A 273,069-nucleotide genomic window follows, 5' to 3' on the forward strand; every position below is an offset into this window, starting at 1 on the left:
ACCCGGCTGCAAGCAGTTGCCAGCACCATATTATGGGCCTTCGGGCCTCGAGAACCTGCCTTCTTTATAATCTTCCCACTCTGTGACCCTCAGTTACAGCAATGGAAGACAGGCCTGGGCAGGCCACGCTGGGATTGCTCAGAGTGGCAGTGAGGTCCCAGGGGCTTAGGCAGAGCAGGGGTGAGGCGTCTGTTGCCAGTCACCGTGTCTGCAGGCAACTGCTGAGATGGCCGTGGTCTAGTCTCCATAGCCCTTTGGGGTCAGGCTGTCACCCATGGCAATGTGCACCCCGTGTCTTTGTGGCCGGGGCTGCCAAGGTGAGGCATTCTCCCCCTGGATCGGCCGCCCTGCAAGGGAACAGCCTCCCCACTGAGGACACCTCCAAGACCCAGTACTGCATCCTGCCATCCCTTGCATTCCATCATGGGAAGGCCGATGGATGCAAAGCCTTGAGTTCCTGGAGCTCCAGGGCAGGAATGGCCTCCATGGAACCCCCTAGGATCTGATATGGAACATGGGGACTCCATGCTACCAGTGCTGCATCAAAGTAAGGTTCCATGTGAGAGCACTCCAGGCACTGGTCAGGCCACGTACCTGGCAAGTGGGTATGATCCACTGGCCCTCAGCAACCAGGATCTTCCCATACCCACACATCCCACGATTCATAAGCAAGAGCCCTACATGAACTTGTGGATTCTCATGTGTTACTGGTAAGTTCTGCCTGTGCTCATCTTCAAAGTGCCACACTAAGGCACAGAAAGATGAAGACATTTGTCCAAGGTCACTCAGCTATGAAGTAGAAAAGGCAAATTCAAATACCACGTGGACTCCGACATTCTGAATTGCAATCCCCCCAACAACACACCCCAGAGGCCCAGGACAGGGACGGGTAAGCAGGCCTAAAGGCTGCTCTGCTGGGCCTGTCTGAGGTCCGCAGCAATGCCCACCCATTCTGGCAGGAAAGCTGCCTGTGGCTTAAAGACCATATGGAAGGGGGAGTTGGGCAGGGTGAAGTTGGCCAGGTAGACAGTGTCCCCACCTGTGAGATAGGCGGCCCAGATCCCGAAGGTGCCCACGGTGATGACGCTGTGGTTGCACTGTGTGAGTAGTGCAAAGTCCTTGGCGGGGGAACCTTGAAGGCCGTTGCCAGCAAACACCACGTCTCCACGAGAGCTGTCGATGCTTTGCCGGCACCAGGCCATGTCGTCACTGGTGACCACGAAGAGTGGAAAACGGTAGCGGGCTCGGAACCAGTCCAGGGCCTGCTGCAGGTAGCCTCTGTCGGCCAGCACGCCCTTCCACACCTGCGGCATGACACGCACGTAGTCCCCCCTGCGCACATGCACCCCCACAAAAGTCATCCGCCAGGCCTGCGTGGCCTGCAGGGCCTGGAGGAACTGCTGGGCCTCCTCGCGCACGTGCTCGTGCAGGCTGAACTCCTGCAAGATCTCCTGGCGCAGGTGGTGGTAGAAGGTCCAGGAGCAGGGGTAGCCCGTGAGGCGGACGTAGCGCCCTGGGATGTGGCGGTATTGCTCCTCCATCCAGTCGTTGAGGTGGTAGTTCTGCCACGGGACGCTGCGGGCCGTGATGCTGTGCAGAACGGGCAGCGTGATCCTGAAGATGGGGGCCAGCGTGCTGTGCATCTGCGCAGGGACGTAGGCAGGCCGCCCATTGAGCTTGGCGAGGGCGTACAGCGTGGCGTACTGGCCCATCTGGTTCCCCAGGCGGCCTTTGGAGTTGACAGTGAACATGCCCTCCTGGGGGTGGTGTCTGGGGACCACAACCACCTGGGCTGAATATGCCCAGGGGGCAGGTACCAGAGCCAGGCGCCGGTGGCAGTAGAAGATGGTGGACACCACAAAGACAACAAAAAGGAAGTAGAAGGTGGAGAGGGACGGGCAGGTGGCTCCAAACCCCTTAGCTGCAGGGAGAGAGAGGACAAGAATCAGGAGGGGCGGGGTGGGGTGCAAGCCACGCTCACTGCTTCCAGTTCAGGATTCCCAGGCATGGACAGTCTGAAGCGCCATGCGCAGGCCTGACAGCACAAATACGGCGTCCTCCCGCAAGCACAGGCCCCGCCCAGGCCCTTACCAGCATCACACCTGACTGGCCAAGTTCCTGTACCTCTTAAGCTTTTCTCACCTATTAGGGTGAGTAGGTCCACCATTTGGAAATACTTATATCCAGCCGTATTCTACCTGCAGTTGCAGCTAGTTCTATGGTCCGACCTGACGCCACTACCTCATGGAGTTGCATGAGAATTAATGTGATACAGTGGTTCTCTCCTTTCATTTTACACAGATTTGACTACTCAAGGTCAAATGTGGTCTGAAAATATTGAATGGGAAATTCCAGAAATAAGCAATTCAGCTGGACAAGGTGGCACACACTGCTAATCCCTGTGACTTGGAAGGCTGAGGCAGGAGGATCTCAAGTTCAAAGCTGGACTCGGCAATTTTGCAAGGTCCTGTCTCAAAAAAAAAAAAGGGATGGGGATGTGGCTCCATGGATAAGAACCCCTGGGTTCAATCCCTGGCATAAAAAAAAAAGCAATTTATAAACTTTAGATTTCATGATGAACCCTTCACAGTCCCACTCTGCCAAGTTGTTCCCTCTGTCCTGCGTGTTCACACTGAGAGGCTCCCCACCTGTCAGTCACCAGGGACTGCCTGTCAGCACCCCAGCACCTGTGTTCAAGTCACACTTATTTCACTACATAATGGCTCCGAAGTGCAAGAACAGTGGTGCGGACAGTTCAGATACGCCAAAGAGAAGCCACAGAAGGCTTCCTTTAAGGGAACAAGTGTAAGTAAGTACAATAAGGCAGCTAATAGGTAGAGACAGGTCACATTCTCCTCTTGTGTCAGTGTACTGTTATAACTGTCCTACTTGTTAGCTATGGCTGCTCATCTCTTACTGTGCCCAATTTAGAAAACTAAAGCTTCCTCACAGGCATCTATGTACATGCAAAAAAAACAGTACATTTAGGGTTGGGCACACCTGTGGTTTCGGCATCCACTGGGGAACTAGGAATGTACCCCGTTCCCTGGTCCAGCCAGCCAGAGGACTTCTGTGCCTTTGTAATGTACTTCAGTGCAAGCACACAGAAAAACTCAATACATGTTGTAAAATAAATACTTCCAGACAACCACTACATGCCAGGCACCGTGCTAGAGGCAGAGAAGCAAACAGAACCAAGGAGAGGAATCTTGCTCCACCACCTTAGCACAGCGCGCCCCAGTGGTTAAGCAGAGGCAGTTCACTGGCAGACTTGGCCCCCTGCTGGCCAGCAGCCCTGAGTGCAGCTAGGTTCTGACCTCCTGGGCCTGTCTCCTCCTTATATATAACATGGGACTAGCCAAGGCACCCACAATGCTAAGTGCCAAGTGTTTCCTGTTGCCTTTAGCAGGTGTGAGGGTTTTGAGCTGCCTGAACAGTCCTGATTCCCATTGGATCTGGATAGGCTCCTGCCTGCCTCACCCAGTCAAATATGGCAAAAGTACCACAGTGCTGGTTTCTGGACCAGGACCTGAGGGACTAGCAACTGCCACCTCCTTCCTCCAGAATATAGTTAGCTTTTAAATGTAGATTTGCAGGGCTGGAGATGGAGCTCAAGTGGTAGGGTGCTCGCCTGAAATGTGTGCGGCCCAGGTTCGATCCTCAGCACCACACACAAACAAAGATGTTGTGTCCACCGAAAACTAAAAAAAATAAATAAATATTAAAATTCTCTCTCTCTCTCTCTTAAAAAATAAATAAATGTAGATTTGCAGTAAGCAACCCTCTTCTTTTTTTGGTAATCACTTTACTGAGATGTAATCACATACCACACAATTCACCCATTTAAAGTGTATAATTTTGTTTACAGCAGCACAATTCACAGTAGCTAAATTGTGGAACCAACTTAGGTGCCCTTCAACAGATAAATGAATAAAGAAACTGTGGTACATATACACAATGGAATATTACTCAGCCTTAATGAAGAATGAAATAATGGCCTTTGCAGGTAAATGGATAGAGCTGGAGAGTATCTTTTTTAAAATATTTATTTATTTTTTACGTATAGATGGACACAACACAATGCCTTTATTTTTATGTGGTGCTGAGGATCAAACCCGGGTCCCGTCCATGCTAGGCCAGTGCTCCACTGTTGAGCCACAATCCCAGCCCCTGGAGAGTATCTTGCTAAGGGAATAAGCCAATCCCAAAGAACCAAAGGCCAATATGTGAATGTTGATCCATAATGTTGCCAACATGTGAGATGTGAATGTTGATCCATAATTGGAGGGTGGGGCAAATGAAGAATGGAGAAACTTTGGATTGGGCAGAGGGGGGGAGGGGAGGGGAGAGGGTATGGGGGGGAAAATGGTAGAATGAAATGAACATTATTACCCCATTACTCTATATACAAATGGTATGACTCTGCATCATGTACAACCAGAGAAACGAAGTTGTGCTCCATTTGTATAAAATGAGTTGAAATGCATTCTGCTGTCATGTACAACTAATTAGAATAATAAAATAAAGTGTATAATTTTGCTTTATACAGTAGTGCATGCCTATAATCCCAGCTTTTCTGGAGGCTGAGGCAGGAGGATTGCAAGTTAGAGACCAGCCTCAGCAACTTAGCAAGACCCATCTCACAGTAAAAAATTAAAAAGGCTAGGGTAGAGCATCCTGGGTTCAATCCCCAGTACTACCCCCCCAAAAAAAGTGCACAATTTCACAGCTTTCAGTATATTTGCTACCTTTTAAAATACCTACATCAGGGGCTGGAGATGTGGCTCAAGCAGTAGTGCGCTCGCCTGGCATGCGCGGGGCACTGGGTTCCATCCTCAGCACCACATAAAAATAAAATAAAGATGTTGTGTCCATCGAAAAACTAAAATTGCTAGCAAATCAATAAAACTTTGTTAAAAAAAAAATATCTACATCATCCCCAAAAGAAGCCCTACACCTTTAACCACCTCACTTCCACCCTCCAGCCTTCCCCTCCAACTAAGGTGCTTTGGATTTTCTCTTCTCCTGTCTCTGTGGATTTGCCGATTCTGGGCTTCATGTAACGAAAGCGTAGGCCACTCGTGGTCTGTGTCTGGAGTCCTCCACTTGGTGCCCTTGAGCTCTGCAGGTCCACCCAGGTGGCACGTGTCAGTGCTTCACTGCTCTGTGATGGCTAAGAATGTGCCGGCTCTGAGGGCCCCTTCTCGCCTGCTCATCCTCAGCTTGTGGGCTCTCCAGTCGCTGTCCCGTATGTCCATGAGGCTCCTGTGTGAGCTCTGCGTGTGTGGTCTTCATGTTCCTCAGGTATCTGCCTGGCAGTGGCACTGCTGGGCCACCGAGTCACTGTGGTCAGTCATTTGGCCTTCAGGTCCTGCTCTGGCTCCACTAGGCTTGACTGGGCTCTGCGACTGTGGCTCCCTGTCCCTCTGAAGGGATAAATGACCCCTCCTCAGGGGCTGTGCCACCTCTCTCCAGGGCTCCCACCCACAGTCTTCACTCCCAGCTCCACTTTTTCTCTCCCCTCATTCACTCTTCTGACCAGCTCTGGAGTTCCTCAGGCTGCCTCCATTCTCATCCTCCTATATGCAAGGGCACCTTCCTTTATTAGTCTGACCCCTTTGGGAAATCTGAACGTTGTTGGCCCTCTTTGAATGCCTCAAGTTTAATATGGCTCCCCAAAGAGGTTAGTAAGCTCTTACAAGAGACATGACCCCTTCTTCCCTCTACACACACACACACACACACACACACACACACAGAGAGAGAGAGAGAGAGAGAGAGAGAGAGAGAGAGAGAGAGATGCACAAGAAATGCTTTGTTGGCTGCTTCAGTTTCCAAAAAGCAAATCAAATCTATCTGAGCCTCTTTTCTCTGAGCTGGTGAAAATTCCGTCCCATCTGTTTCTTGCTTTTTTTTAAATAGGATCCTTATCTTATTTTTTTATTTTATTTTTTAGAGAGAGAGGGGAGAGAGAGAATTTTAATATTTATTTTTTAGTTTTCGGCGGACACAACATCTTTGTTTGTATGTGGTGCTGAGGATCGAACCCGGGCCGCATGCCAGGCGAGCGCGCTACCGCTTGAGCCACATCCCCAGCCCATGTCCCATCTGTTTCTATACCACCCGCCCAACTCAAGGTTCTGCCACTGAGAGAAGCTAATGCTGCTGCAGCCAGGTCCCAGGTGAGTCCCAGGCTGGCACCAGCAGTGCGGGGACCAGAGCCTGGGCTAATCGGGAGGAGACACTGACTCCTCCAGGGCCACCTCATGGTGTGTGGCCAGAGTAGCCCCATGACCTGTGCTCAGAAAGGCTCCCTGGTGGAGTCTGACATCCTGCTGCTGCATCTTGAAGTTCTTTGTAAATGCTGGTCAGGCGCCAAGTGAACGATATGCTGCTGGGGCCCTCCAACCCCGTTGCTTGCCCTGAGGGGGCCCTCTGAGCACCATCTACTGGGATCTCCTGCGCTCCCCCTCATGGCTGTTTGTCAGTCTCAACAACCAGGACACCTCCACACACACTAGCCTGCTGTCCTGCTCCCTATGTCGGTGGAGGGTGGCAAAGGCCCACCTGAGCCATCTGGTGCCAACACCTGCCCTGAACTGACTGCACCTATTTGCAGACGTTCCTCTTCTGAGCTCAACACTAATATCATGTCTGATAACAAGACAACCCAGATTCACTGCGGGTGTCACACAGGGCGTGGTCCGGACACTCGCAGTAGGGCCGAAGGGGTGAAGGTCCCAAAGGGAGCACCCCAGTCTTTCAGCTTGGGGATGTTTCCTGGGCTCTGGAGGCTTCCAGACCACCCCCTCCTCCTCCCCCTGCCTTGCAGGAGCCTTCAGGGCTTCTAATGGCCTGGGGCACTGCGGCTATGAAGAACAAAGGAGGAAGGAGGAGGCCCACTGGGAGGAGAGCTTAGGGACCTCTTGTCCTACAAGGAAAACCAAGGTGGCCTGAGCCTCCGGAGTCCTCTCTACAGCAGGACCCGCTCTGCACCAGCTCTGCCGGGCCTGCAGGGCTCCTGTCCTAGCGCCCAGAGGGGCTGCCCTTGCCTCCTTCAGACCTCAACCCAAATGTTCCCTTGTTGTCCCACCACCCCAGCAACCACTCCCTGTTTGCTGGCTTCTCCCCTCACCCCACCCCTCTCCCTTGAAGGAACCCAGAGGCTGGGGGACTCTACCACTGAGCCACATACCCAGCCCTTTTTATTTTGAAACAGGGTCTCATTAGGTTGCCCAGACCGGCCTCCAATACTCCCTCTCTTGCCTCAGCTTCCGGAGTTGCTGGGATTACAGGTAGCCTTGCTAGGCCCGGTCCCCTGGCCTGCCTTTGCTCTGAAGCACTTGATACCCTCTAGGAGTTTATAGGAAGAAAGTGCTCAAAAGAAAGTGCCTTTTGTCTCTAGGTGGCCTCTAGGGCCAGCGCCCGGAGGTACTGTTCACTGCCCGTCCTGCTGAAGGGCAGCAGGAGGAGTGTGCTCAGGACTCGTTGATCAGCTAGTCATGACTCTTGCAATATGCCACTCTGTCACTCACGCATCCCTTGCCCAGGTTCCACAAGTCCCCACTCTGACGGGGTCTCTTGACCCCAATCAGATATGGATTTTTCTTGAAGCTGACCCCTCCTCACAGCTTTAGGAATTAACACCCATCTTTTAAATCTGACGTCCCTGCCCTTGCTCCTCCTGGATTATGTACCTGAGGGTCACCCAGAACCAGAATCATGGTTGCACCCCACCCCAGAGCAGCATGGGGCAGGGAGTACCTTGATCCCTGTCAGGCACAGCCCCGCTGAGTCACAACAAATGCCAGGGTCCTCAAGGCCAAGGAGCAGCCAACGCTGAGCACCATCTTGGGACTGGAGGCCTCTGCTTTCCCCAGAGAGAAGCTAGAAAACTTTATTTTTCTAGTTACCACCATTCACATGGGCGTTTCAACATTTGCACAAGAATCTAAAAACAAAAGCGGCTGGGGGTCAAGGCCCCCTGTTGCTGGGGTGCCTTTGAGCCCTGCCCCCGTCGCTCCCCACTTTCTCCCAGGCCCCAGAACCCACAGGCCTGAGGTGCTCTGCTTCTCCACTGCTCTCCCCGCCCTCCCACCCCAGGCATTGAGTTCTTTGAGTTTCCCTGCAGCTGACCTGATCCTTCCAAGAACAGATTTTTAGGACTTGAAAGCAACTGACCTCAATGCTTTGTTAGCCCACAGCCGACACCAGGTTCCTGCGAGGATGAGGAGGGGGTGGCTGGGGTCAGCAGAATTCCCCATGGCCAATGCCCCACCTCAGCATGAACAGCCCATAGATCAGCCCTCCCAAATTGCAGCCGTGGCGCCACACAGCTGAGCCACGCCCTGGGGAGTTGGTAGGCTGGGGCAAGTGGGAGTGGACCCAGGACCCCAGCTACCCATCCTACCTGCCTGGAGCCTCCTCCGCCCACCTGCCTGGGGCCGCCCAGCTGTGGGCCCACCAGGGGCAGCGGTTCTCTGGTCCCACATGGTCTCCGGTGGCGTGGCTGGCAGGGGTCCCTGTGGGGAGAGTGTGGCTGTGGCTGGCGAGGGGACTAGGGCGGCGGGGGGGTGGGGGCGGTGGTGTAGGATTCTGCGGGCTCTGCTCAAAGCTCCCGCCCAGAACCCCCACGAGCCTGGCCTGAGCACAGCTACTCGTCACTTCTTCCTGAGAGCCCACCGCAGCCAGCCGAGCTCCTGCAAAGGCAGCGCAGTGGGGACGGACTACAGGACGCTCTTCTTGTTGCAGGTTTGGCTGACTACAGGGCTTGAGGATGGGGTGGGGTGCACACCAAGGGAGGGAAGCCTGGGTCCTCATAGACCCCACTACCCAAGCCAGGCAACTGCTGGTCTTCTGGGATCCCATTGGATCTACCTGCTCCTGAAGGGTGGGGGTGGGTTACAGGCCCCGAGGGGTAAATGTGGAGATGTGATAGCAGGCACCACGCGGGCAGGGGCTGGTTTCTGTGTCCCAGGAGCATCAGGGTACCCACACCCTGGTTCCCCAGGTGCTACGGGCCAGAAGGCAGGACTTCCTGAACCACCCAGCAAGGGGGATGTTCTCACACGGGGTGAGAAGCGGGTGAGGGTTCCTTAACAAGGCTGGGGCACAGGGGCCCAGTGAACTGCCACGAGAGCAAAATGGCACCAGGCTCACTGGGGACAGTGTTGGTAGTCCGGGGCAGGGGAGGCAGGTCCGCATGGCAACAGCAGTGTGGACTGTGCAGCTTCCCACCAAGAGTGCCCCAGAGACCCCAGCCCAGGTGCCAGCTTGGGTGTGGACTCAGAGCCAGGCAGGAACCCAAGAAAGATCCCTACTCCGAGTGGGCTGCTCCCCGGGGAACTGGTGTTCGGGAGAGAAGGGGAGGGCCAGTTGAGGGCTGAGTCCTTCCCAGCTCCTGCCTTGCCCTGGGGTCTGTCTGGATTTCTGCTCCCTGATGGGGATCTGGCATCTGGCACCCTCCTCTCCCACCCTCCTGTTTGTCTCTGCTCCCTCATTACCCACCACCCCCAACATCTGCTCCCCCATCTGCTCCAGGGACCTAAGGACTGGTGGAGAATGTGGGGACTCTGATTCCTGGGCCCCGCTGAAGCCTAGAGTGGCTGGTGGGATGAGATGATCAGAAAGTCCCAGAAATCTAACCTCAGAATCCCACTCCCGGTACTCCAAGGAACCCAAGCATTTGCCTTCCCAGCCCCACAGGATTCTACAGTCCTAAGCTTCAGCCTCAGAGAGATCCTGGCTACCACCCACCCCTAGGTCACCATCCTGCCCTTCGCTCCTCTATGGCTTTGTACTGGGGTGGCTGAGAAAGGGTTAAGGAGCTGGGGGTGGGTGGCAGGGAGGCCTGTGTTTGGTGATAATCCCCTCCGTGCCCAGGGTGTGGAGAACAAGGTTAGGGCCCCACATGGGAAAGGGCCTCCCTCTGATCCCTGTGGGCTGGGGCCTCAGCCTGGCTTCAGATCCCCCCACCCCTGCTGCTTCTGATCCCCTGTAGGGGGGTGGGGCACTTCCAGCTCTGCCCACCCCCACCCCAGGCCTGTGGGCTGTCTGTTGTCCATGGCTGTCCCAGAGTGTCACCTGCTTGCCCCTATGGACCCCAGGATCTCCCACTTTCCTGTGAACTCTGGGTGCCCAGCCCTGTCCTGTCTCTGCCTCCCACGTCTGGATCTTCCCATGGGTCTCTCCACCCATCTCTCTGTCTCTGCTTCTGTCTTTTCTCTGTTTCTTTGTCTCTGAGTCCTCATGTCTGTCTCTCTCTCTCTCTCTCTGCTTTCCCCAGCCCTGTTCCCCGTGTCTCTCCTTAGTCCCTCTCTGGGTTCCCGCATCTGTGGCCTCTGCTGGTCCACCCCTCACCCACTCCCCAGAGGCCCTGCTCTTTCGACACTGACAGATAACTCTGGGGTGTTAAGCTACGGATTAGTTCAGGCAAAATTCTCGATTTTGCTTGCGTTCTTTCCCCTCTGGGTTATGTAAACAGTGATTCTCCCCAGATGGAACTATTTTCCTCGCTTCAAAGCAGTCGGGGAGGGGATTTGGGTAGGGCTGGGGTGGAATGCTGGGGTTCCCCAGGGCACCTTGGGGAGCAGGGTGGAGGCTGATGGCTGAGGTTCCACCCAGCCACGTCTCCTCCTAGGTGCTGGCTCTACTGGAATCATGCCCGTGACCTTTGCCCTCTTCTTCCTCCTAAGCCGGGCAACCTCGGACCCATGCTATGATCCAGGGGGACGCCCTCGCTTCTGCCTTCCACCAGTGACCCAGCTGGCAGGTGGCATAGCAGCCTCCTGCCCCCAGTCGTGTGCCCTTTCCCCAGGGACTAGTCCTGGCCCTGGGGCCACCTGCAATGGCAGTCTGACCCTGGACTTGGATGGCCCCTTCCTCCTGACGTCTGTCAGCCTGCGCTTCTGCACCCCAGGACCCCCAGCCCTAGTTCTGTCTGCGGCCTGGGCTGCAGGGGGTCCCTGGAGGCCTCTGTGGCGCAGACCTGCCTGGCCTGGGGCTTTGGGGGGTCCTGAGAGGGTCATCTTTCGCTCCCCACCAGGCCCTAAGGCCAGGGTGGTGGCCAGCCACCTCCGTGTGGAGTTTGGAGGCCGAGCAGGGCTGGCAACAGCTGGCGTGAGAGGCCGCTGCCAGTGCCATGGCCACGCGGCCCGCTGTGCTGCCCGTGCCCGGCCTCCGCGCTGCCGCTGCCGCCACCACACCACCGGCCCAGGGTGCGAGAGCTGCCGCCCATCCCACCGAGACTGGCCCTGGAGGCCTGCCACGCCCCGGCACCCCCACCCCTGCCTGCGTGAGTCCTGGGGCCCCCTCGCAACTTGTTGGTCCTGTGTCCCCAAGGGCACAGGATGCTCTCATCCGTCCCTGGCTGGGTGCAGGTGCTCAGGTAGCAGACTGGGCAGCGGGACATTTCCTGACTCCAGCCAACCTCACAACAATCACGAAACACGTGCCAGCTCAGTGCTGCATCGAGCCCATTTCTAGATGAGCAGGCGAGGCTGGAGGTTGGGAGTCCTTTGCACAAAGACACACAGCTACATGAGTGGCAGAACCAGGACCTGAGCTCAGGAAGTCCAGGGCCTCAGCTCCCACTTGCCAAACTCCCACTGGGTGCTGTCACCTGAGTGCTCTAGAGTGGCAGACAGAAGCCCAGTCTCGGCAGCTCAGATTGCCTGGGTGTGAAACCCAGCTCCTCTGCTTACCAGCTGGGTGACCTCGGGCAAGTGACTTAACATCTCTGTCTCACTTCCTTCCCTCCCCTGAAAAGTGGGAATAGTAACAGTGCTTCCTTAAGGTGGAGATGGAAATCCAGTGAACTGACACACAAAAGCCTCCAGAGCAGCGTCCAGTCCACATCTGGCAGAAGGAAAGCTTCCTGAGTACCTGCCATGTTACCATTCCCCGGCAAAAGAAGGAGAGCCCCAAGGGGACAGATAGGTCACTTGACTTCAAGTCTGAGTGCCAGCAAGGAGCAGGGCTGAGACCCTTCACAGGGAGTCACACCTTCCTAGAAGTTACCACACACTGGGCCACCAGCCAGATAATTACCCCCAGCTTCTCCTTGATGCCCATTCCCTTCAGATGCTCCCAGGCTGCAGCTTCTAAGGTCAAGGCCCCTCCTCAGAGACCTGGTCAGCTCCTTCCCACCCCACTGTGACCCTGGGTTGAGCCCAGTCCCCTACCTCCATGCATGGGACTTACTGTACCAGCAGATTATCCTAGTGGCCTCAGTTCCCAACCTGCCGCAGTCTCTCGGCTGGGCACAAATCACGAGTCTCCACACAGCTTGTAGATTCAAACAGCAATTCTTTATTCCCGAACTCACACCGGCCGTCTACAAACACGTTCTGGGGGAATCCACGTTCTCTGCCCAAATCCACTCCGTTCTCTACCCAAATCCTCTCCTGCCTAAATCCACACCGCATGGGCTTCTGTCTCTCAAAAAATACTGTCTGACCCTAAGCACTCAAGAGGAACTCAGCAGCAGGATACGCCCTATTCCAAAAGAGGAACACCCTAATCTCCTATTACTAAACCGCCCTATTCTAAAGGGGAAACACCCTACTCTCCTATTATGCTAAACTGCCCTATTCTAAAGGGGGAACACCCTAAACACGGATCCTGCCCTGGTCCTTGAGCAAGGTCACCTTTCAGAAGTCCTTCCACTAGACAGCATGGGAGTAAGCTGGCAAGGAATTTGTCATACCTACTTGGCTGATGGCTCCCAGCACCAACCCTCTTTTGCCCCTACTAGAGACTTCCCTGGGGGCCAGGAGGCCACCATGTTCCATTTCTCTGCTCCCCACTACACTAGGGCCTCCATCTGGCAGCCCCACCAAGCCTCTGGAGCAGCCAAGTCTGACCTGCTCCATCAGCCCCCCTCAGGGAAGTGAGCAAGGGAGACTCACATGTCCTGAGGGTGGGACAGGCTTCATTCTGGGCCTGGGAGCTGGGAGGTTGTCCCTCCGAATGGCCACTCAGGCTGGGTAGGGCACTGCCCTCCAAACTTGGGTGAGAGATTGACAGCGCTGTGGTGTGGGGTGGGTGGACAGGTAAGGCTAACTCCTGGGGCTGAGCAGCAGCTTTACAGACATGGATGGCACGCAGACTCCCACTCCCCAGGTCTGAGTTTCCCGGGTGGCAGGGTGCAAGGTGAAGTGATTCCCCTCAAGTCAGATAATCTGAGTGGCACTGACACCTCTCATGTACACCCAAACCCTGGGAGTCAGAGGTGGAGATCCCCACTAGACAGGGAGCAAACCAAGGCTCAGAGCAAGTCGTTTCTCAGAGAACACACAGCCAGCTCTGCACCACGGCTCCTGAAACTCCCAGGCACCTGACAGAGCAGGCCTCTCAACCCCCTTAAACCCAGGTAACTTCAAGGATGTTCTAGGCACCTCCTGCCTCAACAGCGTACTCTGGGGCGCTCACCAGAAATACAGATCTTTAGCCCAGCAGCTGTGCAGAGAGTGGGCCCTGGATTTATATTGTTTTCTTAAAATGGGGCCCTGGTAATTCCTAAAGCAGTAAGGCTTAAGGGCTACTGCCTTCAAAAACCTGATAAATGCCACCAGCAAAATAGACTGTCCTCAGATGAGCCACATGGAAGCACCCGAGTGTGGTTGCTAAGAACACAGCCTCTGAAGCCAGGATGCCTGGGTTCAAATCCTGCCTCTGACTACCACCCAGCTATGCTACCTTGGGGCAGTGACTTCACCTCTCTGTGTCTGTTTTCCTATCTGCAAATTGGGGATGATGATAGTGGTAACTTCACAGCCCTTTGGGGATGAAATACATCAATCACTTAGCACCTGGCATCTGACATTCGGAAGCACTCATCAGCAAGTACTTGCTCTGCGCCAGCCCCAAGTTAAGCACTTTCTATCTGCTTTATCTCATGTAAGCCTCATGAAATAAACACTACAAATGCCATTCTGCAGCTGAGGAAACCAAGCTCTGGAATACAATCAGACGCAGACAGCGTCTGAGCTCACTGCCCACCCAGAGCTGCCCTTCCTCTTTTAGCACCACAGTTTCACAGTGCCACTCAGGAAGTCCCCAGGTCCCCTCCTGCTCACCCACTTCTGGACCAATATCCCATTTTAGAATGAGAATGAAGATGCTCTGGGACCCAGGCTCACCCAGAAGCTCCAGGCTGTGTCTTTTACATCCTACCCTCACTTTTTTCCTTTCCTGAGGGCAGGGCAGTGGGGAGAGGGCTGGAAACAGAGAGCCGGGCCCTCATGTGCCCTCCCCCACTCCGTCTAGCCTGCTCCTGCAACCAGCACGCTCGACGCTGCCGGTTCAACTCTGAGCTGTTCAGGCTGTCTGGTGGCCGGAGTGGGGGTGTATGTGAACGGTGCCGCCACCACACAGCTGGGCGACACTGCCACTACTGCCAGCCAGGGTTCTGGAGGGATCCCAGCCAGCCTATCACCAGCCGAAAGGCCTGCAGGGGTGAGTGTGGCCAGGCCCAGAGGGCAAGAATGCAGGGCCTGGACTCCTGGGTCTGAGGGAGGAAGGGCTGGGACCTGGACTCCTGGGTCTTGGGGAGGAGGGGCATGCAGATTTGGTAAGGAGCATCTGGGTCCCAGGTACCCCATGTCCCCAGTTCCTTTCCACATGTAGCCTGCCAGTGCCACCCCATTGGGGCAACAGGAGGCACCTGCAACCAGACCAGTGGGCAGTGCTCCTGCAAGTTAGGGGTCATAGGCCTGACGTGCAGTCGCTGTGGTCCTGGCTACCAGCAGAGCCGTTCCCCTCGGATGCCCTGCCAGCGTGAGTCCTGAGGGGCAGGGCCACAAGTCCTGAAAGGGGAGGGGAGGAGACAGTCCAGATCTCAGTGGATGAATGTGGTGGGACAAGTGACCTTAGGAAATGGGAACCAGGGGCTGGAGACTAAACTCTGAGCCTCAGGGATAGTCCTGAAATTCCAGATTCTTTAGTCTTAGGGAGAAGGGGTTAGGGCCCTGAACTTCTGGTCCTGAAAGAAGAAGGGGTAGGGGTCCAGACTCCTGGGTCCTGGGAGAAGAGAGCAAGAGATGCTTGGAATCCTTGGGGAGCTGGCTAAGAGGTTAAATTAAATTTCTCCTTTGGTCTCCCAGGAATTCCAGAAGCAACAACCATCTTTGCTACTACACCTGGTGCTTCCAGCTCTGGTAAGGCAGGCTGGCACAGAGATCCCCAGGCAGTAAGAGGGGTCAGGGATGGACTGATTGGGATCCAGAGTCACCGGGGTGTGGGCACCCCGGCTGTCAATCAAGATGGACTGGAGGATGGGTGGTGCAGAAGGCTGTGGCCCAGGCCTCAGAAGCCTGACCCTCCCCAGACCCTCAGTGTCAAAACTACTGCAATATTTCGGATACCAGAGTACACATGAGCCTTCAGAGGTACTGCCAGCAGGACTATGGTGAGTGCTGGGGGGAAAGGGGGCCATGGCTGTCCAGATGACCTGACGACTGCCTTCAGGCAGCACCCTCTCTGGCCTTCAATTTCCTCATCTTAAATGGAAGGGGAACTGAATTCTAAGGCCCTTCCCAATCCAGGATCTGATGGGACATGAATGGGGGGAGGAACAGTGAGGAAGGGGTCTTCACTACCTTCTTGTGTCTCCTCTTCTCCTGGGTTCTTGGGCTTGCAGAGTTTCACCCACCTCTTCAGCCCAACATCTCTGAGGGATAGAAGGCAAGAGGAACTGGTTGAGTGAAAGGGCCCCTGCTCTGTTCTGCCTATCTCAGACCCCTTCCTTTTCTCTTCAGGGTCCCAGATAGCTAAGCCTTTGCTGGGTCCCCACAAAAGCCCACCTCTTGGTTCACTAATCTATTAGCCCACACTAGTCCCAAGACACTGGGGCTGATGACCTCAGGTAACAGCTCACAGAGACGCAGGAGTTCAGCTCAGCCCACAAATCCAGAACAACCCCTTCTATCTCCCCCGGTATAGAGGATCCAGGATTCCTCCACCCTCAAGATCATGCTCTGGCCACTAGTGTCCTAGGCCTGAAGAAGGTTCTGATGGGTTCACCTGGGCCTTTTCCTCCCCTCTTACAGGGATCTCCTGCCCCACAGACCCAGCCCTCAACACGGTCCGATCTCATACTTGCCCAAATTACAACTAATGTGATCTCAACCCTCAGATTTCAGGGACTAACTTCACCCTTTTATCTACTCAAATTCATCCCAGAGTCCTTCCCCTGGCAACACCCCTCTTTCACAAAGGCTTCTCTCCTGATACCTTCTAATCCTACTGCATTAAATACCCTGGAACTGCTGCTTTGTCCTGAGCCCCACCTACTGTAGGTGTCCCCATCCACTCTCCCTTCAATATAAGTCCTAGATCTGCTGCTTCTAATATGACCCCTAAAGCCTGACCCAACACACCCCAGGCTCCCAGCCAGGATCCTTTCCCTATCTGGCCTCCCCTTTGTTGGGCAGCACACAGCCTCGCCCTTCCCAACCTTAATCTTGGAATCCACCTTGTAAACCCTAACCTGCTCCCTTCTAATCTCCCCACCCCTCCTGGACTGTGTCTCCTGGGGCAGGCCTGTCCTCACTACTCAGGGCCACTTCCAGTCCTCTCACCTTTAAAGGGTCAAGGTCTCTCTCCCAGGATCCAGAAGGGCCACCCCTGCCCGGGGCCCACCCTACCAGGCTGATCCCACTGCACCACCCACGCCTGACACCTCCCTCCCCGCAGTTCTGCACGCTCAGGTGCTGGCGTTGGAGATGGCCGGCCCTGCATGGCGACGGCTGACCGTGCGGGTGCTGGCCGTGTACAAGCAGCGGGCGCGGCCTGTGCAACGGGGCGGCCAGGACGCCTGGGTGCCCGGCGCCGACCTGGCCTGCGGCTGCCTGCGCCTACAGCCCGGCACTGACTACCTGCTGCTGGGCAGCGCAGCTGGAAACCCGGACCCAGGGCGCCTCGTCCTAGATCGATACGGCCTCGCACTGCCCTGGAGGCCGCGCTGGGCCCGGCCGCTGAGGCGGCTACAGCAGGAGGAGCGTGCGGGGGGCTGCCGCGGCCTGGAGCCTGCCTCACCCAACGCTAGGCCTTAACACTAACCAGGGCCCGCGAGGCGTCGACGCCCAGCAATGCGGAACCTGCCACGCAGCCTTCCTCAGCCGCGCGCTTCCCGAGAGAACCAATCAGAAGCCACGGAGCGCCTTACGTCACCGGCATGCGCCAGCAACGCGCAGGCGCAAGAGACTTTCACCAGAAGGCGCCTGAGCGGGATTTTGGTCCCATGGCCCTTCGTTTGACTTGTGACACAAGCCGTTAATTACCCACAATAAAGTCTCAAATCTTGAGAAATTTCGTCCTCAGAGCCCAGATCTGTACTGGGAGAGTCTCTAGGGGCAAATGAAGAAGGTCTGCCCAGCTAAAGTTACCCCCCCCCCCCCCCCCCCCGTGGCTCCCTGAGACAAAGTGGCCAATCCAGTGAAAGAACTCCTGTGGCGTCACTGGGTGCTTAAGGACAGGCCCAAAGAGGGGCGTGTCTGGGAAAGGCGGGAAATTTAACTTCCTTAAAAGGGACCATGGTTCCCAATTTCCAGAAAGTTCCAGATTTAGTAATTTTTCGTTTCTGAGGGACCTCTGGATAGTCTCTGAGGAAGGAATAAGGGGACTTTGAGTGAATGTCTGAAGAAGGTTCTGATGGGTTCACCTGGGCTTCAAGTGCAGCCTGGACCCTTTCCTGAGAGGCAGCCAATTGAGAGCTGCAGAGTGGTACGAATCACTCGGTGCTAAGCAGAATTCTATCCCTGCCCAACAGTGGGGCACCTACAGGCCACAGGGGTGGCCAAAAAGGCAGAAAGCAAAGTACTAAGGGATGGAAGGTTGTCATGGCCTAGCACCTTCCCTGACATTCAGACCTCTATCCCTGCACTCACAAGCAGGCTCTTCAAATTTGAGTGACCTTTTCTGCAGAGTCACTGAGGAGGTTCTTGGAGGGAGTCTTAGGGATTTGAACCTGGAAAATAACATTTTCCTTTCATGAGACAAAAATGAGGCTCTCAGCAAATGGGAAGTAGGACAGGTCATGTCACACGGTGCTAGGCTGCTAGTCCTCCAGGGAACCTGGGTTTGCTCCTGGTGATGCTAGAAGAAATAGGAAATAGCCTCCAGGGGATAACTATTTGAGTTCCAAGCCACCAATGAAAATCCCCTTTGGGGGGGACCTCCACCTTTGGCTTCCAGTTAGACCCAGGATGGGGGTATCTCTGAAGCTGAAGTCTTAGGGAGATATTATAAGAAAAATTTCTGGAAAACTGTATAAATCCCTTCTGTTTGTCCTTTTAATTGTCTTTTTTTTTTTTAAGAGAGAGTGAGAGTGAGAGCCAGAGAGAGAATTTTTTTAAATTTTTTATTTATTTTTGTTTAGTTTTCGGTGGACACAACATCTTTGTTTGTATGTGGTGCTCAGGATCGAACCCGGGCAGCCCACATGCCAGGCGAGCGCACTACTGCTTGAGCCACATCCCCAGCCCCCCTTTTCATTGTCTTTTGAAGCCAATTCAATTGAGAATTTACCCACCATTCCATGTTCAGTTCCAAACCCACCAGCAAGTCCCATCCGCTCCTTCAAGATTCATGTCCAGAATTCAACCATTTTTACCACCTCCATTGCTACCACCTTGGTTCAAGCCAACATCACTGCTCCCTCACAGTTACCCCTTAGAGTCTTCTTCATGCAGAAGCAGGATGACCTGCTTTATTTTTTTAATTTTAATATTTATTTTTTAGTTTTCGGCAGACACAACATCTTTGTTTGTATGTGGTGCTGAGGATCGAATCCGGGCCGCACGCATGCCAGGCGAGCGCGCTACTGCTTGAGCCACATCCCCAGCCCCAGGATGACCACTTTAAAATGCGAATCCAGAAGAATCTCTGTGCATAGCAGTCGGATCATATCACTCCTATGCCCAACAATCAAATCCAAAGTCCTTGCCTGCCTTATAAGGCCCTATACGATCTACCCCTGCCATGTCACTGACTTCACCTCCTCCAACTCTTTCTCATTCATGCCACTGCACCACACTGTCCCCCTTCCTGTTCCTGTAGAAACCAAATAAACTCTGCCTGGGGCCTGTGCACTTTTCTCTCTTCCTGAGACACACTTCCTCAGTAACAGCAAGCTACTTCCATAGTCTTCCATTAATCAGGTTACCTGACGGCTTCGCATATGAAAGTTTATTTCTTGCTCATGTACATGTCCAATGTTGGTTGGCAAGGGGTGGTTTTTCAGTCACTCAGGGACCCAGATGAGAGTCATGCACCATGGTGTGTCATCAGTTGCATCCCGTGGTACCCCCCCCCACCCCCACATCATGTGGCAACCAGAGAAAGCACTGAATTGTCCCACAGGAGCAGTAAGTGCTTTGGCCTGGGAACATTTTCCACTCTTTCACTCACAGCCCAGCGAAAAAGATTACTTGTGTGGGTCCCTCAATTGCCTGAAGGTGGGAAGTGAACTTCTCTTATGTGCCCAGAAAGGGACAAGTGGTGGGTTTATTTTTTATTGCTGTCATACAAATTACAAATTCAACAGCTGAAACAACACAAATTTCTTCATCTAACAGTCCTACAAATTTGAAGTCCCACGCGGGTTTCACTGGGCTAAAATCAAGGCATTGTCAAGGCTGCATTCTGTAGTCAACAAATATATGAAAAAATGTTCATCACTAGCAATTAGAGAAATGAAAATTAAAACTACATTGAGATTCCATCTCACTCCAGTCAGAATGACAATTATCAAGAATACAAGTAACAAAGCTGGGGATTTAACTCAGTTGGAAGAGTACTTGCCTCGCATGCACAAGGCCCTGGGTTCAATCCCCTGCCCCGACACCAAAGAAAAAAATATAAGTAACGATAAATGTTGGCAAGGATGTGGGGGGAAAGGTGCCTTCATACATTGCTGGTGGGGTTGCAAATTGATACAATCACTCTATAAAGCAGTTTGGAGACTCCTCAGAAAACTTGAAATAGAACCACTATATAACCCAGTTTCCCACTCCCTGGTATACCCAAAGGACTTAAAATTCCATGTACTATAGTGATGTGGCCACATTGATAGTCATAGCAGCTCAATGCACAATAGATAGGCTATGGAACAAATCTAGGTGCCCTTCAACAGATGAATGTATAAAGAAAATGTGGTATATATACACAATGGAATATTACTCAGCCATACAAGAAAAATGAAATTATGGCATTTGTCAGTAAATGGATGGAACTGGAAACTATCGTGTTAGTGAAATAGGCAATCCCCAGAAAGTCAAAGGCTAGGTGTTCTCTCTGATATGTGGATGCTGACTCAGTAGAAGGGAGGAGTGGAGGTTCACTAGATTGAATGTTGGGGGAATGGGAAAAACTGCAGAATGAACTGGACATCACTTTCCTGTGTTCATATATGAATTCATGAACAGGGTAACTTCACATCATGTATAATCACAATAATGGGAAGTTATACTCCACATATACATGATATGTCAAAATATACCTTACTGTCATGTATAACTAAAACAATAAATTAAGAAATGCTTGGGGCTGGGGATGTGGCTCAAGCGGTAGCGTGCTCGCCTGGCATGCGTGCGGCCCAGGTTCGATCCTCAGCACCACATACAAACAAAGATGTTGTGTCCGCCAAAAACTAAAAAAAAAAAAAATATTAAATTAAAAAAAAAAAAAAAGAAATGCTTAAGAAAACCCCCAAAACCCTGCATTCTGGATCTTCTGGCGGGAATCTCCTGCCTTTCCATTCCCAGCTTCTAGAGCCACCCACATTCCTTGGCTGGTGGCCCCTTCCTCCATCATCAAAGCCAGCATGAAGAGTTGAGTTCTTTTCACACTTCAAATTTCTTCTACCTCTTCTTCCTGTCTCATGTCTTTTTTTTGACCACAAGGACCCAAGTAGTTAGAAAAGACACATCCAGATAATCCAGAATAATCTCTCCCATCTCAAGTGTCTTAACTTTAATCACATCTGCAAAGTACCTTCTGTCATGTAAGCTGAAATACATTTATCTGTTTACTCTTTGTGTTGTCATTGTTCCACTGTAACATGGGCACCATGGGAACAGGGATTCTAATTTGGTCATGGATGTATCTCTGTACCTAGAAAATTAGCTAACATAATAGGTGCGCAATAAATATTTGTTGAATGGATAAATCAATGAATGGTCTAATCTGTAACCCAACCAAATCTGACATGGTTCTTCATATTGTCTGTATCATTAGTGTTCCTAATAATCCCTAAATAACAGTGATTCAAATAAAATGAAGTTTATTTCTTTCTCTTTAGTCCCGGGTGTTGAACCCAGGGCCTCCCACATGCAAAGTAAGTGCTCCACCACTGAGCTAGATCCCCAGTCCTGTTTCCCTCTTGAATAATAGAAATCTAGAGATAGTCCAGGAACCAGGACTCTTCCAGTTTTCCTTCTCATCATCCTTAGAACAGTCCTAATCCCCCTGGTCCAGATGGAAACTAGTGCTCCAGCTATTGCATATATATCCAGGCAGCCGGATGAAGGAAGGGTGGGAATATAGCCTTTAATGATGGACTCAACTGCATAGGGTGTTTTTGTATCAAGGGAAAAGATATTTAGAATAATTTTATGTCCCTGCACTAATACCAGACCTTTGACCAATCAGAAGCTAGAGTGTGCTATGACATCATGAGATGCCGGCAGAGCAGCCATGTAGCATATCTTGGAAAAGTGGCTAAGATTGGAGGGAGGTAATGTCTGGCCATGGCTTTCCATCCCACCTCCTGATCCCTGACCTCAGATCTGTGTCTGTTTTGTTTGATGCTGTAACTCCAGCCCCTGGGACATAATAGGTACTTAATAAATACTTGTGGAATAATTAGGGCCTGTTATCCTCAGGTTACAAATGAAGAAACTGAGCTCCTGGGGGGCTCCACATTGAGGTGTGTGTGGGTGGAATTCAAACCCAGGTGTGCTTGGATTTAGCTAGAATCCTAACTACCTCTTCGAGACAGAAAAACTGAAGCTCAGACAGGTGAGAAGATTCAACAGTGGTCACACCCTACGGAGCCATCAAAAGCTGCACCGTCCCAGTCAGTAGCCAGCAGCCACACTGAGCTACGTAAGTGTAAATTAATCGAAATGGAGTAAAAGTACAAACTCAGCTTCTCAGTCGCATTAGATGGGTTTCAAGTGGCTGCATCCTGACCGCCCTGGTGCAGACCATTTCCACCCTCACAGGAAGTCCTGCTGGACAGAGCCGTGTGTTTGGAACCAGATGGCCCGGGTCCAAATCCCAGCACTGCTACTCCCAGTCCCTCAATGCTCTCCTCTGTTAAATGGGGAGGATCATAGTAATAGGGCGCAATCAGAGGATGAAGTGAGTTAATCCACAGGCTGGGGTTAGGACAGCAGTAAGCACAGAGTCAGAGCCTTCTGAATGTGATTTTGTTGCTTTTGTGTAAACATGAAGAGCCCCACCTTCCCCCGGGAAAGGAGAGGATCCCCAGATGGAGAGGATTTTGCTGGGCTCCCAGAGGCAGTGGGAGGTGAGGGCAGGGAGAGAGGGCTGAGGAGGTCCAGAGGGGCTGTGGGAACCACCAGGCCTGGAGAGTCCAGGCCCTGCCACCTCCCACCCAGGAGCCCAGGAGGTAGGGGATGAAAGTGTAGAGCAGGCCGAGCCCCATATGTTCCTTATGACCCAAACTTTGTTCCCAGCGCCCGAGACGAATAGGCGTGAAATGCACATCTGGGACCACCTCCGGCCTGGCCGTTCCTCTCGCTCTGGGCACGGAGCCCGGATTGTCTATTCACTATAATGGAGGTAACACAGGTGGCTTCCAGAGCGTAGAGGAGGCCCCTGGCCATCTCATGGCATTGCCAGATGGCCTCCTGGGGAGGGACTCCTGAAGGGTAGAGAAGTTTGCCCTGCAGAGAAGCGGGGTCAGAGACCCGGATAGAGGAAACAGTTTGTGAAAAGGTCCAGCAGCCAGAGGGCCTGGCCTGGTAAAAGAGAGACGGGGCTGGGACATGGGGGTGGCCAGGACATGCGGGGGGGCCTTCTTTTTTCTGGGGAAGGATTTGATCAGGAAAATCTGAGGGGCGAGGGCTTTGTCCAAGGGTGATGGGGAACCACCGTAGAGGCAGAGTCAACTCTGGGAGTAAAAGACCCTCTGGGATGTGTGGGAGTGGGCTGAAGGGGAGAGCTTAGAGGGAGCCTGGGGTGGGAGGTGGGGATCCAGGTGGGAAGCAATGAGTTCTGAGCCACCATGAGTTCTGAGCCCTGGCTGGGATTATGGGGACAGGAAGAGTCAGCAGGAGTGATGAATTGAATACAGCCCCAGTTGATCATGGGACAGAAAGACATTCTCAGAGTTGTGAGAAGAAAAAAGAGAAGTTAAATGTCACCAACACACCAGGAAGCCTTCCTCTTAACCCCTGCAGAAAAGTCCTTTCTTTGCCCCACTGTGAAGGCCACACCCCTCCCTGATTTGATCCTCTCACTTCTTCATTAGCTCAACATAGTCCCCCCACTCCCACCGAGGGGGGCTCACACATGCTGAACACAGGCTCCACCGCTGAACTGCACCCCCAGCTCCCTCAAAATGTTCTTTTAAAGTCTCCCAGGAAATACTGGCACTGAGACTAGCCAGTGTACAGGTAGGGAGAGCCCTGGGGACATTGTACATGGTGTGATGTGTCATCCCAGAGGCAACAGCACTAGGCACCACAGGAGCCTGCAGAAGAGGCCCCTGGGAGGCCAGGGGAGACTTCCCCGAGGACAGGAGGTCCTCTGGGAGACTACAGGAAATCCAGGTGTCTCTCCGGCAGCCAGAAGGGCAGAATCTCTGGGGAGAGATATCACTGAGCGCGATTTCATTCCATCATGCCTGACTTCTGTCCTGAGGACCCTGTCCACAGGCCCTGTGGGCGGTCATGCTGAGGACCAGAGGTGGGTCAGGCCTGGGTTCTGAAGGAAGGACACACAGGGACACAGGCCCTGTCTAGTGACATCTGTGCTTTAATGGAGACAGCACAAGACATTGTGAACCTCCTCAGGGCTCAGAGAGGGCTTCCTGGAGGAGGAGAGTTGAGCATTCAAGGGAGAGCCCGCTCTCCCCATAACATCTGTCTGTCTGTCCCTCCCTCTGCGTACCTCTCTTCCTTCATTGTCTCAGCCTCTGACCAGTTCCGCTATTTCCCCACCCCCAGGTGTGGGGAGCCACTCTGAAGGATTCCTGCCTTCCATCCTGGAGCAGAGAGGCTTTGATTGGTCACTACATCTCTTAGTGACCTGGACATTGCCCTGTCCAGGAAATTGAGAGCATGTCGCCCCACGGTCCCTTGGGTCGAATTACACTCACCCGTCCTTTGTAACCCTGCCCCTCTAGCCTTTTTTGGATGGAACTTTCTAAGAATAAGGGTCCCCTCCAATAATAGCCCACTTCCAAATGCGCATGCTCTCTCTCTCTCTCTCACTCTCTCTCTCTCTTCTCTCTCTCTCTCTCTCTCTCTCTCTCTCTCTCTCTCTCTCTCTCTCCAGCCTCTCGTGACTTTCTCCTGCTCTCCCATTTGGGGAGCTTGAAGCTGAGAGCGGAGAAGCCATCCTGAAGCTTGTTTAAAGGTAAAGTGTGTGTCTGTGTTTTATTTAGTGTCCCTGGAAATTCACACGAGTGACCTTAAGTTCAGTTGCCCACACGGGCCGGGGGCAGCAACCAGGGTTTGGCTGCTGTAAAAAAAAAAAATCACTAAATCACTAGGTGTGGTGGTGCACACCTGTAATCCCAGTGGCTTGGGAGGCTGAGGCAGGAGGATCATAGGCTCAAAGCCAGCCTCAGCAACTTATTGAAGCCCTAAGTCTCAAAATAAAAAATAAAAAGGGCTGGAGATGTGGCTCAGTGGTTCAATCCCTGCTATAAAATAATAATAATAATAATAATAATAATAATAATAATAATAAATCACTCACTGTGCAGCTTAAAACAATGGAAATGTATTGTCTCACAGTTTTGGAGGTTAGAAGTCCAAAGTCAAGTGTTGGCAGAGCCATATTCCTTCCAAAGGCTCTAGGGGAGGATCATTCCTTGGCTCTTTCAGCTCTGGTGGCTCCCCGTGTTCCCTGGTGACCACATTGCTCCAAGCCCCGCCTGTCCTCACTAGCCTTCTTTGTCTCCAATCTCCCTGTCTTTCCCTTTAAAAGCAGTTGTCATTGGATTTAGGATCCACACAGGTAATACAGGGTGATCTCATCTCAAGACCCTTTTGCCAAAAAATGTCCCATTCTCAGGTCCAGGGTGGACGTGTCTTGTCTTGGCAGGGAAGCAGGGCACCAATTCGACCCACTATATCCTGGGTGCGTCATTTTCCTCTGGGAACCTCAGTTTTCTCTCTCTCCAGCGGGGCCAGCGCTCACTACCACACCACGGAGCAGCTTTCAGGGCTGAAGGAAGCCTAGGAGTGTGAGGCTGCCCCAGGTCTAGGAAACTCCATCTGCGGGTGGCCGGCATTTTACTGGATACTTTTCCATCACAGCTGGGTGTTATCTAATTTTGTTTTTTATTTTTTATTTTTAAAGTACTGGGGATTAAACCCAGAAGTGCTGTCCCACTGAGCTACATTCCCAGCCCTTTTTTAAAATCTTATTTTGAGACAGGATCTCTCTAAGTTGCCCAGGCTGGCCTCAAACTTGCCATCCTCCTGCCTCAGCCTCCTAAGTCATGACTATAGGCAGGTGTCACAGCGCCCAGCACAGGTGGGCCTTCCTGCCCATCTTTTCCCATCGGTTTCCCCATGTCCGTCAGGTGGGGGAGTACCAGGGATTGAACTCAGGGGCACTGAACCACTGAACCACATCCCCAGCCCTATTGTGTTTTTATTTAGAGACAGGGTCTGACTGAGTTGCTCAGCACCTCTGGTCCAATATTCTTTTCTTTTGTTTTGTGGTGCTGGGGATTGAACCCAGGGCCTTGTGCATGCAAGGCAGGCACTCTACTAACTGAGCTATATCCGCAACCCCTGGCCCAACATTCTTGACTATGTAGCCCTGTATGTCCTGAGACTTGGTTTGGTCATCTGTAAAATGGGACAGTAACAGGCTTTCCCTCTTGGATGGCTGTGAGGATTACATGGGTAAGTGCACGGGAAGTACGTGAGACCTGGGCTGGGGTGGACTGGGTGCTTCCCTATGGAAGGTTTTATCACAATTACTGCTGAGTGTTCATGGCTTCTCCTCTTTCCCTGTCTCTGGCTCCCTCTGTCTCTCTATTTTCCTGAGTGCCCCACTCCAAGTCCTAAGGAGTGTCTTTCAGTCTGTCTGCTGTTCTCTCCACCTGAAGTTGATTCTAAAATAAGTCCAACACATTCTCTTTTTGTACCAGGGATTGAACCCAGAGGCACTTAAGCACTGAGCCACATCCCCAGCCCCTTTTTATTTGGAGACAGGGTCTTGCTAAGTTGCTTAGGGTCTCGCTCAATTGCTGAGGCTGGCTTTGAACTTGCAATCCTTCTGCATCAGCTTCCCAAGCAGCTGGGATTATAGGGCCATGCCTGGCTCTGCACATTCTCAAATACTCCTCCCTTCACAGGGGGTGAGGGGGAGCCTCATTTCCTTCCCCTCCACCATGGCTAGACTAAGTGACTCATTTCCCGTGAATTGAATAAAAGGAATGTGACTTCAGGAGACCAGGTCATAAAGGCCTCAGATGACTGCAGTCATGGCCAATAGCTTACCTGAACCCTCCTGAGAGAACAAGAGCCTCTTGTCAGCCATTCCCGGATGTCTAGCCCTTCAATTTGAGAAAATAAATGTCTGTCATTTTAAGTCACTACACGTTTGGATCATTTGTTATGCAGCAATGGATAACTAATACATATTTTCTTTCTTGGATGCTTTCTTTGTGTCAATCTCCATGTATGACATCTCTGTGACTCTTTCCATCTTTAGTTTCCATTTACTATGTCTGAGTGCCTCTGTCTCTGGTTCCTTCCCAGTGTCTCTCTTTAAATTGGCTGGTCTGTCTCTGGGCCTCTCTCCCTCTATCTGGGTCTCTATCTCTGTCTTGGTGTCGCTCTGTGCCTCTCTTTTTCTGCATGATCAGCTCTATTTATAGCTAAGAGTGTGTGTGTCTGACTCCAGGTCTCCTACCGTGTGTGTATGTGTGTGTGTTCCTCTCCCCGCCTGGATTGCTGTGTCTCTTTTTAATGTTTGGTGTCCCTCTCTGCTTCTATCCTGAAGTATCTGAGTCTGTTTCATCTTTCTCTGCCTCTGCACCTGTCTCCCTCCCTCCCTTCTGCCTGCCTTCTCTAACCCGATGTATGTCTCTCTCTATCTCTGGGTCTTTCTGCTTCTACCTTTGATTCTCCTGCCTGTCTCTGGATCTCTACCTGTATCTATCTCTGTCATGTCCTCTGTGTGCGCTCGCCTGTCTTTCTCTCCTTCTCCCTCCCTCCCTCCGGCCTGGCATCTTGCTCGCGCTTCTCTAACCGGCTTCTCCCTCCGCCACGTCCCTCCCTGCCCCAGCCTCCACACTGGCCGCTCTTCACCCCAAGCTCTCGCCTCTGCCCTCCCGGCTCCACCTCCCCCGCCTCTGTCCCTCGCCAGGTCTCTGCCTCCCTCTCCCGGCCAGCGGCCCTCACCGCACCGAGTATCCCAGGGGATCCCCGGCGGTTAAGGCAGCCCCTGGCGTAGGACCCAGGCCGAGCGGGGGACATGGGCGCCGGGGCGTCCGGCCTGGGTCCCTGCGATCTGCGGGACCCCGCTCCTCCGCCGCCCGCGCGCTGAGCACGGAGACTCCCGGCTCCACCTTAAGCGCCTCCCTCCCTTTCTGCAGAGGACCCAACGGCCAGCTCCCGGCCCCAGGTGTCCGGGCCACCCCGCCCCCGGGGCCCGCGCGGCTGGGAGCTGGCACTAGCCCCGGCGACCCCCATCCTGCCCCTTGCGCACCCCCCAGCCCCGGGCTGTGATATCGCCCCTCCCCAACAAAATAAATAAATAAATAACACCCGGAGAGAGAAGGGAGGGAGGAGGAGGAGGAGGGAGGAAGGGCCGAGAGAAGAGAAACGGAGGAACAGAGAGAAGAGGCAGGAGAGGAGGAGGCGGGGAGGGAGCGCGAAGCTGGAGACCGACCGAGAGGGGAGCGGGAGGAGGTGAGGAAGGCGAGAAGCGAGAAGCGAGAGGCAGCAGCAGAGAGGGAGAGGGAGGAGGCGAGGAGCAGGATGCAGACGAGGAGTTAGGAGGCTTGGGGGAGCTTGATGAAAGAAACCGAGAGAGGGTGTGGATTCGAAACCAAGAGGGAACCCCGGGGCCAGCAGAGGCAGACAGGAGGATCAGGAGGTAGAGGGAGAGTGGAGGGCTGGGGGCCGGGAGGAGCGCTGAGAAAGCAGAGGAGCGGGCCAGGGGTGCAAGTCCCTGGCATTTGGGGAGCGAGGCTCCCAGTGGGGAGGAAGGCTGAAGTCCTGGAGGAACAAATCTCCGATAGGGGAGGGTGTAGCTGAGGGGGGGGCAGGGCAGCGGGAAGGGGTCGCTCCGAGGCCTCCCGGGGATGGGGGGTGCAGCTCGTCTGAGCGCCCCGCGAGCGCTGGTACTCTGGGCTGCAATGGGGACGGCAGGTAAGACCTGGGGGTCCGGGCAGGAGCCCCTCGGGGAGGGGTGGGGTGGGGTGCCAAGGAGAGGGATTCAGGCTCCTCTCTTCCCAGCGCACATCGGACCAGCACCTGACCCTGAGGACTGGTGGAGCTACAAGGATAATCTCCAGGGAAACTTCGTGCCAGGTGCAGCCAGGGCGGGGGACCCAAGAGTCCGTCCCCTTCCCCCAGGCCCCTCTTTCTTCAGACTCAGGAGTCTGAATCCCCAGCCCTCTCCTCCCCCCAAAACCTGGAATCCCTGCCCCCTCCTCCCTCCCTAAGGAGCGAGGCCCAGCCTCTGAACCCCAGCAGCTCACCAAGGGACATTATACATGCGCATTTCAAGTAGTGAGTGGGAGTGAGTGGAAGCAAAGAAAGTGTGGGGGTGGAGAGGACGTGTGTGTTCGCTGGGAGAGACAGGGCCTGGCTCCTGCTGAGAAAGAGAGGCTGGGTGGCCGCTTCCCCGACTCGTCTGGTCCTCTGGCGCAACTCCTCTCCCCACTACATTCACTGTCCAGCTGTGGGACAAGGGAGACTGAGAGAACTACAACTCCCATGGGGCTCTGAGGCAGACAGGCCGGCAGTGGATGAGTAGGTTGCAGCCTTGAGGCTGGCTGGGAATTGTAGTTCCTTCCACAATGACTACATTAAGATGGGTTGGATCAAGGAGAGGCTTGGAGGTGTTGGGAGTGGGGTGGGGGATTAGGAAACTATCCCAATATTCTTCTAGGACACAGGATTCTGGATTTCAGTACACTTCTCCCTCAAACCCTGGGGTCCAGGCCCCAGCCTCCTCCCTCAGACCCAAGGATCCAGAGCTGGGCCCACTCAACAGATCCCAGCATGAGTCCCAGCTCCTATTTCCAACTCCATTTCCTCCTGTTCCCACTTTTGTCCCCAGGGCCTCCCTTCTGGGGCCTGGTGAACGCAGCCTGGAGTTTGTGTGCCGTGGGGAAGCGGCAGAGCCCTGTGGATGTGGAGTTGAAGAGGGTCCTTTATGATCCCTTTCTGCCCCCGCTGAGGCTCAGCACTGGGGGAGAGAAGGTAAGGGGCCTGAAGGGAGGGATTATGGGATTTCCTGGGAGCGGATATGAGTGGAGGTCAGGGAAGGGGCTGCTGAGGTGGGCTGTCAGCATTAGGGAAGAAGGGGTACTCGCTGGCTGGAGAGAGGCTCTTTGCACTCTAAACAGGTCACCTGTTCTTCCCTTCCCAAATATGGCTCCTAGTCTTCTCATCTTGGCAAAAGCAATGAAAAACAGAAAGTTTCCTGTATAAGGCAGTTTTTTTTTTTTTTTTTTTTTTTTTTTTTTTTTTGTACTGGGGCTTGAACTCAGGGGCACTCGAACACTGAGCCACATCCCCATCCCTTTTTTGTATTTTATTTAGAGACAGAGTCTCACTGCTAGAGCCTCAACGCTGATGCTGGCTTTGAACTCACAATCTTCCTGTCTCAGCCTCCCAAGCCACTGGGATTACAGGTGTGCACCACCGTGCCCGGCTTGTATCAGGCAGTTTTAAAAGCTTGACAAGCCCTCTAATCCCATGCAATAAGTGCTATTATTATCATTATTTTATGGATGTAGAGACTGAGGCACAGAGAGGTTTGGTTACTTGCCTGGGGTCACATAGTCAGAGTACCAGCACTGGTATTCAAATCAGGCAGTGTGGTTCCAGCATGGACTCCAGTTTGCACTACCATTTCTTTTAAATGCCACAACCATGTTTCACTTAGTTGTGGCAGTCAAAAGACTCAGAGTCACCTTCCCCATGCCACCCCCTCCCTCATTTTCATTTCCAATCTAGTTTTCCCAGCCTCACTGGTACATATTCAGATCTCTTCACTTCTGGCCCCTCCACTCTCATCCAGGCCACATCATCTCCCACCTGATGGTGCCACCTCCTCTTCACCTACCTACCTCTCTGATTCCTGCAATCCTTTCTCCACTCCACCACTAGGGATGTTCAAAACACCAGCAGATCCCATCAAGCTCCTATTAGGATAAGTTGTAACAGCAAAAACTTACATAGCACTTACTATGTCTGGCATTCTGCCAAATATACTCAGTTTATTTAAATAAAAAAGAGGGAGCTGAGAATATAGCTCAGTTGTTAGAGTGCTTGCCTTGCATGCACAAGGCCCTGGGTTCGATCCCCAGCACTATCCCCAGCACTAAAAAACAAAACAAACAAACAAATAAATAAAAAAGGAAAGTTCCCCATCATTGCCTGCAATGCCCATGTACTGGTGATCTGCTCCCATTACCACTCTCCTCTGTTCACTGGGTTCCATTATAACAGGGCACCGCAGGGCCTCCACACTCTCTCTTCCCTCTTCCTGGACTGCCCTTCTTTCTGCTCTTTCACAAGGAACCCCTGCTTATCCTTCAGGTTTTCATTCACATGTCATCTCCCCAGAGAAGCCTTTCCTGACTCCTCCCTCAATCTAAGCTGGGTTCCCATTACACTTTCTTGAGCTCCTTGTTCCTCCAGCATGATCACAGAATGCAATTAAGTAGTAGCAATTACTTACTTACTTATGTGAGTCACTATTTGTTGTCTCTCATGTCTAGTTGCTCATTGCTCTGTTCTTCACAGCTCAATAAATACTTGTTAATTAAATGAATTCACCAATATCGAGCACTTATCCTGGGCCAGCATGGAGCCTGGAAATGGGTTGGTGCTCACACTACATTCAATGATTAAATGGTTGTTGGAGCTGGACACGGTGGCACACGCCTGTAATCCCAGCAGCTCAGGAGACTGAGACAGGAGGATCATAAGTTCAAAACCAGCCTCAGCAACTTAACGAGGTCCTAAGCAACTCAGTGAGACCCTGTCTCTAAATAAAAGATTAAAAAAAGGGGGGGGGGCTGGTTTATGGCTCAGTGGTTAAGTACCCCTGAGTAGTTCAATCCTAGGTACAAAAAAAATAAAAAAAAAAAAAAAAGGGTTGTGGGACCCAGTGAATGTAGGTGTGGGAAATGTCCCTCTGACATCTTTTTCCTCTCCCACAGCTCCGGGGAACCCTGTACAACACTGGCCGCCATGTCTCCTTCCTGCCTGCACCTCGGCCTGTAGTCAATGTGTCTGGGGGTCCCCTCCTTTATAGTCACCGACTCAGCGAACTGAGACTCCTGTTTGGAGCTCGAGATGGAGCAGGTTCTGAACACCAGATCAACCATCAGGGCTTCTCGGCTGAGGTGGTGGCCACTGACCTGAACTCTTACCTGTGACCCTCCACCCAAGTCAACTTGATTCCTCTTTCCTCTCCCATCCTCCTCCACAAACACTGCCCCACACCCTAAGCCAAACCCCAAAAGCCAGAGACCTGGAGTCATCCTCTCCTCCCCTTCTACTGGGGGACCCCCACTCTCTGTATCCCCCCCAGGTGCAGCTAATTCACTTCAATCAGGAACTCTATGGGAATCTCAGTGCAGCCTCCAGGGGGCCCAATGGCCTGGCCATTCTCAGTCTCTTTGTCAATGTAAGTGGAGGCAAGATGGGCACCTGGAATCCCAGGAAGAGGGAGCTGGAGGCCCAGACTCCTGTGTCCTGGGGGTGGAGGATTTGGGGAGTTGGTGGCTTGGGCTTCTGGGTTCCTGCCTCCTCACATTCTGTCCCAACACAGGTGGCGGGTAGCTCAAATCCATTCCTCAGTCGCCTCCTCAACCGGGACACCATCACCCGCATCTCCTACAAGAGTACGTCCCTGGTGTGTTGGGGGACAACACATGTGAGACTGGGGGGTGCTGTTCAAGAGGGGCACCCCTCTTTATTCTGGCCTGATATTCCCACAGATGATGCCTACTTTCTTCAAGACCTGAGCCTGGAGCTCCTGTTCCCCGAATCCTTTGGCTTCATCACCTACCAGGGATCTCTCAGCACCCCACCCTGCTCTGAGACTGTCACCTGGATCCTCATTGACCGGGCCCTCAATATTACCTCCCTACAGGTGACCCTCTGTCTGCACCCTCCCCTGCCCCCCAGGCCTGGGTACTCCATTTACTGTCTAGGTATTCCCCGACCTCCCTTTCCCTCCCTCTTCTCCTTGGCTGGTAACTCAAGGAAGTATAAGGGTTAGCTCATCCTTGTGGGTGGATCTGGCTGAGCACAGGCCCCGCCCACCAGCTCCATTCACTGCAGCTTTCCCACCCTCCCTCCTTGGCAGATGCACTCCCTGAGACTCCTGAGCCAGAATCCTCCATCCCAGATCTTCCAGAGCCTCAGCGGTAATGGCCGGCCCCTGCAGCCTTTGGCCCACAGGGCCTTGAGGGGCAACAGGGACCCCCGACACCCTGAGAGGCGCTGCAGAGGCCCCAACTACCGCCTGCATGGTATGATTCAGTTTATGCCCACTTCACGTCTTGGTCCAAACCGCTCTGTGTCTCCCAATAGTTCCTCAATATGATACAACCCCACCCCCATTTGCTGCTTCTGTGTGGTCTGACCTGAGGTCTCCTCTCCCTCCTACCCCCCCATATGTCAATGTGGTACAGTCCACCTCCCTGCCATAGACTGTTGCTGGTCCATGATTTGTCTTTCCTCTTCATCGCTTTGCAACTTGGTATATAACCCGGCCCCTCTGGCTTCCTTGTGGTACAAGTACCTATTGGTGCGTGCCTCCTATTACTGGGATTTTCCAAAATGGTGCGGTCCAGATCCCCTTCCTGTTTCTGTGTGGTACTACCCTAAACTGTTCAAGCCTGACAGCCTCCCCCCCTTACTGAGAATCAACGTGGTACGATCCTTTTCCCTGCCCGCTGTATCCCCATGGTTCAATCCAGTGATCTAGTGGTCGCTTCTTTGGATTCCCAACGTGGTACAATACAGACCCCTAGACCTCCTTCACGTAGTTCAGCCTAATGCCGAGCTGGATTTCACCTTCCTGATGCCTCTCTATGGTTTGGTCCCAGATCTGACCATTTTCCCCAGCTTCTCAACCTGGTACATTCCGGTTCCCCCTTCTCAACCTTCCTGTGGTAGAGTCCTGCTCAGCCCAGCAAACGCCCCCTGTATGCCCCCTGCACCGCCTATCCTAAACCATCACCCCCAACCAGTGTCCTCTCTTGCAGTGGATGGCGCCCCCCATGGTCGCTGAGACTCCCCATCGAAGATTGCGTCCGGCCGTCCCAAACCTCCCTAAGAGGGGAGGCGAGTTACCCCAAAACAAATCTATTAAAGGGACAGAATACTTCCTGTTTCTCAGTGGTCTGATTGTAAGGCGCGTTGAGGGAAATAATGGATATTAAAGAACTACGGTCTTCCTCCCAAAACCAATCTGCCTCTGCCTAAGCCTCTGTTATTTGTTGTTTTGGTTTTCTGCTTCTCAAAAAAATTATTTGGACAAACGGCTCCTTTAAGAGGCACCTCTCCTCCCCCACCCCCATCAGGCAGCACGCGCAGAGCCATGTGCTTCCCCCTTCCGCCTGCCTCATTGGCCCGAACTGGGTCACGGTCCCGCCCCTAGCGCCACCTCTCATTGGGCAAATATAGGTCAGTGTCCCGCCTTCTTCCGAAAGGCAAGGCAACTTCACGCGCTCAGCCCCTCACGCGCCCCCCTGGGCTTTGGAGGATTCACGGGCTCCATTGGCTGGGCGCCTCAAGGGATCGAGACACGATTGGTCGGTGCTTACAGCTGGAGGGAGGCACGAGGCTGGGGTGCATGGCCAAAGAGGCGGGAGGGGCAGGACAGAGCAGGGCTAGTGCGGGCGGGGGCCCGGAGGAGGGGCGCGCGCCGTGGCGTCGGGTGTTTTGGTTTGGATTTTTTTTTCCACGAAAGAAGTTTGCCTTGGCCACGCCTCAAGGCGGCCGCCTCCTCCTGCCCCCTCCTCCGCCCCTCGGCGCACACCTCTGGTGCAGATTGCAAAGCGCTTTCCGTTGCGAGAGCTGCAAATTTTGCAAAAGCTAGGCTCGCCCACCTTGTAAGAAGGAGCGCCTGTGTCCCTGGTATCCTCAATTGCAAAGAGCTGGTCGCCTGATTTGGTCACCGGCTCACCCAGACTGTATGATCTCCCGGGACCCTCTTGAGTTGCACATTTCTGCACCAAGGACCGTAATTCCCCTTCGCTCCTAGGATTTGCAGCGTTCTGGATACTGGAGGCTTTCAAGCTACGCTCGCCCAACCTTGGGCAGACACTCGCCCGAACCACAGGAGTGTGCCGGAGGCAGGCCAGCCCTTCGCCTCTCCATGAGCCCATGAACCTGGGGGCAGGTGCCCGGAGATGGCGCGGCCTCTGAGCGACAGGACCCCGGCCCCGCTGCTGCTGGGCGGCCAGGCGGGGGTGCCCCCTGGCGGGGGCGCGCTGCTTGGGCTTCGGAGCCTTCTGCAGGGGACCAGCAAGCCCAAAGAGCCGGCCAGCTGTGAGTTCTAGCCCCCAGTCCCTAGGGACTAAGTGCTGGGGGAGGGGGGATGGCTTATAGTAGACACCTTCTATGTGCTGGGTGTCCATATTTCCCACTCTCTACTCAATTACTCAGATGTTCAAGCCTCTAGATCCTCATAGTCCAGGACTCAAAAGTGCAAGCTTTCAATCTGTCCATCGGAGGACCCAGGAATCTAGGTCCCCAGACTCTCTCATTTGGCCTGGGTGTCTGGACCCATGGGGTCCAGAGAGAAGGGGGTGTGTGTTGGATGCTCACACGGTGGTGACACGGGCTTGGGCGGGGCCTCATGGGGTCACATGGAATGTAGGGATGAGGAATGTGCCTGAGGAATAGAGCCCCCTTCCTGCCCCTTATGGATTGTGGGGGAAGGGAGAAAGGGGTACACTGCGCAGAGGATGGGGGAATTACAGAGAATTACAAAGCTGTCATTTTTTTCTCTCACCTGCCCAACCCTCCACCTACCCTGGACCTGGCCCCCCTCTTTCTGAACTTCCGTTTCTCTATCCTTTCTCGGGCCTCTGTGTATCTTTCTGGGTCCCTACCCACCCCCGTTCTTTCCCTTTTGGTCTCTCTCCTCCTTTGTTTCTCTGTCCTCTCCTCTCTCTGGGTCTTTGCCCTCTTTCTCCTGTATTTTTCCTTCAACTCTTGTCTCTCTTTGGATCTCTGCCGTGTGGGTCTCCCATAAACTCCCTCTGACTTGGGGGTCCCTTCCCACTTCTTTCTCTACCCACCTCTATCCCGCTCCGTGTTTCCCTGACCCGCAGGTCTCCTGAAGGAAAAGGAGCGCAAGGCAGCTCCGCCCGCAACTACCGTCCCGGGGCCCGGCCTGGAGACTGCGGGCCCGGTAGATGCCCCAGCTGGGTCGACAGGGGGCGGCGGGTCCCCGCGAGGGCGGCAGGCGGCGGCGGTGCCTGGTCCGGGTCTGTTGGCGCCGCTGCTGTGGGAGCGCACGCTGCCTTTCGGGGACGTGGAGTACGTGGACCTGGACGCCTTCCTGCTGGAGCACGGGCTCCCGCCCAGCCCGCCGCCCCCGGGTGGCCCGTCGCCGGCGCCGTCGCCCGCGCGCACGCCCGCACCCTCTCCGGGGCCGGGGTCCTGCGGCTCGGCCTCCCCTCGCTCTTCGCCTGGGCACGCCCCCGCCCGGGCTGCCTTGGGGGCCGCAGGCGGCCACCGCGCAGGTGCGGCTAAAGGGGCGGGGCTTGGGCCCCAAGGGGGCGGGGCCGTGCGGCGCTCTGAGCTGGGGCTGTGGTCCTGAATACTGTGTTCTCTTGTGGAGGAGGGCTCAGATTCTATGCCTCTTAATGGGACAGGAACTGAGTGTCCCGGATCCGTAGGGAAGGAAGGACTTAGGACCCCAAGTTCCAGGAAGCCTTTCCAACGATTTTTGTGGATTTTTCTGTGGGACTTGGTGACATAGGGGCCTGATACTCCGTGGCACCGGGACCAGAAGCCCAGAAGTTATTTATTGGGGAAATGTAGAGTGACTCCAGATTCTTGGTCTAGGATAGGAACTCCTAGACCTCTAAAATGCGAGAAGGCGAGACCTGCCCACAGGTTTCTGTTCCCCTGCACATAGAGACTCTACTCTCCTGGGTCCCCCCATTGGGGATGCTGCAGGGTCCTGCAGAGAGGGTATAGGTCGGCGATACTGATTCTGGGTCCCCCTGTGGAGCTCCATATATTCCTGGGAGAGAGGAGCCTGGTCTCAGACTCATGGCCACTCAAGTGGCAAGGGGCTCAGGGGCCTGGCGACCGGGCGGGTTGTCCGATGCTCCCCAGCTCAGGGGGATCTGGCGCCTTCCGAAAAAACAAAAAGGAGAGGTGAACCCCTTCGAGCACACTGAGGTCCCCAGGCGGAGAGTACAGGTCTGGGATTCCCAGGTACTTGTGCCCCTGTCCGACCTCCAAGCACAACCTGGGTACTCCAGTTCCCAGCGGCACATTCCCTCGCCACGTGAGACTTCCCTCCCTGCTCCTAGTTTTCGCGCACGCGCTGTCACGCGCGAGGGGCGGGGCCCGGGAACGTGAGGGCGCTGGTGGCGGGGGTTGGGGTGGGGAGCGAGAGAGAAGCAGGCGGCAGCACGTGACTCGGCCCTGAACCTGTGTCCTCAGTTGGCCCCTGCTTGCTCGCGCTTAAAGGCGCAGGCTCCTCCTTCTCGAACCAACCTTCTGGAACCTCAAGAGTCGCTTCCCGTTCTCATACCTAATCCTGCGGAAGCTAACTTGAGGTCCTTTTTTTCTGAACAGCCTGGAGTCTAAGCTTTGGTCAGGGATTCAGTAAGTAGGATTCAGGCTGGACTTTAGGAAGGAAATGCGGAACTTGAAGTCCCAAGCTTTTAGACATCATTACCTGACTCGTGTTACTTAGGGTCATTTATGACTGGGCCTCACTTTCCCTGTTTGTAAAATCAGAGTTGATTCCATGATGTCTGAGCATCTTTGAGACCTCGGGAAGCTCTAAATTTTATATTAACATGGACATGATGCCTGGTAGGCAAACTTTGTGATAGATCCAAAGCGCCTTCCCTGTGATGGGCAAGATACCTGAGCAGGGAATAACTTCTGAGAATCCACTCCCCCAAATAAATACACGTTCAAGTGACATGCTTTTTCCCCCAAGGGCTGACCTCTCGGGACACACCCAGTCCTGTGGACCCAGACACGGTGGAGGTGCTGATGACCTTTGAACCAGACCCAGCTGATCTTGCCCTGTCAAGCATTCCAGGCCATGAAACCTTTGACCCCCGGAGACACCGTTTCTCAGAGGAGGAACTTAAGCCCCAGCCAATCATGAAGAAGGCAAGGAAAATTCAGGTGCCAGAAGAGCAGAAGGTGAGCACTACCAGATGTGGGATACAGCTTGACTTGGGACAGGCCCACAGCCAGGGATGGTCCTGTCCAAGCTGGCCCGAGCTTCTCACTGGAATGTGCTCTTGGGCTGTCCAGGCTGCAAAGATGAGTTCCCTTTGACCAGAGAGCATAATGGGGAAGGCATTTGGGCTTGAGACTTATGAAGACAGCATCATTATGGGGTACAGAGTCATACAAGACAGCTGAACTTGTTCTGGTTGTGTGGACTTGGAAGTTCTCTGGTCACTTGGACCCAGAGCCCTCAATGGGGCATGGTTCAAGTTCCAGGAGGCCCATTTGCCAAGAACAGCCTTCCTTAGCATATCAACCTGTCTCTCCTGAGCAGCCAGCCAGACAGGGGCTGAATATTTGATCCAATTAGGGGCATCCTTCACAGCAATTGCATCTGTCTAGGACATAGATGCTGCCAGCCTTTGCAGTTCTTACTCCCTGGGACTGGTGTTCTCATCGGTGAGAGGCCTGAGGTGCCCTTAGTAACTAGGGCCACCTTCTGATTTACGGTGATTTGGATTTGGACTGCCTCTTTCTAGCACTGCTTTGCCACTGATGGGTTCTCTGCTAGCAAGAGGTGCGTATGCATCTCTCACAAGGCTTTGCCAGGACCTTGTGTGAGAAACCATCACTAGTGATGGGCCTAGAAGCCCAATCAAGACCAATGTGTTTTTCTTGCTTCAGGTCCCTGTTGCTAGGGACTAGATGTGCCCTAGCAAGCAGGAACTAGGTTTCAATTAAATGGGAGCTGAGGGAAGCATCTCCTTGAGCTAGAAAGCCTTGTTACTAAAGAGTGGTTCTCCTTAGCAACCAGATTCCAGGACTGGAGGACCTGGGTATAATCCTCTGGGGAAGTCTCAGGATAGGCCCCTTAGGCCTATCAACCAGATCCTTGTTGGGGAAGAGGCAGCTGCCTGGCAATTCAAGGTCAGCAGGTCAGACACAATCATTTGGATCATTTAGATCTCAACACTTTTTGCTGAGGAGGGATGAAGTTGCCTTGGCAACCAGGTCAAAAGCTGCCCAGCTCTGGAAGGATTTTATGAGACACTAAACCCCATCTATCCTGGGTTGGGGTGGGGGACTTTCTTTAGTAACCAGGATCTGGAAAAAATGATGTATAGGCCAGTGCTGTTCACTGGGGAAAGACCTCATAACCCTGTTCCCCGTTGCTAGGGAATAATAATCCGTAGCAACCAGGACCTAACTGCAGGCCTTTGACAAATGGGGAGGGGTGGGGTCTGTTTTCCACAGTGGAAGCCTGGAACCCGGTTGCTTGAGGGTAGGAGTTTATTTCATACCTTAGCCTGTTAGGGGCCTGGTCTTCGGAGCAACCAGGGCCCAGGAGGGCAGACACCCCTGCCCCCAGCAGAGACTGGGTGTGAGTTAGGCCCCTCTGCTGAGCAAGAAACAGCCCTGGGGCAGGGTTGTCTTAGAAGCTGCTCCTCCCTGGTTATCTTGCTGGGTCTCAGTGCCCTTCCACCCCTCCACTCCCAGGACGAGAAGTATTGGAGCCGACGGTACAAGAACAATGAGGCAGCCAAGCGGTCTCGCGATGCCCGGCGGCTGAAGGAAAACCAGATTTCGGTGCGGGCGGCCTTCCTGGAGAAGGAGAACGCCCTGCTGCGTCAGGAGGTGGTGTCTGTCCGTCAGGAGCTGTCCCACTACCGCGCGGTGCTGTCCCGCTACCAGGCCCAGCATGGGGCCCTGTGAGGCTGCCCCCACCCCCATCTGGCAGAGCCCTCTTTCTTGCTCAGACTTGCGCCCTCTTCCCTCCCCGCCCTGTGGCCCACGGGCTGGCCAGCTGGGTGCCCCAGGGACCGTGACGATGCAGATAAATACATTTATATTTTTAAGAAAAAGTGAGCCTCCCCCCTCCCTCGCGGGGGCGGGGAGGGTCCTGTGTGTGCCCCGGGCACGTCGGGGACCCCATCCTCCCACCGCCTCCGTTAACACGATCCTGAATAAATCTTGAGAACCCCAGAGCCAGCTGTTGTGGGGACAAGGCAGCTATCTGGCCCCGGTTCCAGACCAGCAGGTCACACTGGCCTCGGTCGGTGGGCAGGCCCACCCGGGCTGCCGTCCATAATAGAGCTACATTAAGGGCCTAGTCTGGGTTGTCAGATGAAGGAAGGGCGAAGGTCTAGAGGAATGAAGCGGCTGCCTTTATTGCATAGACCTTTTCAATTGCTTTTTAAATTGGGGACGGGGACGCACAAGACACAGAACGGAGGAAATGAATTCCCCGCCCCCACCGGCGGGGGAGAAGAGGAACGTTAGTGCAAATCTGAACGACGGCCCCGGGGAACCTGCCCCTCCCGGGCTGATTGGCCAGTTAAGTGGAGGCACCGGAGTGGATAGGGCGAGAACCGGGCCCTGACTGGCCAATGAACTAAGGCCTTTCCCAGCTCGTACATTCCAGGTCCCGTCATTGGGCGACGCTTAAGGTAGTCTCTGCCCTCAGTCGCCCTGGCCTTCAGCGAGCCGGAGGCGAGGGTCGTAACTGAGCCCCGCCGACAGCAGCCCAAGCCCAGGCGCCAGGTCCCACCCTCATTGGTCAGGCACTATCCTCGGGACGGCCCTGGGACTCAGGCCACCCTCCAGCAGTAGTTCTGGTTCCCCGGAGGCGGGCACGATCCTGAGACGGGATTAATCTCGCAGTTGGGAGCCCCGTCCCAACTAAGCAGTCAGGCCACACCTCCTACCTAAGGCCCCACCCCTGGCGGGCTCCGAGCTAGATTAGGATCAGGGCTCCTGCCCCGCGCAGCCTGGAGGCCCAGTGAGCAGAGTACCGAGGCCCGGATGCACCTGCGCCTGCAGCGGCCCGTACTCTACAAGTTCCCCGTCCACTGTGAGGAGGCCGCGAGGCGTGAGTGGCTCGAGGCGGAAGGCACGGGCCGCAGCATACCCTAGCTGCGGACAGCCCAGGCTGAAGTGGCTACCACGCTCCATAGCCAAAAAAAGGCGCAGAAGCGCCGCCCGTGAAATGCCGCTCCGCACCCAGCATAGGTGCACCAGGCCGTCATCAAAGCGTGCGTGTGGAGCTGCCACCAGGTCAGCGCCCAGGTGGCTGGGAGAGATGGCCAATATAAGCACAAAGTCTCCCTCCAACGTCACCCAGTCTGGGGGCAGTGGGCTGCCCAAAGGAGGCAGCAAATGGTCCGGTGGCCCCCAGGTAGAGGTCGCTGGGGCACCAGGGGTGGGAGGGGGGAGGCCAGAGGAGGCTGGCATTTCAGGAGGCCCTTCTGTGATGGGTGAGAGCGAAGCTACCTTGGGAGAGCTGGGGGGTGAGGGCAGCAGTGGGTCTGGGGACAGTGGAGCATCCCCAGCCCCACCCCAGTCACCCGCCAGCTCGGGGCCTCCACCATTGAGAGACAGTACAGGCAGAGGCTCAGGTGAGCCAGGGGAGACCAGGGCAGGCTGGGGCAGGGGCAGGGGCAGGTCAGACACTGAGCGATGCAAGGGGGAGTGGGCCATGGGTGGCGCTGGTTCTGGGGTCAGCGTCAGCTCTGACTTGGCTCGGGGAAGGCTGTGGGCAGGCGTGGGTGAAGCTGGCTCCACAGAGGCAGGGAGGTAGGAGAGCCGTCCTCGATAGGTGTGCAGTGTGGCGAGCCCCAGCACTGTGCCCAGTGTGAATCGGGCACTGCCCAGGGCCCTGAAGCGCTCGCTCTGGATGTCCACGTCCGACACGAAGCCCCAGGCCACAGACAGGAAGGAGAAACAGCGGGAACCTGAGGCCAGTGTCACAGACAGCAGATCCAGTGGGTGGCCACCACCGCGGCAGAGCAGCAGTGAGCAGTTGAGCAGCAGGTCTAGGCCCAAGGCCGGCTCAAACCTTCACAGCCAGAGATGGGAGAAGAGCACCATGGGAAAGAGGAAAGAGCAGCACAGGGCAGGGGGAAGGGCAACGAGGGCAGGGCCCTGAGCCCACCGCAGCCACATGGCCACCTCCTGACACCTGATAAGTGTCCAGTGAATGCCTCCCCTGTGCCAGGCAGTTCTAGCTACTAGGAATATTGCTGGGAACAAGCTGGCTGAACTGTCTGGAGGGGACATGGGCACCACGGCCAGGCTGACCTGCTTTACAGGGGGTTTGTTGAGGGGGAGACTCGGGTTCCCAGAACCTCCAGAAAGGCTCCCCCCTCCCCTCATATTGCCTCAGCCTCCCCAGCAGGCCTGGCCAACCTACCCCCCATGCTGGTTCACTGCCCCGGCCAGAGCATTCCCGGAGCCGCAGGGGAGGATCCCAACAGGCATCTTCACGGCCTCCTCCCAGTCAGGGCGGTCTAGGAGCCCGTTCAACACCTGGAGGGGGAGAGACCAGCTGACTGGGTCCTGGTCTCCTGTAGTCCCCCCAGGCTCAGGGTTAGGGTGCTCCCCTTTACCTCAAAGAGCAGCCCATCTCCCGAGAGGGTGACGATGCCATCCCACTCACTCAGACTCAGCCCTTGGACTAGCTCCCGGGCATGGTTCTGACGTTCTAATAAGGAAAACCAAGAGGTTAGGTGGGCTGTCTCCTCCCCCAGAGCCCAGGAGTCCTAGCCACCAGCCCCCCACCTCCCACCCTGGGGCTCCCTTACCTGTCTGTATGAGGTTGAAGGACAGCCCAGCTTCAGAGATCATGGGCAGCACGTGGTTCTTACACCACTGCCAGGCCAGACCCCGTCCCCCGAAGGGATTAACCAATAGGAGCAACCGGGGTGGCCGTGGCAGAAGCTCAGGGGTGATCTCTGCAGAGAGAGGGTAGGGTCTACAGAGGCCAGACACCCAGCCCCCTCAGTCTGGAAACAGTTCCTTCAAACACCTGCATTGGGATGGTGGGGGCTGGCACCTGGGAGCTTTCTCCTCTCACCCTCACCTGACCAGACCCAAGTATGCAGCCCCACCCCCTCTCCCAGGTGCTGAGACAAAGGGCTTGGGTGTGAAACCAAGTGCCCTTTGGACCCATATGTGGGAGGACAAAGGAGCTGAGATCCCAGAACACCTGTTACCCAGCATCAGATTACTCCACAGGCCCCACCCCCAGGGGCCCCAGGCAGCCAGCAGGACCTGGAGGCCCACAGAAAACTCACTAGATGGGGAACCCTGGAGAACCCTGGGGGGCAGAACTCTGCTGAAAACCTCTGACCCTCCACAGGCTGGATTAGATGCCACCTCTAGGCGCCTCGGATGCCTCAGGGGACTTGTGTTGGCACCTGTACACTCATGGTGGTGACTGTTCATGTCTCAGTCTGCTGCTCTCACCAGCCCAGGAGCTTCTGATTCATCTGTGGTCAAGACCCACAGGAGGGGGAGAGGACAGAGACAGAATCTAGCCAGAGAACAGGGGACATCGCTCATGTCCCTCTGCCAGTGTTGCTCCCTTGGTGGCCCATCCCTGTCTCTCGCTCTTCCCATAAAGACCCACAGACACCACAGAGGGAGATTAGGACAGTGGCTGCCCAGCGCCTCACCCCCGTCCCCAGGCAGTGGTAATCCTCGGAGTAGACACATGAGGGCAGTAGCCCAGCGCTGGGCTTCAGCACGGTTCTCCTCATAAGTGGCTGCACCATCTGCCCGAAAGGTGCGGCTGGCTCTTCGCCGGCCCCCACGCCGGCCCCGAGGGTAGGTATAGATGCAGAAGTAGGCCGCTGTGTCGGAGGGGCTGCGGCTCCTCAGGGTGCAGCAGCCTGAGACCTCAGCCAGTGGGACCAGGCCACCCCGGGGCCGGGCTTCAGGCTTCGGGCGCAGCCGCTGTATGTGCAGGGCCTGTGATGTGAGGGTGAGGGCATATCTCGGGCCACGGGCTGGGTAGGAGCCAAACTCGCCATGTAGGAGTGGGGTACTGGCAGCCAGTGGTGGTGGTGGAGGGGCCATAGCCTCGGCCCTGTCCAGGGAGTTCTTAGGCCCGAGTCCCCAGCTCCAGGTCAGCTCCTGCTTTGGCCTCTGTGGGGAGGGAGGGGGGGGGGCAAGGGTCAGAGTCCAGGACCCCCTTGTGGGAGGGGTAGGGCCTCTGGGTAGGAGGAGACAATGAAGGGCAGTGGCAGGTGGGAGAGGAGTATCAGAGACAGACAGGTACAAGACAGCGTGGAGAGACAGAACACAGGGCAAAGATCAGTTGGGCAGGAAGGCCAACATCCTGAAAGGCTGGGGGACCCAGGCACACAAACATTCCTTTATTTATTCCCTAAATAATTACTCAGAACCTCAAAGTGCCAGTTATGGAGCTAGCAAATACATCAGGGAACAAAACAGACAAAAATTCCTACCTTCATGGGGTTTATATTTTAATCAGAAGACAAAACAAGATCAAACAGTAAAATTATGGTGCATTGGATGATACTAAGAAAACTAAGGCGCAGAAAGGGGCTTGGATGGAGGAGATATATGCAGAAATCAACATGTAAAGACAGAAAGGCACACCCCCACACAACCAAGCACACTGAGTCATCTCCAGGTGGAGAGTAATCTCAGACATAAAGAAAAAGAGGGACAAACTCTGAAAACCAGAGAAACACTGAGAGAGACAAAGAGTTACAATGAGATGAAACCAAGACTGATGACAAATGCTTGGAGATTAAGAGTCTCTCATCCCAAGGGGAAAGGCAGCAGGCATTTAGAAGGGGGGCTGGCAAACATGAGAGGCAGTGGGCAGGATATGACCAGGGGGTCAGAGCAGAGCCACATGCTAGCCACAGAAGGGACAGGGATGGACAGCTTGTCTTCCAGCACTGACCTGGGTGTCTGGCCACCTGCTCTCCAGGGAGAGGGTAGGAGCCAGGACTGAGGTCCCTTCCCCTGTCCTCTGCCCAGCTTCTGCCTCCCATCTTCTCCTTCCTGCTCACCTTTGTTCTCCATTGTCCCGCCCAGCCACCTGCCTGCGCTGCTTCTCGCCTTCCCAGGCTCACAGCAGTCCCAGACACACCCCAGTCTGTGGACTCCTCCTCAGAAACCACCTCTGCCTCCTGCCCAGGGCGGCCCCCTTAGGCCCAGGGTGTCTGCCCCACCCCCCAACCTGCAATGGCCCTCTATCGGAGCCTCAGATCAGCTCGAGCAGAGCCCTGCATGTCCTCCACTCCTGGGCCTGGGTCTCCACCCTAAGGCTCCCCGTCCGTAGGTCTACGTCTTCCTGGGCCCCTCGGTTCCCGGCCCTCATGCCTACTCGGCTAGCGGACCCGGTCCCAGGCCTGGGCTTCCAACCCTGGATCCCTCAGGGGCAGTCCTGGTTTTCCACTTCCATCTCCCACCCGAGCATCCCGGTCCCGGTCAGCGTGTAGGTTCCTCTCGGTTTACCGGTTCCCCAGACTCGGGTCCCTGCCCCGACCCCGCACCCTCCTCACACGCCGGGTCCTCCAGCAGCCAGCCCCTCAAGTCTGCACAACCGCCCCCCATCAGACCTAGGGGTGGGGGGAGGGTGTGCACGCGCTCGACCAATGGCCGCGCGGCCGGCCCCAGGCGCTCCAATGAGAGCGCACGGGGGCGGGACCAGCGGGCTCCGGAGCGTGGCGCAGGAGCCGGCCGCCGGCGAGCGCGAGAGCTGGGCGGGGCGTCGCGCTCCGCCGGGCCAGGCGCCATCGTAGGTGAGGGCGCGCGCGCAGCCGAGGTGACTTCGCGGCCTCTCCGGCAGTGCCGCTGACGCCTTCTTTGTTGAGTTTACAAAAGAAAAGGGGCGTGGAGAGGAAGCCGTTAGCTGGAGAGAGACCGTGACCCTAACACTGGCAACCGGAGTCCAAAGATGTGCGCGTTCAAGACACCTAGACGCAAGCAAGGCAGAGCCCGGGAAGCGGGTCGAGGGAGCTGGGAGCAAGGGAGAGAGGTTTGTTTCAGACAGTTAATTCAAGACATGCAGAAAAAAGCAGACAGACAGACGAGAAAAGACGGTGGGATTGAGAATGTGCAAAGTAAGGGCACAGAACTCCCAGCCAATGACAGGTGGAGACAGACTCTTCTGAAATGAAGACCAGGGAACAGAGGCTCCTTATTTCACAAATTGTTTACTTTGGACTCCAACCAGAGTGGAGGCAGCAGGGGATAAACATCTGCCCAGGAAATGACCCAGTCACATGGTAAGACAGACACAAAGAGAGAGACCTTTAGGTCAGGGGTGAGGAAGGGGAAGAATGTTGGAAGCCCAGAGGCTCCTGGGGGGCCAAAGACATGGTGAAATCCACAGAGCAAGGCCAGGAGGTGTCAAGAGACCTAGCATAAGACAGAAGCACAGAAAGACATATGCTGAATGAGACCCGGGACAAAACTTTCTATAAATTGACAGTGGAGGAGTAAGTTCATTTATTGCTAAACAAATGTACCTCACACCACAGTAGCAACAGTCCCAGATGATATGTGCTGCAGTGACGATACATAGAGAATGAGGGACAGAGACATAAGATCCAGAGATAGGAAGACGCAGCACTGAGCTCTGAACCCAGGGAGAAAAAAGCAGATGCTGACTAGTTTGAGGTTAAGACCCGGAGGTCACATCACACACATACACACAAAAAGGGAAGACGTGGAAGGAGGAAGGAAAAAAGGGTGCCTCCAGTCCACAGTCTGGGAAGCCTCTGATTTCTCAGCGTCAGCTGACCTGTCTGGGAAATGGGGAGGAAGCCACTTACACCTGCTTGGAGGGAAAGCGGAGATCACTGATGGGGCGGTCTGCAGTAAATGATCTTGGCTTTCAGCTGGACGCTTACCTGGTTCTGCTGCTCCTCTGGTTGAAGGTGTCCATTCATCTGCTGCCCCTCTGCTCTGTTACATCAACAGGACCCTGGCCCTGGGTCTGAGGCCATAGGAGGGTGGTCTGGGCAAGGAGTCAGGCCTCACTGTCCAGGCCTGGCCTGGGGCTCTGTGGAGGAGAAGAGAGTGGGTCGCAGCATCCAGCAGAATGCAAGAGGCCCTGCCAGGCTCAGTGAGTCAGAGACCGTCAGCTTTGTCACTGCCCCAACCAGTGGGTCAGGTTGTATCCAACAAGTGCTAATAACAGGAGGAAAGACTAATTTCTATTGAGCACTTATGTATTTACTTATGTAATGCTGGTAAACACCCTGTATGCCAGACCTGTTATGGTTCCTATTTTTCTCAATAAGGGGAGTGCAGCACAGTGACTTGCCCAAGGGCATACCATTAATAAGTAGCAGAGCCAGAATTTGAATATGGTCACACCCCAGCAAGCCCCGTTTTTGCCATCTTTCGACATCTGAGCTTATCTGGGAGTCTCTATCCCCTCATCTTTCCCTTCCCATCCGCTAGGTCTCCATCCCTCTATCCTCATCCCAAACCATGGGGGCTCCATTCTTTATCCTCTCTAATCTCCCCCTCTCTAGGTCACTCCTGTCTCTCTCAGAAGCTTGTCATCTATTTCTTCTCCACTCAACCCTTCAAGGCAAGCCTTAGTGGGCCTTCTCTACACACCAGTACCTTGTACATCCCTCACACCGAAACCGCTGGACCAGCTGAACCTCTCTGGTTGAGAAAAGCAGACCCTCCGTGACGGGAAAGCTGAGGAAGGGTCAGGGGAAGATGATGAATCGAAAGGCGGAAATATAAGGTGCTACAGATTGAGCTGCAGCAAGAAGATCTCGGGTTAGATATCTAGTAGGACTTCCCGAGCTTCGGCTGCGCTACAAGTTCAGCGCGAGATAGATAGGGCGGCCGCGAATCTAAGGAAACGCCGGAAGCGTGGGGTGAGAGTTTTCTCCAGGCCCAGACTAGACCCGCCAGCCCCGCCTCCTCACCTCCAATACTCGGCCCGCCAGGTCCTCCGGGAGCCACAGAGAGGCTCTCGGCGTCAGGCCAGAGCGTCACCGCGCGATGCCTCCTCCTAGGTCCACGCATCTCTCTCACTCTCGAGTCTCTTTTTTCCGGAAGAATATCGAGAACAGCGACCGGGTAGGGCCAGAGAGGCACCCCCAGTGCTGGCCCTTCTCTCCTCAACGTCGTGCTTGTTTCTCTTTGGTTGTTCCTCCGCCCTATTCAGTTTTTGTCCTTTTTGCCAGCCTTCCGAGACACCATAGAGAAGACCGGTCCCTGGTAGAGCGTCGTGTCGCTCCCGTGTGACGCCACCAGGACGCTGCGCGCTGGAGGCTTTCCCCGCCCACCCCGGCGTTGCTCTCTCTTTCCGGACTAGGCCGAGCTCTAGGCGCCATCATGGTGAGTGAGCCTTGCGACGTCTAAGGCCTGCCTATCCGCTGCCATCCTCGGCTGTCTTGGGGTGGGGGCTTGTGGGAGGGGTGCCGTGGGTGCCCGAAGGAGGCAACTTTTGAGGCGGGAGGGCTGTTCTGATGTCCTGGAGACCGAGAATGGGTTAAGAGTCCCGTGGTCCTGTGTTCCTGCCCCCATTGCAGTGATGAGCAAAATGAGGTGCTGGGCGGCTGAGCGGTGGACCGACGCCCCAAGCCAGGGAATGGCCGAGCCAGGAATCGGGCCTAGGTAGCTGCGTTGTAGCCACTTTTAACCGCTTGCCTTTGCCGCCCTTGCCTGGACCTGTCACTCCCCAGTCTGGAAACTTGGGTTCTGGGGCAGTGGAGAATCTCATGCGTGGGACTGGGGTCCGGACGGGCCTCGGATTGAGTCTCAGTCCTCTACCCAACTTGTGCTCGTGCATTCCGGCCTGAGCCCCAGTGTCTTTTCTTTTTTCTTTGGGAACATAGTAGTGTTGTGTTGGAGATGAGGGAGTTGGGAAGAAGTCGGTCACTAGTCACTGGCCGTGCACATCACGGGGTCGTGCACAGAGGAAGTGCTGATGCTTAGTTACTAACGATCACACAGTCCGAGAAGGGCAGGTAGGGATGCATTGGGAAATTTGGGCTTACCCCTAGATTCTTGGGTCTAAAGTGGGAGTAAAGTACTTCAGAGAGTTGTTAGAGGGAAATAACTGCTTTTGCAGTCCTTATTATCTATGAAGTAAAGGTTCACCGCTGTTTTTACTTAGAGCTTGCTATTGGCTTATTTTTAATTATCCTCCTGATAAGGGAGCCCATTGTTTGGTTTTTGTTTTGCTTTTGGGGGGAGTATACTGGAGAACCCAGGGGCTCTCTGCCACTGAGCCACATTCCCCACCCTTTTTATTTTCAGTGTCTCTCTGTTGCCCATGCTGGCCTCAAAATTGCCAATCTGCTGTCTCAGCTGGGATTACAGGCATATATTATGTCCTTCCAAAGATACAGCTTGTAAAGACTTAAAATTTTGGGTGGCTACTGTACTAAGATCCTTAGAGGTTCTGTGGTCTTCATTCAGATGATGCCCACCTTACAGAGAGGGCTCAGAACTGACATGGATTTGAGCTCTTGTCCCCAGAGCCTGGGTCCCTGCCCAGTCTAGAAAATAAGTAACAACTGAGGCTGTCTATGAAGTGAGTAGTGGATCAGATTCAGAACTGGAACCATGGCTTCCCCTTACCCCTACAGGGAGTCGACATACGCCACAACAAGGACCGGAAGGTTCGGCGCAAGGAGCCCAAGAGCCAGGACATCTACCTAAGGCTGTTGGTCAAGGTGAGGTTGGGCCTGAGATCCTTGGGGTGGGGGAGTCGCCCTTGCCTGGACCTGTCACTCCCCAATCTGGAAATTTGAGTTCTGGGGCAGACGGGAATCTTAAGGGTTGGGGAGTATTGCAGCCTTTTTACCCTGAATCATTTGTTTGTTCCTTCACTTGAAAGTGGGGGATGCTGCTGGCTACACCACATCCTCACTGTCTTCCCGATCCTCTACAGTTGTACAGGTTTCTGGCTAGACGAACCAATTCTACCTTCAACCAAGTGGTACTGAAGAGGTTGTTCATGAGTCGCACCAATAGGCCACCTCTCTCCCTCTCCCGGATGGTGAGTGTCTGGGCCAGGGCCTGGCTCTGGAGGGGGTGCTGGAGCAACCTGGCATCCCCTGAGTCCAGGCAGCCAGCAGTGGGTGCCCAGCTCTGAACCTCAGTCAGAATCAAGTGTCTGTGGACGCCCAGCGTCTTAGCCTTACTTTCACCTCGCCATGGGAGGGGTTGTAGTGGCTTCATGGGGTTGTCTGAGCTTTCAAGTTTCCCGTGTCTCTGGGGGTCGGGGTTTAGTGGTAGAATGCTTGCCTAGCATGCCAGGTCCTAGGTTTCGTCCCTAGCACACATCTTCACCAGGTGAGATGTCTCTGTTTGGACTTTTTCTTCTGTTCTAGTTGGGAGGTGAGGTATGGGCAGGTTAGTCCATTTGGAGGGCGCAGCCATCCTGGTCCTTGGGATGCCCAAAGTGGGGGATGGGATTTAAACACCAGAACAACTTGCCTCTCAAGATCCGCAAGATGAAGCTTCCTGGCCGAGAAAACAAAACAGCTGTGGTCGTGGGGACCATAACAGATGATGTTCGTGTTCAGGAGGTGCCCAAACTGAAGGTGAGTGAGGCTTGGGGCTCGGGCCTGACCCAATTTCTTGCTCTGTTGTAATGCCACCTCTGTCGCTCTTGTGGGTGGGACCAGCACCACACCTGTCCTGGTGGCCTTTAGGATTGGATGGAGTGGTCATTCATGGTGGAAGTCCTCGGCAAGCCCCTCTAGGCTCCCTGTAGACTGCTGGCGTGCTGGTTCTGGAGTGAGCCAGTGCTCAAGTCTAAGTTGGGTTGTTTTTTTTTTTTTTTGCCGCTTTTGTCGTTTGCATACCACATCCTTAAATCACGCTTTCCCCAGTTTCCTTATTTCCCAAAAATACATGAGATGTGGTCTGGAAGTTCTGAGAGGTAAAGGATTAAAGGCTGGAACTGGGGCTCAGTGGTGGAGCACTTGCTGGCACATGTGAGGCACTGAGTTCCATCCCCAGCACCACGTTAAAAAAAAAAAAGCAGCTGTCAATCCAGGAAGCTCCTGGTGGTGGTACCAGCAGCCACACTTGTGCTGGGCCGGGGCAGTGGATGCAGTCCCTAGGTCTCCCTACAGGAGATTTGAGCCCCTCCCTCCTGTTTCCCCCAGGTGTGCGCACTGCGCGTGACCAGCCGAGCCCGTACCCGCATCCTCAAGGCTGGGGGCAAGATCCTCACCTTTGACCAACTGGCCCTGGACTCCCCCAAGGGCCGTGGCACAGTCCTGCTGTCTGGTAAGTGATGCTTGCTGGCACCTGTCGGGTTTGGTGAGGTGCACTGGCCTTCACCCTCCTGGGTCTGGGAGGTCAGACACGCCCAGGCCTACACCTCATGGTCTTCAAACCATGTGCAGGCCAAAGGCACAGTGGCTCTTACCTGTCCCTACCTGATTCCTTCTTCCTTTCCCCAGGTCCTCGCAAGGGCCGAGAGGTGTACCGGCATTTTGGCAAGGCTCCTGGGACCCCACACAGCCACACCAAGTGAGTATCAGGGTCCCCTGCAGGTCTGGCTTCACTGCCTTTTAGCTGCCCTCCCTTTGCTCGGCCCGCAGTTCCCTGGGTCAAGTGCAGGCTGACCAGGCCTTGAGCCTCAGTGGGGGCATCTTCTGGGGAGCTGGGGCTTACATTTCACACCCTCGCTGTTGGGCTCAGGCCGGGACCCTGAGGTCCTGGTGCAGGCTCTTCCTCTTGGCTCCTTGTGCTGCCGAGTCCCCAGCACAGCAGGAGGCTTCACCTGACCCTTTCTCTTCTTTCCACAGACCCTATGTCCGCTCCAAGGGCAGGAAATTTGAGCGTGCCAGAGGTCGGAGGGCCAGCCGTGGGTACAAAAACTAACCCCAGATTTACTATTAATAAAGAGGCTTTGAATTTGATGGCCTTCTTGTGTTATTAATGGGGAGCAGAGTGGGGACCAGGCTCGGGCACCTGTGAGTGGGAATGCATCTGGTCTGGGGACTTGACGCTGGGTCCTCCAAGAAGACCAGCCTCCAGGAGGAGCCCTTCCTCTCTGCTCTAGGGAGGTGTCCCCGGCCTTCCTGGCACATGCGCAGAGCTACCTTATTGGGCCAGTTGGACCTTCTACCCACTGGAATCAGCCCCCCTCCTTCCCAGGTGTCTTGTTTTCCTGTTTCCTCCTAGAATTAGCCATGCTGCCTCTCCTAGGATCTCCTTGGCACTAGGGGGTGGGGCTGCAGTGTGGGGGGTTGGGAACAGGTGAGGTGTTGCCCTCTCTCCTGGTAACCGGAAGCCTGAGTGGCAGCTGGCCAGTCGCTGCCAAGTGCCCCTGTGTGGTCCCTCCCTGTGTTTACACAAGGGGCTGGGTTCCCAGGTCCCAGGTTAAAGCCTGACAAAAGCCCGGAAGAACAGGAGTGAAGAGGAGGTCTCCAGCCCTGATACTGGCTCTCTGAGAAGGCAAGAAGAAGCGGGTAGAGACAAGGCCAGCTTTGCTCGTCCTCTGCAGGACTCCTTGCTGTGGTCTAAAGAAAAGCAGTCCCAGGGACTGAAAGGTGGGGCAGCTGGTTTGTAGAATCACTGGGAGAATTGGGGAGGGAGACAGGATAGAGCTTGGTCCCTGTCCAGGAAGAAGTGAGTGGTCAGCTGGTCAGACTGAGGCAGGAGTCCATGCAGGGGTCAGTTTGGGGAGGTCTCAGGAGGGTGGGGACAGCTCTGGGGCCAAGGCACAGGCCACAGCAGCCAGCCTGAGAAGCCACGTCTGGCTAGTCTGCTTTCATAGGTGGGTTGTCAAGATCATGGGCAGGTTTCAGAGTGTCTCAGCCCTTACTGCAGCAGCCTCAGGGGCTGGGGTATGAGGGTCCAGGAGCAGGGTGTTCCCCATTGTAGGGAAGAGATTGGCCAGTTCCTCAGGGGAAGGAGCAGTGCCTCGGCTTAGGACTGAGGCACATTTCTCCAAGGCTGGGAGGCTTCCAGGATGGTTAGCCAGTGAGGACTGGTGAGCCAGCCGACTGATGGACCAGAGAGGCTCGTCCAGGCAGAGAGACTGGACTGGGGACAGCTGGGAGCTCTACCAGCTGACAGGTATCATCAGTCAAGCTACTGGTGTCTGTCAAGCAGCCAGGTGGTCAGCTAGACATGCTATTGGCCAGATTCACACTTGCAACCCACTGTGCCATTGGTTAGTGAGATTGGGTGGTCAGGCACAGGCGGACAACCTGTTTCCTGGAAATGGTCAGGCAGTTAGCCAGACCTTCAACCAGGGCAGCTGGGTGGTCAGTCTGACAAGGTTGAGACATCTTGTGGCTGGCAGGCTGGAGGTCGTGTGGTCCAGCAGAGAGGCTAGCTGATGCCAGGGGGCCACCCAGACTGTTAGTAGAAGACCACAGGGGCACAGTGTTGGCAGGTAGTTCTCAGCAGCCTGAGTCGTCAGGTAGCCAGTTCACTGGACAGTCCAATTGGGGACTGTGAGCCAGTGACAGCGCAGGGAGCTGTGGACGTTTGCAGGGCTGCCCTGGAAGCCTCAGGTGCCCTCATCGTCTGTCAGGAGACCCCAGATGGTCAATCCTCCAAAGACGGCCAGACCCTTGGGGACCCAGACACTCAGGCTCGTCCCACCCACCTGGCCCCATGGCAGCCTCCCAGCTGGCAGCACTGGAAGAAGTGGAACTAGGGGCCGGGGTGATGTCCCTGGGCGAGGTCAGACCCGGCTTCTTGTATTCTGAGGGCCAGCGGCTGGCGCTGGAAGCCCTGCTGAGCAAGGGGGCAGAGGCCTTCCATGCCTGTGTACAACAGGAGGGGCTGCGGCCCTTCCTGAGCAGCGACGAGGTCCAGGGCTTGGCTGCGGCTGCTGAAGACTGGACAGTAGCCAGGCAAGAGCCCGGCGGGGCAGCAGAAAGAGCCACCACCACCGAAGGGGACACGGGCAGTCTGACCTACTGGCCTGGGCAGTCAGAGGAGCCAGCGCCCCTGCTGCGACTTGGCTGGCCGGAGGACACTTCCTGGAAGGGCATCACCCGAGCACAGCTGTACACACAGCCACCTGGCGAGGGCCACCCACCTCTCAAGGAGCTGGTGCGCCAGGAAATCCAAGCTGCCCACAAGGTGAGTACCCCAGGAGCCTGGGGCTGTTCCTCAGACTTGGACACCTTCACATGCCATTTTCAGGATTGGGCCCTGGCAGGACTCGCATGTCTAAATCCCCAGGACCGCATCCCAGAGCCCAGGAGGCCCACCGTGAGCCTCATCCTTATGACAGAGATCTGATGTGGGCAGCAGCGGGGGGCGGGGGATCCCTGCTCTTTCCCTTTAGACAGCCATGAGCCTCAAACCAAATTATGACTGTCCCTTTATCCCAGTCGTGCATTCTGTCTCCCACCACCGAGCCAGCAGCTTCCCACCCCCAGCCCCTGGGAAGGCCCAGCGTCTCCCCTGCAGCCCCAGAAAGCCCATTCGTCGGAGGCAGTCTCAGAGTGACTTAGGAGGCTGAGGCTGGAGGATGCTTTTTAATGTGCATGGTCTTCCTCCAAGGTGGGGACCATTATGACCATTGAAGAGATGGGGAAACTGAGGCATGGGCCTGTCAGTGGCTGAGTGGGGACTTGAACCCAGGCCACCTGACTGGCGAATCAGGGTTTGTCACCACTGCCTTGTTCAAGATCCGGTCATCAGCATGCTGGGTTCCCAAAGCACACCTTAGTGGCCCAGCAAGTCAGCCCTCCTGCCTCCAGCACCCAGGCCATTCTGGAGGACCCAGGGCCAGTTACCCACAGTGCCCTCCAAGGGCGCCCAGCCACTGACCCAGTGGACATTTGGGCATCGTAGTGCCACAGTTCAAGGGCTGTTCATGGTTGTAGACATGTATTTTCATTTTTTTTTCTCAGCGGTGCTGGGGATTGAACCCAGGGGTGCTTTACCACTGAGCCACATCCCCAGCCCTTTTATATTTTATTTAGAGACACGGTCTCGCTGAGTTGCTTAAGGCCTTGCTACATTGCTGAGGCTGGCTTTGAACTCATGGTTCTCCTGAGCCAGTGGGATTACAGGCATGCACCCCCACACCTGGTTCAACTCCCAGCCCTTTTTATTTTTATTTTGAGTCAGGATCTTTTTTTTTTTCTTTTTTTTTTTTGAGGGGGTGGGTACCGGGGATTGAACTCAGGAGCACTTGGCCACTGAGCCCCATCCCCAGCCCTATTTGTATTTTAGAGACAGGGTCTCACGGAGTTGCTTAGTGCCTTCCTTTTGCTGAGACTGGCCTTGAACTTGCCATCCTCCAGCCTCAGCCTCCTGAGTCACAGGTGCATGCTACCCAGCAACTTATGATTTTTGATGGACGTTTTCTAGACCATTGGGGCTGGGCTCTTAGGAAGGCCTGCCTGTTTCTTGTTCTTGTCCAGAGGACTCCCTTTCAGCCCCTTGGGTATCCCAGGTAGTCCAGGCCCTTAACCCCAGCCTCCAGAGCATCTTACCCCCTAGTTCCCTGATGTCAGCCCCCACCCTGAGCGGCCCCCAAATCCCAGGCTCCACCCACATGTCCGTATGGTCTCTCCCTGTGCCAGCTGGTGGCTGTGGTCATGGATGTCCTCACTGACCCAGACCTGCTCTCGGACTTGGTCGACGCCGCCTTGCGCCGCTGGGTGCCTGTCTACCTGCTCCTGGACAGCCAGCAGCTGCCTGCCTTCCTGGTGCTGGCCCAGCAGCTGGGGGTGAACCCCTGGGCCACAGAGGTAGGGGCTGGGCCAGAGGGACCTGGGCAGCCCCGTTCCGCAGCTCTGAGGCAGCACAGAAAGACTTTTCCACGGGGTCCTGGGTCCCTGAGATAGATGCCAGCTGAGGATCTCCCGAGATCTAGTGCCCAAGACACTAGGGACAGTGGAGGTGACATTCCTGGGGGGTCCTGGGCCATGGAGGGGTATCCCCAAGCAACTCCTGAAGCTCTATACTAGTGGCTCTGGGGACACTTGAACAGCTTCTAAGGGTCACGGGCCACCCAGGTAGAAACAGCCTTGAGAGACCCCAGCCCGTGGAGTGGGCCTGAGCAAAGGCATCCCCCCGACCCCACAGAACCTGGACGTCCGCATCGTGCGGGGCTGCACTTTCCAGAGCCGCTGTCGACGGCAGGTGAGCGGCAACGTGCGAGAGAAGTTCGTGCTCCTCGACGGTGACAGGGTCATCTCAGGATCCTACAGGTACGGCTTCTCAGCGTCCTGTACCCAGCTCTCCTTCAGATGACTTCCCCTTCCTGGGTCTCTCTATGCTCATCTGTAAAATGGGCCCAAACACCCTTCCCAGAAGAGGAGGTGTGAGCTCGGGGGTTGGAGCCAGACCTGCTTGAGTACTGGTTCTGGCCCTGCTGCTGGCCTCGTTAGTAGCCTTGGGGAAGTCTTTCTTTGGCCTTGTAGTTCCTAATCTGGAAAACTGGGACGTGGACCCTGGAGCTAGATGACCTGGATTCAAGTCTTAACTCTGTTCAGCTGTGCAATGTTGGACAATTTGATTCACCTCTCTGTGCCTCATTTCCCCCCTCTCTCCAGAATGAGATGAAATGGTTAGTGCCTTTAGAACAAGATTTCTCGACAGAGACACCACTCACATTTTAGGCTGCATCTTTGTTATGGGGGTTCTGCCAGGTACACTAGAGGGTGCTGTGCTGTGTCCCCCGCCAGGACCTAGCGGGTGTTGGTCACCACCCCCCCACACACACCAGTTATAACAACCAAAAACTTCTCCAGAAAGTGCCACATGCCCTGGAGGCATAGAAATGGCGGCTGAGGGTCACGGTGCAGGACAGTGGTTTTCAGCCTGATGTGCACCAGAGTCACGCGGAGGACTTGAAACAGCTTCCTGCCCACCCCCTTCACCGGCCTGGGACGGGGCCCCGCTGTGCCTTTCTGGCAATTTCCCAGGTGTGGCTGCTGCTGCTCCTCGGGACACGCACTTTAAGAACGGTGCCTGGCACGTAACAGAAGGAGTTCTCCATCAGTGTCAGCTGTCATTTATTTTTACGATGATTTTTTTTTTTTTTTAGTCATATTTCATAGACTCTAAGGTGCCACCAAGGGAAAGAAGTATCCTGATTGAAATGCAAAAATACACACATCTTAGAACCGATGAAATACAGTCGTGCAGTCAAGCTCACAGACCACCGGCCGGCACCACCGAGTCAGGCCCCGGGTGCTTCTCCCGGCCCTGGGCTGCGGGGGGACAGCCCTAGAATGGATGGAGCCGGGGCCACAAGCGGTTGTCGAGGGCCTCTGGCCATTTAATGGGGGAAAGGGGGAAAGGTGGGGCATCTGGGAGACCGGTCCCGGGCCCTGCCCTCCCAGAGGGCTACGGCAAATGTTGCAGAAGCAGCAAGCCCACCAGCAGGCCGGCTGCGGCCCCCACCGTCGTGCTGCCTGTGTGGCCGGGGCTGGCGTTGCACAGGTGGCCGTAGCAGCAAGTGGTGGTGAGGCTGTAGGTGAGGCCCATGTAGCTGACCGGCTCCTCCCGGCCGCAGCTGGTGGAGTGCACGCAGCCCTTGTTGATGACGGGGCCCACGCCCTGCGCCACCCCGTGGCCTGTGAAGCAGTCCTCGTCATCCCCGCAGCGCATGTGGGTGCCAGGGCACTTGGTGGAGTCGGTCAGCTCACAGAAGATGCAGTCCTTGGCCCCCGTGGTGCCCGGCGGCAGAGCCATCATCAGAAGCAGCAGCCAGCCGAGGACCATGGCGGCCTGGCGGCGGGGACGGCGCCCAAGCCAGGCCGGGGGCTTCCTGGGCGTCCGGGAATTGCTGAATGAATGGCCTCCTGGGACTCCTACCCACAGGACTTCTGCCCCTTGTCCTGGCCACTGGGAGCGTCAGGTCCCAATGCTCTGTGTCCCTCTCAGGAAGCTCTTGAGGTCTCGGGGCGGAGACAGGCCAGCGCCAGGGCCCGACAAGTCTTTGTGAAGTGGAATGCGGTGACCTCACAGACCCCTCAGGGTTCCCACTGACCGCTCTGGGGTGAGGTCATAGGTGGGGGCAGGTGGCACAATGTGCAAGGTGGCCCAACCTGCTGACCTTCAATGGAGCGAGGACAGTCACCTCGCCAAGGTAAGGACGCCTGAGCAGCACCCACGATGCTGGCCACGGCTCATCCACTGTGCGTGCTGCGCCCCCGAGGGTCTGACTTCACATCTCCCACGGCAACCCCACTTCCAGGTGGGCAAAGTGACACACCCAGGAGTCCCTGAGCCGGGGTCGGAGCCCGGGTCTCGCTTCATTCCAAGGAGGCTGGGAGACAGGAGGAGTCTGCCGGCATGTGCTACGCCAAGACTGCAGCCCAGGCTTTACGAACAACCCCGTGGGGACAGGGGACAAGAGCACCCACCACCACACGGCTCTCAGGCTGTCCGCGCTGGCCACAGGCAGGGACAGGAACCCCTGTCCTCACTGGAGTCCGCCTGTGCTTGGGCTTCATGTTACAGAGGAAGGCGCTGAGGCAGGCAGGGGGCAGGAGACCCAGGGCCCGGCAAACAGCAAGTGCTTAATGAATGCACTCTTTCTGGGAAGCAGCTGAGTTTAAAACAGGCTGTGGGTGCTGGGAAACACCCCGACTCTTTCCAGTGAAACGCTCCTGGCCGGGGCCAGGCAGAGCCCAGGTTTGAGCTCCAGTCTGACTCCAAAGGACAGTGTCTTGACTCGTGGTCCTCACATCTGTCCCTCGGTCATGTACCTCTGTTGTCCCCCTTCTACAGAGGGGGAAACTGAGGTGCTAGAGGCCAGGACCTGTCTGAGGTCACCCCACCTGCCTTGGGACCCGGGAGGGGACTGGCAATGGGACTCAGGCTTCACAGAGACCTGACCCCTGATTCTGGTCCCCCAGCTTCACGTGGAGTGACGCCCGCCTGCACCGCGGTCTGGTGACTCTGATGACCGGAGAGATCGTCGATGCTTTCAGTCGTGAGTTCCGGACACTGTATGCAGCCTCGTGGCCACTCCCATCCATGCCTGCCCAGGGCCCCCTCGTCAGTGTCCCGGGAGACGGGCAGCTGGCCCGCGGCCCACACCGGGTGGCTCACCGCTGCCCTGTAGCCCCTGTGTCACGGCTGCCACCCAATGGGCCACTGGCCCACCGCCTGGCTGCCTGCCGCATCCTCGAGGGGGACAGGCAGGAGTCCCCTGCCCCACCAGGGCCCGCTCTCAGTGACATCCTAAGAAGCGTACAGCGTGCCCGGACTGGCAGTGGCCCCCCGACTCGGCCCAGCCGCTCCCTGTGGGACCTGAGCCGCCTGTCCCAGATGTCAGGCTCCAGTGACGGTGACAATGAGGTAAGACCTGGTGGCTGCTGCCAGAGGACAGAGGTGACAGCAGAGGCCCAGGAAAGGGAAGGCAGCACCCACAGGGGTGGGCTGGGTTCCGGGGTCCTACTCTGAACCCCAGAACAGGAAGTGTTTTCCAAGGGCCAACCGCATGCCCAGCACCGGGGAGGTACGAAGAGCGAGCCGCTGGCCTCGATGTACAACTGTGGGGCCCATTCATGAGCCTCTACCATGTGTTGGGGGGCAAGCTCTGGGTAGCAGAGGGCAGAAAAAGACCCCTGAGCCTTGGGTGCCACGTGCTTCCCTGAACCCCAGGGTTCCCATCTGGGGGGTGGGCTGAGCAGTTGAGCTCCTTCCCAGTCCGGGTGAAACAGTATTCATGTTTTATTTATTTCATTACATTCTCACCACGGGCAGGGGAGGTCACACTGCTGTCATGCTTATTGTTACCAAGGGGAAAGTGGAGGCTCAGATTAAGTGACTCGCCCCAGGTTGGAATAACCATCCTTTAGATAACCAACCTGCTTTGTCGCCTCGCCATGCCCAGCACTTTCACAAGACTGGCTAAATTTAATCTACCCACTTCACAGAGGGGGAAGCCAAGGCCCAGAGCCCTGGCTGCCTCCCGAGTGGGCTTTTCAAGGGTCCGCTTCCTGGACTTGAGAGTCACAAGGCTGTAGGGGGAGAGGATTATGGGAGCCCAAGGGATTGTTCCTCATGCTGCTCAGACAATGAGGTTCCAAGAACCGGTTGGACCTCCCTGGAGGACCCTGATCAGGTGGCTTTTTCCTCTCAGTCTCCTCAGCCACAAAGTGAGCTGCTGCGGGGGTCAGAGCAGCACCATGAAGGGGAGACAGGCAGACACGCCTATGGCGCAGCCCCTCTGAGCTGGACCCCAGCCTCAGTCTCCCCATCTGCTAAGTGGGAGCCAGAGGCTTCTCCCCGGGGCGAGACACCCTGGGACTGGCTCCCTCCTCCCTGTCACGGCTTCCTGGAGCCGGAGGAGGAGAAGGGGGCCAGGCAGGGGCAAGGTTCTCACCTCCACCTCCACCTGGTCCCCTGCCACCCTGACCCTGCATCACCTCCCTTAGCAAATATTTGTCCCCCCCTCCCCAGGCAGCTGCCAGCTGCTTCCAGTTCCTCCCACCTGCAAAGCCGCAGGAGGGATGTGGCTCCTTACCCCCTTGGGTCTGGGGTTGCCAGACCTCCCCTCCACCCTACCTGCTTCCCTGACATCCCCCCACCTCCCTCCCTCCCTCTTCCTCCTTCCTCTCCTCAGCCCCATCTTCCTCCAGCTCCCCTGCTTCCTCTCCTCCTCCTCCTCCTCCTCCTCCCTCCCTCGGTCTAACCTTCCCCTGCATCCCCTCCACTTCTCCCCACCTCCCTCCTCCCCTCCTCCCTCCCTGGCTCTGGGCCCCAGAAGCCTCCTCCCCCTCACCTCCTCTCACCTCCTCTTTTTCCTTCCACAGCTCAAAAAGTCCCGGGGTTCCAAGGACACTCCTGCCAAGGCCCTGATGAGGCAGCGGGGCACTGGAGGGGGCCCGTGGGGTGAGGTGGACACCCGCCCTCTGGCCTGGTCCCAGCCCTGGGGTGGCCCCCTGCCCCTGATCCCTGCCCGCCGCCGCCTCCGCTATCTGTCCCCAACCCAAAGGAGGTTTGGTGATGAGGCTGCATCCAAGCTCCCAGAATCCAGAGGTTTCCCGCAGCCAGACTGGGCCTCCCGCTCAGGACTTGGAGGGCGACCCTGACAGGAGCCCAGACAAATGTGCCCTCTCAGAGACCCCTGCCTGATGCTGAGCCTCAGACAAGGCCTCTGGCCTCAGGGCCTGGGCAGTGGAAGAAGCCGAGTGCCGGCCCTGGCCTCAGTTCAAGGTCAGGGAAGTCGCAGGAGGCCTCCATTGCTGTGGACCACAGAACCCGTTCAGCCAGGACCGACTCTCCCCAAGAGGCTGCTGAGCAGCCCCATGGAATTCTGTGGGACATGCCTGAGGAGTCCCTGGACAAAAGGCCATGCTTCCCCCCCCCTCCGCCCCCAGAAGCTGTGAGTAAGCGGAGGGGGGAGAGGAGAGAGCCGGGCGCTGAGGGCAGGAGCCTCAGTGGAACAGTCGGGGGCTGGAAGGGTTCACAGCTGCCCAGGGGTCAGGTGGGGGCTGGGCTGGCGCTGGGCGTTCGGGGAGCACGGAGCGGTGGCTCCTCTAGGCTCCCTAATACTTTTGCTCAGAATAAAACTCCTTTGTGCCCCAAACTTATTTCTTGTAGCCAGGTCCCCAGCCCCAGAGCGCAGCGCGGCCCGGCCCGGAGAAGCTGTGCACAGCCCGGGCCTCGGTAGCATCTTTGCCTCCGAGCGGGGCTCCTGAGTCACCAACCCCACTGGCGGGACAGATGGGACCCAAGGCCCCGGTGGAACGCAGCCTGGGCGCCAGGTGCGGGGTCCCCGCCGCCGCCCCAGCGCCCTCGCGCGCCCCCTGCCGCCCTCGCCCTCGCGCGCATCAAGGAGTCGGGCTGGAGCGACGTGTTTATTCAGGGTCACGGGTGGGCGGGATCCGAGGCCTGGACGGGGCTGGGATCGGGCTCAGGCTCAGGCTCGGGCTCAGTCTCCGGCTTGGGCTGGGGCTCGGGGATCGGGCTGGTCTCCTCCGGGGCCTCGTCCCAGGGAAAGGCCTGCACTCCGCGCATCTGCTCCCGGTACACGCGGTCGAAAGCCTCGCTCTGCGCCACCGTGAAGTGGTTCTTCCAGTCCCCGCAGACCCCTGGAGGGGACGGAGGGAGGGACCGCGGGTGAGGAGCCGCTCAGGGCGTCCTCCCCTCACCCCTAACATTCCAGCATCTTCCTTCACAGCACCCTCCACCTCCCCAGCGACCTGTCACCCCCTTTACCTAGGATGGGGGACTCCTACATGGTGTCACCTGCAGGGCTCTGAATCCCCACCTCCTCCCTCCCCTGGCACCCCACTTTGCCCCTTGACCCTTTGCCTCTGTCCAGCACGTCTCTTACAGTCTGGTCGCCTCCTCTGTCCTGCCCCTAACTCTTGTTGCTGGGTGATGACTGGGCCCCTCCCCTGCGGAAACCCTGTCAGGTGTCTGGGGCCTCCTGGCAGCCCCAGGGCTCCACCACCCTCTGAGCCTCAGGTTTCCTCTGTGGTCATGGGTGATCAGCGGGGCACTGGAATCCTGGGGCCCATGTCATGCCCATCACAGTAGCTTGTAGAGAGGCCACCGGTCTCCCTGTAGCCGGGCCCTATCTGGCCCCCAGGTGCCTCCTACCCAACCCTTGGATCTGTGAATATGTAACTCTGCATGTCAACCGGAACTTAGAAGATGTGGTGAAGGATCTTGTGTTGGGAGATGGTTCTAGATTATCTGGGTGAGCCCAATGTCACCACAAGGCATGCTTTCTTTTCCCCCTTGTACTGGGAATTGAACCCAGGGGCACTTTACCCCAAAGCTACAGCCCCAGCCCTCTATTTTTAAATTTTGAGACAAGATCTCTATAAATTGCTTAGAGCCTCACTAAATTGCTGAGGCTGGCCTCAAATTTACAATCCTCTAGCACCAGCTGTTGGAATCACGGGCGTGTGCAGCACAAGGTGCCTTAAATGAGGGAGACTGGAGGACGGAGGGTGCTCGGCTGCTGGCTTTGAAGATGCAGGAGGAGGCCAGGCACTGGGAATGTAGGTTAGTGAGAAACCAAAAAGATTCTCCTGTGAAGTCTTCAGAAGATTTCTGGTCTTTTTGGCCTGATGTTACCCAGGCAGACAGATTTTGGATCTCTGCCCCCCAGAAGTGTAAGCTGAGGACAGGTGTGTGCTGTTTGTGGCCTGGGTCAGTTGGTTAGAGCAGGACTAACTGCTTCTACCCCTGCTCTGTAATCTGACACTAGAGTATTTCTTCTTAATGCCAAGGAGGATTTGTGGGCCTTGGCCTGGTTGGCAGCCTGGATCAGTGCCCATGGGGTCCTGTTCCCTGGAGAGGGGGACTCAGAGCAGAGACTCGTGTGCCAGGCTCTATACTGAGCTCTGTGAGCGAAGTCAATCCTGGGTTCTTAGTGACCCTGTTCACCCCTACGCTCCAGCTGGGAAAACTGAGGCCCAGAGAGGCTAAGGAACTGGCCCAAATCACACAGCGATCTGGTGGCCTGGTGGGGCCTGAATCCCGGAGCCCAGAGCTCCCTCACCTTTCCGGAGGAAGGCCCCTTGGCGGTGGTCCAGCAGGCTGGTGGGCAGCAGCGTGTAGTTGGACATGGAATTGGCCTTCATGGCACCGAAGGTCGAGTGTGCCACCACAGAGCTCAGGGCCTCGTCGTCCAGCGGCCGGCCCAGGAACTCACAGATGCGCTGCACGGAGCCTTGGAGGTCCTGGGAGCGGCGGAGAGTGAGTGGGGAGGGGTCAGCAGTGGGAGGGCGTCGCATCCAGGGGGCTGGATGCCAGGTCCTGGCCCTGGGTGGCCGGGTGCCTCCTGCCCCTGCGTATTTTCCCACCTCTGTCCCAGGCGAGGCCAAGGGGTTGGAAGGTTCTGAGTGGGGGCTGGGTGCACCTGAGGTCACAGCGGGTCAGGAGTCAGCTCAGGGCCTTTTGGAGCCCATCCTCCCTGGGGTCAGAAGCAGGCAGCACCTGGTCAGCACCTGCTGGGCCCCCCTCGGGAGCGTCCTCCGTGTCCCAGCCACAGGGCTAGACTCCCAGGCCTGGCCACACCCCGCCGTCCCCTCACCCTACACCCTGTCATCGGCCTGTCCCTCCTGCCCTCTTCCTCTGCTGTCCTGCCCCAGCCTCCCTGCCCCCAGCCTCTTCCCCATTCCAAATACACTGCTGCCCCTCTCCTCCCAGCTTTCCCACGGCTCCCCAGTGCCCCAGGACAGGGTCCTGGTCCCCAGGCCTGCCCTTCCAGGACAAGGTGGCCTGGTCTCAGCTCCTCCCAAGGCCTCCCACCCTGTTCTTCCAGAACTTTCCCTCCTATACTTTCCTCCCTCCAGACCTGGCACTGGGCTGTCAGAATGTCCTCTGTCATTGATGCATTCTGAATATCACCTTCCTTGGGACAGTGATCATTGAAATCACTGCAGAATGAGCACCTAGTGTCCACCAAGCTCTGGTCCAAACCCTTCATGTGCATTTTCTGATCCTGTTATCAGCTTTGCAAGAATCATCTGTTAGTAAGTGAAGGCTCAGAGAGGGGAAGACACTTGTCTAAGGCCACACAGCCAGGGAGAAGCTCAGACTCAGGTCTGAAGCTCACAGACCCCTCCGCCCCACTGCCTTCTGTGATACTCAGCGCCCTGCGCGGCCCGCCTCCAGGTGGCTCTGCAGCTGGACTGCCCTGCTCTTCCAGGTCACCTCTCTTCCTGACCCTCCATCCCTCTGTCTGCTTGAACCACTGCTGTGTCCCAGGAGTTCCAACCTGTGGGCTCAGCCTCCGCCTTGGGGTGGCCCAGAAGCCCTGTTAGGCTCTCTGGCCTACTTTTGGTTTGGAGAACAAAGCTTGGTGGAAAAGGCCCACCCACCCGGGGACAAGGGAACGTCCTCACGGTGGCCGCATCTTCCACCCTCCCCTGTTCCATCAAAGGACATTTACCCGGTGGACAAAGAAATTACGCTGGGAGCCCGGGGGAGGGCTGTGCACCTCGGGAAGCTCTCTCAAGTTCTTAACTCCCTGTTTGCTCCCCGGAGAGGAAGCTGCATCAGAGCAGGTAGCCTGGCTTGTCCCTGCTGTGGGGGATTAAGTGCCGTCACCTTGGGATTCAGCACCAAGTGGCAGACATTCGCTCTGTTTCCCGGTCAGGTCTGCCCTCTCCACCGCTGTCCACGCGGTGCTCACGAGGCTGGACCTGATCAGCGGTCACAGGGCCCGGTGCCAGGAATCCCCGTGCCCTAGCTGTGAGTCCGTTCTTTTCACCCATTTTAAGGGGGAGACTTCTGGGCCCCGACATGTTTCTGCTCCTGCTGCTGCTGCTGGCTTGGGTGCTGGGATGGAGCCAGGGAGCTGCGCCACTCGGCCCCCAGCTCCAGCCCTGCCTGAGCTGAGAGTTTCAAGGGGACTTCAACTTTGTGGGGCACCAGAGTCCAGACCCTTCCCCTGCAGAGAGCGCAGCAGGAAGGAGTGGGCCGGGAGCATGTGGAGCGCGCACCCCGGAAAGCGCAGGCTGGGAGGCTCGGGAGGCCGAGGCAGGAGGATGGCGAGTTCAAAGCCAGCCTCAGCAACGTAGGGAGACCCATTCTAAGAATAAAATAATTTGAGAAAGGGACGGGGATGTGACTCAGTGGTAGAGTACCCCGGGTTCCGTCCCCAGTGTCAGAGAAAAAAAAGAAAAAAGGAACCTTGAATGGTTGGGCTTGTTGGCTGTGGATTGTTCTGGAAGCCCAGCACCTGTCCGACAGCTGGCCAGAGCCATAGCCTCCACCCTGCCTGGCCCCCGGGAGCCACCCCTGAGTGCACCAGGCAAGGCGCCCCTGACCTGGGCCTGCTCCAGGGCCCTCGGAGGGGTCCAGCTGGGATCCCAGTGTGTCCCCCAGGCTGTTCCTCCACTGCTTCCTCTGCTGGTCCTCAGGCTCCACACAACTCCCCTTGATCTCATTCGCCCCCTCCCCCTCTGCTCAGAGACAGGTGCAGTCCTCCGGCGGCTCCCCCTTCCACCCTCTCTTTTCCTATTTTGCTTTGTCCTCTGCACGGATCTCTTGCTCTCCTGTTCTATTTTTTTTATTGGGGTGCAGGGGCAGATACTGGGGATTGAATTGAACTCAGGGGCACTCAACCACTGAGCCACATCCCCAGCCCTTTTTTGTATTTTATTTAGAGACAGGGTCTCCCTGAGTTGCTTAGAGCCTTGATGTTGCTGAGGCTGGTTTTGAACTCGAGATCCTCCTGCTTCCGCTTCCTGAGCCGCTGGGGTTACAGGTGTGAGCCTCTGTGCCCAGACTCTTTGTTCTCCTAAGAACCCATCAAGGAAAAGAAGCAACCTCAGGGCCTTTGCACTGGCTATTCCCCTGCCCAGGACACTATTCCCCCTCCATGTCTCTATGGCTCTCTGTCTCTCTTTCCTCCTTGAGACCTTGGCTTGGTGTCACCTTTGCCTCAGAGGCTCCCCTTGACTGCCCTGTTCTGAATTGCTCAGGGTCTCTGTTCCTCATCCCCTGGTGCACTGGGGCATAGCGGGGAGGGTAGAGGGCCGGCGAGGCAGAGGTGGGGACTCACCCGCTGCAGCTCCTCGTAGGTGAGGAGCAGGAAGTTCTCTCTGCCCTGCATCCGAATCCAGCCCTTAATGTGGTCGAACCAGGAGCCGAACTGCACTGGGGGCAGAGGGGCAGGGGTGAGGGTGGGCACCAACTCTACCTCAGCACGCGGCACCCCCCACCACACACACCACCAGAGCGGACACCCTCCTGCATCTGCCAAGTTCACTGCATCTGCCTCTAGCCCACTCCTCCCCAGCTCCCCACCGTAGGCAGCCCTTGACCATCTGCCTGGGTTCCTCCTCTGTCTGTCCGTCCCTCCGTCTCCTTGCCTCCCAGTCTGCTTACTTCCTGGCCTCCCCCCCCACTCTGTAAGGTCCGGTATCGGATCGCTGCCTCTTTCTTTCTTATCCTCTTCCGTCTGGGTCCCCTGCTCCACCCAGGGCTCACCTTCGCCCTTGAGGAAGTTCTCCAGGAACTGGGCGGGTGTGCCAGGGTCCTTCAGCTGCCTGGCGATCTTGGAGTAATGGTAGAAGGAGACCACCACGTCCCGGGGGTTCCTGCTTAGGTAGATCACCTGCACGGGGATGGCCAGGACAGGGACAGACGTCACACAAAGGTAGAACCCCAGACCAAAGGCTGCTGCCCACCAGCCCCTCTGGTGACCCTACAGCAGGAAGGATGCGGGGCAGACTTCTCAGCAGACTCCCCAGGAGAAGAGAGCGCTCCTTCCAACCAGGGACAGGGAGCAGCTGTTTCTGGGCCAGCTGGAGGGACAGTTTGGCCTCAGGGAAAAGAGGTGGAGAGAGAAGGTGCGGGATTCAGGACGGGGGCGCTCAGGGCAGGAGGCATGGACCAGGAGACAAAGCTGGCCCCCTTTACCGTTCCCATAGCAGGGCCCCAGCCCCTTCCTTGGCCTTCCAGCCTCCACTGGACCCGCTTTCTACATCTGGAGCCCTGCTCCCTTACTTACTGCCCCCGTTGGCTCCTGGGGCCCCAGCACAGAGCCACCTGGGCTGACGTCTGAAGCTCTTTTTTTTGATACTGGAGATTAACTCAGGGTCACTTGACCACTGAGCCACATCCCCGGCCCTTTTTAGTATTTTATTTAGAGTCCACGGAAGTGCTCAGGGACTTACACAGGCATCAGGGGTGGATCCCCTAGTCACCAGTGTGACTTCTGATGTCAGATGGGTGCATCCCGGGACCCCCACCTGGCCCTGTGTAATAGACGGTTCACTTTGCCCAAAGAAAGATCTGGAACTTCCCCCCGGGTCCAGGAGGAAACCTGGAAGGCCTTGGAGTTTCTTGCTTAATAAGGATCTTTGCCTGCGTGGGGCCTCGGGTCTCGGGCCGCACCATAAGTCTGTGCTGACGCTGGGGCTGGTGTCGGGGGCCATGCGGTATCAGCCCGACTCCTGGAGGGTCGGAGACGGAGGTCGGCCAGGTGACAGCCACATCCAGGGGACCAACGCCCCATCAAAGCCTGGACTGGAGGCTCAGGAGAGCTCCCGGGTGAGTGACACTGCGGGGTGTCGTCACACACCGTGGCCGGGGGAATGGATGCTGTCCACACGACCCCACTCCGTATCTGCAGCTTCCACAGCCATGAGCTCAGCTAACGCTGACGGAACATTCAGGAAAGGGCCCGTTGGTTCTAGACGTGGGCAGGCTTTTCCCTCGTTATTCCCTAAGCCGCACAGTAGGACGACGACGGCTGTCTGACATAACGCTTGCCTTGTGGGGCGGGCGGGGTGTGTGTGTGTGTGTGTGTGTGTGTGTGTGTGTGTGTGATGATTTAAAGTGCCCGGGTCATGTGCAAACGCAATACCCTTCTATATAAAGGGACGTGAGCAGCTGCAGATTTGGTAGCCGCACAGGGGCTGGAACCAAGGCTCAGGGAGGCTGAGGGAGGACGGCACAGATGCCCGTGGGTCCCACACAGACCCGTCAGATCTCCGCAGCTCCTTGCCCCTTGCAGTCCCCGCCTGGACCAGGGTCGCCCAGCAGGGGGCAGTATCATCACGGCTCAGCTGTCACCTGGACTCATCTGTCAGTAGAGCCTCTCCTTCCCTCCTCAAACACACCTCCAGCCCAGTCCCCTTCCTTCACCTCAAGGCCACAACCCTGGTCCAGTTGTCACCTCCCACCGGCACCAGAGCCACCAGGGCTGCTTCCTCTCTGCCTCTCTGCTTCTGCCCTTGCCCTGACAGTGTCCCCCACCTGGCAGCCAGGGGGCGCCAGCCAGCCCAGGCCTGACCACCACCCTCCTAAATCCTCAGGGCGGCTCACATGGCCGCTGACCTCATCTCCACCCCTTCCCCTCATCCACTTGTTTCCAGCCACACCCCCACCACCACCACCACAGGGCCTTTGTGCCTGCTCTCCCTCTGTCAGGGTTCCTGACGTCCGTTTACCACTGTGCCAGGTCAGAGCCCCCCCCACAGTAGCTGCTCAACACACAGGTGCTGAGTGGATCTGCTAATCTGCTCCCTCTTCCTGCCCCCTCCCATCCCAGCCCCCCCACCTTGGCCTTGGTGCTGAAGAAGGCCTTGGGAAAGAGCTGGATGGGGAGGTGGGAGCTCAGCAGGCGGGGGCTCGTCTGGTCCTGGAGGGTGAAGGCGCTTATGATGGTCTCACACCAGGGCGCGCGCTCCCAGATGGGCACCGAGCGGATCCAGGAGGGGTCCCCGTTCTTCAGGATCAAGCTGAGGATCTCGATCATCCAAGTGGTGCCTGTTGGGAGAGATGGGCAGCGCAGTCAGGGGCGGGACACGGTCAGGGTCATGGCAACAAGGTCGACGGAGTGCTCTGCCACCGTGGGAAGAGCCGGGTTGAGCGGCCTCATCCTCAGAGCAGGAAATTCAGCCTCAAAAGAAACAAAGCCACTGGTTCCAGGTGGTGGGGCTGGGCAGTGCCATGTGGCACAGATGGCCTCTGGCTGCCCAGTCCTGGTCCACTTGCCTGCTGGGGCTGTATTTTCTGGTCTCTGTGTGGGGCCATGTGACTGTCTTGCCAGGGACAAGTAGGTGGCAGCCACCTCTGCAGCCATTTCCAGGCCTGGCCCCAAAACACCAACTCTTTGCCGGCTGGTCACATAGACTCCAGGGATGGCAGGACCAGATGGCCATGGCAGTGTGGATTTCCCTCCTCCCCATCCACCCGATGGCTCTGGGGTTCGTGAGAACAAGAAATAAATTATGGGGTTCAGCCACTGACATTCCGAGGCTTTGGTGGCGGAGCAGCAACCCCCCTTTAAGTTAGAATTGAGGCCTTGGTGCCTGGGTACAAGATCTGCTTATTCCGCTGCCTTGTTTTGAGCCCCAGGACCCTGGGTATAGGCAGCCCCCCATCCGTGGGGTGCAGATGGGCTCAGAGGGCAAGAGACCGCAGCAGAGCCATGAAAAATTATACTCCTGCCCACAACAGCCTATGATTAGGGTTCCACTGACTGGGATTCCAACCACCACCCCTGCGACATCATCCGCGTGTGCTCTGCTGCTTCTCCAAGCGCTGGCGGGTGATGTTGGTGCTGAACCCCTCGCCCTCCCAGCTGGCTGGGCCCGGCTTTGCCAGTAGAGGGCGCTGGAGGAACGCAGCAGCCGCCCACGGGGCCTCACCGGCTCCTCTCGAGGGTCTTGTGGATTCACAGATCTGATCTTGTGGATCTTGTGGTCACCAGCCATCAGCCCTGTGGCGGACACCCAGTGACATTTGTCTCCTCCCCCAGGAAATGTCAGCTCCGGTGAAAGTCGAATCTTAGCTGGGGGAGGGGGAGTCCCTCTTCCAGATTCACTGGGGCTTAGTCCAGCCCTGGAAGCAGTGCTGCTTTAGCTGTTCCCGAGTCCTTCTGAGTTTCTAGCCTTTTGTACTGGAAGCCCCTGTTACAGGCTGCTACGTCTACTTCTGAATAATGCAAATTTACCATCGAGGAAACTCTGGACTCTCAACCCACTCCCACGGTCCCTCACCCCCTGGCACCCACCCTGGAATGTGCCTCTGTGAGTGGACCCGTGGGTCTGGCTTCTTGGCACAGCGTCTGAGGGTTCATGTGAGTTAGAACATGTATCAGGATTTTCCTCTTCTTTAAAGGCTGAATGATGGACTCGTTCTTTGATGGACATTGGGTTGTTTCCACTTTCTGGTCATTCTGAATGATGTGGCCGTGAACATCGTCATGCCAATATCTACTTGAGTCCCTGCCCTCCGACTTTTTTTTTTTTTTTTTTTTTTTTTTTTTGGAGTATATATCAAAAAGCAAAAAGTGACCTTGTGGAGTATACGATAATTCTATGTTTAATTTTTCTTTTTTAGGAAGCACCAGAGCGTTCTCCATAGTGGCTGTACCATTTTAACCTCCCATTAACCAGGCTCCAACCAATTTTTCCACATCCTTGCCAATACTTCTTAATTTCTAAAAAGCCACCCCAATGGCCCTTAAATCTTTCTTTGCATTAAGCCTCTCCCGTCTGCGGCTGACTGATGCACTCGTGAGAGGTGGTTTAGTTGATGCCAAGTGTCTTCACAGTTCATTTTCCCCTCCTGGTGATAGTATCAGAATATTTAAGGTTCATTGAGCACGCTGGCATTTACCCAGAAACTACAGCCCCCAGAATCCTTTGCAGCTGGGTGTGGTCACGTGACTAAACTCTGGCCTATGAGCTGTGAGTAGAGGGGACAGCACTTTCTGGGCCCTGCCTTTAAGAGGAGCTGCTTGTCCTCCATACCCTTTCCCCTTTTGTCTTCCCTTTTCCCTTTGCTGACAGGACTCTGGAAGTGGTGTTGCCAAAGAGGACGGCACCATTTTAGAAGCCACCAAGCTAGAAGGGCATTCTAAGCCTTTCTGACTTCTTGGAATAGAGTTACTTGCCTGCTCAAATGTCCACCTAGCTGAACTGTTATAAGGGAGAAAATCCTGGTTATTTCTTGGGGTCTCTTTGTTACAGCAGCTTAACGTATACCCTAACTGATACACATAAGTCCTGTTGTCATTATAGGGGAAAATAAAGAAACTGGAGATGGGGAAAGTCAGGGCTTAGAGATGTTCTAGAACTTTCCCACATTTTCTAAGGTAGGAATAACCAAGGGACAAGTGTTTCATCATGGAGTGTTGCTGTGACCTTAAAGCACCAAAAAAGATCCAAGCCTCCACCCGCGCTCCTGATGACTGTGGTCCACCACACTGAAACCACAATCAGCCAGGCACGGTGGTGGAGCCTGTCATCCCTCCCAGCCAGCTGCTCAGGAGGCTGAGGCAGGAGGATCCCTTGAGCCCAGGAGTTCCAGGCCATCCCGGGTAACAGAGTGAGACCTTGTGTTAAAATACAAAGAAACAAAAACCCTGTGATCATGATCATAATGATGAGCCATAAATCCAAAGAGATCCTAAATCAGGAAGTCAACCAGAGAAAACAAACTCAATACATAATTTTAAAGATATGCATAGAAAAATTATGATGAAAGTAAAAAGAACAACTGGGGAACATATTTGTAATTCAGTCTCCATGGAGAATTAAGTTCACTAATATATAAAGAGCTCCTATAAAACAATGAAAGACCAAGAGTTCAATGGGGGGGGGGGGGCGGGTACCAGAGATCATCCTAGAAAAGGAAATATGAATAGTTTAAAAAAACAAACTAAAATGTGCTCAGGCTGGGGTGTGGCTTAGTGGTAGAGTACCTCTGGGTTCAATCCCCAGTACTAAATAAACAAAAGGAAAAGATTAAAAATTACTAAGTGTTAATAAGCAAATGGTTAAACAAGAATGATTGTATGTCAGTGTTGTGAAATACTGCGGAACTGTTAAAGGAAAAAAAAAAAAAAACCACTGGGGTCGGGCATGATATAATCCCAGCAACTTGGGAGGCCGAGGCAGGAAGATTGCAAGTCTGAGGCCAACCTCCACAACTTTGAGAGAACCTGTCTCAAAAGAAATTTTTTTTTTTTTTTTTTAAAGAGGATGGGCTAGGGGCTGGGGATGTGGCTCAAGTGGCAGCGCGCTCGCCTGGCATGCGTGCGGCCCAGGTTCGATTCTCAGCACCACGTACAAACAAAGATGTTGTGTCCGCCAAGTACTAAAAAATAAATATTAAAAAATTCTCTCTCCTCTCTCACTCTCTCTAAAAAAAAAAAAAAAAAAGAGGATGGGCTGGGAGTGTATTGTGGTTGTAGAGCACTTGCCCAGCATGTGTGAGGCCCTGGGTCCGATCCCCAGCACTATCTTAAAAGAAAAAGTGAATGTGATGCTATCTACACGTGACAGGACTGGGGAGAAGTTAATCCATTTAAAATCTATAAAAACAAAAACAAAAAAACACCAAAATATCTGGACATCCATACACAAATAAAGAACCTTGATCTCTACCTAATACCACAGATAACATCCAGCTCAAAATGGATCACAATGTGCAATTTAAACCTGTAAAATTTCTAGAAGAAGAAACAGCAGACATCTTTGTGGTCATAGGTTAAACACAGATTTCTTAGATACAACAAAAGCACGATACGTAAAAGGACAAAGTGACTAATGGGATCTCATCCAGATGAAGAATCTCTGCTCTTATGCTCTGGTAAGAGAGCGCTCAGGCAGCCGCAGCCAGGGGGAGGCTTCAAGACGCGCATCTGATCAAGGGTTCCTCCATGGACTGTAAAAGAAATGTCTCGAAACTCAACGATGAGAAAACAAACAGCCCACTTAGAGGAGGGAGAGATTGGAACAGACCCTGTACCACGGAGGACAGAGGACGGCCAGACAGTGCTGACATCGAACATCAGTAGGCGCCTATCTAACCGCTGGAAACCACCTGGTGGTGGTGAGCTGGCAGGATGCAGAGCAGGGGACCCAGCGCCGTTGCTGGTGAGCAGGCAAAGTGGCAAAGCCCCTGGGGAGAACCGTCCGCTGGGTTTTTTTGGGTTAGTTTGGTAGCAGGGATTGAACCCAGGGGCGCCTAACCACCGAGCCACATCCCCAGCCTTTTTCTCTGTTTTATTTTGGGACAGGAGCTCACTGAGTTCTTAGGGCCTGGCCAAGTGGCACCCGGCAGCCTGGTGGCTTCTTATAAAGCTCAACACACACGGGAGCCACAGAGCCAACAATCGCTCATCTGAGTATTTACCCAAGATAAGTGGAAACATGTTCCACCACAGACCTGTCCACAAAGCTTCCTAGAAGCTGTCTCCTATTCACCTTGGAGGAACCGACTCCAGACAGACTGTGCCCCGTCCCTACAGCCCAAAACCAGCCCGTAACCTGCGGCCTCAACACCACTCTAACAACCCAAAGTGCATCATGGGGAGTGGAATAAGTCTGTCATTCGTCTCAAAAGCTGCATGCCACGTGACTCCATCTAGGTGACATTTAAGAAAGGGCAAGACCATGGGGTACAAGGTGATCACCGGTTTCCAGGGGGAGAGTGGAGGGAGGAGTTAATGACCAAAGGCTACAAGGGATGTGGGCAGTTGGGTGTATTCTGTATCTTTTTCTTTTTTTTTTGGGGGGGGGGGACCCAGGGTGCTGAATCACTGAGCCACATCCCCAACCCTTTTTATTTTTCATTTTGAGACAGGGTCTAAGTTGCTGAGGGCCTTGCTAAGTGGCTGAGGCTGGCCTTGAACTTGCCATCCTCCTGCCTCAGCCTCCTGAGCTGCTGGGATTGCAGGCGTGGGCCACCGGGCCTGCCTCTGTCGTTGTGATGATAGTTATATGAAGGTTGTGTCTGTCCAATCCCAGAACTCCACAGAACTGAAAACAGGTCCTCATAAGATCTCTGTGTGCCGATGACCACGGGGGTGTCATCCACAGCAGCCAGAGAGGAAAGGACCGATCGCCCCTCGGCTGATGGGTATCCACTCACAACGTGGCCTGCGCACGCCATGAAGTATCAGTGACATGAGAGGGGGACGAAGCACCTGTGGATGTCACGACGTGAGTGACAGAAGCCAGACACCAAAGCTACTCATTGCATGAGTCCCCACACAGGGGACTCCTGGACAGGCCAGTCCTGGAGACGGGGAGTGGACCCTGGGTGCTGGGTCTGGGGCAGGGCGGGCTCCTCGGGGCCCAGGATTTCTTGATGGAGGGATGGAAATATTCGAAGATGGACTGTGCGGGTGGAGGCTCAGCTCTGTGACTGCCAAAGCCCGGGCAGGCGGCGTGCGCTCAGTGGGCGAGTCGCATGGTGAGTGGATGTATGTCAGAACCGCTCCACGCGCACTCAGAACCCCATGCTGGGGCCCAGGTGGCAGCCCGGTGGTGGAGCACGTCCTGGGTCTGAGCAGGGCCCTTTGTGCAAGGCCCTGGTTTGAGCCCTAGAACCACAATAAGAAAAAAAAGGAAATGACATGGGGAGGGGAGGGGGCTTTATGTTTTAAAGGGTGAAGTTACATCATTAGAATTCTCAAAGTTTTCTGGAAATAGCAGTCAACCCTGTCGTTTTAGAGACTCGAGCACTGCTCCAGAAAATCTAAACTGTGCTTGCTGGCGCACACGTGTGATCCCAGAGGCTCGGGAGGCTGGGGCAGGAGGATTTCAAGTTCAAGGCTAGCCTCAGCAATTTAGCAAGGACCTATCTCAAAATAAAACAATATTAACAGGCGGAATTTTTGGCTCATTGGTAAAGCACCTCTGAGGCTCAATCCCCAGTATCAAAAAGACAGACAGACAAAGTGGAGAAACCAGAGACTAATCAATAATTTTTTTTTTTTAAATGAGCCAGGGGTGGTGGCGCATGCCTGTAATCCTAGAGGCTCAGGAGGCTGAGGCAGGAGGATCGAAAGTTGAAGGCCAGCCTCAGCAACTCAGTGAGACCCTGAAATAAAATATAAAACGCGGCTGGGGATGTGGCTTACTGGATTCAGTTCCTGGTACCCCCCCGCAAAAAAAAAGATACAGTAGTTGGTAGTAATGAATGCTATGAAGGTCCAGGTACAGAGGGGGCCTGATTTTAGCAGGGGAGAAGCCTACCCCGGGGAGAGGGAGCCCGCCTGTGGTGTCTGGGAAGGCTGCTTCCGCAGGGGACTGGAAGGGCAGAGGCCAGATTCATCCGGGTGGCTCTTTCCCTGTCCCCTCCTGGGGGACCCGGCATCCTGGGTCCCTTCCCGCCTGCTCTCCTGGCCCAGCCCCAGCCCCACAGGTACCTGACTTGGGGTAGGTGATGATGAAGATGTCGTCGTCGCGCACATTGGAGGTGTTCTCGGCCTGGCTGATGCTCTCCGGGGAGTAGAGGCCCACGGGGAAGAGGATGCCCTTGTATCTGAAGTATTCGCCGGAGACCGTCTGGCTGTGGGAGGAGAGGGAGGTGGTGGTCACAAGGCAGAGCAGCAGCCCTACGGTGTCCTGACTAACTCCCTCGGTATGGGTGAAGAAAGCCAGGCACAGAGAGGGAGTGTGGCTTGCTCAAAGCCACACAGCGGGCGGGACACAGAGTGTTCTACACAGCCTGCAGAGTGGGGCGGAGGCTTCCGGAGGCAGGCGCCAGGCGCCCTGCCCGCCCCTGCTCCAGCTCAGCAGGCACAACGTGAGAATCAAGTGACCGGTGCTGCTTTCCCAGCCTCCCATGCGACAGGTTCAAGCAGCCAAAGTGGCCAAAGGAAGAAGTTTTAAGGGCAACTGGTCAGTCCACAGTCCTGTCAGCCTGGACCTCCCCAGGGTGTCCGAGCCTCGGGAGAGGGACGGTGACGGGGCTGGGGAAGGTGCGGCTGAGCAGGGCTCTCCCTCCTCGTGCACAGCAAGGCCCCCGTGAACTGGCTGGTGTGGCGCTTCTTGACTGTGGGGTGAGGGACAGGAAGGCGAGGGACAGAAGCTAGGTCACCACACTCCTCGTGCAAGGACCTCGAGCCTGTGGCGTGAAGTGGGTATAGCCACTGTCCGTGATTTTTCTGGGATATTTATGGGAATCCGTTGGCTTCCAAAAGGAAATACTTCACTGTGATTTCTTTTCTCATTTGCAATAAACATTCCACCTACCTAAAGATGCAGTCATAGGAAGCCATTCTTATTTATTTTTTCAGGGGTGCTCTTGACATGGACTAAGGTTCAGGCCCCACAAACCCAGGACTGGCCCAGTCTTCCCACCACACTGTGTTTCCTTCAATGCGTCTCCCGTTACAGCACACATAGGATGATATATTGAACCTTAAAAATTCACCCGTGTAAATAGATTACGGTGTTCCCCCCCTTATCTGTAGGCAGCAGTCTGCAGGGGGCTTCCAAGACCCCCACTGCCTGAAACTTCAGATGGTACCAAACTCTGCCTACAAGAATGGCTGTACAGCAGCAGGTGATCTGATAACCAGGAGAAACAGGCAGGTACCCTATACAGAGTGGAAACACTGGACCAAAAGATGATTCATGTCTCAGGCGGGATGGATCAGGACAGCGAGAAATTTCATCATGGAGCAGAGAAGGGTGTATAACTTAAAACTTACGAACCGTTACATCTGGAATCTTCCATTGACTATGTTTGGACCAAAGTCGACCCAGGGTGACTAAAACCAGAGAAGGTGGGGCAGCACAGAAGGGGGACTAGAGCACATTGTCTGTGAATTTTATTTCAGAGCAGTCAAGAGGACAGTCCCAAATATCTGCGATGTAAAGAGGGTTTGGTTCTGCGGCACAGATGAGACTCGGGAACATAATGCCACACCAGGGACACAACACACGGGAGTCCACACTGCAGGAGTCCAACTACAAAAAAAATTCAGAATGGGGAAAAGGCCATCTATGGCGGCGGAGGGCAGGAGGGCCGCGCTCCTTGCTGGGGGACAGGGAACAGGAGGCTGGGGGCCCCTCCACCCACGTGGCAAATTCACTGCGCTGTGGGCTGAGACTTGGTGGCACGACCCCACTGTGAGGTTCCCTTTGGAAAAATATTCAGGGAGCGAAGGAGCGAATGAAATATCAGGGAAGAAACTTCTGCTAAAATGAAAAGGGGCTGACAATGATTCAGGTCAGAGCGCTGGTTTTCGGAGGCCCTTTCTGCTAGCCCCTCCTCACCGGTCCAGTTGGTGGATGAGGAAACCAAGGCACCTGGGGGCTCCTGCCTTCCTGCCCAAGGCCTCGGGGGCTCAGAGGCTCCACCGGAGGGAAGGGCCTGCTGAGACCTGGCACCAGGTGGGGGTCACAGGAGGCCTCGCGGGGGCCTGGGGTGCCCAGCTCAGCCAGGGTTTCCAAACAGCAGTGTCTGAGGGGCTTGGGAAGGGGGACCGAGGTTTGCTGGCGGAAGGCTGAGGGATGGGGGTGGGCTGGTCACCCCCAGGGTCAGGGGGCGCTTTGCGCATCCAAAGTGGCCCAGGCATCAACGTGGTTCTGGAGCTGGATCCTGCAGGCTGAGCCTCCGGGTTTGCCATTTTCTAACTGAGCTGCGGCCAGATGCTCAATCTCCCTGTGCCTCAGTTTCCCCACAGCTATAGCAGGGATAAGAGAAGGAGCAAAGCGTATTGGTTGGTGGCATTCACCCCGGTGCAGACTGTGTGGGTCTGAACTCCATCTCCAGCCAGCTGTGTGGCTTTGAGCAAGTCACCTAACCTCTCTGTGCCTGTTTTTTCATTCATATGATGAGAATAACAATAATGGTCACCTCACAGGGTCATTACAAGCCTGTGAAAGGCTTCAGACCGGGTCTGGCATGGACTAAGCACAGCATCAAAGTTTCCTAAATTTTAAAAAATAAGGATGGCAGGAGGGGACAAATGGTTAGAATAAGGCCTGACTCCTGGCTTGCATTCAGGAAGCGGTCATTATTTGTCCCTGATGTCATCAGTCAGCCCACAGGCTGAGCGTGGGGAGTGGAGCAGCGATGTCACCAGTGCCCAGGCAGATGCAGCCCCGTGGGTGGGGCCAAGCCACGGTTCCCAGGCAGATGGGCAGCTAAGCGCCTCGCCGAGGCCGGCTCTCCTGCCTTCTCGGTGACGACTGGAGTCTCAGTTTCCCCGAGGATGACGGTGACCTCTGCTGTCGGGTCCTACTAGAGGGTCCTACTTGAGGATCCAGGCGGCTGGTGTCTCTTAAGCTCTGAGCTCCTGGTCAACACTAGGAAACGGAAGCTCTGGGCTCTGTCTCAGCCTTTGGTCTCACCGAGGCTCGGCCGGGGCCCTCTCCTGCCCACCTGCAGGAGGGGAAAACTAAGGGCCACCAGGCCCCCAGTACCCCAAAACTGAATGAGTCACTGCAGCCCCCCGACTCCAGGGGAGACCCACAGGGCCGGACCAGGGCCTTCGCCAGGTTTGAATGAATGAATGACGGCAGGGGCTCCCCAGGGGCAGCCGAAGGGGCCCGAGGGCTCTCACGTCTCTGTCTGTCCCTGTGGCTCTCAGCCCTGGGTGTGTGGGAGGGTAAGGGCTCCCAAACCTCAGGCCACGGTGTCCACACCTCTCCACCGCGCCTACCTGCTGAGCTCAGGCAACCAGCACCTGAGTCAATAATTGTCCTGGCACCAATGGGGTGAAACTGGGCTGTCTGCACGGGTTTCTGTGCCACAGAGGAGCAGAGATGCAGGTTCAGGGAGGGCTAGCTATCAGCCAACGCCACACAGCAAGACCTGAGCAGAACTGGGCACAGTGGCACACTGTGATCCCAGTGGCTAGGGAGGCCGAGGCAGAAGGACTGCAAGTTCAAGGCCAGCCTCAGCACCTAAGTGAGAACCTGGCTCAAAATAAAACAAAAAGGGTTAGCAGAGCAGAGCCAGGCAGTGGTCCCGGCTACTGGGGAGGCCAAGGCAGAAGGCTCACTTGAGCCCAGGAGTAGGAGGCCAGCCTGGCGACACAGAGAGGCCCCGGTCTCCAAAGCAAAACCCAGAACCAGACCCAGCTGGCAGGGCCCTCGGTCGTGGGCAGCCCCTTTCCCAGCCCTTTCCTCATGTGCACCCCCGCTCATGGCAGCCCAGAGCGCAGAGTGCAGGGCCCACCTCCGGCCCAGTCTCCCCGTTTCCGCCCCAGACCCCCAGTCAATTCTCCCCACACGGCAGTCAGAGGTTCTGGTTAGAACCTGCGTCCTCCCCGCAAACCCTCCTGAGTCTGCATGTCACTCAAACAGAAGCAAAGGCTTCGCTGCCTCCCCACTGGCTGCCCTGTCGCCAGCTCACGGCTGCAGCCACACCTCGCCGTTCATCCCACACTTCATGCACAGGCCGGCCACAGGGTCTTTGCACTCGTTGTCCCCTTTTCCTTCCGTTCACCCCGCTAGTTTCAAGCCTTTGCTCTGCTGTTGCCCCCGTCCGCGAGGCTCCCTGACCACCCTGACTGGCTTTCTGAGGAGATCCAGATTCAGGCTTTTTCTTTGGATTTTGAAGTATTTGCATCTGCACTGTAACGAGAGCTGTTGGGATGGGATCCAAACCTACACACAAAATTCGAAATTCCCCTGGGTCACGTGCGCCTTTGTATGCATAGCCGGGAGGTCATTTTATGCAATGGATTTGGACTTGTCCTGAGAGGTTGGGGGGGTGGAATTTTCCACTGTGGCTTTGTACAGATGCTCAAGGAGCTTTGGCCCTTGAAGCATTTTATTTTCTGAACAGAGACAGCGACCCGGTGCCTAGGCAGCCCCCTGCCCACTTCCCTGCCCGCGACTGCACCAGCCCAGGGCTTGTTAAGCACTCGTTTTCCTCGGGGTCGGCTTTCTCTGCCCACAGAGCCTGGCCCAGAGGAGGCTGTTGAAGGAATAAAAGATGCTGCCTGCGCCTGTCCCCACCGCCTGTGCCCACCGCCTGCGCCCACCGCCTGTCCCCACCGCCTGTCCCCACCGCCTGCGCCCACCGCCTGCGCCCACCGCCTGCCCCCACCGCCTGCACCCACCGCCTGTCCCCACCGCCTGCACCCACCGCCTGTCCCCACCGCCTGTCCCCACCGCCTGCGCCCACCGCCTGTGCCCACCGCCTGCGCCCACCGCCTGCACCCACCGCCTGTGCCCACCGCCTGTCCCCACCGCCTGTGCCCACCGCCTGTGCCCACCGCCTGCGCCCACCGCCTGCACCCACCGCCTGCGAGACCTAAACACCTCTATTCTCTCAGCCTCTGTTTGTGGCTAACATCACACAGCAGCAGAGAGCAGACCGGGATTGGAGCCCCCGCCAGCGTGTGTCCCCAAATGCAGGCCCTAAACAGCTTAGTGCCAGGCGTGTCTCCCTGGGCCTCTTCCCGGGCTCCTCCAGGCAGGGGCAGGGGCTGGTTAGGTGGCAGCAGCTCGTCTATCCTCAGTCCCCATGGCCAGCAGTCCCGGCCTGGCGTCACCTGCACGGTTCCCTCTGTTCCACACTTTATATCACACATATTTATAGACGCAGTCAAATATCCCAATAGGAGCAAGGCTTTTAAAGCAGTTTCTCTGCCTCCTGGGGGCTGATCCAAGACAAAAGGAAACCTGTTCCCACTTCCCCACGCTCACAGGCTCCTGGCCACCTGGACTCCGGGGAGCCCCTGGGGGCTTTGAGGGTCGATGGACACCCAGAGGCACCGCCGTTCCCACAGTGCCCCCAGCGGCGGAGGGGAGACCGCAAGCGCCCCCTGGGGAAGGACCCGCGGCCCAGAGGCCAGAGGGGCGCCCTTCCTCGCCTTGACTGTGGCCCCCCAGGCCCTGCGCCCTCGCCCCCAGACCCCCGGGTGTGTTCCAGTGCCTGGTAACAGGGACTTGGCTGAGGAATCGAGTCAGGGATCTTGAGATGGGGAGGCGACCCTGGGTTATGGGGTGGGGTGCTAATGGTCCTCACAAGGAGAGAGCAGATGGGAAGCCCGGAGTCCGAGGCCAGAGGTGGGCGCTGGCCCTGCAGAGGGAGGGAGCGCCGCCAGCCGTGGCCAGGAACAGCTGGCCTCTGGAAGCCGGGATCCTCCCCGGAGCATCGTGGGGCAGCCCTGGTGGCACGTGGATCGGGCCCTGGGAAACCCTCCTGGACTTGGTCTCCAGACCTGTGAGAACACCCTGGGGCCGTGGTCAGCCGTTCAGTTTGGGGGAAATTCTTACAACAGCATCAGGAAACAAACCAGGAGTCTCAGAGGCACAACCGCACAGGGGAACTGTGACAGGGGAACGTCCTCCTCTGTTGGGGGCCCCCACGGGGAAGGGTCTCTCCCCAAAGGGCAGCTGGGGGGGCGTTGCTGGGGGGGCATTGCCTGGGGCGACCGAACAGTTCTGGTCCCTGGCTCTGGTCAAGCCCATACTTGAATTAAAACGATGAAAACAATACACTTCCCCCCAAAGGTCCAGTTTTTCAAATTAATTATCGTAATTTTTTGTACTAGGGATTGAACCCAGAAGGCTGGACCCCTGAGCCACATGCCCAGACCTTTTTTTTAAATATTTTATTTAGAGACAGGGTCTCACTGAGTTGCTTAGGGCTTTGCTAAATTGCTGAGGCTGGCTCTGAACTGGAGATCCTCCTCCTCAGCCTCCTGAGCCACTGTCCCCAGCCCAAAGGTCGACTTTATGGTGTGATCATCATTATTTTTTAATTATCATTTGTGAGACTGGGGATTGAGCCCAGGGATACTCTATCACTGAGCTACAGCCCCAGTCTTAATTTTTTATTTTGAGACAGGACCTTGCGAAGTTGCCAAGGCTGGTCTCAAACTTTTGATCCTCCTGCCTTAACCTCCAGAGTCACTGGGATGACAGGCATGTGCCACCACGCCTGGCCTGTATAATTATATGTTTCAGAGCCTCGTTCGCATAAATACTTAACACTCATTATTACAATGAAACGTCTGGCAGGCCAGCGTCCCTCCTGGCCACCCAGGGATGTACTGACAAGCCACCCGCCACCTGCATGACAGCCCCACCAGCCATGTGGCAATCTCACGCCCTCTCTGGTTTCATTTGAAGAAGGAGCCATAGAAGGAGGTGTCACGGGGGTGGGGAGTGACACAGGGGCCTCTGTTCCAAGGGACCTCCCAGTCTAGTGCCCCAAGAGAGCTTCAGGCCTTTCTGTCTGCAGTGGAGGCAAATCCATTTGCTCATCTCACAAATATTTCCCAGGCAGTCGCGGTGTGCCGGACGCGGTGGCACTAGGCAACGGCCAGACGTAATGATTGAGAGTGGTCCCGGAAGGTGACAGCCCTGGGGGCTGTGGAGCATTCAGAGCCCCAGAGCTTGCAATTTCAGATACGTGGAGTCAGGGAGGCCCCTCTGAGGAGGCCAGGTTTGGGTGAAGACCTGAAGGGGGTACCGGGGGCACCTCTGGGATGTGGGGGCCTGTGTGAGGCTGGGGCTGGGACCAAGATCCTAGGGCAGCCCGGGCCTCTTGGGCTGTCCTGCTGATTCACGCCAGTGGCCAGCTCGCCTGTCCCTGGGGAGGCTGCCAGGGCTCCCAGCCCAAGCAGCATTCCAGACACCAGCTGCCAGAATAGACCGTGCAGCCTCCTGACGCCCTGCCGCTGCCCTGCTGTTCTCCTGGCCAGGGGTGCCCTTCCACCTCCCCATGGGCTGGCCAGTGTCCCCAGCTCCACCTCAACAGGATGACTCATGCTTTGGGAAAAAACCCTCTCAGCTGAGCAAGCCGGGCATAACCTCTTGGGGTCACTGAGCAGCAGGGAAATAAAGCATCCCTCTTCAGGGTGGGGTCCTCTGGGACCACCTGGGATAAAGCAGGGATCCCCAGCCCAGGCCAGTGCTTTTCCGTCTCAGCATCCCGTCTGCTGACAATGGTTTGAATACTTAGTGACTATTTTCTTTGTGTATTAGTTTTTCGGAGGGGGTGGATTGAACCCAGAGTCTCACACATACCAGGCAACGTTCTGTCGCTGAGCTACATCCTCAGCTCTTTTCAAACTTCAATTTGAGGCAAGTTGCCCAGGCTGGCCTGGAACTTGCAATCCTCCTGCCGCAGCCTCTCAAGCTGCTGGGATGACAGGCTGCACCTCGGCGCCCAGCATCTATGACCTTGTTTGAGTCTACGTTCACTAGTAGGCGCTGGGAGGGAGCAGAGATTCCGCGTCTACTATGCTCCACCTAGGAGGACCAGCCTGTGAAGGGCAGGTCTTGCTGCAGAATAACCAGCAAAAGATAACCTCCCAGAAACACATGGGATCCATAGATGCCCTTGAGGAAGTGTTCAGAGAAACAGATACCAAGATGATGATTGCAACATTGTTTCAAGAGGAACCAAAAGCAATAATGCAATGGGTAGAGAAGCCAAGGTCCCTGAAAACGTTGACATCCAGCCATTCACAAGGAGATGCTGTGGGAGGCCGACCTCATGGGTGACTGAGTTACACTCCCCAGCTGGGTGCTGAGGCCATCAGTCACAGAAATGGGTGTGTCTTGCTACAGCCCCGTGGGTGAAGCTATGCTCACCTGTTCCTTTGTAATATAACCCCTTGCCCTATTTAGGATAGAATCTTCCATGGAAGTGCCTTGTGTGTGTCCCTTCCTCTTACTGTGCCCTTGGGTGTGGCCTACCCAGGTGTCAGTCAACCTGCTGATAGTGGACAACATGAAGATAGACTCAGCCCCCTGAAACCTGACCCCTTGCCTCATTTGAATAGCTTCTCCTCAATAAAAGGGGTCAGCGTGTGTGTGCTCTCTCTCTCTCTCTTTCTGCGCACCCTTAAGGTCAGAGAAGCCGTCACAGCAACCCCAAAGAAAAAGGTATTTGTGTCTCTTGTGTGGTTATTTCGTGCAGCCCGGTCAACCCAGTTTAACTAGAGTGACCCCTGAGCCTTTTAGTCTCGAGAACAGAAACCCAGCAAGATGCCGCATCTCAACATAATTATCAAAATTGGTGGACTTTAGATCTGTGCAGTTTATTGTATGTAAATAATTTCTGTAAAAGAAATTCATAAACAGCTGAATGTAAACCCAGCTGCTTAGGAGGCTGAGGCAGGAGGATCACAAGTTGGAGGGCAGCCTCAGCAACTTAGCAAGACCCTGTCTCAAAATTAAAAAAAAATAAAAAGGGCTGGGGATGTGATTCAGTGGGGGAGTGCTTTCCTAGCATGCACAAGGCCCTGGGTTCCATCCCCAGCACCACAGAATAAAATAAAGAAAAGGTTATGAGGTGGCATTTATTTAGCAAGATATACACACAGAGATCTTTTCTGACCTGAAGCTTTAAAAGTGCTGCAGGGATGGATCTAGGTTCCCCCTAGAACCTCGGTTTCCTCTCCCTGCCTTACTGCACATCTTGAATGATTAATCCTGCACACAATGCCTGGAGTCTGCAGGTGGTCACCCTCCCAATCCTTGCCTGGTGGGACCAGAGGTGACTTGAAGTTGACGGAGCGTGGGCTCCTGACCCACAAGACCAGGAGAGCCCGCTGGGGCTGGGATGCAGAGGAAACTGTGACTTCTCCTGTCTTAGCATGGATACCTGCGCATTCGTCCTTGTGTTTAGGAAATGTAATTAGGAAACACATTCTTGCCCATATCTGTTGGCCATCTAGGATTATGAATGTTACACATACTTGTGACCATGGGGGTTACTCAGCCTCCTTGAGGGCTGGGGGTGCAGCTTAGTGGTAGAGCACAGAGTTAGCGTGTGTGGGGCCAGGTTCCAGCTGCAGCACACGCGCGCGCGCGCGCGCACACACACACACACACACACACACACACACATCGCCTCCATGGTCATCGCCCGCTAGCCTGGCAGGACCCCGGTTGGGATTGTAACCTATGCATGATTGCACACATTCACACTTTCTGGCTCTGATTTCTTCCTCCTCCCCCTCCCCCTAATCACATTAATATGAAACCTACTCTGCAACTTGCTGATTTTTCAATGAATCTCTGATGACAATGTTTCAGATTCATTTGTAGCCATCTCATTCTTTTTCCTATTTTAACTCTCCCCTCTCTCTCTCTCCCTCCCTCTCTCTCTCTCTCCCTCCCTCTCTCTCTCTATTTTAAGGCCCAGGCTGGCCTTGAGCTCCTGGCCTCCAGTGACCGGTCCTCCTGCTTCAGGACCACAGGTGAGTGCTACCACATCCGGCTACAACTCATTTTCTTAAACCAGAACTGCCAGACGCCCCACTTCTCTTCTTTAAAAATCAATTGCCTTTGGAGAACGGCTCACATGGCAGTGGATTTCAGAAAGGCCGCGCCTTCTCGTGATCCAACCCCTACCAGGGTGCTCAGCCAGCCCCCGAGGTTTGCTCTGCCCCCCCAACCCCCCCAGAGTCTGCTGTTCTGAGATTTTCTGTCCGAGGCCGGGTTTGCCTGGCCTGGACCCTCTAGACTGTCATCACATGAATGCACCCTTTGGCATGTGGGTTTTTCTGCTTGGCATAATGTTCACATTTTCCACGTCTGTGAATACAGTCACCTTTGACCTCGTGGGGGTCAGTTTCAGGACCCCGTGTGGCATCCAAAATCTCTGGGTGTCTGTTATAGAATACATTACAGGGTTGGCATGTCGTAGCCTCCCCTTACTTTAAGCCATCTCTAGATGACTCATGATACTTAATACACCGTAATACAATGCAAATAGCTGTTGTTATTTAATGACAAGAAAAAAAATCCATACTTTTTTTTTTTTTTTGGTACTAGTGCACCCAGGGGTGCTTAACCACTGAGCCACATCCCCAGCCCTTTGTTATATTTTATTTAGAGACAGGGTCTCACTGAGTTGCTGAGGGCCTCCCTAAGTTGCTGAGGCTGGCTTTAAACTCCTGATCCTCCTGCCTCAGCCTCTTGAGCCACTGGGATTATAGGCATGTGCCCTTGCACTTGGCTTAAAAAACATTTCTAAGGTCTCGTGGCCTGAATCTGTGATTGTGGTACCCGTGGATATGGAGGGGTGACTAAGTGAAATTCCACTATGTGAACTGATGCCAGGGTGCCCTCCGTGTCCCTGTGCATGGCTGGGCTGTTTACTCCTGAAGCTGCGTCAACCATCCTTGTCTGTGTGAATCTACCTTCTCATTTCTCCTGGGTAAATAATTAGGAGTAGAATTTCTGGTGGTATCAAACTGTTCAGATTTTGGCAACCATAAGATAAGTCCCTCCCCATACTGGAGATTGATCAAACCCAGGGGTGCCCTACTACTGAGCTAAGCCCCCAGATCCCTTTTTTATATATTTCAGACAGGGTCTTGCTAAGTTGTTGAGGCTGGCCTTAAACTTGTGATCCTCCTGCCTCAACCTCCTGAGTTGCTGGAATTACAGGCGTGGGTCACCCTGCTGGGCACAGAAAGTAAGATCCCTTATTCTTTTTTCTGTCAGCAAATTCTTCCCCTTTGAGAAATCTATAAGAATTTTAAGATGATTTTCAAAAGCACAGTTGAGATAAATCGCCCTGACGTATTACTTTCATAATTATAATAGAAAAAATATCTAGCTAAAGAAATCAACCTGCGTCTTCAAGTCCTCAGGGTTCTCTGTGCTGTGGCTGCTGGGCAGTGAGCTCGAGGACCCAGGCTTGGGTTTAAGAAAGCAGTTTTACCTCCGGGAGGGGGTAGGCTGCCCAGAGTGATGCCCCAGGTGGGATGCGGTTCTCAGGAATCCAGCTAAGGACTCACTCACAGGCCCATTTAAGAGAAGGGGACACTAGCTGGGTGGATGGCCAGCCTGTAATCCCAACTACTTGGGAGGCAGAGGCAGGAGGATGGCAAGATTGAGGCCAGCCTCAGCCACTTAGAAAGACTCTATCTCAAAATTACACACACACATACACACAGGGCTGGGGTGTAGCTCAGGGGTAGAGCACCCCTGGGTTCAAAACAAAGCAAACATAGAGAGAGAGAGGGAGGGAGGAGAGAGAAGGCCGGGAACACGGAGGCTCTGAGGCAGGGCGTCTCACCCACATGCACCCGAAGGAAGCCACACTTTACTTCCAATTCCCAGGCTCTGTCCCTTGAAGCCTGGCGGTGTCTGTGCGCGGCTGTCAGGCCGCCTGCCCCGCCCAGCGGCCTCAGCCCAGGCCGTTCCGTTCTGGCGGAGGGCTCTGCCCGTCCCGGAGCGCCATGCTCCACCACACCGGCCGCGGCCTAGCCTGGGGCTCTGCCTCCCCGTCCTTCGTCCTTCCTTCTCTGTGCACCCTGGCTCGGTCTCTCTCTCTGCCACCTTCATCTATTAGGCGCCTACTGTGTGCCTCTCCTGCCCTTGGGGCGCACACAGCCTGCATCTGAGCCTCCGAGAGGACAGGGCTGCAGGGACAGCCGTCTGTGACTTGGTGGCGGAAAACTGAGCTGCTAACTTGAGTTCATTGCTACTGTTTCTCGGTGACACTGGGTTCAGACGCTGGGAGACCTTGGGCCCGGCCGCTTTTCCAGCCATGAGTGGCCGAGGTCTCTCAGCACAGCAGGGAGAGGATTTGAAATACCTTGCTAATACTTTTTAAAAATCAATCACACGTTGAAATCGGTCCACTTTGGATCTACTGGGTTAAGACATGATTAAAATTAGTTTCACCCTTTTTCTGGTTTTGGTACCAGGGATTGAACCCAGGGGTGCTTAACCACTGAGCCCCATCCCCCCAGCCCTTTTTTTGCATTTTGTTTAGAGACTGGGTCTCCCTGAGTTGCTGAGGGCCTTGCTAAGTGGCTGAGGCTGGCCTTGAACTTGCCATCCTCCTGCCTCAGCCTCCCGTCTTGCTGGGATTACAGGTGTGTGCCGCCATGCCAGGCGATTTCACCCCTTTCTCTGACTCTCTTCTTAATGTGGTGACCAGGAAGTGTTTCCCCACGGGCCTTGCTCAGGGTGTGTAGGGAGGACGCACAGTCTCATCGGCCCCATGGGGAGCGACAAGTCTCTGGTGGAAAAACAGGGGCACCTCTCCCTGCAGTCTGCATCCCTGGCTGGTCCCTTCCTCTAGCAGGGGTGACGAAGGGGCCTCGGGATCCTCCCAGGTGCACGATTCCCACCTGTAGATAGGAACACAGCGCAGGGCCACCCCAGGGGCCACGGCCGGGACGGATGGCATGAGCTCATTCCCCTCTGCCCTGGGAGCAGGACCTGGCTCAGGAGAAGCCCTGGGGAAGGCTGTAATTACCCTCAGTCTTCAGCCTGTCCCCAGCCTCCTCAGCACCTGAGCTCCTGGCTCAGGAGGAGCCGTGGGGCCTTGGAGAAGGTAAAGGAGAAACCAAACTGAGCCGGCGAGCAAACCCGCCCCGCCCGCGTGCACGTCGCCGCTCAGTGGACATCAGCGGACAGCCTCCCAGGGCCACGGGAGGGTGACTACCCTCCCCGATGTCACTGCCCCGCAGATCCCAGCCAGTGAGCCACAGGGACGGGACAGGAGGGCACTTCTCGAGGGTCTTGCGGCCTGGCCTGGCAGGGTCCCCCACTTTCCCTGACCTGCGTGAGCGCTGTCCACGGCTCCCTTGGGGCCTCTGGCCCAGACCTCCTTGCAAAACCAGGGTCTCCCTTCTCACCCCGTGTTACCCTCGACGGCCAGGGGGTCCCACTGTCCGTCCCCCAGGGCGTCCTGGGAGGACAAACTGACCTTCTCCCTTCTTTTCATCAGGTCCCGACGGTCCCCCCTTCTGACCTGGGCACCTGTCGGCGTCTCCAGGAGACCACGAGCGACTGGCTCTCCCGCTCCCCACGGCCTGCCCGACCTGCCTGCCCGAATCCCGCCCAGAGGCAAGGCCACTGTTGTTCAAGGTCTCTGTCCTGGCAGGGCTGGGCTCCTGGGCCTCCCTGGGCATGAGGGGCTGGGGCTGTAAAGCCAGAGCTGGCCACCCTGGCCACAGAGAGCAGAGACCAAAAGTGCCCACTCTGGGGACTCTGAGACCAGAGGCGGGGAGTGGAGATGGAGGCTTCTCACAGCCAAGCCAGCTTGGTTTCTCCGGCCCTGACCCTGTCCAGAGGGGACGCCTGTACGAGAAAATGTCGCCACACGTGCGTCCTCGACGAACCTCCTGTCAGGACAGGGGTGGGGGCTATTTCTTGGATCTTTCTCATACCCAAATCCCCTTCTGGGGTGTGAGAAAGTCAGGTTTCCCTGGTTCAAATCTTGGCCACGCCCTGCTGTGTGACCTTGCAAGTCCCAAACCTCTCTGGGCTTAACTCTTAAATGGGATAACAATACTTAATCATTCACCCGGGTGAATCTCCGTCAGGCGAGTCATTGGGAGGATTAAAGGAGACAATACGGGTGCACGGTAAGCAGGTCAAGGTGCTGGAGGGATCCGTGAACTCGGGGTTCAGCCCTCCCTCCCTCTTGCCTACCGCCTGCATCTTTTTCTTCTTAAAACTTAAATTTTGCACTTATGGCCCTCGACAGTCCTTCGAATACGCACAAGGTGCACCGAACACAGCGAGTCTTGAGCAGAACAAACCTGTGACCCTAAACACTCCAAGCCAAGTGTCTTGCTGTGTATCCTGCAGCCCAGATTCAATCTTGGGGGGTTTTGTAATCTGGCTTTTCTTGCTTAAAAATGGAATCTGTGTGTAGACAGAGCGTTTTTTTTTTTTTTTTTTCCTTCACTTCAATTAAGAGTCGCCTGTGTCTCTGCTGGACCCTGGTCCTCAGGGCCCCTTCTCCAGGGCTGTGACTGGGCTCAAGGCTGCCTCTCTCTCTCGGTGGCCTCTGCCCTCAGCCTCCCTCTGCGGCACGCCCTCCCCCGCCCCCCCCCCCCCCCCCCCCGACTCATCCCGCACGGCTCAGCCTCCCTCCCCTCCATTCATTCGTTCCTGGACAGCATCCTCATGGATTCCCCACTTTGCGTCCCTGTCCACTGACAGGCCAGTGTTCAGGGACGCAGCAGCGTGACCAGGGACTGTCCTGGGCACGTCCTCTCCCCTTCCTGGCCAAGAATTCCGAACCACCAGGGCCGCATCTTTAGACCAGAGAAGCAGCTTGGCAAATGGAAGAGGGGGCAGAGGTCACCAAGGACAAGGGAGGCTGTCCGCACAGAGGCCCAGAGTGGGTGACCATGGCCTGCTAGAGGGGCACAGGGCCAGAGAGGGCATCGACGCCAGGGAGTTGCCAGGGCACCCTGGGCACTGATGGCTGCCGCCACCGTCTCCTCTAAGGCCAAGGGGGCCGAGGGGGCAGGGGGGCGAGGGGCCTCCGCCCTGTCCACTCCCTGGCGTCGAATGGGAGCAGTTCTGCCCTGGACTCTAGTGTGCGCTGTGCTTGGGAGGAGATTCCTCTTGGACAAAGGAAATCCGTGTTAGAGTCTGGGGAGCCACGGAAGGACCTAGAGATTCCTCTCTGGGAATCACGGGAGGCGCTGGGACGTGAAGAATGAGGCGTGGCCAGGGAGGCGCGGTCCCAGGGCCCAGGGGTGACAGCAGAGACCGGCTGGGTGGGGGTGAGGCCGGCACACCAGGACCTGCCAGGGGCTGGGAGGATGGGAGAGGCAGCTCTGGGGCCAGTGGAGGCGGGGAGGCTGGGGTGAGGCTCCAGGAGGAGCTGACAAGGGCTGATGAGAGGGAGAGCCTGGGACAGAGGGTGGGACTCGGGCACTGACTGGCAATGGTGGGGAGCACGGGAGGAGGGGCAGTGGCAGTGCTGGGGTCCTGCCCCAGGAACGGAGGGACCATCAGGAGGAGCCGCTGTTCTTGGAGAGCCGCTCAGTTCCGCTGGGACACTGTGCCCATTAGGAAATGGCCCCAGAAGGGTGATTTGAGGCTCATGAGGGGCGCCCTTCCAGTTCCAGGGGGTCCCAGAAGCTCATGGAAGTTGGGGAAGGGCACCACACAGGGGACCCTGGACACCCAGTTTGGGAGTGGATGCATTTATCCCCATGACTCAGATGAAGAAACTGAGGTTCAGAGAGGCCAAAGGACTGAATCAAGAAGGCCAGTCTGAGGACTTTGTGGCCGACTGGCTGGGCAGTAGCAGAGATGAGGCTCCCAGGTGCTTGGGTGGGGGGCGGTCCTTCCCAGAGCTAGGGACCCTGGAGGCAAGCTGGTTTACCTCCCAGGGAAGACCTGGGCAAAAGAATGCTGAGAGTGCTGGAATCTCAGGAGAAGAAGGGCCCAGAGACACTAGGAAGTTTGCCTAGGTCACACAGCAACCAAGGTTCAACTGAATGGTGTCTGGAGTCCTGAGCTCCAGGGAGCCTCCCCACACCCTGGTTCCTGGTAGAAACAGGAGAAGGGAAAGCTGGATGGAGTGAGGCAACTAGGGTGGGGACAGGGCTGGGCTGTCCCCTTCTTCATGGCCCAAAGGTGGCTGGAGTGGCCCAAGAGGCCAGGAAAGTTTTGCCTGGCAAGAGCGGATGATCTCAGGGGTTGGAGGTCATCTCAGCCACTGGCTGTGTGACCTTAGACAGGCTGCCTAACCACTCTGAGCTTCCCTTGGCTCCTCTGAAAAGTGGAGCCAGTAGGCGCGGTGTGGAGAGGGGGCTGGGAGAGGGAGAGACCTCGGGGTCCGACAGGCTGAGTTCAGATTGGCTTCTGGCCGTGTGACTGGGTCGTCCCTCTTCCCCTGTCACCTCATGGGAGAAGCCAGCACTCTCAGAGTGTCTGACTCGTCCCCAGGAGCAGAGGAGTCCCCAGCTCTTGGAGAGCCACGAGGCTCTGCCCTGCCCTCCTCCACCCGGGCACAGTCAGGGACTCCGCCTCCCACCCCCCAGACTCCAAGCCCCCGGCCAGGAGCGCCGCCAGGTTCCGGGGTCTCCCCTCCCGAGTCCCCACGGAGAAAACACCCCATCACCTGAAGCCTTTCTTGGGGTGTCCTGGGGCGCCATGGCCCCCGGCGCCCCGCACCTGCTGTGGTGAAGTCCTCCATCAGGACGCCAAGCCCCGACGACCCCTTTGACAGACGGAACCACTGAGGCGCCCAGAGCAGCGGAGACTCAGCAAGGCCCGGGCCCCTCGCTGCCCTCGGGAGGGGCTGCCCCTGGGGACCGGGACGAGCCCAGCGAGTCCGGCTGCGCCCGAGCTTGCCGAGGCCGCCCCGGGCGGTCCCTTGGGCAGGCCGGCCCCTGCAGGGGGTCTCGCTGGCCGCGCCTCACCTGGAGTCCGAGTCGTCGGCGTGGGACCACAGGCTCAGGATCCCGTCCTGGTCCATGGCGGGTGGGCGCGCGCGGGAGGGAGGACGCGAGCCGGGGCGGCGCAGGTGTGCGCTTGGGCAGCGTCTGCCGCTGGCCGCCGGAGCCCGCCAGGTGCCTACCTCGCCCGGCCCACGGGGAGGGGCGGCAGCCGGTTCTCCCAGCTGCTACCCACGCCTCCGACAGCGGGAGAGGCCAGGAGCCTCCCTTCCCGAGGGCGGGGAGGAGCGGCCACGGCACGTCCTTGGCCCGCGCCCAGAGAGCAGCGGGATGGAGACTGGGGGTCAGCACCGAGGCCACACCCCGGCCTTCCGGGCTGGCGGCTCTGGGCATGTGACACCCACTTGGAAGCTCGGTTCGCCCATCCGGAACCTGGAAGGGCCCCGTCCCTGCAGGGAGCCGGCTGCCTCCTTCAGGAGCCCTCTGCCGAGCACCCTGGTCCCCTGGTCACCTGCCTGGAGACACTGCCAGAGACCAGGGACCAGGTCAGCAGCACTGGCTGCTGTGGGGACTGCTCCAGGCCCAGGGGTGGGAGGTGGGCAGCAGAAACTTCCAGAGTCCAGGGGAAGAGAGACCTTCAGAGAGAACCAGAGACAGAGAGACCAAGAGGGGGCAGAGATCCCTGAGGGGTGAGAGACAGAGCCATCGGGGGACAGAGACACACACAAAGAGGCAGAAATAGAGACACAGAAAGACCCCAAACAGGCAGAGTGACCCGGAAGGTCAGAGACAGGGAGCGACCCAGAGATGTCACAAGGGCCAGCAGCCATGGCTGGCGAGGGACTTTGGCCGCCCAGTGCTGGACTGAACTCCAGCTGCAGCACTTCCCAGCCGTGGAGCCCGCAGCCCAGTCCTCTGGCCTCTGGGCCTTGGTTTTCCAAGTGGAATATTTCTTGGGTGGTGGCAGGAGCCTCTGGCACCCAGGGCACAGCCAACCCGGGGCCCGTGGCTCTGTCTCCTGCCCCCTGGCTTCCCCCGCGTTTGACCTCAGGCCCATCAAGTCTTGGAGTCTGGCCGTGAGGCCTGTCCCCACCAGAAGTGATACTTTATTTAAGAACACTCCTGAGCAGGTCAGAAAGGACATGGCAGTCCTGTGGCCCTCTCCCACCCGAGGCGCGGACTTCCCAGAACGGGCTCCTGGAACCTTCCAGGAATCACTCCTCTGTTTTTTTTTTTTTCCTCCTGGAATTAATTAGACATTGGACCCAGGGTGCTCCATCACGGAGCCACACTCTCGAGTCCTTTGCGTTTTCATTTTGAGACGTGGTCTCACTAACTTCCAGCCTCAGCCTCTTGAGGAGCCAGAATCATGGGGTGCCCCACTTTTCTGGACTTCTCCTTTTTTCTGACGTGGGTTGGAGAAATCTCGGTCAGATGACTAAACACGAGGACAGCACAGCACGGTTGGAAACTGCGTTTACTGACCCATGCTTGTTGCATAGGTGAGGGGGATGGGAGATGTCAGATCTATAAAGATGCAGAAAAGGAACTCAGAGAGGTAGTGGGACCTGCCCAAGGTCGCACAGCACTGACCACGTTCACGCTGAGGGTAGGCAGAAGACACATGTCCTGGGGCGTCCCATCCCCTCAGTTTTTCTGCCCAAGGACCCATCTCTGAAGTTTTGGACTGTGGGGAGTGCCCTGACCTGCACTCAGCCGTGACCCAGTTGGCCTCCTGGTCCTGCCCTGTCACCCCAGTGTGAAGGGAGGACCTCTCTGGGGGCTGAGAGGCCCTGTTGGTGTCGGGGAGGAGGCGGAGCAGAGCCCAGGCCACCCTCCTGTTTTACCTTCAGTGACCTGTCCCCAAGTCTCCCAGAGTGCTTCAGAGCAGGAGGACAACTGTGCCGAGAGCCTCAGGGGAGGATTTGGGGGATGGAGAGGGGTAGGGGGCAGCTCTGGGAGACGGGAAGGTCCAGGAAGACCCAGTGCAAGTTTAAGGGGGGGGGGGCTAAGGAGTCAGTGACAAGGAAGTGGCTGAACACGGAGGCCCAGAGACCCCAGAACAGTCCCACCTCGGGGCCTTTGCATTTCCTGTCCCCCTAAGGCATCTAAGCGCTTCACAGCCTCCTCCGTCTGCCTGGCCCCTGTCACCTCGCACAAGCTGTGCCACCAACCTCTACGTCCTTCCCGGTCACCCTCTGACTTCCTAGATGTCTTGCTTACAGCTGACCACAGGAGGACAGGGCTCGTCCGGCGTCTAACCAGCCCTAGTATCCCAAGGAAGCGCCTGGAATGTAGGAGGTGCTCATTAAATGCTTGTCGATGGGATGATTGAGTCGTCACAGGAGATAGGGAGTGGTGACGGGAGAGGAGTCTGAGCACGTGCAGAAAACGGGGAGGGGGCCCGGGAGATGCAGAGCCCATGGGGACCGGTGGGGGCCACGGGATGGAGACCCAGGCACCAGAGCAACACCTTAGCCAGTTAGGGGAGGGGGAGGGGCATTCTCGGAGACCCCTAGCCCCACGGAAATGGACCCGGGGTTCCCCAACATCCGGGAGAGAAGAGGGTGAGGGTGGAAAGGAAGCGAGGAGCCAGGTCCTCATCCACCTGCCGTGGCTGGAGTGTGGCTCCTTCCCTCAGATTCATTCAGGCCTTTAATCCCCAAGGTCTTACTTGCTGGCACTGAGAGGGTGGGAGCCTAGTCCAACCCTGATGCTCAGAGGCGGGGCCTTTGGGGAGCGATTAGGTTAGATGAGGTCATCAAGGCGGAGAATTCTGGAGGCTTTGTAAGCAGCGGGAGGGAGACACACATTGATAGAGATGATGTCGTGCACTCCACCACGAAGACGTCCTGCAGCTCCAGGTAGCCTCCCCAGAACCTGCAAAATGCTGTTTGGTCCTTGTACCTCGGGAACCATGAGCCACGTCTTTTTCTTTATACAACAGCCTGCCTCAGGTATTTTGTTATAGTAATAAAAACTGACAGTACACCTTCACTCTATCCATCCATCATCCCTCAAACCACTCATCCCCCTGTCCACCCATCCATCCATCCATCCCTCCCTCCAACCTGGAGATGCCACTTATGGATCAATTGGAAAACAAGAGAGGAAGTAAAATAAACATGGCTTTGAGCTGAGCTGGCCAATGCAGTGGCTAGTTAGCACTAGAAATGTGGCTTATGTGACCAAGGAAGTGGACATTTTCAATTATATTTCCTGTTAAGTAATTTGCAGGTGACTTTAAGAGCAGAAACGATATAAAACACTTCCCCCTTGAAAGCACCAGGAATGCTTTGGTAACATTTGGTACATTTAACTCAACTGTTGGGAACTGAGCACTGAAATAGAGACAAGATGCCTATAAAGCGTCTCGGAGTGATTTTGATTTGATTCCATGTTAAAATGATGGACAAATCAGATTAAGTAAAATCTATTCCTAAAATTAACTTCACCCATTCTTTTTTGCGGGGGAGTGGAGGTACTGGAGATTGAACCCAAGGGCACTTTACCTCTGAGCCACATCCCCAGCCCTTTTTTTATTTTTTTATTCTTTGAGACAGGGTCTCGCTGAGTTGCTTAGGGCCTTGCTAAATTGCTTATGCTGGCCTTGAACTTGCGATCCTCCTGCCTCAGCCTCTGAGACACTGGGACTGCCAGCATGTGCTGGGGGCGGGTAGCTCAGTGTGCCGGAGCTGGGCCTCTCCAGGAGGCGAGGAAGGAAGGGCTTCCCTGGGGAGCAGGGGCCCCAGGAGGGGAAACCAAGGACAGCAGGACACCGTGTCCAGCCAGTGCACCTGAGTGGAAATGGTGCCTGCGTGGAGGCCTCGCTGGGCAAAGGCCAGAGAGGCCGGAGAGAGTCGGAGGTATCCTTCCAGCCAGAGAGGGGCCTCTGGGCAGGTGAGACTTTTACTTCCTGGGTCACATACAGCCCATTTCTGGTGCTAGCGGGTGGGGGCATCCAAGGACACTCACTGGGTCCCTGGGGACTCACAGGTAGCAAGAAGCAACCGGTGGGGATGGGCTGGGCCAGTAAGGACGAGCCCTCCTCCCCACTAAGCCTCCAGGGAGTCCAAGGAGTCTCCTGATCTGCTGTGACCATGACCAAGCCCCTTCCCTGCCAGACCTCAGGGACTTGTTTTGAAAGGGGCCAGTAGGGTAGGCAGTAGGGGTGGGCTCCCTGGCCTGGCCTCTCCTGGGGATCCCTCTGTGCCCCCCACCAGCCCTGGGATGTGCCATTTTGCTGTTGGAGCTCAGACGTGGGCGAAGGGAGGTCACTGGGTCATGAGTTCATGTTTCCACAGAATGAGGCCATTGTCACCTCCAGAGCCCAACCTTTCCATTAAAAGCTAGTAATTGTCACAAGTACCAGGAGCCGAGGGCAGGCAGCTTCAGGCTGCTTCCAGGCTGGGCTCCCCAGAGGGGAGACTGGGGGCGGCGCAGTGGAGTCAGGAAGGAGCCAGAACAAGCCACCAGAGTGGGGTGGGGTGGGGACAGGGACCGCACAGGGGTGGTCTGAAGGTGGAGGGTCCGGGCCCTGAACCCCTGTGACCAGAGAGACGAAAATAGGACACTTAGACCCTGGGTCCGGGAAAGGGGGCCGGGGAGGGAGGTTATGGGTGGCAGCGAGGCCCGGGGCCCCCAGTCCCCAGGGCCACTTTGAGCAGGAAATGGAGTCCTGGGTCTGGGCGGGGTGGGCGCCTCGGCCGGCTCCTCCCCAGCTCCCCTCTAATCAGTGGGTCCATCGCGGGGTGGCAGAAACCTCCGCGGCTCCCCGCCCCGATTACTCCATCCCGCGGAGCCCCGCAGGGCCGATACCGCCGCCGCCCGGTCCCGGCCCCTGGTCCCGCCGGGACCTGGGGCGACCCACACCTGCTCCCGCGGGAGGCCGGGCACCGCGGAGACTGGGGGAGATGCTCAGGGCCTTGGGGTGACCAGCTGGGCCGTCACCAGCCCCGGGCGGAGGGAGCGAAGGGGTGGAGAGGCCGCGGGACCCCGAGGGCCCCGGGGCTGCAGGTGGGCGCCTCAGGCCGCGAATGGACCCCAGTCGGAGGGAAGAGGGGCTCCCGGGCCCGGGGCTGAAGACAGCGCGGCAGGTGCAGGCTGGGCGCCGGGCAGGGTCTGCAGGCCGCGGTGCGCGCAGATGAGCGCAGGTGCCGCTGGTCCCCCACCTCCCGGCCTCGTGGGTGCTCCCAGCAGCGTCCTCGCAGTCCCTGGAGCCGTCTGCCAAATGCCAGGACCAGACAAACCCGCCGTGCCAGTTGAGCATCCCCGGCCCCCCCAGATCCTCTCCCTTCCCACCGTGACTCCAGGGAGGCCCTGCCCCAGGGCAGTGAGGAGGTGGGTGGGAGGTGGCCCAAGTGGGAGAACAGGACACCCCACAGCTTCGTCGTTGGCCTCCTGGGGCTCAGCCCTGCTCCTGCCACCCACTCCCTGCCTTCAGGGGCCCACACTTCCTCCTTGGCCCTAGGTCCCCAGAAACCTGCTCCACCGAGCAGCCACCTGAACCTGACCATTCCTGTTCCTGAGGATCCATTCATTCGGATCCATTCATTCTGGCAGCCTCCGCAGACCTCGGGAACCTGGGAGCACCGCCCTGGCAGGCAGGCAGGGTGCAGGAGGAGGGGAAGGATAATGTCCCCCCATGCCACGTCCTCATCTAGCAATCTGCAGACGTCATCGCCCCTTGCCAAAGGCGCTTCGCAGGAGGGATCGAGTTAGGGCCCTGGAGAAGGGGAGATGGTCCTGATTATGGGGTTCATCGTCCTCCCAGGGGTGAAAGAGGGAGGCAGGAGGCGCAGAGCCAAGGAGAGGCCGAAAGATGCTGCTGCTGGCTGTGAAGAGGGAGGGAAGGCCCTGAGCCCCGCACTGGGGCAGCCTTTGGAGGGCGGAAAGAGCCGGGAAACAGATTCTCCCCGGGCCTCCTTCCAGCCCGACCCCACCTTGATTTTAGCCTAGTAATCACCGCGTTGGACTCTGGCCTCCACAACTGGAAGATAATCAATTCATGAGGTTGGTTTTTTTTTTTTTTTCTTTTTTTGGGGGGTGGTACTTGGGATTGTATCCAGGGGTCCTTAATCACTGAGCCCTTTTTATGTTTTATTTTGAGAAAGGGTCTCACTAAGTTGCTAAGGCTGGCTTCGAACTTGTGATCCTCCTGCCTCGGCCTCCTGAGTTAACAACATGTCTGACTTTGTGCTGTTTTAAACCACTGAATTTTTTTTTTCATATTTATTTTTTAGTTGTAGTTGGACACAATACCTTTATTTGTTTTTATGTGGTGCTGAGGACAGAACCCGGGGCCTCGCGCTCGCTAGGCCACTGAGCACAACTGAGCACAACGCCAGCCCTAAACCACTGAATTTTTTACAGCAGCCACAGGAAACTTAACGCAGCAGTGAAGAGAGATAACAAACCACTAGAAATCACACCAAATGCTGTGGAGTAACGAATGGTGTGAAAATGTGGAGGGCAGGTGAAGGGGCTAGAATGTGGGCTAGGGGCTTTTTAGGGTGGGCCCTCAGGGCAGGCCTCTTGGGGAGGTAACTGGAGGAGGTAAGGCCACAAGGTGGGTGGGTGGATACAGGGGAAGAGTGTTACAGATATCAAGAACAGATACCCAGCACTGGGGCCGGGGATCTGAGTTCAAAACAATAAAACAAACATTAAGGAGATCAGTGCAAAGGCCCTGTGGCAAGAGGGCACCTGGTGTGATGAAGAACCATGAAGGAGGCACGTGAGGCCAGGGCTGAGTGCATGAGGGAGGGGCTGGGAGTCCATCCAGAGCTTCTGCTTCAGTGAAGAAAAGACGTCCCCTTCCCAAATAAAATTTTCAAAAGTATCAGTCTACTATGAGGCAGCCCTCAGCACGGCTTGCCACCAGGGAGAGAAATAGGGCAGGAAAGTCAACACAGCAGTGAAAGATGGCGGGGGTGAGGGACCATGGGGGAGGTGCCATCTGGTCAAGTCTTTGAAGGAGGCAAGATAGAACATTCTGGAAAGAGAGGCGGCCAGGCTGAGGTCTGAGGGTGGGACTGTGCCTCTTGATGACAGGAGGATGGAAAGGCAGATGTGGGACCTGGCCCCCTCCTCTGTGTCCCTGATATGGGCTCTCTGTCCCCATGGAGGGATCCAGTGCTTCTTGCCGATGCGGAGACACCGTCACACACCCTGGGACACCCTGTCACACCACGGTACAGTCACTGTTTTATTGTGTTTGTCCAACACTCAGCACATAGTTGGTGCCTGGCCCTGTGCCCAGAGATCTGTACAGCCACTCATTGGGTCCTCGTGATGCCCTGATTAGGTTGTCCCCGTTTTATAGAGGAAGTGGAGGGGCTGACGTCACTGGTCAGAGTCACGGCTGATGTTGGGACCCCAGCCCACAAGCCCCGGCTTGCCAGCCCACTGCCGAAGGTGTGAATGCACTGACCCTCGGTGAATACCCCACCAACGTAGTTCTGGGTCACTGGTCTGTCCGGTGCTGTCCAATGTCTGCTCTTATTTTAAAAATCAATTACGGTTTCCCAGGCGCGGTGGCCCATGCCTGCATCCCCGCAGCTCAGGAGGCTGAGCCAGGAGGATCGCTGGTTCAAAGCCAGCCTCAGCAACAGCGAGGCGCTAAGCAACGCAGTGAGACCCTGTCTCTAAATAAAATACAAAGTAGGGCAGGGGGTGTGGCTCAGTGGCCAAGTGCCCCTGAGTTCAGTCTCCAGTATCTCCCCCCCAAAAAATAAAAATTAATTATGGTTTAATTCAATTAATTAATTATTGGTGGCGGGATGTATCCCAGGGCCTCACGCAGGCTAGGCGGGCGCTGTACCAGAGCCACCCCCAGCTCTGCGCAGCTTTTAAAAGCCAGCTCCGGAGGGCCTGGAGGAAGATCGGGGTCCCTTCCCAGGGTATAGTCTGTCTCCCCCATTGGCTTGGGGTCTCAGAAAGCTGGGTACCCAGTCCCCTGACCACCAGGACCCCGGAGCTCTCAACAAATTGGGCAGAGTTCCCCCGTAAATGGTGGGACCCGGACCTAACCGAGTCTCGTTGAGCCGAGTGACGAAACCAGAAGCCACTGGCCCCTCCCTCCCTCCTTCCTTTTTCCCCTTCCTTCCTTTTCTTTCATTGGAATTGAAACCAGGGTTGCTTAACCACTGAGCCACATCCCAGCCCTATGTTTTTTTTTTTTTTTTTTTGAGACAGGGTCTCACCAAGTTGCTGAGGCTGGCCTCTAACTTGCAAGCCTCCTGCCTTAGCCTCCAGAGTCGCTGGAACTATAAGCATGTACCACCGTGTCTGGCTAATGGTGTACTTTTGCTGTGTAGTTACGCCTCCCTAAAGCTGTAAATAAAGAAGGGAAAACAAGTCTGTGGAAGTGTGTGCTTTAAAAGATGAAGTGTGTATTTTTAAAAGCTGAATTTTATTGTATGATTATATGTAAGTTGTACCTCCATCAACCTGACTTTAAAAAAAGATAAGATGGATGGATTCATGTGCCACAAAACAAATAGAGAGGGGCGGCTCACTGGAGAAAACTGTGGCTCTTCTGTTTGACATCTCTCGGGCGTGGATACACGTAAACTCACAGCAGCAGAAGTGGTTCCCGAGAGTTGTGGAGGCTGAAGTCCAGGACGCAGGCACCCGCAGGTTGGGAGTCCGGGGCTCCTTCCTGGTTCGTGGTCACCTGTCTCCTGACTGTGCCCTGGAGATGGAAGTGCTGAGACGTCCGTCCTCCAGGGTGGGGCGGAAAAGAAAACTGGCTCAAGGGGGGGGCCCAGAAAACACCAGATGCAATAAAAGTGGCCCGTGTTGGGACCCTGGGCAGCGGGGCTGGCTGTGCGCACCGGAGAACAAATCGGGGCGTCCTGGGAAGGAGCCCTGATCCTGCACTGGGGGCTTGTGGGGCTCCTGAGGGGGCTTCTGATTGGGGGAGGGGACATCACGTACAGCCAGCCTCCTTCAGGGGGAGTGTGGGTGGGGAGGGGCGTGTGGGACCCCAGGGTTGACAGCTGGTGTCAGGGCCCTGCCACCTCCTCCCGGCCCTCCTCAGGAGGGTCAGTCCTGGAGCAAGGGGAGCACCGACTCAGCCTTGCCTCAGTTTCCCCAGCCTCTGATCTGAGCCTCTGACACCCCAGAGTCCCTCTGAGATCATGTAGGGTGTCTGGGATCTGCGCCCTCCTCCTCAGAGCTGAGTGAGGGGACCCTGGGACAAGACCAGGTCGCCCTCAACAAATCGAGGGTTCACCCGAGGCAGACAAAGGGTTTCCTCAAAGGGTTTCCCATGAACGGGGTGCCAGTGGCATATTTAGAAACCACGATTTTCATTTTCACGATGCCCAGCCAGCCGCACGCCCCCTGGCTCGGGTTCAGCCCCACAAGCAAGGAACAGAGGCTCGGAACAGAGGCTCGAAACAGAGGCTGGAGGCACAGGGGGTTTCCACACCTTGGAATCTCCCCAGCGACATCCTTGACCGTGAACCCAAGGCTGTTCGTTACAACCTTATTTATCATCGCAGAAGAACTTAACCCTACCTCCCATAAATAAGGTAATCATTAAACGCGGACACAGCTGACCTGTCAGAGGGCGCTGGGGACAGAGGGAGTTCCAGGTAGATGGGGTGACAAAAGCAAGGTACAGCGCACTTCACAGAGGACGATATGATGGTGGTGCATAAAGGCTCAAGTCTGTGGGAAACGTGGGGAAGAGCCGTGAGGACCCACAGGGATGAGGCCCCCAGGAGAGACCCATGGCTCTTGCATGGAGAAATACCGTGGGTTTATTTATTTTTTACTTATTTATTTATTTTAATTGGGGATTGAACCCAGAGGCACTTAACCACTGAGCCATGTCCCCAGCCCTTTTTAAATGTTATTTAGAGACAGGGTCTCACTGAGTCGCTTAGGGCCTTGCTAAGTTCCCGGGGCCGGCTTTGAACTTGCAGTCCTCCCGCCTCAGCCTCCCGAGTCGCTGGGATTAGACTGCGACTGAGTTCACTGAGTTGCTTAGGGCCTTGCTAAGCAACTAATAATAGCATCCTGACACATTTATTTCCAGGTGTGATCTTTTTAAAATCGCGTTGTTAGTGCACTGTTATTGTTCTACCAACTTCAGATATGTACGAACATTTTACACTGATGTGTGTGTATGTGTGTGTGTGTGTGTGTGAGAGAGAGAGAGAGAGAAGAGAAAGAGGGAGGGAGAGAGAAGGAGGGGACAGGGAGGACATCATGTTCTATGTTGTCATTTTACATGATTCTACACACAAAAAGGATTCGCCATGCGGCTTCAAATCTTCAAAAACATGGCTCTTAATGCCTACGGAGGCTTCTGCAGGGACTCTAATTCAGCCCCCTGTTCCCTGCTGGTGGACATCCACTGTGTCCAGGTGCTCACTGAGATCAGCATGCTGAACCTACGAACTTCCCTGCATTTGGATTCATCCATTTTTTCCCAGAATTGGAATCCCTGGCTGGTCAGAGGGAGGTGGACACTATTCTGAAGACGGTTTTCCTTCTTTGCATTTTACCAAAATAATCACGCAATGTCAATCACACCGTGTCAAGAGCTGGGAAGGTACAGATCAGAGGTAGACACAGAAAGACCAGCGGCCACTCCGTCAGGGCTGGGTGCTGTAGACCCTTCCAACACTTCCCAAGTCGTGGGTCAGTTTCTTCTGTTTTCTGGTGAGAGCAGTAACACACAGCCCTTCCATGTCCTGCTTATCTTCGCTTTATAGGTCGAAAAAAGATTTCCCCAGCCAGGTGAGGTGGCGCCGCCTGTGATCCCAAGTTCTCTGGAGGCTGAGGCGGGAGGATGGCAGGGTGGAAGCCAGTCTCAGCAACTTGACGAGATGCTGCCTTCAAATAAAATATAGAAAGGGTTGGGGGTGTAGCCCTGGGGTTTAATCCCCAGACCAGAAAACAAAGCCAACCCCCACACGTTTCATGGTAAATGACGGCATGATGTTCACTAAGGTGGCTCCCTAGTTCACAAAGCCTTTCTTCTAGCACCTATCACCACCAGTCCACGAAGCCTATTAGGTAAGTATTTAAACTATTTCCCTTTTGTGTGTGTGTGTGGGGGGGGGGGCATACCAGGGATTGAACCCAGGGGTGCTTAACCTCTGAGCCACATCCCCAGCTCTTTTTTATGTTTCACTTAGAGACAGGGTCTCACTGAGTTGCTTAGGGCCTTGCTAAATCGCTGAGGCTGGCTCTGAACTTGAGCTTCTCCTGCCTCAGCCTCCTGGGCTGCCGGGATCACACACGTGCACCACTGTGCCCCAGTATTTCCAGTTTCTTTTTTTTTTTTTTTTTAATGCAGTGGAGAAAATCTTTGTATGTAAATGTAGCACATATCTTCTAGTCATCCCTCACCACAGAGTCCCGGAAATGGGACTTCTCAGTATGAGTCCCCAGCCATTGACTGAAAAAGTTACAATATCGTCTGCTTTGCTGGCCATCAGCACAGGTGGCATTGACGCTCAGGTTTTAGGGGCTTTGCTCCGTGGCCAGTGAGGGATGCACTCTCCTTTTCATGTACACCTTCACCCTGGAGTCCACAGGTATTTACTGAGCACCTACTACCTGGCCAGCTCTGGACTAGGTGCTGGGGAGACGCGGGAGACAGCACCCGCACCAACTCCTCCCCTGGGAAAGGAAGCCTGCGTTCTAGCGCGGGAGGGAGGAGGGGTGGGCGGTAAAGACCGTCATGAAGAGGCCCAGGAGGACTGGGGACGTGGCTCGGAGAAAGTGCACTTGCTTATCACGCTCAAGGCCTCTGGTTCCATTCCCAGCCTATGGGTGTCCACACCAAAATAGAGCGAGGGAACAAAGGCCTTTTGCACAAGCTTGTGACCCACTGCAGTCCCACCTTGTGCCTTGTCTGTCTGTGTCTTTTGCCTGTTTTATGCTGACATAGCAGGTTTGCATTTTCCAAATCCTTCCCACTTAGCACATCTATGGCAAGAGCAATAATAGTGTCACTTGTGGAACTTGAAGCTCTGACAACTACTAGGTTACACACTTCCCACTCATGCTCTCCAGGGATTCTGCCTCCTGGTGTTAACTTCCATTTTGTAGATGCTGAAATCGGGGGTCAGAGAGATTGAGTAACTTGCTCAAAGTCACACTGCCTGCCTTTGTGGCACAGCCAGGATTCAAATGCAGACAGTCCAGGCCCTTGGCCACCAGGCTAGTCTGTTTCTACAAACCCTGTGACTCTCTTTAGTTAATCTTATTTGACAGTTTGATTTCCTGACAATAGCATTTGGAGTTACTGGGCTGTGATGTATATACCTCTGAGAACACATTTCCGAAGTGTACAGCTTGATGAATTAATTACAGGTAAACATACCAGTTATCCAGCTCTCAGGTTTATCTATTTTTTAAAGAAAGTACCTACCTGGATGCTAATCCCAGGGGCCAGAATCCACACCTTCAACTTCCCAAGGAAATCATGACCTTGACTTCTCAAATCTGCTAGTCAGATTTTAACTAGCAACTTTGAATTCCAAGGGCTAATTCATCAACTGCCTTGTTAACTGAACTGTAGGGTATTAGCATGTGGACACTCTTTCTCCTCGATGCCAAAAAAACGAAATCTGCAACATTTTTTTTCATTATAGCTTTTTTATTCATCATAGCACTCAGAGAACAGGAGGGCCTGGGTCTCATTTAAATTAACAGGAGGGGGCTGGGGCTGGGGCTCAGCAGTAGAGCGCTGGCCTAGCAAGTGCAAGGCGCTGGGTTCCATCCTCAGCACCCCATAAAAATAAATAAATTTATTAATTAACAGGAGATGTGCAAATATTCCAGCCCAAAGTCAGAAGGTGGCATTGAGGTGACCAGTGAATGGATAAAGGGCAGCCAGGTCGCTGGTAACACACAGAGCTCTGGCGTCCCCCAGGGGCTGTGGAGCAGCCCTGGTCCGTGGGAACATTTCTACCACAGCCCGGAAAGGTGAGTCACAGGCAGATGGGAATGGATGGACTGCAGCAGGTGGCCTTCCCAGTGGCCCCCAAGGGCCACATCTTGGTGGAATCTCCTCCCTACTGAATCAGAGTTGGTCTATGGGATCCAAAGGGAGGCTTCCCGAGGCAGAGGATGTTAGAGCTCAGGGCCGGACCGAGGCTCTAGGGGGCACGGGCCTGGGGCCTTGCAGGCTGGGGCCAAGACGGGCTGCCCAAGCACTGGTGCTGGCTGGACCTCTGGCTCTTCGTGTCGTCCACACAGTGCTGTTCCTCTTGTCCGATGGGTTTGCTGACATCTCAAGACCACTGGATTCCCGCGTGAACTCTGAAAAGGACTCCAGTGTTCTTGAGCCAAGAAGAAAGGATGGCGCAGCGCAGAGTTTCACACCGACTAGGGGATGCGCCTTTCCCTGTACATGTTCTTTTAACTCATTCGGGGAACTAGTCGATGAGTATGGAGCTCAGTCATAGCTAAGTCCTTAAAGCTAGATCCCATGTTTCACACTTAAACTGTTGGCAAACACCTGACATCTGGACGGGGGCAGGTGTAGAAGTGTTGGTACTTGGAGGCTCAGCCATATCCACCGAGCACACAGTGATGTGTGATAGCATAAGGTTGTCCTGGGTTTAGTTTAGTCACATGATGTGGTGAGGTGAGGTACTTGTAAATTCAAAAGTTATTCAGAAGTGAGAGAAGGACGTCGAGAGAAGGAAGAGTGTTCTTAGGTGGTATAGAGGCTGCAACTGACAGAAGCAGACAGAAAACAGAGTCCACAATGCCTTGCCTCTAAATATGCTTAGTTTTTGTGTGTGTGTTTGTTGTTTGTTTTTGCACCAGGGATTGAACCCAGGCGCTTAACCACTGAGTGACATCTCCAGCCCTTTTTATTTTTTATTTAGAGACAGTGCCTCACTAAATTGCTTAGGGCCTCACTAAGTTACTGAGACGGCTTCAAACTTGTGATCCTCCTGCCTCAGCCTCCCAAGTTGCTGAGATTATGGGGTGCACCACCGCACCCGGCTTATGTTGAGTTTCTTTTTTTTTTAATAGTTTTTTTTTTTTTTTTAGTTGTAGGGGGACACAATACCTTTATTTTATTTTTATGTGGTGCTGAGGATCAAACCCAGGGCCTTCCGCATGCGAGATGAGCGCTCTACCACTGAGCCTTTATGCTTAGTTTTTATTGTCTCTTCAGGTCCTTTTTTTTTTTTTTTTTTTTTTTTTTTAAAGAGAGAGGAGGGGGGTGGGGAGAGAGAGAGAGAGAGAGAGAGAGAGCGAGAGAATATTTTAATATTTATTTTTTAGTTTTCGGCGGACACAACATCTTTGTTTGTATGTGGTGCTGAGGATCGAACCCGGGCCGCACGCATGCCAGGCGAGCGCGCTACCACTTGAGCCACATCCCCAGCCCCCTTCATGTCCTTTGATGGGGGGAACTGTGGTCAGCAGGATGATGGTCATAAAGGAGGTAACATCTAGGGGCCTGGGGCTGGGGCTCAGTGGCAGAGCACTTGCCCTGCAAATGTGAGGCACTGGGTTCCATCCTCAGCACCACACAAAAATAAATAAACAAAAAATAGAATTTTTTTTTTAAGAGGTAACATCTGATGGCGGAAAGCCCGCCTGCACACCCTCTTCCCTGGATACTAACTACCCTTTCACTCCTTTTAAGTTCTTGAACGCCCTCAAATACGAGTGTGTTTCAAGCCCCAAAATTATGCTTGTGCCCAAAACACTTGCTCTTATAATACTCGTAACTTATGTAAATACTTCTGCAACTCAGTGTGGTACTGACTTGTTCCACAGAGACCTCACCGTTGACCAGGTGTTATTTTAGACACAGCAGTGGGCCAAACCCAAATTCTCACCTTTGTGGAGATGGCTTCCTCATCTGCTGATCTTTTAAAAGATTCTCATTTTTTATTAAACATAAGTCTAATTGCTCTTTAAATCCAGTATTTTACGGATCTGGGGGTGCTCAGTGGTGGGCATTAATCAGAAAGGCCACACACACAAAGCAGCCGCTCTGTGTGCTTTGGGACTCATCAGGTTGACCTTAAATCTTTATGCTGTTGACACCAGAAATTCACTGGTCCTTGCAATCATGGCATTGATGTATGCGGACTACATAAAGTGTTTCCCTCCCTGCGATCAAACCCGGGAACATAAAATCCCGGGTCAGCCACATCCTCTGCCTTTCAAAGAGAGCTCAGGGTCAGGGTCCCCGGAGTTGTCCTTGGATGATTTCAGTTGGCCTGGTGACTCTCAGTTATGCCTTCAGGGTGGTGTTGCTCTGTCTGAAGAGAACATCCTGTGGAAGGTGTGGCTGAAGCATCAAGAGGAACAAAACTGGGCTGGGGGCAGTGGCACACCTGTAATCCCAGAGGCTCTGGAGGCTGAAGCAGGAGGATCCCAAGCTCAAAGGCAGTCTCAGCAACAGCAAGGTGCTAAGCAACTCAGTGAGACCCCGTCTCTAAATAAAATTCAAAATAGGGCTGGGGATGGGGCTCAGTGGTTGAATGGCCCTGAGTTCAATCCCTGGGAAAGAAAGAAAGAAAGAGGGAGGGAGGGAAGGGGGAGAGAGAGAGAGAGAGACAGAGAGAGAGAGAGAGAGAGAGAGAGAGAGAGAGAGAGAGAGAGAGAGAGAAATAGAAAGAAAGAAACAGAGAGAAAGCAAGAAAGAAGAAAGAAAGGGATTTCATTGAGTTTTTTCATCAAGTTTTTTTCTGATGCTTATGATTTTGTCTAAGAAACATTTACTTACAGTAAAAAAAAAAGGGGGGGGGGTGGATTTGACAGAAACGACAGTAAGTGACTCACGAGTCGAGTGTATGTCATAAAAGGCATGGCCGTTTCTGCCTGGGTCTCTAGGGTCACTTGCTCTGGGGAACCAGCCGCCTGGGCTAAGGACACAAGGGCAGCCAACCCATGGAGAGGCTCCACGCCCCAGCCACATGGATCCCGTGGGCCACCCAGCTCTGGCCTGTCCCTGAGATGGCAGGAGCCTCGGCCCACATCCAATTGCATCTGCACAGACCTTGACCCAGATCCGCGCAACTGAGCCACTGCCACACCCTGACCCACGGAAGTGAGGGGATCCTTGAGCAAGGACTGCTTGGCGTTCGGGGCTGATCTGTCCTGCAGCAATAAATCAGAAGCCAATCCACCGATGTTTCCTGGTGTCTGTGTCCGTCCCTCCAGGCAACAGCTCTCTGAGGCTCTATCTCAAGGAAAGACAGAATGTAGTCACAAAGGAGAAATTCAGGCCAGCAGAGAGAGCAGATCTAGAAGATGAGATCCCAGGGAGACCAGAGAGGCCGGTGGGACTTTGGAACAGGGAACCAGTGGTATGGGGCAAGGAGCCCAGATCTGGGGACATTGCTCTGGACGAAAGAAGAGTCATTTATGCAAATTTCCCTGCCCAATTCCTGCTGGAGGAGAGAGAAGACAGCCTGCCACCTGGGCCCGGAGCCTGTGGCCCCCGAACCTGCACCCAGCCAGTCTCCACCTGCCTGAGCTCCAGGAACTGCTGACGTTGACAAGCTCCTGGGGTGGTCGCGCTGTGTGTGGGTAAAGGGGTTCACACTGCAGGTCTGAACTCAGATCAGGGGTTCTCTACTTATTTTTGCTCCCTGGTCCCCGTGGTGGTCCCAAGAAACAGCCCTTCCCAATAGTATAGACTGCCAGGCCTCCTTGGGATCTGAGCAGCCATGTGAAAGAGCCACATGAGTCCACATGATGTTAACTTGTTCAAAACCAACACCTGGGAGCTGCCATTATTTTCAAATGGAAAGACAATCCCCAAAGATGCTGGCTCAAAGGACTGGGGTTGTGGCTCGGTGGTAGCGTGCTTGCCGAGCACACGGTTCCATCCTCAGCACCATGTAAAAATGAAATTAAGATTGTGTGTCCACCTACAACCAAAAAATAAATATCAAATTAAAAAAAGATGTTGGCTCAAAACCATTAGCTAATTTGTCTCAAAGATTATCTCATTCTGGAATTCTCTCTCTGTAACTGTATATCCATTGCTCTCTCCCTTGATAAGTCTGTCATTCTTGGCTTCTCTCAATAATGTGTTAAACATTATCTCTGACACATGCTTACTATATATTTGCATGAATCATATTTTTAACTACTTTTGGAAAATTATATTTTGATAATTCTCTCTGAAAAATGTCTTTTAATTCATAGGATCATAAGGGTTGGGGTGTGCCTAATATAAGCAAGGACCTGGGTTCCATCCCCAGCACCTCATCCCACACAAAAGTAGAATCGTAGAAGAAGTCAACTGAAACTGTTATCAAAATATTTAAAAGATATATTTTATATAATATATGTACTTTTGTGTGTGTGTGGTACTGGGGATGGAACCCAGGGGTATTCTTCCACTGACCCACATTCCTAGCCCTTTTTTTAAAATTTTGAAACAATGTCTTCCTACATTGCTGAGGACCTTGCTAAATTGCTGAGGCTGGCCTCGAATTTGCAAACCCTCCTGGGTTAGCCTCCTCTGCCACTGTGCCCAACTATATATACTTCTTTAGTAACATTAAATAACAAGATCTAGCAGACCTAATCACAGGTCTAGTAATTAGTAAGATCATGGCAAAAAAGTAAATGATACTTCAAATATCTGCAACAATCATGATATGATCTGGAAACAATCTGCACTTTGAATGGCCAGAGTAGTAGATTCCGGAATAAACAAAATCATAAGTGTTTGCTAATGCTACTATAGCTTATTACCCATATTTGTGTAAGTTATTTGCCACTGTGTAACCAACCACTGCAATACTTGGTGGCATAAGACAATGATAATCATTTATTTTGCTGTAGGAACTGCAATTCAGGTGGAGCTCTTAGAGGACAGCTCATCTGTGATCCATGGGCAACACCTGAGCAGCTCCTCTGTGAACTTGGGAATCACACTCAGGTTGGCTCACAGGGCTGGCAAGATGGCACTGCTCCTCTCCACATGACTTCCTCAGGGACTCTTGGGCTTCCTCCCAGCATGGAGGCTCCTTTCCCAGTGTTGCTGGCAGCTGTTAGCTAGTAGCTCAGCCAGGCTTGGGGGTGGGAGCCTGAGTTCCTCACTATGTGGCTTCCTCAGAGCATGGAAGTGTAGCTGTAAGAGTGTTCATCCCAAGAGAACAAGACATGGTGTTTTTACCACCTAAAACCAGAACCGACATGGCAGGATTACTTCCACTGAATCCTGTTTGTCAAGGTATCTTGCAGGTTCAAGGTGCAGAGCTGTAAACTTCACCCCCCGCCCCAAGGGGGAAGTGACTGGCTCTAGAAGTGCCAATGGAATAGGAGACAGTGTTGAGGTCATCTTTGGAAAATACAATCTGCCAGGCTGGGATGTAGTTCAGCGGTAAAGTGCTTGCCTAGCAAGGATGAGGCCCAGCAGTGAAAAAAAAAAACACACACACAAATAAATAAAAATTTTAAAATCTGCTATAAACATGAAAAGGAATGCTAGATCTCCACTAAAGTGAAAAAAATATTCCTTATCCAAGTTTATGGACTCCATGAATCCTGTCTCCAAACCTTTTGAGGGTCCCTGGACCTCCTATTGAAAACTCCAGCCAGATGCAGCGGCACATGCTTGTAATCCCAGCAACTCGAGAAACTGAGGCAGGAGGATCACAAGTTCAAGGCCATCCTCAGCAACTTAGCAAAGCTGCAGAAACTCAGTGGGACCCTGTCTTGAAATAAAAAATTAAAAGGGGGGGCTGGGGTTGTGGCTCAGTGGTAGAGCACTTGTCTAGCATGTGCCAGGCGCTGGGTTTGATCCTCAGCACCACATAAAAATAAATAAATAAAATTAAGGTATTGTTTCCAACTACAAGTAAATACACACACACACACACACACACACACACACACACATATATGGCTGGGCATGGTGGCACACGCCTGTAATCCCAGTGGCTCAGGAGGCTGAGGCAGGAGGATCTCAAGTTCAAAGCCAGCCTCAGCAAAAGCGAGATGCTAAGCAACTCAGTGAGACCCTGTCTCTAAATAAAATGCAAAATAGGAAAAACTAAAACCAAAAAGGGCTGAGGATGTGGCTTAGCAGGTACATGCCCCTGGGTTCAATCCCTGGTACCAAAACAAACAGAAAACTACGAACCTTCAACCAAAATGAGGCAGCTCGTGGATGAGGGTGTCGGGGCTGTTGTCTTTTAAGCTTCAGCCCTAGAGCACTGTTCATTTCCTGAGCAGGTGTTTATTGAACTAGTGCCATAGTCTGAATGTGGCCTGTCCCTTCCAAAACTCATGGTGAACTTTGGTGGTCACTGTAGTGGTGGTGGGAGATGAGGCCTTGAGGTGATCCAGGTATTCTGAGGACTTGGTGCCTTTAATCACTTTAATTAATTAATTGAAAGCCTCCAGGTCACTGGGAGGGATTAATGTTGGAGTGGATTGGTTACCATGAGAGCAGGTTAGAAAGGATCGGAGACAAGTCAATGAATGATAAAGGCACCTGCGTGGCGCAGGCCTACTTCAGACCCCAGGACAGGTCTGTGTCAGTGTCCCTCTCTAGCTAGATGACACCTGGCCAACAGAGTCCTGCCCCTGGGTATCCACCCACGGGAACTGAAGTCAGCCTGAAGTCACGCCCCGTTCTCCACAGCTCCATCCGCTTGGTCAAGACACAGAAGCACCCCAGCTGTCCCTCAGCAGATGAGGGATAAGGGAGGACATTCTATTAAGGAAAACAAGGCGGCGCAGCCAGAGGAGCGCTGCATGACCTCACTCATGGTGCAACCTGAAAAAGGAATGTGTTGGTGAGGGCTACAGGGAGGGGAGACGCTGGCCAATGCCACCGGAGTCCAAGGGGGGCGGGAGGGACACCCTCTGATGTCCTGTGGCACAGGAGGGTGTCTAGGCAAAAACAGTGGGTGGCACATTTCAAAAACCTAGCTGAGAGGATTCTGAATGCTCTCACCACAATGATAAATGGGTGGCACACACCTGTGATCCCAGCAGCTCGGGAGGCTGAGGCAGGAGGATCATGAGTTCAAAGCCAGCCTCAGCAACTTAGTGAGAACCTGTCTCAAAATAAAAAGGGCTGAGGATATGGCTCAGTAGTTAAGTACCCCTGGGTTCAATCCCTGGTTCCCAAAACAAAGCAAAACAAAATGACATTATGCTACATAAATATGTATAATTATTGTCAATTAAAAAGCTTAGAAAAAACAACAACCCAGTAACTAGAACTTGGCAACATCACTCTGGGATGCTAGCTTTGGGAATAGGTCTGAGTCCCAGCCCTGTCACTTCCCGGGCTTGTGACCTCCTGGCAAGGCTTGAACCTCTCTGAACCTCTGTGTTCTCTTCTATAAAATGGGCTCCTGATCATATCTACTCCTGAGGTTGCTGTTGTCAAAGAGCCTACTACTCTGCCCAACAGAAGCACTCAAAAGAATGCTGCAATAAATATGCACAATTTTTGTGTATTAATTTTTTAAAATTTAATATTTTTATGATGCTATTTTCTTTATTCTTTTTTTTTTTTTTTTGTACTGGGAATTGAACCCCAGGGCCTTAACCACTGAGCCACTTCCACAGTCGTTTTAATATTTTATTTAGAGACTGGGTTGTTTAGATCCTCACTAAGTTGCTGAGGCTGGCTTTGAACTCGCCATCCTCCTGTCTCAGCCTCCTGCTGGGATTACAGGCGTGCGCCACCGAGCCCAGCCCGAGCCCAGCCCGAGCCCAGCCGCTGCTATTTTTTCTTATCACACTCAACATACCCTCCCCCCTGACCTAGAATTCCCAGCTATTTCCCAAGAGAAGGAAGAGCTTTGGTCCACCTTAGACTTGTGCAAATGTTGGCAGCAGCTTCATTCAAAATCACCCCAAATTGAAAAAAACCCAAATGCTCGTCAGAGCACCCCGGTTCAGTCCCCAGTGCCCCGTGCGCCCATAAAATCCAGGCTCGTTTTTATACGTCATTGTATCTCAGTTAAAAGTGACCTGAAATAGTGCTGTTCTGCTGCCTTCCTGTTGCTTCCCTCCGTTCCCACCCGCCGGCCTCTGGAAGGGGGTCCCTTGGCGGAGTGAATGAATGAGGTCTGGGGCAGCCTGGCCTGGGGGACTATCCCGCCCGCAGACCCCGGGCCTTCTTGCTAAAGGAGGGGGCTGCGCGGCCCCCGCTCCGGCATCTGGACGTCTCCCCAGTGGATGCTCAGCTCCTGGGCTCGGGCTCGGAACACAGAACCTTCTGGCAACCTCACGGCTGCTCGCTGCGTGGCCATCCCTCCCCTCACTCCTGCCTCGCCCGCGGGTGCTGAGCCCCTTCCGGGCAGGGACTTGAGACGCAAGTGGGGGAGGACCCGGCGCGGCCAGCCACTGGAACAAAAAGCAAATGGGCCCAGGGGAGAGGGGACAGGGGTCACCGGGGCCGCCCGGGGCCAGGAGGGCTGCTGGGGAGGCCACACGCAGCAGAGGCCAGCCTCCTACCGAGGACCACCCGCAGTGCCCAGGGGCTGGGGCAGGTCTTCATTGGCTCAGAGTGTGCGAGGGACAGAGGGGAGTGGCTGGAGGGCGTGGCCAAGGGAGAGGACCCCAGATGGCGCAAAGGAGCAAGGGGCGTGGCTTTATGTGGCCGGAGGAGGACTCTGGGTTTTACTCCACTGGAGACCGGAGCCCAGAGCTCTGGGAGCCATTCAGGGATCCACGGGCTTCCGCGGCTGCTGGGGCAGAAGGGTGAGGGGTGAGGGACTGAGCCCAGAGAAGAGCTACTGCAATGCCGACAGGAAGAGAGTGGTGCAAGGTGTCAGATTCAGGGAAGAAGTATATGTTCTGGTACTTGGGATGGAACCCAGGGGCGCTTTACCAGTGACACACATCCCCAGCCCTTTTAAAATATTTTATTTAGAGACAGGGTCTCACTCAGTTTCTTAGGACCTCCCTTAAGTGCTGAGGCTGGCTTTGAACTCTTGATCCTCCTGCCTCAGCCTCCAGAGCAGGTGCCTGGCGAGATTCTGGGAATATTTGGGAAATGGAGCCGGTGTTTGGTTGGATGTGGGGGTGTGCCCAAAGTCAGGAGACAGCAAGGCCTGTGAGATTGGGGGCCCCAGGAGGCCGTGGGAGGAACAGGTGGAAGTGTCCTCAATGTCCCAAGCTATTGCCCACCTCCGGGCCTTTGTGCACCCCCATCCGCTTCCCACCTCCAGTCTCAGCTTCAGCCCTCTCTGGTCATAGCCAGACCCAATCGTCACTGTCCCCAGAGTGCTCTGCGAGCCACCCTTGCTCAGCGCGACCCCCTCCTATACGGGTGGAATGTCCTCTTTCTTGAAATGGACGGTCAGAGTCCACCTGCCGGCAACAGCCAAGAGGGAACAGCTGGCTGGAGAGTTGGCGCCTCGGCCTTTAATGCATCAGCAAATTTGTCCACGGAAACAACTTCAGATTCTCTTCAGCCAACATTTCCTGAGCGCCTGTTGACACTCTAGCAGGCACTGGGAGGAAGGCAGGGACCTGGCGTGACAGACCCCTACCCGCTGGTGCTCTAGTGGGGCCATAACAGCCAAGACCGAGGAGTGCAGGATTCAGGGTGTCCGGTGGCCAGGGCAGAGGAGCAGGATTCCAGGTGTAGGGTGGGCAGTGGGGCAGGGATTCACTGTGGAGGTGACATTTGAGCAGCAACCTAAGGGAGGTGAAGGAGCTGGGCACCTTGGTGCAGGCCTGTGATCCCAGCAGCTTGGGAGGCTGAGGCAGGAGGACCGCAAGTTCAGAGCCAGCCTCAGCAACTTATCAAGGCTCTCAGCAACTCAGCAAGACCCTGTCTGTAGATAAAATAGGGCTGGGGATGTGACAGCGGTTAAGCGTTCCTGGTTCAGTTCTTGGTACCAAAATTTAAAAAAAGAGGTGGGCATAACAGAGCAGCAAGGGCCCTGAGGGGTGGTTGTGCTGGGTAACTGGAGAAGCCTGGAGGAAGGCTGGTCTTGAACTCCCAGCTGAAGCTATGCTCTTGCCCCAGTTTGCTGAGAGCTGGGACCATGCTGAGCCACCTCCTGAGGGCTTCTCAGGTCCTGGAGAGGTGGCCGCCTCCAGGTTAATTCCTAGATGACAGAGGCCGTCTTTAGTTTATTTACTGAATTGTGCAATCGCCACTGCAGTGGACTTGACATTTTCATTTTCATCCCAACTGGGCACAATGGCCAACGCCTGTAATCCCAGTGACTCTGGAGGCTGGGGCAGGAGGATTGCAAGTTCAAGGCCAGCCTCACCTCAGAAACTTGGCTCGAAATAAAATGGAAAAGGGCTGGGGATGAAGCGCAACTGGGAGTGTGCCCCAGGTTCACTCCCCAGTGCTGGGGGGGGGGGGGATTAAAAGAACATTTTCATGACCTTCAAACCCAACCCCTATTCGGCCCCTGCCCCAGGCCTAGGTGTGGGGGGTCTGCTTCCTGTCCCTGTGGACTGTTTCTTCTGGACCATGCTTCGTCCCCTTACGTGGGTGATGGTGTCCCCTTGCCTGGACGCAGGTTGTTCACCCTCTGGTCTGCTGGGGACATTGGCTCACAGGGTAACTCTGGGCCAGCGCAGCTCAAAGCTCCTCGGTGGGTGGCTGAGGACAAACCCAAACCCTCTGCGTATCTGGCCTCCTGAGCCCCTCTACGTGTGATGTCAGTCACGAACGTCCCCTGCTTCCCTCTGGTTGGGACCAACACCCCCCCCCTCCTCCCACTCCACTCTGGCTGTATCAAGGCCTTTGGCCTTGGGGCTGCCTGGGGTGGCCTCTGCCCAGCACTCTCTGACTCGTCCTCTTGCCTCTGTCCCCCACTCTCAGATTTGAGCCTTACTGTCACCTTCCCAGAGAAGTGGGCCCTGATTCTTCCCCAGCTGAAGCCACTCGGGCTCGCCCTCTCCCTTCCTGAGTCAGCAAGGTGTGAAGGGGCTTCTGTTCCTAAGCCCTAGGGTCATTCGTCTCCTCAGCAGGACTCAGTGTGGGGACAGGCGAACGATCCCCTGTGCTCATTTCACACCCACAGCCACCACCGCCTCCTGACTCCGACTTCGCCTGCACTGTTCCCTGGGCCCCACATGCTGTTCCTTCTCCTCTGGCCGGCTCCCCTGGTACCTCAGTTTCTTGTCACTTTCAAACAGCACGTCGGTTTTTACAGTGGCCTACAGCCAACAAGAAAGAAAAGAAATCGTGACCAAGACACACATACGCAAGCAGCAGCTCTCAGACCTTTATACTTTAAAAAATTATTAAGAACCCCGAGGGCTTTTATTTATCTGGGTTATGCCCACTGATATTTACCACATTAGTTGAAATTGATAAATCTTAAAAATATTTATGCACTAATACATCTAAAATAATGAACCCACTGTGAGTTAGCATATAAGTCAATTTTAATAAAACTAATTGTTTTACAAAAAATCCAGTGCTCTGAGTGGCCTTATTAGTAAGTACCATTGGCAAGTCTCCTTGGTGTGGCCTGGTCACTGCCTCGGGCACTTAACCACTGAACTACATTCCCAGTCCTTTAAAAAAATTTTTTTTTTTGTAGTTATAGATGGACAGAATCCCTTTATTTATTATTTATTTGTTTATTTATTTTTATGTGGTGCTAAGGATCAAACCCAGTGCCTCACACATGCTAGGCAAGTGCTCTGCCACTGAGCTATAGCCCAGCCCCCCAACGCTTTTGGGTGTTAAAAAATTTGACAGAGGGTCTTGCTAAGTTATTGAGCCTCACTAAGTTTCTGAGGCTGGCCTTGAACTTGCGATCCTCCTGCCGTTGTCTCCACAGTCGCTGGGACTACAGTCGTGCACCACCATTCTATTTATTTAATAGTTTATTCTTTTTCTTTCTTTCTTTTAAAAATATTTCTAGTTGCTGATGGACCTTTATTTTATGTATTTATATGCTGAGAATCGTGCCTCACACATGTTAGGCACGTGCTTTACCACTGAGCCCTGACTCCAGCCCTCTTTGTTTCTTTTTAATGTTGGTTGTGACTGAGGAACTTGATGTCACACTCCATTAGTGGCTCAGCTCTTTACAAAACTCCAGGGAAGGCCGGGCGTGGTAGAGCAGGCTGCTGAAATCCCGGGGACTCTGAAGGCAGGAGGATTGCAAGTTCGAGGACAGCATGCACATCTTAATGAGACCCTCAGCAACATAATGAGACCCCGCTTCAAAAAAAGTAAAAATAAAAAGGACCGAGGAGAAAGCTCAGTAAAGTGCCTCTGGGTTCAATCCTCAGTAAGAAATAAATAAATAAATTCAGGGACCTTCTGTGCCTCCCTTCTGCGACATCCCCTGCCTTGGGAGCGGTTGGCAAGCTAAGCCCTGATTTGCAATCATTTCACTCACAGCCGTGTTCTTTAAACCCTAGATATTTCCAGAAAAAAAATAAAATAAAAAAAGGACATGGTCTGACTTCTTCCCTGCTGCACCCCCTTGCTTTGGCACAGGCCTGGCTAGTCACATAGTAGGGGCTTCATCGGCGTTCCATGTTTGCTGAGTGAATACGTGAACAAATAGTCCGCTGGGGATAAATTGAGACCGCAACTGCATATAGGCCACTCTACTGGCATACCGAAGGACTCAATGTTTCTGCCCACATCATTCTCAAAGGTCCAGGTGGAAGACCCCCGGCCCTTGCAACCTCATCCAGACACTGCCTCATCCCGGGGAAAAGCTCAACCCAAGCCTCCCCTCTGGATGTGCGAGGACTACATTTCCCACGAGTCTCAGCGCTGGGACTACACCTTCCATAAGCCTTAGCTTCTGCCAGGTTCTGTGCCCTTCAGCCACGGGGGCAGCCGATGGCACCTTCCCTGCCCCTCTCGCCCCCTAAGTGCATTCCCCACCCCTGCCGCCAGGGCGGAGCACCCCCTCTCATGATGAGCCTGCCTCATTTTCTCCGGTGAGACTCCCCCAGAGGCAGCCCTTCCTGTTCCCGGTGTCCCCCGCCGAGGAGACTGTGCGCTGCGGGGTTGGTCACCGCCGTCCCGAGTGTGCTACAGCTGCGCGTTCGGTGCAAAGCCCGGGGCCCCCGCTCGAGGCTGGGGGGCTGGGTGAGCGCGCTGGGGAGGGGGTGTCCGGGTCGCCCACGCCGCCTGCTGCCGAGGCTGCGTCTGGGGCGCGCCGCTCCCGCCCAGCCTCACCGGAGGGGACGCGTCGCAGGTGCTCCCGGACGATGGAGACGTCCGCGCCGAGGGTGGGAGTCCGCGCTTCCGGGTGTGTCTGCAGCTCCGGGTGCCGTAGGGTGGGGTGGGACCCCGAGACGGCGGCCTGGCACGTGATGTGTGTGTGTCCTTGTCTGATGTGTCGCTGTCCCTGACGGACCGGGTTCCAGTCCCAGCTCTCCTGTTCCCGGCTGTGTGCCCTGGGAAAGGTGACTGCTCCCTTTCTGTGTCTCAGTTTCCTCACCTGTACAAGGGGCATGCTAAAAGCACCCGTCTCCGAGGGCTGTTGTGAGGATTAAAAGGTAATACGTGTAAAGCGCTGAGAACAATGCCTGGCGCCAGTAAATACGCATAAGAATAAATAAATAAAATCAACTATGATTATGTATCTTTTGTATGAGGCAAATGTTTGTGGTCGTGTAATGTGTGTGTATATGTGCTGCGTGTGTCTGTGAGCCATGGTATGTGTAGTGCATTTCTAAATCTTTGTGTTATGTGCGCCTGTTTATTGCTGTGTGACTCTGGTGGGGTAGAGATTTTGTAGCCTTATGTGAAATGTGTGTATATTTGTGACGTGTGTGACTCCCCCCCCCCGCCCCATTTAGGTGATATGTATATCTTTTATCCATGCCTGATGTTCTTACCTGTGTGTTTATGAAAAATGTGTGTGTATGTGCGTGTGATATGCATCTGAATGTACTGGTGTGTCATGTAATTGTGTGTATTTTTGTGTATAGCTTTTGTATGCCTGAGCTGCATGTGCCCATGTGTGTCTGTGCATGTGATGTGTCTGTATGTATCCCTGGGAGTGAAGTGTGTTTGTGAGCAATGTGCATATCTTATCTGAGCATGTAGACAGGCATGCATTGTGTTTCTGTGTATTCATGTATGTGCTGTGCCTGTCTGTGCATGTCTCTGTTGTGTCCCTGTGCATTCCCATATGTGATACATGTTTCTGTGTGCCCCAGTGCAAGCAATGTCTGTGTATATCTGTGCAGTGTGCATATATGTGATACTTGTGTCTGTGGGTGTTCTTTGTTGCCCATTGGTATGTGGATGTCTACGTTTGTGACTATGTGCCTCCCCGTGTCACTGTGGTGTCCTTGTGGATCTTTGTCTGAGGCACCTGTGTCTGCGGATTTGAAGCTTTACTTTGTCTGTGGTGCGTGTGTGTGTGTGTGTGTGTGTTTGTGATGCTTTGATGTTCCTGCGTGGCCGAGTGCATCTGTGCCAGGGCTGGACTGCCTGTGTGTTCCCAGTGTGGCCTGTCCCTGCGTCTTTGTGTGTGACGTGTACGTGTCCCCGTCTGCTGATAGCTGTCCACCTTTGTATGTGATATACTTGTCTATGAGGATTTCTGCGACATGTGTCATTGTGTGGGGGCTGTGTGTGCTTGACATCTGCATCTCAGTGTGTAGCACACGTGTCCATGACAGTGGTGTGTCACAGTGGAGTCACGGCCAGGCACTGTGGACACTGCTCCCCAGCCCCAAGGGTCTACTGGTCCCTGTCTGTCCCCCCCCTCCCCTTTCTCCCCTCCCTCCCGGCAGCCAATGCTACCAGGAGCCAGTTGCCATGACAACGCTCCATCCTCCCTCCATCCTCCCTCCTCCCACCCTTCCTCTGACAGGCTCTCTGCTCCCCCAATCCGGGCTGTCCTCGGGGGCGGGGCCCTCAGTCTCGCCCCCCCATCCTACCCTCTCCCCCCCACCCCAGCAACCCGGCTCCCCAGCTCCTCTCCTCTGTCCGCCTCTCCATCCCTTCATCTGTCTGTCCCTTCAAAGAGGGGGAGGGGGGTACCTGAGTCAGTAAGCAACCCCTCCCTCCCCCGTCCTGCGTCTCCTGCCCCACTCCTGGGCTGGGGGGAGGCCAGGGTCGCGCGGGTCCCCATGGCTGGGGGCTGAGGGCCCGCCCCCCCTCCTCCCCAGCCGCCACCACCTCCACCTCCCTTCCATCCTCGACAAGATGCCTGCCCCTGGCGCCCTCATCCTCCTCGCGGCCGTCTCCGCCTCTGGCTGCCTGGCGTCCCCGGCCCATCCCGGTGAGTCTGTGCGGCCATCCGCCTGTCCAGCGGCCCCCACCCCCACCGCGGCCTCACTGCCTGCCCGGGGCCTGTCTGCGGGGCTCCGGCCGCATCACCTGTGCGCGTCTCTGCAGCCAAACTGGGCCTGGAACTGCCGCGCGGACGGTGTCTCTGTCAACAGGGCCTGGGGGAGGCAGGCTGGGGGCTGGGTGGGGAGGGGGGTCTGTTAGGCAACATGTGTGTATGTGTGCACGCATGTGTGTGTGCGGGTGTGTGCAGGGAGCTGGGAAGGACGGAGGCTCCGGGAGAATTGGGGCAGAGGGGACGAATACTATTTCCAAGGCGGACACAACACCGGAGGCTGTCTCTGGCTTTGGGGAGGACCCAGGTCTTGCGGAGTTCCCTTCTCGGGGGTTTGGTTTGGGGCCAGAGGACAAGTCTGTACTCCAAGCATCCTTAAAAAGACAGGTCTCAGCCCCCTTGACCGGGGCGGGGGTTGTTCAGAATGGGGCAAGAATCTTCCACCAGCCTGCAGTTGGGGCTCATCCTCTTCCTTCAATGGGGGCGGGGGGGGGGGTGAAGCTGTCCGTAGGAGCGTATTTTAAATTCTGAGCATTCCAGGCCTCACTACTACTACTGCTTCCCTGAGTCCTCACTGGAATTCGCTCAAGTATGGGGTGAGGGGATGCGGTCAGGGGTCCCAGCTTGGGGCGAGAGGAAAGACCCCACCCCCAGCTCAACCACCTGGGAAGGCCTCAAACTACAATTCCCACAATGCCCTGGGTCATCCGGCTCCTCTGCCAAGGGACCCTAGTTGCAGAGCATCGTGGGAGTTGTAGTCCAAGACTGGCCGGGACGGGAGGGGCTTGGAATCCAGGAGCAAGAGGCTGGAAGCCGGAACCCCAGCCCAGACCTGTGCCCACAGATGGATTCGCCCTGGGCCGGGCCCCTCTGGCTCCTCCCTACGCCGTGGTCCTCATTTCCTGCTCTGGCCTGCTGGCCTTCATCTTCCTCCTCCTCACCTGTCTGTGCTGCAAAAGGGGCGATGTCGGTTTCAAGGTGAGGCCTGAAGGGATCAACCTGGGGAGGAAGGCCCAAGCCAAGCCTTTCCCCTCACGCCAGATGACTGGTGGAGAAGGGGCAGAAGTCTAACAGCCCACCCTGGCCTGATGTTATGGCAAGACCTGGAACCCTGGGATCTGGAAATTGGGCTGGGATGGAGGATGGTTAAGAGAAGCCGGGAGACATACTTAGGAGAATGATTATGGTGCATCTCTCAGCCCTATGTTCTCCTTCTCACCTCTCCTGGCTACAGGAGTTTGAGAACCCTGAAGGAGAGGACTGCTCTGGGGAGTACACTCCCCCAGCAGAGGAGACCTCCTCATCACAGTCGCTGCCTGATGTCTACATTCTCCCGCTGGCTGAGGTCTCCTTGCCAATGCCTGCCCCGCAGCCTTCACACTCAGGTACTGCTTCAGACCCAGACCAGGATCCCATGGTCCCAGAGGACAGGGCCAAAGGCCCTGAGTGTCTTTCCTTCAGGGAAGCTAAGACTGGGAAGGCAGAGGTGAGAGCCCTAGGTTCTTGGAAGTGGCCTGTGGGGAGACAGATCATCCTGGTGGAAGTCAGTGCTTACTCTAAAACCAGATTTGCAGATTCTTGTGGGGCACTGGATGGTGAGATCAGCCTAGATCTCAACCTCAGAGGCAGCCAATGAGAGGCTGACATCAAGTCATTGGAGCTTGGGATGCCAATGGAAAGGCTGATTGGATGCTGGAATCTTGTGGACAGCCAATGAGGAGGCTGAGATCCTGTTATGGAATGTTAGAAGCAGCCAATGAAAAGAGATTGGTGTCTGCTATGACCCCAGTCCCCACTAAGTGTTTGGGGGGTGGGGAGGTGGCCCCTGGGAGAGAAGAGAGGCTCAGGGGCCTCCCCATCCTACTCCTTCCCCAGACATGACCACCCCTTTGAGTCTTAGCCGCCAGCACCTCAGCTACCTGCAAGAGATTGGGAGTGGCTGGTTTGGGAAGGTGAGTGGGGCTTGGGTGGGAGGTAGGGTGTCCATACAGTCTTAGCCTGTCTTCTGTTCTGTGTCCACCCCCCTGCTCTCATCACTTCTCATCTGCCCCTGGCCTCCCCACCCTTCGCCCCCCAGCCTACTCATGCCCCTCCGTCCACCTCTCACCTGCATCCTCCTTCCCCATCGTCCACATCTGTCGGTCAGCGCCTCCCTCCTCACTCCATTGACCACTCTGCCTCGCCACCTGGCTCTCCACGCGTCCGTCCGTCTGTCCATCCTTCCATCTATCCCTGCGTCCATCGGACCTTGGGCCCGTGAGTCTCTCACTCCGAATTGGGTAGGGGAGGGGGCGGTGGATATGAAGTGGGGGCTGGACAGGAGTGGGGAGTTGGGAGCCGTGGAGAGGCGTGCAGCCACTGACTCGAGGTGCCCCTGGCCAGGTGATCCTGGGAGAGCTCTTCTCTGACTACACCCCAGCCCAGGTGGTGGTGAAGGAGCTCCGAGCCAGCGCAGGGCCGCTGGAGCAGCGCAAGTTCATCTCGGAAGCTCAGCCTTACAGGTAGGGGAGGCTTCTCAGGATAGGGTTCTGGAAGCCCAGATCTAGATTTGCCCCTCAGAGAGGTCACATTTAGGAGTGGTGTTTCGATGGCAAAAGGTGCGACTTAGGCAGTTGAGGGGCAGAAATAAAGAATGTTCATGCACTTCTGCCCTTTTCAATGCTTTACTCAAATCACTCAGTAAAATTTCGCTCTATAGATTCTTTTTTTTTTTTTTAGAAAGAATTTTAATATTTATTTTTTAGTTATCAGCGGACACAACATCTTTGTTTGTATGTGGTGCTGAGGATCGAACCCGGGACGCACGCATACCAGGCGAGCGCGCTACCGCTTGAGCCACATCCCCAGCCCACTATAGATTCTTAATCAAGAAAATGACAACCTTAATGCTGGGCACTGCAATAGACATAGTCAATTCACAGCAATCGGTTCTAGATTAGTTCTAAGCACTGCAAACAGCACCTCAGCTACCTGCAAGGCTCAGGACAGACATTCCCTTTGCGTGCTAAGTTCAGGTATCATCAGATCAGAAGTCCCAGGCCTTAGGCTTTAAGTCCAGCAGACGCCCACCACTCAGACCGAGGTGATCAGGTTGGGAACCAAGGCAGGCTTCTCCTGGATGGAGCTGACGGCCAGCTGGGGAGGCGGTCATAGTCAAGAGGCTGCTGCAGAGTTTGAGAGCAGTGAGAACTACACAGAGGATCAGGCAGATGAGAAGAGTGGGGTGTCAGCCCAGGTCCCCCTCAGGCTCGGGTGCAGCAGGGTTGGCTGGCTGAATGTCTCTTCGTTTGCTCCATCATTTATACTAAATTTTGGAGGCTTCTGACCACTCCTTCAATCCCTATCAGCTGCTACTGGATTTCTCAGTGACATCATTTGTCCTGAGGTTAAAGCATCTGGTCTGGTGGTCCCCACCCTGATTTTCTCGCCTTTCCCTCTTATCAGGGTGGGGGCAATGTGACAGACACTTCACTCTGAGTTTGTTGGGGTGAGGAGAAGTGACTTGTTTGTGCCTGAGAGCCCTACTGGGGGCCCTGTAGGCGTGCCTGGTGAGACTGCAGGTTTCAAACTGGAGTTTTAAAATGGAGTTGCTTAGTCTAAGGCCTAAGACCATCCTTACAAGCGGAAGGAACACAGTGTAGGGTCAAACTGGGTTCAGATCTCAGATCGACTTCTTTCTGGCTGTGCAACTCCGAAAACTTCCCTCCAAAGCCTCAGGTTTTTCCTTGGACAGAACCGGGGATATGAAGTATGATGGAGGTCAGGAGAGCATTGAAGTTTAGCTAGAGGCCAACTCCTCCCCACTCTGAACCTCGGTATCTTCATCTGGCAAGTGAACCCAGGAACCCCTTATATCCTCATGAAGAGATCAGATGGGAAGACGTAAGATGACCTGTATTAAGTGCCGGGTACTTGACAGTGGTTCCCTTCCTAAGGCCCCTGCATGGGTAAGGAAGGACAGGGCCGGAATCACAGACCCCCAGCCCTGGGAAGGTCCCCATGCTACCCACTGAGCAGCTCTGCCCTGCCCCCTTTTCCCCTGTTACTGTGAGGTCTGGGAATAGACTCGGTGCCTCTCCTCTTTACCCCCTGCACTCTAAGGGCTCCTAGGATGAGGTCAGGGTAAACATTTGCCAGATAATTGTATTGTGAGGTTCTAAGTTTCCTGTCACGGAAAGCGTGTGTGACAGAGATCACGTGGGAGGACAGCTGTAAAAGTGGGACTTACCCTGAGAGACACAGACCTTGGACTCTGGCTCTCCCTTGCTTCAAAACTGCTCATGATTGCCTGTTGCCCACAGGACAAGTCCCAGTCTTCCCTACAACCCCCAGGTCCTGCACAGTCTGACCCTGTCCCCTTCCTGCCACTGTCCCCTTGCCCCAGCCACTCTCTCCTCTTTACCAAGCCTCCCCTACAGCAGCCCCTTTCCCTGCCACAGAACATGGCTCCTTGCTCATGCACTCCCGACTCTGAACTGAGGGCTCCCTTTCCCTTCTCAGATCTCAGCTCACAGAATCCTTCCCTCACTCCCCACAGGGACAGCCCTGGGGTGACCCATCACGTCACAGGTATCCCACTTGGTCGTTAGTTTCTTTACTTGCTTATCACCCACCAGCCAAACGTGGCTGTTTACATTTAAGCTAAATACAATGAAATCAAATTAGAAGCTCGCTTTCCCAGCCACACTCACTGCCTTTCAAGTGCTCTATGAACACTTTGTCATATGAGCCTTCAACTAATTGGACAGAAGGCACTATTCTCTAAGGTGGAGGAGGTTACAGGACACAGAGCTGCTTTTAGAATACAGGTGGTGGATGGCTGGGGCTTGGCCTCTGGCCCCAACAGCACCAAGTGACCCTTGCCCCCTACCAGGCCTTGCCATGTTGGTACCCCTGGCGGGACCGGCTGCTAGCCTGAAATGCTTCACCCACCGAGTTGCAGACCTCTGTGAAGGCCAAGTCCTTCACCAAGCACGTTTTTATGGAGCACCTTATTGGTCTGTGACTGGGGTCACAGCTGTGAGCAAACTGCCCCCATGTTCTTGCCCTGGAAGAGCTTACCACACCAAGTGGAGGAGACACAAAGATAAGAACTAAATTTTAAGAAGGAAATCAGAGAATAAGTGGCATGAGGAAATAAGACAGTATGTGGCAGAGACAGGTTACTTTGGATGGGAGCATCTGAGAGCCAGGCTTGACTGGAGGTACCAGCCACGCACAGCACTGTGGGGAGTGTCCCAGGCAGAGGGAACAGTAGATGCCAAGGTCGGGAGCCAGTGGCCAGGGAGCCACAGCTAGGACAGAGGGTGAAACACAGCCCAACGTGTTGAGATGTTAAAATAAAAACAGCAGAAACAGCTGGGACCTTGCAGCACAGACCAGCTCCCTGACCTGGTGAAATTCCTCTCCACAACCAGATGAGGGAGCCCCATTTTATAGGTGAGACAAATGAAGGCAGGGACTGGTGGCATGACTTGGCTGAGATGATACCCCTGGGAAAGTTGGAATTAGGATCAAACTGAGAGTGTGAGGGTGGAGGAGGGGCACTGGCCCAGCATTGGGGAGGGCGGTGAGGCTCCCTGGGGAGACCGTGGGGAAGCTGGGGCCTGTAGAGGACTTTGGCGAAGTGGGGCATTCTCCAGAATTCTTAAGTGCCAAGGCTGGGAGCCTAAGCAGGGTCTGCCATCAAGTTCGGGAAGATATACACTGGGTGAAGAGGGGACAGGCCAGCTCTAGAGACAGAGGACACCAAAGAGCAGGGCTCTGGGAAGCCACAAAGCACTGTGAGCAGGTGAATGGCAGGTCGGGGACAAACTGAAGGGGAGGGACTGGAGGCAGGCCTGGAGACAGAGAGGCCCAGGCAGGAGGGTAGAGGCAAGAGGAGGCTGGGAATGAGGAGGAATGGGTCACTTCGGGTCTGGCTTGGGCACTGCAGGCCAGTGAGGGAGAGCAGAGGGACTCTGAGTGGGGAAATAGACCAAAGAGGTTGCGCACGGGCTGGGGATATACTCAGTTGGTAGAGTGCTCGCCTCGCATGCACAAAGTCCTGGGTTCGATCCCCAGCACCACAAAAGAAAAGAGGTTGACTAGGTTGGGTGCTGCGGGGGAGCTGCGGTGGGAGGGAGGGCAGCTCCTCACCCGCAGCCTCCCCCACAGGAGCCTGCAGCACCCCAACGTCCTCCAGTGCCTGGGCCTCTGTGTGGAGACGCTGCCCTTCCTGCTGATCATGGAGTTCTGTCAGCTGGTGAGGGTCGGGGTGGGGGCGAGACTCGGGAGCTAGAGGAGGGAGAGGTGGGGCAAACCGAGGACCCCTCCCCCCGCTCTGTATCACCATCCCGAGGCACCCGGGTGGCGGCGCCCCATTCTTGAGCTCGCTGTACGCATGCCTGCCCTGAAGCGGGGAAACTGAGGTCGAGGGGCCGTCCAGCCTCCTCCTTCGCTTCAGACTAGCTGCACCGTTAGTGTCCTGGAGGGGCTGCTGTGCTGACCTGTTCCTGTCTCCCTCTCAGGGGGACCTGAAGCGTTACCTCCGGGCCCAGCGGCCCCCCGAGGGCCTGTCCCCAGAGCTGCCCCCTCGAGATCTGCGCACACTGCAGAGGATGGGCCTGGAGATCGCCCGCGGGCTGGCGCACCTGCACTCGCACAACTACGTGCACAGGTGGGCCACGGGGGAGGAGCTAAAGGAGGGAGGTGTCTTGAGTGGCGGGCACCCGGGGAAAGCCCGGGAGGCACAGGAGAAAGGGGAGTTGGGGAAGAGAAGGGGCGGGGCCGAGAAGAATAGGGAGGAGGCAGGGGTATAAGGAGGAGAGGAAGAGCCAGGAGAGGAAAGAGGGTGGCCCAGGGGACGGAGCGGCCAGGAGAGGAGGGGAAGAGCCAAAGGGGGAGGACTCAGGGAGGGGCGGGGGGAGCCAAAACCGGGTGAATTAGGAGAGGGAGGGGCCATCAGAGGAGGGGAGAGGCCCGGAGGGGAGGAACCAGGAGAGGAAAAGGAGGAATTAGGGGAGAGGAGTGTGCGGAGGCAAAGCAACCTGGGCCAGGGAGTAAGGGGCGGAGTCAGAGGGAGAGTGGGCGTGGTCCTGCGCTCACTGGTCTCGCCCCGCCCCCAGCGACCTGGCCTTGCGCAACTGCCTGCTGACCTCCGACCTCACGGTGCGCATCGGAGATTATGGGCTGGCCCACAGCAACTACAAGGTGGGGGCGGGCCTCCGCCCGGGCAGGGGGGATCTGGGGGTGCCTTGACCCTCCTGACCCTGTCCCGGCCCCTCCCCCGCCAGGAGGACTACTACCTGACCCCCGAGCGCCTGTGGATCCCCCTGCGCTGGGCAGCGCCCGAGCTCCTCGGGGAGCTGCACGGGACCTTCATGGTGGTGGACCAGAGTCGAGAGAGCAACATCTGGTAAGGGGCCTGGCTTTGGAGGGCAGGGAAGATGGAAGATCACTGGATACCTCCCCTGGGGAAACAGGCCAGTGGGGGAGGACGCCTGAGGGGCAGGGCTGCGCTGAACCCTCTGTGCCTTCTGCTCCCTACAGGTCCCTGGGGGTGACCCTGTGGGAGCTGTTTGAGTTTGGGGCACAGCCCTACCGCCACCTGTCAGATGAGGAGGTCCTCGCCTTTGTTGTCCGCCAGCAGCACGTCAAGCTAGCCCGCCCCAGGCTCAAGCTGCCCTATGCCGACTACTGGTGAGGACGAGGCCCTGACTCCAGGCCCCTAGCCTTGCCCATCCCACCCAGGATGGTCTCAGTCCCTCCACCTCCTCCACACACCACCTACAATCTCACTTGCTCCCAAGAACAGAGAAGTGACCTCCTCACCCCCCTCTGCCAGCATCTGCCACTTGGAGTGGGTAAACTGAGGCAGGAGGTGGCAGAGCTGGGGTTTGAACTGTGAATTCACTAAGACTCCTTCGTGCCCGATTCCAGACTCAGCCCAGATGGAGACAGTGTCCTGTCTCCTTCTTCCCATTGACTTCATTGTCCCTCTCTCTCTGGGACCCTGCCCCACTTGGAGGCTTCAGGCCCACTCTTGGGGTCTCCGTCCCTGTCTGGGGATCCCCCTGCTTACGCTTGCCTCTCTCTTTCCCTCCAGGTATGACATCTTGCAGTCCTGCTGGCGGCCGCCTGCCCAGCGCCCCTCAGCCTCTGATCTCCAACTGCAGCTCACGTACCTGCTCTCTGAGCGCCCCCCCAGACCCCCACCTCCTCCACCCCCACCCCGAGATGGTCCCTTCCCCTGGCCTTGGCCGCCATCGCACAGTGCACCCCGCCCAGGGACCCTGTCCTCGCCGTTCCCCCTTCTGGATGGCTTCCCTGGGGCTGACCCTGATGATGTGCTCACGGTCACTGAGAGTAGCCGTGGCCTCAACCTTGAGTGCCTGTGGGAGAAGGCGAGGCGTGGGGCAGGCCGGGGTGGAGGGGCACCTCCCTGGCAGCCGGCGTCTGCACCCCCAGCCCCCCATGCCAACCCCTCCAACCCTTTCTATGAGGCACTGTCCACACCCAGTGTGCTGCCGGTCATTAGCGCCCGCAGCCCCTCGGTGAGCAGCGAGTATTACATCCGCCTGGAGGAGCATGGCTCCCCACCCGAGCCCCTCTTCCCCAACGACTGGGACCCCCTGGACCCAGGCGTGCCTGCCCCTCAGGCCCCTCAGGCCCCCTCCGAGGTGCCCCAGCTGGTGTCCGAGACCTGGGCGTCCCCCCTCTTCCCTGCGCCCCGGCCCTTCCCGGCCCAGTCCTCAGCATCAGGCAGTTTCCTGCTGAGTGGCTGGGACCCCGAGGGCCGGGGCGCTGGGGAGACCCTGGCCGGAGACCCTGCCGAGGTGCTGGGGGAGCGGGGCACTGCCCCATGGGCCGACGAGGAGGAGGAGGAGGAGGAGGGCAGCTCCCCCGGCGAAGACAGCAGCAGCCTCGGGGGTGGCCCCAGCCGCAGGGGCCCCCTGCCCTGCCCCCTGTGCAGCCGCGAGGGGGCCTGCTCCTGCCTGCCACTGGAGCGGGGAGACGCCGTGGCTGGCTGGGGGGGCCACCCTGCCCTTGGCTGTCCCCACCCCCCCGAGGACGACTCGTCCTTGCGGGCAGAGCGGGGTTCCCTGGCCGACCTGCCCCTGGCCCCCCCCACCTCAGCCCCCCCCGAGTTTCTGGACCCCCTCATGGGGGCCGCAGCACCCCAGTACCCCGGGCGGGGGCCACCTCCCGCTCCCCCCCCCCCGCCGCCACCTCCCCGGGCCTCCACGGAACCGGCCCCGTCCCCCGACCCCCCGTCGGCCGTGGCCAGTCCAGGCTCAGGCCTGTCGTCTCCGGGCCCCAAGCCGGGGGACAGCGGCTACGAGACCGAGACCCCTTTTTCCCCCGAGGGAGCCTTCCCAGGTGGGGGGGCGGCCGAGGAGGAAGGGGTCCCTCGGCCGCGGGCTCCCCCCGAGCCACCCGACCCAGGAGCGCCCCGGCCACCCCCAGACCCGGGTCCCCACCCACCCCCAGGGAACCGGGAGAAGCCAACTTTCGTAGTTCAAGTGAGCACCGAGCAGCTACTGATGTCCCTGCGGGAGGATGTGACGAGGAACCTCCTAGGGGACAAGGGGGTGACATCCCGGGAGACAGGACCCAGGAAGGCGGGGAGAGGCCCCGGGAACAGAGAGAAAGTCCCAGGCCTGAACAGGGACCTGACAGTCCTGGGCGGCGGGAAGAAAGCCCCAAACCTGAGCCTCCCCGTGAACGGGGTGACAGTGTTGGAGAACGGGGATCAGAGAGCCCTGGGCCTCGAGGAGAAGGCAGCGGAGAATGGGGGCCTGGAGTCCCCAGAGAGAGAAGAGAAAGTGCTGGAGAATGGGGACCTGACACCCCCAAGGAAGGAGGAGAAAGCCTTGGAGAATGGGGAGCTGAGGTCCCCAGAGGCCGGGGAGAAGCTGCTGGTGAATGGGGGACTGGTGTCCCCAAAGAGCGAGGAGATGGTGTCAGAGAATGGGAGCCTGAGCTTCCCCAGGAACACGGAGAGACCACCAGAGACTGGGCCTTGGAGAGCCCCAGGGCCCTGGGAGAAGACGCTCGAGAGTGGGGGTCCAGCCCCCACGATCGGGGAGCCAGCCCCAGAGACCTCACTGGAGAAAGCCCCCATACCCGGCGAGGTGGCCTTGCCCCAGAACGGCTTGGAGACAGCCCCTGGCCCCCTTGGCCCAGCCCCCAAGAGCGGGACACTGGAACCCGGGACCGAGAGGAGAGCCCACGAGACTGGGGGGGTGCAGAGAGCCCCCGGGGCTGGGAGGCTGGACCTCGGGAGTGGGGGCCAAGCCCCAGTGGGCATGGGGATGGCCCCCGGCGGCGGCCCCGGAAGCGGCGTGGACGCAAAGGCCGGATGGGTAGACAGCACGAGGCCACAGCCACTGCCACCGCCGCCACTGGAGGCCCAGCTGAGGAGGCCGGAGCCAGCGCCCCAGAGATCCAAGCCGGAGGTGGCCCCCGAGGGAGAACTCGGGGTCCCAGACAGCAGGGCCGCCGGAGACACGGCACCCAGCGGAGACGGGGACCCCCCCAAGCCCGAGAGGAAGGGCCCCGAGATGCCACGACTGTTCTTGGACTTGGGACCCCCTCAGGGGAACAGCGAGCAGATCAAAGGTGAGGGGTTTGTGGGGAGTCTGAGGGCCACTCCTTCCAGGGTGCGAGGTATAGGGGGCTCCCGGTCAGGAGCGGCAGACCCTGGAGCCACTGCTGGGCTCAGATCCTGCTTGTTCCCTTGCTCGTGGCTGTCTTGGGCAAATGTCCAGACTGCGCGGCCTCGCCTCACTGTGTGGTTGTAAGGGCTGAGCCAGGAGTCCACAGCACTCATCCAGTGCCAGGACTCAGTCCCAGCTGTCACTGCAGTCCAGTTTGACCAGGGGTCTCAAGGTCAGATGCCCACAGGGCCCCATGCTTAGGGCAATGGCAAAGTGAGCTAGGGGACTGAAGAGGGGTTGGGAGCCAGTGCCTTGTCTCGAGGATATGCCACCCTCAGGAAGCTTACCTGGGGTTGCTCCAGCTGCTGCTCTCCCCTTTTAAACTAGAGCGCTGGGGTTTTATTAATGATGCTGACGAATTTCAAGGGGGACAGTCAGCCTGCGCGCGCGCATGCGCGCGCACACACGCGCACACACACACACACACACACACACAGGCCCTGCTGCCGGCCTGTGATCTCCGATTTAAACTTGACAGTAGGCTAAGTTGTCTCTGGGCATACCAGGACCTAGGGGACTGAGGCCCACCTGCTGGGCACTGTGAGCTGAGGGCAGGGAACACCTGAGTGGTGAATGTTGATGGGACACAGGAAGCTTCTTGTCACTTGGAGGGCTGTTAAAAGATAAACAGGAAAGATAAGCAGCCCTATCTAGATGTGGACATAGGGACAGTCGCCAGCCTCTGGGAGGCCAGATTGCTGATGTGGGAGTTCTAAGGGCCTGGCCTGTTTTACACTGGTAGTCCCCCAGCCACACTGAAGAAGGGTCACCTGTGGCTGCGTGGGCAAGGGTCTGGGAGGGGGTAGCACACAGGCCTTTCCTTCCACAAGGCCTGTGGTGTCACACACTGCCACCTCCTTGGGGTGGTTGTGAGCAGCATGAAAATGTTGGGGATTAACAGCTGAGATTCCTCAGCGGATCTGGGTTGGGCTCAGTTGCTGGGTGAGGAGAAGCTGGGATTGGCTTCCTTTTCTCCACCAGTGAACTCTGTTCACCCTTCAAGACCCTACCCCAAATTCCCCTTCCCTGGGAAGGCTTCCTGATTTCTAAAGGCTGTCACCTGTCCTTCCTCTGGGTACCCATAGCCCCTGAGAGTGCTCTCTCTGCAGCAGCCCTCCCCCGACCCCATCACCCTGAGATGGCTGGTCACGGAAGACCTCTGTACGGTGACTTTTGGGCAGTTGTGAAGGAAGGAGGGAGTGAGCCAAGTAGACATGTGAAGGAAGGGTGTCCAGGTAGAGGGCATGTTTAGAGAATTGTAAAAGGTCAGTGAAAGGTAACAGAGAGGAGGAAGGTAACCCAGTCCACACCCATCCTTCTCCCATCCCATTCCTGGCCCACCTCTTATCCCCAGCACTGCCCACCGCCCCACACCCCAGGGCCTGGCACATAGTTCATCTTTGGAGGAATGAGTTGCCCCTGTTCATTTGCTGGTGAGCAAACTCTGTTTGCTCAAAGAGGTGGACCTTCTTGTTCAGGAAAACTGGCAAGGGAGCAAGTTAGGCTAAGTCTTCCCTCTCAGCAGGCTGAGCCTGGGAAGTCTTAGGACAGAGAAAGGGCTTAGAGAAGGGACTTGTAGACACCCAGCTTTGGCAATCAAGGGCCACGGGGGGAAGTACTTTGCTCACTGTCAAACAACAGGGAACATCATTCATTAATCCCACAAATATTGACTGAGTACTTCTATGTGCTCAGGGCCTGGGGATGTGCCACAAATGAACCCAGCTCAAGTGTCTGTCCCGGGGCGAGGCAAACACTAACCACAATGCCACAGAAACATAGTTACATGCTCAGAAAATCTGCTGGGAGGGAGAGGGACCCAGGTATGGGACCCAGCAGGTGTGCCTGACCCAAAGCCCAGAGCTGGAGGAGGAGCAGGACTTGAGCTAGAAAAGGGATTTCCAGGCAGGTGGCCCTGCTCCTACAATGGCTCAGAGGTGGAAAGAAGGGGGCGGGCATGTGGCTGGACTAAGAATGAATGGGGACAGAGGTGAGAAGTAAGCCAGGCCAGGCACTCTGGCCTGCCTGGCCGTGGAGAGAAGCTGGGGCTTTATACTCTGGGTACTGGGGGGGCCATGGGGAGAGTAAGCAAAGGAGTAGGGTCGAGCTCTTTCTCACCCTGCGTGGAGACAGCCTTGGTGCAGCCCTTCAGTTCAGGGTGGAGGCGGAAGACCAAGGCCTGCACTATGCCCAGGGCTTACCCCAGGACACAGTTGGGTGGGAGGGCCTGCCTCAGTTTACCCAGGACAGGCGCTTACCTGCTCTCTCCCCTCGCAGCCAAGCTCTCGCGGCTCTCGCTGGCGCTACCGCCGCTCACGCTCACGCCGTTCCCGGGGCCGGGCCCGCGTCGGCCCCCGTGGGAGGGCGCGGACGTCGGGGCGGCTGGCGGGGAGGCCGGCGGGGCGGGGGCGCCGGGGCCGGCGGAGGACGGGGAGGACGAGGACGAGGACGAGGAGGAGGACGAGGAGGCGGGCGCGGCGGCGGGGCAGCGGGGCTCCGGGAGGACGCGGGCAGCCCCAGTGCCCGTCGTGGTGAGCAGCGCCGACGCGGACGCGGCCCGCCCGCTGCGGGGGCTGCTCAAGTCTCCGCGCGGGGCCGACGAGTCCGAGGACAGCGAGCTGGAGAGGAAACGCAAGATGGTCTCCTTCCACGGGGACGTGACCGTCTACCTCTTCGACCAGGTGGGTATCCTCCAAGGGCGCGGGTAGCCTGGGACGGGTCTGCAGCCTGGAGCGAGGCAGACCTCTGGTGGGAAGGTGCTGACCAGCGGGGGCGGGGCCTGGGGGGAGGCCCAGCCCCTGGGGGGCTGACCTTAGGGGGCATGGCTTATAGGATTATAGTATGGGGCGGAGCCTGGGGCTGGTCAAGGGATGGGGCAGGTCTAGAAAGGCAGGATGAGACCTAGCAATGGGGCGGGACTGTGAGGATGGGGCGGGATCTGAGCTGGGGGTGGGATCAGCCTGAAGGGAAGCCAAACCTCGACTGGGGCGGGGTTAGAGGTGGTGGACCAGCGAGGGTGGAATCTGGAAGGAGGCCTGGTCTAGAGAGGGTCGTGGTGGGCGTGACCTAGATGGGACAGGGTTCGAGGGGGCGGGGCCTGGAGGGTGGGAAGGTACCTGAGAGCAACTGGTCAGGGAATGAGGTGAGACTGGGAAAATGAGACGTGGGAATGGGCAGGGGTTAAGGGAGTGGGCGAATTCTAGAGAGGGAGTTGGAACTGGACTGAGGGGGAGACCTGCAGTGTGGAGGGCTATGGAGAGCTTAGAGAGGCCTGCAGAATGTGAGCGGACCTGGAAGAAAAGGGAAGGACTTGGTAGAGGAACCTGGAGAGGCTAGGCAGAAAGTATTGAGCAGATGGGGGCGTGGCCTAGGGGTGGGGACGGAGACTAGTGCCGTTTGGACTAGGCTGGCTCAGGGTGGGGGGATCTTAACAGGTGGGACTTAAGATTTGGGGTAGGATCAGGAATGGGAGGAACTAATGACTGGCGGGTCATAGAGAGATGGGTTGAGGATTGTGTTAAAAATAACAGAGGGGGCTGGGACTGGGGCTCAGCGGCAGCGCACTTGCCTGGCATGTGTGAGGTACAGGGTTTGATTCTCAGCACCGCCTATAAGTAAGTAAAATAAAAGTCCATCAACAACTAAAAAAAAATTTTTTTTTAATAAGAAGCTTGTCTGTAATCCCAGTTGCTGCAAGTTCAAGGCTAGCCCAGCAACTTGGCGAGACCTGTGTCAATTTTTTTTTTTTTTTAATTTAAAAGGGTTGGGGATGTAGCTCAGTAGTTCCTAGTTTAGAAGATAAAGAGGAAGGGCGTGGTGGACTGAGGGCCTGTGCGGAATAACCTGGGTCAGGGCTGAGGTCATAAGATGAACGAGAACAGAGTCAAGAGCTGGAGCCAGCCCACTTTTTTATCCCCCCAAAAAGGTTGAAACTTGGAGGGCTTAGGGGCGGGATCATCACCCTGGAGCTGGATGTGAACAGGGTGGGGTAGTTCTGGGGTACAAAATTGGACGCCTGCGACCTAAATCTGGGAGATAGGTGGGCTGAGGAAGATGGAGTGGGGCTCACGGAGATGGTTTTGTGTTGGGGCAACGCGGGAAGCAGAGCCGTGAGAAGCAGGAGAGTTGTCCTGCGGAGGCTACTTAGTGGTCCTGGGCGGGGCTTAGCTGTGGGCAGGGCTGGCAGGCAGGTAAGGAGCCTCGGGCCAGGCAGAAGTTAAGGCGGAGCCGAGGCAGACGGGGTCCCGGCAACCTTTTCATAGAGTACGAGTCGGTGACAACTCGGGACACCTGAAGCCCCGGAAACGTCAGCGGGGCTTGTGGCTTGTTAGGGATGCGGTGGGTGGGATGTGACGTTCGTGCCCTCTCGGGTGCCCTCATCTGCCTCCTCAGGAGACGCCAACCAACGAGCTGAGCGTCCAGGGCCCCTCCGAGGGGGACACGGACCCGTCAACGCCCCCAGCGCCCCCGACGCCTCCCCACCCCGCCACCCCCGGAGATGGGTTTCCCAGCAACGACAGCGGCTTTGGTGAGGGGCGGGGCGAGGGCGGGGCGTGGAGCAAGGGGAGGGGCGGGGCGTGGAGCAAGGGGAGGGGCGGAGGGCGGGGCGTGGAGCAAGGGGAGGGGCGGGGCGTGGAGCAAGGGGAGGGGCGGGGCGAGGGGCGGGAACCGGGGAGACCCCGCGGAGTCTGAGGGCTGGCGGGGTCTCTCCTCTCCCCCAGGAGGCAGTTTCGAGTGGGCGGAGGATTTCCCCCTCCTCCCCCCACCAGGCCCCCCCCTGTGCTTCTCCCGCTTCTCCGTCTCGCCTGCGCTGGAGACCCCGGGGCCGCCCGCCCGGGCCCCCGACGCCCGGCCCGCAGGTACATTGCCCCAGGCCCCGGCCTGCCCCCTGCGGTCTCTGTCCGCACGTTTCCCCGCACCTTGCTCATCTCTGGATTTACCTGCGTCTGTCTCTTCCTTAGTCCCTCTCAGTCACCACGACACCCACTCAGCTGTGGGACGAGTCAGACAGTCCGGCAGACGGTCTTGGGCGCTCACGCCCCCTCCCTGAGCCGGAGATTCCCTTTCTCTGAGGATCACACACACACACACACTCTCTTCCCATCTTTGCCCCACTTCTTGGCTCCAGCTCCTGCCTGGCACCTGCTGGATCTGGATTCCACTCCGCTGGTGGAGGCATGTTGGTCAGGCAGGCAGAGAGAACCTATCGAGCTCCACGCTGGGTAGTAAGGACTTGCAGCAGAGAGGAGGTGGCCAGGGAGGCCCGCCGCAGTGATGGCAGCTGCTGCTGCAACTACAGCAAGCTGTCATACAGACCTCGTTGTGCATGCGGCGTGATCCCATGGGGTCAATTCTATTCTTGTCCCCATTCTACAATAGGGAAAACTGAGGCACAGAAAGGAGTGAGGGGCTGGGATTCGAACCCCCATCGCTGGCCTGAGTCCACGCCTACTCCAGTATGCATGATTTGTCAGGCTTTTTTCCTGGGCCATTTCACACATTCCATATCGCCCATTCTCAGACCGACTTGGGAGAAGATCGGGGCATCCTTAGTTGATAACTGCGGGAAACCAAGGCTAGTGAGAGGACGCTGGCAGGTCGGATACTGGACTGATCTCTCTGCTGCCCTCTGCTGCTGATCCAGAGAACACCCCAGGATGTCCCTGGCCTGGTGTTCAAAAACAGCTGAGAATGTTTGCAAGATGCAACTGGGTCTTTTCAGAGAAGGTTCCATTACTGCTCCCCCAAATATTGCTTGAGTCCAAAAGTTGGCCCCACCATTTCTCAGCTGTACAACTTAGAGCAAGTCACTCTCCCTCTCTGTGCTTTAGTTTCCTCATCTTTAGAATGCGGGTGATAATTAATAGCATCTCCTAAGGCAGTGGAGGGCGTTAAACAGTTTGATCCTGTGTATGGAGCAGGAAGCCTGACTGCAGCAGTGGTCACTAACTGCCAGCTGTCATTGCCTTAACTAGGTGGACATTCACTGAGTGAGTGCCCCATGTGCGGGCTGTATGGGCTGGGGGGACTCAGTGCTGACCAAGAACCTCAACACTGGCTGTGCACCCCAACACTGCCTCAGAGTCACAGAGAAAGCAAATGACAAGAGGAAAGGGCTTTGTCTTCCCATAGCTGTGTCACTTGACCAGGGACTTGAAGGGCTGGTTGTCATTAACCGGGTAAAAGGGAAGGGGACAGCATGCTAGGGCCATGAGTCGGGGAACAGCTTGCAGAAAGGGCCAGAGGCAGGAGAGAGCTTGGCCGGTTCCTGGAACAGAAGGGAGGCCAGCATGGCCGAGGTGAGAGGGGCAGGGCAGACCACAAGGCCTGCTGTGGACTGAGAGGCTGGGACCCCGTCCTGGGGATGCTAGGGAGCCATGGAAGGCTGTAGGGAGGGGGGTGCTGGGCCAGTGTTGGGTATAGGAAAGCACTCTGGGGCCAGGAGGAATCCACAGGTGGGAGAGAGTGGAAACTGGGTGGAGGGGAGAGGCTGGGGCAGGCATCCAGGAGAGGAGCTGGTGAGCGGGGACCACAGGGAGGAGGGGCAGGGCAGAGTCAAGGGCAGAGCAGACAGGGCTGGGCTGACTCTTGGCTGCATTCGCAGGCCTCACCCCAAATGTCACTTCCTCCCTGATACCCCCATCTCAGGGCTCCCATGAGGAGAGGTGGGATAGGTCTAGGGCACAGGGACACCAGCCAAATGATGAGTCAGGGCTGAGGCCAGCAGGGCCAGTCAGCGAGGGTGACCTCACCTTTAGTCACTGGAAATCGAGACAGAGAGCCCAGTCGTGCGAAACCCCAAATCCCTGTACTCAGTTGACAGATATTCCCAGTGCAGCCTGGGCTGGGAAGCTGCTGAGCCCCGGGCCATGGCGGGGCCCGCAGCGGGCACCCCCTCTGTGCTCAGTGCCACTCTGCCCCCTTCGGCATTTCCTGGATGCTGAGTGATGCCACATGCCCCAGGTCTCCCTACTCTTTTGTAAATGAGCTAGAGCTGGGCATGGTGGCACATGCCTATGATCCCAGCAACTTGGCTGAGGCAGGAAAATCACAAGTTCAAAGCCAGCCTCAGTAACTTAGTGAGACCCTGTCTCAAGAAAGGGCTGGGGATATAATTCTGGTTAATTCCCCTGGGTTCGATTCCTAGTACCAAAGTAAAGGAGTGTGGGGCCATGTTTCCCATTTAAAGAAGAAAGCGGAGGCTCTGGGACAGGGAGCAGACCACAAGGCTGGAGTGTGTGCGGGCTGGCAGTAGCCCTTGGTGAGACCCTTCACGTGCCAGCCTTAGCTCTGTGGATCTGTGGGCCGGACAAGGCTTTTGTGTGGCTTGGAGTGACCAGAGGATTGGTATTGGGAAAGTTTGGCAGGAGGTTCCTGGGGAGGGACTTTTCCATGGGGAAGGAGGGAACTTTTGATAGGCTGGAGACACTGACCACCGTGCTGGTCTTCACTGGGCTGACTTCTGCTGTAGAGGGGCAAGGAGACAGAAAGTTCTTTCACAATGACTGGGATGGCCCTGGAGTGAGAAATGTGAAAAAAATTATTCAGAGGGAAGCAAGTGACCAGTTACCCCAGCAGGTAACTACTTGACCCAAAACGGATGGGCAAGGCCTTTGAGGGGCACATTGTGTGAGGGCCTGAGCTACATGGGAAGAGCATTCAGAGCAGCAGGAACAGCAGAAGCAAAGGCCCTGGGGTCAAGGCTCTGCTTAGAACATCAGAGGAATAGCGAGGAGGCCAGTGTATGGCACACAGGGGAAGTGGGGTAGTGAGGACAGAGTTGGGGACAGAGGTGAGGACTCCCTCAGTTTTGTGTTCAATTTGAATTGGAGGCCATGAGCCTGTCCTCCTGTAATTCCATTTCTCTTTCTTCTCTCTCTATCCTCAGGCCCCGTGGAGAACTGATTCCCCAAAGACCTGAACCCCCTGCACCCCAAGAAGAGGGTTTGAGAGTAGAATCCTCTGTGGACGAGGGAGCCACTGCCACCACGGCAGACGCTGACTCCGGGGAGGTCCCTGAGGCTGGGCCCTCCCCCTCCCCCACCATGTGCCAAACGGGAGGCCCTGGCCCCCCACCCCCCAGCCCCCCGGACGGCTCCCCTGACCCCCCAGACCCCCTCGGTGCCAAATGAGGCAGGAAGCCCCCATCCCTTCCTGGAGAGCCGCCTTTCTTGGAACTGAACTGAACTCTTTTGGGCCTGGCGCCCCTGGGCACAGTGAAGGTCCCACCTCGCCCACTCCCAGCCCCATGCAGGGGCCACAGGCTTCGGGGACCTGGACCCCCCATCTCGCGCCTCCCTTCCCCTCCCCAGCCTGGCCCCTGGAGGGGCCTCTGGTTCCAACCTTCGCGTGGCATTTTCACATTATTTAAAAAAGATAAAAACAACTTTTTGGAGGAATGTGGAGTCTGTGTGTGCTTGGGGAGGTGGACGTGGGGAGGGAGGACACATGGAGCCGGTGCTATAGAGGACACTGTTTTCACAGCCCCCATCGGGCAGATGGGACATTGAAGCTCCCTGCAGCACCCAGGCCCATGCAGCAGAGGGGCCTCCTGTGCTTCTCTCCATCCCTGCTGGAGTCTGGTGGGTGCCAGGCCCAACTTCGGTGCAGCCTCACCCGATCCATCATTCAAGAAGCCATGAGGAGTCAGCAAGGGTTGGGAGCCACATTCCCACCTTCCCCACCAGGTGGCCTGCAGGAGTGGCCAGAAGCTGCCCCAGGGCCAGGGCCGGGGTTGCTCAGAAATGACCTGCTGACGCCCACACTGGACATGACCCAGATGACTTCTCAGATCACTGCTGCCTGTGCTTAAACATCAGAGTCAACCTCCTTCCCACAGAGGCTCTGCCTCAGTTCATCCTTGTTTTCTTTTTTGAGAGAGGGTCTCACTCGGTTGCCCAGGCTGGCCTTGAACTTTGGATCCTCCTACCCCAGTCTCCAGAGTCACTGGATTACAGGTGTGTGCCACCACAGCTGGCCCAGTGTACCCATTTCTGCATGTGACTGTCCACTTCCCAGACACTCTTCTCCTGTCCGAGCACAGTCAGTTCCTGGGTTTTGGCCCAGTGCTCCCCACCCGCCTGGTGTTTTCCCATCTCTCCATCCAGGTCCTGCGCAGCCTCCCACTCACTGTCTAATGCTGTTTGTTTCTTTGAGTTCCTGTCCCTGCCTTCTCCTGTCTGGGTCTTCCTGTTGTCTCTCCCTGTGTTGATTATGTCTTTCTGTCTCCTTCCCTTAATTTCTCCTGTTTCTGCCTCCATCACTGTCCGTTTCCCTGTGACTGGGGCTGTCTCTGCATCTCTGATCTCTTGGCCCCGGGCTGTCCCCCGTCACCTTGAGACCAGGTTTACCAGCATATTGGAGGGAGGTAATTTGGATGAGGGAAGAGAGAAGGGGCAAGGATGGGTGCCATAGACACTGGCTTAGGAATGAAGGTGGTGAAGGTATTGGGGTCAGATGAAAGTCCTGGGGCTTGGAGGATGGAGAGGATGAGGGTTTTTCCTCTTCCCCCAACTACTACTGCCTGTGCCCGTGTGGGGTTGCTGAGGTGGGGGGTGGGGCTGCAAGGCCTCAACCATGGAGGCCCCAGGGAGGAGGGCTGGGCCCTGGAGCCCTGGGTCTGAGGGAGGAGGGATATATTAGTTCACTAGAACTAACATAACAACTATCTCAAAATTTGGTGGCTTAAACTGAAAGACCCCAGCCCAGCAACCTTAGGCTTAGTTACAAAATTATTAGGGCACGTCACAAACCTGCAGACAATGTGGTTTTCAGATAATCAGTTAAGTGTGACCGATTAAAAAGGAAAAAAAACAGGATGGTTGGGAAAGAGCAGAAAAACAGATTCCAGGGCATGCCTGAATAAACAGGGGCTAATAAGCAGGAACAGAAAAATCAGAGTGCTCATATGTAACTGTCATGTGGTGTAATTCCAGGAACATAAAATGAAAAATAACTTTACCCTTTAGGTAACCTGTATGCTGGGTTCAAAATAACCAATAAGAAACCTGTTGCTTACCGTGCGCGCGAAACCTGCCCCTTGACCCTATAAAAAACCTGTACCCCAAAGCCCGGTGTGCCAGCTCACCAAAGCTCCGGCTGAGGTTTCGCTGGGCACCCACAGGCGTCTGTGTCTGAATAAACCTCATGCGTTTGCAGCCAGTGCCTCGTGCGTCTTTCCTGGACAGGGAATGTGGGTCTTTCAAAACCACAGAAATTCATCATCTCACAGTTTTGGAGACTAGAGGTCCAAGATCAATGCCAGGAGGGTTGTTTACTTCTGAGGACTGTGATGAAGATCTGCAGCATAACTTTCCAAACCTGGCTCTTGGTGGTCACTAGTCACTTTTGGGTTCTCTTTGTAAATACCTTCCTCTCCACATGACATTCAGTGTGTCCTTTCATCTAAATTGCTCTTTTCTATAAGGACACCAGTCATATTGGATTAGGGCCCAAAGTAATGACTTCATCTTTAATTATATTTGCAATAACCCTATTTCCAAATAAGATCACATTCTGAGATTCCAGGGGATGTCAACTTAGAATTTTTGGAAGGTCACAATTCATCCTATAAAAAGGGGGGTTAGCAGTTTGGAGTCCTGAATGAGGAAGGAGCTGGGACCCAGAGTCCTCAGTCCTTGGGAAAAGATGGATCTGGACAAAACTGAAGGACGATTTTTGGCCTGGCTTGAATGTTGCTCAGGCATCTCCCACTTAAGTCAGTCAAATCTGATGTACTGACCACCCCCACCTCTGGAAGAAAAAAAAAATTCCCTTTGGACCGTCGCAGCCAATGATATTGCCATTCACTGATGACCAGCCTTCAAACGGTGCTGGTGGCTTGTCTTCCAAACCTCCGTCCTGGGTCCGCTTTTTCACCTCCACAGCCCACTGGCTGGCACTTGGGAACCTCACTGCTTTTCTCTCACCTCCCGGTTGAACTCCAGATTATTCTCCGTGCAGTAGCCAGGGGGCCCTCCACAACCTCAATCACACTCCTGCCTATGTCCTTGGGTGGCTTCCCATCCTGTTAAGAAGGCATCCAAAGTCCCCGTCTTGGCTGACAAGGGCCCACATGGCCAGCCCACACCTTCCCTCTGCCTTCCTCCCACACCTCTGCAGTCGCCAACTTCCAGACACACCTTCCTGCCATCAATCACCCCAGCAAGCCCGTCCCCTGCGGGCCTCTGCGCATGTTCTCCCATCTCTAGGGCCACCGATTCTCCACAGTAGCACACGGTACCCATGGTTCATGCTACAACAGGGGGCACCATGGATGACAGTGATGGGACCCACTGTTTACTCAGGGACCTCATTTCTCAGGACATGCTTGGGTCGATAACCCCATTTCCCTGGAACCTTTGGAAGAACTTGGGGATTCCATTGAGCACCAGCTCCTAGGTTGGGATTGTAAAACGGTCAGGGCTTTCCCCACCTCCACGAGAGCTGGAGACCAGACAGGTAACCCCACAACAGCTGTGTGAAACGCAGCCTGGATCTCCTCCAGGGGCGGACAGCGTGTAGCTCACTGGGAAGGGGCCGCCTTCTTGGGTAGACTTGTAGTTACATAGCTCCGGAGCCCTTGGCGCTGGCGGGTGCCAGTAGCCAAGGGCGGTGCCGGGACTGACCAGAGATTGGGTACATTCCCCATCCAAGCACTCCACCATTGGGGGACCGGTGCTTCCAGCTCAGCGTACATTAAGAACTACAACTCCCAGCAGACCCCGCGGCGGCAGCCTCGCTCCCAGGGGAAAACACGATGGAGGGCCAGCGGGGTGTGGTAGTTTCCTACGCTAAGGAACACTCAGCTCCCCGGGCGGGCGTGGGCGTGACAATGGAGTCTCCCGCCAGCCCACCAGTCTTGGGACCCGTGATAATTTCCATCGTTGGAGGTACACTTGTTCTTTGAGGTCTCACCTCCTGGGCCCCTGCCTTTAAACACCATCCCCTGGGATCAAACCATTCTATTTCTAACTGGCTCAACTATAGGGCAAGAAGGGGGCGATCCAAATCCTGGCTCCAGGCATCCCAAACAAGACCTTCACCTTCAGACTGTCACATTCCCAGCACAGACGTTTGAAATGCATGTTGTCAGCCCTTTGACATTACGTGTCCTCCAAAGGAGGATAAATGTCGTTGGCAAAGCCTGGCTCAGTGCACAGCCCAGCAACAACGCCTGCCTCACAAGCTTCAGTGACGACTGTCACCGCCCTCCACTTGCTGACCCAGGCCCAGGCCTCCTTGCAGTCATCCCGAGAGGTCTCTTAGTGTCCCTGGGCACTCCACATGGTTCCCAGCCCCCACAGGTATTTACTGCCCCTCAACCACAGGTCCTATAGAAGCCATGAACCCTGGCTCTCGCCCCTAGACTTCTGCCCCCACCCACCTTATAGACCCCATGGGGAGTGGAGGTCAACTCAGTCTAACAGCAAGAACTGCCGCCACAGGAAACCTCCCTTTGCTCCACCTATGCAAATTGGGGTGAAACCAGAAGTGACCCCTTCCAGGGTAGCTCCTTCCTAGGCACTTGACTGGCTTGGTTCCTGGACCTTGTCAAGGTGGACGGGATGGAGCACCTAGCTCTGCCAACACCAAGAAATGAGGGGGTCTGCAGGCACGAGTGGTTAAATAATTAATAAGATTACCAACAGCATGTTAATTACAAATAATGAGAGAGGAGCTAAAGGTGGTCAATTTTCCAGACAGGAAACCAGGATCCACAGCCCCAGGGCCCAGGGGTCCGGCCACCCGGGCGGGGCAGCTCTGAAATAAATAATGGATTTGGGGGCAGGGGGTCAGGGCTGCTCCTGCTTCTTCTTGACAGAAATCCGCTTCTTCCTTGCTGCCAGCATCTCATAGAAGGGGTCTACACTCACTGCGGCTCTGCAGAGGGGAGGGTCCCAGATGAGAGCCAAGTCCAGGCCCCAGCCTCCTCCCTCAGACCCAGGGGTCCAGGCCCCACCCTCCCTCAGACCCAGGGGTCCGGCCTCCAGTCCCCTTCCTCAGGAGTCAGCCCAGGCTCACTGGATGGACTTGATCCACTCATCCTTCTCCTCTTGTGTGGGGGCCGAGATCCGGTACACCATGTGGTTCCCTTCAACCACTCGGCCATCTGCCTCCGTTTTGCAGGCTTTGATGAGCTGCCCCTTGTTGTTGGGGATGTAAAGCTCAAAGCAATTCTGAGAAATGCACAAGGACAGCAGGTAAGAGCCAGCCCTGGGGCCTCAACAGGCCCTTGTGTGAGCAGGAAGGGGCAGAGAGGGTCTCACCGGTTTCCGGGGGTCATCCACCTCACGGATGCTCAGGTTCTCCAGGGGGATGATTCCTCGGGGCTCCTTGTCCTGAATGAGCAAGTCGGACAAAACTCAGACCTGCAAACCTTCCCAGCAGCCCGCTCCTGCTCCCACTCCCCAGAGCCCGGCCGGGCCCTCACCGTCGTGTACTCAAAGTAGTAGAGACAGTTGTCCGTGAGGATGAACCAGCGCCGCTTCCAGGTCTTCACCCGGCCCCCTGAAAGGGAAGGGGCGGGAGGGGGCCTGGGCTCAACGGGGGACAGGGCCTCTGGGAGGGGGAGGGAGAGGCAGAGCAGGAGAGGCGGGGCTCTCAGGGGCCTAGGACAAAGCAGGCGGGAAGAAACAGACAAGCAGGGACAGGTGTGCTCGGGCCCCAGGAACAGGTCCACACCCCGCTCAGGCTCTGCCCTTTCTAGACCAGTCGCCAGCTCAGGCCCAGCAGCCTCAGGGAAGGCACTGGGAACCGAGGCCAGGCCACCCCCACCCCTCGTCTAGTGTGGGGGACAAGGACGGGCCATGTACCTACCTCCTGGGGCAGACAGCGAGAAAGCAGGCAGGACCAGGTGCAGGAGGAGGGAAGGCGGAAGGGTGGGATGCCCCCAAGAGCCGCGACAGAAATAGCGGGAAGGGAAGGGATGCGTAGGGGTGGGGCAGAGAGACAGACACAGGGAGAGGAACACGCAGAGAGGGAGACAGGGAGGGAGAGAGAGGAAGACAACCAGTTACATCCACATGGGAGAGGAACGGCCAGACTTCTCCCTCCCAGGGAGGCTGAGGGCTCTGAGCCCAGCGTGGCAGCCACTGAGTACCCCTCACCTCCCTGCTCAGCTCCAGCCCACCCAGGACATGTCTTTGGCCAATTTACCTCCATTGCCATGGTGACCACCCCCACTAGGAAGAATACCACTTCCTGTTGGCCTGATGGGGACCTGGGGTCTCAGCTTAGCCCTCAGCTCCAGCACAAACGTGCTGTGTGACCTTAAGGCACTCTCTTGCTCTCTCTGGACTCCCACCTGGAGATTCTGATGGGCCCACACCATCCTGTAGCAAAACGACCTACTTCTGAGCCCAGAAGGATAAACTACTGACAATGACAAGGGCATCACAGAAAGTAATGACCACAGCACCGAACTGCAGCAGGGTACAGGGCAAAGCCTCTGCGAACTGCCCCAAGGGAACAGGTGTGCTCTGGACTAACGCCCAGCAGCTGTGGGCCATGGCTGAGCCTCAGTTTCCTCAACTGGAAATTGGAATGCCTGCTGCTGGGAGCAGCCGGGAGGGGTCAACTCCTGGAGGAGCTGCGGTCCAGCCTCTCTCTGGCAGCGCAGGCAGGAGCTGCACTCACTCTGGAGGAAACCAGGCCCCAGACCAGTGGCCTGCCTCCCCTACAGGCAGCAGCGACCAACGCTGGCTGCAAAGAGCGGTTTACATCTTTAGTGTTCGTCCTGCTGAGAGGTGATGCCCTGGTGGAGAGCACAGTTCCACATGGGGGGATGCAGAGGGAAGCCACAGCCACCACTCCAGCCCCCCAGGAGGCGGGGCCCACTGTGATCCTCCTCCTTCCCCTGGGGAGGCCATTCACAGCCTCTCCACATCCAGCTCAAGTGCCAGCTGCTGGGTACCAGGCACAGCTCCAAGCTGTGGCTCTCGACCTTGGCTTTGTTTGTAGGCACCTGGGGAGCTTTAGAAATGACTGACAGGCCCTCCTGCACCCCAAATCCCCACTTCAGGGTTTCCAAAGTGCTGAGGTGAATCTCACCCACAGCCAAGTTCAAGATGGCTCCAGCCAGGGGCAGTGGTACAGGCCTGTAACCCCTGTGGCTCTGGAGGCTTAGGCAGGAGGATAGAGAATTCACAGCCAGACTCAGCAATTTAGTGAGGCATGAAGCTACTATATAAAATATAAAAAGGGCTGATGGCTCAGTGGTTAAGCAAGCCCCTGAGCTCAATCCTGGTACCAATAAATAAGTAAATAAGTAAGTAAGTAAATAAATAAATAAATAAAGGAAGCAATGACTCCAGTCCTCACAATGGCCGTCTCTAGCCCCGATTTTGCTATTATCTACAATTCTTTCTTTCTTTCTTCTTTTTTTTTTTAATCTAGCATTTCAAGGAGGACTGAACCCCATCCCTCCCAGCTGAGGACTCGAGGTTCATATAAGCCAGTCCAGGTTGTTCCCTCTGGCCAGGCATCAGTTGAACCAGACAGGAAGTCACCTGCGGACTCGGGACAGCATCCTCACTGTGTTAGCCCTCTTCTGCCTACGAGTGCTGTTCTGGGGACAGCAGGACACTGGGAACAGCCAGTGCCCCATTAATGATGAGGCCATCAGACTGTGAGCAAGGGAACAGGTTCCCAGGGGCAGCCGTGTCCCGAGGGACAACTTTTGTACCAGATGTGGGCTGAGCTGCTCGTGCTCACAGCATCCTCAGTGCTGAGACCAGGCCTGCCTCAGAGAAGGGATCCACAGATACCAGTGGGGAAAAAGAGGGCCCAGAGTGTTTTCTACACAGCAGACCTGGCTGAGGGCCCCATGCACAGGAATCATCCTGTTTGCAGCCCCATTTTTCAGGTGTGGAAACTGAGGTTCAGAAGGGTTGAATCACTTGCCTCAGGTCACACAGTGGGCATGTGTGGAAGCTGAGTCCTGGGCTTGTGCCCATCAACTTCCCCCTGCAGAGGCAGCCAGCAGGGTCGGGAGGGGACGTACCCAGCTTCAGGAGCCAGCCCTCCCGGTCCGGGTTGAAGAAGGTGTGGGTCAGATCATTCCCATCATCCTCGGGAATCTTGAAGGGCTCATTCCGGATGCTGTCGTAGAGGTTCTGTGGGGTGAAGACTGGGTGAGCAATTCTGGGAACCGGGGCCCTGCTGGGGCTACTCAGGGCAGTGAGACCATGGGAGATGACCCCCCTGGGAAGAAGAGGAACAGGCTGGGGAGGACAGTAAAGCAGAGGGCAGAGGAGTTCAGGGAGGAAAGAAAAGAACTGTGAGAACAGTCAGAAGAGCTTGTAAGTTCTCAGAGAAACCGACAAATGGAGAATGAGATGGCCGAGACCCTGGTGGAGACAGAGAAGAGAAACCGGCACCGAACCGAGGGCTGGCCCCTGAGAGAGACAGGAGAAAGAGAGCAGGGAAACAAGCCAGGTGGGATCACAGGACCTGTGGGAGGGGAGCAGGGCAGCAGGACGGGCCTGGGCAAGGGGCTGTCTGTGACAGGAAGAGGGCTATGGGCAGGGAACAGTGGGCCTGACCCTCAACAGCTCCTCTGGTAGGTCCCCGCCCTCATTGATGCCCCGATTCATGGCCACAAAACGCTCCAGGCCTGGCTTATCCCTGACGTTGGGGTTGTGAAGGCTGGTGTTCAGCATGATCACAGCAAAGGACAGCACATAGCACGTGTCTGCAGACAGAAGAGGGGTGACCACATTTTGTGGACCCAGGCCCCCTGCAAGGGATTCAGGGACCAGCTTCCAACCCTCCTCCCCCAGACCGAGGCACAGAACCCAGCCCTCCTCCCCCAGGCCCATAGGCACAGAACCCAGCCCTTGTCCCTCAAATCCACAGATCCAGCCACCTCCCAGGAGAATGGGCCCCACCTGTGGACTGGAAAACCCCCGGGTTGCACAGGCAGTATCGCTGAGCAAAGGCCTCCATCATCCGGTCAATTTTCTGGGCCTCTCCAGGGAGGCGAAAGCTCCACAGAAATTGCCTGGTTTAGGGAGGAGCCAGGATGGATGTCAGGGCTGAGAGAACACCCTTCTCATACTGCGTCTCTGTTAGGAACTGACCAAAACGAAATCCAAACCTTCTGGTCTCAGTAGTTGGTTCAAGTATGGACACATGACCCAATCTGACAAATCACTGGCCTCGGGACTCTTGGTGGATCTATACAGCAATAGCCTTTTTTTCTGCAAAAGTTGCTAAACAGGCCTGGCAAAATTTAATTTGGGGTCTACAAAATGTAATTCTAACACAAATTTTGGCAAACAAAACCAAGAAAGTGAGCTGACTCTCATACTCCACTTGGGTACCTGGATCCAGCTATGCCTGATGAAGGCCCTATACTTGGACTTCTATGTTACAAGACACAACCAATTCCTTGGTTTTGCTTGTTTGTTTTGAGTAGGGTTTGTAGCTCCCAACTAAGAAAGTCCTGATAGGTACCTTCCTGCCTTTCCAACACCATCCCCTCACCTGAGGGCCTGCACCAGATTGAGGTCGGTGAACTCATGCAGATCCACAAAAGCATGCAGCACTGCCAGGTTCAGCTCCTCCCTGGGTGGAGAGAGACACAGTCGCACACAGGAAAGGAGACAGAGGAAGTCAGATAGACGAGGATGGGAGCAAGGTGCAGAGGCAGCCACACCACATCTTGTGCACAGCAGCTGCCCCTCTGAGGCAGGTGTAGCTTTCTTCCTGGCCCCATTCCAGGCCTGGACCCAGTGTGGGGAAGCTCAGAACACACTCCTGGAGGAATATGTGCCTTAGGGACCCAGGACAGTTAGATATTTGAATAGGTGAGAGAAATGCACTAATCAGGCAGTACACCTACTGTCACCTCTCTCAGATGTTCCCCATACTCCCCTGTGTCTAGACACAGTCCCCACTCCCCCAGACATTCACAGACAATTCCCACACACCCAAGTGTCCATAAAACCCTATGATCCTAGACATCAACAGAGGGTCCTCAATACCTAATGTCCCAGCCCATGCCCCCCCAGGCCTCCAGACAGCCCTCACAACTCCTAGATGTCCACAAGGGCCCTAGATCCCCAGAGAGCTGCCAGTGGTCCCCATACACGCCCACAAATGACCTCCCATTGTACAGCACTCAGGGTCCCCACTGCCCCCAGACATAAATGGATGCCCCCCCATATCCAAAGTCCCCACACCCCCACATGCTCTCAGCTCCCCCAGATCCAAGCCAGTTCATCCTGTCAGCCCAGGTGGAAGGCGGGTGTACCAAGGGCCACCCTCGTGGAGGCTGCAGAGCAGTTCCATCACTGAGCTGCCAGGGTGACAGCAGCAGCCAGGCAGGTGGATCACAGAGATGAGTCCCAGCAGGTGCCAAGCAGGTGTCTCACCTTTCTCCCAGGTAGTCCCCAATAGCGGTCTTGTTCAGTCCCTCGCCCTTGTACAGGAAGCGGGCAATCTCTTCTGGTGTGTTCTGCAAGAGTTCGTTCTCTACCAAGAACTGGATACCCTGGTAGGTGGGGGCCAGGTCTCAGTGTGGAGGGCTAGAAAGCTCCTGTACCTCCCCATAAACCTCAGTGCCCCACCCTCAACAGGGTAGGATCTGGTCCACCTCTCCCACCTCCTGACCTGTTCCCCCTTCCCCTGCCTAGTTAATTCCAGCACCAAGAACAGGGTCTAGCAAGGAATAGGTGTTTAACAAATATTTGCTGCATGACTGAACAAACTCTACCTGCTTTCAGCAAGAATAAAGTAAGAAACTGTTAACAGCAGTCCATTCAGACTGTGAACTCAAAGTCCCAGACTGGATCAGAGTCTCTTTGGCTCTCTCTGAGCCATGAAGACCTCTCCACTACAACCACATTTCACTTTGGATTGTGGCACCTATGTCTAGGTACCTGTCCTGCAGGTAGGACAGGGTCTGACTCTACTCTGGATCTCCAGCATTGCCTAGTACAGGGTCAGGCCTTCTGGAGGCCTCAGCAAATGTGTGTGGACAACTGAACATATGTCTTTGCTCCACCTGGTGAACACCTACTCAACTTTCACACCTGACTGAATGTCCCGTCCTCAGGGAAGCCCTCCTGACACCACCAGGATCCTTCTTATGGGTGCACAGCAGCCTGATATCTCCCTCTGCCATGCACTGGCTCTCTCCTTTGGGCATGTCTCTTTGTTTAAAATCTCTATCAGACTTAAGCCCCTCTTAAGATCATAAGTACATTAAAAAATACACGTAGAAAGGGGAAGAAGACCTTCCAGGCAAGGGACACAACATACTCCAGAGTCAGGAAGCTGCAAGACTTGGTCGGTAGTCTCAGAACACATGGGCAGACTGTATCTGAATCCAGGGATCAGGATCCAAGTCTGTCTACCTAGAGAAGACCTGTACCCATAACATTCCTGGAACCTGGAGGTGCCTACTGGCTGGTCCTAACCCTGTGACCCCAAGCACCTTCTTGGGGTCCATGTTGAATTTCTTCCTGCCCATTGCCATCTTCCGGTTCCGCTGCAAGGTCTTACTGCAGGGGCAGAGAGCGGGGTGGGGGTGGGGAGCCATGGGTCAATGCCTGGGTCTTCTGGCCCTGGCCAAGACCCATGCTCCCAAGTCCCCTGCCCCAGCCCTCACCTGCCCTCGTTGGCCTCCAGACCCTCCACCTCACTCATAGCTTCACTGAGCTCCTCCCGCAGGCGCTGGATTTCTACCAATAGCTCCTGTTTTCGCCTCCTGATGTTTTCCAGCTCCATCCGCTCCTCCGGAGTCAGGTCCGGGGGCTCTGTAGGCCAGGATCAGAGTTTGCAAATAAGTTCTGGGTCTAGAAGCCTAGATTCCTGCAATCTAGGGCTGGGGATCTGGATTCCTTCCCATGTCTGATGGAAGGAGGGGCTGGGGGCCTAGATTCCTCTGTCCAGCATTGGAAGGGCTGGTCCAGGAGTCTAGGGGAGAAGGAACCCAGGCTCCTGAGTCTGAAGGAGAAGGGGGAGCCTGAGTGCTTCCAACTGGGGGAAGATAAAGGATGCAATTCAGAATTCATGGATCCATTACTTGGAAAGGGTCTGAAGCCTTGGTTTTCTGACTCCATTACTGGTGGGCTGGCTGGGGCTCTGGAGTGGAGACAGGCCTAGACGTCGGGACTCCAGAGTCCATGTAAAGTAACTATGGCAAGGGAAGCCGCTGTCAGCTTGTAAGAGTTGAGAAACCGGAATGGGGCTTCGGAGGCCTTCGCCCCCGCCTTAGCCGGATCTCCGTCGCCCGCAAGATTTTTCTCCACCCCCCACCCCACCAGCCCCTCTCCCCGCCCCAGGCAGGCAGTGGGTACTCCAGGCCGCTCCAGCAGGAATGGTTCCACCCCGGCCTCGCCTCCGCCGCTCCATCCCGCCCCCTCCCGCCGCCACCGGAAACAGGCTCAGCCCAAACAATGGCCTGGAACGCCCCGCTCGCGGGCCCCGCCGGAAGCCCGTCCCGCGCCGCACAAAAGCGAGGCGACGATGGGGCAGAAGGGCTTCACGCGTCGCGCGTCGGGAGGGGACTTTCGCCGCGGAACGTTCAGGAGGAAACGCTCGATCCGCTCGCAGCCGGCCCCGCCCCTCCTCGACCTACCATAGACGCCGTCCTCCATGGCGGCTAGGAAGGCCCGCGGGGAGTCCGGGGCAGTCCCGCCGGTCGGGCCTGGATCCGCGTTGGCCCGCGGGCTCGGGTGAGCCCGCTCAAACGCCCCGGGAGCCACCGCCGCCTCCTCAGCGCCAGTCCTCAGCGCTGAAAAGACTCTCCCTTCACTGCCCAACCGCCCGGCCAGTAGGGACCGCCCCTGGTTTTGACACCGTCCAATCCACGGCGGGCCCCCTCGTCTGCTCCGCCCCCGACGCTAACGGATCGTTCTCCAGGACCAATAGACGCACAAGAAGCAGATGTAGCAATGTCCGGGTGGAGGTAGACGGCCTGTGAGGCCAATCGGAATGAGGGCAGGGCGCCAGGTCCCGCCTCCGAAACAAAAGAAAGCTCTTGGCAGGCTTGTCCTCCAATGAGAAGCCTCAGAAAGGAGTTGCAAGGAGGTAGGGCTCTGTGGTGCAGAGAGGACTGCGTCTGCGCTAGGACTCCGCACTAGGAGACTAGGTCAATTAGGCCCCGCCTCCCGCAATACGTTGTTAGGGGACAGTACTTTGTTAGTCTTGTTGCCTGGGGCGGAGCCTCAACGGTGGGTTGTTCCCGTGAGCCACACCTCCTCACAGGCCACGCTTGCTTTTGACTGCAGCTGTTGCCATGCAACCGCTAGCCACTTTGGTCAGCCTTTCTTTTTGCCTGGTTCTGCGAGTACTTCCCTTTCTTCTCAATCTCTTCTACAGTCTAAAACCCCTTTCCTTACCACCTCCTATGACCTCCCCATCCACCTCAGCCTCTTCAGAGTCAAGGGATGGTGAAATGACTTATTGTTTTTTCCAAATGCTGCTTTGCTATTTGGTAATTATCACAGAGTGGCACAGTAGTGGAAGGCCAAATATAGTGAAAGCACGGGCTCCGCCTTCCCGGCGCCTTCCTCCCTCTCCCGTAAACTCCTCCCCTTAGCATGTCCCTCCTAAGACTCCTCTCTTCCTCGAGCGAGCGTCCTCCCTGACAAGTCCCCTTTCCTTAGCATCCTCCCACCTCTCTGATCTCTTCCCTTCCCTTGGTACCTCTACAGCTCTCCTTATTTCTGGCCTATCCTTCACCCCTACCCCGCCTGTCTTCACACTCTTCTTCGCAAACTCCTCCCTCCTTCCAGAATCCGCCCACATCTGAGGCCCTTTGGGTTCTTCCCAGCCTCCTTGGGTTCCATGCAGGGAAAGCGGATGCAGGGTCCCAGTTGGGATGGGGAACATGAGCACTTTTGTAAAAGGGACTGAAGTAGCGCCTAGGCCTCTTCCTCCTTTGTGGTCCCTGGGCTGCACAGGTGGGGATTCAGGACCAGGACCTGGTTAAACTGTCGGATTAGACACGGAGCCTCCTAATCTCTTCACTGACCTTTATGAGTGGCTCTGGTCCTGCCCTCACCAGTAGAGTCTCAGGCTGCGCGCCAGCCCCGCTCCCAGTCTCTCCTTCCAAACCGAACCACCCTCCTACTCCTTTACCCCTAACTTAACCTTCCTCCCCACCTATTTTCTATTGTTCCCCACTGGGTTTCCATTGTCCCCAGTCCCTGTCCCAGGCACTCTGTGCTGGGAGAACAGCCAGCTAATTAATCCCATCCGGTCATTACCTAGGGATTCTGAAGGATAAAGAGAGTTGGGGAAGCCAGAAGTGGAGACCTGAGTCGCTGCAGCATTTGGGCAGGCTGAGGGCCAGTGACAGTGCCTGACCTGTCTGGAACAGGATTGGGAACATAGCCTTCTCTTGGCACTGACTCCATCTGCGGCTGGCTCCCACCCTGTTGGGCACTTAGGTGAATGGCAGCATGGACAGAGGCCAGCCCCAAGGGCCCATGCCCCTGAAACACTCAAGACACACCCACCAGGGCTCCCAGGTCTTTAATCTGGGGACAGGTCTCCCCTAAAACACCCACTTTGCCCACAGTGGGAAGATCCCTGGGGTTCTTCTTCCCCAGTCCTCTAAGTGGGATGAGGGAAGTGGGGCCTCTGGCCCTTAGCCACAGCTGCTTGCTGGCTCTGTGATTCAGACACTGAAGTTCAGAGCCAGCCTTTAAGATCATCTCCTATCCCAGCCGCCCTGGAAGGGCATGTGTTCCAGCACCAGGAGTCAGAAAATCTCCAGAACCTACTCCCCTGTTCCATGAAGGAAAGAGTCATCCTGCTGGAAAGGCTCTTGGAGGACTTCAGGTTCCAATGCCCCATTTTCACAGATGGGGAAACTGAGGCAAAGAGGGATATGATTTGCCCAAAATCACACAGTAAATTGGGATTTACAGGGAAACTTCCTGGATCCTTGAAAAGGATTCCATTCTAATTAACTTGGCCTCAATTTCTAACCTTGCCATAGAAACCAGGGGGAAACTAGATTGATATCTGTGTTTATATTATTTATATATATATATATGTACATATATAATACACATATGTATAACATCTTTAAGAAACAGAGACACATCATTAGGTGTAGTATCCCAGAGCCTTGGACTTTCCCCTTCCCTTGACCACTAATTAGGCCTGCGACATCCAGGTCTCACCCAAACCCTAACCTGCTGGGAGATACCAGAAATGCTACTTAGCAAGTCCTGAGTCCACTTCCTAGAAGTACCAGCAGCCTGTCTGGAGGTAATTAGAACCTCCAGGCTTTGGGGAAGGATACTCTGGATCCCCGGAACTGTGATTCCTTTTTGGCACTACAGAACCACAAGAAGTTAACTAGGATCATCGAGGTTCTCAACTATATTAGGCAATCTTGGACCAGCAAATAGCAAACATCTAGACCACCACTCCTTCCTTGACTCCGTGATCAACTGAGAGCCACAGAATCCCAACTCCTTTGGACATTCTAGAAGGGCACTTCAAACAGAAACAACATTTACAAGCAGTGCTTATCCCTCAGCTGAATGCTCTAAAACCAGCGGTCTGGAGTTTCATAACACCTAGAACTCCCAGTCGGTCACTTTGGTCCTTGTAAAGCCACAGACTCATCATTGTTTCATGCATTCTAGACACATCACTCTGTATCTGGAGTAGTTCAACTCTCTAGGTCAACTTGTTCTAGAATCACCAGTGTTTGCCTCTATGGTCAACAGAGACTCACAGAACCTTAACTCCCAGGCTTTCTCGAATCACAGGGTCTTTTCTTTTCCTTTGGTCAATGGAGATTGAATACCTGGAGGATCCCACAACCTTCCCTCCTGAGGTGATCCAGAAAAATGACTTGCTTCTCAGTTGGCTGAGTCAAGAAGCAGTAGTCTCTTGACTCTTAGGTCACCCCAGACCTACAGCTCTTGAACTGCCAACTTCCCAAAGGCAGTCTCTCCCATTGACTTCTGACCCTGTTCAACAACTAGCCCAATCTCGTAGAGGACTCTAGAACCACCAGTCCTTGCTCTTTGGGTTCAGAATTTCTGGATCCTTCAGCTCTGGTAAGACTCAAGAATTGGGCTCATGAAGGGTCCCAGGAGGGAGCATAGAAGCAGAGGAATTAAGGTCTGGTAGCATGTCTGTGGTGGGCCCACTAGACATGGCAAAACCTCACCAGCTAATGATTTAACCAGTAGGCCTGTTGGTCTTGGGAAATACGTGCCCACATCCCAGTAAGAGGGCCCAACCTCTCCACGGAAAGGGGACACAAGTGGGGAAAGGGACATCAGCTTGTATCATGGGGGCAGGGTCAGTGCCAGGGTTGGTGTAAGAACTCGGGGGCTGGCAGCTCCATCTTCTGTCTCTTCCCCAGGCCCCTCCTTGGCCTCCTCTTCCTCCTCCTCCTCCTGGCAGCAGCTCAGAGCAAGTTCATTTTCATAACAAAATGCAGCCAGAGAGCCAGGGAAGCTAGACTTGGGGCTGTGGGAAGCCTGTTCTGCCCGTTCGTCCAGCTCCTTGGCGCTGCAGACAGGTGTCCCTGGGACCTCATAAGTGCGATGGAAGTGGCGATAGTCGACCTCATACTGGGAGCCACGCTGGAAGAGGACTGGCTCAAAACGATGGCCCCAGAGTAGCTCACTAGGGAGGTAAGATGAGCGACACTGTGTGGTCATGGCTGTGGCCTCAACCATGCCCTCGAGGATGACCACTAGCTCGAAGTCAGCCCGGGCCAGCTCGGCCCGTCCCAGCTCATACAGAGGACTAGCAGAGTCGATCTCATGCACGATGGTGATGGGGGACACGAGGAAGATGCGATCGGTGCCTCCGTCAAAGCCCACATCCACATCCTGGTGGTCCAGCGGGATGTACTCACCCTCCGGGGTCACTCGGGGCTGCAGTAAAAGGCAAGGAACCAAACCAGAGGGCAGGAGCAGGGAGACAGAGAGAAAAGAGCAAAGCCCAGCAGGGGCGAGAAACAGGGGGCGAACATGGATTCAGAGGGAGGGGGATGAAGCCTCAGAGGAGTCCAGAGACCCAGGGAGAGAAGGATGAAGGTTCAGAGAAAGCGGAGAGGGGACAGAGACCCAGAGTAAGAGAGGACAGACACTCAAAGAGGGAGGAGGTCAGAGGAAGAGAAAGGGAGAAAGGGACAGAGCGACAGTGGCAGAAGGACAGAAATTAGTCAGACAGCCAAAATCAGAGACAGCAGAAGATACGGAAGACATCGAACCAGGGATTGGAGAAAGAGGAGAATAGAAAAAAAATGGCTTCAATATGTGACCAGATAAAGATAAACTGCTATCACAGGAGAGGGATAGGACGATCTGGGTCCAACATTCTATATGCCACTGTTGCTTCGGGTAGCCCCCGGGCTGTCCTTAATACCAACTGTCCAACACCACTGTTGTGGGGTCAATACTGGTAGTTTACCATCTACCACTCGGTTCACACCACCTCCCCCGTCGCGTCACTGTCCTACAGATTTCTGAGGAGGCAGTGTTCCTCCTGGTCATGAATCCTAGTGTCTCAAACTGCCAGGCAGGACACCCAGAAGGGAGGTGGGAACCTCTTTTCTTGCAACTACCTGAGAGCACCAGAGGCCTCTGGGAATTACAGTTCCCTTCAACATCTATCCCTGCTCTCACCCAAGTCCAGCCTCAGTCCAGAATTCTTAAGTGGCTGGGCGCAATGGTGTACAGCTGTAATCCCAGTGACTGGGAAGGTTGCAGCAGGAGGATGGGAAGTTTGAAGATGGCCTCAGCAATTTAGTGAGATTGTTGAACTTTTTAAAAAAAGGGCTTGGGATGTAGCTCAGTGGTAAGGTGCCCCTGGGTTCAATCCCTAATACCATAGGGGAAAATATTAAGTATCCATAGTGGGGCAAAGGCATAGTTTGTGAGGAACAGGGATGTTTGAGCAACTTGACCACAATTCTGGAAACACAAAGGCCCTGTGAGAAAGCTGCCACCCAGGGGCTGATGTGAGTGGTAACTGTATTGTTGCAGATTCAAGAGGGCTTCCTGAGAATCATGTCCCACAACTCCACAGCTGTCAGTTGCAGGTAACCTGCATACCACTGCACAACCCCAGGGGACTTGCCCTAAGTCATAAACCACCCATGCTACTGTCTACTGGGAATTGTAACCTGAACCATGGAATCCCCACCACCCACAGAAAACAGACTTCTCCTCAGACCATTCCATCCGGGCACTTCCCCTGCCCCAAGGCTTCTGGGAACTGGAGTCCTGAGCCTGGATGCACAGGGCTAGACTTCCCACAGTTGGCCTGTCCTAAGCTCTTTTTTGGTGGTACTTGGTTGAACCCAAGGTTGCTCTACTACTGAGCTACCAGCCCTTTTGAAGCAGGGTCTCTCAAGGTTGCCCAGACTGGCTTTGAACCCGCGGTCCTCCTGCATCGGTTTCCGGAGTGGCTGGGATTACAGGCGCATGCCCCTGACTTGGCTCTCTAGAAGCTCTTTGTGTCTCAGGTTCTGTCAAGGCTAGGCCTTAAAGCTATCACCACTGGGCATCGCAGTCCCCGCCCCTGCAGGCCCTGGCATCCCTGTTCCTGGGGCCTCGGATTCTGCAACCCCCAGGACCCTCATCTTTCAGGGCGCACCTGCAGCAGCTGGGCCCGCACATGGGCTTCCACCAGGTGGCTGCGGCGCAGGTTGCCCACGCGCCACATGAGGCAGAGGCGGTGGTCCCGAAGCGCCACCACCGCGTTCTCGCTGAAGACGAGGGTCTCGTTGCGCTTCTTGGGCTTGGCCATCTTGGCCATGACAGCACCCACGACAAACGCGTCGAGCACGCAGCCGGCGATGCACTGCAGCACCACGGCGGCCACAGCGGCCGGGCACTCCTCGGTGACGCTGCGCACGCCGTAGCCGATGGATGTCTGCGTTTCCAGCGCAAAGAGGAAGGCGGCCAGGAAGCTAGCCACCTGCGAGAAGCAGGGGGCCGGGGGCGGAGGGGCGGCCAGGTCACCATGCAGTGATGCGATGAGCCAGAAGGCCAGGCCGAAGAGCAGCCAGGAGCCCAGGAAGGAGCAGGAGAAGAGCAGGCACATCCAGCGCCAGCGCACGTCCACGCACGTGGTGAACAGGTCGCTCAGGTAGCGCGCGCCCTGGCCGCCCAGGTTCACGAAGCGCACGTTGCAGTGCCCGTCCTTTTTGACAAAGCGGCCGCGGCGTGGGCCCACGGGGGACTGTGCCGGCGCCCACCCGTTGCCGCACAGCCCTGGCCCGGCCTCCTCTTCATCACCTGCCCGGCTGTCCCCCGACTCCTGGACGCCGCTGAGGCGGCGCAGGGCCCTGGCCAGGCCCATTGGGCGGGGGGACCCCCTCCACTTGGCCTAGTGGGGGGCGGGCGTTCTGAATCTGCGGGGATAAGAAACAGGCAAGATGGCATGCGTGCAGCCCGGGTTCGATCCTCAGCACCATATACAAACAAAGATGTTGTGTCCGCCGAAAACTAAAAAATAAATATTAAAAAATTAAAAAAAAAATGCTGTTAAGAACATTAAAAAAAAAAAAAAAAAAGAAACAGGCAAGAACGTCAGAGTGCCAGGAATCGGTGGGCTCGCGGGCCAGCATGCGCTGTGTTGGGCCTCTGTGGCCTCACCTGGCAAAGCAGAATGCAATGTCCATGTTTGAAAAGTTCAGGAACAAAGATGACGGTGATGCTGTAGGAGATACTTGTGTGGTGACAACAGCAACAACCACAATTGTAGCAGACATCTATTCCATACTGAATTTATATAATATGTGTTATAGAAATCATACTAAAATTTAAAATTTATACTAAAATTTATATGACTTAGACACTGTTGTAAGCACTTTATGTAAATGTATATACTTAGCCCCACAGAAAACTTTTGAAGTAGATATTATGCCCATTTTACAGACGAGGAAACTGGGTACAGGAAGCTGAAATAACTTGCCCATAATCTCACCAAAGTGAGCTGGGATTTGAATGTAGCAGAATAGCTCCCAGTCTGCACCCCTCAGAGGCTGAGCTCTATTCTCAGCATGAAGAGATGAGCTGGGCTCTGAGGCCAGCTGTTGCTCAAAAACAAGTCTCCAAAAGCACAAGCAACAAAGGGAAAAATAGATACATGAGAAACTTGTGCTTTAAAGAACACTTCAAGAAAGTGAAACAAACCACCAATGGGAGAAAATAGTTGCAAATCATGTATCTGCTCTAAAATGTCCTGCAGTAAGTTGCAATATTTGCAGAGACAAATTATCCAATTTAAAAGTGGGCAAAGGATCTATTCAATTTCTCCCATGATTTATGAATGCCAAAAAGCACAGGGAATGTTACTTAGCCATTAGAGAAGCGCAAATTACCATAGCAAGTAATCTTATTGACTCAGGAGACTGAGGCAGGAGGATCACAACTTCCAAACCTGCCTCAGCAACTTAGGGAGACCCTAAGCAACTCAGTGAGACCCTGTCTCTAAAATCTCAAAAAAAAAAAAAAAAAAAAGAGCTAGGATGTGGCTCAAGGTTAAGCACCCCTGGGTTCAATCCCCAGTACCAAAACAAAACATAAACCCCCCACAGTGAAACCAGGAATGTAATTAACCCAGTGGGAAAATGTGTGCTTCACATTCTTGAGACCCTGGGTTCAATCCTCAGCATTAAAAAATAAAAATTAAGTAGAAACAGCTCCCCACACAATGAGATACTCCATAAACCTAAGATGGTTATTAAAAAAACTAAAATAAAATAACAAGTGTTGGTGAGAATGTAGACAAACTGTCACCCTCATACACTGTTGGTGGGAATGTCAAGTTGTACAGCTCCTGTGGAAACCTGTCTGGCAGATCCTTAAGTGACTGAACAAAGAGTTACGTTGTGACCCAACAATGCCACTCCTAGGTATCTGTGTACCCAAGAAAAATGAAAACAAATGTTCACACAAAAGCTTGCACACAAATGCTCCTAGTAGCACCATTCATAAAAGCATCTCATGAATGGATTAAAAATGTGGTATGTTCCTCCAAAGAACAGTACTTGACAAAAAAAAGAAATGAGATACATGCAACAATAAGGATGAACCTTGAGAATATTCTAAGGGAGAAGAGCCAACTGCCAAGGCCATGTATGGTATGATTCCATTTATAGTCAGCCCTCTGTAACCACAGCTTCTGCATCCATGAATTCAATCAAAATTAGATAGAATATATCAGGAAAAACATTTCCTCTGTATTGAATACATACAGACAAAAACTTTCTCTTCCTTGTCATTATTCTCTACGCAATACCATATAACATTGTGAACCTAGAAATGATTTTAAGTACCCGGGAGGATGTGTGCAGGTTGTATGCAGATAGTACACTGTTTTACACAAGGCACTTGGGCATCTGAGGATGATGGTATCAGAGGGAATCCTGGAACAAATCCTGTGGATGCCAAGGATGGCTGTATTTAAGATGTCCAGAACAGACAAGGCTGTAAATTAACAAAGCACACTGCGGGGCTGGGTTGTGGCTCAGTGGTAAACAACTTGCCTGGAACACGTGGGGCACTGGGTTGGATTTTCAGCACCACATTAAAAAATATAATAAGGGCTGGGGATGTGGCTCAAGTGGTAGCGCGCTCGCCTGGCATGTGTGAGGCCCAGGTTCGATCATCAGCACCACATACAAACAAAGATGTTGTGTCTGCCGAAAACTAATAAATAAAAATTAAAAAAAAAAAAAATATATATATATATATATATATATATATATATATATATATATATATATATATATATAAAATAAAATAAAAGTTTGTATTCATCTACAACAACTAAAATAAATAAGTAGACTGATAGGTGCCTCATTCTGGGGAGATGGGAGATTAGGACATGACAGGATATGGGATTTCTTTGGGGGTGATGAAAATATTCTAAAAATTACTTAGGGGTGACAGCTGTGCACCTGTGAATCTACTAAGCACACCGCACAAGTGTGGGGCAAGATGTGGCATGTGAGTTACACACCAGTGGAGCTGTTCCCACATGAACAGACTAGCGCAGCTATAACTCTCTGATCTGGGGCAAATCTCTCTGGGTTTGTTGAGTTCATTGTAAAATAGAGAAATTCGAACTTCATCAGTCAGGAAGTACCTCCCCATCCTAAAGATCCAAGACCTGATTCCGGGTCAGTTGCTGACCCCTCATGTATCTCAAATCCCTGGCTTTTTTTCTCAAGTTCTTCGTCTGTGGAATGGACCCTCAGCTGAAAGGAAGAGGGATCTAAAGACCTGGGACTTTTGAAAAGTCAGCTGCACGTCAGCCCCAGCTCTCTCCTCCAGGAAATGAAGGGAATCCCCACAGCCCAGCAGGGCAGAGGGCAGGAGAGGTGGGCTGGGCACAGGCCGGAATACCTCACACCCTTCAGCAACTGCAAGGTTAACTAGTACCTGGTGTGGCTGGGACAAGGGCTACCAGGGGTTAAACAGTTCCTACACATTTCCACAAACATTTATCCAGCACCCCTGTACTGAGCTGTGGGCCAAAAGGGCCAGTCTCCGGGGATCTCCATGGGTATCTTAGCCTGGGACACTCCATCTGAGGACTGTCTGCTAGCAAGATCCCCCTGCCTCCCAGAGCACTGCATGGCCTCATCAGGACACCACGACCCCCTCCTCCTGGCCTCCAGGATCCACCTGGTCAGCCAGAGGGGATGGGCTGGGCTGCCTCCAGTGCCCACAAAGTGTCCCAACCTGTCGCCGCCTCAGCATCCTGGGCATTAGAGACTGCTCTCCTGGAAAGGGGAAGCAGACTCATGGAGTTGCCCAAAACGCAGATCTGCAGGGTCCAGGACACACCGTGCCATCTCCATGTGCAGCGATCCCAAACCCAGAAAATCCTCCCTGCACTAGTCCCCCTCCGGTGTCTCCCAGTGACAGGCTGGGGAGAGGGCTGCACCATGCACTGCTCCCTGCTGGGTCCTGGCACCTGCTCTACCCATGACCCTTCCACATTCACAGGAAAGCAACCAGGGCTTTTTTTTTTTTTAGTCCTTGTTGCGGGTCCCTTGGCCAGGAAGGGGCCAAAATCTAGATTCCCATCCAGGCCTCTGAAGTGCCCAAGTCCCAGCCACATATCTCAGCCAGCTTCCTGGGCACTTACAAGGGATGTCTACAGCCCGCCCACTGAATCTGACAGCCCCCATGGCTCACCTTGACTGCTCAGGATGCTGGGAAGTCAAGTTCATTATCCCATTTCACAGCCAAGGAGCAGAGTTAGTGAGGACCAAGGCCCTGCTGGGCTACAGGCTGCAGGGGTGGGAAGCTGCTTTGGGTCCTGAGTCTTTCTGCCCAAGAGTCTGTTCTTCAATCCTGTGGTGCCACCTCACCCTGTGGGGCAGATCTGACTATGTCCATCTCACAGGGCCCTGTCTGCAGCCAACATGGCCCAGCTCCCAAGCTGGTGAATGCGACTCAGACTCAGGACACCACATCCCCCTCCTCCCCCTGCAAAGGCAGGATGGGAGAAAGAAATCCTGAGCCCAAAGCTTCCTCCCCCCATCCTCCACCTGACCCGCGAGAGCAGCTTAATGTTTCCATATAAAGGAGACAGGGCTTAAGGTGCTTCAACTTTGTGTCAAAGTCACTGTTTAATCTGGGGCTAAGAGGCCCCGCCCTTGGGTACTAGCTTGTCCCCCACAAATGTACACACACCTTCAGCCTTCCCCTGAAACCAAGGAGTCTCCCCCCATTTCCCCCAATGAATGGGGTCTGGACAGCAAGTTGACGAGCAGAGACTGACAGCAACGAGTGTGGGGCTGAGGCAGACAGAGCAGCAGACTCAGAGCCAGGCAGGAAGGAGCGTTGAGGAGCCCTGAGACAGACCGACCCAGAGAAAGTGCAGGAACTCAAAGAGGGGGCTGAGTCGGAGAGGGACAGAGAGAGGGTCAGAGACCCAAAGGGAGCAGGGACAGAAAGAGGCAGGCAGACAAGAGCAATTGGGGAAAAGAGTATGGAGATCATGTCTTAAGAAACAGAAAGAGATGGGCAAGGAGGGGCTGCCTGACAGGACGGAGTGGTGAGAAGGCAGGAACCAAGGGTGGACTGTAGGGTGGGGAGGTCTCCCCGGCTAGAGCACCCTTGAGATGGTGGGGAGGCATGGGGTGCGGGGGAGGGGTGGGGGTGTTGGCTCTCAGGCCCAACCTTGCATGGAGGTACATACCTGGGAAGGCGGCCCACCCCCATGCCCTGTGCTGGGGGCTCCTCTGCCTGGGCTGAGGGGCTGCAGTCTGTTCTCAGCCTCCAGGGCCTGAGCTGGGCACCCAACCTGAGTCCACAGCAGATCAGAGGACTGGGTAGAGGGGGCGGGAGCGAGGCCAGCTCAGAGCTGCTCAGAGCTGCGGAGGGGGGGCCAGGGAGGCTGGCCAGGCAGGGCAGCTGGGCTGCAGCCCAGGCAGGCTGGAGAGGAGCCGGTAGACAAGAATGGGTGGGGGGCAGGGAGGCAGCAGTTGGGGCAAGGAGACATGGAAAGATAGGGAGGGAGTACAGCAGTTTAGGGAACACAAAGAAGGAACGAGGTGAAGGAGACAGAGAAGTGGTGGCTTACTTGCCATCCCCGCCCCCCCCACCCCCATAAGCTATAGTAAGTGGCAAAGCATTTATAAGACACTTTCACCCATCCAGAGTGAGTTGCAGATTAATAAAACTCAGGGGAAGCAGAACTGAACAGCACCCAGAGGTTGAGGGTAGGACTGCAGGGAGCAGTGTCATCCTACGGCCTCCTCCAGCAGCTGCTGGGGGGCGGGGGGGAGACTAGCACAGCAGCCTAGGAAAACTGGGTGCCACCTTTGGCCTCTCCAGCCACTTCAGTCTTCTCCCAGGGATGGGGCTGGAAGGACCAGATTCTCAACAGCACTTCAGTCCTCATTTGGGTCCTTTATTGCCTCTTTGATCTTCCTCCCCCAACAGTACCAGCCCTCAGCTCAGGGAGGAGAGGGCTCCCTACTGACCCCCTCACTGGGAATTCCTGGCCAAACCCAGCTGGCTGGAAGACAAGGCGCGGAACCAAATTCCACCAGAGGAGCCCATACCTCAAAGTTGGTCCAGTCATGGTAAAGCCCTTGAAGTCCCTGGGGGAGACCAATAGTCAAAACTAGGTCCTGGGGCAGAAGTCAAAGGGTCAAGCCAGGTGACAAAGCTGACAAGAATTCCATATTCAAGCCACAGTTGGCTAATCAAGTGCTCTGATGGGTGGAGGTCTTTGCTGGAATCATCTTTGGTGGCATGGCTTCGCAGAGCCAGAGTCAAACCAAGTCCTTCAAGGGAGCAGAATCCATCTTTTCTGCTCTCCATGGGCCAGTTAAACTAAGCCCTTCTTTTGGGAGGCTACTCAAGAGACATGAATGAACCCCTTCCAGGCAAACCAACTTCAGCTTCAGTTCCCAGGTAAAAGGCAGGGCTGGAGGCCGTGGGGTTGCCTCAGACGCTGATGGTGCGGAATACGGTGAAGCCAGACAGAGCGGTGCTGACCAGGACCCCCGGGCACTGCGGGTGCCAGTGCAGCTCCTTCAGGTCCGTCTCACCCTGGTGTACGAACAACAGCTGCTGTGGGAGGGACGCCAGCCCAGGGTCAGCCTCCACGTCGCCTGCCTCAGGGTCCCGCTCCACAGCCAGGTCCCACTGTGTGATCTGGTTGTCTGCACCTGAGGCTGCAAAGACCCCGCTGTCCTGGGGGTGCCACTCAACAGAGGTCACAGGGGCCACATGTTGCTTGAAGGTGGCCACTGGGGAGCCAGACTGCGAGAAAAGATGGGAGTCAAGGGCTTTGAACACTTCAGCCTGAGCATCAGGGTTCACACACGGTGTTTACCCTTAAGCCCCAAGCCCACAAAAGGTAGATGGCACAAAGGACAGCAGCAGTCCCAGGGGCTGTGGCTTCATCTGCAAAGCATTTCTCAGCTCTGGGACACCGGAGCACTGTCCCTGCCCACCCCTCAACTGCCTCATTTTCCCTTCCCATAAAGGAGGGGTGGTCTCCTAGTGCTGTCCTCACTGGTCAAGGCCAAGGCCTCAATAGGGCAGTAGCACAGCTCCCCAAAGCTCCAGGCCATCATCAAAGGATGACAGCACCTGTGTTGGGCAGAGGTGCTGCTGGAACGGGCATCTCACTAGCTGGGACTGGTCCATTAATGGCTCTGGGCCTGCTGGCCTGGAAGCTTCCCTAGAGTGATTCTACAGAGTTGATTAAATTGAAGGGGAAAAAGAATTACGATGTGGTGGTGCAGGAAGGACAGACAGGTGACGCCCTGGCTCCATCTAGAGGGACATCAGACACTGCGGTTTCTCCTGCCTAGGGGGCCTCTTAGATCTACAAAGTCAATGCTTAGCTGTGACATTACTTCTGCTCCTGTCCTTTCAGTGCCCAGTTTCCTCCCTTGCAGTGAGTGAGACGGACCCCAATTCTTACTTGGCCAATGCTGTAAAATCTACCAAAACACAACCCACAACTCCTGGAAGCCAGCCTTGGGAACTTGGTGAGACTGTGTCTCTAAGTAAAAAATGAAAAGATGGGCTGGGGATGTAGCTCAGTGATTAAGCGCTGCTAGGTTCAATCTGGTACATCCTGTCCCCACCAAAAGAGGCTGGACTGGACTATTTTAGGAGGGAAAAATCTACAGATCCTGGTGACTTCAGGGAAAATACCTTGAACTGCCGCAGGTCCCAGACCTTGAGGGCCCCATCATCCCCACCACTGAGCAGAAAGGGCTCCCGGCGACTCCAGCTGATGACGTTGACATCCCCATCATGGGCAGTGGCTGTGGTGAGCATGCAGGCCTTGCCAGGGGCAGCCCGGATGTCCCAAATGCGAATGGAGGCATCAGCAGAGCAAGAGGCAAACACCTGAACAAGTGAAATAATTCTGAGTGCTCAGATGTACCTCCAACCCTCTCTGAAGACAGGAACTCATCTCCCAGCTACTGTCTTTCCATACGCCCCTGATTAGGACTTAGCCTACAAACAGAATCTCTCAGACCCCAGTTCAGTCCCCTCCTCCCGAGGACTCCAGGTCCCTATCCTGCCCCATATCACCCCAGGCATCTAAGCCCCCAAGTCCTCCCTCACCGTATCCTCAGTTGGGGACCACTGCAGGTCCTCCACGGAGCGTGTGTGGCCCACAAATGGCCGCTGGTCCACATGCCAGGAACCACCATCTGAAGGTGTCCAGAGGTGAATATTCTTCTGACAGTCACCAGTCAGCAAGCGACCTGGGGGAGTCAGGAAACTACCTCACCCCACCTGTCCACAGCTCCCTACCCTCATTGGAGTCTAACTACCCCCTCCTGCTGTGGACCTTGTTCCCTCACACCTCCCCAAAACCATGTGAAAACCCCAGGACTCACCAGGTACCCGGGAAGACCAGTCCAGGGCAAAGCCCTCACCCATGTGGCCAGCAAAGGTGAAGATAGGCTTCACTCGGGCCTGCTCATCCCGGAGGAAGACTGCCATGGCCTGGGGGTCATCTACTACCTGCAGAAGCTGCCGCAGTGCAAACACCTCCACCTGGCCCTTCTCTGACCACACTCCAGCCACAGGTTCTTCACCTAGCCACGACACCTGCGGGAGAGGGGTGCATGAAATAGAGAATAGGAGGCTCAGGGTGGGACCACAAGCTCCCAGCAGCCCTGAGATTCAGAACTACAGTTCCTCAGATACCCAGGGTTGGCACTACTAACTCCCCAAAACCTTTGTAGGAAAGAGATCACAACCTGCGAGACCAGTTTGTAACTGGATCAACTCCCCAGACTACAGCAGAGGTAGATAGTGTGGGTGAGAGCACAAAGCTCTGAGACGCCTGGGAATTGTGGCTGGCTAACTCCTGTCCGCTGTAGGAGCGCGATCAGACTCTGCTGGGGCCACAATGGACCCAAACTAAGTTGATGCTGCCTCCGTGAGGCACCATGGCCAGCTCCAGCTGAGGCTTCCGCTCTTCTTCATCTTCCAAATGCTGAGGGATCACAGGGGTCAGTCCTCAGATCATTTTAACCCTGTGTGTTGCTCACTGGAAGATATCATCCAGCCTCAAGGCTTCCAGCACCCCCTAACCCTGACCTCTTTCTTCTTCCACCAGCTGCAGCCTACTCCCCCAAGTGCTCTCCATCTCAGGCCCAAAACTTCAGGACTCCTGGTTTCTTCTTTCTCATATCTAATACTCATGCTGGCTACACTAAAAAAGCACACTCCCAACCTGTTCTCTTGACCTCTATTGTTGACACTCACTCTCTAGTGATTTCATCTTTCCCTTGAATTACTCTAACAGCTTTCTCTAGCCTTCAACCTTTAAATTCTACAGCACTCAGAGGGAGCCTTTTAAAACAAATGTGAGATTCTGTCATTCACTGCTCTAAGCCTCCAATGGTTTCCAATTTTTCCCAAGTAGAAGCCTAAGTCCTTTTTTTTTTTTTTTTTTTTTTTTTAATCATTTGGGTGGTACTAGGGATTGAATCCAGGTCTGCTCTACCAGAGCTATACTTCTAGCCCTTGTTATTTTGAGAAAGGGCCTCACTAAGTTGCCAAGGCTGACTTCAAACCATCCTTCTATCTCACCCTCCAGAGTTACTGGGATTACAGGTATGTGCCCCTGTGCCCAGCCTGAAATCCAAGTCCTATTAATGCCTAAACAATCTTTATCCTCTGTGCCCCTCCTCCAGATCTTGCAACCATCTCCCAACCACTCTATTCCAGATATCCTGGTCTCCCCAGCTTCCCTTGAAAGCTATCAAACATGACAAAACCAAGTCCTTTTGCACCTGATTTCCAGCACCCCCTAAGCCTGACCTCTTTCCTCTTCCACCAACTGCAGCCTACTCCCCCAAGTGCTCTCCATTTCAGGCCCAAAGCTTCAGGACTCCTGGCTTCTTCTTTCTCACATCCAATACTCATGCGAGCTACACTAAAAAAGCACACTCCCAACCTGTTCTCTTGGCCTCTCCTGCTGACACTCTACTGCAAATTTTGCCTGCAAACCTGTTGTAACAGACATCATGGGCTCACTCCTTTACTTCCTGGGGGTCTATTCAAAGGGCACCTGCTCATTGAATACTCTTAATGATGCTCTTTAAAATAGCAATGTCTCGCCAGAAACACTACCCCCCTTATCCTGCTTAACTGAAATTCTTCTCCACAAAACTTAGCACCTTATGACAAACTACACAGGTATCAATTTCTTCTTATTCCTTTCCCCACTAGCATGTAAATTTACAGGGCCAGAGACTTTTGCCTGCTGTTAAATGCTCAACATTTATGGGTTGAGGGAGGTGGGAGGGAAGAAGTTGCAAAAGGTGTTTAACATTGTTAAAGTGTGCTAGAAAACTTCAGCTTACCCATTTTAAAAAAAAAAGCTCAACATTTAGGATAATACCTGAAGCATAGCAATAACTTACTGGAAACACACAGGACAAGTTTTGGGTTGATACTGCTCTAAATGCTCTTCATAGTGTACTATTTCATTTTATTTGTGCACCTATTTGATCACAAGATTTTTAACGGTGAAGTAAACAAACCTCTAAATCCCAAAACCACACCTAGGTAATCACTTAACAAAAAATATCACACATTAAAAATAGATGCTCGTCCAGGGCACTATACATTATTTCATTTTATCCTCACATCAGTTCAATAGGCTAAATTTTATAATTCTTACCATTTTACATATAAGGAAAGCAAAAGATATAATAAATAATACCATAATTTAAAACAGTACCTAGCACATGACAATTACAAAGTCACATGCCAAGTACTTTTCTAAAAGTTGAAGGGCATGAGGAGGTGCCCAAAAAATCTGTGCACATGGTGGGGTTTGACATCCTCAGAGAACGCAAAGTAGATTACTGGGACTATACATACCCGAACTCGGTTGATGCCACCATAGTGAGGTACCATGGCCAGCTCCAGCTGAGGCTTCCGCTCTTCTTCATCCTCTTCATCTTCCTCCTCCTCATCATCATCACTGTCCTCTGAGGATGGGGATTTAGTCCCATGCAGATTGTGCATTCGAAGTATCATCAGTCTGGAGGAGGTATGGGATGAGTCAGGCAGTCAATATCAAGATGTTGGTGAATGTCAAGAATTACAGCAAAGGGCTGGAAGCCTGTCATGCCAGCAGGGAGGGTGAGGCAGGGGGATCATGAATTGAAAGCCAGTCTCAGCAATTCAGTGAAACCCTGTCTCTAAATAAGATGAAGAAAAAAAAAAAAAAAGGCTGGGGTGTGGCTCAGTGGTTAAGTGCCTCTGGGTTCAATCCCTGGTACAAAAACAAACAAACAAACAAAAACAAAAAGGGCAAAAAGGAAGCTGGAAACTCAAAGACTCTTGGGTCCCAGTGAGGCAGAAACCCTAACTCCTTGGTCCTGAGGATGGAAGCTGTATGTGGAAGCTCAGACCCTTGCTCCCAGGAAAGAAAGCCACGGATCTCACTCACCTGTTGCTCTGGGAAGTCTCCGCCTGTGTCCCCGCACACAGGTAAAGTGTAAGAGGAAGCTCTGTCCGGTTGTCTCCCAGGTGATCTCGGACTATGTCGAAGCTGAGACAGGGGGCACCTGGGGATAGAAGGAAAGAGGATTTAGGATGGGACAATCTCAGCCTCCACCTTCCTCAGGGACCAACCATCTCCTGTGTGACATAACCTCTCCTAAACCTAGCTTACTTTCTTTTTTTTCCTTTTTTTTTTTTTTTTGTTTTTTTTGTACCAGGAATTGAACTCAAGAGCACTCAACCACCGAGTCACATCCCCAGCCTATTTTTTGTATTTTATTTAGAGACAGGGTCTCATTGAGTTGTTTAGCGCGGTTGCTGACGCTGGCTTTGAGTTGGCGGTCTTCCTGTCTCAGCCTCCCGACCAGCTTTCTTTTTCTGGGCATCTATTCTAGGTTTTTTGTTTTTTTTTTTTGGTGGTGCTGGAGTTTGAACCTGGGGACTTGTGCATGCAAGGCAAGCACTCTACCAAATGAGCTATCTCCCCAGCCCCCTTTTTAAAAAGATATTTTTATTAGTTGTTGATGAATTTTTTTACTTATTTGTATGTGGAGCTGAGAATCGAACCTATGGCGTCACACATGCTAGGCAAGCGTTCTACCGCTGAGCCACAACCCCAGCCCTCTTTTAAGTTTAATGCTCAGGACCAGTCCCTTCCTCAAGACCAGGGAGGAGTCCGGGCCCTCAGTCCTACCAGTCTGCGCACGATGGTACAGCACATACGCCTCCTCATCCATGACCAGCTCCTCTCCTTCGCGCAGCGGCGGTCCCCGGCCGGGCAGGTAGACCTGGGGCGGTCCCTCAGAACCCGCGTCCCGAGATTCGGCCTCCATGGGTTCCCCAGTCTCACACGTGCGGCGCCTTCCCTTGCGCGCAGCCATCTTCCACCCTTCTCGCTGCCGTCGCGAGGTAAGAGCGTCACTTCCGGGTCTCGCTTCCTACCTTCTAAGGTTCGCCCACTGCTCGGTTGCCCTGGAAACCTCGCGGACCACCAATTAGAGGGAGCGGAGGCTTGAGAGACCCATAACTAACACACAGCGTCCGAGCCCCAGGAGAGGACTCCGCGGCTACGGAAAAACTGTGTTCCGCGTGACCTAGGGCGCCTTTCCCGTGACGATAGCAAAGGCTCGTGGGAGTTGTAGTTTTACAGGGGGCCGCCCCCCAACCCCCATTTACTAGAGTTCCGAACCCGCCTCCATCTTCCACCTTTCATTCCCAGGGCTGTCTTTCCACTTAATTAATTATTCATCTATGCAAACTCGAGCACTTACTGGCAGGGTGACTGAGTTTCTGCTCCCTGAGGACCCATAAAGCCGGTTTCTTCTTCTCTTCCCGTTATGATGGCTTTAATTTATTTCAAAAGTCTCTAGTGTAGACAGGCTGGATATTATGTGTAAGTTAGTCGGTTAAATCTACCCTCTAGGGACAGTCAATTGCCTAACCGGCGTTTACACTGCAGCTCTGGTCAGCCAGCACTTACTCAGAAAGTCCACCCTCTGGAGGCAGCTATTACAAGTGCGTTGGCTCTCTTTATCGCCTATCGGTACCAGCAGTTTGGTTAATTGGCGTAATGAAATGTTAGAAATAGATTCTCATTGGTGAGATTAACGGCATCCAAGGGTGGGGATTGGCTGGGATGTGATAAGACTCTCCGTGCTTGCCTGAGCAGGGCATTATGAATCTAGCAAGCCTTGTTGCTTGTGGCCATAGGAAATGGGACCCTGAGTTTGATCCTGAAATGTTTCTCTATACCGGATTTTTCTCACCACTCTTTTGAGGGCTCTCTCTGCCCTGGCCCACTCTCGACCTCTTTCTCCTCAGTTCTTTTCCCACCTCCTTTTCCTTGGTTTTTCTCCACGTCCCTTCAGAGTCTGTTCTGATTCTGTCTCCTCTTCCCCTGTGGGACATTTCTCAGTTTGTTTTCTCCAGAGAAGTTAAGGGGGACTAAGGGACAGATACAGAGCTCAGGCTTGGACTGAGGTGGCATAAAAACATGGTTTATTCCAAACACTGCGATGTGGAACAGGAGCGTGGAAGGAAGGTTGGTGGTGAAGTGTGAAGATCCTCCCCTCCACAACCCAGCCCCAGACCCTGCTGGAGATCTGGGAAGAGGAGGCTTTGGTGGGGGGTCTGCTGGGTCATCACTGAAGGATCACAAGGGTTGGGTTTAGAGAGGATGTGGTTGGTGACACTTGGAGTGGTAGGGAGATGGGAAGGGTGGAAGTTTGGGCTTGAGGGGGTTTGGGATCACTGAGGGACAGGGGGAGGTGGGGCTTCCGTTGGAAACAGGTCGTAGGTCAAAGTAGGAAAAAAGCCAACGAGAATGGAAAACAAGGAGGGGTGGGGTGTCAAGGTTTGACATCAAGGGTCACAGTCTGGTTGGGGCACAGTCTGGGGTTCGGGTCACAGTCTGGGGTCGGATGACCATTTTAGGTGTCGGAAGTCACAGTCTGGGGTCAGGGGTTTCTGTGTGGCGGGGCCAAGGTCTGGGGTCACAGTTTGGCGAACGCGTCTCACAGTTTTGAGTCCCGATGGATGAAAGGTTAAAAACGGGCTTCCCCGGAGGCGTGGCTGGGCCGGGGAGCTGCACAGTGATGTGGGGACCACGGCCCCGGGCGTGGGGGCGGGGCGCGGGCGTGGCGTGACCCCCCCACCTCCCGCCCCATCTGGTGACATTAAAAAGCCCTTGTCGGGTTTTAAAAAAAAGTCGGGCGGGCTCCACGACCCCCCGCCCCCTCCCGCTCCCTCGCTCTCAGGCTGGGTGAGATCTGGGCAACCAAATCCCCTCTGGCTCGTGGTTCCCCCCAATGCAAGGGGGCGCTACTCCAGGCGGGGTACGGTCAGTTCCATTCCTTTTTTCCCAACCCACGCGGGTCCTGTCTCTTGAGCGCGCCCCCTCGGGCTGTGGCCTGCGCTGACCGAGGGGGCAGTGGGGCCCCCTGGGCCGCGTCATACTTCGGACTCGAGGCTGGAGAAGTGCGCCGAGCCCCTGCGGGTGCCCAGATCCCCGCCCCGGTGTCTCCGGTGAGGCGCGGCGGGCAGCGGTGGCCCCCAGTGCGCGGCATGCGGGCACCGGCGCGCGTGTCGGGAGGGCCCCGTGAGCCTACGCGCGGGGGCCGCGCGGGGACAGGAACTGAGGTCCTCGAGTGAGCGCGAGGTGGGCCCGGGTGGCGGGAGGTCCCAGCCCCCCGCGGTGCGCCGGTGCCGATGGTGATGTGGCGCGGGAGCTGGCGCTCGGTGAGAGGCCCGCGGGCGGTGAGGGTGAGGCCGCGGGCATCCGCAGCGGGCCCGGCGCCGTGGCGGGGGCCCAGCGGCCCAAGGCGGAGGTGGTGGCGCCCACCAACCGCCGTCCAGGCCGTCGTGCGAGCAGCTGAGATGGCGCGGCGGCGGCAGCAGCTCCAGGCTGGCGCAGTGGCGACAGTGCCAGGCAGCTGGACCGCTGCGTGGGGGCAGGTAGTCCCAGCTGCCGGCGCGCCAGCCCCCAAGCTTGTCGACCGACCAGTAGCGGCCGGGTGGAGGCCCCAGACGTTCGGCGTAGGGATAAGGGAAGTCGGCAAACCACCACGGCTCCAAGCCGCCCAGCGATGCGCCGCCCAGGCTCTCCGAGTCCTCCGAGTCCGACGGCGAAGGCTCGAGGTCTAGGTAAGGGCAGGGGGGCGGCGCGGCGCGACACGGGGGCGGTGCGGCTGGGGCCCCGCCCGCCGCACCCCCAGCTCCCCCGGTGCCGCCCGCGCCAGGCCCCAGCAGGGGCTGGCTCTCGGGGTCGGAACGCGGCCAGCGCGCCGGCGCCGGCGGGCTCTCGTCCTCGAAGGCCAAGCGGCAGAGTGGTGGCCCGACGCCGGTGGCCGCGGCGGCGGGGGGCGCGGGCGGCGACGGGAAGCCAGGGAAGGAGCCCGCGGGTGGCTCGGCCGGTTCCTTGTCGCGCACGATGGCAAAGTAGGAGGGCGGTGGCTTCTGTGGGGGCTGCGCAGCAGGAGGGGACATCGGGCGCCCGGCCGCACCCCGGGGCGCGGAGCGCGCCTCACTCAAGCCTAGGCCCTGTGGTTCGATGGGGCCGTAGTAACGGTGGAAGCCGTCGGCCAGGCCCACGCCTCCCGGCGGCCCTGCGCCCTTGGCCCGGCGCCAGCGGTCCACGGCAGCGCGCTCTCGGGGCACGAATGGCGCGGGGCCCGGAGCCTGCCGCGCAGTGGGGTACGCGGGGCTGGGCAGAGGCTGAGGCGGCGGAGGGGGCTTGGCTGGCGGAGGAGCGGCCTCGGCGCTGCAGCAGCTGTACATGCCCTGTGTGGCGGGTGAGAGAATGGGGTCAGCGCAGGATGCAAGGACACCTGCCCTCCCTCGGGGGTGCCTCCCTCCTCTCCAGGCCTCCGCCTGGGACCCTTCCACTACCATTAGTCTCTGCCTCTTTCTCCCCACATCTACGGCTGCGTCACCACGTTCTTCCCTTCCTTCCTCAACTCTGCCGGTACCTCCCTGTCTCTGCGGTCTCCCGCTACATACTCTGGAGAAGGCCAACAGGAAGTCCATGCGGTGGGTGGGCCCCAGACAGTGCCGCAGGCGCCAGTAGACCAGGTGTTCCCAGGCGAAGACCAGCAAGGAGAGGCCCATGGCCACTAGGAGCATGTAGAAGACACCCGCCATGTTGTCGATGTCCAGCTTACTGCTCATCACCTCGATTTTGTCATTGTGGCAGATCCCGGAGAGCCACAACCTCTCCAGCATCTCGATCTCATCTGGGGAAGGTGGGGTCAGAGGTCACCTGCTATGAACACCCTCTCAGGATCCTCCCCCCTCTGTTATGGGAGTCCACGCCCCCCAGCCCTTCATCTAGCAGACCCTGGTATCAAGGTCCCCAATCTCTCCTTCCCCAGGTCCCAGGGGTCCCACTCTCCCGCCTCCCATGTGAAAATGGAAGTCCCTGCAGGCAGCCCCACCATCCCCCAGGAACTGCAGCAGTGCCAGGTCGATGGGCCGTTTCCAGCGGGAGCCCTTGTGCAGGGCGATGCCATAGCCTGTGGTGGCGAAGACCTTGCCAGAGCCTATGGTGACAAGCTTGCAGCCCTCATCCTTGCGGGCCATGTAGTTGAGCACTGCTGCATCATAGATGAAAGCATCCAGCTTCCTGAGGACAGGGGGCATGAAGGCAGCGTGAGTCCCATTCATTTGCCATCATGACCCAGCCCAGAAGCTCTCTCACCCATAACCACCAGTCCCTCCAAATCCTAATGACCTGGAGCTCTTGAGCAAAGACAAAGCTCTCTTGTGCTTTAGTTTCAACCTCTGTAAAATGGGCATAATTGCAATATCTCCAGTCCAGAGTTTTTGCAAACGCTGGATGATGCTTGATGCAAAGGAGGCGCTGGAGAAATGTTAACTGACTTTTGATGAATAATGAACTGTTTTTAATTTTCACTGTAGCCCTCCAGAGAAAATCCTATTTTTTTTTTTTAACTAGAAAACTTATTTTTTAAAATGGTTCTAGGGGCTGGGGGGTGTAGCTCAGGAATAGAGCTCTTGTCTAATATGAGTGAGGCCCTGAATTCAACCCCTACTACCCCTAGTATTTTACAATAAAATACAATTAATAAGAATTTTAAAATACATAAATAAAAGGGTCCTACAATTTAAAGAGGAGGATTGAGGCTTCAAAGAGAGAATGATAATAATAATGTGAACGACTGCTATGTTGTACATAGACTACACCAGGCATGATCTATCTAGCCTAGAAATCGAGTTAATCCTCACAGCATCCCTATGAGATAGAAACTATGATGTCCATTTGTTTTCAGATGAGGAAACACAGGCCCAGAAACATACCTTAACATACTTGGGTCCTCCCCCCAGGCCCTAATTTCTAAAACTTGAGGGGATGAGAAGCAGGGGTATGGGATCGGTTCTCATGGATGAGACACTGTGGCCCACACCAAGCATCACTCTTCCACAACTATGGCCAGTCTGTACTAATCTCCATGATTACTGGACTCATCTCAACCTCTCCCAGGAGACTGAAGCCTCAGGGAGCAGGATCCCAGTTGGTCTCATTCCCAGCCATGGCCAGGACACAGTTCCTGACACATACAAGGCAGCTGATAAATATCATCAGAATAAATGAATGAGTGAATAAATGAGTCCAGGCCAGGGAACACTTTGTAACAATTCCGTGATATCAGATAAATGTTTATGATCTGTCCAATGAAGGCATCCAGGATGTATTAATACAAAACTAGCCCTGGAATTCCATTTAGAATATGACCTCATATTTATTTATTTTTTAATAACAGGCAGTGGGGTGAAATTCTGGTCATTTCCTCTGCAGACACCAGACAAGTCCTGAGAGGGAGGTACCCGTCTGTCTAGCCTAGCATTGTCCGAAAGAACCGTCTGTCGTGATGGGATATTCCAGTATGACTGCCCGACAGGGCAGCCACTAGCCACATATACCTCTTCAGCACCTGAAGTGTGACCAGTGGGATGAAAAGATGGAATTTTACGTTAATTTAATTTAAAATGAAACAGTGTTGGACAGTGTGAGGGCCCAGGGAGTATAAGGTAGGCAATGACACAAGCCTGGAGCCTGGGTTGCAGAGAAAGGAAAGGGTCTTCCAGGGAAGAATGCTTAACCTTGACTTTTGAATTGCTAGCCTGTTTTTTCTGTTTTCAGTGGTGCTGGGGGTTGAACCCGGGGCCTCTGAGCGCACGCGCGCACACACACACACACACACACACAGTTAGGCAGGCTTTCTACCAGAACCCTTAGCCTATCAGCTGGTGTAAATCCCTGTGACCAAAAACTCTCGGAAAAGCTCTGACCACACACTAACATGGTCACACATGTGTGACCTGAAGTGTGTGGGAATGAGGAAAAAAGGCTGAATTAGTCCATGCCCCCGACCCGGACAGGGGAGACAGACTGGGAGCAGCTGCCCCAAATTGAATGGACAGAGCAGAAGCAGAGTTGGGGTGGAGCAAAGAACACAGAGTTTGAGAATTAGCAGGGTCTCGGGGAGAGCAGTCACTGTCCAGTCCCGAGGCTGGAGAGTGGGGTCTGGGTTACTTTTCCGTAGATCCAAAAGGGCAGGAGATCCCTGCTGGCATCGGAAATGGTTGTGCAGGCAAGAAAAATACCGCCACTGCCTGTGGGCGCTTTTTTTTTTTTTTTTTTTTTTTTTTTAGAGAGAGTGAGAGAGGAGAGAGAGAGAGAGAGAGAGAGAGAGAGAGAGAGAATTTTTAATATTTATTATTTAGTTATTGGCGGATACAACATCTTTGTTTGTATGTGGTGCTGAGGATCGAACCCAGGCCGCACGCATGCCAGGCGAGCGCGCTACCGCTTGAGCCACATCCCCAGCCCCATCCTGTGGGCGCTTTTGCGGTGCAGGGAAACTGTAATTTCTCTCTAGGTTTCTCTTTGTTTAGGAAAATGCCCTTGGGGGCGAAAGGTGAATTGCACTCCACTTTTGAGTGGGAAGAATTTGGAGTTTCCAGAGTCAGCCTGAAGAGGAGGAAGGGAGGGACTATGGACTAGAATGAGATGGAAGGAGATCCTCAAGGGTCCTTAAGGAAATGGGGGCAGAGGGAGAGCCTGAAGAGCATTTAGAGAAAACTAAAAGTTAAGGCTTTCAGTGGTGGAAATAACTGAGGGAATTTTAGGAAGGTGGAATCAAATGATGTTCACTTTTTTTTTTTTTTTTGCTTTGGGGATGGAACTCAGGACCTTGAACATGCCAGGCACGCACTCCACCACTGAGCTGCACCTCAGCCCAGCATTCATTTTAAATTGTTTGCTCAGTTGTTCTGGGATCTAGTGCCTAGCCCCTACCACCTCCCAAACCTAAATCGGTATTAAAACTCAGCTATTTGCCAGGTGTGGTGGTGGCATGCCTGCATCCCAGTGACTCAGGAGGCTGAAGCAGGAGGATTGCAAATTTGAGGCCAGCCTCAGCAATTTAGAGAGGCCCTAAGCAACTTGTTTCAAAAAATAATCTCTGGGGATGTGGCTCTGGATTCAATCCCCACCACCAAAAAACTAACCCTCAGCTGTTTCCTACAGCTTTGGTTGGGGTACAAGTTTGGAGAAAAATAAAAATTCCCTGCCTCTCTCTTCTTCAGTGTTTATTTCCATTCTGTCATCAAGGGGGTCTTAACCTTCGATCTAGTGCCTGTCCCTCCTCAGCTCACCACCCTCCCCTGACTCTCCACTTTACCCAGTATGACTTGAGTTATTTGGGTTTCAAGGCCCAGGCCATTGGACATCTCCTCACCTCTCCTTACCCCTCTGCCCCCATGTCCCTCCATTGCTCTGGGAGAGCCACACTGGTCTTCCTGCTGTACCTGGAACAGGTATAGCTTCCTGCTGCTTGAGGGCCTTTGCACGGGCTGTTCCCCCTGCTGGAACATTCTTCTCCCAGGTAGCCACCTGCCTCAATGCCTCACTCCTTCAAAGGTCTGTTCAAAAGACACCTTCTCAAGCCCCTTACCTAATACTGCAGCCTGTAGCCCCCTCCCAGGTCTTGCAAATGCTTTCACCCTACCCTGACTTGGTGATAAGCCCTTACCCCTATGCCTCAGAACACACCAGCCAACGTTTTTATCTGATCACTGTACTGCCTGTCTCTCTCCACTGGATTTTCATCCCATGAGGGCACAGACTTTGCCTTTATGGTTTAAAACTGCATCCACAGGGTCTAGAACAGCATCTGGTATACATGAAGTACTTAATAAAGACTGGCTGAGTAAGCTGGGCATGGTGTCCTGTCGGTCCCAGCTACGGGAGACTGGCAGAAGGATCTCTTGAGCCCAGGAATTTGAGGCCAGCCTGGGCAACAGAGAGATCCTGTCTCAAGGAAAAAAAAAAAAAAAGTGGCTGAGTAAATGAATTCAGGCTGGACGGTGGGCTGGGCCCTGGAGCGGAGAGGTAAGACCTCATTCCAAGGAAAAGTGGCCAAGAGGAGTCCTCCTCAGAAAAAAGCAAGAGGAAAACAAGGGACACTTTCAAGGAGTGTACAGGGAAGGGGTGTGTGTGTGTGTCTATGTGTGTGTATTTGTGTCTTTCCTATTTTAAAAGAAATAAAAATAATGCCTGCTTTAGGGAAAGGGGACTTGATGTTTGTGCAGCTCCTTTGTGAGTGGGAAACTGAACATGGCTCGTGGATGGGCCCCGGGACAGGCTGGGTGCTTTATTTCCTGGTAGGAAATGCCCATCCTTCCTCTCTCTCTCTTTTTTTTTTTTTTTAATATTTATTTTTCAGTTTTTCGGTGGACACAACATCTTCGTTTGTATGTGGTGCTGAGGATCAAACCCGGGCTGCAAGCATGCCAGGCGAGCGCGCTACCGCTTGAGCCACATCCCCAGCCCCATCCTTCCTCTCTTGTGAGGTCACGCGCCCTTCCAGCAGCCAGAGCCCTTGTGCCTCCCTGTGAGGGTGGCACTTTCCAGTGCTGTCCACTGGGGTCACCACTTGCCACAACTGGCTATTTACATCAGAATTTTAATTAAAAATCACATTCCTTTGTCACACCAAGCACATTCAATAGCTGGGGACTGCCCATGGGGCTGCACAAGTCTAGAACCTTCCCATGGTTGCAGAAATGTTCTGTCTATTGGAGATACCTGCCTGTCACTGGAGTCTGCTCGGGGCACACAGGTGCCTGTCTCCTAGTCTGGAATGAAAGCTCCAGGGACTTTGATCTGTTCACTGCTATGCCCCAGCACTCTGGCTTAAGAAGCCCTTAATAAATATTTACTGGGTGCACAAATGGATGCCTTTTAACTTCCATGTCATTAAGGGTATCTTGTCAAGGAGATCATGGCTTATTAGTTTCTTCTTTGTTCCTCTCTATATTAAAAAAATATATATCCAAAGGGCCGGGTTGTGGCTCAGTGGTAGAGCACTTGCCTAGTATGTAGGAGGTACTGGGTTCAATTCTCAGTACTGCATATAAATGAATAAAATAAAGTCCACTGACAACAAAGAATATACCAAAAACTACGTGTGTGTGTGTGTGTGTGTGTGTGTGTGTGTGTATGTATCCAAGAAAAGAGAACAAAAAAATCCCTTCAAAAGCACCATCACTGGGAATTCCAGGAAAAATATGGTTTAGATCATCCTACAGTAAAATTCAGCAACCCTGCTCAGCACTTATAAGCTTACCACTTCCAGAAATCTACACCTCCACTCCCAAATGGGAACAGATACAGAGGATTACTGGACATCAGATAAAGATACAAAATGAATAAATGGTGGAGGGGGGAGGGAGCTTTGGTGGAAACAGTGAAGATGAGAAAATATCTTAAAAGTAAAAAAACTATAATGTCAGAAAAATAAGATACTACAACTTTGAACCATGATAGGATTCTGTAAAATAGCATAATATGAAATTCACAAAATACTATAAAAGTCCAGAGACCAAAAAAAGAGTTGTTAAAAATTAATAATATACTTGACTGAGGATTTTGCTTAGCAGTAGAGTGCTAGTATGTGTGAGGCCCTGGGTTCAATCCTTAGTTCCACCACAAAATGTGTGTGTGTGTGTGTGTGTGTGTGTGTGTTGTATGAAATAGTAGAAATGAAAAGCTTAATAAAAGGGTGAAAGAAAAATGAAAATCTTGCAGGAAGTATCAGAGAAAAATAAGAAAAAGGATAAAAGAAATGGACAGTCTGAGAAGTTTAATATTAAATTAATATGAACCAAAAAAAAAAAAAAAAAAGAACAGGGAAATGAATGAGAAGGGAGAAACCGTTCATAAAAGAATTCAAGAAAAACAAATTTCCTCAAAACAAATGGCATGAGAATACAACTGAAATGCAAATAGATCAAGGCATGTTGTTAATAAATGTCAGTATCTGAGGACAAGGGAAAGAATGAACAGACCATACACAAAGGCTTGGAAGTCTGAATAATTTGGGGCTCCTCTCCAGTAATACTGGACAGTAGAACACAATGGAGTCATACTTCCAAATCCTTAGAGGAAATGATATCTACTGCAGAATTCTATACCCAGCCAGGCTGTCTATTCAGTATGAGGACAAAGACTTTTCAGATATGCAATATCTCCAAAAATATTTCTCCTATATGCCTTTTGTCTGGATGTTTAAAAGCACAAGGGAGCAAAACCCAGGTAAAGTAACAATCTGTGATTCCACAGAATCCAAACTGGGAGCAGGCTAGAAGGCCAAGAGAGACCTCTTCAGTAAAAGGAAATTAAGAGAGCATTTGATGCTTCTGAACATAAAAAGAGATTCAGGTAGTTAACAGAGAATTTGGGTTTGAATTAATTAAGCACAAAGAAAACTCAGCCACTAAGCAACTGAAGGGGGAAAAAAAAAGACAATTATTAACTCCAGAAAAAAAAAATCAAAGAATTGTGTAGGAGAGGAATGTAATCATGGTTTACTACTTGTGGCAGCTGGGAGAGCATTTACATAGTCATAACATGTAAACACTGAATATTCATCTAGTCAGAATCACAATGTGGGAGGCTGGAAGGATTTAAATAAGAGCATGAGTATGTGCCTTCCATAGTGAGAAGTGGATGGAAAATGCCTAAAACTGAAAAAAAATCTAGAGGTAGCAGTACAAAAATGGTATTTAGAGAAATAGCAAAATGTTACAATGAAAAGGGTGAAAGCAAATTCTTCCAGGTGAGGGACATGGGAGGTAAGCAGATGGAGGCCTGTTGTTTTTCATTTCAAAAATCTTATATTTTACTTTCTAAACTGTGTGGATGGACAACTGATAAAAATAGAACTAAAAATTAGAAAAAATGTAAAAGGGATACTGGGGGAAAAAAGAACTCAGCAGAAGCAGGAAATCAGAGCAAGAGGTGACAATGAGAAACACAGGGGTGTCCTTTGTGAATTGGGAGGGGGCAGGGGAACAGCTCTGGGTTTCTCACTGTGTACACAAGGCAGTGCAGCCCAGAGGCTGGGAGACTGGGCTGCAGAAGCAGCTTAGGGTTCAAGTCCCAGCCCTGGTGATTAGCAGCCGTGGGAATCTTGCTGTGCTTGTTTCTAATAATATTAACCTAAAATGGTCATGAATGAGGCAATCAAATTAAAATGAGGGGCTGGGGTTGTGGCTCAGAGGAAGAGCACTTGCCTAGCATGTGTGAGGCACTGGGTTCGATCCTCAGCACCACATAAAAATAAAATAAAGGTATTGTGTCCACACACAACTAAAAAATGTTTAAAAATTATTTTTAATTAAAATGAGGTCACAGGGTGGGCCCTAAATCAATAAGACTGGTGTCCTGATAAAAAGGGGAAGTTTGGACACAGAAGCACTTAAAAGGAAAATAATCTGAAGAGAGGAGAGGACACAGCCACCTGTGAGCCAAGGAGAGAGAGAGTGGAGGGATCCTTCCCTCCCAACCCCCCAGGATACCAGGACTTCCAGCCTCCAGAATGACAGGCCAAAAAATATGCCATCACAGTAGCCCCAGAAAACTAATCATGAGCTAAAATGAGTTAGAGCAGACTTGGAATATAATAAACACTATAGTAAATTAAAAAGACAGTGGGAATGAGACCAAGCGTTGGCAAGGATGTGGAACAGGTGGAACACTTGTACTGCCCGTGAGAGTGTGAGCTGCCACAAGCACTCTGGAAAACACCTGGCAGAATCCATCACAGCTGAGCATGTCCCTCCCTTGACCCAGCTGATCCATCGATGGGAGCAACCCCCCCACACAAAAAAAATGAAGGTATACATCCTCCCAATACTTACTATAGTAGCCTGTTCATAATGGCCAAACTCTAGAAATGACCCAAATGTCCTCTAACAGCAGAATGGAAGAATTTGTGGTATATTCATGTAAGGGTATACACAATGGCACACACAGCAAAAAGCCAGCGACCAGGTAACAATGTTGAGAAAAAGACACAAAAGACATTATGTACCCTGTTTGATTCTGTTAAGATGATGTTCAAGCCAGGCGCAGTGGTGTGCCTGAAATCCCAGTGGCTTGGGAGGCTGAGACAGGAAGATCAAGAGTTCAAAGCCAACTTCAGCAACTCAGTGAGACCCTATCTCTGGTAAAATATAAAATACAAAAAGGGCCTGGGGGGAGGGGCTCCATGGTTGAGTGCCCAGTTCTGGTACTGGTTCAATTCCCAGGAAGGGAGGAAGGAAGGAAGGGAGGAAGGAGGGAGGGAGGGAGGGAGGGAAGGAAGGAAGGAAGGAAGGGCAAAGGAGAGCTTTTCCAGGAGCTGGAAAGATTTCCATACCTTCCTCTGGTCCCATGGGTGCATGTGCATGTATAAACAATCAATGGGTGGTCCACTTTTTTGTAGTTTGTTCTTCCTCACTGTATGTATAGTATATCTCAATTTTAAAAAAGGATGATGATAATCTATAAAAAGACATGGAATGAGGTCTCCAAGCTATTTTTACTCAGTAAAAGCCGGAAATGTGGTTGACATTTGTATGGGGACAGGGACATACAGGTATCCTTGGTTCTCCAAAGTCAGAGAGGGGGACAGATTCATTTTGTGAGATGGGCAGTTTCCCTGGCTAGTCACTTTCTCACTCTTGTTACCCAAAACTCAGGAACCAAGTGGATTTGGAAAGTGGGGTCTGAATTCTTGCTCCCTAAGGCCAAGGACAAAGTGTGAGGTGTCCCTGTGGATGAGAGGAGGCTGTTTGTAACCAAGCCTCCCCCTGGCAGGTGCTAGTGAGGTCAGGGTGGCTCCGTGAGCAAAGCTGGGAAAACCAGTCTCTGCTTTGCCCAAGAGAGGATCTGGGATTCCCAGGAGCCTTCCTGGAGGGAGGAGCTGGGGAGGGAAACGGTAGAAGTGGGAAGCAGGGAGATGAGCAATGAGTCAGCGCTGGCTGGGGAGAATACTCTGGGGGGTGAGTAAGGAAGTGAAAAAGTCTCCCAGGGGCCAGGGGTGGTAAGATGCCTTTTATGTCTTCTGTTTGTGATGATCACTATGACACTTTTCATTTAGGTAATGCAGACCCGGGCTGTCTGATGCGGTGGCTCTGAGCACTTGAGACAGGAGGTTCTGGACTGGTGGGTGCTGTGGGTATGAAATACACACTGCATTTCAAAGACTGCATGTCGGAAAAGCTTAGGTAAAAGGTCTCAACCATGTTGCATTGATTATGTGTCCAAGCAATATACTGGACATATTGGGACAAGTAATATATATTATGAAAATTAATTTCACCTGCTTCTTTTTATGTCTCTTAATGTGGCCACTGGAAAACAGCACTACCCCGAGGTTGGTTGCATATCTATTGGCCAGTGCTGGCAGAGCTTGGCCAGTCTTCAGGCCCCTCCCCTTCTCCCCACCACACACAGTGGAGGCCTTCTGGGTTCCAGTTCTGGTTCACAGACTCTGAACTTGGGAAGACACACTAGGACCAGTCAGATGGTCCAAGGAAGTGAATTAAATCAGCAAAGAGGAGCTTGAAGCCAGGGCGAACCTGAGAAACCCAGGAACTTACAGAATTCCCAGAAGCGGGCACTGGAGACAATGTTATATAGGTCCTGAAGAGCTTAGAAAAACTTTGGATGAAATCTGAGGTTGGGGAAGAAAAAGGAAGGAAAGAGGAAGAAGTACAAGTAAGAGAAAGAGCAAGAGAGGGTGGGGGAGATGAGAAGAGGAAGAAAAATAAAGAGAAAAAAAAATTCTAAATGGGTGCTGTCCAACATGACAGCCACGGACCAGATGGAGCTATTGGGCACCTGCACTATGGTAAGTCCAAGTTGAAGTGGGCCTTGAACATAAAATACATACTGAACGCACCCCACCCCCAATATCATCTCAATGTTCATATCAATTGCACGTTGAAATGATAACATTTTGAAAATACTGGAGTAAATAAAATATATTATGAAAATTACGGGCTGGGGCTGTGGCTCAGCGGCAGTGCACTTGCCTGGCATGTGTGAGGCACTGGGTTCAATTCTCAGCATCACACATAAATAAATACAATAAAAGTCTATCAACAACTAAAAAAATTTTTTTAAAATATTATGAAAATTAATATCTATTTCTTTCAGTGTGTTTCCAAGAAAATTTTAAATTGCAAACCGCTCCTCAGCTCTGTTCTAGAAAAAAGAATGGAAGGAAACGACACAGCCATTAACAAGGAAAGAGCGATTTTCACTTTAACCACAAGCAACCAAAGGAATCATTTAGTGAGAGGGGAAAAGAGAAATTTAAGAAGGGAAACTTGGTTCCCAGGCAGCCTAACGTGAAGGCTAAGAGCCCTGGACAGAAACAAACGTGTTCTCGTTGCACCCCTCCATCCTTCTGTTCACTAGGTTTGGAAACAGAAGAAAAGGCAGAAACCAGCGTAGGAAGAGTGTTCTGGAAGGAACGCTAGGCTTTTTTTCTCGCCGCAGGTGGCCGCACACCTGGGAGAACCTGCCCTGATGTGGGAAGGGCAACCGGACAACCACGTGACCAGGTCCACCCTGGGTGTTGCTGATTGGGCCTGATGTGGGCACCTGACCCTAGCTGGACCAATCAGATCCTTCCTAGTGGGAACGTGAATTTGAACTGGTTTCCCAGAGCCGCTTGACCCCCGCGAGGGATCCTTGGCCCATGTTATGGTGGCAAAAATTAATGTTTAGGACCTGAATTGTGTGCTCCAGGGTCGGCAGCAAGTAAGGAGGATAGCTCTCTTTCAAACCCAGGACCACCTGGTTCCGAAACCACTGCTGTTAGGTGTCCCCAGGATACTGCGGGACTCCCGGGCCTTGGAGGAGCGCTGAACGCGAAGGTGTAGGAATGCGGTCTCCAGGGAGAAAGGAAGCCGCTGGGAGCAACATGGAAGCAAGCACAGCTGCGGAGGAAGAGGGCCAGAGAGAAAGTCCCTGTGACCAGAGGCTCAATGCTGAGGCACTTTGGAGGCCGTGGTTTTTAGACATCTGTGGGTTTGCAGCCTACCCCGCTCCAGCAGAAGCTTCAAGTCTACGGGAGGCAGGCATCTGGCAGAGCGCCTGACACATCAGAGGCTCTCCACGAGTACTTGGCGAATGAATGGATGGATGGATGGATGCACTATGGAAAAAAAATTTTCCTCATTCTGTGCTGTGTTTTGATACCTGATTCCCTACACTCTATACTTCCCTGAGAATTTGGGGAAAGGGGGGTGATGTTCTGGTTTTTTTTTTTCTCCACGTATGGGGGGATTGAACCCAGATGTTTTTATTTTTTATTTTGAGTCAGTCTCACTAAGTTGCTTAGGGCCTCCCGTAGTCGCTGAGCAGGCCTCACACTTGTGATCCTCTGGCCTCAATCTTTTGAGTTGCTGGGATTACTGGTGGGTGCCTCTGCACCTGGCCTGGGTTCCTTTTTTGAAGAGTTCCCCTGGGGGCGGTGCCCACCCAGGATCCACACCTCACTTCAAGAATATGCCCTGGGAAGGTGTGGTAGATGGAATGGTGCCCCCCACAAAGGTATCCACTCTCTAGTACCTGGAACCTCTGAATATATTACTTCACATGGCAAGACACTTCACAGATTGAACAGTGAAGGATCCTGAGGTAGGGAGCTTATCCTGCACCATATGGGTGGCCCAGGCAGTCATGTGGGACCTTAGAAGAGGAGGGCAAGAGGGTTGGTCAGAGGAGGAGATGAGCTGATGCAAAAGGAGGTCAGAATGATTTGGGGCCATGAGCCAAGAGTGCAGGCAGCCAGGAAAGGCAGGGACTACGATGCAGTGGAAAGACAGTGAGTCAGGTTCTCTCCTGCGACCCTGAGAGACTTTCTTTTTTCTTCTTCTTTGACAATCAAACTGGGGATGGAAACCAGGGGGTGCACCACACCACAACTCAGCCTTTTTTATTATAAATTTTGAGATAGCCTCGCCAAGTTGCCCAGGCTGGCTTCGCACTTGTGATCCTCCTGCCTTGGCCTCCCTAGGATTACAGATGAGCACCACTGCACCAGCTGATCCAGGCTTAACTTGAATTTAGTAGCCTTTCTGATGGTTAAAAAGGTATATGTGTCCAGGCAGGAGGCCTCAATACATCAACCATCTTGCTAGCTTGATTCACAAGGTTTAAATAGTTACATATGGATCAAGTCTCCATTGTACTCTTGACCAGGCCCTAGAAAGGTTTGCAGTGCATCTCCCAAAGCCTTACTAACAAAGAAAAGTCTGTCCCCAACAACATCGTGTCGACGGACCTTCAAGAGGGAAGGACAAGAAAAAAGGGATGCCCTAAAGGGCTGAAGTGGGGCTGCAGGTGTGATCAAGAGGAGCCTGGAGAGAAAGCGCTGGGCTGGGGTACAGCTCAGCTAGCAGAGTGCTCGACTCACATGCACAAGGCCATGGGTTCAAACCCCAGCACTCCCCACCCCCGGAAAAAAAAAAAAAAAAAAAAAAAACATTGTTGAAGTTAGTATCCGAACTGAAGAGGCTTGCAGGTTTGCACAGAGCAGACAGGCAGAGTTTAGGCGCCAAGAACACATGTGACTCCTAGAAATTGAGAGAGAGGTTGAGAAGAAAAGTGCAAGAGAGAACTTGCTTGGTGGCAAAACGCAAACTCCACACAGGCTGGGTTCTGGCAGGTGACTTGGCTACCATGTCTCCATTTCTGACCTCCTCCTCCACCATTTTCTACAAGAGAGGCTGGGTGGCTAACACAGTTAACTTCCCAGCTCCCTGGCAGCAAGCAACGGCCATCTGATAGGTTCTGGGAAATAGCCAGAAGTCCTCGTGATCAGCTTCCCCAACATAAAAGCAAAGCCTTCCCAGAAGCAAACCCTCCAGTCTTTCACCTTTTCTCTTCCTTGCCTGGAACTAGGTAGGATGTGCCCCATGTAGGGGCAGCAGCCTTCTTGAGACCATGAGACAATCAAAAAGAGCATGAAGGTCTATGCTGCAAGCTTGGAAGAACAAAAAAGAGGCAGAGTTCAGCCTGTTGGCTGTCTCTTTGAGCTACCCTGCTGCCCTGGTAGCAGGAGAAAGAAACCTGTCTGTTTCGAGACTCCTGACCAGGGCTTGGGTTATGGCTCAGTGGCAGAGCCACATAAAAAGAAGTAGATAATATAAAGGTCCATGAACACCTAAAACATTTATTTAAAAAAAGAAAAACGAAAAGAAAACTCGTGACCCATCTGGGAAGTTCCTTATTTTGCTGTTGTCTATTGTGGTCCAGGAACTGTACCTGGCGCAGAGTTGGTCTCTTTATCAAGTTCTAAATGAATGGCTGCCTTCTCTGCTGAAGACCGGTTCCGAGACCACCTGAGCTTTGTGCTGAGCCGCCCCTTTTACTTAACATGCATTGGCTGGTTCCTTTTCTTGCAGCCCCAATTCTCATCAAGACAGAAGGGTAACAAAGATCCAGTCAGGACCAGCTACCTGAGGGGTGAGCAGAGGATGGGCCTCAGGGAAGATTCTAGATGCCGTGATGGCTTCCCCACTTACTTAGGGTCCCCTCTGTCCATTTTCCACACGGGAGCAGACAATTTAGAAACAAATCAGATCTTACCCTTCCCTATTCAAATTCAGGTCCACCCTGAATGCCCGCTCCCCTCCTTCAGCATTCTGCTCAGATGCCACCTCCTCTGAGAAGCCCTCCCTGAACACCAGGTAAAACTATTCCCACCCAGCCATGCTGCACCCTTCCCTCCTGAAAGCATCTCGCTGCACCCCCTCCATTCTTCTGTTTGCTTATTTAATGTTCGTTTCCTACCTCTAGATGTTAAGCCTCCTGAGGGCAGGAGTTGCTGCTCACTGACTGGCATAGGTGGGGTAAGAAAATAAATGCCTGCTATGAGGGCTCAGTGGCTATGCCTGTGATCCCAGTGACTTGGAAGGCTGAGGCAGGAGGATGGCAAATTCAAGGCCAGCTTCAGCAACTTAGGGAGGCCCTGTTTCAAAATAAAAAATAAAAAGGACTGGGGATATAGTTTGACGGCAGAGCACCCCTGGGTTCAAACTGCAAAAATTTTTTTAACAATGCATGTTGAAAGGCTAAATACTTAAGGGACAGGGACTGGAAAAGTTGCTGTTCTTAGCTCTTTTTATTCCTTTTTTTTTTTTTTTTTTTTAGTAGTACTGGAGATTGAACCCAGGGCCTCGCCCATGCTGGCCAAGTGCTCTAACACTGAGCTGTATCCCTAGCCCTTTTTATTTTTTATTTTTTTGAGACAGGCTTCGCTAAGTCGCCCAGGCTGGCCTGGAACCTGCATTCCTCTGGCGTCCTCCCAAGGAGCTGGGACTGGATGAGTGACGTCACACCTGGCCGGCACTCAGCTTTGTTGTGCTTGTGGGCTGTACTTCAGGGACTGAATTTAACTGTATCATGTGGGAAACTGATGTAAAGATGATTAAAAATAACAACCCAAGTATTGCTTCTGTTGTTCAGATCTAATGATGATGATAACAGTGATGGTATCAGCAAACACCTACAGGATTCGGGACAGGGTTCTGCATGGATTAACTAACTTACAATGACCTATTGGTCGTCATAATGGGGATGCTCTTGTTATCTGTATTTTACAGAGGAGGAAACAGGTTCAGAGAGGTTGAATAAGTTGCCCAAGATCACAGAGTCAAAGAAAGGGTAGAGCCAAGATTTGAGTCCTAGGAGTTGGGTCCTAGAATCCATAATACTGCATTTCTGAAAACATCCCAGGAACCCTCCTAGAAGAGGGAGCCCATGGGAGCCTTCCAAGACCTCCGCCCTCCAAGTTGACCCACCCCAGTCTGACTGATGAGTGAGCCCTGACCCCAGGCATCTCTGAGCATACCCAGCCCCGCTCCCTGCCCCAGCCCCAGTCTGAGCTGACCCTGCCTTGAGCTGCGTGAGCGCTTCTTCCACGCGGGGCTGGTTGTAGCGCACCATGTAGCTGTGCATGTCGGGATAGTTGCTGCGGATATTCTTCTCCGTGGACCCGTTGGGCACGGTCCCAAATTTCAAAGGTGGGTACTGCTCCTGTGGCCGCTGGAACTGGGGCAAAATGCAGAGTGATTAGGATGCCCCCTACCCAGGGACATCCCCAACCCAAGTGCCCCATTCTGGGGGACACCTGCCAATTGGCAAATACCCCAGTCTCAGAAGCGTTTTTCAGATTTGCTCACCACAGTAGGTAACACGGTCTCACTCCTGCCCAGCACACATGGCTGCAGACAGGTAAACTGAGGCCACTGGCCACAGAGTTTGAGAAGCTAGAAGCTTCCAGAGGTCCCTGATGTGCCAGGCATTAACCCTTAACTTGCTGGATCAGGGGTGGGCCCAGTGTTGGGGCTGAGGGCAGTTGCTATTTACCAATCTATTCAGAAATTGTTCACTGTTTTAACAACAGATGTAGCCAGATGGGTGTGGGCTCAATGGCAAGTGTGTTTATGACTAAAAGTTTCATAAAACCATATTCCCCTTTGCAACATAAGGTAGAGTCAATACATTCTCCTATGCTATTCTAGTCCATTCCGCTGGGGGAAAATGCTTAGAGTTGATTTATCAACCTTCTAATAGGTCATGACACTGGTTAACCACCTTGGTCTTAAAGTGTGCCCTGCAGACTGCCTGTCCCCCATCACACTGCAGCTGCAATGAGGTAAGAGCAGCATCAAGAGAGCATTTGGAGTGAATTGACAAAATAATTTTTGCCTATTGAGTCTAATACATAAAAATCTGTGGCTAACTTTAGAATGTCTTGGTTTTATTTATTTTCATTTTATTTATTTATTTATTTTTGGTACCAGGGATTTGAACCTAGGGGCGCTTAACCATTGAGCCATGCCCCCAGCCCTTTTTTATATTTTATTTAGAGACAGGGTCTCACTGAGTTGCTTAGGGCCTTGCTAAGTTGCTGAGGCTGGCTTTGAACTGTCTATCCTCTGGCCTCAACCTCCCAAGTGCCACTGTGCCTAGCTAGAATGTCTGGGTTTTAAATTTTATTTTACTTTCCTAGTAATCCATTGCTATTGTATTTTACAAAAGCATTGCCTCCGATGGATTAGAAGTTTCAAAACCTAGTCCTTCACTATAGTCTGAGAGATACTCTGCTCTGGAAAATTCCATTCGGTGCTGCTGCCCCTAGAACACTGGGGGACAGACACCCTCCTCCCCAGGAAGACTTAAATAGTCCACTGAATAGACATGTCCTTTCTCCTTCCAAAACATCCCATTCTGCCATTGTGAAATTCTCCTTGGGAAGAGATTTCCCTGGGACTCCTCACTGCTGTGCCAACTCTGCCCTCCAACCCAACGGCTCCCTTCTGCACCCACACACCTTTCGGTCACTGAGTCCAGACACAGTGTCCACATATTCCTCCTGGATCATGAAGGCGGCCAGGTTGGCTGTGTAGCTGGCGAGGAAGATGACGGCGAAGAAGGCCCACACCAGCACCATGATTTTGCTGGTGGTTCCCCGGGGGTTCTCCACAGGCACCGAGTTATTGAACACCAGGGCCCAGAGCAGCCAGATGGATTTCCCAATGGTGAAGGTTGAGCCACCAGGGCCTGCAGGGCGCCAGGACAGGCTCATGGACCCCAAGTCCCTTCTGCTCAATGAGGGAGCATAGAAAAACCTACAAGCCCCCAGGGCCTCGGGCATGCCCCCCAGAGACCTTGTTCCACCCCATGGGCTGCTGGGAAACTTAATTGCGTGCAAGGCAGGTAGGGTAACGGAGGGAGGGGACTCACGCTTGCCCGTGGCCAGGCTGCGGTTGTAGCCTACGGGACTGAGGTACTCAAAGATGAAAACGGTGACAGCGACCACAGTGAGGCACATGACAAACATCATCACCCACACAGCGGGGCTGTAGGGCTCTGGAGACAAGAGAGGTGTGGTCATGGCTCTGTCAGGCAAAGGACTGTGGGGACCACAGACATGTGCACAATTGCAGCCTGGATCTCACCTCTTCCCTTTCTGTTCCCTTCCATTCTGTTCCTCAGGCGAGGTGCACTGCTCACACTGAGCCCTGGAGGCGCCGCGCCCTCAAACAGCCATCACAGTCCCTCCTAGATGCTGCCTGAGCCCAGACCCACCTCTACTCACCCTCTAGGCCATTTATCATGTTCCACGCTATGCCCAGGCCAGCTCCAGGCTTCCCATTTGGGGAGTCCCACACCAAACAGTCCCCCTTTGCCATGGCCTGCCCTCCCTCCTTCCCTCTCCTCCTCCTGCCACAGCCTGAAGCACAGTCTGCTCCTGCTCCTGCCCTGATGTCACTCCTGTCCTCTCCCTTCTCACGCCAACACAACTCAGGCCTCCTCTCCTCCCTGGCATCATCTCCCTGGCCTCCTGACACTGGCTGTCTGGCTCCAGCCCACCCCCAACGTGGCCAGAGATGACCCTGTCCCTCTCTTGTTCGTTGCCTCCCATAGCTCCCCAGCACCCCCAGGACACTGTCCTGTGGCTCAGCCTTGTCCCACCTTCCTCTTTGGCCTGCTCGTCTCTCAGTTACCCTTCTTTGACCAGCTGGTGCTCACAGCACCGCCCCATCAAGTCACAGCCTCTCTGCCTTGTCTCCTCAGCTCCCTACCAGAGGTGCCACCTGACCTGTCCATCAGCTGGCCTCCCATTCACATGTCCCCTCCTTACATTCCATAACTGTTGCCTTCGGTGCTAGTGAGCCAATGAGTATCAAGTGCACCTCTCAGGGCCAACGGAGTAGAGCTGCCAGGACTGTCCCTGTTGCAGCAAGGTCACTACCCTGGACTGTCACTGCAGCATCTGGGGACATGCCTGTTGCCTCTGCTGGGTAACTGGAGGAGACCTTGTCACTCCCCGCTATGTACCGCTTGAAGGCAGGGGCCCCATGCAGTGCTCCCCGTGTGCCCTGCAGAGACCCTGGTGCAAAGAGGACACTGTGGACACTCTGGTGTGGAAAATACACAGAAAATAAATCAGAGGCCTGTGTACACTTCTGTCTTCTCCAGCTCAGGAAATGGAATTTCTACCTGGTCTACCACAAAGCCACCAGCTCAGCTGGAGGCAGCTTCCTAACCATACCTTGAATCTGTCCCCTTATCCCACCCCTGCCACCTCCCGGCTGCACACCTCCATCCTTTCTCTGGATGAACTTTTGCAGTAGCCTCCTTGCCAGCCTCTAGCTTCCGCAGAGCCCCCGGGGCTCCCTTCTGGAGGAGAAGTCTCGCCTCTGCTGTACATGAAACCAGCATCTCCTACCATAGCGCCCAGGGCTCTGAGAGATTCGCCCCCTCCCCATCAGCCCTCTCCTTTCACCTCACCCATCCTCGCAGCCCCTCCAGTCCCACAGGCCTCTGGCAGGTTCACAAATACACCCCGACCTCTGCTCCTGCTCTTCCCCCGCCTGGCCAGCTGCACCCACACCAGCACAGGCTCAGCTCCTCCCACCTCCTTCATCCCGGCTTCATTTTTCATGGTATCTACCACCACATGAAGTGCTCTTGTCTGTGTATCCCTAGAAGTTTATTTTGTCTCCCCATGAGGCTCAGAGCTCTGGCAGGCTGGGACTTGTCTGTCTTGTCCACCACTGCGTTTCCATCAAGCCCAGGGCCTGGCACATATAGGTGCTCCATAACACTGACAGGTATCTGGAGCTAATTTTTCCTCTTCATCTCACATCTACATACCTGGAAAAACTATAGTGTTTTTCTTTTTTTCTTTTTCTTTTTTCTTTTTTTTTTGACACAGAGTGTCCCTATTTTACCCAGGCTAGTCTTGAACTGTTGGGCTCAAGTGACCCTCCCACCTCAACCTTCTGAGTAGGAGGGACTAAAAGAACCCGTGCCATTCTCAGGTTTTGTGGGGCCTGAAGCGTATTCAATTTGGAGGTCTCTCTTAAAGAAAAAAGAATACAACTCTGAATACACAACTGGGAGCTGAGCATACTGGGAAGGCTGGGGCAGGAGGATGGAGTGTTGGAGGAAAGCCTTGGCAACCTAGACCCGGTCTCAAAAAACAAAACTGGGCTCCCAGCCTTGGAAGGGCCACTATAAGGAAAGGCTCCTGAGCTCGACTCTAGCTTCCTGGTAAAAGCCTGATAGGGGAAATTCTTTCTCCCATTTTACAGATAGGGAACTGAGGCTCAGAAGTGACTGCAACTTCACCAGGGTCTCACAGACAGCACAGGTGGTCCCAGGATAGGAACCCAGGTTTCTTGACCTCAGGGCTCCAGCCCTGCCTAGGTCTGGCTCTCTATCCGGGGGACCCAGCTCACCTAGGAAGGCAGAGGGGGACACAGTGCCATTGCTTCGCGCCACCATGACGCTGATGCCTGTCTCCACGAAGGGGACGGAGAAGTCCACGATTTCGGAGCGCTCCTCGTTGATGGTGAGGGAACCGATGGCCATGTCCGCGCGCTGGTAGAACACCTAGGGCAGGCGAGGGGTGGGCAAGCTAAGCCCGCTCAGGCGGATAGGGACTAGGGACGAGGCAAACAAAGACGGCCCCGGGAGACTGGAGGGATGGCGAGGAGGCTGAGAAAGGACTCAGAGTGTGGCAGGGAAAAGTGGAGGAGAAAGGGACAGGAAGGAAGCGCTAGCCCCAACCCTGGCCCACCGCCCCCAAGACTCTTCAGGCTTTGGATTCTATCCTCCCGGCCCCGCCCCCCTCTCCTAGGGGTTCCACCCTCCTACCCCGCCTCCTCCAGCTCCAAAAGTCTGACCCCGACCCAGACAGTCCGCGTACTATCTCCTTATGGCCCCGCCCCCGAGCTTCCTGACCCCGCCCCTCCATGAAGGCGCGGCCACTCTTGGTCCAGCTCCAGGCCCCGCCTTCCGGGCCTGATCACGCCTCCTTTAGGCCACGCCCCATATAAGTTCCGCCTCTTGGCCCCGCCCCATCCCCTCACCTCCCCTATCATGCCGTTCCAGACGCCGTCGATCTTCTTCCCGTGCTTGCCGTTAGTGACCAGGTAGAGGTCATAGCTGAAGCCTATGGTGTGCGCCAGCCTCTTCAAAATGTCGATGCAGAAGCCCTTGCAGCATCGCTTTTCCGGGCGGGGGGCGTCCGGTGGAGGACTGCGGGAAGCAACCAGGCTTGGGAGGTTGGGGACTCCTCACCCTTAGGCCCTCCCATTAGGTGAGAGTATGAAGAAAGGGACAGGCAGCAGCTAAAACTATGGCTGGCGCCTTCTGGGGTCACTGAGGCTTGAAGAAGCCTGTCAGCTTGCTCAAGTACCAAGCTGGAGAGCTCTGTGGGCTAGGAGCGGGGACTGACTGCTGGGCTTGGAGGGAGGAGACTTGCCAAGCTGGAACTCCTGGATCCCGGGATGTCACCTGTGGGTTCGGTTGAGCTGGCTTCTGCAGGGGACAGAGTCTCTGATGCAAGTGCCGCTGATGGGGTCAGCAGGCTCCACAATGACAAAGGGTCTCTCCTCCAGTGTAGCCACCGTGAGATGCTGTGTGTCATCCACTGGCTGCAGGAAGCGGCCATAGCGGGACCAAAGCGGGTACTTGAGACGGAGAGTCTGCTGCTCCCAGCTGCCCACCTGGGTCAAAGAGAAGGATGGTCAGACTACTTGGGGTGACTTTTCAGGATGTCTTGGCCTCCCTGCTTTTCCTCTCTCAGGTCTAAGAGTGTAAGCCCCATCTCCCTCCTGGACAGGGTAGCCCCTTTCTCCCTGTCCAGGCCCCAGCCCTCCTCTCTCATACCCAGAGATCCAGACCCTAACCCTCCTAAGACCAAGGGTCCAGGCCCCAGTCTTCCTCCCTGAGACCCAGGAGTCTAGGCCAAGCCCTCCTTCCTCAGACCCAGAAAGCTGGGCCCCAGCTCCTGAATCCTCAGAGTCCAGGACCTTGGACCTCCCTCTGCCAGGACCCAGGATTCCAGGACTTCTCCCACTCCTGAGTTCTGGGATGCAACTTACCACCTCCCAAGTCCTGTCTCTGGTGAGAGAGATGACCACCAGGGAGGGGTTCACCAGGAAGCCATCCTCATTGAAGGAGTAATCCCGGTTATCCCAGGTAATGTTCATGAAGTACCTGCCCAGGAGGAAGGACACCAGGATTGGGCCAAGCCTCCTACCCACCAGTCCCAGCCGGTGATTGAAATCTCTCCTCCTTCACCTCCAAAATCTTGAAATCACACCCTCTCCTTGGACTGATGATGCCCTCAGAACAGGGTCCCAGGCCCTCAATTTGGTGGTCCCACCTGCCTCTGAAGCCCCATCTCCGATAGCTTCTAGCTCAAAACCCCTTTTTCACTCTATCAACGCTGGACGCAAAGTGTCTCTGGAACATGTCAAACGATTTCCTTTTTGTTTTGGTTTTGGTACTAGGCATTGAACCAGGGCACTCCACCCCTGAACTGCAGCCCCATAACCCTCTTGAGTCAAACTTGCCATCTTCCTACCTCTGCCTTCTGGGTCACTTGAGATTCCAGGTGTGTGCCACTGCATCAGGCTGGTTTGCTCTCTAGGATTTGCAGGTCTGTTCTCTGTCTGGAAAACCCTTCCACCCCCACCTTCTCACCTGGACCAACTCTGACATGTCACAAAGACAGCTCAAGTGTCCTTTCTGCTGGGAAGTCTTTAGTTATCTTCACTGAACTCTGATGGCCTCTCCCATCACCCATCCAGTCACTGGGCGAGACTCTCATCACAGGGGCTGCCCCCCTCAGTCCCTTCATCCAGGCCATTGTTCCCAAGCCCTATCCTTCCTGAGCCATCCCCTCCTCCATCCCCCACAACCCTCCTGGATCCTTACCCCCATCCTGCCTGACCTCCAGCCTCTGATCTCTCCTCTAGTCTGTATCTCACCTGGCCCCAAGGGGTCTTTCTATACCCCAAACTGAGTCTACCCTCCCCTACTTATGGCTTGCCCATGGCTGCAGAACTTTGAAACAGACTCCTCCCAATCTGGCATCCAAGGCAAGGACTTGGCCCCATCTACATCTCCAGCCTCATCACTCCCAGCCCCTAATCCTGCTGCTGCAACTGCTCTGAACTAGTGTGGCCTCACCAATCTGCTCATGTTGCTCTCCTTCCAGACCTTTGAACATGCTATTTCTTCCCTCTGGAATACTCCATGTCTGGTGAACTCCCTGATCACCGTTAGAATGGAGCCCAAACTCCTCCCCCAGCCTAAAGGCATCTGCATGAGTTGGGTTCCTGTGTCTGTCCATCTCTGTTCATCCATTTCTCCCTCTGGTGCACTGTGCTCCAGCTACACTGGTGTTTTAAACTCCCAAACGGTTCCAACCCCAGGTCCTTTGCATCTGCTCTTCCCTCTCTTCATTGAGATCTTCCAGTGCTTGGGATTTTATCCATTTTTTAAAATCTCTAAATTTTACTTACTCAAGGCTTTCCTGACCAACCCACTTAGCCTAGCTCCCTAGGCTGTTCTTGTCATTTTCCTCTGATTTATTTTCATCTCAGAAATTATCATCTGCTGATATTTTCTTTTGTTGTTTGTTCACTGCTTGTCTCGGTGACAGCAGAGACAACAGTTTATACCACGCTATTCTTTTGTGCTTAAACGGTGTTTGGCACATAGTCGATTCTCAGTAAAGAGCTTTTCAATGAATGATTGGATGGATGGATGAACAGTTCATCCTTTGGGTCTCAGTTAGGTGTCTCCCCCTCCTGGAAACATCCCTGACTCCAGAGACCCCAGATGTGTGTTTAGAAGGTTCTCTGGGGGCAATTAATTTTCTCTCTTGCAATGACATTTCACTATGGATGTGGAAGTTTGGGTGGTGGCCAGGAAGGGCTAAAATTATGAGGGAGAAGAATTCTGGGTAAAGGCCAGGTATGGTGGTGCATACAAATCAGGAGGCTGAGGCAGGAAGATGGCAAGCAAGTCCCTAAGTCCCCCAAATATAAGGGACTGGGGGGATGTAGCTCAGAGATAGACAGCCCTTGAGTTCAATCTCCAGTATAAAAAAAAAGGGGAGGGGGGAGAGAGAGAGAGACAGAGAGAGAGAGAGAGAGAGAGAGAGAGAGAGAGAGAGAGAGAGAAGTGCTGGGTAAAACACAACAGCCTCTGGGAGAGACAAGCCTGAAAGAAAAAGAGAGGCAGGAGCAAAGAAGCAGAAAGAGATGAAAGAATAGCTGGCCCCAGGCTTGGCCTCGATTCCTGATGTCTGTGTTTCTATGCATGTTTATCTTTCCAATAAACCCCCTTTTCCCTAAGGAAACTTAAAGGAGACTCTGCTTCTTGCAACCAAAAATGTCCTGGCTTAGGCAGTTCTCCTCCCCCATGCTCCCGCAAGGCCAGTGCTACCTCCATTACTGCAAGCATCATGCTGTGCTGTCATTATTCCCATCCCTGTCTGCCACCCCTTCCGGACCCTGCGTTCTTTGAAGAAGTCCATGGTCTTTTTCATCTCTGTGTTCCCAGTGCCCAGCATGAGCCCTAGTTCCTAGCAGGTGCTCAGTATTTATGAACAAGGGATGCTTTTCTCACCCTCTTGTTGCAGGATCCGGATTCCCAACTCACCTCTTCTCAATTCTCCTCCCTTAGGTCTTCTTTCACACCCACCACCTCCTCCCAAACTCAGCTCATTTAAAGATCAGTGGCCTCTCCTTCACTGTTCTGTCACCTAACATATCAGTTTCCCCACTCCCAACTCTTCCCATGATGGAGATGCTGTTTTCTACCAAACTCAGTTCTCCTCTTCTGAAACAATAACCTGTAAGATGGGCATATGGCCGTCCAGCTAAAGTCCACATTGCTCAGCCTTCTTTGCAGCTAACTTAGGTCTTGTGCAGAGATGACATTCAAAACAGAAGAGTTAGTACAGGCACTAACCAATCAGAATGGATGTCTAGCCTATCAGAATGGACCTTGCTGTAAACAACTGGTAACTCAGTCCTGACCATGTGACTACCTTCTCACAACAGGATGTGAGACCTGTTCCTTTCCCCTCACTTGGAAGGAAATGGTTTGCTCTCTACTTGCTCCATCCCTCTTCTGGGGAGCTCCACCTGGCACTCATGCCCACCATCTGGCTTGCACTATTTGGAGATTCCAGAGTAGCAAGGAGGGTGGACCCTGAGTCCCTGAATGATCACGTAGAGCAGCAGCCTACTAATAACTGGACTGCTTATCTCTGGGTTGTGACTTCACAAAGGAACAAACTTCTTCCTTGTATGGGCATGAGGTGGTTGGGCATTTTTGTTTGGAGCTCAGTTCCTAGTCTAACTAGGATATTTAATTCTATCTAAGAAGCTATCAATTGTAAAATGTACTACTATTTTATACCTACCACAAAGAAAACAACACCAATTAAACCATGATAAGCCACCAATTATAAAACATATCTTGATTTGAAAGACATTAAAATGGGAAGAATTAGGCATTTAGAGTCATAAAATACAGTAATACACTCACTGTATATCAGGTGATTTCCAAATTACCTGATTTAATTCTAGAAAAGAGACCCAGTTACACCCATTTTATAGAAAAGGGCACCGAGTCTGAGAGAGGGCACATGGTTGCATGGAGGCCACTTGGCTAGTGAGCACCACAGGTAGTCAGGCTGCGGGACGCTTCCCCACAGGCCTTCCATCCCAGCCCCACTCACCTATGCAGACTCTCCCCGCGGTGGGTGCGGTTCTGGGCGCGGCAGTCGTGGCCAAGCTCAGGCAGGAAACCGTAGTCACGCAGCAGGGCCTGGGCACCTCTGGCCACTACAGCCACACCAGCTGCCACACGCCTGGCTAAGTCATCACGCCAGCCAGCTGAGCGCACTGCAAAGAGTCCCGCGGGAAGCGGGGCACCTCCTGGCAGAAGAAGAGGCTCCCCAGGGGCTCCAGAGCCCCCACCTCCAGCCAGCTGGGGTCCCACCATGAACCAGACATAGCCAGGTCCAGTGAGGCCAGCCTCCTCGGCTGCCCGGAACACAGGTTCAGCCTCCTCACGGGCACAGAAGAGCAGGCGGATCTGTGCACTGACACTGCGGAGCTGGGCGCCCAGGACAGCCTCGCCTGCCCCAGGGTCCAGTGTCAGGGCCCCACGATGCTCCCAGCCCACCAGACTGCCATCAGTCAGCACCTCGATGTAGGACAGGAAGGCCCGGTGGCCGGGGGCACGCGTGGTCACCGCTACAAAAGATGTCCAGTCGTACTCCTCCAGCACCTCAAAGATGACCTGAAGCTGCTGCTCTGTGGAGGAGCCCAGCTGAAGGAAGGTGGAGCCCTTCTCCTGTGGGGCATGGGAAGGATGTCAGGCCTCCTGATGTGGGGACCTCATCTCCCAGCAACAGACAAGCAGATCACAGTTCCCGCCAGCGGTGGGTCATAGCTCTCAATATGGTAGACTGACCAGCTGTTCACCAAAATCCTTTACTTTTCTTCCTGGGACAAATGCTAGTACTAGGTTAGATTTAACTATATGATTGAGTTCTGAGCATACCCTTAAAAACTCTGTCCCGAGACCCTCACTTTCCTCCCTATCTGAGGGTGGATGAAGAGGCCCCAGAAGATAACTCTGAAGTCCTCAGAAATTACAGAGCCACAAGAAGAAGCGATCCTGTGACCCCAGTGAGGACCACGTGTTTGCATTTTATATGAATGAGAAGCAACCTATTTCCTTGAGCCATTGAGATCTGAGGGTTTATCTCTTTCAGCAACTAACATCACTGTTATTATTACACCTACCATCCACTGGGGAACTACAACTCCCAAAATCCACTGGGAAGATTGTTTTCCTGTATGCAATGAGGGAGACTACATCTCCCAGCATGCAGGGAAGGTGGTAAAGATACTGTATTTCCCCAATGGAGTAGACTTTCCTGTTTTGAGTTTTCCTCCTACCTCTCTGCCCCCTCCTTCTTTGTCTCTACTGGCGCCTTTTCCTCAGCCAGAATTCTAAACATAGGTGTACCCCCGTGGTATACTTTTCTCTGTCCTTGCTTGCTAGCTAGGTCATTCAGACCCATGTTTTTATTTATTTTATTTTTTCAGTACTGGGTACTTTACCAATAGGTTACATTCCTAGCCCTTTTAATTTATTTACTTATTTTTAAAAAATTGAGACAGGGTCTCCTTAAATTGCCCAGGCTGGTCTTGAATTTGCAATTCTCTTGTCTCGGCCTCCTAACTTGCTGAGATTATCGGTGTGTGTCACCAGCTTGGTTCAGACCCATGGGTTTAAACACTACCTCCCACAATGTTTTGCTATTCAAATTTAAGTTAATTAAAATTAAATAAAACTTAAAATTTAGTTCTCTACTTGCACTAACCACATGTCAAGTGCTCAGTAGCCACACATGGCCTATGGCTAGCCTATTGGACACATCAGATATAGACCATCTCCACCAGTGCAGAAAGCTCTACTGGGTATGGCTGGAGATGCCAATGGCTCATGTCCTGTCTCAATGGCTCCCATGAGCTCCAGGCAACCTATCCTATGATCATTTCTGGTCAATTTCTTCCCTTGGATTTCCAAGAGTTTCTTAAAATCATCATGTCAAACACATAATTCTTGACCCCTGAACCTGTCTCCCCCGACCTGCTTCCTGTCTTCCTTTCTCACCCTAATGCTCAGGCCCAAACGTGAGCACCTTTCCACTGCCTCTTCCTCATGCCCACATCCAGGCCATCTCCCAGTCTCCTTGGCTCTGTGTCCACACCATAAGCCCAGGTGTCTACTCCTCACTGCTGCCACCGTCACAATCCTCATTGACATCACTTTCTCCCTTGCCTATACATCTATAGCTTTCGAGCCCATCTCTGTTCCATTCTTGCACCTTCCAGTTCATTCTCCAAACAGCAGCCAGAGTTATCATTTCAAAATATTAATTGGATCACATCCCTTCTCTGTTGAAAACTTTCCAATGATTCTTCTTTAGAATCAAAGCCAAAGTCCTTTCTGTGGCCACAAGGCCCTGCATGAACTGACCCTTATTGCCTCTCGGACCTCATCTCCTGCCCTCCTAATCCTCCAATTGGCTCCAGCCACACTCCCTCCTTGCTCTTCCTCAAACACACCAAGCTTCTTTTGAATTCAAGAGCTTTGCTCCAGCTGTTTTTCCTCCCAGGGTCACTTTCCCCACCTCCTCAGCCCACCCCTCCTCATCCCTCAGGTCCAGCTCAGATGTCACCTCCTTAGCAAGGCCCTTCCAGACTGCCAGCCTCAGTCATTACAACATCCTGCTAGTCTCCTCCAGGTCAGATTTTACTATTGTGGTTGGTTTTGTTTGTTTCCTTCATAAGAATCCAAGCTCCATAAGGCAGGGACCTGCCCCCCCTCCAGTTTTATTCTCCATAACCTAAAATGGCCCTGGCACAAAATCAGCTCTCAATGAACCTTATAATGCAATGAGAACAACAAGTGGACTTTCTCCTGAGGCATGTGCCTGTGGTTATGAGTGGAGAGGACAGGGCAGCTTTCCTGAGGAGCTGAGGTCTCTCAGCATGTGATGGGCACTTAAGAAGTCAGGGTGGAGCAGCTCACCCATCACTAGGTGGCATATGGCAAGGAAACCATGTTCCCAGCATTCACTAGGGTATGGATGGCACTGTGATGACCACTCTTTCTTCTGTCCAGAGACAGTGAGGGTACATGCCTCTGAAGGCAATAGATGTGCACTTAGCTGGCCACAGTGCCCAACAGACAGTGAAACAGAGTGGGCCACACGTAGCAGCAATGGAGGAACCAGGGACCACCATTCTGGGTATTTCACAAAGATGGCAGCCAGGAAAAAAAAAAGGTCTACAAATTTGCCTGGAAGTCTCTGGAAACCATCATGCCAAGGAGAACAAGAAAGTTGGACAGAGGTCCTTCCCAGAAAGCTCTGGACAGGAGAATGAGTCCCAGAATGCAATAGAGATCCAGTCACAAAGCCAAATGCTCTCACTTCTGGGAATTGGCCAATTTAGGTTCCATACACTCAGGTGGCTCCATCATCCTTAAATGCCCCACCCCTTGTTGGGCTCCACCTTTTCAGTTCACAGACCACTCTTGGTCCATTTTCCTTCTTTGCTACCAGAAGTCCACTACAGTTGGCCACTCTTGTGTTTCTCTGGAGAGAGGGAGGCCTCTCCTCTCCTCTCCCTTCCTGTTCCAGCTCTGCTCTTGACCCTTCACTGGCTGTACCCACCTCTATGCAAGGCCTTCATTCTCCAAGGCCCAACCTCTGGATTCCTATTTTCCACACCTTGCCTGGTCTGAGCCTTCTCAAACCCAACTTCCAAAACCTTCTTCCAGTCTAGAATCTGCCTTTTTACAAAGAGCTTAGGCCCCGCGTTCTCCCTGACTGTTCCTCCCCAACACTCACTTCCTTGAGGTCTGGTTCTACTCTTCGTCAGCCTACCTCTAATGACCACTTTATTTCTCAGACTCCTCCATTCGCTAGATGGTTCTGTCCTCCTTCATAGACTTCTAGTCTCAGCTCATCTGGCCTATCGCCTCCCAAGACCCTGTCCATGTTGCCCTTCTCTCTTCTTGCCTTCTTGGCTCCTCCTCCTCACTATCTTTTACCCCTTTCTAAACCCCATTCCTTTCCACTGACCCCTGGCTCATCCCAGATCTCCCCCCCTCCTTTCATTCTTAGTCCCTGCTTCTCGCTGGCTAGTTGCTCTCCTGCAGTGACTGGGCCCATGTCCTCCCCATACCTGATCATTGTTGACTGTCCCTTCTGACCTTTCTTCTAGGTGACTCCTTTGGAAGGCCCTGCTCACCTTGCAGAACCCATCCCTCCAAATCAGCCCCATCTCTGTCCCACAGCTCCCACCACCACCCAGGATGCTGACCTCCAGGACTGTCCCCGCCTTCCTAGGCCCCACCCAACCATCCTACGCCCCGCCCACCGCGACTGGCTCCGCCCCTCCGGTCGCGCGCACCTTGGGCGTGAGCACGAGCGCGGCGCCGCCGTGCACGGCCACGATGGGCAGCGAGGTCTGGGCTGACAGGAAGTCGAGGATGGGCGCGACGGCGGGCGCGCGCGAGTCGTCCTCGAAGACAACACCGTGCACGCGCAGCCCCGACAGCAGGTCGCAGAGCTGCAGCACGAGGCTGCGCGGGTCCGAGCCGTTGAGCACCAGCGCCACCGGTCGCACGTCCAGGCCCGGGCTGCGCACTGCCGCCGCCACGGCGGGGCCCAAGCGTGCCGCCTCGGCCGCGTACGCGGGCCCCGAGAACACGAGCGCCACGTTGAGCGGCCGCGCCCCGCCGAGGCCCCCGCCAGGCCCGCTGGCCCCGCCCGGCCCCGGCGCCTCCTCCGGGAACGGGCTGGCGCAGGCCAGCGCCAGCAGCAGCAGCATTTTAGCGGGGCCCCGAGGGCCGCGGGGGCCACCGGCGCCGCGCATCGCCTGCGGGCCCCGCCGGGCGGCCTCTGAACACACGGGCCAGGGAGGGACACGAGAGGAGAAGGGCAGGCGCAGACAAGGGACACAAGATAGAGCCACAGAAGAGAAGTTATGGAGAGGGAGAGACGCAGAGACAGCGAAGAGAGGGAAGGAGAGAGACAGAGATAAGGATAAGGACAGAGGAAGAGGGACAGACAGAAGGAGAGACCAAGGGAGAGACACAGAAGGAGAGGGTCAGAAGGAAAGAGAGTGGAGGGAGGTGGAAGGGAGATATGGGGAAGGGAGCCCCAAAACAGAGGGAGAGTGGTTCAGTTGGAATGTGGCAGCGGGGAGACATGGGGAGAGTGGGGTGGTAATGGGGTCAGGGGAAGATAGGTAAGGAAAGAGAAAGAGAAGGCAGGGATGGAGGGGACCCCAGAAATGGGACCAAAATAAGATAGAAGAGAGATCCAGGGACAGAGGAAAAGAGATGGAGATGGCCACAGAAAAAATGGGCAGGGAGAGAGTGGCAGGAGAAACAGGGTGGAGAGGCTCAGAGTGACAGAGAGAAGAGAGGAATGACAGAAATAGGGAGTGATCAAGACCCAGGGAGAGGGTGTTGGAGATGCAGGGGAGATGCACAGATAGATGTGGGAAGGCGGGAGAGATGAGAAGCAAGAAAGTTGGACAGGGAGGAAGACAAAAACAAGCCAGGAAGCCATAGACAGAGACCCCACAGCCACCAAGAGACATGCACACGAGCGACAGGGACGCAGAATGGAGATGGAGGAGGCAGGCAGAGCAGAGAGTACACAGGAAGACAGAAATAGCGGAGCCCAGCAAAGACCGAGACCCCCACCAGGAAGGTGCCCGGCACAGACATAAAAGGAAGGCCAGGAAGGCGAGAGGCAGGAGGGAACAAAAATAAAAGGAAGAAAAGTGAGGGAAAAACGAGCGAGGGAAAAGGGGTCAGGTGTGTGGGGGGAGAGAAGGAGCGGAGAGATTAGTGGGGCATCCCAAGGAAAGGGACTGCCCCATGACCTTTCCCCTTACCCAGATCATGACCCCCAGTCCATTTTTGCCCCCTACTCCTGTCCCTGTACCCCCATTCTCAGAGTGACAGTCACAGGCCAGGCTAGGATTCAGGGTTGGGGGGAGGACACAGCTGTGGAGAGTTGGGGAGGGGGTCCCTGGCTCCCATCCTGGAGCAATTTAATAAATTAGAGGAAACATAGCGTTGCCTCAGGAGCTCCCTGTTGAATACGAGCTGCCTGGAGTGGATGGGCTGGAAGCCCAGATTCCTGGGTCCTGGGTCTGAGGAAGGAGGGCACTGGGGACTGGACTCCTAGCTCCCAGAGTGGTGCTGGAGTCTGCACTAGGGGCTTCCTGGAGGGGTGGAGGTCCAGACAGGTAAAGGCTCTCTCTGCTGTCAGTCAGTCTCCTGTCCGGTTACCATGGTAGCACAGGCCTCATCCACCCTACAGCCACCCAGCTAGCCAGCCTGGTTGGGGGAAAGGCCCATACCTCCACTCCTGCCTGGAGGCCTCTGCCCCTCCCCTCTGCCCACTACCCCATCTTTCCAGAGATACCAGGCCACTGTCTTCCCAGGGAAAGGGGTGGGTGCTCCTTGCCGGCATCCCTCCCAAATCCTGGCTCCTCCTCGCCCCTCCTCTTCATTGCCCTTCCCCAAGCAGCTGGTTTAATCAGTGCTCAGAATAGCCCCCCTTCCACCCCAAAATAACCCACAGCTGTGGCCTGGCCCCCGCGGGGTTAACACTGGCTCTCCCCTCCCTTCCTGATGGCTGCTCACCCCTGGCCCCCTCCTCTGCCTCTCAGACCCACTCTTGCCTGCCTTCTGCCTTTGGAGACCTCAGGGTCCTGCTCCCTTCTTAGGAGGCTGGAGGCCCAGTCATTTCCTATAAGGGGTTTGGGAGGACAAATACCAACCATCAGGGACTGTGGGGTGGCATTCCCAGCCATCCAGTTCCCTGGAAGCCTGATTCCCAGACCCCACACCCCCAAGAATGAAAGCAACCAAGCTCCCAATTTCTACCTCCTTATGAATCTTGGCCCCATACAGAGGCTGAAGAGACTGGGCCCTCACCCCCAGTCTGCCAGGAGCTTGAACCACTGGCCCTCCTCAGACACAGGAGCACTGCCCTGCAACTTCTCCTAAAAGACTCCTGGTCTTGGCTGTCAGCCCCCGCCTCCCCCAGGACTCCAGTTCTACTCTGTTCTTTCCCAGGACCCCAGGAATCCTGTCTCTCCTGCTTCCAGACCCAGGAATCGGTTTCCAGCCCTGCTCTCCCTGAAGGACCCCTTTTTATTTCAAACCCAATCAGTTCCAACATCCTGGGCACCCCCTCCCAGCTATGGCCTCCCCAGTGGCCCCACTCAGACTGTACACGGCACAAGTCTGTCCCCAAGCTGAGGAGGAGGAGGGTGCCAGAGATTCCTGGGGCGTCCCTGTCTCCGTTGCTCCCCCATCCATCACATAAGAGAGTCCACTTTGATTAACAGCTCCCCCCCCCAGCTGTGCTGCAGACGGCATCCCGTCCCCCCTCCCAACCATACACACACAGCCCTGCATCTCCCCACCCCAGTCGTGGTGCTTGCAAGAGGCTAGAAGGGCATTCCAGAACCTTGAGGAAGGGGTGGTGGCTTGGGGTGAAGGGTGAGGGGGGCCTGGATGCCTGCAAGGTCCTTGGCAGGAGTATTAATAGCAGACTCATAGCTCCAAGATGGGAGGGGAAAGGAGAGGAGAGAGGGAGAGGGCTGGACGGCAATGGGGAGACTGATGCTGGGAGGGGGATGCAGAGGTGAGCTGGAGAGTCAGAGATGGGGTGTCAGGTAGGTGCAGCTGGCTAGAGGAGCAGTGTAAGAGAAAGGGGGGGGGCGTAGGAGGTCTGAGGTATAGAGACCCAGGAAAAAGGGGCTCAGGGAGAAAGGGGGTGGAGGAGAGTCCCCAAGAGGCAAGGGAGCTGAGGGTACAGACTTCTGACTGCCATTTGAGCCCCCTCCCTCCATGAGGCCCTTGGGCAACTTTCCCTGTCCTAGATTTTGGGGGTCCACATCCCCACCCCCACCTTGAATCCCCTTGCCCCGACCTTACCTTTTCATGACCCTGTTCTGTTGGGGGGATTGCGGGGGTGCCAGGACCGGAGCCGGCGTCCAGCGACCCGAAGATTCCGCGCAGGGCTCAGGGAGCCGATGGGGTGGGGGGGTCAGGCCCCGGGGCGGCGGCAGCAACAGCAGCGGCGGTAGCGGTAGCTGCGGCGGTGGGGACCTCTTGCCTGTTCCTTTCTCCGTCTCTCCCTCCTCTTCCTTGGTCCTGACCTGCCCTGTCTGTTCCCCAAGGTTGCGGCCACCGGGACTAGGCGAGGACGAGGCTACACATGTTGCGCTGGAAGTTGGGCCCCGGACATTGCGGAGGCTGTCGGGGTGTCCTCTTGCGGCCCCGACCCCGCGGGGATCCCCCCTCCGCCCACCGGGGTGCCCCCCTCTGCTGCTTCAGTCCCGGCTCCTCCCCCAGTTCATGTGTCCCATCCCGCCTCTCCCTGGCTCATTCGCACCCCTCTGCTTTATGCCCTCTGCGCCCCCCTCCCTCCAGCGTCTGTGTCTGTCTGTCTGTCTGTCTGGGTCACCTCTGAAGCGGGTGTTTGGTGTGCGTGTTAGCGTGAGAAGCGGGAGATTGCCTGTCTGGGGACCGTTTCCCCTTCCTCGCTTGGTCACCTCCAGACCCCTCCCCCGGCGCCCCCACTCTCAAACACAGCCAGAAACACACATACACACGCGCACACACGCACAGCCTCACTTCCCTGGGATTCCCCCTCAACACCCCCGGAGCTCAAGGAGGGAGACACACACACACACACACACACACACACACACACACACAGGGGTCCAATGGGGGCCGAGCTGCGGCTGCCGTCAGGGGCTGTTCGGACAGACAGGAGGACACAGGCAGCCGGGGATACTCAGACACCCAGCCGGACGCAGGCAGGAGGCACAGAACCCAGGTATACATCATTCATCCAGGTTTGGGGGCTCAGGGGAAGAACTGGGAGGCCCGCGACGTGCCAGCAGGCGGCTCGGGTCGGTACAGACAGACAGACCCCTCCTCCCTCGGCCGCCGCAGCCCTAACACAGACACACCCCCCCACAGCCAGCCCTGATACCCAGACACACATTCTCACCGGGCAGATGGCAGTCACACGAGAGACCCCTGGGGGCCGGGCGGACCCACCCAGGCCGACACCCCCCAGCTGGGCGCCGGTGGCCGAGAAGGCTGCGGGCGGAGGGTGGCGGCGGCGGCGGCCGCGGCTTGGAGGAGCCGAGCGGGAGGGACTCTCACACTCGCTCTGTTCTCGCACACACACACTCACTTGGGATGCGATTAACATTCAGTCCCCGTCCGTCCCTGCCGGGAGACCCACAGCCCCCCCTCCTGGCCTCCCTGGGGACCCCTCCTCCTGCCAGGGTTGGGGGAGGAGGCCGCCCCCCACCTTGCTCCCAGCTTCTCCCTTTCTCCTGGGACAAGGCAGTGAGGGGCTGCAAATAAAAAGGGAGGAAGAAGGGGGAGGGTAGGCAAGGACTCGGAGCCTGTTATGGAGACAGGAGCTAGATTCCCAGGCCAGGGGTTGCTGACTCTCACTTTGAGGGGTGGGAAGCACCAGTCCTTTCTCTGACTTCAAAATCTACCATGCTAAGAGCCATCATTTGGCTTCTATTGCTCCAGGAGGCCAGGCTTGTGAACTAGGTCTCCGTGGTAGAGCCAGTTGTCCAAACCCCCAGGACCTCATTCCTCAGACCCAGGGGTCCAGGCCCCAGCCCCTCACCTCCATGACCCCCTTCCTTGGAACTTAGGGTCTCATCCCAACCATTTTATGGCTCAAGCATCTTAATCCCAGGAATCTGGATCCACAATCCTTTTCTTCCTCTAACATTCAAACTCTAGTCCCCAAGTTTCTTCCTTTTCAGGAATGGGTACCTTCAGCCCTGCCCTCCCAGACCTTGGCAATGAAGGAAACAAAAGTCTCACTTAATGGGCTCAAGGGCAAAACTTACACTCGGACTATCTCAGGAGTTCCTGAGCCAGGTTCCAGCTCTTGCTCCAGTTACCTCTACCTTCTCTCTCTCTTTCTTTCACTGTCCCTCTCTCAGCCTCCACTCTCAGGCCCAGGTGTCCTGCACCACACAACTTCCCAGAACAGTCTGGGCAGCTTTATAGGAACACCAGGAACACCCCAATTGGAAGGATAAGATGAGAATGTGGTCTTGTGGAACCTCGGGGACCAGGCTGTGGTCTGGACTGCTGTGTCTATGATGGAGCAGACACTGCTTTCCTTCTGGATATTGGAAATTGTGGTCCATCAGTAAAAAAGAAGTGATATGAAGGTATTTCCTCAGAAGCTTGAGCAGACTGCCTTCCCCAGGGTTATATCCATGGGTCTCAGGTTCCTGAGGGTGTTTCATCAAGGAGAGTGTCAAAATGCCTGAGCACTTAAAAGGTTTGAAGGAGGAGCCCCAGATTCCTGGGTCCCAGTGGAGAAGGAACTCTGGACTCCTGGGTCTGAGGAAGGAGGGCTGGGGCCTGGACTCCTGGGTCTGAGGGAGGAGGGCTGGGGCCTGGACTCTTGGATTTAAGGAAGGAGGGCATGAGGAAGGAGAGGATCGGGGCGGGTCACCTTTTTTCTTTTGGGTGGATTGGAGAGGGCCCTTGAGAAGGTCAGAAACTACCGCCCAGCCTCTTGGTCTTGGTCAAGGCTTTGTTGTTATTGTTTTGTTGTTGTTTTGGGCCCTGGGTTTTTAAAGTTCAGAGGCCAGCCTCCGAATCCCTGTGAAGGGCAGAGGCTTGGCTGGTGTAGTCTGTCCTTTACCGTGGCACAGATTGCCTAGGGGATCAAGTGCGGGATTTGGGAGTGTCAGATCCCAGCGACCCTGCAAGTTCATAGGACACAGCCTTGGGCGCTTTTCGGCGCCGGCTCTGTAAGGCTGGAGGTGGGCGACAGGGGGAGCCCGAGAGACAGGAGCCCGCCCTCAGGGGCGGAGCTCCCACTCCGGACTCCTCCCCCTCCCTCCCTCCTCCCTTTTCCCCGGCTCTAGCTCGGCCGCCAGCTCCGGCTTCGGCTCCCCCTCATAGAATCCCCCTCCCCGGAGTGGAGCCCACCGGAGGGTCCCTCTCCCACCCCTCTGCCCGCCGCCCGCCAGAACAACAGCCCCGGGGGGCAGCCCCCACCAGCCTGCCTCCCTCCAGCTCAGCCCTGCCAGAGCGCCCCCAGCCATGAATCTCTTCCGATTCCTGGGAGACCTCTCCCACCTCCTAGCCATCATCTTGCTACTGCTTAAAATCTGGAAGTCCCGCTCGTGTGCCGGTGAGAGGCCCACCCGGGCAGAGGGACAGACTGCGGGGGGCGTCCCAGGACAGGGGGAAGGCTTTGGGAGCACTAGAGGAACAAGTTCCAGCCCCCGCTGCTTGCTGGGGATCCCTCTTCATGTCCGGGGTCAGCAGGGGGTCAACTCCCTTCCCCAGACCGCGGGTGGAGGTGCATACATGTTAGTGAGGATGTTTCCAGGCCTCCAGTTTAGCCTCCTACAGCCCCAGTCTGGGCAGCTGTGGGGTTCCGGGCTGGGAACAGGGAACCACGGAAGGCGGGGAGGTGGCTATGAGTTGGTGACGTGGACCGCAGTGGCCGGGAGGGAGCGGAGGGAGGTGACTGGTTCCGGGGGCTGAGGTCAGGCAGGGTCCTCCTTAGGCCCCACCTTCGGTCCAGATGGTGGGAGGACCCTGAGGGGGCCAGAAGTGGCAGTGAGGCCTAGACTGGGACTGAAGCCTCGGGCTAGAGTAGCTTTGGGACTGGCTGCCCCCTGGCTGTGGGCCGTGGGAAAGGGCCCTGCTGAAGCAAAGGAGGTTGGGGAGGCCTCCTGGGACTGCTGCACTCTAGAGCGGTTTCCAGGCTCATCCCAGGCACCGTGCTTTAGTTTACTGCTCATGCAACCCGTTTCTGCCTCCTTCTCCTTCTCCTCTCTCTGTCTGAACCACAGGGATTTCAGGGAAGAGCCAGGTCCTGTTTGCTGTGGTGTTCACTGCCCGCTACCTGGACCTCTTCACTAACTACATCTCACTTTACAACACGTGCATGAAGGTAAAGTCTCCACAAGACCTCCCTGGGCCCCCTGAGGCAGGGGAGCCAGGCAAGGGTCCTAGGGAAGAGTGGGCAAGAGTGGGTGTGGAGGCTTGGGCTCCTGGGCCTGAGGGTCTGGACTCTTGACGGGGCAGGGGCTGGGGACTTGAATTTCTGCCTCTGAGTAGGAAGGGGGCTGTGCTTCCATCCTGGGTCTAGATGCACAGGCCCTGCTCTGTGAGTTGAGACACCCTGTCATCATGCCCCTCATCAGGTGGTCTACATAGCCTGCTCTTTCACCACGGTCTGGATGATTTACAGCAAGTTCAAAGCCACTTACGATGGGAACCACGATACGTTCCGGGTGGAGTTCCTTGTTGTCCCCACAGCCATCCTGGCATTCCTGGTCAACCATGACTTCACTCCTCTGGAGGTAGGCCCCTGGTGTCCTGCAATGGTCAGATGATTGTGGCCAAAGGACTGCTGATAGCAGGGAGTCTCCGATGCTTCCTTCCATGGGGGTTGCCGAGACTTCCTTATTTTAGGACCTGCATGCTCCTCGCACAGGCTCTGGAATCTGATAGTGTAAGGGTGGCAGCAGCAGTCACTATGAACCAGACATTTTCTATGCGGTTCACAGATATGGACTCACTTTGCAACAATCCCATTTTGGAAGTAGGGAAACTGAAATCTAGGGAGTCTTTAAAATGTCCAAGGTCACCAACCTAGATAGTACCCAACTGAATAGCTCAGGACTTGGGAACATGGGGCACGGATGCTTGGACTTGTATCCTAGATCTGCTGTTTTCTACTAGCATGAACCTGGGCCTGTGATTTGACCTCTCCATAACTTAGTTTCCCCATTTGTAAAGTTGAATCGGGTCACTGTGAGGATTTATTGAGATGTGACAACATTGCCTCTGGTTAAATACATTCAGACCCTAGAACCAGTGTGCAGGAGAAGCTTGCCCCTTCCACTTAGCAGCAGTGGACTTTGGGCAAGTCATGCAAACCTCTCTGTGCTTGTTTCCTGTCTGTAAAATGGGGATAATCTGTTCCTACGTTATAGGTCCTTTCTTTTGTGTGTGTGCAGGGATGGAAGCCAGTGTTCCAGGCATGCTAAGCATGTAGTCTGGCGTTGAACTGCATGAAGCCCCAACCCTCAAAGAGTTTAGTAAGGGTTGATGTTTGTACGGCCCAGTGTCTGGCATGAGGCAGGAATGCCATGACAGCAAGTGTTCGGTGACTTAAGTGTTTTGTGCTGTGCCTGATACTTTTTCTTTGAAATGTTAACTGCCGTGACCTTTATTCCATGGCATTTTGGTGGGGCCTGTACAAACTCCTGGGAGGGATTTTGGGAGGGCCCGTGGTAGGTCTGCCATTTCAGGCCTCCTGGAGCCTGGCGGAAGTTATAAATTTGGGGCAACCCTTCCTTCCCTACTCCTGCCCTGTAGGAAACTGGCCCTGGGTGGCTGGACGTGCTGATGGTTTGACAGAAGGTGTAATTCAGGAGTTTTCAGGCAAGATGTCATTGTAAAATTAGCCACAGATTCAGAATAATAAAAGCACTGTGTAGGGTAGAGATAAATCTAACAGGGGTGACTATCCATTAGGTCTCCAGAAATGCTACAGGGATCAGATCATGCCATGGTGGGAATCCTGGTCTTGATTTCAGATGCTGACTTTGCAAATATACTGTGGTCACCTTGCAGAGGGCACTTAGCCATACCCTTGACTAAATCATAGCCACCCTGCCAAGTAGAGGTTATTGGACCCATTTTGCAAATGGAGAGGCTGGCAGGCTGCAGGAGACAAGGGGGCTTTCTCAAGGTGGGAGCCAGACCAGAACCCTAGCCTTTTGACAGTAGCCTTTGTGTTTCCCATGTTCACAAAGAAAGGTCACTTGGGCAAAGTTTCATCGCTCACTGTGCGCCTGGCCTGAGTGGACTATTCTAGTCTTCATCCCATCTAATCTCTTGGTCATTCTGGGGAGATGTACTTATTCTGATTTCTCAGAGGACTAAGATGAGACTCAGAGGGAGAATTTGTAAGATTTGAACTCAGGTCTGCCTGTTTCCAAAGCCTGTGCTACTTGATGATGCTTTTAATCATAGAAAGAAGATACTCTTTAAAAATTCAGGTATCATGTTGGGATGGTGGGCATACCTGCAATCCTGTGCTTTAGGAGGCTAAGGCAAGAAGATGGCAAGCTCAAGGCCAGAATCAGCAACTTAGCAAAACCCTGACTCAAGTGAAAAAATTAAAAGGGCTAGGGTATAGCTCAGTGGTAGAGCACCCCTGGATTCAATCCCCAGTACCAGGGGGAAAATCAGATCTCATGAAATAGATAAATGCAGCAGAACTTCCATCTCCTCCTATGCTGTGATTCTATTCCTCAAGGGTAGACCTATGAGTGAGAGTTGGGTGTACATCAATTTAATGGATACATTTCTCAGGAACTAAGAGCCTCTTTGAGGATTTTGGGTGGTTAAGGGAGCAGGTCCTGGAGTCCAGCTGCCTGGGTGGGAATCTGGTGTGACCTTGGACAAGTTACTTAGCCCTTGGGTCTGAGTTTGCTCGTTTATGTAACAGGGATGATAATGGACTTACCTCACAGGGTAAGACTGAAGCCTGAGGTGCACACCATAGCGCCTTGGATGCACCTAGGAGCACAGGTTGCTATGAATATGTCCTCGTGTTTTCCACTTCCTTCCCACAAACCAAAACAGCTGAGGAGGAGCCACACCTGCCACCTGGCTTTGTTCTCTGAGGACAGGTTTCGAGTATCTTGCAGATCATAAATCACCCCAGGTGGGACTTTCAGAGAGCTGGGGACTGACAAGGGACTGGCAGATGTCTGTAGTCTCTTCCTCCTGTCTTGTGAAACCATTGTCCTGCTCATGAAGATGGTTTTCACTACTCTTAAATGGTGGCTTATGCCACATGCATGGGGGGTCCTTTTCAACTCACTCTCTTATTCATTCAGGAACTGTGCTAGGTGCTGGGCCCCAGGGTGAGCAAGATGCAGGACACCATGGAGTTCAGTTCTGGTGAGAGGGACAGGAAGAAGATAAGACAGTGATTTGACAGGTGTACACCCAATTCTCACCCATAGGGTTACCCTTGAGGAATAGAATCACAGCACAGGAGGAGACAGAAGTTCTATTGCCAGGGAAGAGGTAGGCACATGACCATTGGGAAGATATTTCTCTGCTGGGGCAACAGCAAGTGCAAAAGCCCTGTGGCAGGAAGGAGCATGGTATGTTGGAGGACCAGAGAGGTGGCCCAGATGACTGCGGCCCAGAGTGAAGGGGGAGTGGGAGAGGAGGTTGGATTGACAGGTGCCAAAGGCCAATGCACTAGGATTTAATTCTTGTGATAGGAAGAAGCTACTGGAGGATTTTAAGCCAGGGTCAACATTGCCTAATTGAGGTCTCTAAAGATGGAATGATGATCCTCGGGGAGCAAAAAAGCAGCCCTGTTGTAGAGAGGTAGAAGCGGAGGCTTGTGGAGTCTGGTGTCTTACCCAAGGTCTTAGAAGGGAAATCTCCAAGCCAAGTTTCCAACCCAGTCCACCTTTAGAGAGGCCAGTTGCAGAGAGCTCATGGGTACTGACCCCAGTTCAAGCCCCTGCTTCTGCTGCTTTCTAGCTACTAGCAAGTGTCCTAGCAACCTTCTCTGAGCCTCAGTTTCCACATCTGTAGAAGGGTGGTTTGATAGTTATGATTCTGCCATGGGGCAGTGGTGAGGATTAAAGGAGCTGCATTGAAACAGGGCAGGATGGCATGTGGCATGTGCTAAGCACCAGGATGGAGTTCACTGTGCCTGTGACTGCAGCAGAGTCTCTGCATCCTCCCCTGCCCCGCCCTCTCATCCCAGCCTCTCAACCCGGCCTCTGCTCTCACTCCCTGGCCTTTCGGCAGATCCTCTGGACCTTCTCTATCTACCTGGAGTCGGTGGCCATCTTGCCGCAACTATTCATGGTGAGCAAGACTGGCGAGGCGGAGACCATCACGAGCCACTACCTGTTTGCCCTGGGCGTCTACCGCACCCTGTATCTCTTCAACTGGATCTGGCGCTACCACTTTGAGGGCTTCTTCGATCTCATCGCCATCGTAGCTGGCCTGGTCCAGACTGTCCTCTACTGCGATTTCTTCTACCTCTATATCACCAAAGGTAGCCAGGATGCAGGGCCGGCTGGAGGGGGCCTTCCTTGCCTTGTCCCCAACCCTCCCTGTGGCCTGGCGTCCATCTGTTCAGCCCAGTATTGCTCAAGGGAGGGAGGGCTTTGTCTCCTGGCTTCTGGGGTCCCGCACCCTCTGTCCCCTAGGAATTCATGCCTCCAGCCCTTTTCTCCCCGAGGACCAAGGAGTTCCTGTCTTCACACTGTATTGATTGCTTCAAGTATAGCTTAGGCCAGGCGGGGACTTGGGCACAATGAGATCTATCCGTCCATCCATCCATCTGTCCAATAAATTCATCAAGCACTAGGCTCTGGGGATGTAGCAGGAGAAAAGGTGGTCAAGGCCCTTCCCTCCCCTTATATTCTCCTGGGGAGACAGTGAGTGAATAAAGAAAGAGAATTACCAATGTTGAGAAAAGCTATGGAAGAAAGGAACCAGGATGCTCATGGAGAACTGCGAAGGGTGGGGGCTACCCCACGTGGGCAGGTCGGTCTCTTGGAGGAGGTGGTGTTTAAGCAGAGACCTCGAATCCCAGGAGTTAGTGTGTGAAGGAAAGAGAGGTGATGAGCAGAGGCTTGGAGACAGTGCCCAGCCCCCAGGATTAAGTCTTGAGGGTGGGAGAGGGAGGTTTCACCTGGCCAGCCCTGCCAGAGAGGGAGAACGAGAAACAGCCAGCACTGGAAGAAATGGGCCCTCCTCTTGGCCTCCATTGCTCAATCCCTGGGATGGGAACAAGGTTCCTGACCTCACCCCTCTGTGGTCTCTGCCAGTCCCCTCAATTCTTGATCCTCAGTCCTGGGAGCTGTCCCTCCCTGCATGTCTGCCCAGCCCAAAGCACAAGCCCCTGCTCTGGGGGCAGGACATGGTCCCCTTTCTGCAGGGCCTCCAGGCTAACCACCACCCCATTTCTCTCCACAGTCCTAAAGGGGAAGAAGCTAAGCTTGCCGGCATAGCCCTGGTCCTCACCAGCCCTCTCCTCGGCAGTGTCGGGAGGCAGAGGAAGGTGACAGAAGACGAGCCTTCCCGTCCAGGGGTGACTTTTTAAAGAATCCATCTCTCCCTGCTCCCACTCCTACCGGGCTGGGGTGGGGGGCAATGGAGGACCCAAGTCTTGGGGAGCTCAGGACCTGGGCTGTTTGTAGTTTTTTGCCTTTTAGAGAAGAAAAAAAGAAATCTTTCCACTATTTAGTTTTTGATTCTGATGACTCCTTTCTCTTCTACTCTCTGGCCCCAATTTTTATAAACTGTTTTCGAGTGTACTATGGGCCAAGGCCGGGCCAGGGGTCTCTTCCCGTCCTCGAGCCCCTCAGGCTTTTCCAGGTTCTGCCCACAGCCCCACTGGTTGCCAAACACTAAACTGCCCATGCCTGCCCCACTTCTCACAGTGGCCAGGACCACAGCACCTCCACCCAAGTTCCTGGGTTGGGGATAGGGAAGAAGGGGGGCCCAGGAAGGTTTCCCCTGATTTTTCATAATAACCCCCACCCAGAATTTGAGTTTTTGTTTTTTTCCTGTTTTTTCACAAATGAGGGGGGCTCTGGGCTCAGGCATGGGAAGGGGCTGGCATAAGGGTTGCCACAGCTCTGATGCCATGTTTTTGTACAGAATTTGATGGTTAATTCTTTGTTCTCTTGAAATAAACAGAGGAAAATGATACCTCTTTTGCTACTCCTTGCCCTCTCTCTGGCATATGTGGGGTCCTACCCCAACCCCTCTCTGCTTCTGCTTTTTCCTTATGGACTGTCCCTGGTGACCGGAGGCCTGGGAGGAGCAGGAAGATGAGAAATGGGGTTTTCCAAGACTCAGCTGCACCCTGATTCTTACGGCTCTGCTGGGGAAGAGGTTTTGGAGAAAATCTTGAAGATTGTAAGAATCTTGTCGTAGAAACTGCCTGATGGCCCTCCAGACCCTCAGGGCTGCGGAGGACTCTCCAGAACATGTATGTGAGAGGCCACAAGTGGGTAGCCCCTGGCCCGCCCTCGAATGGCACTGTGATGCATTTTGTTGAGCCACATGGTGTTTTTTTCTGAAAAAGAAAGAAAGGAAAAAAGAATGGGTCACCAGCCTTTCAAAATCAGATTTTCACTTTGAAGTCTGGATTTCTGGCTTCTCTTAAAAAGAGAGCTGTCAGCCTGACGGTGCTGGGCCTGCACTTCTGGACTGTAGCAGATGGCAGGCACTGAATGGAGGGGATGAGAGCATTTCACCACAGTCCCCAGGACTTGGCTGTGGAGCTGCTGTAGTTTATTATTGGACTGACACCATGTGTCTTGTTTGTTTTGTTTTGATTTGTTTGTGTAGCGTTAAAAGGCAAATGAAATATTTTCTAGGTCTCTCTCTGGATTGGCTTCACACCTGGCCTGTTTCTTGCCCTTAGGTAACCTGTCTGGCTCTTGTAAACATTTAGATTTGACCCTTGTTTTAGTCAGACTTCTGTATGAGAACTTCCTAACTCTGCTCAGCTGCCTCCAGATCTTCTGCAGGATAACCATGGAAGTTTCAGGAGGCAGGGAGCTGGCATTTCCTGAGCACTTAATAGGTACCAGGCCCTGTGCATCACAGGAATAAGCTCATTTGACCCTTATCCTCCCTAAAGAGGGGGCTCTTTATAGATGAAGAAACTGGCTTGGTGGGGTAAGGGCAAAGATGGAGTTTGCATATGCAGTTCCTGACACCAGAGCCTTTGTGATTAACTGCTTCTATGTGTTTTTAGCACCCCCCCCACCCCCCACCCCCCACCCCACCCCGCCACTGCCCTTTTAAGCCAAGGGACCTCTGTTTAGAAGCCTGGTATTGGAAACACAGGAGCAGGGCTGCCTGAGTGAACTGTGGGGTAAGGGCGGTATCCCTGCCTGTTCAGCCCTAGGCACCTCTTTGAACCCAGTCTGAAAACTGCCAAATCCAATTCTTTAGTTGTAAGCCAATATAACTCAGCCCAGAGAAGTTAAGTGACACACCTGAGACCATCCAGCTGGTGACAGAATGAGGAGCAAAGGCTCAGAACCCTCCCATTTCCCAGGCCAGAGTACTTCCTGTCCCACTGCACTGTGGCCATTTTCTGTAGATGCCCATGGGGACCGTGTTGTATTTATTTCTGTACCTCCAGAACCAAGTACAGGGCCTGGTACACATGAAGCCTCAAAAAAGAGACCAATGGAACCCAAATTTGACTCCCCACAACCCACATCCCTTTGTCCAGTTTAAACAAATGTTCTGCAGCTGCAGTGGCCCCCTGTGTAGGTGTGTTTTGTTTGGCCTGCACACAGTGATCACTTTTTTTTTTTGTATCTGTTGCCCCTAATTTCACATTAAAACACACACACACACACACACACACACACATACACACACAAATGGATGTCTAGTTGTTCTTGAAAAAACAGGTTCTAGAGCCGCACTGTCCAATATGGTAGCCATCAGTTACACATGACCATTGAGCACTTGAAATGTGGCAAATCCAAAATGAGGTGTGCTGTTAATGTAAGATTCACATGGATTTCAAAACTCAGTATAAAAGAATGTAAAATACCTCACTGACAATTTTTATATTGATTACATGTTGAAATGATATTTTGGACATATTGGGTTGAATAAAATATATTAAAATTAACTTCACTGTTTTGCTTTGTTAATGTGGTGGGCTACTACCCAATTTCAATTGGACAGCGCTGCTCTAGTATCTCCAGGCCCCGTGGCTGAATGGTGGGTGGAGGCTGCCCCTCCCAGAGAGGGCCCCCATCCTTGCTACTGTGTCGACAGGTGCTTCTCCCTTTGGGATTACCTGCTGGACCCCAGAGGCAGGAGCATTTGTGGCCTGTGCACAAGTGCCCTATTACGCCTGGGGTTCCATTAGAGCAGAAATTCCTCCCTTCCAAAGATGGACTTTGGAATATTTGAAGACAAGAATCTCCCTGAACCTCATTCATGGACCAGTGTCCCCTGTCCCTTCACTGCCTCCTCAGACAGCATGGTTTTGTGTTGGGTCCCTTGTCACTGTAAGTAGTAGAAGGCCATGGGCTTTGACATCAGCACTGGATGGGTCTCATCGTTGCCCTGATTCTTGGTGCTCTCTCCACGGATGGAAACAGTTTCTCTGAACTTGAGCTTCCTCACCTGTATGATGGGACGGCTTGTGCTTCCCTCCATGGCAGTGTGGGAGGGGCTTGAGGAGCAGATGATGGGACAGGACTTGGTTCTTAATAGGCATGAAAATAGCTTCCTGCCCGCTGCCAGGAAGAGGGTACCTGGAGGTGCTACAGTTATGTGACCTACTGCAGAGACCTCTGTGACCCAGTGGCATTTCTCCCCTCAACCCCAGCCACTCACGGGATAAGCAGAACAGACATGAGAAGGACAGGGCTGTTTTCAGAAACCCTTCTGGAGGGAGGAGTATCTCTTTACTGATGTGGATAAGAATGTTTAGTTGTCAGGCATCATAGCAAGGCGAGGGGCCTTTGGAGTGGTCAGATAGGGGGACAGGGCAGAGCTGGAGTAACTCAGGCTGTTTGGGCCGGTGGGCATATTGACAGGGCTGGCGGCAGAGGGTGGGGAGAGGGTGGTCAGCACCACGCCACCCTCATCCAGGGAGCGCTTGTAGGGGACTGGAACATCATTTCGGAGGTCCTGGATCGCCAGATAAGCCTGGAATATCTGTGGGCAGAAAAGGGTGGCTGAAGGCTGGCTTGGGATGGGCAGGGGAGGAGAGGGCAGGCTAGGGACTAGCCTGGGACGGAGGGGCAGGGACCAGTTGTGCCAACTGCTCACTGCCCATGGACACCCAGCCAAGGCACCACTCCTGATGTTGGGCTCTGGCTGCTCAGAGGAAGGTGAGCCTGGAAGAGGTCAACAGAGGCCCCGGGAGAGCCCCCAACCCCTGACCACCAGGGGAGCAACACAGAGCTGGAATGTTCTATTCCTCCCACCCCATTCTGCAGAGGGTCACGGGGGTGTGGTGAGGGCTGGGGCTCGACCTCACCCAGACAGGGATGGAGAAGAAAGAGAAAGCGATGGCCGCCTTGGCGCTGCTGCTCCCCAGGAGGAACTCTTTGGGCTGTGAATGCTGCCACTGGTTGGCCAGGAAGCAGAACCCCACGAACCAGATGCCTGCCCAGAGGACTGCGGTGTGGGGAGAGAAGAGGGACCAGGGGTGTGCAAAGATGGGGTTAGGGGTCTTGCATGACTTCCCACTTATTCTACCCAATCCCTCCGAGCCCTCCTAAGAGTAAGCTGCTGCAAAAGGCTTTGCTGTCCAAAGTGGCCAACACAGGAGCCACGGGCCACGTGGGTCTGCTTCCACTTCAATTCATTCAAGTAGGTCTGAAAAAGAATTCAGTTCCTCTGTTGCCCTGGCCACATTTCAAATGCTCAGTGACCAAGCGTAGTCAGCGGCTCCTACCCGGGACAGCACAGGTACAGAACCTTCCCCTCTTGCGGGAAGCTCTCAGACAGCAGATTCATTGACTTGTGAGGACTCCCTGAACCCTGCAGGGAGGAGGAGGGGGGAGAAGAGATCCGACAGAGAAGGCGGCCAGGGTGTAAGTTTAAGGAATATGCATTTATTTAGTGCTTACTGTGTGCCAGGCTCTATGGAGAGTGTTTGGCAGTGGTGAGGAGTGTCTGACTGCCACTCACTCAGCAGCAGCAGCCCATTAAAGAGCCTCCTCAAGCCTCAGTTTCCTTCTCTGTAAAACAGGAAAATGAGCAGGACTCACCTCCTAGGGTGGTTCTGAGGACTTTAAAGGACAGGATTTGTGTGCCTGCCTGGGGAAGCACTCTGTGAATGTATGCGGTACTACAGGCCCTGCTTATTTCATCCTCAGAAACCCCTGCAAGGTGGGGTCTTGGTCCCAGCTTTTACTGATGGTGAAATAAGGGAAGAGACATATGAGCCCGCAAAGCCAGGAGGTGCTGGGGTCCATCTGGCTCCAAGCTCCAAACTCCACTTCCTGCCACAGAGTGGCTTTTCAAGAAATGTTTAGTAAATGAAGGAGATGAAGGGGGAGGTGGGGGGAAGCTGGGGAGAAGGGGTGAGCCTGGGGGCAGGCCATGTGCTGCTCTTGAGGATGCTTATTTGTCCCTGAGGAGGAAACAGCAGGCGCTAACTAGCAGCAAGAAACGTGGGGCCATGTGTGGTCAGATCCACGGGATGAGAGGACTGTCAGGTATGCGGCCAGCTGGGTGGCCAAGGGCTGTGCCCCATGGGCCATTGCAGGAGTGGGTGGCTCTGGGTGGGAGGTCCTGGGGGCTCACCATCCAGGATGAAGTCCAGGAGCTGGAAGGCCGTCCTGAAGCGGGTGCTGGCGATGCGGCTCTCCTGGGCATCCAGGGCCAGGAAGGTCAGGCAGCTGAGGAAGGCCGTGAAGCCGGCGCCCACAGCGAAGCTGCAGGCCACACTGTTGCTATTGAGGACACAGTGGAGCTGGGGAGACTCTGTCTTGTTCTGGTAGCCATCGGTCAGTAAGGAGGAGAAGATGATGAGGGAGAAGATCTGTGGACCCCCAAGGACCAGGGTGAAGCTCAGCAACTCCCCTGAGCTGCTCTTGCTCCCTGGCTATGACAGTTCTGCTGCACGTTGGCTCACTCTTGCCTTCCCCCTCCCTGTCATACCCTCAGAGCTCCCAACCTCTGCCCTTCCTCCCCTCTTCTCCGTCCCTTTCCTTCTCCATTGCCCCCCTGCCTCTAGACTTGTCTCCTCAGACCATCCCCCACAAACTCTTAGGGGTCCTTTCACATCATGTCCCTCTCTGCTCAGTCTCCCCCATGGTCCCCAGACCCCCAGGAGTGAGTCCCAGCCCCTCAGTTTGGTCTTTGAGGCCTTGTATGGTCTCCATCCTCCTCCCTCTCCTCATTCCCTCTTTCCCGACTCAGCCCTTTTGCCACCAAACCCAAGTCCCCTGCTCTTAGCACAGTGGAGCTGATGGAGGTGTGTGTTCTCCGCCTTCAGCTCCTCCCTCTACTTGTAACTTCTCTCTCTCCCTCCTTCCCTGTCAATTCCCATTTCCCCCCTCTTTTGTGTGGAATTGGGGGATCAAATGCAGGGCCTTGCACATGCTGGCACGTGACCCACCACACCCAGTTCCCTATTCAACTCTTAAAAATAAATTTGTAAAATATTCCAAGTATTCAGAAAAGTATGGAGAGAAATATAACAGATACCTAGTACTGACTACCCAGAACTAGCAAATATTAAATTATGCTTTTTTGATTTGGTTTCAGAAGTTTTTTTAAAAAACAAAATATAAAGCTGGGCACAGCGGTGCTCGCCTATAAATCCCAGCAACTTGCGAGGCCAAGGCAGGAGGATCACAAGTTTGAGGCCAGCCTGAGAAATATTTAAAAAGGGTTAGGAATGTAGCTCAGTGCTTAAGTGCCCCTGACTTCAATCCCCAGTAACCAAAGCCCCAAACCAACAAAATCCCACAAATACAATATTCCTGTGCTGGGGATGTGGCTCAAGCGGTAGTGTGCTCGCGTGGCATGTGTGCGGCCCGGGTTCGATCCTCAGCACCACATACAAACAAAGATGCTGTGTCCACCGATAACTAAAAAATAAATATTAAAATTCTCTCTCTCTTTAAAAAAAAAACAACAATATTCCTGTCCCCTTGGGTATATACATGGAGCATATAGTTCATTTGTTATTCTACAAATATTCTTGCAACCACCCTATGACAGGGCACTATTAATGGTCCTGTTCTTCAGATAATGACACTGAGACAAAGAGGATGAGGAATTGGCTGAACTTGGTGACACTGGGAAGCAGCAGAGCCTGGAGTTGAACCCTCGCAGTCTGGCTCCTCAGTCTGCTCTTAACCCCTCACTACACTACTTCACGCTGGACCAAATGCCTTGAAGCATAATGAGTGAATTGAAGCCTCGCTCCTCTGTCTCAGATGACCACAGGGTCATATGGCAAGGCCTATGCCAGACACAGAAGAAGCAGGTGTGTACCTGGAATAGAGGGTGGAGCTCGTTAGAGGATGACGTTTGCTTTGGATGATGTTTTTATAAGGAATGTTCAAGGCTGAGGAATGGGAACATAGTTTGGAGGGTAACAGGGATCCCTGGGGTGCTGCAGGATCAGCTCTGGGTGTACAAAGAGCTCTTCTACCTGAGTGGAGAAGGCTGGAGGGCATGCGTGCCAAGGTCAGGAGGAGCGCCAAGGTCAGGGAAGAGAGTCAAGGTCTGAGTGGGATCCTGGGCCTGCACTTAGGAGATCATGAGTTGACATCTGAACTGGACCTGAAAGGGGAGTATTTTTCCAGGCAGAGAAGAGGATGGCATTTTTTTCCTTTTTCTTTCTTTTCTTTGTGGGGCTGGGGCTCGAACCCAGGCCCTCTCATATACTCAGAAAGCACTCTACCCCTGGGTGATATGCCCAGCTTGGAGGAAGGCACTCTGGGAAGGGTTAGTAGCAGGAAAAAAAGTCAGATGCAGGGGTTCTAAAGGGACAAAAGAGAAATCTCATTTGAGGGATCTGGTGTGAGATGAGGCTGAAAAAGTGGGCAGGAGGTAGACTCTCAGAGATCTTGAACACTAGGCCTAGAGTAGAGGGTGGAGCTGGTTGGAGGATGATGTTTGCTTTGGGGTGATGATTTTATAAGGAGGAGGGGAGCCATGGAAAGTTAAATTTCTTATTTGAACTTAATTTTATGTATGGAAAGGTTCTGAGCAGAGGAGGGCCAGGTCAGACCTGAGGGTTAGAGAAATCCTCTGGGGTCACATGGCTGATGGACTGGAGGAGGACAAAACAAGATGCTCACAGACCTGAGAGCAGGTTGGTGGCGGGGACCAGGTCAGAAACACTGAGTTGGAAGCCCTGGGGAATCCAGGAATATTTAGGTCGTAAAATTGGACCTGGTGATTGATTGGATATGGCAGGGTTGGCTATTGGAGTTTGGGGAGAGGTGGGTAGGCTGAGGGAAAGGGCATGTTGAAAATGACCCCTACATTAGAATTTTTAAATTTTTTTTTTTTTTTTTGGTACCTGGGATTGAACCCAGGGGCCCTTTACCACTGAGCCACATCCCCAGCCCTATTTTTAATATTTTATTTGAAGTCAGGGCTGCACTGAGTTGCTTAGAGCCTTGCTAAATTGCTAAGGCTGGCCTTGAACTTATGATCCTCTTGCCTCAGCCTCCAGAACAGCTGGGATTACAGGCATGCACCACTGCAAATGGCCCTTCATTAGAACTTGAAGTCCTGCAGGACAAGCCCCATGGTGGACCCTTCTAGGCCCAGCACCCAGTACCAGACTGGACTTCTACAAATATGTGTGAAAGAGGGAGTGGCTTTGGCTCATTCCAGCTCTTGCTTGTCCTTAGGAGCAAGGTGGAGGAGGCAAAGGACCCATGCCTAAGCTCCTCAGCATTCGTCCTGCCCATCCTCCTTTCTCTGTCCTTTGTCTTAACAGCTTTACAACCACAACAACATTGTCGACAAGGAGTCTCTTTTGGCCAAGCACTGTGCCTTCATGGCATTGTCTCATTTGACCCACAGCTACCCTTACAGGGAGGCTGCAGGATGAGCCAGCCCCAGCTGACTGGTCCCAGGCAGAGCCAGGTTTGGGATGGGAAAGCGCATCAATCATTTTTGAGCCCATATCCATTTTAGCTGCACCACCTCCCAGAACCTAGCACCAGCCCACGCGGGAAGTGTTATTAATTCATTTCTGTTTCACAGGTGATAAATCGAAGCCATTACAGTGGAGTGGAAAGAACCAGACGCGTCCTACTCTGCCAGCTGTGTGGCCTTGGGCACAGCACTGAGCTCTCGGAGCCTCAGTTTCCCAGTCTGTCACTAAGCTCTGAAGAGGGGAAATGCAGGGGTGGGCGCTCAGCCCTAGAGGTGCTCAGGAAAATGGTGGTTCTCAGGATTCAACCAAAGTGGGAATCCTCTGTTCAAGGTCAGGTGACGTGGGGTGGGATTGGAATCCAGTTCTCTTGAGGGTCATTGAGGCCTCTGGGTTATTTGCCCACCAGTCCCAGAAAATCTTGGCTATGTTAGAACCCAGGGCACTGGAGACTCTGGGAGGGGGCTCAGCTGGGCCAAGAGACCCTAGTCAACTGGAGCCTGAGTCCAACCTCCTTCCACACCCTTGCTGGCCTATCCCCAGGGAGGGAGCAAAGATTCATCAGTTAAGGCACCAGCTGGCAGGCGGCAGTGAGAAGGACAAGAGCACCAGCTGCCCAGAGGCTCCCTACTGAGGAGCCAGGCCAGGGGGGAAGGCGGAGAGGGCGGGCAGGAGGGAGGATGGAAGCAGCGGGCAAAGTCCGTGACCAGAACGTCTGGCACAGCCAGAAGCCCTTCCCCCCGCTGCCCGCACCCCTCCACACCAGCTGGGCCTCCTCCCTTGCTGCGCCCTTCCTCCCCAGGCTTTGGAAACAGGCGGGCAAATCCCAGTTTGACTTGCCAACCAGCTGGGTGCTGTCCTTGGGCAAGTCACTCAACCTCTGGGAGCCTCAGTTTCCCCTTGGGTTAGACAGGGCAGAAACATCCATCATAGGGCTATGGTGAGGACAGGAGCCTCCACCAGCAGGGACACGGCACATTCGCATTCACAATTCTCCTCTTTCCCTGGGGAAAAGGACAATGCGGCACAAATCCCTATCACCCTGGGCGCTGAAACCCATGTCTCCTCCCTCACAAGTCATGATTTGTTCCACTAATAATCGCTATTTAAGGAAAGCCTACCACTTGCCAGGCCCGTGCTCATCACTGTATAGGCATTAACTTGTCTCATTTCCACAACAGACCTTCCTCTGAGCAGGGTAGGGGACACTCTCTTTACAGATGAAGGGAGAGAGGTTCAGAGGAGTCAAGTAACTTGCTTCAGGTCACATAGACATATGGTGACCACATAAGCTATGGAACAAAATGGCACTTCTGGGAATGAAAAGTAGTACTACTAATAGTTATGCCAGGACCAGCTGAGCAACCTGGGGAGTATACCCCTCTAACAGATGGCACATGGCTAGACTAGAATTCATTCAGGCCTGTGTGGTCCCTTTGTTCCAGAAGGGGCAAGGAGATAAAAATCTGGCAGGAAACCCTAAGTTCTGACATAAGGCACCCCACCTACTCCTCAGACTTGCATGAGATTTATCATCTCCCTGGGCTGTGTCCAGCTATGTCAAGAGTGAGCAGTAAAGGTGGCACAGTTAAAGCCGATGAGAAGTGACTGGTCCAAGGTCACACAGCAGAGTCTGAGCTGAATGATGTTTTTTTTTTTTTTTTTTTTCAGGACTGAGAATTGTACAGGGCCACTGTACCACTGAGCTCTATTCCCAGCCCTGTTTATTTTTTGAGATAGGATCTCAAAGTTGCTATCTTGAATTTGTGATCCTCCTGCCTCAGCCTTTCCAGTAGCCAGTATTACAGGTAGATTCACCAAACGAGGATTTGACTCCAGTGTACAGATTCTATGGGGATGTAGTGATGACTAAAAGATGTATATAGATGGGCTTGGTGGTGCAGCCTATAATCCCAGCCACTCAGGAGGCTGAGGCAGAAGGACTGCAAGTTTTAGACAAGCCTTAGCAAATTAGGCCCTAAGCAACTGAGCAAAACCCTGTCTCAAAATAAAAATAAAAAGGGCTAAGGGTATGGTGTAGTGGTTAAGCCCCCCTGGGTTCAATCCAACCCCCAGTACCCTCCCCCTACAAGATACATATAAAGCCTCAGCACAGTGCTTGACACACAAATGGCCACTGGACAGCTGGTATCTTAATTCTGTCTTACATATTCTTTTCCCACCACCCCAACCTAAGAGAAGGAAAAAAAACTGGGTCTAGTATCTTACAGACCCAAGTTTGAACCCTGGCACTGTTTCTTATTATGTGACCTTAGTCAATGCTGTCCAATAGAAGTTTCTGGCATCACAAAAATGTTCCAATTTAAGAACCACAGGTGGCTGCTGAGTACCTGAAATGTGGCCTTGGTGACTGAGAAATAGCCTATGCTATTTAAAATTGAAATAGCTATCTGTGCCTTATTGCTACCCCATTGGACAGCAGATTTCAAGATAGGAAATTAGTTCACTTTGTTGATTCTTAGTTTTCTTAGCTCAAAATGGGGCTTGCAGCACCTCCTTTGAAGGTTTTTTTTTTCTTGCAAAGAGTCAATAAGGGGTCTGGAGTTATGGCTCAGCGGTAGAGCACCCACCCAGCACTTGCAGGGCACTGGGTTCGATCCTTAGCACCACATAAAAATAAAGGTGTTGTGACCAATTACAACTAAAACAAGATATTAAAAAAAAAAGAGAGAGGCAATCAGTGCTAGGAACAGCTGGGTGCTCAAAGATGGCTTCAGTTATTAGCTCCCTTTTGCTCCATTTCCTCATCTGACCCTTCTTGCCCCCTCCCTCTGAAAGTTGACCATTCCCATCTTGTGGGCCACAATCCCACATCCCACAGGTGGGCCATAGGGGCCTCACCCCTTCTAAGATCCTTGCAATGCTCTTTGGCTTCCTCAGAAAATGCACAGCCTCACTGTCAGCCAGGTCCTGCAGGCTTTCTGGGAGGTGCATAGTGGCTGTTCTCCTTCTGAGGTCCCTGGAGATGGGGGGAGAGGTTCTGTGCACTGCCTGCGGGGTGCTGCCACCTGACTGCTCCAAGCTCACGCTGAGGCTTGCTGCTGCAAGACAACACAGACATGGAACGTCAGAGACAGGGCATAGGGTTCCAGGAGTGGGGGTGTGTGAAATGCAGGCCTACCAGAGCTCTTGGGAGTTGGAGTCTGGGTGAAGGGGCTCCTGGGGGATGAAAAGTTGTTAAGGGTCCTCTGAATTGGGGTATAGGATAATGGGGCTACTGAGGTTTCCAGAGGTTGGGGATGCAGTGAGGGGGCTTCTGGGAGTCCTGGGAATGGGGCATGTGAAGTAAAAAACCTGCTTCAGGGTCCCAGGAGCTCTGGATAAGGGGTGAGGAATTGGATGGCAGGAGAAGGGTTGGTTTCAGGCCCCAGGAGTTGGAAATGCAGGAGAGGGGACTTCAGGTGTCCCCAAGAGTCAAGTATGTGGGATGAGAGGGATGTGGGGTGACAGGGCTGCTGGGAGTCCTAGGAGTGGGGGGCATAGGGAAACCCAGGAACTGGGGACAGGGATATTTTTGGAGGTCCTGAAAATGGGGCACAGAGTTACAGGGCTGCTGGGGATCCTAAGAGTGGGCCCATAAGTGAAGTGGCTGCTTCAGGTCCCAGAAGTCAGCATTTGGGTGAGGGGACTGTGGGCCAGGGGTTCCAGAGTGGGATGGCAGGGTGAGGAGTCCCAGGCCAAGGAGCCGGGGCCTGGAGAGGGCTGGGACATTTGGGGGCCATGTCCTTGACAGGAGCTTGAGGGCCCAGCTTAAAGGTGACCTTCTCTGAGAGGACGCAGGTGGGCGTTTCTGGAAAGTATGGGCTCTACGGGCGGTGGGGAGGACCTCTGGGATGTCTGAAGCCCAGGAATCCCTTTCAGGCTGGGGTGACAAACCCATAATGGAGGACGCAGGCCTTCAGGGTATATTTTAGGCTGTCCTTGTGATTTGGGGTTATTTCCTCTTAGAACTAGGCGACAGCTTCATCGTCTTCATAAATGTGCATTTCCTCAAGTTGGGGTCCTGCCCTCGATGTGTGGAGCTCGGAATGGAGCGGTCCCATCGGATGAGGCCACACACCCCGGGCTAGGCCACCTTCGTAGAATTAGGGTCCTCCCTTTAAAGACATGGGATGGGACTGCTGGGGCTGGCGGGGGGTGACGCTGCTTGACAAAGGGTCACCCCTGCTCTGGAGGACCGAAATACGTCACCTGGAGTCCGGCTCTTCCTTCTGCCCGCCCTCCCCTCCGGGTCCCAGGCGCCACCTCAGCCTTCTTTTGGTTCCTCTTTTTCCCGCCTTTTTGCTCCTCCACAGCTGATTGGCTGTACCCAAGTCCCGCCCTCTTCCATTTCCGCCAACTCTGGAGCTAGCTTGCGCAAGGGCGTGGCCTCAGCGGACGTTGGTCAGCTCGCCGTTGGCTGGCTGCGCGCGGGAGACCTGCCCCGGGAGTCTCGCGCCCACCCCGCCCCTTCCCTTTGAAGCCGGACGACAAGGAGACACTTCTGCGGCGCATGCGCGTCACACAAACGAACTGGCGGGGAAGTTTCTGGGTTGCGCACGCGCAGTTGAGATCAGGAGGAGGGAAAAATGGGTTCTTTTAAATGACCCGGGATTTGCGCATGCGTTTTACTGCTATCTGAAGCCGACCCCCGGGGACTAGGGCTCCTCCTTGCACATGCGCAGGAGATTCAATGACAGTCGAACGTTGATTTAAGGTGAGGGAAGGCCGGGGGGTTGCATGGCCGGGGGAGGGCGGCCCTGCACCCCCTGAGTAGCCTTTCCGAGCATTTCCTGTGTTCTTAAGATGCATCTTGCCATCTAGACCTGCAGAAACCAGTTGTACTACTATAGGGTCTCTGGGCCTTCAAAGCACCCTTGACCCTAAGACCTCTGACCCCGGTCTAGGAGTCACACCAGCTGAGCAGTGTGGGAGGGGACGGGCAAGAGGGGTCTCGAAGTGGGTAGATGAGTTCTGCGCTCAGGCTCGGGTAGGGACGTTCCCTGGAGGGCGGGAAATGGAGGAAGAGGGCGTTTCCTACAGGTGTCATTTGACCCTGCTCATTTCCCTCTGTTTAGGCTCCAGGGAAAAGATCTGGTCATGTTGCATGTGACCCGAGGGGTCTGGGGGTCCACGGTCCGAGTATGGCCCCTGTTGCCCGCACTCCTCGGGACTCCCCGGGCCCTGTCGTCCCTGGCGGACAAGATGGGGGTGTACCGCAAGATGTGGAACCCCACGGAGCCCCGCGATTGGGCCCAGCAATACCGCGAGCGCTTCATTCCGTTCTCCAAAGAGCAGCTGCTCCGCCTTCTAATACAGGTACCGCCCGTCCCGGGTCCAAGAGCTTGGGGACTACGATTCCCGGCAGGCCTCGCGGCTGTGGGGGCCCTGCACACCGTGAGGGACGGCCCTGTTGACTTCTGGGAATTGTGGTTCCGGGTCTCGTTAGAGTCCCAAGTGGGTTGTGTAGGGGCCAGAACTCTTTTGAGACGCTGGTGCAGCATAGATTCTGGACTTGGGCTGTCTTCTGGGCTTAACAGGCATTCGCTAAAAGGAGCATGGGTTTCTCTCTGTAAAATGGGCATAATAATTATTCTCTCAATATTATTTATACTATCTAATAAAAATTGTATCTACAAATTCACAAAGCTATAAGCATAATTATTATTTTTGGGGGGTGGTGGTACTAAGGATTGAACTCAGGGCTCTCGACCACTGAGCCACATCCCCAGCCCCATTTTGTATTTTATTTAGAGACAGGGTCTCACTGAATTGCTTAGCACCTTGCTTTTGCTGAGGCTGGCTTTGAACTCTTGATCCTCCTTCCTCAGCCTCCTGAGCCACTAGGATTATAGGCATTCACCATCACACCAGGCTTATAATCATAATTATTATCACACTATTTGAATTCTTACTCTGTGGCACAATGCTAAGAATTTTTCATATATTTAATTATAAGAGATCACCCCCATTTTATAGATGAAGTATGCAGAAGGAAAATGACTCAACCAAGGCCACAAATATAGTGGCCAAGATTTTTTTTTTGGGGGGGGGGCGGTATTGGGATGAACCCAGGGTGCTTAACCACTAAACCACATCCCCCAGCCCTTTTTAATATTTTATTTAGAGACAGAATCTTGCAGAGTTGCTTAGGGTCTCGCTAGGTTGCTGAGGTTGGCTTTGAACTTATGATCCTCCTGCCTCAGTCTCCTGAACTACTGAGTTTATAGGCGTGCACCATTGTGCTGGCCTGATGGCCCAGATTTGAACCAAAATGCCTTAATTCCAGAACTGAGCCTGGATTAGGCTGGGCATTTACTTGACCTTAACAGTGAGTACCTTCTTTCTTGGATGCTTTCTTTCTTTCTTTCTTTCTTTTTAAATATTTATTTAGTTGTAGATGAACATACAGTATCTTTATTTATTTTTATGTGGTGCTGAGGATCGAACCCAGTGCCTCCCACATGCAAGGCAAACACTTTACCACTGAGCTACAGCCCCAGCCCCTCCTTGGATGCTTTCTTGACTTCACCCCAGTCTTAGTACTGCTCCAGAGCTTGAGCTCTTCCACCCACCACCATCATCATACCTGTCATCATTGAGAATCAGCCCTCATTTTAACAATGATTAACTGAACACCTGCTGAATGTACAAAGTCCTTTACAAGACTACACACACACACACACACACACACACACACACACGTAAATATATGGACACATAAACCTCATCAAATTCTCCCCACAGTCCTCTGGGAAAGAGGGTGTGATCCTCTGCTGCTTATGAGGGAACCGAGGCCCCGAGTGTGAAGATGTTTACCCAGGGCACTGAAAAAGGAGGTATATCAAGGAAGTTCAATACGTGTGCTCTGGAGTCATACAGGCATGGATTGGGATCACTTCACACAGACATGACCTCGTTGGGGTCACATCACACAGACAAGAAAATTACTTCCACAGGGCCTCAGTTTCCCTCTGGAAAATGGAGGTTATAATTTTACCACCCCTTGTGCTCTGGAGGATGACATTATGCCATCAGACAGCAGGTGGCACACAAGAAGCCCTGTGTGAATGTTGGTAAGTGTCAAAAATGGGAGTTCCAGCCTCCCTGTCCTCAAGCCATCTGATTTTCACTGTATTACGGGCTGCCTTGGCTTTTTGATCCAAAAAATGGGTCAAACTCCTTCCTCAACCCCAAGTAAACAGTTTTTGAAAAGCCTGGAGTTCTGCTGGGCTGGTGGTACACTCCTGTAATCCCAGCAGTTCAGAAGGCTGAGACAAGAGGATCCCAAGTTTGAGACCAGCCTGGGCAACTTAGCAAGTCCCGAAGAAACTTAGTGAGACCCTATCTCAAAATAAAAAATAAAAAGGTCTGGGGATGTAGCTCAGTGGTAAAGAGCCCCTGGGTTCGATCTCTAGTACAAAAAAGAAAAAAGCCTAGAGTTCTGATTGTGTTATGGGCGACCCCGGGGAAGAGGAAAGAGGCCTAAAGAGGTTTTCCTTCCCGAGGTGACAGGAATTCCACCCCAGCCCGGCAGAGAAGGTGGCTCTGAAGGAGTTCTCAGCCCATGTGGACTTCTGCACCCTGTTCCACTACCATCACATCCTGGCCAGGCTGCAGGTGAGGACGGGCCTCTCCACCCCCGCCCCTGTCGTGCTGTCTGCTCTGCAGTTCATCTGGTCACTGACACCTGCTTCCTCTAAGCACTGGAGATGCAGCCATGAATGGACAGGTGTGGCCACTCCTTCATGGAGCTGGGGTTCCCGATGGGGAGGCAAAGAAATAAAATGAATGTAAATCTGATGCCTGGTAGGGTAAGTGCCACTAAGAACAACATGGCCATGTGGGTTAGAGGGACGAGCTGGGGGCTCTCTAGACAGGGTGCTTGGGAAAGGGCTCCCCGAGGAGGTGGCAGGTAGGCCAAGACCTCAGTAAGGAGAGGGAACAAGACTGAGGTCTCCGGGGAGGGTGCTCCAGAGAGAGGAGCAAATGCAAAGGCCCTGGGGGTGAGAAGGCCTGGAGGGAGACTGCCGAGGGGACAGAGGGCATGGGACATATCCTCCTGGGCCCGCGGGCCAGTTCTCTGCTGGGACTCTAAGTGAGCTGGGAAGCACAGAGGGCTCTGAGCAGAGATCTGAGCTGACTTAGGTGTTGACAGGATCCCTCTGACTTTTTGTCGGGAACAACCTATTAAAGAGCCTGTTATACTTGTCCAGGGAGAGATAATGGAAGCTCCGGAAAGAGTAATAGCAGCGGAAGTGGTGAAAAGTGGTCAGATGCTGTTGATGGTTGGAAAGCATCGGTGTTTTCTGTGGGGGGGGGCTGGTGAGGGAGGGAGACAAGGCAGGGCTGCCTCCGGTGTCCCTGACCTGAGCCTCTGGGAGGATGGAGCTGCCATTAACTGAGATGCAGAAGACTGCAATTGGGGCGGGGCACGGGAAAGAGAGCTCCTTTAGACTTAGGAATTTGAGCTGCCTGTGGAACAGGCAGGTAGGAAGGTGACTGGGATATATGGGCCTGGGCTGAGAAAGCTCTGGAAGGATCTAGACTGTACTAAGTGAGACCACCAAGGAATACCTGTTGTCTTAGGCTAGGCTTCTTTAAGAAAAACACCAAGAGATGGGAGCTTAAACAACAAAGATTGACTTCTCACAGTTCCTAGGCTGGAAGTCCAGGACGCAGGGGCCAGCAGCTTGGTGTCTAATGAGGGCTGCATCCTAGTTCATAGTGCCCTCTGCTGTGACCTCACGTGGTGGAAGAGGGTGAGAGAGCTCTGGGGTCTCTTTTTATAGCTCCCAGAGGACCTCCCTCCTCACATCACCTCGGGATTAGGATTCCCACTTGTGAATCCTGGGGACACTTGACATTCAGTCCACTGCAGGTGTGTGATGGTGCACCGGGAGGACTGCCAGCCAGGGAGCTCACCCAGCCTTGGTGCCCAGGGTTTTTCTTGGTTCTGTTATGTAGGCATGGTGACTGACCTGGGCCTCCAGCTCCTCCAGAGGTTAAACTGATGCTGAGTGGCCCAGGGCCCGTCCATAGGTCAGTGTTAGCATAGATTCTGGGGTGGCGGTGGCCTCAGGTAAACCGAGACAATCTTATTGTGCAGGATCCTGCAGGGGCTTGGGGTTTCCATCGCTGGAGCTGGTCAAGGGCCAGGCCTTTGGAATGTGCAGGACACCTCAGGCCTGTGAGCCCACCCTCTCTGCGCCCTGCTACTGTGTTCCATGGCCCCCCTCCTTGCTTTGATAGTAGCACGGCCCTCTTGGCTGAGTACTCTGGGTCAGGCTCTTGACTCCTTCCTTCAGCCCCGAGAGGCAGCTGCCAGGCAGAAATGGAGGCCCTGGGAGGCCTGGAAGTGCCCACGACCACAGTTCACAGTGGGGGAGGCACACCTGGAGCCCCTGCACCCTCTCTCTTCACGAGGCAGTGTTGTTATTGTTGTTGTTTTTCTTTGTCTTGCAAAATATTTTCTTATATAAACATTGAAACAGAGAGGCAGACAGAATATGAATGAGTATGCCTGTATCTCGAGGCAGGAGATCGTACACACGGGTGCGGGGGGCAGGGTGGGAGGGGCCGAGGCAGGAAGACGGGGTGATCACTGCTGATGATCTGTCTCTCAAGGAAGCCTGGGTCTGACCAGGCAGGGAAGGAGTCAGAGCGACCCTGGTTCAGACACTAGTTTGGTTGTTCAGTAATGATGCCAGTGACCTTGGCAGGTGACCTCTCTCTGAACCTTCTTTCCCTTATTCATTCATTCATTGATTTCACTTGATGAATATTTATTGAGCTCCTACAGTGTCCTCGGAATGATTCCAGGTCCCAGGGCACAGCAGTTAGCACGACAGATGTGTGTGTTTGCCTCATAGGGACTCTCATGCCAGAGAGGCAGAGAGAAGCCCCACACATCCCAAGGTGCTAAGGACTAAGGATCAGGGTCGCCAGATGAAGCACAGGACAGCCAGTTTATTCATTTCCAAGGGCGGCTGTGTCACATTTCTGTAAACGAGGTGGCTTTAAAACAAACACATTTAATCCCTGTTCAGGAGGCCAGAAGTCCAAGGTCAGGGGTGGCAGAGTTGGGTCCCCGGGCTCCACGGGAGGAGCAGGGAGGAATGTCCCATGCCCTGTCTCTAGCCTGCCGCGGTGGTGTCAGTCACCGTGTCCCTTGGCTTGTGGATCCTCCTTCCAGCCCCTATCTCCAGCATCACATGCCTTTCTCTGTCTCTTATGAGGGCATTCATTCTCCAACTCAGTCTGATCTTATCCTGATCTTCACCTTCTATTTCTCTGAAAAGACCCTTTTTCCAAATGAGGTTATATTTTGAGATTCTGAGGGGGTGTGAATTTTTTTCCCTGTACTGGGGAGTGAACCCAGGGGTACTCTACCACAAAGGTATACCCCCAGCCCCTTTTAAAAAATATTTTGTTTTGAGACAGAATCTGACTAGGTTGCCCAGGCTGGTCTTGAACTTGCCATCCTCCTGTCTCAGCCTCTGGAGTTCAGTGGGGATTGCAGGCATGAGCCACAGCACTTAGTTGGGGGTGGGGGGAATGGGAATTTTTTAAAATTCATTTTTTTTCCTTTGTGGGGAATATGAATTTTTAGGCAATACTCTTCAGCCCACTATGCTCCATTGAATTAGAATTTCAGATAAACTATAAAGAACTTTTTTAGTGTAAGTATGCCTTAGCAACATGGTCCTCAAATATTGCATAGGACGGAGGACCTCAAAGTTCTTTCTATCTATCCATCCATCAATCAATTAATATTTTTTCCCCTGGATCTGGCAGCCATAGTTGAGGAGAAAAAGAACGCGATGTTTTCCAATTTTAGAAAAGGTAGTCAGAAAGGGCCTCCCTGAGGAGGTGACATTTGAGTAGTGATCTGAAGGAGGCCAAGAGGGAGCCATGAGATCTGAGGAAATAGTGAATGCAAAGGCCCTGAGGCAGGGGTGCCTTTGGTGTGTAGGGGGAAGAACAAGCAGACCCCTGAGGCTAGAGCCGAGTGAGACAAGGGGCCAGGGCTGGGGATGAGGGCAGAGAAGAAGCCAGGACAGATACTGCAGAGTGACTTGTGTGAACGACACAGCCAGGGAGCCCTGGGAGCCCAGGGAGGGACCATGAGCGAGGACAGGCGCCCTCTGGCGGCTGGTGGAAGAACAGACGGGGTGAGGGCTGGGACCGGGAGCCAGGCCGCAGGGTGGGGATGGGGGAGTGTGGTGGTCCAGCAAAGGTGGCCAGGAGTTGGTGCATCCCCAGTGAATGGATGCGTTCAGGCTGTGCAGGCCAGGGGCACAGGGTTCTGTGCGGATGGGGAACAAAGCTGACTGTCCCATCTGTGTCTCAGACCAGGGGGCTAGGAGCTTCCTGTCCTGGGTCTGTTTCAGCTGGGGTACGGTGGGGGTTGACCGATGGGCTGGACGTCCGGGGAAGGGAGCCTCCCTGACGACCCTCCGGCCCTGGGCCTTGGCGCTGGGAAGGATGGAGTTTGCCTCTCCTGAGATGGGCAGATGGTGAGAGGCGCAGGTTTGGCGTCCGAGCTGGGCCTTGGTGTGAGACCGGGGTTGGGAGGTGCCCTGCAGGAGGCACGGGGAGGCCTGCTGATGTCTGCAGGGGCTTGTGGGGGCGGCCCTCAGGCGAGGTGTCAGAAACCTAGAGTCCTCAGCAGGCCACGGTGTCCAGGTCCCCAGGTCCCCAGGTCCCCAAGGGAAGGCTCCAGGATAGAAATGGCAGCAGCAGCCCTCACCAGCCCTCACCAGCCCTCACCAGGACCCAGGTGAGTCTCTCCTTCTGGGTGAGGCCTGGTGCCAGGGGCTGGGCTTCACTGAGGAGCCATGCCGGGCCTGCCCCTTCCCACGGAGAGCTGCCCACGGGTGGTGGGACAGTTGTGAACCAGGTGCTGTCCCCAGTGAATGGACAGGGATGATGGGCGCAGCGGGGGAGGGCCGAGGGCAGGGTTCTGTGTGGGCCAGGACAGGTGGCCTTGGGACTGTTCTTGGGTCCTCGAGCAGAATGGAGCCAGGCCGCCCTTTCTTTAGTGTGGAGCTTGCTCTTCAGTCTGTAGCTGCCAGCGTCATGTGGCTCTTACATTTAGAATATTTATAATGAAAGAATTTTAGACATTCCATCCTCAGTTGCTTTCATCGTGTTTCAGTGTTTAGCAGCCACCCGTGGCCAGCGGTGACTCATGGGACAGCACAGATCTAGACTGTTCAGCAGATCCTACTGGGCAGCGCTGCTCTGGGCTCCTTGTTGGGTCATCCTAAGGGTGACTATGTCCATGGTGTCCGTGACAGTACTCCTTAGACCTGGCTGCTTTTGCCCGGCCAGGATCCTCAGCCTGGGGCTGGGGGCTTTCTGAGAGTTGCGGGCGGAGCTGCCCACGACAGAGGAGGTGAGGAGGTGAGATCGGCAGTGAAGGGAAGGAGGCCAGAGGGGACACGGTCTCCCAGCAGGGGCCTGTGCAGGGCGCCTGAGATGATGGCTGGTGCCCAACCACCAGGGGTCTGCAGTGCTGGTGCCTGTGGGCCTTGCTGTGCGCTGTGGTCCCTGAGGGCAGCAGGAGGCCCTGAAGGGCTTAGTAGGTGGGTTTACTTCCTGGCTGTATGACCTTGGGTGCTTCTTGGCCTCTCTGTGCCTCAGTTTCCACGTCTGTAAATGAGGATGACAGTGGTGCTGCTCTCCCACTGTAGGAATGCACCATCAGCCCTCCCAAGTGTTCCCGGCATCAAACTGCGCGCTTTTCATTTATTGTTGTGGTTGTTTGCCAAGCTCTCCCTGGCAGCAGTGTGGAGAGCGGGTCAGCGGTGGGGGCCCCTGGGATTTTGAGGACACCACCAAGAGGGCCATTGGTGTGTATGGGAACGGGAGGAAGCGGTGGTGATGTGGCGGGCAGGCTGGTGGGGAGGAGGGAGCCGCTGAAGTGCTGACCTGTTCTGGAGCAGGATTTATGGGCCAGGGCAGGAGCGGCGTCACGGGCCTGCGTGGCCAGGTTCCTGGCTAGAAGCCCTGGGTGACTGTGCGGCTCCCCCCGGAGAGCCTGGCTGCCGAGCCTGATGAGTGCAGAGTTCTTTCCCCGCCAGCTCTGAGGTCCTCTGTCTCAGTCTGCAGCTCAGCCCCAGAACTGGAATTTCTCAAGGTCACAGCGTGCCTGAGAAGGTGGCCCAGGGGACCCACTGTCAGCCTGGGAAGCGGGAGCCAGGCGCTAGACTCCTGTGCTCAGCCAGCACATCCAGCCCGGCCCTTCACTCAGATGAGCACCTGTCCCCTGGCCTTCCGCCTCTGCCCTGGCTCCCCGGCCGCCTAGGCCTGGCTCTCCACCACCAGCCTTTGGGCAGCCACTCTGCCCACTTGGAGGACCTGCCCCTCTTTCCTTCCAGGTTGCTCCTGAAGGCTCCTGTCCTGGGGGACACGCTGGGGCTGAGTGTGGGCTGGCTCTGTGAGAGGCACTTTCCCTCTACAGGGGCTCGGTAGCCCCATCTCTCCACCAGCCGAGCAGGCTGGGCAGCTGGAAATGCACTTTCTTCATCCGTTCAGCGGTTTTGGGGGGCAGGGGGTGTAGCTACCTAAGATGAGGTGGACAAGGCCAATTGGGGAGAGGTCTGCCAAGTCACAGGAATCTGTTGGGGTGGGGGTGGGAGAGCTGCAGATGACCCAGGTGTGTCCTATGGAGACCAAGAGTCAAGCAGGGCCAGCAGAAGCCCCAGGTCGGGGCTGAGGTGAAAGACAAGCTGTCTGTGGGGAGGAAGGGGGGACACAGGGCCGGGGGTCAGCAAGTGGACTGGTAAAGAGGGCACGTGGCGGGGAGGAGAGGGGAATCAGGTGCCCCAAGGTCTCTGATGGAGCGTCTGCACTGAAACCCGGAGAAGGCGGGTCTGGGCAGGTCCTCTCTGGGCCAGGTTAGGTTGGACACCCGCTGGGAAAGTCAGGAGGTGGCTGCACACAGGGCTCTGGCCTTGGGGCGCAGGCCTAGGGTGTCTGGGGAGCTGATCTGGCCCAGGGAATCTGGATGCCCGTTTTTCTGGGAGGCTGGGGATGACGGGGTGATTTGGTGGTGGGCTCTGTGTGTCTGGTTTGGTGACTGTGACCTCCGTAAAGAAGTACCGCGTAGGGAGTTGGTGTTGGTGCAGCAGCTCAGCGGCTGTCGCCACAGACCCCATGCTGGCTCAGAGGAGGCAGAGGACCAGGGGTTGGTGTCTCTGAGCACAGCTTCCTGCCATCCTGTGGCTCTGCGCCCCTAGGCATTGTCTTTGTCCCCACATGGTCACCATCCAGTCTGTCTTTGTCCCCACATGGTCACCATCCAGTCTTGGGTGTTTTGTCTTCTTTACAAGGTGGTCAGACAGCTGTGACCCCAGAGGGGGACACAGGGGAGACTCAGGAAAGACAGAGTTATTGTCCTCAGGGCCCAGAGTCACACTGGCCGGGCAGGGTCTCATGGGCCAGGTGGTAGGGCAGTCAGGGCCCTCACGGGGGTCTCCACAGGAGGCAGCGTGGGTGAAGTTGAGGGCTCCTGGGCCCTGGGCTCTAGGTGGCATGGTCCCTGTCGCCTGGGGATTGGCCCTGGATGGTGCCCGTGGAGGAAGATGTGTCCTGGGGTGTGGGCCCGGAGGAGGTCTGGCTTGGCCTGGTGTGTGTAGGCAGGGCGAGCTCCCCCGGCCAGCCGAGGCTGTCTCTAGAGTTGGCTAGTTCTGGGAGGCACGGTCCCCCCGAAAGGTCTTTTGAGGTCTCGAAATGTCAGAATGTGCAGAAAACTGAGACCTGCTCCTCCTGCACTGGGCAGACAGGGTCCAGACGGGTCCTAAGCCAGCAGACGGGCAGGGGTGGAGTCCAGGGAGCAGGTGCCACTTCTGCTCGGGGACCCTGGGTGGAACTTGAGTTTCCTGGCCATCTGCTCCGTAGCCTCCACCTGGGCGCCCACGCTCACGCAGCAGAGCCGGCAGCGGGAGCCCGTGGTGGAGAAGAGGCCAAGCTGGAGTGGGCGGGGCGTCGTCTGCAGTGGCGTTTCAAGGAGGTGGACGGCAGGGCCATGTAGGGTGCTCCTGAAGAGAGCACGGACGCGGGGCACCCAGCCCCGGTGACCCCAGGGCACAGCACTGCACCTCCTCCTATGTGTCCTGTCTCAGTGCCCTTAAATGTCTTCACATCCTAAGTGTCCCCATGGCCCCTTGTGCCATGACCCAGGCCATGTTTTCCTCTGACTCTCTCCTAGGCCTTATATGATCCCATCAACCCCGACAGGGAGACCCTCGACCAGCCGTCACTCACAGACCCCCAGCGGCTGTCCAACGAGCAGGAGGTGCTCCGAGCCCTGGAGCCCCTGCTGGCCCAGGCCAACTTCTCCCCGCTCTCTGAGGACGCCCTGGCCTACGCGCTGGTGGTCCACCACCCTCAGGATGAGGTCCAGGTACTGTCTTCCAGAGGACCAACCCCTGGAGCCTGGGCCAGGGGCCGCTGGGGGCTGTGCTCCTGAACACAGGGCCCATGCAGCACGCCTGGCGACAGACCCAGGTCACTTCAGTGCCATCTGCTAGGAAAGTCTCCTGACCCGGGGCTGGTGGGCTTGGTGGCAGTGCACTTCCTGGGATCCATCCCAGCCCTGGGAAAAGAAGAGAAGAGAACAGGAGTGTGATGGGGGTCTTCTCAGGACCCGATCCTGCCGCCACCTTCAGTGAAATCATAAAAATAAACAATACAAAGTGCTCGTCCTTACAGTCAGTGACATTGTAACAGAAACACTAAAATCTTCCAAAATTCCACATTTCATGACTTCTAAAATGAACATCTTCCAGAGTCATATTTGTCACCTCTGAAACTGGAATGTGACTCAGGCAGTGGTGAGATGTGGCCTAATTGTAGTGTATTTTATTTTGTGTTTGCTTCATAAAACAATGGCATATCTTGAATCAGTGGCACCTTCAGCTGGATGTGGTGGCACCCGCCTGTGATCCCAGCAACTGGCTCTGGCGGGAGGGCCACAAGTTCCAGGCCAGCCTGGGCAGCTTAGTGAAGCCCTGTCTCAAAACAAAAAATAAAAAGGGATGGGGATGCAGCTCAGTGGTTAAGTGCCCCTGGGTTCAATCTCCAGTACCAAAAAACTAAGAAATATCAGCGGCATCTTAGATTCCAGGAAAGACTATGGTAAAGATGGCTGCTGTGTGCAGGGTGCCATCTTGGATGGTGTACTGGTGTGCAGTGCACAACCTGAACAACCACACTTGGCCCAGACACTCACTGATGAATGGTGACAGGGAGAGCATTTCTGGGGGGAGGGGGATCTAGTTCTGGTCCCCCTCCCTCCATCCCCAGCCTGAGTGCAACTGCCTTTGCTTCCTTCATCCCCTTTGGCAGGTGACAATAAATTTGGATCAGTACATCTACATGCAGTTCTGGGCCCTGGGCCAGCGAATTGGGCAGATGCCTCGATTGTCCAGTGTGGGCTCCAAGTGGGGCTTCTTCACCAAGTTGCCCCCTGCAGAGAGGTGAGGCGGCCCTTGTTCCCCAGCTGGAGCCAGAGGGAACAAGGTTAGAGCGAGAGGGGACTGACAGGTCAGTGTCTGGGTTTCGGTGTCTGGGGCCTGGGGGAGGGGAAGTCGAGGAAGGGGCAGACGTGACTGGGTCAGATGTCGCCTGTTCTTCCCACGGGAGAGCCAGTTACAGCAGTCAGCCCAGAGGAGGAGACAGGGTAGGACCAGTTCTTCCCATTTTCCCGGGGAGGGAGGGCCACATTCTGAAGAGGGAGGCGCGGGTCCTGGCCAGGGAGGCCTTGGCTGGCCGGGCCCCTGACCCGCCGTCCCTCTGGCTGTCGGTCAGGAGGTACTTCAAGCGGGTGGTGCTGGCCGCGCGGACCAAGCGGGGCCACCTGGTGCTGAAGAGTTTCAAGGACACGCCGCTGGAGGGCCTGGAGCAGCTGCTGCCCGAGCTCAAGGTGCGCACGCCCACGCTGCAGCGCGCGCTGCTCAACCTCACGCTGCTGGTCTCGGGCGTGGTCTTCTTCGTCAACGTGGGCATGGTGGTGCTCTCGGACCTCAAGATGGCCACCTCCCTGCTGTTCCTGCTCTTTGCCATCTTCATGGGCCTGCGGGCCTCCAAGGTATGTGGTGGCTGCTTTCCGCGCTCCCGCAGCTGGCCAGCATGCTTCGCGGGCCTCCCTCCCGGTCTGCTCCACAGGTGCCCTAATGGGAATCACGGGGGACCTGCCTTGCAGGGTTGTTGTGAGGGTTCAGTGAGTGAGTCCAAGAAAGGCCCTGGGCTGGCACCTGCCCAGGATAGTGAGATGCCCTCCAGGCTCTCCACTCCTCCTGGAGCACCCGCTGTAAAGAAGCTCTGTGTGGATCTGGTGGAGGGCGTGCGTTTTGGACCCAGACTGCCTGACTTTGAATTTGACTCTACCGTCTGTACCTGTGTGATCTTGAGCACTTTGCTTAACCTCTCTGTTTCAACTGTCACATCTGCAAAGTGGGGATGATAATAGGATCTAACTAATAGGTTGGAGTGGGGATTAAGTGAATAAATATGCATATAGGGCTGAGAACAGAGCCTGGCACACAGTACAGGAAGTTCCATGTGAGAGTTAGCTATTAAGATGATGATTATTATTACTGATTGGACTATTTGTTCCATGAGCTTTTACCCTGGCTGGGTATCATTATCACTGGGAGAGATGGTTTACAAATGCAGCCTTCTGGGCTCTGGCCCAAATGAACTGAATTGGAAACTCTGGAACTAGGGCCTAGGAAATTGTATTTTAATAAGCTCCCTTCCAGATTCTGCTACATGTGAGTGCAGGACAGCCTCATACAGTTGCTCAGGTTGTTCACATCTAAGGATTTATGGCTGGAGGGGCCAGTGAAGCCTGACACCCCAGCAGCTGCTCTGCTTGCTGAGCTGTGTGTCTCAGTTGGCCTGAAGGACTGTCTTACTGATTCTCCCCGGGGTTGGCACTGGGGTTGGAGTATAGATGGGTGTGAGGTGTCCCTTGTCCCTGATCACTCACTTGCTGGCTCACTAGTTTTCGAGCTGTCTTCAGCCATCCTGATGAGCTCTCAGGGAGGCTGGTCATAAATCCCACGGATAATACCACGCTGTCCTGGCCCAGAGGCTGCTGGCCGCCTGGACCTACAGGAGGGCTGGGAGGGAGAGCTTCCTGCTGCGGGCTCTCAGGTTCTCAGGGCCCAGTTTAAAACTCAGTCTCTGGTTAATTTAGGCACTTGTTAAGCCCTCCCCCTCCCAGTCGCCTGCTTTCCACAACTGGGGCCTTCGGCACAGTTGCTGCTCCTGGACCTCCGTCCCCTCCTCATTCCTCTTTTCCAGGCCTCTCGGGGCCCCCTGGATGCACCAGATGCACAGCAGGTCCCCTGGCAGAATCCCCTCTCCCTCCCCTCCAGGGGGGCCTCAGCAGGGCCTGTCCCTCCCCTCCAGGGGGCGCCTCTGCAGAGCCCCTCCCTCCCTCCAGGGGGCGCCTCTGCTCCTCCAGTGTTACAGCCACTTCACCCCAGCCCCAGCTGGGTTTTTGAGCCAGTCTGGAGCAGCTGGCTCCAGGCAGCTGGCTCCAGGCAGCCCTCCCCACAGGGCCCCTTACACTGGCCACTGTGGCAGGCTGAGCACTGCATCTCCTGATGCCTCCACTCGGGTTTTCCATCTGTGGATGGGCCTCTGCCCTGCAACTTCCTGCCCTCTTCCCGCCTCCGCTCAGCCCAGGGGACCCAGAGCCGGCCTTGCCCTTTCCCCGACACCAGCCTCCGCTGACTGAGCCTCACTCGTGCTTCTTGCTGGGCACACTGGGCATTCCTGTGGCACTGTGCCCGCCTCTGCCCTGCTTCCTCTCCTCTGCCTTTGCATATGCTGTTCCTGTAGACCCAAATTCCTTTCCCACCTCATTGCGCTGGCCAACTCCTGCTCACCCCTGCCAAGACCCAGAGGCTGCCTGCCCTGGGAAGCCTTGGTGGGCAGCTCAGAGCAGGATGCTGCTCCTGGGGACCTGCTGCACCCTGGCTCCCCGTGAGTCCCCGGAGCTCCTCAAAGAGCAGGCCCCTGAGCAGCCTGCGGGGGTTGAACTGCTGCCCCAGAGATGTGTGGGCCCCATCTTGCCCTGAGGGAGAGGGGCCAGGTACATGGACACTGATATGGCCACCCGGGGGAGGTGGAAGCAGGCAGTGCAGGAGCCCAGGATGCAGCGCCGTCTGCCCTGCCCCTTGAGGAGGAGGCAGCGAGGATTCTCCAAGAACAGAGCAGGGGCAGCCTGGCTGGCTGGAGGGCCAGCGCCTGTGAGGGCAGGGAGTGGGCTGCACTCGAGGGGACAGCAGGAAGGGAGTGGGTCCAAATCTCTAGGGAGCCATGGGAGAGCCTTGAGCAGGGACAGGGACAGACCACAGTAGGAGACTGAGCCCAGGGAGGGGCTGGGATGCTGCCCTTGCAGGAGAGGATCAGGCCTGAGTGGGGACCGAGCAGGGGGCTGGGGCTGGGGCTGAGGCTGAAGCTGGCGAGGAGTGGGCCAGGACAGGGTTGGGGGTCTGGCCTTGGCTTAGTAGGCGGTGGAGCCTCTCCAGATGCCACTCCAGGGGAGGAGGAGCAGGTGGGTGGGGGGAGATGCTGTCAGCGTGGGTGGTGCTGTGTTGAAAGGACACAGGGGACCTTTGGGTCCATCTGCATGCGGTGGAGTGGCAGGACCCCCTCCTTCCACGTGGGAGGAGCCAACTCCATAGGCTGGAGAGAAGAAGACACCAACCTCTTGCCTCTCGTCCTCCATTAATGGAGATTGACCCCTTGCAGGACAGAAACCAGGGTGTTGGGCTGGCAAGAAGTCACCACCCCTACATAGCTGAGTCCTTGGCATAACGTGGGCCACTGAGCCATGTTCTGGGCTGTGTTCCTGCAGAAGCATGTCACTCTGTAGGCACACCCCCACCAGGCTGTCCCAGGGTAGCTGATGTTTGAGTGCTCGGGTGGCCAGGCTCTGCCCCGGGCCTTCCATGATCCCTGGGTTGACTTCTGGACTCTCCTGGGCATCAGTTCACCTCGCTGCACAGACAGTGCTACCCCAGGACTGAGGTCCTAGCCAGGGGCTTGCAGCTGGCAGGGGCATGGCGGGGACAGGCATGGTGGCTGCAGCACCTAATGGCCTCGAACTCCTTTTGTGGATGAATGGAGGAATCTGAGCACAGGTTTCCTGCGTGAGCCCAGAGGGCTGGGGCGGGCTCTCCCCTCTGCTCCTCGGGGACACGAAGCAAGGAGGTGCCAGGAGGGAGGGGATGCGAGCACACATGGGCTCAGGTCTGCCTCTTCTTCCCTCACTGCTCTTCACAATTTAATAGGTAAAACCTTTGTTCATTATGCAAAAATTCACACAAGGCAGAAATAGAATAGTGGGATGAACCCCCAAGTGGGCAGCACCCGACACCAAGAGCAAGTGTGATTTCATCCAGAGACCCACCACTGCGTCACTCTGGAGCAGACCCTAGACGTCTCATCTGGAAGTAAGGAAGTCTGTCAGCCACAGCCGAGGACTCACTGTAATAGGCACTTCTGAGGCTGAAACTCACGCTGCTTAGAAATCCACCAGGCGGACTCATTAGCCTGGGGCCAGAGGAACCAGCCAGTGCAGGCTGGTATAAGCTGGTCTTCCTAAGGGCTGCCTGGGAGCCACTGGGGCGAGAGAATGTGTGTTAAAGTCCTCCTCAGGCTCAGCCTTGGGACTCGACCTGGAGGTCTGGTAGGGCTGGGGACTTTGTAGGTTTTCAACACCATCCTCTACCTCCCTGTGGTGAGTCTACTGGAGGGACAGGTGGGCAGGGCTGGGCTGGGCGAGGCTGGTTGCTCGGCTGACCCTGCAGCTGTCCTGGGCAGATGTTCGGGCAGCGGCGCAGCGTGCAGGCCCTGGAGCTGGCGCACATGCTGTACTACCGCAGCACGTCCAACAACTCGGAGCTGCTCAGCGCCCTGGCCCTGCGCGCCCAGGTCGAGCACACCAAGGAGGCGCTGCTGGCACACAGCTTCCTGGCCCGGCGGCCAGAGGGCCTGTGTGGCCCACCAGAAGGTAGGCCTTGTTCTGTCCTGTCTAGCCAGGCCATGTCCCCGTCCCTCTGTAGCCCCCGCCCCAGGGAGACACCATCTGCATGCCATCTACTCCCTGCAGCGCCCAGTGCTGATAAACCTGACAGATTTTCAAGGAGACCGTGTCCTTCAGCAGACAGGACCCCGAGCCCAACCCTGACCTGCCTCTCTTGACCTCCGTCTGCATGAGGGTCCTGGACCAGTGGCCCCTCTTCTGCACTCTTTACTGTACATGAGCCCACACTCCTGCAGACTTGGTCCCCACCCTGTGTTGGCCCCAGGTGGTCCCCGTCAGGACCCCTGCACTCTTTTTCCTTGTATGAGGCCCTGGCTTCTCTCCAGATGAGGGTCGAGTGGACCTCCTGTGCCTGTTCCACTGCCCTTCCAGTGTACCCCTAGGCTATCCCAGACCTGGGCTCCCCCTGCTGGCCCCTCCTAGCCCTTGCTGGTCCCAGTCTGACCTCACACCTGCCTGTTCCCCTGCAGAGACCTCCAGGTGGCTCCAGTTAGAGGTGGAGAAATGGCTTCTGGCCCAGTCAGGCTATGAAGTGGCCTTCAACGGATCTAGGGCTCTGGCCCACCTGCAAGCCCTGACCCCCAGTATGGGGCGGTACCCTCCCCCGGGTTTCCCCAAACTAGACCCGTTAGCTCCAGTCACTTCTGAGTCCTCCCAGGCCGCACCCAGTAGTAGCAACAACTGACTGCACCCTCCCCGCCCTTACCTGCCTGCCACCTGGCTAGGAACCAAGACCCGCCTCCTCCATGCCAAGCTGTCAATCACGGATACCGTGTCATTCTCCAACTTCCAGTTACTGACAGGCTATTATTTTTGCTACTCTGTATACTTAAGTCAGCCAACCAAGGCAGCTGCAGTTGCTAGGCAGCCCGGCTTCTCGTGAACAGCCTATCACAGCTATTTAGCTCCCTTCAGTTCCATTTCTTAGTCCCACCCCCGGAACATCCAAATGTGGTGAGGCTGAGGAGATGAGGGTGTCGGCCAATCACAGCTGTTCAGCTCTGGCTTCGATGAACTCCCAGGCCCAGCAGTGGAAGCTGTGCCCTCCCAAGGCTATATATCGCTGTCTTCTTAGCCTCCCTGGGGGGAACTGCCCACCAAGTACACCTGGGCGGGGCTCCAGGCCGAAGCCGATGGCAGCCGTTTGGCCCCGCCCTCTGGCAAACAGCCAATGACAGCTGCTGGGCACCATCAGTTTTGTGCAGCCAGTTGTCTGCAGAGAACCAACCAATCAGAATTTTCAAAGGAACCTGCTCTTTGTGTCCATTGCTGCTGTGTGGTGGGCCATCTGGTCAACTGCTGACCAGGGGGTCCTGGCTGAAGGGGTTGGGAACCTGGTGCCAGGCAGAAGCTGTGGGCCTGGAAGACCACCCCCACCCGAAGCTTAGGCTCCCAACAGCCTCAGGTGCCTTCCTCACCTGGGTCCTTCACCCTTTCTACAGAAACTACCTCTGCCTGGATTTCCCCACCACCAGTGCCCAGTGCAATATTTATTATCTGTCAGTTTCTCTCCTGTCTCCCAGAGGAATAAATCATGTTTAATACATCTGGCTGAGTAGGGTGGCTGCAGAGTTGGGAACGAGGGGTGGTATTAGAATCCTGGAAAGGATGGACTCTGGGTCTTGGAGGGGTACTAGTGCGTGCGGGTGGTTCCTGGACAGAGGAAGCTGTAGTTGTAGAGACTGGATTTGTGGGTGACAGAAGAGGATCTTAGAAAGACCTGGTTCCTGAGGAGAAGCCGTGGTTTGCGTCTGGGTCTCATGAACAGGGAGATAGGGTGGTCAAGTGCAGTTGTACAGATTGTTCCCATAGCCAGGAGAAAGGTGGCTGTGGAGTCCAGTCCATGACTGTGGGACCAGGTCAGCCAGAAGGAGGGGTGTGCCCTCTGACATTTACTAAGATGTTAACAACTAGGTAGTCTTTGGGGAAAGCGGGGGAAGAGGAAGGGTTGGGTCCCAGAGAGGAGAGGGAGGCTGGTTTCTAACAGGGAAAACGAAAAACTCTTCCCAGAGGGAGCGTTAGAGAGAAAGTTCAAAAAGGATCCACAGGGCGCTGGGTTGGGGCTCAGTGGTAGAGTGCTTGCCCAGCATGCAGGAGGCACTGGGTTCCATCTCCAGCACGACAAAAAACAAAAACAAACAAAAACTAACAAAATAAAGGTATTGTGACCATCTACAACTTAAAAAATAAATAAATAACATTTTAAAATTCAACAGTTTAGAAGGAGCATGGTGGGCCCCAGAGAGTGAGCACCCAGACATAAGCTTGGGCCAGCAGAGAGGACGGTCGCTCCAGGCTTGTGATTCCTGACAGGATTTGCTGGGACTCAGATTGCTGGTTCTTCCTGGACGTGCCTGAAGGTCTAAACTGTCTAAACTCAGGTGCCCGTTACGGGTTCTGGGTCCCAGAGGGGAGGACCTGGCTCTTGAATCTGGGAGCAAAAGGGCGCTGGTTCCCAGGAGCCAAGGGGCTGTGGGCTGGGAGACTGGCATCGGGAGGTGGAGCGGCTGAGGTGGGTCCGCCTGGTACAGAGGGCAGGTGTGTGCACCCGGGGCCCTGAAGGTGCCAGGAAGAAGGAAGGAGGCAATGGCAGAAGCCGCGGTTAAACACTTTTATTACGCTGGGGGCTTCTGGGCGAGGCGAGGGGCCGGGGCTGGCGGTCACTCCCGCTTTCGCAGGTGAATGTAGATGATGCCGCTGACCAGGGCGAGGGGGAAGGCCACCCAGGCCAGGGCGAAGCAGTAGCCGAAGCTGCCTCCACGCGGGTGCTTTGCCAGGATCTCCTCCGCGTGAATGGCATAGATCAGGGCCCCGGTGAACACTGCCACACCTGCGGGAAAAGGGAAGGGGCGTCACGTTGTGCCTGCAGACTTCCTGACAGCCAGGGGGGTGGGTACACCGCCGCCTGCTGCTGCTGAGGTCATGGCTCTCTCCCCCAGTGCCAGGCAATGGAGCTACTGAGGGGCCTTGGCAACTAATTTAATTTCTGGCTCCTATTTGCTTCTCCACAGAATGGGACGATCATATCCACCTGTCCATCCATCCATCCATGGAATTTTCTGAGTGTGTGTGTTTTACAACCCTAGCATGCAACAGTGAATTAATTAAAACAAGAGCGGGGCTTTGCAGGAACTCAGGAAGATAATATTTTGAAAGCCAGGGACTATGATTAATTTAGCTCTTTGCACCTTAAGTAAAAAAAAAAGGAAATAAAACTCCCTTAAATGTCTGACACAGGGTAGTTACACCAGAAATAACAGCTGGCAGAAATGATGCAATTACCATTGTGATCTCCAGCTCCCCTTTGGGGTATTCATTAGCTATACCTCATCCCTAAGACCCAAATTATTTACCCATCCTCTGGCTCCTTGAACCTCTAAATTCCCTCATACCAGCACCCCCCATGACTCAGGGCAAACCCAGCGCTGTCACTGAGAACTACAACTCCCATCAGCCCTGGGGGCAGAGAGGCAGTTCACTGAGACACTTCAGGTGGTTCTTGGAATGTTGGAAATTGTTCTTTCGCCAGGTGTCCCTGGGCCCCAGGCATCCTGACACTCTCCATCTTTCCCCTCAGGGCCCCAAGTAGGGAGGGGATATGGGGGATGCTCACTGGTACAAAGTTGACACAGGCCAGTGGCATAGAAGAGCCCTCCTCTCCGCATGGTGTAGAGCTGGAACATGAACAGGATGAAGGACAGGCAGCAGAGGATGAGGGAAAGCACCATGAGCACCTGCACCGCCTTCAGCCAGCCTGCAGGAAGGAGAAGAGAGGGGTGGAAATCACTGGTCCCACTTTCTGTTTGCTAAGCATTTGCCCTGTCCCCTCCTCTGACCCCCTCTCCCATGTAGAGCCATGAGTTTAGATACTTAGTATACTTACATGACCCTGTGACCTTACTAAATTCCTTATCAATTCTAGTGGTCACTTTGCAGATTTTAGAAGGATTTTTCTACACAAACAAACATGTCTGCTAGGAATAGAGATGCTTTTTACTACACAAGTGCTCTACCACCGAGCCACATTCCCAGTGAGATGCTTTTTACTAATTCCTTTCATTTCATTTTCTTGCCTTAGCTAACTCCATTACAACACTGAATAGAAATGAGGGCAAACCATTTGCTTTGATCTTACGGGAAAAGCAAGCCTCCACCATTGAGCCACATCCCAGCCCCACCTCTTTCACTTTTAGACGGGTGAAGCTTTCAGGTTCTCGTGGCCCCACCCTTCAAGAAACTTAATGTTCCACCCCCTGGGAATCTGGACAAATTGGTCCCATGCTGCATTCAGGACACCATCTCCATCTCCTTAAAACTTTGGAAACAGTATCTTCTCAGAATTAGGGGAACTGTCTCCCCGTTCCCTAAACCTATAGCATGTGGAGTTCACCCTTCCTGAATCATAAGGAGGGGGCTTTTAGCCCAACCTCTTTCCAGACCAGTGGGCACGCTTCAACCCCACCCACTCAGCCGCAGGGCCCTGTCCCGCCCAATCCGACTTTAGGGGTTCTCAATCCTCTGTCCCAGAGTCGGGAGGAGGCTTGGGGCCCCTACCCCCTCAGTCCTTACCATTCTCACTAACATTACTGCAGGCCCACGTTTTGGTGCCGTTGTTCCACGTGCAGTCATACCAGAGATTCAGGGACTCCTTTCCCGGGAGAGTCCACCAAGACTGGGACGGAGAAAGGGCGGAGTTAGGAGGGGAGGCTGGGCGGGGTCGGGAGGACCCTAGGAAGGATTAGGAAAAGAGCAAGGGGTGTGTGTGGGGGGCGGTGGGGAGGGCACGGGTAGAGTAGGAGAGGGCGTGGAGACAAGAAAAAGCGGGCAGCGCCAGAGTGGTTTTAGAGAAGGGGCGTGGCTTGTCTGCAGGAGAGCGGGAGGCCCCGCCTCCAAGAAGGCTTACCTTGTCCAAAGTGGCCACAAAAAGTAGGATGAGAATGAGGATGTGAAGGGCAGAGACAACCAGCAGGAGGAGCGACATGGCTGTGGTGGAAGCCTGGGGAGTGGGTAGTCAGGAGATGGAAGCTTAAGAGGCTGGCACCCAGGCGGATGAGACACCCCAATCCTGAGGGAGAAGGTTGGGGTCTGGACCCCCGGGTCTGAGGGGGGAGGGCTGGGGTCTGGACTCCTCAGGGAGGAGGCAGTTGAGCTCTGGCCTCCTGCGTTTCCCAGGGGCTGGAGAATGCCAGCGTCAGGTCCTGGGTGCTGGAATGAGTAAGTTAATGCCTAACCCTCTGTGGCCCCTGTCTCCTCAGATCCCTGTCCCTGGGGACATATGGGTCAGCTTATGAAAATTCAAGTTGACCCCCACTCCTCCATTTACCAGGAGCTAGGAGACAGGCATCCTTGACTCACACCACTCCCCTCCTGGGGTGGGGAGGAGGGGGACCGGGTGACTCATCTGGTGACTCATCCACCCCTCTGCCTCCAAGCACCAGGGAAACCCCAGCCCCTGGCTATGTCCACGAGGTCCTCACCCCACCCTGCTGCCAGACTGGTGCCTGCCAGACACCTTCTGGGGAAGATGAATGAGAAGGGCCGGGAGAGTGAGGCTGGAGAGGAAGAACAGCCTCCCAGCACACTGGAGTGTCCAGAAATGGGGGCCTGGAGGTCCCGCAGACTGAGGTGTCCGCACGCACCCCTTGATCTCGGGGCCCTCGGGGAGAGTGGACAGCCCCGGGGAGAAAGTGCAGGACGCTTTCCTGTCGGGGACTCTCCCCAGCAGACCCCCAAATCCCTGCCGGCCCCACCCCTTCCTGAGTCTCTACCCCAAGTGCTGAGACCCCTTCTTAAATTACAAGAGTATCCACGGGGAGGCGAGAGTGGGGGGTCTCTCGCAGTCTGGGGGTGTCTTTCCCAACCTGCTGCACTCCCAAGTAAATAAAGAAATCCCAGCTCGAATAACGGACTGGAAACTTACCGAGAGCCGCGGAAAAAGTCAAGAGTTGGAGTCTTGTCCCTCGCTCGGGCCTCCCTGCCCCGCCCTTCTCCTCCCTCCTTCCACCCTCTGGAGGCCCCCGCCTCCCTCGCCGCCTCCCTCCCTCCCTCCCTCGCTCGCTTTCTCCTCCGTCGGGTTCCCTCCTTCTCCCCACCTCTCTCTCTCTCCCCGTCTCCCTGCCTAACCCTCTTTCTCTCTCTTCTCTGCTCCTCTCAATATATACTGACCCTTTTATACCCACCCTCACCGCACCCAGCTGAGGTCCGCAGCCAGTGGGAGGAACCTCCGAGAGGGAATTCCCTGAGAGGAGCCCCTGCCCACTGCCCCTGACGGGCATCCTCTGGGGCTCCCTCCCAGGATTGAGATGTGAAGACCCTTGGGGCAGACATGGGGGGGGAGGGTCCGATTCTCAGGCCTCCTGGACTCTGAGTTTTGTCCTGGGGTCGGTCTTCTGGTGTCCTTGATGGACTTTGGGGCAGGAGACCTGGGAGGAGGCGGATTCCTACGACTGGGATTGGGCATGGGACTGGTGGACTTGGCTCTATGTGAGGGTCAGAGGAGCCCCTGTTAAACTCTGCAGGGGGTGGGGTGGAAGTTAAGAATCCCAGACACCTTCTGTGTCCTCATTTCCTGACTGGGTAATCTTGGCCACTAATCTCATTTCTCTGAGCCTCACTTTCCTAATCTGTGTAGTGGGAATCATCATGCTGACAGCAAGCTAATAAACTGATGACAGTGATTCTTCTAGTTCTGAATGAATAAGGTAATGCCAGTACACTGACACACTGGAGACGCGTCTTCCTTCACCAAACGTTTATTGAACATTTCCTGTGAAGCAGAAATCAATAATAAATAAATTAGACATGAATAGTGTGGAGCTTGTCTTCTAGTAGAGGGAGATGGGCAATAAAAAGAAACATACCAGTGAGGAAGACAAATTTGATAGTGATAAGTGCTTTGAAGGAAATTGAGCAATGGAGATAATGACTGGATGAGGGGAGGCTCTCTGAAACAGGTAATCAGGGAAGGCATCTTGGAGGAGGTGTCATTTACTCTGAGACCCAAAGACAGAAATCATTTGAGTGCTAGGCAGAAGCGGAAGTACAAAGGCTTTAAGAACAAGCTCCAGTTGTTTGGGCAACAGACAGAAGGGCCAGTGTGGCTGGAGCAAAGGGAGCCAGAGGGAGTGGTGGGAAGGGAATCAAAGGGTACCCTTGAAGACCAAGGGAGGAGTTTGTATTTTATTCTAAGTGCAGTGGGAAGCCACTAGAGGGCTTTAACAGAACTCTGGCACCAGGGACTTAATTTTAACTATTATTATTGTCTACTGTTCGGACACTGAATTAGGGTGTGTGTGGGTGATTGCTACTGTGGACCTGGATCTCTTTGAAGGGGACCAAGTGTCAGGGTTCTAATGAATTGAAAGTTGGGGAATGGATGCTGACATGTCTGGTATCAGATGGGGCCAGAGCTGGGTGTGTTGATTTGGGCTCCCTGAGGAGATGAGAGTTACAATTCAGTGCTTGGGTGGGTACCTGAAGACCCAGAAGCTGGGGTACCATTATAACACAGACTTTAGAGCCAGAGTGGCTGCTTTACTCATTGTGTGATTCTGAGTAGTTACTATAACCCCTCCATGCCTCAGTTTCTTCACCTGTAAATAGGGATGATAGTAAATACATCAAAGTATAGGTCTTAGAGAAATTCTGGGCACACAGTGAGCACTGTTACTGTATGTCCTGCTACTTACATCAGGCCCTGGGTCCTGAGTGGATTCAGGCAGACCCTGAAAAATTCAGGGTCCAGCGACAGAGTAAATTGTTTTATTTTTATGGGTGCTTAACCACTGAGCTACATCCCAGCCCTTTTAAATTTTTTTTTTTTGAGACAGCTGCTTAGAGCCTTGCTGAGTTGCTGAGCTGGCTTTGAACTTGTGATCTTTCTGCCTCAGTCTCCAAGTCGCTGGATTATAGGTGTGCGCCACCACGCCCAGTGAAAGAGCAAATTTTTGGGTCCATTGGGTCCCAAGGCTAAAGTCTGGAATCCAAAATTGAGAATCTTTTGGGGAGGAAAATAAGGAGTCCCAAACTTAAATTCAGTCTGAATTCTCAAGGAAGTTTAAAAGTCTAGGTCACTGAGGGAAAACTTATGGGTTGGAGGAGAGTGTCATGTGCTCCTCTGGGAGTGCAGCCCCGCCCCAGGTCTTGGGAGGAATAGGGCTTCACCGAGGAGGCAGACGTAAATTGAAAAGGGCCCTGAGAAACAGCCCTCGCACTCCAAGTCAGGTTCCCTGGGTTGGATCAGAGCCGGACTTAGGTACTCTGGAGGGTGTTTTGGGGGTGAGGGTAGGTGGGCCTCTGTGGAAGGCGAGAATTGGGAAGCGAGAGAGGTGGCGGGATCTCCCCCTCGCGTGCCTCTGAGGATTCGAGCTGAGCTGAGCTGAGCCGTTTCCTCCCACAGGAAACCGCAGGCGTCGGGCACACCCTGCCTGCAGGAGAGGCGCCCACTGGCCGCCCGCGAGGGAGGCCCATGTGGGCAGCAGCTGGCTGCGGAGGGGGTAGGTCCTGCGGAAAGAGGGTGTGATCAAGAAGGGGCGTGGCCAGAGGATGCAAAGGCGGCAGCGCTGAGTTCCCACCCACTTCCGCCTCCCAATGCGCAGACGCGGTAGGTGGCCAAGGGCTTTTGGCGGCTTCTTTGGAAGCCGTTGGCCGCGCATGCGTAGCGAGTTTCTGCGAGGACCAAAGGCAGCGGTGAGCGCTCGCCCCCGCCACAATTCCCGGCTTTGGCACCTCCTCCTTGCTAATGAAGTCTCAAAATAACGTGGCCTTAATCAGCCTGAGGCGCGTGTTTCTCCGACCGGTCCCAAAGGACCTCAGTCTAGCCCTAAAGCCTTCCAGACGTTTCTCTCTAGGATCTTTCAACTACTGCCTCTGCTTCCCGGAAACACAGTCCGCCGCTCACAGGCCCGCGACATTCCTCAGACCCTCACAACCCCAAGGTCCCCTCCCCACACGGACCGTCCTGACCTCCCAAGGGCCCTCCGGGTTCTAGCGCCTCCCGGGTAGCCCGCCCCTCCCTCGTTTTCGCAGGACATTTGGCAGCCGCTCGCGGCTCCGCCCCTTAAGTACTCAGCTCCTCGGAACACCCTTAACGCCCCGCCCCTTAAATACCGCCCTGTCCCCGCCCACCGCAGGCCCTGGCCCCGCCCCCGCCCCACCCTTTACAGGGCCCCGTCTTCCCTGTGGTCCCTGGCAGCCCCACCTTTGACAAGGGCCGGTGCTCCTCCCCTCACCCACCCCGAAGCCCTGGACCTTCCCAGTCCCACTCCTCCCTGACTCTCCCAGCCCCGCCCTCGCAGGCCCTGAAGCCGTCAGTCTAAGCCCCGGGGAGCCCCACAAGTCGCTCACTCACCACCTCCTCCGCCCCTCCTCCGCCCTTTCTCCCCACCTAGACTCTTCCCCGCTACCTTGGTCCCTCCCAGGACGCTGTCCTCTGGCCTCATTGGTCCCTTATCTCCCCAGTAACCAGATCACAACAGTGATCACAACAGTGAGCTTAGAGCACTAAGGACACAGGTCGGGCACTCCAGCAGGTAGGGCTGGGGCCTTATCTCCTGACCCCACCGCCGACCCGGGCTCCCCCTCCTTTGACCATGCAGCTCTGTCCTCGGAGATACGGAGAGCTCACGGGACCTGTCCCCTTGCGCTAGTGAGCCCCGGCACGCAAGTCCAAGAATGTGAGAGATGGGGAGGTCAGGAGTGGTGTGGGGTCCCAGCCTGAGAGATATACCCATCCGGTCCCTGGGAGGAACCGAGACTCAGAGAAAGGTCAGAGCGGTTCTAGTGTCTTCCTCTTCCAAATCCCAGTCCCTAGCAATTCGCCCCCCGCCACCCCCCACCTCCTGGCACTTGACTGCCTGCTTTCTGAAGGATGTGGTGTTAATTCCGACAGGAGCCCCGCCTTCTTTGGCCAAGATGCCTTTGGAACTCTCTGCAAAGAGCAACCGCTCCGAGGATGGAAGCGAGTCCTTCCTGGAGGGAATGAGTAATTCATACATTCTTTCTTTTTCCCACTCATCCTTTTCCTGTCCTTAGCTTCTCCAAGCTCCAGGTCCCGGGTCGAGCTCCAGGAGCGCCCTCTAGTGGGAAAACAGGCATGCTTGCGAGTGGAAGTAGCGCCCCGCAGATGGGGGGTGGGCAGGCCAGAGAAGCGGGGAGCGCCAGGAAGATTGGCAGCTGCAGAAATTTGAGTGAGGCCCAGAACATCTCCCAAGGATTGCTCAGGGGAGAAGGCAGGGAAGGGCGTTTCTGCAGAGAGCTCTAACAACGGGGTGCCCCAAGAAGGATTTCTCTTCTCTAGTAGGAGAGTTCTTTGTCGTTAGGAATATCCTGCGCATTGCAGAATACCAAAAGCCACCTCTGGCTTCTATTCATGAGATGTCAGTAGCATACCCAGCCCAAGTTGTAGCAATAAAAAAATGTCTCCAGATATTGTCAAATATCTATGGGGACAGAAGTGCTCCTGGTGGAGAAGCATTGGGTCTTGGGAGGTGGGGAGGTGGTGGAAAAGACTGGAGAGATGGGCAGAGTCAGGTCATATGGGACCTCGAGTGCCAGACCGAGGAGCTGGGACTTTGTCGGTACATACTGTGCCTTGGGAGGCCCTTGAGCATGGGAGGGCCAGGGTCTACTCTGGGTGTTAAAAGACCCTGAGGACTGTAAATGGAGGTTGTGAAGGAGACCGATCATGATTCAAGCAGGAAGGGATGAAGTGGAGCCTAAGGGAGCAGCGGACAGCGTGAGGCGGCAGGAGAATGGGGCGGAGGGCTACTGTGGTCCCTGCTGGAAGGGAGGATGGAGCCCGAGTTTTTCCAAGTCCCATGTAGGGTGCCTCAGGTTCCAGAGGTCCAAGAGGTGTTCTAGGAGCGCCCTCTAGTGGGAAAACATATAAGTGCCCAAACTTCAGGTGGAGTGGGTTCAGGGGAAAGAAGGAGTATGGCTTGGGTACAGGGAGTGTGAATGGACCTGGAAGCCGGAGGGTACAGGAACTGAGATGTAGTCCTAGTAGAGTTTTGGCGGCTGAGTCTGCAGTTCATTTGCAGTTTGTGAGACCCCAGAGAGACCACGATTCCAGGTCCTGGGGAGAAGGGGTCTGCTGGCTCAGGTCCCTGTTGAGTCCCTTGCCTGGTCCCACCCTCAGTGGATTGGGAGCTGAGCAGGTTGCAGCGACAGTGCAAGGTGATGGAAGGGGAAAGGCGGACCTACAGCAAGGAAGTCCACCAGCGCATCAACAAGCAACTGTGAGCTGAGAGCCTGGGCCCCGGTCTGGGGAGAGGGTATAAAAAGGGCTGGGTCTAAACTTCTGGTCTGAGCCGGGAGGACTGGAGCTCAGGATTGCCTTAGAGAGGCTGAGCTTTGCCCCCTCGCTGGCCTCTCCTCCACCTCCCTGCCTGGGCAGCGAGGAGATCCAGCGACTGGAGCAGGTGCGGGCCAAGCTCCAGGTGCAGATCAGCGTTGCCCAGAGCCAAGTCAAGAGGCTGCGGGACAATGAGCGGCTGGAGAACATGGACCACCTGCTTAAGTGCAAGGCGCGGGCTCAGGCCAAGGTGGAGGAGCTGCAGGAGCAGATGAAGGCCCTGGACAAGCAGGTGGGTGCTGAGGGCAGGCTCTGTGGATCCTACTCAGGGCACAGTTGTAACCTCCTGAACCTTAGCTTCCTCATCTGAAAAATGGGGCCTTCAAAAGCATCCACCCGATGGAGTTTTGGTCATTGGGAATATGGGGGTTTGGTGCTTTGCACAATCCTAGATATTCAAGGTGGGGGGAGGGGCTGGTGCTGTTCACTGGGACAGGCTCTCCTGAGCCAGCAGACCTGCATGGGAATCCCAGTTCTGCCCCATCAGGGCTGTGTGGCCATGGAAAGTCTCCACCTCTCGGGGCCCCAGTTTTTTCATTTGCAAAAATAGGATGATAGAATTCAGTAGAATTTAGACAAGTCCTTGCTACCTGTCCTCCCAAACACTGTGATTTTTCTAGGCTACCATCCTTTCAAGTTTTTAAGACCATGACTCATTGTGATACAGTTTGTACGCACCCAGATGCATGCAGATAAAAACACACACATACATATCTGAAACGGAAGTGTCACCAAGGAATATTTACTTTATTCTACAAGGGATTCATTCTGGTATTTCTCACCTACTTTTGATTAAAGAGCACTGTTTGTCTAGAAGAAATGTTTTCTTGCACATCATTGACTCACAAAAGGGAGTTTGAAAGTTGCTCCTGTGTGGTGGTCTGTATTAGTTTCTTATTGCTGCTGTAACAATGACCACAGAACATGGCAGCCCTGGACATCTGAAGTCTGAAGGGGTCTTACTGGTCTAAAAGCAGGGTGTTGTCAGGGCTGCAATTTCTGCGGGCTTCAGGGTTAATCTGTTTCCATACTTTTTAAAGCTCCTGGAGTCCACTGTATCCTTTGGTTGGTGACCCCTTCCTCCTCCTTCAAAGCTGGCAGTGGCGGGTTGAGTCTTTTCTGGGCTGTGTCACCCCCAGCTCTGCTTTTCTTAACCACTCTCTTTCTCTGACTCTCATGCCTCCCCTTTTCATGTTTTTGGATCCTCTGATCAAATTGCTCCACCCAGATTAGCTACTTGTCCTTGCAAACCACGTGATTTTTCTAGGCTGATTTCCCCATGTCCAGATCCTCAACTTTATCACATCCACAAAGTCCTTTTGGCTGTTGAAGGTAACATCGTATTCACAGGTTACAGGAATTAGGACATGGATGCCTTCAGTGACCCTGACTGTGTCTATCACATGGTTCATGGTTTGATTCCATTTGAATTTCAGTTGGTCTGTTTGGACACCCCTTGATACCACTGACTGCCTTTTGGAAGCTGAATTCTGGTTTTCACTTTAGGCTTGTTTTGTGAAGTTCAGTGGCTCAGTGGGTGTGTCTGCTTCAGTTGCTTTCTTTAGTCTTCCATGAAAACTCAGCAGAGTCAGATCCAAGCAGGATGATCTGCTTATTTTGATCCCATGGATTCTTTTTTTTTTTTTTTTTAATATTTATTTATTTATTTATTTATTTTTAGTTCTTGGCAGACACAACATCTTTGTTGGTATGTGGTGCTTAGGATCGAACCCGGGCCGCACGCATGCCAGGCGAGCACGCTACCGCTTGAGCCACATCCCCAGCCCCCCCATGGATTCTTTTGCCTTAAGAAACTTGATTATGGAGAACTGCAGGTCAGATAGGGCTTAGTGTCCCACAGTAGAGAACTGGCCAGTCACACACAAGGTCAAGAAAGGATGTAAAAGTAGCCAGAAAACAACTTTTTCAGAGGAACCATAGCTAGACCTATAGCTGATTCCTTCCTTCTTTCCTTCTTTCCTTGGTACGGGGGAATGAACCCACATCCCCAGCCCCTTTTGTTCTTTATTTTGAGAAAGAATCTTGCTAAGTTCCTTAGGGTCTTCCATAATGCTGAGGCTGGGCTTGACCTTGTGATCCTCCTGCTTCAGCCTCCTGACTTGCTGGGATTACAGGCATTTACTACCATGCTCAGCTAGACAGCTGATCCCTAAACAGTGGCAGGAAACAGTGAGTTCAGTCCTCAGCAACACACACACATAAAAAAAAAAAAAAAAAAGATAAAGAAAGATTATAATTTTACCGCCAAAGGAGAAAAGTGTCAACTTAAACTACTACACAGTGAAAATATCATCAACAAGTGAATAGAGGAGCTTTCCTGACAAAGAAAAATGTAAAATTAGTCTCCAGTTAGATTTTTTTAAAAATGGACACAATACCTTTATTTTATTTGTTTTTAGTTTTAAGTGGTGCTGGGGATCGAACCCAGTGACTCACGCATGCCAGGCAAGTGCTCTACCATTGAGCCACAACCCCCGCCTCTCCAGTTAGATTTTTTACGAGTGGAGATTCTCAGAATTTCTCAAACTATGTGTTGAAGGGCCAATTGAAAAAGATTTTATTTTTATTTTTATTTTTTATTTATTTATTTTATTGGTTATTCAAAACATTACAAAGATTGCAGAATCACATCGGTTACACATCCACATTTTTACATAATGCCATAATAGTAACTGTTGTATTCTGCTACCTTTCCTATCCTCTACTATCCCCCCTCCCCTCCCCTCCCATCTTCTCTCTCTACCCATCTACTGTAATTCATTTCTCTTCTTATTTTTTCCCATTCCCCTCACAACCTCTTATATGTAATTTTGTATAACAATGAGGGTCTCCTTCCATTTCCATGCAATTTCCCTTTTCTCTCCCTTTCCCTCCCACCTCATGACTCTGTTTAATGTTAATCTTTTCCTCCTGCTCTTCCTCCCTGCTCTGTTCTTAGTTGCTCTCGTTATATCAAAGAAGACATTTGGCATTTATTTTTTAGGGATTGGCTAGCTTCACTTAGCATAATCTGCTCTAATGCCATCCATTTCCCTGCAAATTCCATGATTTTGTCATTTCTTAGTGCTGCGTAGTACTCCATTGTGTATAAATGCCATATTTTTTTTATCCATTCATCTATTGAGGGGCATCGGGGTTGGTTCCACAGTCTAGCTATTGTGAATTGTGCTGCTATGAACATCGATGTGGCAGTATCCTTGTAGTACGCTCTTTTAAGGTCTTAAGGGAATAGTCTGAGAAGGGCAATAGCTGGGTCAAATGGTGGTTCCATTCCCAGCTTTCCCAGGAATCTCCATACTGCTTTCCATATTGGCCGCACCAATTTGCAGTCCCACCAACAATGTACAAGAGTACGCTTTTCCCCACATACTCGCCAGCACTTGTTGTTGTTTGACTTCATAATGGCTGCCAATCTTACTGGAGTGAGATGGTATCCTAGGGTGGTTTTGATTTGCATTTCTCTGACTGCTAGAGATGGTGAGCATTTTTTAATGTACTTGTTGATTGATTGTATGTCCTCCTCTGAGAAGTGTCTGTTCAGGTCTTTGGCCCATTTGTTGATTGGGTTATTTGTTTTCTTATTGCTTAATTTTTTGAGTTCTTTGTATACTCTGGATATTAGGGCTCTATCTGGAGTGTGAGGAGTAAAAATTTGTTCCCATGATGTAGGCTCCCTGTTTACCTCTCTTATTGTTTCTCTTGCTGAGAAAAAACTTTTTAGTTTAAGTAAGTCCCATTTGTTGATTCTTGTTATTAACTCTTGTGCTATGGGTGTCCTATTAAGGAATTTGGAGCCCGACCCCACAATATATAGATCGGAACCAACTTTTTCTTCTATCAGACGCATAGTCTCTGATTTGATATCAAGGTCCTTGATCCATTTTGAGTTAACTTTTGTGCATGGTGAGAGGAGGGGATTCAGTTTCATTTTGTTGCATATGGATTTCCAGTTTTCCCAGCACCATTTGTTGAAGATGCTATCCTTCCTCCATTGCATGCTTTTAGCCCCTTTATCGAATATAAGATAATTGTAATTTTGTGGATTGGTTTCTGTGTCCTCTATTCTATACCATTGGTCCACCAGCCTGTTTTGGTACCAGTACCAAGCTGTTTTTGTTACTATTGCTCTGTAGTACAGTTTGAAATCTGGTATTGCTACACCTCCTGATTCACACTTCCTGCTTAGAATTGCTTTTGCTATTCTGGGTCTTTTATTTTTCCATATGAATTTCATGATTGCTTTATCTATTTCCACAAGAAATGCCGTAGGGATTTTGATTGGCATTGCATTGAACCTATAGAGAACTTTTGGTAATATCGCCATTTTGATGATGTTAGTTCTGCCTATCCATGAACAGGGTATATTTTTCCATCTTCTAAGATCTTCTTCTATTTCTCTCTTTAGGGTTCTGTAGTTTTCATTGTATAAATCTTTTACCTCTTTTGTTAGGTTGATTCCCAAGTATTTTATTTTTTTTGAGGATATTGTGAATGGAGTGGTTTTCCTCATTTCCAGTTCAGAAGATTTGTCGCTGATATACAGGAATGCCTTTGATTTATGCGTGTTGATTTTATATCCTGCCACTTTGCTGAATTCATTTATTAGCTCTAGTAGTTTCTTTGTAGACCCTTTTGTGTCTTCTAGGTATAGGATCATATCATCCGCAAATAGTGATAATTTAAGTTCTTCTTTTCCTATCTTAATGCCTTTAATTTCTTTTGTCTGTCTAATTGCTCTGGCTGAAAAAGTTTTTAATTTATTACTGACTGTTACTTTTATAAGGCTTGTGTCTGCTCAGTTTGCCATGTGAATTCAGCAACACTGTTTCTTGAGGGGGCCGGGTACTGAGGATTGACTCAGGGTACTGGACCAACGAGCCCCTTCCCAGCCCTATTTGTATTTTATAAGAGACAGGGTCTCACTGAGCTGCTTAGAGCCTTGCTGTTGCTGAGCCCGGCTTTGAACTCACGATCCTCCTGTCTCAGCCCCCAAGCCTCTGGGATTATAGGTGTGTGCCACACGCCCAGCGAGCATCAGCACTGTTTGTGAGGCTTACTCTCATTTTCTAAACTTACCACATTTGAGACTGGTCCTTGTACCAATTCATGGCACCAGTCTATGCAGACAAAACATTTTGTGATCAAATTCAACAGACATTGAAGGTTGAAAATATTAAGCAAGGACTCTGGCCATGGCTCAGTAGTGGCAGGGCGTTTGCCCAGCATTTGTGAGGTAGTGGGTTCAATCCCCAGTGCTAGAAAAAAATGCAATAAAACTCTTAAGCAAACTAGGAAAAAAACATCGAAAACATCTACAACAGATATCATATTTGACAGTAACACATGGAAAAATAAGAAGAGATTAGTAGATTTGAGATTAGTAGCAATACCAGGCTGTCAGGTGGCACCAGTTGTGTTGAACATTGCACTCTAGAGAGGTTCTATCCAGTATAGAAGAAGAAAGAAAGAAAAGAAGAAGAAAAAAAAAGCAAGGAAAAGAAAATGGAGGGCTGGAGATGTGGCTCCAGTGGTAGCACGCTCGCCTGGCATGCGTGTGGCCCGGGTTCGATCCTCAGCACCACATACAAAAAACAAAGACGTTTGTGTCTGCCAAAAACTAAAAAAATAAATATTAAAATCCTCTCTCTCTTCTCTCTCCCGCCCCCCTCTCTCTCTTAAAAAAAAAAAGCTGCCTCCTTTAAAAAAAATGGATAAAAAGATTGAGGAGAAAGACATAAAGCTGTCATTATTTATAGATGACATATTTATGTACATAGAAGATCCCAAGAATCTAGGGCTAACTTGTAATTAATGAGGTCTTTTAACAATGGGCTGGATATAAAGTTATTGATATGCAAAGGCAATTGTAATTCCCTGTATCAGCAATAACTATTAGAAAATAAAATAAGGCCAGATGTGGTGGTACACACCTTTGATCCCAGTGACTCTGGAGGCTGAGGCAGGAGAATCACAAGTTTGAGGTCAGCCTCAGCAATTTAGGGAGGCCCTCACCAACTTAGGGAAACCCTTCTACCACGCGGCCAGCGCAATGGTTTCATTAATGAGGTTCTTGGCATAAAAGTTAGCTAGCGAGATCGAAATAAACACACAGACTCAGTTACCTTTTTCTATGACCAGGTCCGAGACGGCTCCCCTCTCTGGTTCCCTCCTCTAACCGCCCGGCAGGGCAGCAAGGATTACTCAGGGCTAGCAGGAGAGAGAGAGAGAGAGCACGCCAGGGAGTAGCCTTTTATTGGGGAGCAAGAAATTCAGGGGATAATTCCATCCAATGAAGGTTGAAGGGGGAGCCGCACTCCAAGGTCAGGGTCAGTGATTGGGCCTCCGGGGTCAGTGGTCAGTTACACCCCCACACGGACAGGTTCTCTCATCAGGAGAGGGCCGGGAAAGCTCCGACACAGCCAGAGCGCCTCAGACCCTAACCGGGAGTCACCCAGTCACGTGTGAGAATGGCTTCCGACAAGGGAAACCCTCTCTCAAAATAAAAATTAAAAAGGGCTGGAGATGTGGTTTAATGATGATGCACCCCTGAGTTCAATCCCTAGTACCAAAAAAAAAAAAAAAAAAAAAGACATTTATAATAGTCAAAAGAAGTTCTTAGGAAGACATCTAATAAAAGTGTGCAAGACCTCTATGGACTAAATTGTGAAATTGTATTGAAGGATATTAGAGAAACATTTAATAAATGTAGAGGTATACCACATTCATGGATTGAAAGAGTGTGTTGTAAAATGTTAGTTCTTGCAAATTGATTTATAGATGTAATATGATCCCAATCAAAAAGATGATGGTGATAGTGGTTTGCAGTGCTGCAATCAAACCCAGGCCTAATGCCTGCTGAGCAAGTGCTCACTCAGTTACCCCCCAGCCTCATTGTTATTCTTTACCGGTGTGATTGACAAGCAGATTCTGAAGTTTACATGGAAGTGCAAAGGACAAGATAACTAAGGTTTACTTAGAAGAAGAGGAGGAATGTGGGAGGATTCGCCCCATCAGTTATCAAAATTGATTGTAAAGCTCTAGTAACTAGCTAATCCAACGGATCAATGAGACAAAATAGAGGTCCCTGAAAGAAGCCCGCCAGTGGCGCACTGTAATCCCAGTGACTCAGGAGGCTGAGGCAGGAGTTTAAGTTCAAGGACAGCCACAGCAATTTAGTGAGACCTTGTCTCAAAATCAAAAATAAAAAGGCTGGGGATGTGGCTCAGTGGCAAAGAGCCACTGGGTTCAATACCCACTCCCCGGCCAGAGGTCCCTGAAAGAGAGCTGTGCGTATGTGAACGTTTGATCTATAACTTTAGAGAAATAGAACTCCAATAATGGTGCTGAAAAATTGAATATCCATATTATGAGATGAAATCAGACCCTGACCTCACATTTTCCAAAATTAATTCCAGATGATCAGAGAGATATAATTGTGTGAGGGTGGGAAAGATTTCTTAAAAGAAGTGACAGAAACCTCTACTTCTAAAGGGAAAGATGGATACATTCCATGACATTAAAATGGATAAATTCTGTTTATCCAGAGAAACCATAAAGAGCAGGCCCAGGAAGTCCGGGGGTAGGAGCGGTTATCTGCAGCTCACAGCTAACCAAGGACTAGCACCAAGGACCTGTGAGGGACTTCTTCATGTCATTAAAGAATCAATGCAGTTACAAAAATAGTCAAAGCTGACACATCACAAAATAAGAAACGTGGATGCTCAGTAAACATGAGGATCATAAGTAATCAGAGGAAGCTCGTTAAGACCACACTGAGGCATCCTGAAACACACCAGGCCTTCAATCACTAACATCTGAATAAAAGCATCATTTTGGGGTGAAGGAGCAGTGGGGACACTTGCTAATCAGTGGGGATATAAGTTGTCACAACCCTCCCCCGTTATCTATGAAATTTGAGGATGGACTCTGACCCAGGGCCATCCTCTTGGCCTGATCACCAGGAGGGGCTTGGGCTCAGCCTGGCGTTCACGTCACGGGGCCTGGAGGGGTGGAGGACGGGAGGCAGTGCGTCCTGCGGGGCCTCAGGCTGGCAGGAGGAGCATGGCCGGTTGGTGATGCTGTGTGGTGGCTGGGTGTTGTCAAGTGGCAGGTGGACACAGAACCTTTATCCTACTTATTTTTATGAGGTGCTGAGAATTGAACCCAGTGCCTCACACATGCTAGGCAAGTGCTCTGCCACTGAGCCACATCCCCAGCCCCCTGGGTGTCATTTTTTATACTAAACATCATTACCTGGGGACCCAGCTAGCCTTAGCCCCATCTGACTCCATGGGAGCAGTGTTGGGAGAGAGTCAACCAGTCATTCGCCCACAGAAAAGGGATTCAGATCTGTTGTTGACCTTCCTCCTCATCACCCATAATCACCCATAAATTCCACATCTGAGTCCTGTAGCCAGCCTGTGACCATCAGCCTTTAGATGAGTAAAGAAATGTATACAACCATGAAAAATGAATGGATTTTAATTAGGGACAGTAACATGGATGAATGAATGTAAATAACAATTGAATGAAGGAAGTAAGACATCAAACATACATGCAGCATTATTTCATCTTACATACAATTCAGAAACAGGCCACACTGCCCTTGAACAAAAGTGATACACTAGGAAGGAAATGAATTTCACTGAACCCATTGCCCCAGAAGTGGAGCATCTGTAAAAACTAAAATACAGTATATGATACATAATTATATAAATATGTAAATATAACGATCATGAGGACTTTAGTGTTCTAATACCTAAGCTCTGGAGTATGGGAAGTTCCCACCTATTTGAATGCTCCTGTGTGGATTTTGTTGCAGTATCTGCAGAATCGAGGACTTGGGACTTAACGATCGAGGCAGCGTGGTGAGCAGGGTGATGCCTCTAGGGGACAGGGCTCTCACACTCTGCTCTCTGAGGACACACAGGGTGCAACCATGGGAAAGGAGTTTGGCAGTTTTTTTTTTTTTTTTTTTTAAATCATAAGATTCAGGGGTTCCACTCCTCGGTATTTGCCCAAGAGAAAAGGAAGCCCATGTCCACGCAAGAAATTGTACGTGAATATTGATAATGACTCAACTTGATTTGTAAACTCCCAAACTGAATTTTGGAAACAACCTAAATGTCTATGGGGGGTGAAAGGACAAACACATTGTGGGACCTGCAAAAAGTGGAATCGCGCTCACCAGGGGCAAAGAATGCACTGTGGACCCCACAACAAGGTGGGGATTTCAGAGCCATCACCCTGAGTGGGAAAAGCCAGACCCTGTCCTTCTAAAAGAGTATGCACTATATGGTTGCATTAAAATAAATGGAAATGGTGCAGAAAACAGGGGTGACAGCTCGGGGCAGGGGCTGTGGAGAGAGTGGGGAGAACTGTGAGAGGGTGGGGAGGCCTGGGGGTAGTGGATATAGTCACTATCTTGATTATGTCAAAACTCATCCAGTTGTACACCTTACATCTTTTTTCCCCCATTTAGTACTCAGAATTGAACTCGGGGGCTCTTTACTACTGAGATACATTCCCAGCCCACCCCCACCCTTTTTAAAATCTTCAGGCAGGGTCTAGCTCAGTTTCCTAGGCCCCCTCCCAAATTTGCTGAGGCTGGCTTTGAACTTGGGGTCGCACAGTCTCAGCCTTCCGAGCCACTGGGATTACAGGTGTGGGCACTGTATCCAGCTTGTATACCTCAGATCTGGGCAGTTACACTATATGTCAGCTACACCTCCATAAAACTGTTAAAAAATTCCTACCTCCCACTGTATAAAAACCTCAATTCTAGTTGGATTAAGGATATAAATGTGAAATATGAATATTTTTAAAAATTGTAAGAGTTTTTTTTTTTCCTAATGTTGGGGAGAATTTCCTGAGCTGGTGGGTCCTAAGCTCTGTTGATTCCTGGAGCCCTTAATTTCTTAGAAATTTTTTTTAAACTTTTTTTTTTTTTTTTTTTTTTTTTTTTGAGAGAGAGAGAGAGAGAGAGAGAGAGAGAATTTTAATATTTATTTTTTAGTTTTCGGCGGACACAACATCTTTGTTTGTACGTGGTGCTGAGGATGGAACCCAGGCCGCATGCATGCCAGGCGACAGCGCTACCACTTGAGCCACGCCCCCAGCCCCTTGTAATTTTTTTAGCCCCCAGAGAAATCCCTACCGGCCAGAGGTGTGCTGGGAAGCAGCCTTTAGGGTAAAAAGCACCTTAACTTGTAGCATTTGTTAATTTTCACGAGGTTAACCTCCCATCTTGGCTGTGATGAATATACTGACACCTTTGCATATCCCCTTCCTTGAGGGGATTGTGGTACCTTGGCCTCTGTCTCTTGTTCTGCCTCCTGGCTCAAGATGGACTGGTTTGGTCCAACATGTGCCCTTTGTTATTGTCATATAATGTCCTCACCAGAGGCCCAGAGCAATGGGGCCACCAGATCTTGGAATAGAATCTCTAGAAGTGTGAGCTAAACAAAGCTTTTTTTCTTAAGTTAATTTTCCCAGGCATTTCATTGTAGTAATGGAAAGTTGACTAATATGGTCTGTAGCAGCAGAACACTAATACAGGGGGCAGTTTTATATGACCAACATTTAACAACTGGCTCACAGAATTCCTGAAAAGGTACTACTCAGCTCTCCAAGTGGTCTCAGGTGATCCCATAGTGCACTGCTGACAGTTGTATTTATTAACTAGTTTAAAATAATCTTATAAATGTTTGTGTTCTGACACGTTAGAAACCTTTTTATGTAAACCATTTGTAAGAACAATATACATAAATTTTAAAAATCTGTATTTCATTCTTGGGCTGGGAATATGGCTCAGTGGTAGAGCACTTGCCTTGAAGGCACATGCAAGGATCTGGGCTCGATTCCCAGCCCCCCGCCCCCCGAAAAAAGTCAGGATCCTTACCAGCTGGATGGTGTACAGGCCCTGAACGGCCTTTCCAACTCTTTTTTTTTTTTTTTTTTTTTTTTAAAGAGAGAGTGAGAGAGGGGAGAGAGAGAGAGAGAAATTTTTTTTAATATTTATTTTTTAGTTATCGGTGGACACATCTTTGTTTGTACGTGGTGCTGAGAATCGAACCCGGGCCGCACGCATGCCAGGCAACCGCGTTACCACTTGAGCCACATCCCCAGCCCCCCTTTCCAACTCTTGAAGTCAGATTGAGCATGGTTGCCTTCATTCTCAGGTGATTTTGTGGAACTCTGTATTGTTCCTGTACCATGCGTTACTTGCTTTTTTTCTTATCAGACCATGACAGTCACACAGACATCATACATGTGTGGGACTCGGTTTCAGTTCCCAATCCCCCACTTTTCCTTCCCGTCCTCCCCCCACCCCTGGTCTAGACTTCCTTTCACTTGTCTACTTATTAGTTTTTGGTTGTTTCTTTTCACTTATACGCAAGGTGAAGTTCCCTGTGGGGTATCTATTTATGCTCGTAACATTGGTTTCTAAGAATTTGTTCCTCGTTTCCTCCCCTGTCCTGCCCTCCATGCTGCCTCCACACTGATCTTCTTGCATCTTCACGTCTTCCGCCTTCCCTCCTCTCCTTGGTATACTCTAGTTGCTACTTATGAGAGGAAGCGTCTCACCTTTGAGTCTCTGGGTCTGGCTTGTTTCCCGTGGCGCGATGGTCTCCATTTCCACCATTCACCAGCAAATGCCACAGCCTCCTCTCCTTCACAGCCGAGCAGAGCCCCAGTGTGTGCACCACAGTTTCTCAATCGCTCATCTGTTGATGGACTTTTTTTTTTTTTTTTTTTAATGGAACATTGAAAGAAGTTTTTAGTAGAAAATTTAGTTGGGGATAGTTGTGGATTCACAGCAGCTGCAAGAACTAAGGCAGAGATGTCCCATACCCTTTGCTCAGTTCCCCCAAGGGTAAAACTTCGGGGTTTTAATTATTTATTTATTTATTTTATCACACCAGCTGTTGAAACCCTGGGTCACACAGGTGTGACGTCCCTGTAAGGAGAGTGGCCCCAGCTGGTGCTGAGCCTGTGCACTTGCCTGGGCCAGTGGTGCGGTGGGGTCTGATCGATGCCTTCCTCAAGCAGCTGAGCACCCCTGGGGGAGTCGGGAGGCGGCTGCGGTGCTCTGAGGTGTCCCGTGCAGGCCCAGGTTGCTGGTGGTGGCAGGCTTCCTGTCCCCCGTGTTGGGGACTCTGACAGCAGACAGGGGTTGTCTCATGCACTGGAGTCCAGAAGTCCAGGCTCGACGTGTTGGCGGAGCTGGTTCCCCGGCGGTGAGGGCAAGTGTCCCCGCCTCTCCTCTCCACTGGCACCTGTGGGTTCAGTGGCTTGTGGATGCGTCCCTCAGCGTCGTCCTCATATGATGCCCTTCCTGGGCGCTCATCCATGTTCACATGTCCCCTTTCCATAAAGACCAGTGGGTGGGGTTGGCCCCCACCTAAGGACCTTGATTTAACTTGTTGATCTGTGTAAAGTTCCTGCCTCCAAATACGGTCACACCCTTAGCTCCTGGGGGTTGGGACTTTGGTTGAGTTTTTGACACAATCAACCCATAACAGCACAGGTCAGGAGACAGTGTTGAGCAAGTCACTGGTGTGGGCTGCACGGAGGCGTCACCCTCCCCTGGAGAGACACAGACAAAGATCTCGCCCCAGTGAGGCCTCCTTCAGAGCCCAGTGAGCTAAGCAAAGACAGCACAGAAGGGAGGCAGCTGGGTGGGAGCTGGCTCTAGGCACAAACTGACCCACTGGGTCTCGTGTCATCAGGCTCCTGTTGTCACCTCTGGGATTCCTCTTCACTCTGTTTGGCAGCTCAGCTTCCACCTCGGTGCCCCCCGGGCCAGGCTGGGGTCAGCCCCAGCCGTCGTCCACAGCTGGGCCATGGGGCTGGCAGGGGGGTGGGTCATGGTTGGATATGGAGCCCCAGAACCACAGGAGGGTTAGGAACTGTGGGAGGTGGGAGGGACAGTGGATGTTGGCCGTGCTGTCACTCTTTTTCTCCTGGCCATTCAAGGTCTCCCAGGCAACGAACAGACACCATCCTGTCTTCCAGATCGCTGAGTGGGAGACCCGCATCTTCACCCAGGGCAAGAGTGCCAGGGCTCCGGGCTTCATCCAGAAAGAGAAGGCCAAGGTCCAGCGAAGGATCAAGATCCTGGAAGACCAGTTGAACAGGGTGAGGGCGGTGTCTCTGCTCTCCAGACCCCAACTCTGGGGTGGGGAAGCACTGCACATAGGAGTGGGGTTCCGAAAATGGCAAAGGGAGCAGTATCAGGAGGAAGGACCCCAGAGGGTCGGAGGATCCCAAGTTAGGGAGACCGAAGAGCCCTGCAAGTGGGGCAGTACACTCTTAGGGTCCCCAGAGGGGACAGGCTGGTTTCTGTGCCCCCTCCTTGGCTGGGTCTGGAGGAGGGAGGCAGGCCAGGCCTCACAGACTACTGCTCCCCCCACCCCAGGTCACCTGTCACTTTGACATCCAGCTGGTGCGGAATGCGGCCCTGCGGGAGGAACTGGACCTGCTGCGCATTGAAAGGCGCCGCCATCTGAACGTGGACCGCAAGATGAAGAAGGTCAGTGCGGAGCTCCAGTGGCAATCGGTTAGGGCGTGGTACCGATAAGAAGGTCAGTGACGGGGGCGGCCCTGGCCTGGTCCTGCCGGCCCCTCGCTCCTCCCCTCTGCACCAGCGCTCCTGCCATGCTTGGAATAGCTCAGAGCCACAGGTTTGCTATAGTCCCAGGGATGGGGACCTGGCACCTGCAGGTCAGTCAGTGACACTTCAGAGTCCTTTGAAGAATCTGCCCACCTTCGTCCCCTTCCTCCCTTATTCCTTTCACTTTTACTTTGAAATAACTTTGATCTTACAGAAAAGATGCAAGAATCGTACAAAGCACTCCTTCACCAGGATGATGAGCCGGCCCCTGCTCACTGTCCGCTGGGAGGGGTTTAGTGTCACGGATGTCCTTCAGTTAGACAGTATGTCGCAGGCATTGTGTTCCTCAGTACTTCAGTGTGCATTTCCTAAGAACAGCCATTTTTATAAACAAACAGCGTGCGGTTATCCAAGCTAGGAACTTTGACATTGCTCGAATCCTAACGGGTCCACGTTGCAAGACTGCTCCGCATCGTCCTTTGTAGCTAATTTGATTTTCCGGCTCCAGGCTCCGGTCCAGGATCCCAGGTTGCATTTGATTGTCCTGGCTCCGGTCACGGTTCCTTTGGAATGCTGCCTTTGCTCTCCTGTCTCCACGACCTTGGCATTTTGGAAGCATCCAGGCCAGCCGTGTTGTGCGTGTCCCTCTCTAGGAGCTCGTCTGGCCTTTCTTCATGTTCTGATCCTGAGGCTGCTCAGTGCCCGCGAGGTCCTGAGCTGGGCCTTCCAGCAGGAGGCCTCCGCTCCCTGTTGGCCCCTGACGAGTGGGGTCGCCTTTGACCCTTGGGTTCCCTGGTGGGCTTCTCTTTGTAACACCACAAGGGTCTCAGGGAGATTCTTGTCTTTGAAACCTCCTGCCTCCCGCACTCGGTCATTGGCCTGGTCAGCCCCCTTCCTAATTTGCCTGCATCCTGAGGGCCGCGGCTGCAGAGGAGCTTTCTACTTCTCCATGTCTTTTACTGTCCCCCGAGTGTTGGTGTTATCAGTGGCATTCTGACTTTGCCTTTCTAGTGGTGATAGCCCATGGTATCATCATTGATTTTGATGCTCGGATACTCCCAGATTTGGTGACTCGTGCCCTTTCAAGTTGGCTCTGTGACCTTTGGGCAAGCCCCACCACTTTTTTTTTTTTTCAGTAAAAATGACCTTGTACTTCTTCTGCCCTAACCTTGGAGTTCACCATCCTCCTAGGAGTCCTGTTCTTTCCTAGTGGGGAGCAGGTATTGAGAATCCAGGAATCAGACACGGAGCCCTCACTGCTATGGATCGTTACACTTTGAAGCCCTTCCTCTGGAGACAGCCAGGAATTTCTGTTGACACCTTGAATTCCAATTCAGCATCACTGGTGTTTGACTGGATGTGCCCTCTTCATCTCGCTTCTCCACGGTGGCAATCCTGGCTCCCAACAGCAACAATCTTATTGATTTATTACTTGTCAGCTCAATCACGTGTATACTCAAAAGAGTTTCAGAATTGCTACAGCTGTGCTACTCCCTGCCCCAATATAATGAGTAGGGGTCAAGGTTGGCTTCTAGTTTGTTTTCTCCTCAGCATTTATGTATCTATTCAGATCATTGTGTTCAGAAGGTTTTTGGGATAGTTCTATTTTTTTGGTCGTCTGTATTATTATTATTATTAGTGTTGGGGTTTGAACCCAGGGCCTTGTGCATGCAAGGAAAGCACTCTACCAACTGAGCCATATCCCCAGCCTGTGATTATGTTCTTCATGTGTGATACAGTGAGGTTCATGACTTCTGTTTACATTCAGGGTTAGTTTCCTTTTCTCTCTCTGTTGATTTCTTTTATGAACAAGTAAAACATTAACAAATCTCCCAAATAAAAAATATTCCACTTAGGAGGCCGAGACAGGAGGATCGCAAGTTCAAAGCTAGCCTCAGAAACTTTGTGAGGCTCTAAGCAACTTAGTTAGAGCCTGTCTCAAATTTAAAAATAAATAAATAAATGAATAAATAAATAAATAAACAAACAAATAAATAAATAAAGGCTGGGATGTGGCTTAGTGGCAAAGCGCCCTCTTCTAAAAGGTATCCCAAGGAAAAATCATTGCCTTCCCATCTCTTCTACCTGGTTCCCACCCAGCTCCTGTAAGTCACACATTTATTAGTTCTCTATCCTAACGTAGGTTGTTGTGTATGCCCACCTGTTTATGTATCTGTGTATCTATACATGTTATATGTATGTGTATGTATATCAAATTTCTTGCCTTCCTTTTTTTTGTACCAAGGATTGAACCCAGGAGCCTTAACCACTGAGCCACATCCCTAGACCCTTTTTGTATTTTATTTAGAGAAAGGATCTTGCTAAGTTGCTGAGGCTGGCTTTGAATTCGTGATCCTCCTGCCTCAGCCTCCTAAGCCACTGAGATTACAGGCATGTGCCACTGCACCTGTCTCTTTCTTCCTTTTGAAAGAGTAATTTTTACCCATAACACTGTAGAAATATCTGTGGAACTAGAAAATAGAAAATAGAAGTGTGGTCACAGGGTATATTAATTCATTTTCTGTTGCTATGACAAATACCTGAGGCTTCATACTTTATTATAAAGAAAAGAGGTTTATTCAGTTCACAGTTTTGAAGGCTGAAAGTCTACATGGCACAGTGTTGGCTCTTGTAAGGCCCCCTTGACTGTGTCACGTCATGGTAGATGGCATCATGATGGAGCATGGGCAAGAGGGAGACATTATATGATGAGACAGAAGACCAA

The 273,069-nt window shown here is 54.1% G+C and overlaps 19 protein-coding genes and 1 non-coding gene across 27 annotated transcripts in view; 10 read left to right on the forward strand and 10 right to left on the reverse strand.

The window, feature by feature from the left end:
- Positions 1-899: 899 nt before the first annotated feature.
- Positions 900-1,937, reverse strand: LOC143383825 (galactoside 2-alpha-L-fucosyltransferase SEC1-like). Its single transcript, XM_076838769.2, has one exon. It carries the CDS (start codon positions 1,749-1,751, stop codon positions 900-902), a length of 852 nt encoding a protein of 283 aa, XP_076694884.2. The 5' UTR covers positions 1,752-1,937.
- A 6,745-nt stretch (positions 1,938-8,682) lies between these two features.
- Positions 8,683-17,054, forward strand: Ntn5 (netrin 5). The gene is made up of 7 exons (XM_076839348.2): positions 8,683-8,751; positions 10,640-11,293; positions 14,269-14,457; positions 14,629-14,778; positions 15,105-15,158; positions 15,329-15,409; positions 16,696-17,054. Exons 2-7 carry the CDS (start codon positions 10,660-10,662, stop codon positions 17,052-17,054), a joined length of 1,467 nt encoding a protein of 488 aa, XP_076695463.1. The 5' UTR covers positions 8,683-8,751; positions 10,640-10,659.
- Positions 17,055-23,298: 6,244 nt separating this feature from the next.
- Positions 23,299-23,365, forward strand: LOC143384589 (small nucleolar RNA SNORD31). The gene has a single exon (XR_013089381.1). It is a non-coding gene; the product is annotated as a small nucleolar RNA SNORD31 (small nucleolar RNA).
- A 5,154-nt stretch (positions 23,366-28,519) lies between these two features.
- Positions 28,520-33,805, forward strand: Ca11 (carbonic anhydrase 11). Its single transcript, XM_076838785.1, has 9 exons — positions 28,520-28,592; positions 28,680-28,754; positions 29,509-29,651; positions 31,622-31,807; positions 31,996-32,091; positions 32,236-32,308; positions 32,405-32,559; positions 32,776-32,941; positions 33,680-33,805. The coding sequence occupies exons 1-9, from the start codon at positions 28,526-28,528 to the stop codon at positions 33,703-33,705; spliced, it is 987 nt and encodes a 328-aa protein (XP_076694900.1). The 5' UTR covers positions 28,520-28,525; the 3' UTR covers positions 33,706-33,805.
- Positions 33,806-34,137: 332 nt separating this feature from the next.
- On the forward strand, positions 34,138-39,832 carry Dbp (D-box binding PAR bZIP transcription factor). 6 transcript variants are annotated; one of them, XM_076839565.1, is made up of 5 exons: positions 34,138-34,228; positions 34,681-34,967; positions 35,756-36,169; positions 37,612-37,823; positions 39,351-39,832. In XM_076839565.1, the coding sequence occupies exons 2-5, from the start codon at positions 34,829-34,831 to the stop codon at positions 39,564-39,566; spliced, it is 981 nt and encodes a 326-aa protein (XP_076695680.1). In that variant the 5' UTR covers positions 34,138-34,228; positions 34,681-34,828; the 3' UTR covers positions 39,567-39,832. The 6 variants fall into 6 exon arrangements, with proteins under 6 accessions (XP_076695680.1, XP_076695681.1, XP_076695679.1 ...); XM_076839566.2 differs by lacking the exon at positions 34,138-34,228 and adding an exon at positions 34,324-34,528; XM_076839564.2 differs by lacking the exon at positions 34,138-34,228 and having other exon boundaries at positions 34,324-34,967.
- A 165-nt stretch (positions 39,833-39,997) lies between these two features.
- Sphk2 (sphingosine kinase 2) lies at positions 39,998-47,866 on the reverse strand. Of its 3 annotated transcripts, none has more exons than XM_076839561.1 (7): positions 47,567-47,866; positions 46,526-46,677; positions 43,307-43,778; positions 42,434-42,583; positions 42,239-42,333; positions 42,043-42,158; positions 39,998-41,688 (listed from the first exon to the last, which is right to left on the reverse strand). In XM_076839561.1, exons 2-7 carry the CDS (start codon positions 46,562-46,564, stop codon positions 40,599-40,601), a joined length of 1,962 nt encoding a protein of 653 aa, XP_076695676.1. In that variant the 5' UTR covers positions 46,565-46,677; positions 47,567-47,866; the 3' UTR covers positions 39,998-40,598. The 3 variants fall into 3 exon arrangements, with proteins under 3 accessions (XP_076695676.1, XP_076695675.1, XP_076695677.1); XM_076839560.1 differs by lacking the exon at positions 47,567-47,866 and adding an exon at positions 47,250-47,544; XM_076839562.1 differs by lacking the exons at positions 46,526-46,677; positions 47,567-47,866 and adding an exon at positions 44,569-44,662.
- Positions 47,865-51,529, forward strand: Rpl18 (ribosomal protein L18). The gene is made up of 7 exons (XM_076839570.2): positions 47,865-47,981; positions 49,238-49,324; positions 49,543-49,650; positions 50,099-50,197; positions 50,768-50,891; positions 51,068-51,137; positions 51,416-51,529. Exons 1-7 carry the CDS (start codon positions 47,979-47,981, stop codon positions 51,489-51,491), a joined length of 567 nt encoding a protein of 188 aa, XP_076695685.1. The 5' UTR covers positions 47,865-47,978; the 3' UTR covers positions 51,492-51,529.
- A 1,708-nt stretch (positions 51,530-53,237) lies between these two features.
- On the forward strand, positions 53,238-60,640 carry Fam83e (family with sequence similarity 83 member E). Its single transcript, XM_076839563.1, has 5 exons — positions 53,238-53,711; positions 55,169-55,336; positions 55,674-55,798; positions 58,457-58,901; positions 60,362-60,640. The coding sequence occupies exons 1-5, from the start codon at positions 53,238-53,240 to the stop codon at positions 60,638-60,640; spliced, it is 1,491 nt and encodes a 496-aa protein (XP_076695678.1).
- On the reverse strand, positions 56,940-57,317 carry Spaca4 (sperm acrosome associated 4). The gene has a single exon (XM_076839571.1). The coding sequence runs from the start codon at positions 57,315-57,317 to the stop codon at positions 56,940-56,942; it is 378 nt and encodes a 125-aa protein (XP_076695686.1).
- Positions 60,641-61,418: 778 nt separating the features above from the next.
- On the reverse strand, positions 61,419-92,048 carry Sult2b1 (sulfotransferase family 2B member 1). Its single transcript, XM_076839349.2, has 7 exons — positions 91,891-92,048; positions 75,193-75,335; positions 68,584-68,792; positions 66,507-66,633; positions 66,079-66,173; positions 63,067-63,247; positions 61,419-61,642 (listed from the first exon to the last, which is right to left on the reverse strand). Exons 1-7 carry the CDS (start codon positions 91,944-91,946, stop codon positions 61,419-61,421), a joined length of 1,035 nt encoding a protein of 344 aa, XP_076695464.1. The 5' UTR covers positions 91,947-92,048.
- A 27,917-nt stretch (positions 92,049-119,965) lies between these two features.
- Lmtk3 (lemur tyrosine kinase 3) lies at positions 119,966-135,854 on the forward strand. The gene is made up of 15 exons (XM_076839350.2): positions 119,966-120,041; positions 120,949-121,082; positions 121,339-121,489; positions 121,980-122,056; positions 122,487-122,605; positions 126,261-126,348; positions 126,614-126,762; positions 127,211-127,295; positions 127,379-127,500; positions 127,635-127,784; positions 128,191-130,706; positions 133,082-133,485; positions 135,197-135,332; positions 135,526-135,663; positions 135,766-135,854. Exons 1-15 carry the CDS (start codon positions 119,966-119,968, stop codon positions 135,852-135,854), a joined length of 4,434 nt encoding a protein of 1,477 aa, XP_076695465.1.
- Positions 135,855-143,424: 7,570 nt separating this feature from the next.
- On the reverse strand, positions 143,425-151,588 carry Cyth2 (cytohesin 2). The gene is made up of 12 exons (XM_076838475.1): positions 151,392-151,588; positions 150,420-150,567; positions 150,246-150,312; positions 149,182-149,300; positions 148,292-148,372; positions 147,694-147,806; positions 147,349-147,497; positions 146,808-146,919; positions 144,237-144,313; positions 144,073-144,144; positions 143,828-143,982; positions 143,425-143,686 (listed from the first exon to the last, which is right to left on the reverse strand). Exons 1-12 carry the CDS (start codon positions 151,408-151,410, stop codon positions 143,599-143,601), a joined length of 1,200 nt encoding a protein of 399 aa, XP_076694590.1. The 5' UTR covers positions 151,411-151,588; the 3' UTR covers positions 143,425-143,598.
- A 3,434-nt stretch (positions 151,589-155,022) lies between these two features.
- On the reverse strand, positions 155,023-158,104 carry Kcnj14 (potassium inwardly rectifying channel subfamily J member 14). Its single transcript, XM_076839152.1, has 2 exons — positions 157,397-158,104; positions 155,023-155,670 (listed from the first exon to the last, which is right to left on the reverse strand). The coding sequence occupies exons 1-2, from the start codon at positions 158,102-158,104 to the stop codon at positions 155,074-155,076; spliced, it is 1,305 nt and encodes a 434-aa protein (XP_076695267.1). The 3' UTR covers positions 155,023-155,073.
- Positions 158,105-163,657: 5,553 nt separating this feature from the next.
- Grwd1 (glutamate rich WD repeat containing 1) lies at positions 163,658-170,173 on the reverse strand. Its single transcript, XM_076838252.2, has 7 exons — positions 169,967-170,173; positions 169,220-169,337; positions 168,646-168,808; positions 166,143-166,356; positions 165,865-166,007; positions 165,445-165,642; positions 163,658-164,538 (listed from the first exon to the last, which is right to left on the reverse strand). Exons 1-7 carry the CDS (start codon positions 170,151-170,153, stop codon positions 164,221-164,223), a joined length of 1,341 nt encoding a protein of 446 aa, XP_076694367.2. The 5' UTR covers positions 170,154-170,173; the 3' UTR covers positions 163,658-164,220.
- A 2,048-nt stretch (positions 170,174-172,221) lies between these two features.
- Grin2d (glutamate ionotropic receptor NMDA type subunit 2D) lies at positions 172,222-203,424 on the reverse strand. Its single transcript, XM_076838747.1, has 12 exons — positions 202,960-203,424; positions 198,699-199,318; positions 195,040-195,154; positions 194,450-194,661; positions 194,023-194,191; positions 193,390-193,543; positions 190,886-191,011; positions 190,473-190,702; positions 189,027-189,187; positions 174,204-174,391; positions 173,770-174,002; positions 172,222-173,550 (listed from the first exon to the last, which is right to left on the reverse strand). The coding sequence occupies exons 1-12, from the start codon at positions 203,422-203,424 to the stop codon at positions 172,222-172,224; spliced, it is 4,002 nt and encodes a 1,333-aa protein (XP_076694862.1).
- Positions 203,425-209,474: 6,050 nt separating this feature from the next.
- Positions 209,475-218,321, forward strand: Kdelr1 (KDEL endoplasmic reticulum protein retention receptor 1). Its single transcript, XM_076838883.1, has 5 exons — positions 209,475-209,777; positions 210,448-210,548; positions 210,802-210,960; positions 214,451-214,703; positions 215,630-218,321. The coding sequence occupies exons 1-5, from the start codon at positions 209,687-209,689 to the stop codon at positions 215,662-215,664; spliced, it is 639 nt and encodes a 212-aa protein (XP_076694998.1). The 5' UTR covers positions 209,475-209,686; the 3' UTR covers positions 215,665-218,321.
- An 809-nt stretch (positions 218,322-219,130) lies between these two features.
- Positions 219,131-228,558, reverse strand: Syngr4 (synaptogyrin 4). Its single transcript, XM_076839381.1, has 5 exons — positions 228,495-228,558; positions 227,145-227,344; positions 220,961-221,198; positions 219,687-219,826; positions 219,131-219,361 (listed from the first exon to the last, which is right to left on the reverse strand). Exons 2-5 carry the CDS (start codon positions 227,235-227,237, stop codon positions 219,131-219,133), a joined length of 702 nt encoding a protein of 233 aa, XP_076695496.1. The 5' UTR covers positions 227,238-227,344; positions 228,495-228,558.
- A 380-nt stretch (positions 228,559-228,938) lies between these two features.
- Tmem143 (transmembrane protein 143) lies at positions 228,939-246,901 on the forward strand. The gene is made up of 8 exons (XM_076838214.1): positions 228,939-228,999; positions 229,361-229,601; positions 231,798-231,902; positions 239,500-239,694; positions 240,639-240,769; positions 241,101-241,380; positions 245,133-245,322; positions 245,826-246,901. Exons 2-8 carry the CDS (start codon positions 229,383-229,385, stop codon positions 246,038-246,040), a joined length of 1,335 nt encoding a protein of 444 aa, XP_076694329.1. The 5' UTR covers positions 228,939-228,999; positions 229,361-229,382; the 3' UTR covers positions 246,041-246,901.
- Positions 246,902-247,952: 1,051 nt separating this feature from the next.
- On the reverse strand, positions 247,953-251,344 carry Emp3 (epithelial membrane protein 3 (MAM blood group)). The gene is made up of 5 exons (XM_076838215.1): positions 251,276-251,344; positions 250,259-250,351; positions 249,925-250,027; positions 248,969-249,109; positions 247,953-248,185 (listed from the first exon to the last, which is right to left on the reverse strand). Exons 2-5 carry the CDS (start codon positions 250,334-250,336, stop codon positions 248,016-248,018), a joined length of 492 nt encoding a protein of 163 aa, XP_076694330.1. The 5' UTR covers positions 250,337-250,351; positions 251,276-251,344; the 3' UTR covers positions 247,953-248,015.
- A 3,923-nt stretch (positions 251,345-255,267) lies between these two features.
- Odad1 (outer dynein arm docking complex subunit 1) overlaps positions 255,268-273,069 on the forward strand; it is a 26,881-nt gene continuing 9,079 nt past the window's right edge. The window contains exons 1-5 of the mRNA XM_076839351.1: positions 255,268-255,337; positions 256,493-256,592; positions 256,751-256,940; positions 269,747-269,869; positions 270,150-270,263. Of these exons, the coding sequence (XP_076695466.1) occupies positions 255,268-255,337; positions 256,493-256,592; positions 256,751-256,940; positions 269,747-269,869; positions 270,150-270,263 (597 nt within the window). The remainder of the gene's footprint in view (positions 255,338-256,492; positions 256,593-256,750; positions 256,941-269,746; positions 269,870-270,149; positions 270,264-273,069) is intronic.

This window comes from Callospermophilus lateralis, chromosome 18, assembly GCF_048772815.1.
Source record: "Callospermophilus lateralis isolate mCalLat2 chromosome 18, mCalLat2.hap1, whole genome shotgun sequence".
Lineage (NCBI taxonomy): Eukaryota > Metazoa > Chordata > Mammalia > Rodentia > Sciuridae > Callospermophilus > Callospermophilus lateralis.

What these genes read in the sequence shown, in the direction of transcription:
- Grin2d (XM_076838747.1), bottom strand. Translation starts at nt 203,424, where the DNA reads ATGCGCGGCGCCGGTGGCCCCCGCGGCCCTCGGGGCCCCGCTAAAATG. An exon ending in GAGACAGGACTTGGGAGGTG is followed by an intron (nt 194,662 to 195,039) that starts GTAAGTTGCATC and finishes TCTTTGACCCAG; the next exon opens with GTGGGCAGCTGGGAGCAGCA. An exon ending in GTCCCCCTCTGCCTTCCTAG is followed by an intron (nt 191,012 to 193,389) that starts GTGAGCTGGGTC and finishes TCTTGTCTCCAG; the next exon opens with AGCCCTACAGCCCCGCTGTG.
- Fam83e (XM_076839563.1), top strand. Translation starts at nt 53,238, where the DNA reads ATGGCAGCCTCCCAGCTGGCAGCACTGGAAGAAGTGGAACTAGGGGCC. An exon ending in TGAACCCCTGGGCCACAGAG is followed by an intron (nt 55,337 to 55,673) that starts GTAGGGGCTGGG and finishes CCGACCCCACAG; the next exon opens with AACCTGGACGTCCGCATCGT. An exon ending in CCAGTGACGGTGACAATGAG is followed by an intron (nt 58,902 to 60,361) that starts GTAAGACCTGGT and finishes TTCCTTCCACAG; the next exon opens with CTCAAAAAGTCCCGGGGTTC.
- Ntn5 (XM_076839348.2), top strand. Translation starts at nt 10,660, where the DNA reads ATGCCCGTGACCTTTGCCCTCTTCTTCCTCCTAAGCCGGGCAACCTCG. An exon ending in ACCTGGTGCTTCCAGCTCTG is followed by an intron (nt 15,159 to 15,328) that starts GTAAGGCAGGCT and finishes GACCCTCCCCAG; the next exon opens with ACCCTCAGTGTCAAAACTAC. An exon ending in GTACTGCCAGCAGGACTATG is followed by an intron (nt 15,410 to 16,695) that starts GTGAGTGCTGGG and finishes CCCTCCCCGCAG; the next exon opens with TTCTGCACGCTCAGGTGCTG.
- Sult2b1 (XM_076839349.2), bottom strand. Translation starts at nt 91,946, where the DNA reads ATGGACCAGGACGGGATCCTGAGCCTGTGGTCCCACGCCGACGACTCG. An exon ending in GCCGACGACTCGGACTCCAG is followed by an intron (nt 75,336 to 91,890) that starts GTGAGGCGCGGC and finishes CTCCTCCCACAG; the next exon opens with CCAGACGGTCTCCGGCGAAT. An exon ending in CCTACGAGGAGCTGCAGCGG is followed by an intron (nt 63,248 to 66,078) that starts GTGAGTCCCCAC and finishes CGCCGCTCCCAG; the next exon opens with GACCTCCAAGGCTCCGTGCA.
- Kcnj14 (XM_076839152.1), bottom strand. Translation starts at nt 158,104, where the DNA reads ATGGGCCTGGCCAGGGCCCTGCGCCGCCTCAGCGGCGTCCAGGAGTCG. An exon ending in TGCGGGCCCAGCTGCTGCAG is followed by an intron (nt 155,671 to 157,396) that starts GTGCGCCCTGAA and finishes CTTTTACTGCAG; the next exon opens with CCCCGAGTGACCCCGGAGGG.
- Lmtk3 (XM_076839350.2), top strand. Translation starts at nt 119,966, where the DNA reads ATGCCTGCCCCTGGCGCCCTCATCCTCCTCGCGGCCGTCTCCGCCTCT. An exon ending in CTGCCCTATGCCGACTACTG is followed by an intron (nt 127,785 to 128,190) that starts GTGAGGACGAGG and finishes CTTTCCCTCCAG; the next exon opens with GTATGACATCTTGCAGTCCT. An exon ending in CCCCGACGCCCGGCCCGCAG is followed by an intron (nt 135,664 to 135,765) that starts GTACATTGCCCC and finishes TCTCTTCCTTAG; the next exon opens with TCCCTCTCAGTCACCACGAC.
- Tmem143 (XM_076838214.1), top strand. Translation starts at nt 229,383, where the DNA reads ATGTTGCATGTGACCCGAGGGGTCTGGGGGTCCACGGTCCGAGTATGG. An exon ending in ACCCTCAGGATGAGGTCCAG is followed by an intron (nt 239,695 to 240,638) that starts GTACTGTCTTCC and finishes CCCCTTTGGCAG; the next exon opens with GTGACAATAAATTTGGATCA. An exon ending in CCTGTGTGGCCCACCAGAAG is followed by an intron (nt 245,323 to 245,825) that starts GTAGGCCTTGTT and finishes GTTCCCCTGCAG; the next exon opens with AGACCTCCAGGTGGCTCCAG.
- Ca11 (XM_076838785.1), top strand. Translation starts at nt 28,526, where the DNA reads ATGGGGGGTGCAGCTCGTCTGAGCGCCCCGCGAGCGCTGGTACTCTGG. An exon ending in GGCTGCAATGGGGACGGCAG is followed by an intron (nt 28,593 to 28,679) that starts GTAAGACCTGGG and finishes CTCTCTTCCCAG; the next exon opens with CGCACATCGGACCAGCACCT. An exon ending in TTCTCAGTCTCTTTGTCAAT is followed by an intron (nt 32,092 to 32,235) that starts GTAAGTGGAGGC and finishes GTCCCAACACAG; the next exon opens with GTGGCGGGTAGCTCAAATCC.
- Grwd1 (XM_076838252.2), bottom strand. Translation starts at nt 170,153, where the DNA reads ATGGCTGCGCGCAAGGGAAGGCGCCGCACGTGTGAGACTGGGGAACCC. An exon ending in CTGGTCTTCCCGGGTACCTG is followed by an intron (nt 166,008 to 166,142) that starts GTGAGTCCTGGG and finishes TGACTCCCCCAG; the next exon opens with GTCGCTTGCTGACTGGTGAC. An exon ending in GGTCCCCAACTGAGGATACG is followed by an intron (nt 165,643 to 165,864) that starts GTGAGGGAGGAC and finishes TCACTTGTTCAG; the next exon opens with GTGTTTGCCTCTTGCTCTGC.
- Spaca4 (XM_076839571.1), bottom strand. Translation starts at nt 57,317, where the DNA reads ATGGTCCTCGGCTGGCTGCTGCTTCTGATGATGGCTCTGCCGCCGGGC.
- LOC143383825 (XM_076838769.2), bottom strand. Translation starts at nt 1,751, where the DNA reads ATGTTCACTGTCAACTCCAAAGGCCGCCTGGGGAACCAGATGGGCCAG.
- Kdelr1 (XM_076838883.1), top strand. Translation starts at nt 209,687, where the DNA reads ATGAATCTCTTCCGATTCCTGGGAGACCTCTCCCACCTCCTAGCCATC. An exon ending in GAAGTCCCGCTCGTGTGCCG is followed by an intron (nt 209,778 to 210,447) that starts GTGAGAGGCCCA and finishes TCTGAACCACAG; the next exon opens with GGATTTCAGGGAAGAGCCAG. An exon ending in CTACCTCTATATCACCAAAG is followed by an intron (nt 214,704 to 215,629) that starts GTAGCCAGGATG and finishes TTCTCTCCACAG; the next exon opens with TCCTAAAGGGGAAGAAGCTA.
- Syngr4 (XM_076839381.1), bottom strand. Translation starts at nt 227,237, where the DNA reads ATGCACCTCCCAGAAAGCCTGCAGGACCTGGCTGACAGTGAGGCTGTG. An exon ending in CCTGGACTTCATCCTGGATG is followed by an intron (nt 219,827 to 220,960) that starts GTGAGCCCCCAG and finishes CCCACACCGCAG; the next exon opens with TCCTCTGGGCAGGCATCTGG. An exon ending in TCTTCTCCATCCCTGTCTGG is followed by an intron (nt 219,362 to 219,686) that starts GTGAGGTCGAGC and finishes TTCTGCCCACAG; the next exon opens with ATATTCCAGGCTTATCTGGC.
- Dbp (XM_076839565.1), top strand. Translation starts at nt 34,829, where the DNA reads ATGGCGCGGCCTCTGAGCGACAGGACCCCGGCCCCGCTGCTGCTGGGC. An exon ending in CGCAGGCGGCCACCGCGCAG is followed by an intron (nt 36,170 to 37,611) that starts GTGCGGCTAAAG and finishes TTTTCCCCCAAG; the next exon opens with GGCTGACCTCTCGGGACACA. An exon ending in AGGTGCCAGAAGAGCAGAAG is followed by an intron (nt 37,824 to 39,350) that starts GTGAGCACTACC and finishes CTCCACTCCCAG; the next exon opens with GACGAGAAGTATTGGAGCCG.
- Emp3 (XM_076838215.1), bottom strand. Translation starts at nt 250,336, where the DNA reads ATGTCGCTCCTCCTGCTGGTTGTCTCTGCCCTTCACATCCTCATTCTC. An exon ending in TTGTGGCCACTTTGGACAAG is followed by an intron (nt 250,028 to 250,258) that starts GTAAGCCTTCTT and finishes TCTCCGTCCCAG; the next exon opens with TCTTGGTGGACTCTCCCGGG. An exon ending in CAGTAATGTTAGTGAGAATG is followed by an intron (nt 249,110 to 249,924) that starts GTAAGGACTGAG and finishes TCCTTCCTGCAG; the next exon opens with GCTGGCTGAAGGCGGTGCAG.
- Cyth2 (XM_076838475.1), bottom strand. An exon ending in GGGCTGGCTCCTGAAGCTGG is followed by an intron (nt 144,314 to 146,807) that starts GTACGTCCCCTC and finishes CTTCCCTTTCAG; the next exon opens with GGGGCCGGGTGAAGACCTGG. An exon ending in ACTACTTTGAGTACACGACG is followed by an intron (nt 144,145 to 144,236) that starts GTGAGGGCCCGG and finishes TTGCTCATTCAG; the next exon opens with GACAAGGAGCCCCGAGGAAT.
- Sphk2 (XM_076839561.1), bottom strand. Translation starts at nt 46,564, where the DNA reads ATGAATGGACACCTTCAACCAGAGGAGCAGCAGAACCAG. An exon ending in CAGAGGAGCAGCAGAACCAG is followed by an intron (nt 43,779 to 46,525) that starts GTAAGCGTCCAG and finishes CCCTCCCCACAG; the next exon opens with AGGCCAAAGCAGGAGCTGAC. An exon ending in GCAGTGAACCAGCATGGGGG is followed by an intron (nt 41,689 to 42,042) that starts GTAGGTTGGCCA and finishes CTGGCTGTGAAG; the next exon opens with GTTTGAGCCGGCCTTGGGCC.
- Rpl18 (XM_076839570.2), top strand. An exon ending in TGGCACAGTCCTGCTGTCTG is followed by an intron (nt 50,892 to 51,067) that starts GTAAGTGATGCT and finishes TCCTTTCCCCAG; the next exon opens with GTCCTCGCAAGGGCCGAGAG. An exon ending in ACCCCACACAGCCACACCAA is followed by an intron (nt 51,138 to 51,415) that starts GTGAGTATCAGG and finishes TTCTTTCCACAG; the next exon opens with ACCCTATGTCCGCTCCAAGG.